This window comes from Tinamus guttatus, unplaced genomic scaffold (assembly GCF_059628265.1).
Source record: "Tinamus guttatus ecotype Peru unplaced genomic scaffold, ASM5962826v1 Tinamus_guttatus_pri_ptg000416l, whole genome shotgun sequence".
Lineage (NCBI taxonomy): Eukaryota > Metazoa > Chordata > Aves > Tinamiformes > Tinamidae > Tinamus > Tinamus guttatus.
In genome coordinates, this window is record NW_028288950.1 from 414,469 (window position 1) to 659,635 (window position 245,167).

Genomic DNA, 245,167 nt, shown 5'->3' on the forward strand with positions numbered 1-245,167 from the left:
CATGAACTTAAGGAAAAATTTTTTAACAGTGGGGGTGACAGAGCACTGGAACAGGCTGCCCAAAGAGGTTGTGGAATCTCCTTCTCTGCAGGTCTTCAAAAACCACTTGGATGCAGTCCTGTGCCATGTGCTCTGGGTGACCCTGCGTGTGCAGGGGGGTTGGACTAGATGACCTCTAGAGGGTCTGTTCCAACCTTAAGCATTCTATGATTCTATGACTCATTTCTTCCAGTCCCCAGGCACCTCACCTGATCTCCATCACCTTTCCAAGATGATGAAGAGTGGGCTGACAAAGATATCTTCCACCTCCCTCAACACTCACAGATAGATCCATTCAAGGGCCCATGGTCCTGTCTATGTCCAGATTGCTTAAGTGATCCCTAACCCAGTCCTCCAACACTAGGGGCAAGAATGCCTTACTCAAAAATTTATCACTGGTACTTACCTATTATAAGGGAGGTTGACACACCTGGAGACCTTTCTCCACCTCACCAGGTGGAGATTTGGTACTTTTGTCTCTTGTGAGGCCGCATATAGCTAGGTAGCGTTGCACCGAGCAATCGCTGTGCATACAAAACAACATGTCAATATATTCAGCCCATCGTGAATGCTGTGAACATCAGTAACAGTGTCAGAAGGTCTTCCAGAAAATCAAGGATGGCTCACTCCACAGAGAATATAATGCAGTATTGATCATATCAGTGCTCAGTGCTCCCACTGTGGTCTTTGATTGCTCATGAAGTCCTTCTGGACAATCAGGGATGGCTCACCCCCTCTGACACTGAGAGATCAACACCAATGAACAGAACATACAAATGGCACCAAAGTATGTGTAAGATATTTCAACATCACTGATTTTTCTGAGAGCCCTTGCTAAGTGGAATGCTGATCTCAAACTGCAAACGTTTACCTATGTCTTTTTCATGAAGTGTACTTTACTTTTTATACCTTACGAAATCAGCATGAAGTTCTCCACCTCAATTGACACATGCAATTGCGTGACAGCAGGCACAGCTTTGATGACTAATAAACACTGATATAAGTTCAAAATTCTTTCTACAACACACGGCAAGCTAGCAAATGATTGACCCATAATATTGACTAATTCAGCCATAGAGGTTTTTGGTACAGAATTCTTCAGTATATAAGCTCTACAGTTTGACAGACTCATTCCAGAGTGCCTCTCCACCTGGAAAATGGAGCTCCTGGGAGCAACAGGTGCTGTCCTACTGGTTTGCATTATTTGCCTGCTCTCCTTCACAGCATGGAGAAGCAGCTTTGGAAAGAGGAAGATGCCTCCTGGACCAGCTCCCCTTCCCATTCTAGGCAATATGCTGCAGGTGAAACCAAAGGACTTGTCCAAAACCCTTGAGCAGGTAAGGTCACTTGCTTTGGCTCATTCACTTTCTTCTGCACATTCTGGGAAACATGAGCCAAGTGCACTGGGAGAACCTGTGGCCAGAGCGTGAAGAAGGCGAACCCCAGAGGGGGAGAAAATCTTTGAGTATATCAGCTGCTGCTCTATACTGCTGTGATCCTTGGTTTTGAGTGCCTGATGGCTGCAAGGCCTTTACATATCCATATTTGTTGTGGGAAGGCCAGATCTTGATATTCCTGATCTCTGAGAACACATTACCCACAGAATAATACAACAACAAGGCCACTTTCTGACTTCTTCTGCCCACCTGCTCCCTGGCCATGTTTTCTTTTGTCTTTTGGCAGCTCAGCAAAAAGTACGGGTCAGTGTTCACAGTGCACCTGGGCTCCGACCCCGTGGTGGTGCTGCATGGATATGATGTGGTGAAAGAAGCCTTGATAGACCGCGCAGACGAGTTTGCTCCCAGAGGACACTGGCCGATCGGGGACAGAGCTAACAACGGACTAGGTATATTTACTGGCTGAGCTGCTTTTGAGAAGAGAAGGGTTGAGGACCAGACAGGCAGGGACAGGGGCTGGAGTGAGGTGTGCACAGGGGCAGGCTGAGGGAAGTGGCTGGGTCTAGCCTGGAGAAGGGAAGGCAGAGCAAGGGGTTGGTGGTGGTTTTCCCTGCTTAGGGAGGGCAACAGAGAAATGGAGCCAGGCTCCTTTTAGAGGCGGACAGGGAAAGGGCAAGGCAACAGGCACAGGTGCAGCAAGGGAAGACATTCATGCTTACAGAGAATGGTGCGTTCACAGTGAGGGTGGCTACGTGAGGGAAAGGGTCAAAACGAGGATGTTGAACTACACGACCTCCAAAGGTCTCCTCCGCACTGAAGGACTCTACGATGCTACTCTGCAGGCGTTCTCCTGAAGACGAGATTCACTGTCACTGTGAGCTTCAGTTCATCTCATGCCCATGTCATTCAGCCAGGCCTTCCCTTTTCCTTCCTCTTCTGCAGGCATCATTTTCAGCAACAATGAGGAATGGCTACAAGTTCGCCGATTTGCTCTCACCACACTGCGCAACTTTGGGATGGGAAAGAGGAGCATCGAGGAGAGGATCCAAGAGGAAGCTGGGCACCTGCTGGAAGAGATCACCAAAACAAACAGTACAGTCTATTCTTAACACACCTTATGTTTGCTAAGAAAGCCTGTAGGAAGTAAGCAGTGTTGGTGCTGGTCCAATGCAGGAATTAAGGTGACACATGTTCTTAGCTTTTAATTCAGGTTCCCATGCATGAACGCTGCCTCATTATAAAGCAACAAATAATTCCATGATTGCTTACTACTACCATTGGAGGAGCATTCTGTGTCATTCAGACTGTTATGTGGTATTTCTGTTAACCCTCCTCAGGGCTCAAGTAGCTATAGAGCTAGCATTTTACAACAGAAGCCAAAAATGTTGCTTCTTTCCTTTTTCGTTTTGTGACCTTGCAGGAATGCCTTTTGACCCAACCTACATAGTGAGCTGTGCTGTCTCCAACATCATATGCTCCATCGTCTTTGGGAACCGATATGACTATAGAGACAAGAAGTTTCTGGCCCTGATGGAAAACATAAACAACATCTTTGAGATGATCAGCTGCCCCTGGGGACAGGTATATTCAGCAACCATTTCGCAGAGGGGATATAGTTCCAAGGTAGTAGGAGGCTCATTTCCTAATGAAGTCCCATTTCAGTCTTCACACTAGGACACAACAGTACATACAGCTTCTTCATCCCACTGCGCAGGAGGGAATTCACTCTAGAGCAAGAGGAGCCCTCACAAACCAAGCTGGCTTTACCGGCTAGGTGCAGCCTACCCCTAGTCCTGACCAGCCTTCTCCTCTGCTTCTGAGTTTCCTACTACTACTACTAAGCAAACCCTCATCTCTCTGTCAGACTGTCCAGGCCTCACTACCCCTCTGACTGGTTCTGTTGAGAGGTTGTGGCCTTTTGCTAATTCCTAATGATGGGGAAATGATCACACTAAGGACCTTCCTGGTCTTTTCAGCTCTATCAGATGTTCCCAAAGATCTTGGATTACATGCCCGGACCTCACAACAGAATATTCGCAGAATTTGATACTCTAAAAGCTTTTGTGGCGGAGGAGGTGAAGGCGCACCAAGCTTCCATAGACCCCAGCTCCCCTTGGGATTTCATTGACTGCTTCCTCAACAAAATGCAGGAGGTAAGGAGACAGCATGTAGCCCCATCTCCTCCCCAAGCACACCTACACGGAGCCCCTTTCCTTCGCCAAGTCACACACACATTGGACTCACCCCTTCCCTGTACTTTGCCCTGAAAGCTCATCTGTGCACCGGGAAAACACCCCAAACAGGTGTCACGTCTGTCAGAGCACAAAATTCTGGGTCTACTCCCTCACTGGCTACTACCTGCAGCTCCTTGGACATCAAGCCCCACATCTGCTTTCCGCAAAGCCCAGAGACATTTGCAGTCTGATGTTGCAGTTCCTTGGCTGGAAAGCAGTGGGCACAGGAAGGGCAAGTGGGCAGCTAGCTGCCATGCCATGCACAGCTTGAAAGAAAGCTGCCCTGGGGGTCTAGCTTACTGCATAGACATTGAATTGTATTGTTGCAGCTAACTGCTGCACCTCAACAGGGGAACATAAAAGCTCAGGATGGAGAAGGAGGCCTGGACTGATACAAGAAAGAGGAAACAGACTGTTTTGACATGTGTTTTGTTGTTGTTGTTTGTTTGTTTTCCTAGGAGAAGCACAATTCCAACTCCCATTTCCACTTGAAGAACTTGATAACCAGTGCCTTTGACTTGTTCACTGCTGGATCTGAGACAACTAGCACCACCATAAGATATGGACTTCTGCTGCTTCTCAAACACCCCAAAATACAAGGTATCAGTCTGTGACCTGCTCCCCTCCAGCCATTCCTCTGTGCTGGTCTCAGGTGTAACACCACTTTCTGCTATGCACTTTCTGCCCTTCCAACTCTCTCTCACTCAATTCTCCACCCGAGCAGGAAAAGTCGTCGCAATCTCATTTCCCAGAGTGGGCCTTAGTGGACCTTGCAGCCCTCCTAGGCATATACAACTGGCCCCTGGAGAGTCTGAGACTTGGCCCATGCACATCTCTATCTTCCAGTACTCCTATTTAGTTGGAGGGCACTCTTTGCAATAGGTTGCAGTGGAGCTGCAAAATCAGCACCAGTCTTCCTAGGGGCTTTGTTGTCTTGGTAAAGTGGTAGGAATCTGGACAACTTGGAACGATCTTGCTGAGTAGGCTTGGTTTTATTCACCCTCTTATTTATAGTCTGTTCCTTTCACGACAGAGAAAGTTCAGGAAGAGATCGACCAGGTGGTGGGACGATCACGAAGACTCTGTGTGGCTGACCGGACCCAGCTGCCCTACACAGATGCTGTGGTCCATGAAATCCAGCGCTTCATCAGTCTCATCCCCATGAGTCTTCCTCATTCTGTGAACAAAGACACTCACCTCAGAGGCTATGTCATTCCCAAGGTTAGTTGATATTCTCCCTTTGGTACCAACAGCAACATGCAGGAAATTTCATACTTAACTCGGCAGGCAATCAGGTTACAAGACGTAACTCACCTCCACGTTATGTTCTGTTCTTCTTATATTACCACAGGGGACAACAATCTACCCCCTTCTCAGCTCTGTCCTCCATGACAGTAAAGAGTTTGCAAACCCAGAAGAATTCAACCCCGGGCATTTCTTGAACGCAAACGGCACCTTTAAGAAGAGCGACTTCTTCATGCCCTTCTCCGCAGGTAAGGCACGTGCTTCTTCTTCTCATTCCTCTCTCAGGAACTGCCGACCTCCTCCTCTGGGAACCAGCCCACCTTTTCCTTCACACACACACACACACACACACACACACACACACTTTCCTTGCCCTCTCTCAGCTTGGCCCCTCCATGGCTTCCTCACAACTCAACACTCTTTGGATAACTGCCAAGTGCTCCTTTCTCCAAGCACACCTCCCATCTTGCAGAGGGCTCAGGGGCTTCTCAAACCTCACCCTGGGAGCTCCTGATGGAAGGACATGAATCATACCCATTCTCTCGCTAGAAATCCGTGTGCTTTGTACAGTAACTCCACTTTTCCCAAATTCATCTTAAATACCTCTCACACTATGTGCCACCACTCACTCAGCAATATCCCCAACCTGCTGCTTTTGCACCTGCTCTTTATGCCACCTTGCTCCCTCTCATCCTGCCTCCTAATGTGCCTCCTTGGTGCTCAAGGCTTCTCCTGCTCACGTTCTTCTTTCACATACCCTAGCAAACTACCAGAGCGTGTCTAGTTTTTCCCCAGCAAACTGTTCCCTTGCAAAAATGCTCCACAATCCTCACAGTCACCTCACTGCCATGGCTGTATCTGATAAACAATGCTGTGTAACACAGTTGCATAGCACAAATCCCAGTCCACTCTGCAACATCTGCTCAGCAATATTTGTTGTTTTAATTTCAGGCAAGCGAATATGCCCTGGAGAGGGCCTGGCACGCATGGAGATATTCTTACTCGTAGCCACCATCTTGCAGAACTTTACCTTGAAGCCTGTTGTCGATCCCAAGGAACTCAGCATAACTCCAACATTGAGTGGAGCAGGAAACATACCTCCCGTTTACCAGCTCTGTGCTGTCCCTCGCTGAAGGACTCAGAACTTCTCTCCACTGTGTCCTGAGCTTGGCTTTTCCGTTACACCTTCCTTACTAACTCATTGCTCAGTGACCACATCTATTGCATGATTTCTTCAATAGTACAATAGCCAGGGCTTCTCCTGCTTCTCCTGCTATATGCATCCACTGAAGATCAATATTCAGGTGTGTGTATTCTCAAAAGTAAAAATAAAATAAAATAAGACAAAATAAAATAAAATAAACTCTGGTCAGGATTTAAGCAGCATAACCAATAGGGCCTCTTAAATTTAAGATTTGGCAACTCTTTCTCTGCCCTGGATTAGGAACTGAACAACCTGAACTAACAAAGCTTTTAAGTTAGCCATTTTTGGAGATCTTAAGTCTTCTCCAGCTGAAGTAAGTTTACAGAAGACAACAGTACCTGGAGAAGTGCTAGAGAAGGGCAGTAATAGTTGATGGGACAAACTGCTTCCTCCCTTAGGAGGTTTGAGGTGCAGTCTCTGCTCACACCTACAGCAGCTCTGCTTAACCTAGCCCTTTTAAATTGTGTGGCCTCCTGTCATCAGAAAGAAGCCAGGTAGAAACTCCTGGATGGCCAGGTGGTTCCAGCCAACCATTTTAACACCTTCATTGCTTTCACATGGATCTGAACCCATCACAGCCCTCTTGTGTCCTTTAGCAAAAAACACAGATAGGAGGCGAGCTTATGCCAGGAGATGGATTCATATGCATAGCACTGAGATGAGAGGAGCTTCTTTGTGCAATTTATGTTGGTTCTGTAGTAGTGACTTCAAGCCTCCTTTTTTTCTAGAGTTCTTCCAACTATGGCGCATTGAGGAGATCTACCTGCTTTTTCCCCATGCACCCTCCTGGCTACTCTCACCACTCATGAAGCTGCATGAGTAGAAAAAGCTGTGTGTCATTGTAAGATATGGTGAGAGGAGAAGAATAAAAGTACAAAAGGGAATGTGCTCCCCTGGGAAGATCCATTACGTGTTCTTTCTGCCTTTGTAGAGGTGCTGCTGCTTCCAAAGCTGAGCAGATTTACCACAGCAATACCTGTTTTGACAGGTGTTTCACGTAAGACTCCTCTACGCCTGGCTTGTACCATACATGGAATGTGGCAACGCGATGTAAAGTGCCAGCATACAGATGTGTGCTTCAGTCAACACACTGAGCCCAGAAGCGCAGCAGGATTGGTGAACTGGAGACATACCCACACCAACTGTCTCTCAGAAGAAGGGGGCTGGCTGCACAGAGGGGTAGGAGCAGCATTTGGCGCAGTCACCTACTGAGACAAAATCCCCAAAGAAAATAAGAAAACAGCAAACCAGCAGGAAATTCTACAGGATGATGATGAGGCACTTTCTGAAGCTTGGCATTTGTTTGGAAAAAGAACAGAGTGAAGCAGATGCTATAACACTTTTCTCAGGCTAAGCACTGTTAGTCTTTTCTCCGAATACCGATAATACCTGCCTCTGTTGAACTTAAAATGAAAGTTCCCAAGGAAGATGGATAGAGGGACTTTGAGTTCAGCTTTCCTGGGCCTTCACATAGCTACATAGGACAAAGCCGTCCTTCCTACTCTGGGCTTCTGCAGACAGAATTGAGTATGCAGAAAATCATTGGACACTACTGTGATGTGAAAAGAGCCCCACATTCCCACAGATAGAGGTCTGACTGACTTAGTCACCTGATGTTTCCTTTTTATCCTTTTAAATCCACTGTGCATCTGCCAGCGTGGTGCAAATTCTCATGAACTCGGCTTTCCGTGTCCAGAGATCCCTAATATCACATATCTCCCATAAAATGCCCTGGCAAGATCAAGGAGTCCGCAGAGGGGAAGGACCATCTCCCTCAACGTACTGTCAATGCTCTGCCTAACACAGCCCAGGCTTTCTTTGTCAATAGGGTATGTTGTTGCATCGCAATCAACTTGATGTCCACCAGGATTCTCAGGTCCTTCTCATCAGAGCAGCTCTCCAATAGGTCCTTCCCCAGCCTGAAATGGTGCATGGGGACTCCCTAGGACTCTACCTCTGCATTTCCCCTTGTGGAACTTCATGAAGTTCCTCCCTGCCTCTCTCTCCAGCCTGCCAAAGTCCCTGTCAGTGGCAGCACAGCCTTCTGGTGCATCAACTACTCCATTCACTTTTGTGTCATCAGCAAGTTTTCTGAGGGTGAACTCTGTCCCTTCATCAAGGTAACTGATGAATAGATTGAACAAGATTGGGCTGACTGGTGAGTTACACTGCTAGCTTGTGGCCTCTTACCAGATTTGGTGCCACTGCTCACAACCTTCTGAGCTCTGCCCTTCAGCCTGTTTTCAGTCCACTTCACTGGCTGCTCATCTAGCCTGTACTTCCTCAGAGTGACTGCAAGGATGGTATGGAAGACCACGTTGAAAGTCTTACTGAAGTCAAGGTAGAAAACATGCACTGCTTTCCCCTTATTTACGCAGATGGACATTGAAATATAGAAGGCTATTGGGTTGCAGAAATGTGATTTTCTGTTTGGGAATGCATGCTGACTACTTTTGATCATCTTTGAATCCTTCATGTGCTTGGAAATGGCATCCAAGTTTATCTGCTGCATCATGCTTGCATGGAAGTAGGTGAGACTGACTGGCCTGGCGTCTCTTTCTTAAATTCCTTGAGGACTGGAGTGACATTTCGTTTCTTGTAGTCTTCAGAAATCTCATCTGATCTCCATAACCTTTCCAAGATGATGAAGAGTGGGCTGGCAATGATGTCTTCCAGCTCTCTCAACACTCATGGAGAGATCCAAACAGGGCCCATGAACCTGTTTGCTTAAGGGATCCCTAAACCAATCCTCCAATACTAAGTGCAAGAATGCCTTACTCAAAAATTTATCACTGGTACTTATCTATTATAAGTGAGGTTGACATATCTGGAGACCTTTCTCCACCTCACCAGGTGGAGATTTGGTACTTTTGTCTCTTGTGAGGCCGCATATAGCTAGGTAGCGTTGCACCGAGCAATCACTGTGCATACAAAACAACATACCAATATATTCAGCCCATCGTGAATGCTGTGAACATCAGTAACAGTGTCAGAAGGTCTTCCAGAAAATCAAGGATGGCTCACTCCACAGAGAATATAATGCAGTATTGATCATATCAGTGCTCCCACTGTGGCCTTTGATTGCTCCTGAAGTCCTTCTGGACAATCAGGGATGGCTCACCCCCTCTGACACTGATGGATCAACACCAATGAACAGAACATACAAATGGCCCGAAGTATGTGTAAGATATTTCAACATCACTGATTTTTTCAGAGTCCTTGCTAAGTGGAATGCTGATCTCAAACTGCAAACATTTACCTATGTCTTTTTCATGAAGTGTACTTTACTTTTTATACCTTATGAAATCAGCTTGAAGTTCTCCACCTCAATTGACACATGCAATTGCTTGATACCAGAGATAGCTTTGATGACTAATAAACACTGATCTAAGTTAAAACTTTTTTCTACAACACAGGGCAAGCTAGCAAATGATTGACCTATAATACTGACTAAGTCAGCCATAGGGTGTTTTATTACACAATTCTGGAGTATATAAGCTCTACAGCTGGACAGACTCATTCCAGAGTGCCTCTCCACCTGGAAAATGGAGATCCTGGGAGCAACAGGTGCTGTCCTACTGGTTTGCATTATTTGCCTGCTCTCCTTCACAGCATGGAGAAGCAGCTTTGGAAAGAGGAAGATGCCTCCTGGACCAGCTCCCCTTCCCATTCTAGGCAATATGCTGCAGGTGAAACCAAAGGACTTGTCCAAAACCCTTGAGCAGGTAAGGTCACTTGCTTTGGCTCATTCACTTTCTTCTGCACATTCTGGGAAATATGAGCCAAGTGCACTGGGAGAACCTGTGGCTGTAGCCTGAGGAAGGTCAATCCTAGAGGGAGAGAAAAGCTTTGAGTATCTCAGCTGCTGCTCTATAATGCTGTGATCCTTGGGTTTTGAGTGCCTGATGGCTGCAAGGCCTTTACGTATCCATATTTGTTGTGGGAACGCCAGATCTTGATATTCCTGATCTCTGAGAACACATTACCCACAGAGTAATACAACAAGGCCACTTTCTGACTTCTTCTGCCCACCTGCTCCCTGGCCATGTTTTCTTTTGTCTTTTGGCAGCTCAGCAAAAAGTACGGGTCAGTGTTCACAGTGCACCTGGGCTCTGAGCCCGTGGTGGTGCTGCATGGATATGATGTGGTGAAAGAGGCCTTGATAGACCGCGCAGACGAGTTTGCTACCAGAGGACACTGGCCGATTGCGGACAGAGCTAACAACGGACTAGGTATATTTACTGGCTGAGCTGCTTTTGAGAAGAGAAGGGTTGAGGACCAGACAGGCAGGGACAGGGGCTGGAGTGAGGTGTGCACAGGGGCAGGCTGAGGGAAGTGGCTGGGTCTAGCCTGGAGAAGGGAAGGCAGAGCGAGGGGTTGGTGGTGGTTTTTCCTGCTTAGGGAGGGCAACAGAGAAATGGAGCCAGGCTCCTTTTAGAGACGGACAGGGAAAGGGCAAGGTAACAGGCGCAGGCTGCAGCAAGGGAAGACCTTCATGCTTACAGAGAATGGTACGTTCACAGTGAGGGTGGCTAGATGAGGGAAAGGGTAAAAACGAGGATGTTGAACTGCACGACCTCCAGAGGTCTCCTCCACACTGAGGGACTCTACGATGCTACTCTGCAGGCGTTCTCCTGACGACGAGATTCACTGTCACTGTGAGCTTCAGTTCATCTCATGCCCATGTCATTCAGCCAGGCCTTCCCTTTTCCTTCCTCTTCTGCAGGCATCATTTTCAGCAACAATGAGGAATGGCTACAAGTTCGCCGATTTGCTCTCACCACACTGCGCAACTTTGGGATGGGAAAGAGGAGCATTGAGGAGAGGATCCAAGAGGAAGCTGGGCACCTGCTGGAAGAAATCACCAAAACGAACAGTACGGTCTATTCTTAACACACCTTATGTTTGCTAAGAACGCCTCAATGACTTTAATCACATTACCTAATGAGGTAATGGTACCTCATTATAAAGCAACAAATAACTCCATGATTGCTTACTACTACCATTGGAGGAGCATTCCGTGTCATTCAGACTGTGATGTTGTATTTCTGTTAACCCTCCTCAGGGCTCAAGTAGCTATAGAGCTAGCATTTTACAACAGAAGCTAAAAATGTTGCTTCTTTCCTTTTTTTTTTTTTCCCTCTTTTTTGTACATTTTTTGACCTTGCAGGAATGCCTTTTGACCCAACCTACGTACTGAGCTGTGCTGTCTCCAACATCATATGCTCCATCGTCTTTGGGAACCGATATGACTATAGAGACAAGAAGTTTCTGGCCCTGATGAAAAACATAAACAACATCTTTGAGATGATCAGCTGCCCCTGGGGACAGGTATATTCAGCAGCCATTTCATAGAAGGGATATAGTTCCAAGGTAGTAGGAGGCTCATTTCCTAATGAAGTCCCATTTCAGTCTTCACACTAGGACACAACAGTACATACAGCTTCTTCATCCCACTGCGCAGGAGGGAATTCACTCTAGAGCAAGAGGAGCCCTCACAAACCAAGCTGGCTTGGCCGGCTAGGTGCAGCCTACCCCTAGTCCTGACCAGCCTTCTCCTCTGCTTCTGAGTTTCCTACTGCTACTACTAAGCAAACCCTCATCTCTCTGTCAGACTGTCCAGGCCTCACTACCCCTCTGACTGGCTCTGTTGAGAGGTTGTGGACTTTTGCTAATTCCAAATGATGGGGAAATGATCACACTAAGGACCTTCCTGGTCTTTTCAGCTCTATCAGATGTTCCCAAAGATCTTGGAGTACATGCCCGGTCCTCACAACAGAATATTCACAGAAATTGATATTCTAAAAGCCTTTGTGGCAGAGGAGGTGAAGGCGCACCAAGCTTCCATAGACCCCAGCTCCCCTCGGGATTTCATTGACTGCTTCCTCAACAAAATGCAGGAGGTAAGGAGAAAGCATGTAGCCCCATCTCCTCCCCAAGCACACCTACACGGAGCCCCTTTCCTTTGCCAAGTCACACACACATTGGACTCACCCCTTCCCTGTACTTTACACTGAAAGCTCGTCTGTGCACTGGGAAAACACCCAAAACGGGTGTCACGTCTGTCAGAGCACAGAATTCTGGGTCTGCCCACTCACTGGCCACTAACTGCAGCTCCTTGGACATCAAGCCCTACGTCTGCTTTCCGCAAAGCGCAGAGATATTTGCACTCTGGTGTCACAGTTCCTTGGCTAGAAAGCAGTGGGCGCAGGAAGGGGAAGTGGGCAGCTAGCTGCCATGCCGTGCACAGCTTGAAAGAAAGCTGCCCTGGAGGTCTAGCTTACTGCATAGACATTGAATTGTATTGTTGCAGCTAACTGCTGCACCTCAACAGGGGAACATAACAGCTCGGGATGGAGAAGGACACCTGGACTGATACAAGAAAGAGGAAACAGACTTGTTTTGACATGTGCTTTGTTGTTGCTGTCTGTTTGTTTTTTTTCTCCTAGGAGAAGCACAATGCCAACTCCCATTTCCACTTGAAGAACTTGATAACCAGTGCCTTTGACTTGTTCACTGCTGGAACTGAGACAACTAGCACCACCATAAGATATGGACTTCTGCTGCTTCTCAAACACCCCAAAATACAAGGTACCAGTCTGTGACCTGCTCCCCTCCAGCCATTCCTCTGTGCTGGTCTCAGGTGTAACACCACTTTCTGCTATGCACTTTCTGCCCTTCCAACTCTCTCTCACTCAATTCTCCACCCGAGCAGGAAAAGTCGTCGCAATCTCATTTCCCAGAGTGGGGCCTTAGTGGACCTTGCAGCCCTCCTAGGCATATACAACTGGCCCCTGGAGAGTCTGAGACTTGGCGCATGCACATCTCTATCTTCCAGTACTCCTATTTAGTTGGAGGGCACTCTTTGCAATAGGTTGCAGTGGAGCTGCAAAATCAGCACCAGTTTTCTTAGGGCCTCTGGTGTCTTGGTAAAACAGTAGGAAAACTTGGAACGATCTTGCTGAGTAGGCTTGGTTTTATTCACCCCTCTTAGTAATAGTCTGTGCCTTTCACGACAGAGAAAGTTCAAGAAGAGATTGACCAGGTGGTGGGACGATCACGAAGACCCTGTGTGGCTGACCGGACCCAGCTGCCCTACACAGATGCTGTGGTCCATGAAATCCAGCGCTTCATCAATCTCACCCCCTTGAGTCTTCCTCATTCTGTGAACAAAGACACTCACCTCAGAGGCTATGTCATTCCCAAGGTTAGTTGATATTCTCCCTTTGGTACCAACAGCAACGTGCAGGAAATTTCATCCTTAACTCAGCAGGCAATCAGATTACAAGACGTAACTCACCTCCACGTTATATTCTGTTCTTCTTATGTTACCGCAGGGGACAACAATCTACCCCCTTCTCAGCTCTGTCCTCCATGACAGTAAAGAGTTTGCAAACCCAGAAGAGTTCAACCCCGCACATTTCTTGAATGCAAACGGCACCTTTAAGAAGAGCGACTTCTTCATGCCCTTCTCCGCAGGTAAGGCACGTGCTTCCTCTTCTCATTCCTCTCTCAGGAGCTGCTGACCTCCTCCTCTGGGAACCAGCCCAACTTTTCCTTTACACACACACACACACACACACACACTTGCCTTGCCCTCTCTCAGCTTGGTACCTCCATGGCGTTCTCACAACTCAATACTCTTTGGATAACTCCCAAGCGCTCCTTTTTCCAAGCACACCTCCCATCTTGCAGAGGGCTCAGGGGCTTCTCAAACCTTACTCTGGGAGCTCCTGATGGAAGGACATGAATCATACCCATTCTCACGTTAGAAATCTGTGTGCTTTGTACAGTAACTCCACTTTTCCCAAGTTCATCTTAAATACCTCTCACGCTATGTGCCACCACTCACTCAGCAATATCCCCAACCTGCTGCTTTTGCACCTGCTCTTTATGCCACCCTGCTCCCTCTCATCCTGCCTCCTAATGTGCCTCCTTGGTGCTCAAGGCTTCTCCTGCTCACGTTCTTCTTTCACATACCCTAGCAAACTACCAGAGCGTGTCTAGTTTTTCCCCAGCAAACTGTTCCCTTGCAAAAATGCTCCACAATCCTCACAGTCACCTCACTGCCATGGCTTTATCTCATAAACAATGCTGTGTAACACAGTTGCATAGCACAAATCCCAGTCCACTCTGCAACATCTGCTCAGCAATATTTGTTGTTTTAATTTCAGGCAAGCGAATATGCCCTGGAGAGGGCCTGGCACGCATGGAGATATTCTTAGTTGTAGCCACCATCTTGCAGAACTTTACCTTGAAGCCTGTTGTCGACCCCAAGGAACTCAGCATAACTCCAACATTGAGTGGAGCAGGAAACGTACCTCCCGTTTACCAGCTCTGTGCTGTCCCTCGCTGAAGGACTCAAAACTTCTCTCCACTGTGTCCTGAGCTTGGCTTTTCCCTTACACCTTCCTTGCTAACTCATTGCTCAGTGACCACATCTATTACCTGATTTCTTCAATAATACAATAGCCAGGGCTGGTGAAGACCTGCTTCTCCTGCTATATGCATCCACTGAAGATCAATATTCAGGTGTGTGTATATATACTCAAAAGTAAAAATAAAATAAGATAAAATAAAGTAAATTAAAATAAACTCTGGTCAGGATTTAAGCAGCATAACCAATAGTGCCTCTTAAATAAGATTTGGCAACTCTTTCTCTGCCCCGGATTAGGAACTGTACAACCTGAACTAATGAAGCTTTTAAGTTAGTGATTTTTTGAGATCTTAAGTCTTCTCCAGCTGAACTAAGTTTACAGAAGACAACAGTACCTGGAGAAATGCTAGAGAAGGGCAGTAATAGTTGATGGGAGAAACTCCTCCCCCCTTTAGGAGGTTTGAGGTACAGTCTCTGCTCACACTTACAGCAGCTGCTGTCCTGGGGGGCATCCAACAGGGGACCAAGCTTGAATTCCCCCTTTTAAGTTAGAGGTTAAGGAGCCCTGGGAGGCTGCTGTGGCCACAGGATGGTGCATTCTTGACCTGGGGGCCACATGTCATGCCAGACAGGGGCTCTTTGTGTGGGACAGCTCTGTCCCTGGACTTTACTGCAAAGCAAGCAGACACTAAGGGGCTACAGTGAACACTTGGAAAGGGTGAAGGGTGCCCACACATGCAGATTTAAAAGGAATTCCATAGAGTCAGGATTCACTGCAGTACTGCACAACAGCCCTTTCTACAAGAGGCTAAGGCAGAGACCCAACATTTGGGTGACTGATTTGGCAGCTGCTCACAGAGCAGGATGCCTACTGCCTATTGCCGTGGGAAAATCATGTTTGACGAACCTGACAGCCTTCTACAATGAGGTGACCGGCTGGATGGACCATGGGAGAGCCATGTTGTCTACCTTGACTTCAGCAAAGCTTTCAACACAACTCTCCCATAATCCTCATAGGGAAGTTTGGCCTGGATGAGTGGACAGCAAAGTGGATTGAGGACTGGCTGGATGGCAGAGCCCAGAGGGTGGTGATAAGTGGGGCCGAGTCTGGCTGGAGGCCTGTGGCCAGTGGTGTCCCACAGAGGTAAGTACTGGGCCTAGTGCTCTTTAACTTGTTCATCAATGACTTGGACGAGGGCACAGAGTGCACCCTCGACAAGTCTGCAGATGACCCCAAACTGGGAGGAGTGGCCAACACTCCTGAGGGCTGTGCTGCCATTCAGAGGGACCTAGACAGGTTGGAGAGTTGGGCAAGAGGAACCTCATGAGGTTCAACAATGACAAGTGCCAGGTCCTGCACCTGGGGAAGGAATAACCCAGTACAGACTAGGGGTTGACCTGCTGGAAAGCAGAGCTGCAGAGAGCAATGTGGGAGTCCTGGTTGACAACAAGTCAACCACGGGTCAGCAATACACCCTTGTGGCCAAGAAGGCCAATGGGATCCTGGCCTGCATCAAGAGGAGCTTTGGCAGCAGGTCGAGGGAGGCGATCCTCCCCCTCCACTCAGTTCTGGTGAGGCCACATCTGGAGCACCGTGTGCAGTTCTGGGATCCCCAGTACAAGAAGGACATTGAGCTTCTAGAGAGGGTCCAGTGGAGAGCCATGGAGATGATTAAAAAAATTGGAGCAGTTGTCATATGAGGAAAGACTAAGTGAGCTGGGCCTGGTTAGCCTGGAGAAATAAAGGCTGAGAGGAGAGTTGATTAACATGTTCAAGTATCTGAGGGGTGATTGTAGGGAGGATGGTGCCAGGCTCTTCTCCATGGTGGCAGGTGACAGAATGAGGGGTAATAAGTTTAAGTTGAAACACAGGAAGTTCCACCTACACATGAGGAAGAACTTCTTTGCTGTGAGGGTGACAGAGCACTAGAACAGGCTGCCCAGAGAGGTTGTGGAGTCTCCTTCTCTGGAGGTCTTCAAAACTCACCTGGATGCCACCCTGCACTACATGCTCTAGGGGTCCCTGCTGGAGCAGGGGGGTTGGACTAGATGATCTCTAGAGGTCCCTGCTAACCTCAACCATTCTGTGAATGAGTCACTATCTCACTCCTAGAGAGAGGCTGAGAGAGAGTATCCTTGAGGCCAAGCCAGTATGACAGGTCATCCCATTAAAAGGGAGCTAGGGGAACAGACACAGGGGAACACCCCACTCAGAACTACAAGTACAACAAAGTCAGCAAGACCCATGCAAGTGGAGAAGAGGCCCAGGAAGAAGGGCCAGGAGACTGCCTGGAAACAGAGCAGGGGGAAAATCGTGTTTTGCAGGAGGGAGGACCACAGTGCAAAGAGGCAGTCAAAGGCACTAGCACACCCTGATGGAGGTGGAGGCTGTGGGATCAGCCAAGGAGAAACCTCAGGGTTACTGACTTTTGCCTGAGATAGTGCTTCACAGGGGCACCTCAGCCCCACTGCTTTTCCTGCCCTTCCCCTCCTGCTAGGTACCAAGTAGCTGTCCCTTAAATATAGCAGTCTTCCCAGACAAGGGAAAAGAGAATTCACTTTGCCTCCTTGCTTCCCCCTTATCACCACATGCACCTAATGTCCATCAGGAAGATCTAGCTCAGCACAGGGAATAACATTCCCTGCAAGGATCTAGTGGAACCCCGATGGAATGGGCCAGGGCTCCTCACAGCTCAGGCTATTGCACAGCCTTGTTACAAGCACAGTCTTGCCTACTTCTCCACACACACAAGAAGCACAATTTTGTAGGTAAGTATCTGTCCGCTTTAAAACCATGCAAGGCTACAGCAACCATTCCTGACATTTATGGGAAAAAAAAAAGGTAAAGGCACAGTTTCCACCAATCTCAACTAAATATTTGCTATGCTAAACAAGCTTGTTTGATTTTGTTCCTCCCTTTTGGCTTTGGAGAGCATAGTAGTTGTTCTTGAAAAGGGAGATAAGCAGTATATTTAAAGGAATTCCCCCACCATTTTGCAGAAAGAGTTTCTAATCGGCCTTGCCAAAAAAGTACAAGTTTTTCTATTTTTTTTTCTTTTCCACTCGGATGCCCTTACTTAATTACTATATCAATTAATAAAAGGAAAATCCTGAAGCACAAGTACCACAGCTCCTCAAACCTGGAAAGAAGGGGAAAACAGTAGCAACTAGCTTCCCTTCTAGGACTGAGGTTTTTTTTTTTTTCTCCATAGTAAATCAGGAATAATCTGGACATGAAATTATTATCCATCTTTTCAGCTACTGTAACTGAGCACACTAGACAGAGATGCCCCCATCAGCACTCAGAGTTATTTCTCATCTCAAAAGCACCTCCATGAACTGTTATGGCTATAGTGGTATCAAATAAGCACCCATTTGAAAGCTCTGAGAACTACACATAACCCCCCCGCTCATTAACTCATGTTTTGCCAAATACAATGCTTCAGAGTTGATCCTTAAGCTCAGTTTGTTTCTGAAGTTCGGATCACCTAAGCCCTTTTATTCTCTGACTCTTTGCCAGACAGGTTTGTTACCCTGTACACTAGAGCACACTAGGTAGCCCCAGCAGGAGAATGCTTTACTATGCCTGCATTCACATCCTGCCACAAGAGCACAGCTCCAGCTGATCAGGGAAATCCAGGGGCATGTGTAACTCCCATCAGCAGCTTCTCAGGGCAGCCCCCACAGCAGCACTGCATCTCCCAGATACAACAGATCAGACAGTCAGCTTTAGCTAGTTTTGAATGTGATGTAAAGTGCAGTGTAAGGAATAGAGGAATGCTTCTGCAGGCAGCTTAGCCGGGGCACCACACAGCAGCTCTCATGTTTCCCACTGCAGCTTCCCAGCAGAGCAGGCAACAGCAAGGGCTCCCAATAGAGAGCAGCAGATACTCACTAACCTCAGAACAGGCAATGTAAGACCACAAGTCAGTATTGGCCAAGCTGTCTCAGCTGTCAGGGTTGTTTTTTGCCTGGCTACCCCAGACAAGGGCCTACAGGCAGAGACATGGAACACACTCCTGTTGCACTCAGGTGCTCCAGGCCAAGTAGAAAGAGCCCCCAGGGACAAGGTAGGTTTAAGAGACACTTTATTGCAGTACATGGATTTCATGCATTACAGGGGTCTTCCTTCGCCACAGCACAGCAGCCACAAGCAGCGCACACAGGACAGCCCAGCAGCCACCACAGCAACACCCAGAGCCCAGGGGGCTGCTGCGAGCACGGCCGCTCCTGCGGGAGGGAGACACCCATGAGGGCCCCTGGCCCTGAGGGGCAGGAACACCCCAGACTCCCTTTCCATGAGAAAGGCTTACACAAGCCTCTGTCCCCAGACAGGGAGGGCAGCAGGCCCACACACTTACCAAGGCCATCCATGGCAGGCCCCCCTCTTAGCTGATCCTGCAGGAGAATCACGGGGCCTTCGCTGGTGACATGGGAGGCGCCCTGCTGAAGGCCATGTTCAGCACTCCTTTTGCTCCCTATATAACAACAGGGATTTTAGGGGATGGGACTTGTGGCCTCAAACACTGTGTTAGGCAGACACACCCTTGCCAACACTCACTCTGGCACAGACAGCAGATGTTGTGTGTTCCCATTGCACTGCATGGGCTGCCACATTTTGTCCAAATCAGCTGCTCAACAGATACCAGAAGTGAGCAAGGAACAGGATTAAGAGCCTATGAAGGCCTCCACTTTCTTGGCCTGAGGGCAAGAGCCCTTCCTCAGCAAGATGGAAGGAAACAAGCCCCCATAGAGCACTACCAACAGAACTAGTCAGTACTATCTGTATCCCTTATGCCCTTCCCCCTCAGCTGGGGACTACGTGGTCCCTGTTGTCCCTTTGCACAAGGGGACAGCAAGGATAGAGCACATACTGGCTCCAGCCGGACAGGCTGCGATGCTGCAGGATTCCTGTTCCGACCGGTGGCACACCGAGGCAGTGCAGTGCAGGTACACCTAGAAAGAAGGGGCAAGGGCCTTGGGTCAGGCATCTGGACAGGTGATGTGCGGGTCTCAAAAATGAGAAGGCAAGAAATTTGCTCTGGGTTGCTTCACCTCCAGCTTTAGCCTGGCACAAAGAGCAGAGGGGTCTCAGGCAGCTTTTATATCTACCACACAGACTTCAAACTAGGGTCCCCTCTGGAGTTACACTTCTCCCAATACCTGGGAATAGCACAGCTGTCCCAACACCACTGCTGTGACCACTGCCTAGGCAGTGCTGGAACGAGTTTTGAGGACTGATCCCAGCTCTACTGAACAAAAAAGGCAGGCATGGTGAACTTCACATGACTCCCGCTCAGAAATTTGAGCTTCAGCCCAGATGCTCCTTAATTTACAAGGGCTACTTAAGACCTTGGGCCAAGAAGGCCTAGAAAATACTTATCAGTGTGGCTAGACCACATTCCCTAAGCCAGCTCAACACAGCAGCTCACAGTGGCTGCAGACTGGCACTTACTACTGCCCCCACTTGTTATTTGATCTCAAGAACATCCTAGGCTGCCAGGACAGGATCTTACCAGCCCAGAAAGCATCTCTTGGGAAGCAGAGTCCACAAATGTGAAGGTGTAGAGGGTGAAACGCTGGTAATGAGAGGGGAACTGTAGTCCTGAGGCACCAGTGAGAGGCACCAGCTGTGTCTGGTAGTTGTCCCCTTTATGGGGACACCTGGGAGGAAAAGACCAGCAGTCAGGAGGTGTCAGGCCCTCCTCTAGCCACAAATCTATCTCCAAAGTACTCACCCATCCACCAAGAGAGGCCACTGTAGCTGTTGGTGAGGGTGACTACTGGGAGTGGCCCAGCAGTGGTGCAGGACAAGGACCAGGTCTGGGTCCCTCCTCTGGAGGATCTGCACTTCCACATAGAGGGGGTCTCTCAGAGCCTTCACCACAGGATAGTCACTGCCTGCATAGCAGGATCTATACCTTGCATCTGGACCACAAGAAACACACAAGAGTCACTTTAGACCCAGAAGAGCGGTTAAGGACAGCCATGCCAGCAAGTTCTCTATGGGGCAGAGAAGCAGTGCCAGGATTTGCTCATCACAGCCCCATTATCACCAGATTGTTGTTAGAGCTCTGCTGCTAGACATTTGAGTGAGTCCTGGGGCCCTCCTACCTGCAGCAATGCGCATCTCCAAGGACAGAGGACCAGGTTGGGACACGGCAGGAAGAGGTGGCACTGTGAACACCTGAACACTCAAGGGGATGAAGTTCCCAGTGATGGAGTAACTACAGCGTACATGTAACCTCGTGAGACAAGAGAGAGTCAGGCAGATGAGCCGAGATCAGACAGACCTTTTTCTCCCCCAGCACCACAACTCACAACCTCATTTGATTAATCATATTGCCACAGCATCTCCCACACATGCTTTTAACTACTTCAGCTTCTCTCCAGAGTGGGGACTGGAGTCTGCAAAGTATACCTGAGCAGCATCAGTTTATTCCCACTAAAGGGGGAACATACCACTCCCTAGCCTCTTCCAGCACCTGTGCTGTGAGTTCAGAACTTGCAACAAGCAGGAGCTTCTCTAGAGACCCTGGGCAGGACTCCATCTGGTCAGACCAGCCCCAGACATTACCTGAAAATGCTGTCCCTAGTGACGGAGCCAAGGTTCCCAGTCTCCACATCTGTAGATGCCACCAACTCGTTCTCATATATGGCATGATCCCCAGCTACCTGCAACAACAGTCATTGTTACAACATTCCCCGGCACCGAAGGTCCAGAAAAGTCATGCTAGAGAAGAGCATGGGGCCTCTGGAAGTCTCCAAGTTGCAACACTAAAACAACTGCAAGGTTGCTCCAGGTCTGCAAGCTCCTGCTATTGCAGACCACTGCAGCTCTTACCTGAAAAGTAGTGCCACAGGTAGAGAGAGGGAATGTGTACACAACAAATGCATTGTTCCTCACTACAGGAATGCAGCCAGTACTGGGCCCACTGGCCAGATGAACGGACTCCAGAATAAGGGGTGGCAGAGTCACCTCCCGAGAGACCGCAATGGAGAACTGGCCATCCAGTGTTCAGTGAGCTGTGACTGCAGGAAAACAGAGATTTCAGTCTCAAGCTTAGGGAAAAGGAGCAGTAAGGAGGTTAAGATTCAGGCATTACAGAAAAGACCAAGGCAACAAGTTCCACCAGCTCTCCTGCCTCTAAGCCCTAGAACGCAAGTTGTGCCGTGATCAGACATGGGTGCCGCCAGCTCTGACCAGCGTTCAGCACTAGCACTGTTGATTCCGGTCATAAATACAGATTGCAACTGCAATAGAGATTACAAAGCTAGACGCTTCAGTTGGGCAGAAGATTTTCCATAGTGAGAAGTGCAGCTCTAAACCACTTGCATTACTGGTACACACCAACCCTGCTTCCCTGGTGGAGCAGGGCACCCCAGTCACCAGCTTCTACTGCAGCTATGAGGGTAGTCAGTCACACCCACTCACCTGTGTTACCATAGTAACAAGGCTTCACCCTGTCCCCAGGATTGTAACAACAGCCTCACTCTTCACACTCTGCCCAGCTTATAGGCATAGGGGCACAGGGCAGCCGGTCTTGGCTCTCAACAGCAGAGCAGACACTACCGCTTGGAGCATCCAGAGCTGGAAGAGACAGCAGGAGCTGGCAGGAAGAGCTCAGGAGTAGGGGGAAGGAACGCACAGAGGCCACCCAGTGGGAAAGCACCCCGCTATCTACATGTCAAGAGAAGGTTCATACACACAGGTGAGTGGTCAAACACACAGCAGGGAGACAGCCTGGAAGCCAGACTGGAGGATCTTTTGCATCTATAGTGACCTGACAGGAGGGTGCACTTGGTAATTCTGCAGGTATCTTGAGCCTCCGTGCAATAAATAAGTGACCTTGCCATAGAATCTCATAAAAACATTGTCATTATCAATTACTCCTGTGTAAGAAATAGTAATAGGTTTTAAGTGCATTGTGTCACTCGTGCCCACCACCACTCATTCCATGACAGGAACCCTCCGTGCAGTACTAAGCCCAGTTTCCTTCCAGCCTTGCCACTCTCTGTCTAGGAGTAACTACCCAAAGGGAAGGGCATTCAGACACAGGCAGGTGTCTAAAGGGATATCAGAGCCTTACCAGGGAGGTCCACAGGGCACCTGAGCAGCTTCTCTTCAAGCAGAGTCTCTTGCCCAGCAGCATCTGTCCCTTCAATCCCCACCAGCATGTAGCAGTTGCCTTCCTGGGGAAGGACCACCCAGGTCAGGGCAGTCACAGCAGCTGTACTCACAGCCCCAGCTGGACCCCTAAGGTCACTCACCCATTCAAAGACATAGCAGCCTGCATAGGAGAGGGACACTTTCCTGGAGCCATCTGGACTCTCAGACACCCAGAGACCACAGCTGGAGTCATTCTGCACAGCATGTGCCTTCCCCTCTGTATCTAGGGGTAGATGAGACAGCAGGAAGAGCCTAAACATCCCACAGAGAGGGCAGGGAGCACCACCCCTGACCCTTCTGTAGGGGGCAGGGTCCCAGCCAGCACTCAGGTCTGGGCCAGAATGAGGCTTCCAAGACCATCCAGACACAGGTGCAGCACTCAAGCCAAATGCTTGGCCATACAGTCAGCCCCCCAGTTACAAAGGCACAGGAGTGGTTAGACAACAAGCACTTCCCTGCTAAAGCAGACCCTTCCGCCTCATTTCAGTTACAGCTGGCACTCTGCAAAGATACAGCAGTGAGGAAAACTCTGGACATCACCCTCACTTACCCCAAGCAGTCACTACCAGGGAAGCATTTTCCTCCCAGCCTGGGGGCAGGGTGAGCTGCATGCCTCCTTGACCACAAGCCAGCATGGAGGGATCAGCAAAAAAGCCACCCTGGACCTCCAGGACCAAAGCAAGGGGGCCAAGAAACCCCCACAGGAATACAGCACCAAGCAAAGTCCCAGCCTGCCCTACTGCACCCATCCTCTTCTCCTGCCAAGGACCATACAGCAGCTCTGCTTAACCTAGCCCTTTTAAATTGCGTGGCCTCCTGTCATCAGAAAGAAGCCAGGTAGAAACTCCTGAATGGCCAGGTGGTCTCAGCCCACCATTTTAACACCTTCATTGCCTTCACCTGGATCTGAACCCATCACAGCCCTCTTGTGTCCTTTAGCAAAAAACACAGACACGAGGCGAGCTTATGTCAGGAGATGGGCTCATATGCATATCACTGAGATGAGAGGAGCTTATTTGTGCAATTTATGTTGGATCTGTAGAAGTGACTTCAAGGCTCATTTTTTTCTAGAGTTCTCCCTACCTATGGCGCATTGAGGAGATCTACCTGCTTTTTCCCCATGCACCCTCCTGGCTACTCTCACCACTCATGAAGCAGCATGAGTAGAAAAAGCTGTGTGTCCATGTAAGATATGGTGAGAGGAGAAGAATAAAAGCACAAAAGGGAACGTGCTTCCCTTGGGAAGATCCATTACGTGTTCTTTCTGCCTTTGTGGAGGTGCTGCTGCTTCCAAAGCTGAGCAGCATGCTGTCACATAGCCACAATTACCCCTCCACATGCACAAGTGAACAAGGTGGCCCAGGGGACTTTGCACATATAAAAGGAGGTGATTCCCCTCTACCATTTCAGGTTGTGAACTACAAGTCTATTTGCATTCAAGGCTGTTTGGACATAATCACAGGAGCCCTGTTGCTCAACTTTTGCCATCCCGGCTGCTAGGAATGTGATCATATGCTCAGTGGGACTCCATCCGCCCCAGAGCCCCCAGGCTGCCTGCATGGAGGGGTGGGAGCAGCATTTGGCACAGTCACCTACTGAGACAAAATCCCCAAAGAAAATAAGGATACAGCAAACCGGCAGGAAATTCTACAGGATGATGATGCACTTTCTGAAGCTTGGCATTTGTTTGGAAAAAGAAAAGAGGTGAAGCAGATGCTATAATACTTTTCTCAGGCTAAGCACTGTTAGCCTTTTCTCTGAATACCGATAATACCTGCCTCTGTTGAACTTCAAATGAAAGTTCCCGGGGAAGATGGATAGAGGGACTTTGAGTTCAGTTTTCCTGGGTCTTCACATGGCTACATAGGACAAAGCAGTCCTTCCTACTCTGGGCTTCTGCAGACAGAAATGAGTATGCAGAAAATCATTGGACACTACTGTGATGTGAAAAGAGCCACAGATTCCCACAGCTAATGGTCTGACTGACTAGTCACCTGATGTTTCCTTTTTATCCTTTTAAATCCCCTGTGAATCTGCTAGCGTGATGCAAACTCTCATGAACTCGGCTTTCTGTGTCCAGAGATTTCCTAATATCACATATCTCCTTACGGAATCAGCATGAAGTTCTCCACCTCAATTGACACATGCAATTGCTTGATAGCAGGGACAGTTTGGAACACTAATAAACACTGATATAAGTTCAAAATTCTTTCTACAACACACGGCAAGCTAGCAAATGATTGACCCATAATACTAAGTCAGCCATAGGGTGTTTTATTACACAATTCTGGAGTATATAAGCTCTACAGCTGGACAGACTCATTCCAGAGTGCCTCTCCACCTGGAAAATGGAGCTCCTGGGAGCAACAGGTGCTGTCCTACTGGTTTGCATTATTTGCCTGCTCTCCTTCACAGCATGGAGAAGCAGCTTTGGAAAGGGGAAGATGCCTCCTGGACCTGCTCCCCTTCCCATTCTAGGCAATATGATGCAGGTGAAACCAAAGGACTTGTCCAAAACCCTTGAGCAGGTAAGGTCACTTGCTTTGGCTCATTCACTTTCTTCTGCACATTCTGGGAAACATGAGCCAAGTGCACTGGGAGAACCTGTGGCTGTAGCCTGAGGAAGGTCAATCCTAGAGGGAGAGAAAAGTTAAGAGTATCATCTCAGCTGCTGCTCTGTACTGCTGTGATCCTTGGTTAGAGTGCCTGATGGCTGCAAGGCCTTTATATATCCATATTTGTTGTGGGAAGGCCAGATCTTGATATTCCTGATCTCTGAGAACACATTCCCACAGAGTAATACAACAACAAGGCCACTTTCTGACTTCTTCTGCCCACCTGCTCCACGGCCGTGTTTTCTTTTGTCTTTTGGCAGCTCAGCAAAAAGTACGGGTCAGTGTTCACAGTGCACCTGGGCTCTGACCCCGTGGTGGTGCTCCATGGACATGATGTGGTGAAAGAAGCCTTGATAGACCGCGCAGATGAGTTTGCTCCCAGAGGACACTGGCCGATCGGGGACAGAGCTAACAACGGACGAGGTATATTTACTGGCTGAGCTGCTTTTGAGAAGAGAAGGGTTGAGGACCAGACAGGCAGGGACAGGGGCTGGAGTGAGGTGTGCACAGGGGCAGGCTGAGGGAAGTGGCTGGGTCTAAACTGGAGAAGGGAAGGCAGAGCGAGGGGTTGGTGGTGGTTTTTCCTGCTTAGGGAGTACAGCACAGAAATGGAGCCAGGCTCCTTTTAGAGATGGACAGGGAAAGGGCAAGGCAACAGGCGCAGGCTGCAGCAAGGGAAGACCTTCATGCTTACAGAGAATGGTGCGTTCACAGTGAGGGTTGCTACGTGAGGGAAAGGGTCAAAACGAGGATGTTGAACTACACGACCTCCAAAGGTCTCCTCCACACTGAGGGATTCTACGTTGCTACTCTGCAGGCGTTCTCCTGAAGATGAAATTCACTGTCACTGTGAGCTTCAGTACAGCTCATGGCCAGCTCACCCAGGCAGGCCTTCCCTTTTCCTTCCTCTTCTGCAGGCATCATTTTCAGCAACAACGAGGAATGGCTACAAGTTCGCCGATTTGCTCTCACCACACTGCGCAACTTTGGGATGGGAAAGAGGAGCATCGAGGAGAGGATCCAAGAGGAAGCTGAGCACCTGCTGGAAGAAATCACCAAAACAAACAGTACAGTTTATTCTTAACGCACCTTATGTTTGCTAAGAAAGCCTGTAGGAAGTAAGCAGTGTTGGTGCTGGTCCAATGCAGGAATTAAGGTGACACATGTTCTTAGCTTGTAATTCAGGTTCCCATGCATGAATGCTGCCTCATTATAAAGCAACAAATAATTCCATGATTGCTTACTACTACCATTGGAGGAGCATTCTGTGTCATTCAGACTGTGATGTGGTATTTCTGTTAACCCTCCTCAAGGCTCAAGTAGCTGTAGAGCTAGCATTTTACAGCAGAAGCCAAAAATGTTGCTTCTTTCCTTTTTCGTTTTGTGACCTTGCAGGAATGCCTTTTGACCCAACCTACATAGTGAGCTGTGCTGTCTCCAACATCATATGCTCCATCGTCTTTGGGAACCGATATGACTATAGAGACAAGAAGTTTCTGGCCCTGATGAAAAACATTAACAACTTGTTTGAGATGATGAATTCCCCCTGGGGACAGGTATATTCAACAGCCATTTCATAGAAGGGATATAGTTCCAAGGTAGTAGGAGGCTCATTTCCTAATGAAGTCCCATTTCAGTCTTCACACTAGGACACAACAGTACATACAGCTTCTTCATCCCACTGCGCAGGAGGGAATTCACTCTAGAGCAAGAGGAGCCCTCACAAACCAAGCTGGCTTGGCCGGCTAGGTGCAGCCTACCCCTAGTCCTGACCACCCTTCTCCTCTGCTTCTGAGTTTCCTACTACTACTACTCAGCAAACCCTCATCTCTCTGTCAGACTGTCCAGGCCTCACCACCCCTCTGACTGGCTCTGTTGAGAGGTTGTGGACTTTTGCTAATTCCTAATGATGGGGAAATGTTCACACTAAGGAACTTCCTGGTCTTTTCAGCTCTATCAGATGTTCCCAAAGATCTTGGATTACATGCCCGGTCCTCACAACAGAATATTCACAGAAATTGATACTCTAAAAGCCTTCGTGGCAGAGGAGGTGAAGGCGCACCAAGCTTCCATAGACCCTAGGTCCCCTCGGGATTTCATTGACTGCTTCCTCAACAAAATGCAGGAGGTAAGGAGATAGCATGTAGCCCCATCTCCTCCCCAAGCACACCTACCCGGAGCCCCTTTCCTTTGCCAAGTCACACACACATTGGACTCACCCCTTCCCTGTACTTTGCCCTGAAAGCTCGTCTGTGCACTGAGAAAACACCCAAAACGGGTGTCACGTCTGTTACAGCACAGAATTCTGGGTCTGCCCACTCACTGGCCACTAACTGCAGCTCCTTGGACATCATCCCTACGTCTGCTTTCCGCAAAGCCCAGAGACATTTGCAGTCTGGTGTCACAGTTCCTTGGCTGGAAAGCAGTGGGCACAGGAAGGGCAAGCGGGCAGCTAGCTGCCATGCCGTGCACAGCTTGAAAGAAAGCTGCCCTGGGGGTCTATCTTACTGCACAGTCATTGAATTGTAATGTTGCAGCTAACTGCTGCACCTCAACAGGGGAACATAACAGCTCGGGCTGGAGAAGGACGCCTGGACTGATACAAGAAAGAGGCATGTTTCTCAGGAAACAGACCTGTTTTGACCTGCGTTTTTTGTTTTGTTTTTTTGTTTGTTTGTTTGCTTTCCTAGGAGAAGCACAATGCCAACTCCCATTTCCACTTGAAGAACTTGATAACCAGCACCTATGACTTGTTCGTTGGTGGAACTGAGACAACTAGCACCACCATAAGATATGGACTTCTGCTGCTTCTCAAACACCCCAAAATACAAGGTACCAGTCTGTGACCTGCTCCCCTCCAGCCATTCCTCTGCACTGGGCTCAGTTGTGACAGCACAGTGGGCAATGCAATCCCACCCCCCCACCTCTCTCTCTCTCTTATTCTCCACCCGAGCAGGAAAAGTTCTTGCAATCTCATTTCCTAGAGTGGGCCTTAGTGGACCTTGCAGCCCTCCTAGGCATATACAGCTGGCCCCTGGAGAGTCTGAGACTTAGCCCAGGCACATCTCTATCTTCCAGTACTCCTATTTAGCTGGAGGGCACTCTTTGCAATAGGTTGCAGTGGAGCTGCAAAATCAGCACCAGTTTTCCTAGGGACTTTGGTGTCTTGGTAAAACAGTAGGAAAACTTGGAACGATCTTGCTGAGTAGGCTTGGTTTTATTCACCCCTCTTAGTAATAGTCTGTGCCTTTCATGACAGAGAAAGTTCAGGAAGAGATCGACCAGGTGGTGGGACGATCACGAAGACCCTGTGTGGCTGACCGGACCCAGCTGCCCTACACAGATGCTGTGGTCCATGAAATCCAGCGCTTCATCAGTCTCTCTCCCTTGAGTCTTCCTCATTCTGTGAACAAAGACACTCACCTCAGAGGCTACGTCATTCCCAAGGTTAGTTCATATTCTCCCTTTGGTACCAACAACAATGTGCAGGAAATTTCATCCTTAACTCGGCAGGCAATCGGCTTACAAGACGTAACTCACCTCCACGTTATGCTCTGTTCTTCTTATGTTACCGCAGGGGACAACAATCTACCCCCATCTCAGTTCTGTCCTCCATGACAGTAAAGAGTTTGCAAACCCAGAAGAGTTCAACCCCGCACATTTCTTGAACGCAAACGGCACCTTTAAGAAGAGCGACTTCTTCATGCCCTTCTCCGCAGGTAAGGCACATGCTTCCTCTTCTCATTCCTCTCTCAGGAACTGCCGACCTCCTCCTCTGGGAACCAGCCCACCTTTGCCTTCACAGACACACAGACTTTCCTTGCCCTCTCTCCACTTGGTCCCTCCATGGCTTCCTCACAATTCAAGATAACTCCCAACTGCTCCTTTCTCCAAGCGCACCTCCCATCTTGCAGAGGGCTCAGGGGCTTCTCAAACCTCACCCTGGGAGCTCCTGATGGAAGGACATGAATCATACCCATTCTCACATTAGAAATCCGTGTGCTTTGTACAGTAACTCCACTTTTCCCAAGTTCATCTTAAATACCTCTCACGCTATATGCCACCACTCACTCAGCAATATCCCCAACCTGCTGCTTTTGCACCTGCTCTTTATGCCACCTTGCTCCCTCTCATCCTGCCTCCTAATGTGCCTCCTTGGTGCTCAAGGCTTCTCCTGCTCACGTTCTTCTTTCACATACCCTAGCAAACTACCAGAGCGTGTCTAGTTTTTTCCCATCAAACTGTTCCCTTGCAAAAATGCTCCACAATCCTCACAGTCACCTCACTGCCATGGCTGTATCTCATAAACAATGCTGTGTAACACAGTTGCATAGCACAAATTCCAGTCCACTCTGCAACACCTGCTCAGCAATATTTGTTGTTTTAATTTCAGGCAAGCGAATATGCCCTGGAGAGGGCCTGGCACGCATGGAGATATTCTTAGTTGTAACCACCATCTTGCAGAACTTTACCTTGAAGCCTGTTGTCGACCCCAAGGAACTCAGCCTAACTCCAACATTGAGTGGAACCGTCAGCCTACCTCCCGTTTACCAGCTCTGTGCTGTCCCTCGCTGAAGGACTCAAAACTTCTCTCCACTGTGTCCTGAGCTTGGCTTTTCCCTTACACCTTCCTTACTAACTCATTGCTCAGTGACCACATCTATTACCTGATTTCTTCAATAGTGCAATGTCCAGGGCTCGTCAAGACCTGCTTCTCCTGCTATATGCATCCAATGAAGATCAATATTCAGGTGTATGTATATATGCTCAAAAGTAAAAATAAGATAAAATAAAGTAAAATAAAATAAACTCTGGTCAGGATTTAAGCAGCATAACCAATAGGGCCTCTTAAATTTAAGATTTGGCAACACCTTCTCTGCCCTGGATTAGGAACTGTACAACCTGAACTAACGAAGCTTTTAAGCTAGTGATTTTTGGAGATCTTAAGTCTTCTCCAGCTGAAGTAAGTTTACAGAAGACAACAGTACCTGGAGAAGTGCTAGAGAAGGGCAGCAATAGTTGATGGGACAGACTGCTTCCTCCATTAGGAGGTTTGAGGTGCAGTCTCTGCTCACACCTACAGCAGCTGCTGTCCTGGGGGGCATCCAACAGAAGAAATAAGGCTGTGAAGCAAAGATCTCCTAAGAGGCCATTCCCACTTCCACCTCTTGCTTCTCATTCTGCAGCAGTGCTTCTCCTGTGGAGGTCCCTCAACTTCAGCACTGCCCTGTGCAAAACCAGGCTGCAGGACAGACTCACAGCAGCAAGCAGAGCACAGGCAGTGTGAGTCTTTTGAGACACCTGAAGGTTCATCAGAGACAGTCTCAGGCTCTGGCAGGCTGCTCCTTTAATCCTTCAGGGGACCAAGGTTGGATTCCCCCTTTCAAGTTAGAGGTTGGGCCCTGGGAGGCTGCCATGGCCATGGGATGGTGCCTGCTGGAGCTGCACTCCCTCTGCTGGGGAGGGCATGGGAGAGAGCAGGGCTCCAAGACTCAAGCAAACCAGGGTTATAACACTCAGGCTGTGTTTGGTGACCACCTTCTGCAAAGAAATAGATCTGTTCTTGTGAGACTGCTGCTGTGCTCACAGAAACCCAGAGGAAGAGGAGAGCCTTTGGAGAGGTCACATGTCATGCCAGACAGGGGCTGTTTGTATGGCACAGCTCTGTCCCTGGACTTTACTGCAAAGCAAGCAGACACTAAGGGCCAACAAACAACACTTGGAAAGGCTGAAAGGTGCCCACACACACAGAATTAAAAAGAATTCCTTAGAGTCAGGATTCACTGCAGTACTGCACAACAGCCCTTTCTACAAGAGGCTAAGGCAGAGACCCAACATTTGGGTGACTGATTTGGCAGCTGCTCCCAGAGCGGGGCGCCTACTGCCATCACCTCACTCCTAGTGAGAGGCTGAGCATCCCTGAGGCAAGCCAGTGTTGGGTCTGTCAACTGAATTGACAGGGAGAGAGGCAACCACCATAGATATATATTGTCTTTTATTAATAGAAGAAAGATAATAAGCATTACCTCCTAGCTGGGGTCCGGGCTTTCCCACACAAGGGTCACCCCAGACTCCCTTTCCATGAGAAAGGCTTACACAAGCCTCTGTCCCCAGACAGGGAGGGCAGCAGGCCCACACACTTACCAAGGCCATCCATGGCAGGCCCCCGTCTTAGCTGATCCTGCAGGAGAATCACGGGGCCTTCGCTGGTGACATGGGAGGCGCCCTGCTGAAGGCCATGTTCAGCACTCCTTTTGCTCCCTACATAACAGCAGGGATTTTAGGGGATGGGACTTGTGGCCTCAAATATTGTGTTTAGCAGACACACCCTTGCCAACACTCACTCTGGCACAGACAGCACATGTTTTGTGTTCGCATTGCACTGCATGGGCTGCCACATTTTGTCCAAATCAGCTGCTCAACAGATACCAGAAGTGAGCAAGGAACAGGATTAAGAGCCTATGAAGGTCTCCACTTCCTTGGCATGAGGGCAAGAGCCCTTCCTCAGCAAGAAGGAAGGAAACAAGCCCCCATAGAGCACTACCAACAGAACTAGTCAGTACTCTCTGTATCCCTTATGCCCTTCCCCCTCAGCTGGGGACTACGTGGTCGCTGTTGTCCCTTTGCACAAGGGGACAGCAAGGATAGAGCACATACTGGCTCCAGCCAGACAGGCTGCGATGCTGCAGGATTCCTGTTCCGACCGGTGGCACACTGAGGCAGTGCAGTGCAGGTACACCTAGAAAGAAGGGGCAAGGGCCTTGGGTCAGGCATCTGGACAGGTGATGTGCGGGTCTCAAAAGATGAGAATGCAAAAAAGTTGCTCTGGGTTGCTTCACCTACAGCTTTAGCCTGGCACAAAGAGCAGAGGGGTCTCAGGCAGCTTTTATATCTACCACACAGACTTCAAACTAGGGTCCCCTCTGGAGTTACACTTCTCCCAATACCTGGGAATAGCACAGCTGTCCCAACATCCCTGCTGTGACCACTGCCTAGGCAGCGCTGGAACGAGCTTTGAGGACTGATCCCAGCACTACTGAGCAAGCAAGGAGGCATGGTGAACTTCACATGACTCCCGCTCAGAAATTTGAGCTTCAGCCCAGATGCTCCCTAATTTACAAGGGCTACTAAGGACCTTGGGCCAAGAAGGCCTAGAAAATACTTATCAGTGTGGCTAGACCACATTCCCTAAGCCAGCTCAACACAGCAGCTCACAGTGGCTGCAGACTGGCACTTACTACTGCCCCCACTGGTTGTTTGATCTCAAGAACATCCTAGGCTGGGGGCATCCTAGGCCATCCATCCCATCCACCAAGACAGGCCACTGTAGCTGTTGGTGAGGGTGACTACTGGGAGTGGCCCAGCAGTGGTGCAGGACAAGGACCAGGTCTGGGTCCCTCCTCTGGAAGATCTGCACTTCCACATAGAGGGGGTCTCTCAGAGCCTTCACCACAGGATAGTCACTGCCTGCATAGTAGGATCTATACCTTGCATCTGGACCACAAGAAACACACAAAAGTCACTTTAGACCCAGAAGAGCAGTTAAGGACAGCCATGCCAGGAAGTCCTCTAAGGAGCAGAGAAGCAGTGCCAGGATTTGCCCATCAGAGCCCCATTATCACCAGATTGTTGTTAGAGCTCTGCCGCTAGACATTTTAGCAAGTCCTGTGGCCCTCCTACCTGCAGGAATGCACATCTCCAAGGACAGAGGACCAGGTTGGGACACGGCAGAAAGAGGCGGCACTGTGAACACCTGAACACTCAAGGGGATGAAGTTCCCAGTGATGGAGTAACTACTGCGTACGTGTAACCTCGTGAGACAAGAGAGAGTCAGGCAGATGAGCCGAGATCAGACATGCCTTTTCCTCCCCCTGCACCACAACTCACAACCTCATTTGATTAATCATATTGCCACAGCATCTCCCACACATGCTTTTAACTACTTCAGCTTCTCTCCAGAGTGGGTACTGGAGTCTGCAAAGTATACCTGAGCAGCATCAGTTTATTCTGGCTAAAGGGGGAACATACCACTCCCTAGCCTCTTCCAGTACCCGTGCTGTGAGTTCAGAACTTGCAACAAGCAGGAGCTTCTCTAGAGACCCTGGGCAGGACTCCATCTGGCCAGACCAGCCCCAGACATTACCTGAACATGCTGTCCCTAGTGATGGAGCCAAGGTTCCCAGTCTCCACATCTCTAGATGCCACCAACTCGTTCTCATATATGGCATGATCCCCAGCTACCTGCAACAACAGTAGTTGTTACGACATTCCCCGGCACAGACGGTCCAGACTGGCCATCCAGTGTGCACTCAGCTGTGACTGCAGGAAAACAGAGATTTCAGTCTCAAGCTTAGGGAAAAGGAGCAGTAAGGAGGTTAAGATTCAGGCATTACAGAAAACACCAAGGCAACAAGTTCCACCAGTTCCCCTGCCTCTAAGCTCTAGAACCCCAAGTTATGCACAGCTCGACATGGGTGCAGCCAGCTCTGACCTGCATTCAGCACTAGCACTGTTGATTCCAGTCATAAGTACAGATTGCAACTGCAATAGAGATTACAAAGCTAGACGCTCCAGTTGGGCAGAAGACTTTCCATAGTGAGAAGTGCAGCTCTAAACCACTTGCATTACTGGTACACACCAACCCTGCTTCCCTGGTGGAGCAGGGCACCCCAGTCACCAGCTTCTCCTGCAGCTATGAGGGTAGTCAGTCACACCCACTCACCTGTGTTACCATAGTAACAAGGCTTCACCCTGTCCCCAGGATTGTAACAACAGCCTCGCTCTTCACACTCCGCCCAGCTTATAGGCATAGGGTCACAGGGCAACCGGTCTTGGTTGTCAACAGCAGAACAGACACTATGGCATGATCCCCAGCTACCTGCAACAACAGTCGTTGTTACGACATTTCCTGGCACTGAAGGTCCAGAAAAGTCATACTAGAGAAGAGCATGGGGCCTCTGGAAGTATCCAAGTTGCAACAGGTTGCTCCAGGTCTGCAGGCTGCTACTATTGCAGACCACTGGAGCTCTTACCTGAAAAGTAGTGCCACAGGCAGAGAGTGGGAATCTGTACACAACAAATGCATTGTTCCTCACTACAGGAATGCAGCCAGTACTGGGCCCACTGGCCAGATGAACAGACTCCAGAATAAGGGGTGGCAGAGTCACATCCCGAGACCCCGCAACGGAGAACTGGCCATCCAGTGTGCAGTGAGCGGTGACTGCAGGAAAACAGAGATTTCAGTCTCGACCTTAGGGAAAAGGAGCAGTAAGGAGGTTAAGATTCAGGCATTACAGAAAACACTAAGGCAACAAGTTCCACCTGTACTCCTGCCTCTAAAGCCCTAGAACATAAGTTGTGCGTAACTGCACAGGGCAGCCGTTCTTGACTCTCAACAGCAGAACAGACACTACCGCTTGGAGCATCCAGAGCTGGAAGAGACAGCAGGAGCTGGCAGGAAGAGCACAGGAGTAGGGGGAAGGAACGCACAGAGGCCACCCAGTGGGAAAGCACCCCGCTATCTACATGTCAAGAGAAGGTTCATACACACAGGTGAGTGGTCAAACACACAGCATGGAGCCAGGCTAGAAGCCAGACTGGAGCATCTTTTACATCTATAGCAACCTGACGGGAGGGTGCACTTGGTAATTCTGCAGGTATCTTGAGCCTCCGTGCAGGAAATAAGTGACCTTGCCATAGAATCTCATAAAACCATTGTCATTATCAATAAAACCTATTACTATTTCTTTCACAGGAGTAAAGTGCATTGTGTCACTCATGCCCACCACCACTCGTTCCATGACAGGAACCCTCCATGCAGTACCAAGCCAGGTTTCCTTCCAACCTTGCCACTCTCTGTCTAGGAGTAACTACCCAAAGGGAAGGGCATTCAGACACAGGCAGGTGTCTAAAGGGATATCAGAGCCTTACCAGGGAGGTCCACAGGGCACCTGAGCAGCTTCTCTTCAAGGAGAGTCTCTTGCCCAGCAGCATCTGTCCCTTCAAGCCCCACCAGCATGTAGTAGTTGCCTTCCTGGGGAAGGACCACCCAGGTCAGGGCGGTCACAGCAGCTGTACTCACAGCCCCAGCTGGACCCCTAAGGTCACTCACCCATTCAAAGACATAGCAGCCTGCATAGGAGAGGGACACTTTCCTGGAGCCATCTGGACTCTCAGAGACCACAGCTGGAGTCATTCTGCACAGCATGTGCCTTCCCCTCTGTATCTAGGGGTAGCTGAGACAGCAGGAAGAGCCTAAACATCCCACAGAGAGGGCAGGGAGCACCACCCCTGACCCTTCTGTAGGGGGCAGGGTCCCAGCCAGCACTCAGGTCTGGGCCAGAATGAGGCTTCCAAGACCATCCGGACAGAGGTGTAGCACTCAAGCCAAATGCTTGGCCATACAGTCAGCCCCCAGTTACACAGGCACAGGAGTGGTTAGACAACAAGCACTTCCCTGCTAAAGCAGACCCTTCCGCCTCATTTCAGTTACAGCTGGCACTCTGCAAAGATACAGCAGTGAGGAAAACTCTGGACATCACCCTCACTTACCCCAAGCAGTCACTACCAGGGAAGCATTTTCCTCCCAGCCTGGGGGCAGGGTGAGCTGCTAGCCGCCTTGACCACAAGCCAGCATGGAGGGATCAGCAAAAAAGCCACCCTGGACCTCCAGGACCAAAGCAAGGGGGCCAAGAAACCCCCACAGGAATACAGCACCAAGCAAAGTCCCAGCCTGCCCTACTGCACCCATCCTCTTCTCCTGCCAAGGACCATACAGCAGCTCTGCTTAACCTAGCCCTTTTAAATTGTGTGGCCTCCTGTCATCAGAAAGAAGCCAGGTAGAAACTCCTGAATGGCCAGGTGGTCCCAGCCGACCATTTTAACACCTTCATTTCCTTCACCTGGATCTGAACCCATCACAGCCCTCTTGTGTCCTTCAGCAAAAAAGACAGGAGGCAAGCTTATGTCAGGAGATGGGCTCATATTCATATCACTGAGATGAGAGAAGCTTATTTCTGCAATTTATGTTGGATCTGTAGAAGTGACTTCAAGGCTCATTTTTTTCTAGAGTTCTCCCTATCTATGGTGCATTGAGGAGATCTACCTGCTTTTTCCCCATGCACCCTCCTGGCTACTCTCACCACTCATGAAGCAGCATGAGTAGAAAAAGCTGTGTGTCCATGTAAGATATGGTGAGAGGAGAAGAATAAAAGCACAAAAGGGAACGTGCTTCCCCTGGGAAGATCCATTACGTGTTCTTTCTGCCTTTGTGGAGGTGCTGCTCCTTCCAAAGCTGAGCAGCATGCTGTCACATAGCCACAGCTACCCCTCCACATGCACAAGTGAACAAGGGGGCCCAGGGGACTTTTCACATGTAAAAGGAGGTGATTCCCCTCTACCATTTCAAGTTGTGAACTACAAGTCTATTTGCATTCAAGGCTGTTTGGACATGACCACAGGAGCCCTGTTGCTCAACTTTTGCCATCCCAGCTGCTAGGAATGTGATCATTTGCTCAGCAGGACTCCATCCCCCCAGAGCCTATTGTGGCTGATGTTTGAGTAGAGCTTGTGAAGCAAATATGCTTTTCCTACACCCTGCCTGGCACCAGGCAGCAGCTTTGAGGAGAGGCACTGGGGAAAACGTTTGGACTTTGGCGGGGAGGCTCTATGACAGTAGAAAGAGAGAACTGTGTCAAGGGAGTTTATTCAAATCTCACAGGCATGGTGGGACACTGAATGTTACTTTTGACTCACTTATATCTGTTGTCTACCGAGTAATTAAAAACAAATAAAATACTCTGGAATGTTTTTAGGGAGAGAGGGTTCATTAGACTTTAATGTGGTGGTACAGTGCATATGCTGATAGTAAAAATATCTACAGGTACCAGAAGAATAACTCTATTTCAAACAACACCGAGAGCAGTGTAGATTCACTACAGCAATACCTGTTTTGACAGGTGTTTCACGTAAGACTCCTGTACGCCTGGCTTGTACCATACATGGTATGTGGCAACGGGATGCAAAGTGCCAGCACACAGATGTGTGCTTCAGTCAACACACTGAGCCCAGAAGCGCAGCAGGATTGGTGGACCTGAGACATACCCACACCAACTGTCTCTCAGAAGAATGGGGCTGGCTGCACAAGGGGGTAGGGGCAGCATTTGGCACAGTCCCCTACTGAGACAAAATCCCCAAAGAAAATAAGGAAACAGCAAACCGGCAGGAAATTCTACAGGATGATGATGAGGCACTTTCTGAAGCTTGGCATTTGTTTGGAAAAAGAAAAGAGGTGAAGCAGATGCTCTAATACTTTTCTCAGGCTAAGCACTGTTAGTCTTTTCTCTGAATACCCATAATACCTGCCTCTGTTGAACTTCAAATGAAAGTTCCTGGGGAAGATGGATAGAGGGACTTTGAGTTCAGCTTTCCTGGGTCTTCACATGGCTACATAGGACAAAGCAGTCCTTCCTACTCTGGGCTTCTGCAGACAGAAATGAGGATGCAGAAAATCATTGGACACTACTGGGATGTGAAAAGAGCCACAGATTCCCACAGGTAGAGGTCTGACTGACTAGTCATCTGAGGTTTCCTTTTTATCCTTTTAAATCCCCTGTGCATCTGCTAGTGTGGTGCAAGCTCTCATGAACTCGGCTTTCCGTGTCCAGAGATTTCCTAATATCACATATCTCCCATAAAATGCCCTGGCAAGATCAAGGGGTCCGAATGGATCCAGGTTCAGAGCAGCAAGTCAGCAACTGGGATGAACTTGCTGACTCACTCAAAAATACCAGCTTAGAGGCCTTAAGGAATGAAATGAGATTAAATAACGATAACAAGCAGATAATGAACTACTTTAGTTACTGCAACTATAAGGACCACCTCGCTTCCTCAGTGTGACTGCAAGGATGTTATGGGAGACCATGCTAAAAGTCTTACTGAAGTCAAGGTGGACAACGTGCACTGCTCCCCCCTCATCTACCCAGATGGACATTTAAATATAGAAGGTTGCAGAAATGTGATTTCCTATTTGGGAATCCATGCTGACTATTCTTGATGATTTGCGTATCCTCAATATGCTTGGAAACAGCATCCCAGGTTATCTGCTACATCACATTTGCGTCTGGACTGGAGTGACATTTCATTTCTTGCAGTCCTCAGACACCTCACCTGATCTCCATAACCTTTCCAAGATGATGAAGAGTGGACTTGCAATGATATCTTCCAGCTCCCTCAACACTCACGGATAGATCCACTGGTCCTCTCCATGTCCAGATTACTTAAGTGATTCCCTAACCCAATCCTCCACCACTAAGGGCAAGAATTCCTTACTCCAAAATTTATCACTATTACTTATCTATTATAAGTGAGGAATGACATACCTGGAGACCTTTCTCCACCTCACCAGGTGGACATTTGGTGCTTTCGTCTCTTGTGAGGCCGCATATAGCTAGGTAGCGTTGCACCAAGCAATCGCTGTGCATACAAAACAACATGCCAATATATTCAGCCCATCGTGAATGCTGTGAACATCAGTAACAGTGTCAGAAAGTCTTCCAGAAAATCAAGGATGGCTCACTCCACAGAGAATATAATGCAGTATTGATCATATCAGTGCTCAGTGCTCCCACTGTGGTCTTTGATTGCTCCTGAAGTCCTTCTGGGCAATCAGGGATGGCTCACCCCCTCTGACACTGATAGATCAACACCAATGAACAGAAACTCCAGATGGCACCAAACTATGTGTAGGATATTTCAACATCGCTGATTTTAATGAGAGCCCTTGTTAAGTGGAATGCTGATCTCTAAATAAAAGCTTGTTACCTATGGACTTTTCATGAAGTGTACTTTACTTTTTATACCTTACGAAATCAGCATGAAGTTGTCCACCTCAATTGACACATGCAATTGCTTGATAGCAGGGACAGCTTTGATCACTAATAAACACTGATATAAGTTCAAAATTCTTTCTACAACACACGGCAAGCTAGCAAATGATTGACCCATAATACTAAGTCAGCCATAGGGTGTTTTATTACACAATTCTGGAGTATATAAGCTCTACAGCTGGACAGACTCATTCCAGAGTCTCTCTCCACCAGGAAAATGGAGCTCCTGGGAGCAACAGGTGCTGTCCTACTAGTTTGCATTATTTGCCTGCTCTCCTTCACAGCATGGAGAAGCAGCTTTGGAAAAAGGAAGATGCCTCCTGGACCTGCTCCCCTTCCCATTCTAGGCAATTTGCTGCAGGTGAAACCAAAGGACTTGGCCAAAACCCTTGAGCAGGTAAGGTCACTTGCTTTGGCTCATTCACTTTCTTCTGCACATTCTGGGAAATATGAGCTGTAGCCTGAGGAAGGTCAATCCTAGAGGGAGAGAAAAGTTTGAGTATCATCTCAGCTGCTGCTCTGTACTGCTGTGATCCTTGGTTTTGAGCGCCTGATGGCTGCAAGGCCTTTACATATCCATATTTGTTGTGGGAAGGCCAGATCTTGATATTCCTTATGTCTGAGAACACATTACCCACAGGGTAATACAACAACAAGGCCACTTTCTGACTTCTTCTGCCCACCTGCTCCACGGCCACGTTTTCTTTTGTCTTCTGGCAGCTCAGCAAAAAGTACGGGTCAGTGTTCACAGTGCACCTGGGCTCCGACCCCGTGGTGGTGCTCCATGGACATGATGTGGTGAAAGAAGCCTTGATAGACCGCGCAGACGAGTTTGCTCCCAGAGGACACTGGCCGATCGGCGACAGAGCTAACAACGGACTAGGTATATTTACTGGCTGAGCTGCTTTTGAGAAGAGAAGGGTTGAGGACCAGACAGGCAGGGACAGGGGCTGGAGTGAGGTGTGCACAGGGGCAGGCTGAGGGAAGTGGCTGGATCTAGCCTGGAGAAGGGAAGGCAGAGCAAAGGGTTGGTGGTTGTTTTCCCTGCTTAGGGAGGGCAACAGAGAAATGGAGCCAGGCTCCTTTTAGAGACGGACAGGGAAAGGGCAAGGTAACAGGCGCAGGCTGCAGCAAGGGAAGACCTTCATGCTTACAGAGAATGGTGCGTTCACAGTGAGGGTGGCTACGTGAGGGAAAGAGTCAAAACGAGGATGTTGAACTACACGACCTCCAAAGGTCTCCTCCGCACTGAAGGACTCTATGATGCTACCCTGCAGGCATTCTCCTGAAGACGAAATTCACTGTCACTGTGAGCTTCAGTTCATCTCATGCCCATGTCATTCAGCCAGGCCTTCCCTTTTCCTTCCTCTTCTGCAGGCATCATTTTCAGCAACAACGAGGAATGGCTACAAGTTCGCCGATTTGCTCTCACCACACTGCGCAACTTTGGGATGGGAAAGAGGAGCATCGAGGAGAGGATCCAAGAGGAAGCTGGGCACCTGCTGGAAGAGATCAGCAAAACAAACAGTACGGTCTATTCTTAACACACCTTATGTTTGCTAAGAAAGCCTGTAGGAAGTAAGCAGTGTTGGTGCTGGTCCAATGCAGGAATTAAGGTGACACATGTTCTTAGCTTTTAATTCAGGTTCCCATGCATGAATGCTGCCTCATTATAAAGCAACAAATAATTCCATGATTGCTTACTATGACCGTTGGAGGAGCATTCTGTGTCATTCAGACTGTGATGTGGTATTTCTGTTAACCCTCCTCAGGGCTCAAGTAGCTATAGAGCTAGCATTTTACAGCAGAAGCCAAAAATGTTGCTTCTTTCCTTTTTTGTTTTGTGACCTTGCAGGAATGCCTTTTGACCCAACCTACATAGTGAGCTGTGCTGTCTCCAACATCATATGCTCCATCGTCTTTGGGAACCGATATGACTATAGAGACAAGAAGTTTCTGGCCTTGATGAAAAACATTAACAACTTGTTTAAGGTGTCCAACTCCCACTGGGGACAGGTATATTAGCAGCCATTTCACAGGGGGTATATAGTTCCAGGGTTGCAGGAGGCTACTTTCCTAGTGAAATCCCATTTCACTAGTTCTTCACACTAGGACACAACAGTACATACAGCTTCTTAACCCCGCACTGCACAGGAGGGAATTCACTCTAGAGCAAGAGGAGCCCTCACAAACCAAGCTGGCTTTACCGGCTAGGTGCAGCCTACACCTAGTCCTGACCACCCTTCTCCTTTGCTTCTGAGTTTCCTACTACTACTACTAAGCAAACCCTCATCTCTCTGTCAGACTGTCCAGGCCTCACTACCCCTCTGACTGGCTCTGTTGAGAGGTTGTGGACTTTTGCTAATTCCTAATGATGGGGAAATGATCACACTAAGGACCTTCCTGGTCTTTTCAGCTCTATCAGATGTTCCCAAAGATCTTGGATTACATGCCCGGTCCTCACAACAAAATATTCGCAGAATTTGAGACTCTAAAAGCCTTTGTGGCAGAGGAGGTGAAGGCGCACCAAGCTTCCATAGACCCCAGCTCCCCTCGGGATTTCATTGACTGCTTCCTCAACAAAATGCAGGAGGTAAGGAGACAGCATGTAGCCCCATCTCCTCCCCAAGCACACCTACCCGGAGCCCCTTTCCTTTGCCAAGTCACACACACATTGGACTCACCCCTTCCCTGTACTTTGCCCTGAAAGCTCGTCTGTGCACTGGGAAAACACCCAAAACGGATGTCACGTCTGTTAGAGCACAGAATTCTGGATCTGCCCGCTCACTGGCCACTACCTGCAGCTCCTTGGACATCAAACCCTACATTTGCTTTCCACAAAGCCCAGAGACATTTGCAGGCTGATGTCGCAGTTCCTTGGCTGGAAAGCAGTGCGCGCAGGAAGGGCAAGTGGGCAGCTAGCTGCCATGCCATGCACAGCTTGAAAGAAAGCTGCCCTGGGGGTCTATCTTACTGCACAGTCATTGAATTGTAATGTTGCAGCTAACTGCTGCTCCTCAACAGGGGAACATAACAGCTCGGGATGGAGAAGGAGGCCTGGACTGATACAAGAAGGAGGCATGTTTCTCAGGAAACAGACCTGTTTTGACCTGTGTTTTTGTTTTGTTGTTTGTTTGCTTCTTGTTTTCTTAGGAGAAGCACAATGCCAACTCCCATTTCCACTTGAACAACTTGATAACCAGCACCCTTGACTTGTTCACTGCTGGAACTGAGACAACTAGCAGCACCATAAGATATGGACTTCTGCTGCTTCTCAAACACCCCAAAATACAAGGTACCAGTCTGTGACCTGCTCCCCTCCAGCCATTCCTCTGCGCTGGACTCAGGTGTAACACCACTTTCTGCTATGCACAACACTGTGGGCAATGCAATCCCCCCACCGCACCTCTCTCTCTCTCTCTTATTCTCCCCCAAAACAGGAAAAGTTCTTGCAATCTCATTTCCCAGAGTGGGCCTTAGTGGACCTTGCAGCCCTCCTAGGCATATACAGCTGGCCCCTGGAGAGTCTGAGACTTGGCCCATGCACATCTTTATCTTCCAGTACTCCTATTTAGCTGGAGGGCACTCTTTGCAAAAGGGTGCAGTGGAGCTGCAAAATCAGCACCAGTCTTCCTAGGGGCTCTGGTGCCCTAGTAAAACAGTAGGACAATTTGGAACGATCTTGCTGAGTAGGCTTGGTTTTATTCACCCTCTTATTAATAGTCTGTGCCTTTCATGACAGAGAAAGTTCAGGAAGAGATCGACCAGGTGGTGGGACGATCACGAAGACCCTGTGTGGCTGACCGGACCCAGCTGCCCTACACAGATGCTGTGGTCCATGAAATCCAGCGCTTCATCAGTCTCGTCCCCTTGAGTCTTCCTCATTCTGTGAACAAAGACACTCACCTCAGAGGCTACGTCATTCCCAAGGTTAGTTCATATTCTCCCTTTGGTACCAACAAGAATGTGCAGGAAATTTCATCCTTAACTCGGCAGGCAATCGGCTTACAAGACGTAACTCACCTCCACGTTATGCTCTGTTCTTCTTATGTTACCGCAGGGGACAACAATCTACCCCCATCTCAGTTCTGTCCTCCATGACAGTAAAGAGTTTGCAAACCCACAAGAGTTCAACCCCGCACATTTCTTGAACGCAAACGGCACCTTTAAGAAGAGCGACTTCTTCATGCCCTTCTCCGCAGGTAAGGCACGTGCTTCCTCTTCTCATTCCTCTCTCAGGAGCTGCCAACCTCCTCCTCTGGGAACCAGCCCACCTTTGCCTTCACACACACACAGACACACACACACAGACTTTCCTTGCCCTCTCTCCACTTGGTCCCTCCATGGCTTCCTCACAACTCAATACTCTTTGGATAACTCCCAAGTGCTCCTTTCTCCAAGCGCACCTCCCATCTTGCAGAGGGCTCAGGGGCTTCTCAAACCTCACCCTGGGAGCTCCTGATGGAAGGACATGAATCATACCCATTTTCTCGCTAGAAATCCGTGTGCTTTGCACAGTAACTCCACTTTTCCAAAGTTCATCTTAAATACCTCTCACGCTATATGCCACCACTCACTCAGCAATATCCCCAACCTGCTGCTTTTGCACCTGCTCTTTATGCCACCTTGCTCCCTCTCATCCTGCCTCCTAATGTGCCTCCTTGGTGCTCAAGGCTTCTCCTGCTCACGTTCTTCTTTCGCATACCCTAGCAAACTACCAGAGCGTGTCCAGTTTTTCCCCAGCAAACTGTTCCCTTGCAAAAATGTTCCACAATCCTCACAGTCACCTCACTGCCATGGCTGTATCTGATAAACAATGCTGTGTAACACAGTTGCATAGCACAAATCCCAGTCCACTCTGCAACACCTGCTCAGCAATATTTGTTGTTTTAATTTCAGGCAAGCGAATATGCCTTGGAGAAGGCCTGGCACGCATGGAGATATTCTTATTTGTAACCACCATCTTGCAGAATTTTACCTTGAAGCCTGTTGTCGATCCCAAGGAACTCAGCCTAACTCCAATAGTGAGTGGAACAGTCAGCCTACCTCCCGTTTACCAGCTCTGTGCTGTCCCTCGCTGAAGGACTCAAAACTTCTCTCCACTGTGTCCTGAGCTTGGCTTTTCCCTTACACCTTCCTTACTAACTCATTGCTCAGTGACCACATCTATTACCTGATTTCTTCAATAGTGCAATGTCCAGGGCTCGTCAAGACCTGCTTCTCCTGCTATATGCATCCATTGAAGATCGATATTCAGGTGTGTGTATATATACTCAAAAGTAAAAGTAAAATAAGATTAAATAAAGTAAAATAAAATAAACTCTGGTCAGGATTTAAGCAGCATAACCAATAGGGCCTCTTAAATTTAAGATTTGGCAACACCTTCTCTGCCCTGGATTAGGAACTGAACAACCTGAACTAACGAAGCTTTTAAGCTAGTGATTTTTGGTGATCTTAAGTCTTCTCCAGCTGAAGAAAGTTTACAGAAGACAACAGTACCTGGAGAAGTGCCAGAGAAGGGCAGCAATAGTTGATGGGACAAACTGCTTCCTCCATTAGGAGGTTTGAGGTGCAGTCTCTGCTCACACCTACAGCAGCTGCTGTCCTGGGGTAGATCCAACAGAAGAAATAAGGCTGTGAAGCAAAGATCTCCTAAGAGGCCATTCCCACTTCCATCTCCTGCTTCTGCAGCGGTGCTTCTTCTGTGAAGGTCCCTCAACTTCAGCACTGCCCTGTGCAAAACCAGGCTGCAGGACAGACTCACAGCAGCAAGCAGAGCACAGGCAGTGTGAGTCTTTTGAGACACCTGAAGGTTCATCAGAGACAGTCTCAGGCTCTGGCAGGCTGCTCCTTTAATCCTTCAGGGGACCAAGGTTGGATTCCCCCTTTCAAGTTAGAGGTTGAGCTCTGGGAGGCTGCCATGGCCATGGGATGGTGCCTGCTAGAGCTGCACTCCCTCTGCTAGGGAGGGCATGGGAGAGAGCAGGGCTCCAAGACTCAAGCAAACCAGGGTTATAACACTCAGGCTGTGTTTGGTGACCACCTTCTGCAAAGAAATAGATCTGTTCTTGTGAGACTGCTGCTGTGCTCACAGAAACCCAGAGGAAGAGGAGAGCCTTTGGAGAGGTCACAGGTCATGCCAGACAGGGGCTGTTTGTATGGCACAGCTCTGTCCCTGAACTTTACTGCAAAGCAAGCAGACACTAAGGGCCAACAGACAACACTTGGAAAGGGTGAAAGGTGCCCACACACACAGAATTAAAAGGAATTCCATAGAGTTGGGATTCACTGCAGTACTGCACAACAGCCCTTTCTACAAGAGGCTAAGGCAGAGACCCAACATTTGGGTGACTGATTTGGCAGCTGCTCCCAGAGCAGCACGCCTACTGCCATCACCTCACTCCTAGTGAGAAGCTGAGCATCCCTGATGCCAAGCCAGTGTTGGGTCCGTCAACTGAATTGACAGGGAGAGAGGCAACCACCATAGATATATATTGTCTTTTATTAATAGAAGAAAGATAATAAGTATTACCAGCTAGCTGGGGTCCGGGCTTTCCCACGCAAGGGTCACACCACGGACCCCGACCACTTCGGGCGTCCCTCTTTTATACCGTTCTTACCCAACAGTGTTTCCCCCTCCCATTTTCCTGTTTTGCATTCTTGCTAATGTTATCTATTTTGCTGAATTAAAACATCTGGATAAGCAGCCCTTCTATCATCCTGATTGAGGGCAGGGCACCCTAACCCCGCCACCTATCAAGGGTCCAGACCTTGCCATGAGCAGGGCATCCTGACCCTGCCATCTATCAAGGGTTCTGCCCCTGCCATGAGCAGGACATCCGGACTCCGCCAGTTATCATAGGTCCTTGTGCTCTAAGACTCAGCTTATTCTACATTAGCTATTTAACCCCTACACCAGTACGACAGGTCATCCCATTAAAAGGGAGCTAAGGGAACACCCCACTCAGAACTACAAGTAGAACAGGAAGTCAGTAAGACCCTTGCAAGTGGAGAAGAGGCCCAGGAAGAAGGGACAGGAGACTGCCTGGAAACAGAGCAGGGGGAAAACCGTGTTTTGCAGGAGGGAGGACCACAGTGCAAGGAGGCAGTCAAAGGCACTAGCGCACCCTGATTGGAGGTGGAGGTTGTGGGAACAGGGGATGATCAGCCAAGGAGGAAACCTCAGGGTTACTGACTTTTGCCTGAGATAGTGCCTCACAGGAGCACCTCAGCCCCACTCCTTTTCCTGCCCTTCCCCTCCTGCTAGGTACCAAGTAGCTGTCCCTTAAATATAGCAGTCTTCCCAGACAAGGGAAAAGAGAATTCACTTTGCCTCCTTGCATCCCCCTTATCACCACATGCACCTAATGTCTATCAGGAGGATCCAGCTCAGCACAGGGAATAACATTCCCTGCAAGGATCTAGTGGAACCCCAATGGAATGGGCCAGGGCTCCTCACAGCTCAGGCTATTGCATAGCCTTGTCACAAGCACGGTCTTGCCTGCTTCTCCACGCACACAAGAAGCACCATTTTGTAGGTAAGTATCGGTCCGCTTGAAAACCATGCAAGGCTACAGCAACCATTCCTGACATATGTGGGAAAAAGAAGTTAACGCACGGTTTCCACCAATCTCAATTAAATATTTGCTATGCTAAAGAAGCTGGTTAGATTTTGTTCCTCCCTTCGGCTTTGGAGAGCCTAGTAGCTGTTCTTGAAAAGGGAGATAAGCAGTATATTTAAAGGGATTCCCCCACCTTTTTGCAGAGAGAGTTTCTAATTGGCCTTGCCAAAAAGTGTTTTTTTTTTCTCCCCACTCAGATGTCCTTACTTAATTACTATATCAATTAATAAAAGGAAAATCCTGAAGCACAAGTACCACAGCTCCTCAAACCTGGAAAGAAGGGGAAAACAGTAGCATCTAGCTTCCCTTCTAGGACTGAAGTTTGTTAGCAGTTTTCCCCATAGGATATCAGGCATTTTGGAATAATCCGGACATAAAATGACGCTCCATCTGCTCAGCTACTGTAACTGAGCACACTAGACAGAGATGCCCCCATCAGCACTCAGAGTTATTTCTCATCTCAAAAGCACCTCCATGAACTGTTATGGCTATAGTGGTATCAAATAAGCACCCATTTGAAAGCTCTGAGAACTACATATAACTCTCTGCTCATGAACTCATGTTTTGCCAAATACAACGCTTCAGAGTCGATCCTTAAGCTCAGTTTGTTTCTGAAGTTCGGATCACCTAAGCCCTTTTATTCTCCGACTCTTTGCCAGACAGGTTTGTTACCCTGTACACTAGAGCACACTAGGTAGCCCCAGCAGGAGAATGCTTTACTATGCCTGCATTCACATCCTGCCACAAGAGCACAGCTCCAGCTGATCAGGGAAATCCAGGGACATGTGTAACTCCCATCAGCAGTTTCTCAGGGCAGCCCCCACAGCAGCACTGCATCTCCCAGATACAACAGATCAGACAGTCAGCTTTAGCTAGTTTTGAATGTGATGTAAAGTGCAGTGTAAGGAATAGAGGAATGCTTCTGCAGGCAGCTTAGCCAGGGGCACCACACAGCAGCTCTCATGTTTCCCACTGCAGCTTCCCAGCAGAGCAGGCAACAGCAAGGGCTCCCAATAGAGAGCAGCAGATACTCACTAACCTCAGAACAGGCAATGTAAGACCACAAGTCAGTATTGGCCAAGCTGTCTCAGCTGTCAGGGTTGTTTTTTGCCTGGCTACCCCAGACAAGGGCCTACAGGCAGAGACATGGAACACACTCCTGTTGCACTCAGGTGCTCCAGGCCAAGTAGAAAGAGCCCCCAGGGACAAGGTAGGTTTAAGAGACACTTTATTGCAGTACATGGATTTCATGCATTACAGGGGTCTTCCTTCGCCACAGCACAGCAGCCACAAGCAGCGCACACAGGACAGCCCAGCAGCCACCACAGCAACACCCAGAGCCCAGGGGGCTGCTGCGAGCACGGCCGCTCCTGCGGGAGGGAGACACCCATGAGGGCCCCTGGCCCTGAGGGGCAGGAACACCCCAGACTCCCTTTTCATGAGAAAGGCTTACACAAGCCTCTGTCCCCAGACAGGGAGGGCAGCAGGCCCACACACTTACCAAGGCCATCCATGGCAGGCCCCCCTCTTAGCTGATCCTGCAGGAGAATCACGGGGCCTTCGCTGGTGACATGGGAGGCGCCCTGCTGAAGGCCATGTTCAGCACTCCTTTTGCTCCCTATATAACAACAGGGATTTTAGGGGATGGGACTTGTGGCCTCAAACACTGTGTTAGGCAGACACACCCTTGCCAACACTCACTCTGGCACAGACAGCAGATGTTGTGTGTTCCCATTGCACTGCATGGGCTGCCACATTTTGTCCAAATCAGCTGCTCAACAGATACCAGAAGTGAGCAAGGAACAGGATTAAGAGCCTATGAAGGCCTCCACTTTCTTGGCCTGAGGGCAAGAGCCCTTCCTCAGCAAGATGGAAGGAAACAAGCCCCCATAGAGCACTACCAACAGAACTAGTCAGTACTATCTGTATCCCTTATGCCCTTCCCCCTCAGCTGGGGACTACGTGGTCCCTGTTGTCCCTTTGCACAAGGGGACAGCAAGGATAGAGCACATACTGGCTCCAGCCGGACAGGCTGCGATGCTGCAGGATTCCTGTTCCGACCGGTGGCACACCGAGGCAGTGCAGTGCAGGTACACCTAGAAAGAAGGGGCAAGGGCCTTGGGTCAGGCATCTGGACAGGTGATGTGCGGGTCTCAAAAATGAGAAGGCAAGAAATTTGCTCTGGGTTGCTTCACCTACAGCTTTAGCCTGGCACAAAGAGCAGAGGGGTCTCAGGCAGCTTTTATATCTACCACACAGACTTCAAACTAGGGTCCCCTCTGGAGTTACACTTCTCCCAATACCTGGGAATAGCACAGCTGTCCCAACACCACTGCTGTGACCACTGCCTAGGCAGTGCTGGAACGAGTTTTGAGGACTGATCCCAGCACTACTGAGCAGGAAAGGCAGGCATGGTGAACTTCACATGACTCCCGCTCAGAAATTTGAGCTTCAGCCCAGATGCTCCTTAATTTACAAGGGCTACTAAGGACCTTGGGCCAAGAAGGCCTAGAAAATACTTATCAGTGTGGCTAGACCACATTCCCTAAGCCAGCTCAACACAGCAGCTCACAGTGGCTGCAGACTGGCACTTACTACTGCCCCCACTGGTTGTTCGATCTCAAGAACATCCTAGGCTGCCAGGACAGGATCTTACCAGCCCAGAAAGCATCTCTTGGGAAGTAGAGTCCACAAATGTGAAGGTGTAGAGGGTGAAACGCTGGTAATGAGAGGGGAACTGTAGTCCTGAGGCACCAGTGAGAGGCACCAGCTGTGTCTGGTAGTTGTCCCCTTTATGGGGACACCTGGGAGGAAAAGACCAGCAGTCAGGAGGTGTCAGGCCCTCCTCTAGCCACAAATCTACCTCCAAAGTACTCACCCATCCACCAAGAGAGGCCACTGTAGCTGTTGGTGAGGGTGACTACTGAGAGTGGCCCAGCAGTGGTGCAGGGCAAGGACCAGGTCTGGGTCCCTCCTCTGGAGGATCTGCACTTCCACATAGAGGGGGTCTCTCAGAGCCTTCACCACAGGATAGTCACTGCCTGCATAGCAGGATCTATATCTTGCATCTGGACCACAAGAAACACACAAGAGTCACTTTAGACCCAGAAGAGCAGTTAAGGACAGCCATGCCAGCAAGTTCTCTATGGGGCAGAGAAGCAGTGCCAGGATTTGCTCATCACAGCCCCATTATCACCAGATTGTTGTTAGAGCTCTGCTGCTAGACATTTGAGTGAGTCCTGGGGCCCTCCTACCTGCAGCAATGCGCATCTCCAAGGACAGAGGACCAGGTTGGGACACAGCAGGAAGAGGTGGCACTGTGAACACCTGAACACTCAAGGGGATGAAGTTCCCAGTGATGGAGTAACTACAGCGTACATGTAACCTCGTGAGACAAGAGAGAGTCAGGCAGATGAGCCGAGATCAGACAGACCTTTTTCTCCCCCAGCACCACAACTCACAACCTCATTTGATTAATCATATTGCCACAGCATCTCCCACACATGCTTTTAACTACTTCAGCTTCTCTCCAGAGTGGGGACTGGAGTCTGCAAAGTATACCTGAGCAGCATCAGTTTATTCCCACTAAAGGGGGAACATACCACTCCCTAGCCTCTTCCAGCACCTGTGCTGTGAGTTCAGAACTTGCAACAAGCAGGAGCTTCTCTAGAGACCCTGGGCAGGACTCCATCTGGTCAGACCAGCCCCAGACATTACCTGAAAATGCTGTCCCTAGTGACGGAGCCAAGGTTCCCAGTCTCCACATCTGTAGATGCCACCAACTCGTTCTCATATATGGCATGATCCCCAGCTACCTGCAACAACAGTCATTGTTACAACATTCCCCGGCACCGAAGGTCCAGAAAAGTCATGCTAGAGAAGAGCATGGGGCCTCTGGAAGTCTCCAAGTTGCAACACTAAAACAACTGCAAGGTTGCTCCAGGTCTGCAAGCTCCTGCTATTGCAGACCACTGCAGCTCTTACCTGAAAAGTAGTGCCACAGGTAGAGAGAGGGAATGTGTACACAACAAATGCATTGTTCCTCACTACAGGAATGCAGCCAGTACTGGGCCCACTGGCCAGATGAACGGACTCCAGAATAAGGGGTGGCAGAGTCACCTCCCGAGAGACCGCAATGGAGAACTGGCCATCCAGTGTTCAGTGAGCTGTGACTGCAGGAAAACAGAGATTTCAGTCTCAAGCTTAGGGAAAAGGAGCAGTAAGGAGGTTAAGATTCAGGCATTACAGAAAAGACCAAGGCAACAAGTTCCACCAGCTCTCCTGCCTCTAAGCCCTAGAACGCAAGTTGTGCCGTGATCAGACATGGGTGCCGCCAGCTCTGACCAGCGTTCAGCACTAGCACTGTTGATTCCGGTCATAAATACAGATTGCAACTGCAATAGAGATTACAAAGCTAGACGCTTCAGTTGGGCAGAAGATTTTCCATAGTGAGAAGTGCAGCTCTAAACCACTTGCATTACTGGTACACACCAACCCTGCTTCCCTGGTGGAGCAGGGCACCCCAGTCACCAGCTTCTACTGCAGCTATGAGGGTAGTCAGTCACACCCACTCACCTGTGTTACCATAGTAACAAGGCTTCACCCTGTCCCCAGGATTGTAACAACAGCCTCGCTCTTCACACTCTGCCCAGCTTATAGGCATAGGGGCACAGGGCAGCCGGTCTTGGCTCTCAACAGCAGAGCAGACACTACCGCTTGGAGCATCCAGAGCTGGAAGAGACAGCAGGAGCTGGCAGGAAGAGCTCAGGAGTAGGGGGAAGGAACGCACAGAGGCCACCCAGTGGGAAAGCACCCCGCTATCTACATGTCAAGAGAAGGTTCATACACACAGGTGAGTGGTCAAACACACAGCAGGGAGACAGCCTGGAAGCCAGACTGGAGGATCTTTTGCATCTATAGTGACCTGACAGGAGGGTGCACTTGGTAATTCTGCAGGTATCTTGAGCCTCCGTGCAATAAATAAGTGACCTTGCCATAGAATCTCATAAAAACATTGTCATTATCAATTACTCCTGTGTAAGAAATAGTAATAGGTTTTAAGTGCATTGTGTCACTCGTGCCCACCACCACTCATTCCATGACAGGAACCCTCCGTGCAGTACCAAGCCCAGTTTCCTTCCAGCCTTGCCACTCTCTGTCTAGGAGTAACTACCCAAAGGGAAGGGCATTCAGACACAGGCAGGTGTCTAAAGGGATATCAGAGCCTTACCAGGGAGGTCCACAGGGCACCTGAGCAGCTTCTCTTCAAGCAGAGTCTCTTGCCCAGCAGCATCTGTCCCTTCAATCCCCACCAGCATGTAGCAGTTGCCTTCCTGGGGAAGGACCACCCAGGTCAGGGCAGTCACAGCAGCTGTACTCACAGCCCCAGCTGGACCCCTAAGGTCACTCACCCATTCAAAGACATAGCAGCCTGCATAGGAGAGGGACACTTTCCTGGAGCCATCTGGACTCTCAGACACCCAGAGACCACAGCTGGAGTCATTCTGCACAGCATGTGCCTTCCCCTCTGTATCTAGGGGTAGATGAGACAGCAGGAAGAGCCTAAACATCCCACAGAGAGGGCAGGGAGCACCACCCCTGACCCTTCTGTAGGGGGCAGGGTCCCAGCCAGCACTCAGGTCTGGGCCAGAATGAGGCTTCCAAGACCATCCAGACACAGGTGCAGCACTCAAGCCAAATGCTTGGCCATACAGTCAGCCCCCCAGTTACAAAGGCACAGGAGTGGTTAGACAACAAGCACTTCCCTGCTAAAGCAGACCCTTCCGCCTCATTTCAGTTACAGCTGGCACTCTGGAAAGATACAGCAGTGAGGAAAACTCTGGACATCACCCTCACTTACCGCAAGCAGTCACTACCAGGGAAGCATTTTCCTCCCAGCCTGGGGGCAGGGTGAGCTGCATGCCTCCTTGACCACAAGCCAGCATGGAGGGATCAGCAAAAAAGCCACCCTGGACCTCCAGGACCAAAGCAAGGGGGCCAAGAAACCCCCACAGGAATACAGCACCAAGCAAAGTCCCAGCCTGCCCTACTGCACCCATCCTCTTCTCCTGCCAAGGACCATACAGCAGCTCTGCTTAACCTAGCCCTTTTAAATTGCGTGGCCTCCTGTCATCAGAAAGAAGCCAGGTAGAAACTCCTGAATGGCCAGGTGGTCTCAGCCCACCATTTTAACACCTTCATTGCCTTCACCTGGATCTGAACCCATCACAGCCCTCTTGTGTCCTTTAGCAAAAAACACAGACACGAGGCGAGCTTATGTCAGGAGATGGGCTCATATGCATATCACTGAGATGAGAGGAGCTTATTTGTGCAATTTATGTTGGATCTGTAGAAGTGACTTCAAGGCTCATTTTTTTCTAGAGTTCTCCCTACCTATGGCGCATTGAGGAGATCTACCTGCTTTTTCCCCATGCACCCTCCTGGCTACTCTCACCACTCATGAAGCAGCATGAGTAGAAAAAGCTGTGTGTCCATGTAAGATATGGTGAGAGGAGAAGAATAAAAGCACAAAAGGGAACGTGCTTCCCTTGGGAAGATCCATTACGTGTTCTTTCTGCCTTTGTGGAGGTGCTGCTGCTTCCAAAGCTGAGCAGCATGCTGTCACATAGCCACAATTACCCCTCCACATGCACAAGTGAACAAGGTGGCCCAGGGGACTTTGCACATATAAAAGGAGGTGATTCCCCTCTACCATTTCAGGTTGTGAACTACAAGTCTATTTGCATTCAAGGCTGTTTGGACATAATCACAGGAGCCCTGTTGCTCAACTTTTGCCATCCCGGCTGCTAGGAATGTGATCATATGCTCAGTGGGACTCCATCCGCCCCAGAGCCCCCAGGCTGCCTGCATGGAGGGGTGGGAGCAGCATTTGGCACAGTCACCTACTGAGACAAAATCCCCAAAGAAAATAAGGATACAGCAAACCGGCAGGAAATTCTACAGGATGATGATGCACTTTCTGAAGCTTGGCATTTGTTTGGAAAAAGAAAAGAGGTGAAGCAGATGCTATAATACTTTTCTCAGGCTAAGCACTGTTAGCCTTTTCTCTGAATACCGATAATACCTGCCTCTGTTGAACTTCAAATGAAAGTTCCCGGGGAAGATGGATAGAGGGACTTTGAGTTCAGTTTTCCTGGGTCTTCACATGGCTACATAGGACAAAGCAGTCCTTCCTACTCTGGGCTTCTGCAGACAGAAATGAGTATGCAGAAAATCATTGGACACTACTGTGATGTGAAAAGAGCCACAGATTCCCACAGCTAATGGTCTGACTGACTAGTCACCTGATGTTTCCTTTTTATCCTTTTAAATCCCCTGTGAATCTGCTAGCGTGATGCAAACTCTCATGAACTCGGCTTTCTGTGTCCAGAGATTTCCTAATATCACATATCTCCTTACGGAATCAGCATGAAGTTCTCCACCTCAATTGACACATGCAATTGCTTGATAGCAGGGACAGCTTTGAACACTAATAAACACTGATATAAGTTCAAAATTCTTTCTACAACACACGGCAAGCTAGCAAATGATTGACCCATAATACTAAGTCAGCCATAGGGTGTTTTATTACACAATTCTGGAGTATATAAGCTCTACAGCTGGACAGACTCATTCCAGAGTGCCTCTCCACCTGGAAAATGGAGCTCCTGGGAGCAACAGGTGCTGTCCTACTGGTTTGCATTATTTGCCTGCTCTCCTTCACAGCATGGAGAAGCAGCTTTGGAAAGGGGAAGATGCCTCCTGGACCTGCTCCCCTTCCCATTCTAGGCAATATGATGCAGGTGAAACCAAAGGACTTGTCCAAAACCCTTGAGCAGGTAAGGTCACTTGCTTTGGCTCATTCACTTTCTTCTGCACATTCTGGGAAACATGAGCCAAGTGCACTGGGAGAACCTGTGGCTGTAGCCTGAGGAAGGTCAATCCTAGAGGGAGAGAAAAGTTAAGAGTATCATCTCAGCTGCTGCTCTGTACTGCTGTGATCCTTGGTTAGAGTGCCTGATGGCTGCAAGGCCTTTATATATCCATATTTGTTGTGGGAAGGCCAGATCTTGATATTCCTGATCTCTGAGAACACATTCCCACAGAGTAATACAACAACAAGGCCACTTTCTGACTTCTTCTGCCCACCTGCTCCACGGCCGTGTTTTCTTTTGTCTTTTGGCAGCTCAGCAAAAAGTACGGGTCAGTGTTCACAGTGCACCTGGGCTCTGACCCCGTGGTGGTGCTCCATGGACATGATGTGGTGAAAGAAGCCTTGATAGACCGCGCAGATGAGTTTGCTCCCAGAGGACACTGGCCGATCGGGGACAGAGCTAACAACGGACGAGGTATATTTACTGGCTGAGCTGCTTTTGAGAAGAGAAGGGTTGAGGACCAGACAGGCAGGGACAGGGGCTGGAGTGAGGTGTGCACAGGGGCAGGCTGAGGGAAGTGGCTGGGTCTAAACTGGAGAAGGGAAGGCAGAGCGAGGGGTTGGTGGTGGTTTTTCCTGCTTAGGGAGTACAGCACAGAAATGGAGCCAGGCTCCTTTTAGAGATGGACAGGGAAAGGGCAAGGCAACAGGCGCAGGCTGCAGCAAGGGAAGACCTTCATGCTTACAGAGAATGGTGCGTTCACAGTGAGGGTGGCTACGTGAGGGAAAGGGTCAAAACGAGGATGTTGAACTACACGACCTCCAAAGGTCTCCTCCACACTGAGGGATTCTACGTTGCTACTCTGCAGGCGTTCTCCTGAAGATGAAATTCACTGTCACTGTGAGCTTCAGTACAGCTCATGGCCAGCTCACCCAGGCAGGCCTTCCCTTTTCCTTCCTCTTCTGCAGGCATCATTTTCAGCAACAACGAGGAATGGCTACAAGTTCGCCGATTTGCTCTCACCACACTGCGCAACTTTGGGATGGGAAAGAGGAGCATCGAGGAGAGGATCCAAGAGGAAGCTGAGCACCTGCTGGAAGAAATCACCAAAACAAACAGTACAGTTTATTCTTAACGCACCTTATGTTTGCTAAGAAAGCCTGTAGGAAGTAAGCAGTGTTGGTGCTGGTCCAATGCAGGAATTAAGGTGACACATGTTCTTAGCTTGTAATTCAGGTTCCCATGCATGAATGCTGCCTCATTATAAAGCAACAAATAATTCCATGATTGCTTACTACTACCATTGGAGGAGCATTCTGTGTCATTCAGACTGTGATGTGGTATTTCTGTTAACCCTCCTCAAGGCTCAAGTAGCTGTAGAGCTAGCATTTTACAGCAGAAGCCAAAAATGTTGCTTCTTTCCTTTTTCGTTTTGTGACCTTGCAGGAATGCCTTTTGACCCAACCTACATAGTGAGCTGTGCTGTCTCCAACATCATATGCTCCATCGTCTTTGGGAACCGATATGACTATAGAGACAAGAAGTTTCTGGCCCTGATGAAAAACATTAACAACTTGTTTGAGATGATGAATTCCCCCTGGGGACAGGTATATTCAACAGCCATTTCATAGAGGGGATATAGTTCCAAGGTAGTAGGAGGCTCATTTCCTAATGAAGTCCCATTTCAGTCTTCACACTAGGACACAACAGTACATACAGCTTCTTCATCCCACTGCGCAGGAGGGAATTCACTCTAGAGCAAGAGGAGCCCTCACAAACCAAGCTGGCTTGGCCGGCTAGGTGCAGCCTACCCCTAGTCCTGACCACCCTTCTCCTCTGCTTCTGAGTTTCCTACTACTACTACTCAGCAAACCCTCATCTCTCTGTCAGACTGTCCAGGCCTCACCACCCCTCTGACTGGCTCTGTTGAGAGGTTGTGGACTTTTGCTAATTCCTAATGATGGGGAAATGTTCACACTAAGGAACTTCCTGGTCTTTTCAGCTCTATCAGATGTTCCCAAAGATCTTGGATTACATGCCCGGTCCTCACAACAGAATATTCACAGAAATTGATACTCTAAAAGCCTTCGTGGCAGAGGAGGTGAAGGCGCACCAAGCTTCCATAGACCCTAGGTCCCCTCGGGATTTCATTGACTGCTTCCTCAACAAAATGCAGGAGGTAAGGAGATAGCATGTAGCCCCATCTCCTCCCCAAGCACACCTACACGGAGCCCCTTTCCTTCGCCAAGTCACACACACATTGGACTCACCCCTTCCCTGTACTTTGCCCTGAAAGCTCGTCTGTGCACTGAGAAAACACCCAAAACGGGTGTCACGTCTGTCAGAGCACAGAATTCTGGGTCTGCCCACTCACTGGCCACTAACTGCAGCTCCTTGGACATCATCCCTACGTCTGCTTTCCGCAAAGCCCAGAGACATTTGCAGTCTGGTGTCACAGTTCCTTGGCTGGAAAGCAGTGGGCACAGGAAGGGCAAGCGGGCAGCTAGCTGCCATGCCGTGCACAGCTTGAAAGAAAGCTGCCCTGGGGGTCTATCTTACTGCACAGTCATTGAATTGTAATGTTGCAGCTAACTGCTGCACCTCAACAGGGGAACATAACAGCTCGGGCTGGAGAAGGACGCCTGGACTGATACAAGAAAGAGGCATGTTTCTCAGGAAACAGACCTGTTTTGACCTGCGTTTTTTGTTTTGTTTTTTGTTTGTTTGTTTGCTTTCCTAGGAGAAGCACAATGCCAACTCCCATTTCCACTTGAAGAACTTGATAACCAGCACCTTTGACTTGTTCGTTGGTGGAACTGAGACAACTAGCACCACCATAAGATATGGACTTCTGCTGCTTCTCAAACACCCCAAAATACAAGGTACCAGTCTGTGACCTCCTCCCCTCCAGCCATTCCTCTGCACTGGGCTCAGTTGTGACAGCACAGTGGGCAATGCAATCCCACCCCCCCACCTCTCTCTCTCTCTTATTCTCCACCCGAGCAGGAAAAGTTCTTGCAATCTCATTTCCTAGAGTGGGCCTTAGTGGACCTTGCAGCCCTCCTAGGCATATACAGCTGGCCCCTGGAGAGTCTGAGACTTAGCCCAGGCACATCTCTATCTTCCAGTACTCCTATTTAGCTGGAGGGCACTCTTTGCAATAGGTTGCAGTGGAGCTGCAAAATCAGCACCAGTTTTCCTAGGGACTTTGGTGTCTTGGTAAAACAGTAGGAAAACTTGGAACGATCTTGCTGAGTAGGCTTGGTTTTATTCACCCCTCTTAGTAATAGTCTGTGCCTTTCATGACAGAGAAAGTTCAGGAAGAGATCGACCAGGTGGTGGGACGATCACGAAGACCCTGTGTGGCTGACCGGACCCAGCTGCCCTACACAGATGCTGTGGTCCATGAAATCCAGCGCTTCATCAGTCTCTCTCCCTTGAGTCTTCCTCATTCTGTGAACAAAGACACTCACCTCAGAGGCTACGTCATTCCCAAGGTTAGTTCATATTCTCCCTTTGGTACCAACAACAATGTGCAGGAAATTTCATCCTTAACTCGGCAGGCAATCGGCTTACAAGACGTAACTCACCTCCACGTTATGCTCTGTTCTTCTTATGTTACCGCAGGGGACAACAATCTACCCCCATCTCAGTTCTGTCCTCCATGACAGTAAAGAGTTTGCAAACCCAGAAGAGTTCAACCCCGCACATTTCTTGAACGCAAACGGCACCTTTAAGAAGAGCGACTTCTTCATGCCCTTCTCCGCAGGTAAGGCACATGCTTCCTCTTCTCATTCCTCTCTCAGGAACTGCCGACCTCCTCCTCTGGGAACCAGCCCACCTTTGCCTTCACAGACACACAGACTTTCCTTGCCCTCTCTCCACTTGGTCCCTCCATGGCTTCCTCACAATTCAAGATAACTCCCAAGTGCTCCTTTCTCCAAGCGCACCTCCCATCTTGCAGAGGGCTCAGGGGCTTCTCAAACCTCACCCTGGGAGCTCCTGATGGAAGGACATGAATCATACCCATTCTCACATTAGAAATCCGTGTGCTTTGTACAGTAACTCCACTTTTCCCAAGTTCATCTTAAATACCTCTCACGCTATATGCCACCACTCACTCAGCAATATCCCCAACCTGCTGCTTTTGCACCTGCTCTTTATGCCACCTTGCTCCCTCTCATCCTGCCTCCTAATGTGCCTCCTTGGTGCTCAAGGCTTCTCCTGCTCACGTTCTTCTTTCACATACCCTAGCAAACTACCAGAGCGTGTCTAGTTTTTTCCCATCAAACTGTTCCCTTGCAAAAATGCTCCACAATCCTCACAGTCACCTCACTGCCATGGCTGTATCTCATAAACAATGCTGTGTAACACAGTTGCATAGCACAAATTCCAGTCCACTCTGCAACACCTGCTCAGCAATATTTGTTGTTTTAATTTCAGGCAAGCGAATATGCCCTGGAGAGGGCCTGGCACGCATGGAGATATTCTTAGTTGTAACCACCATCTTGCAGAACTTTACCTTGAAGCCTGTTGTCGATCCCAAGGAACTCAGCTCAGCTCCAACATTGAGTGGAACCGTCAGCCTACCTCCCGTTTACCAGCTCTGTGCTGTCCCTCGCTGAAGGACTCAAAACTTCTCTCCACTGTGTCCTGAGCTTGGCTTTTCCCTTACACCTTCCTTACTAACTCATTGCTCAGTGACCACATCTATTACCTGATTTCTTCAATAGTGCAATGTCCAGGGCTCGTCAAGACCTGCTTCTCCTGCTATATGCATCCAATGAAGATCAATATTCAGGTGTATGTATATATGCTCAAAAGTAAAAATAAGATAAAATAAAGTAAAATAAAATAAACTCTGGTCAGGATTTAAGCAGCATAACCAATAGGGCCTCTTAAATTTAAGATTTGGCAACACCTTCTCTGCCCTGGATTAGGAACTGTACAACCTGAACTAACGAAGCTTTTAAGCTAGTGATTTTTGGTGATCTTAAGTCTTCTCCAGCTGAAGTAAGTTTACAGAAGACAACAGTACCTGCAGAAGTGCTAGAGAAGGGCAGCAATAGTTGATGGGACAGTGCTTCCTCCATTAGGAGGTTTGAGGTGCAGTCTCTGCTCACACCTACAGCAGCTGCTGTCCTGGGGGGCATCCAACAGAAGAAATAAGGCTGTGAAGCAAAGATCTCCTAAGAGGCCATTCCCACTTCCACCTCTTGCTTCTCATTCTGCAGCAGTGCTTCTCCTGTGGAGGTCCCTCAACTTCAGCACTGCCCTGTGCAAAACCAGGCTGCAGGACAGACTCACAGCAGCAAGCAGAGCACAGGCAGTGTGAGTCTTTTGAGACACCTGAAGGTTCATCAGAGACAGTCTCAGGCTCTGGCAGGCTGCTCCTTTAATCCTTCAGGGGACCAAGGTTGGATTCCCCCTTTCAAGTTAGAGGTTGGGCCCTGGGAGGCTGCCATGGCCATGGGATGGTGCCTGCTGGAGCTGCACTCCCTCTGCTGGGGAGGGCATGGGAGAGAGCAGGGCTCCAAGACTCAAGCAAACCAGGGTTATAACACTCAGGCTGTGTTTGGTGACCACCTTCTGCAAAGAAATAGATCTGTTCTTGTGAGACTGCTGCTGTGCTCACAGAAACCCAGAGGAAGAGGAGAGCCTTTGGAGAGGTCACATGTCATGCCAGACAGGGGCTGTTTGTATGGCACAGCTCTGTCCCTGGACTTTACTGCAAAGCAAGCAGACACTAAGGGCCAACAAACAACACTTGGAAAGGCTGAAAGGTGCCCACACACACAGAATTAAAAAGAATTCCTTAGAGTCAGGATTCACTGCAGTACTGCACAACAGCCCTTTCTACAAGAGGCTAAGGCAGAGACCCAACATTTGGGTGACTGATTTGGCAGCTGCTCCCAGAGCGGGGCGCCTACTGCCATCACCTCACTCCTAGTGAGAGGCTGAGCATCCCTGAGGCAAGCCAGTGTTGGGTCTGTCAACTGAATTGACAGGGAGAGAGGCAACCACCATAGATATATATTGTCTTTTATTAATAGAAGAAAGATAATAAGCATTACCTCCTAGCTGGGGTCCGGGCTTTCCCACACAAGGGTCACCCCAGACTCCCTTTCCATGAGAAAGGCTTACACAAGCCTCTGTCCCCAGACAGGGAGGGCAGCAGGCCCACACACTTACCAAGGCCATCCATGGCAGGCCCCCGTCTTAGCTGATCCTGCAGGAGAATCACGGGGCCTTCGCTGGTGACATGGGAGGCGCCCTGCTGAAGGCCATGTTCAGCACTCCTTTTGCTCCCTACATAACAGCAGGGATTTTAGGGGATGGGACTTGTGGCCTCAAATATTGTGTTTAGCAGACACACCCTTGCCAACACTCACTCTGGCACAGACAGCACATGTTTTGTGTTCGCATTGCACTGCATGGGCTGCCACATTTTGTCCAAATCAGCTGCTCAACAGATACCAGAAGTGAGCAAGGAACAGGATTAAGAGCCTATGAAGGTCTCCACTTCCTTGGCATGAGGGCAAGAGCCCTTCCTCAGCAAGAAGGAAGGAAACAAGCCCCCATAGAGCACTACCAACAGAACTAGTCAGTACTCTCTGTATCCCTTATGCCCTTCCCCCTCAGCTGGGGACTACGTGGTCGCTGTTGTCCCTTTGCACAAGGGGACAGCAAGGATAGAGCACATACTGGCTCCAGCCAGACAGGCTGCGATGCTGCAGGATTCCTGTTCCGACCGGTGGCACACCGAGGCAGTGCAGTGCAGGTACACCTAGAAAGAAGGGGCAAGGGCCTTGGGTCAGGCATCTGGACAGGTGATGTGCGGGTCTCAAAAGATGAGAATGCAAAAAAGTTGCTCTGGGTTGCTTCACCTACAGCTTTAGCCTGGCACAAAGAGCAGAGGGGTCTCAGGCAGCTTTTATATCTACCACACAGACTTCAAACTAGGGTCCCCTCTGGAGTTACACTTCTCCCAATACCTGGGAATAGCACAGCTGTCCCAACATCCCTGCTGTGACCACTGCCTAGGCAGCGCTGGAACGAGCTTTGAGGACTGATCCCAGCACTACTGAGCAAGCAAGGAGGCATGGTGAACTTCACATGACTCCCGCTCAGAAATTTGAGCTTCAGCCCAGATGCTCCCTAATTTACAAGGGCTACTAAGGACCTTGGGCCAAGAAGGCCTAGAAAATACTTATCAGTGTGGCTAGACCACATTCCCTAAGCCAGCTCAACACAGCAGCTCACAGTGGCTGCAGACTGGCACTTACTACTGCCCCCACTGGTTGTTTGATCTCAAGAACATCCTAGGCTGGGGGCATCCTAGGCCATCCATCCCATCCACCAAGACAGGCCACTGTAGCTGTTGGTGAGGGTGACTACTGGGAGTGGCCCAGCAGTGGTGCAGGACAAGGACCAGGTCTGGGTCCCTCCTCTGGAAGATCTGCACTTCCACATAGAGGGGGTCTCTCAGAGCCTTCACCACAGGATAGTCACTGCCTGCATAGTAGGATCTATACCTTGCATCTGGACCACAAGAAACACACAAAAGTCACTTTAGACCCAGAAGAGCAGTTAAGGACAGCCATGCCAGGAAGTCCTCTAAGGAGCAGAGAAGCAGTGCCAGGATTTGCCCATCAGAGCCCCATTATCACCAGATTGTTGTTAGAGCTCTGCCGCTAGACATTTTAGCAAGTCCTGTGGCCCTCCTACCTGCAGGAATGCACATCTCCAAGGACAGAGGACCAGGTTGGGACACGGCAGAAAGAGGCGGCACTGTGAACACCTGAACACTCAAGGGGATGAAGTTCCCAGTGATGGAGTAACTACTGCGTACGTGTAACCTCGTGAGACAAGAGAGAGTCAGGCAGATGAGCCGAGATCAGACATGCCTTTTCCTCCCCCTGCACCACAACTCACAACCTCATTTGATTAATCATATTGCCACAGCATCTCCCACACATGCTTTTAACTACTTCAGCTTCTCTCCAGAGTGGGTACTGGAGTCTGCAAAGTATACCTGAGCAGCATCAGTTTATTCTGGCTAAAGGGGGAACATACCACTCCCTAGCCTCTTCCAGTACCCGTGCTGTGAGTTCAGAACTTGCAACAAGCAGGAGCTTCTCTAGAGACCCTGGGCAGGACTCCATCTGGCCAGACCAGCCCCAGACATTACCTGAACATGCTGTCCCTAGTGATGGAGCCAAGGTTCCCAGTCTCCACATCTCTAGATGCCACCAACTCGTTCTCATATATGGCATGATCCCCAGCTACCTGCAACAACAGTAGTTGTTACGACATTCCCCGGCACAGACGGTCCAGACTGGCCATCCAGTGTGCACTCAGCTGTGACTGCAGGAAAACAGAGATTTCAGTCTCAAGCTTAGGGAAAAGGAGCAGTAAGGAGGTTAAGATTCAGGCATTACAGAAAACACCAAGGCAACAAGTTCCACCAGTTCCCCTGCCTCTAAGCTCTAGAACCCCAAGTTATGCACAGCTCGACATGGGTGCAGCCAGCTCTGACCTGCATTCAGCACTAGCACTGTTGATTCCAGTCATAAGTACAGATTGCAACTGCAATAGAGATTACAAAGCTAGACGCTCCAGTTGGGCAGAAGACTTTCCATAGTGAGAAGTGCAGCTCTAAACCACTTGCATTACTGGTACACACCAACCCTGCTTCCCTGGTGGAGCAGGGCACCCCAGTCACCAGCTTCTCCTGCAGCTATGAGGGTAGTCAGTCACACCCACTCACCTGTGTTACCATAGTAACAAGGCTTCACCCTGTCCCCAGGATTGTAACAACAGCCTCGCTCTTCACACTCCGCCCAGCTTATAGGCATAGGGGCACAGGGCAACCGGTCTTGGTTGTCAACAGCAGAACAGACACTATGGCATGATCCCCAGCTACCTGCAACAACAGTCGTTGTTACGACATTTCCTGGCACTGAAGGTCCAGAAAAGTCATACTAGAGAAGAGCATGGGGCCTCTGGAAGTATCCAAGTTGCAACAGGTTGCTCCAGGTCTGCAGGCTGCTACTATTGCAGACCACTGGAGCTCTTACCTGAAAAGCAGTGCCACAGGCAGAGAGTGGGAATCTGTACACAACAAATGCATTGTTCCTCACTACAGGAATGCAGCCAGTACTGGGCCCACTGGCCAGATGAACAGACTCCAGAATAAGGGGTGGCAGAGTCACATCCCGAGACCCCGCAACGGAGAACTGGCCATCCAGTGTGCAGTGAGCAGTGACTGCAGGAAAACAGAGATTTCAGTCTCGACCTTAGGGAAAAGGAGCAGTAAGGAGGTTAAGATTCAGGCATTACAGAAAACACTAAGGCAACAAGTTCCACCTGTACTCCTGCCTCTAAAGCCCTAGAACACAAGTTGTGCGTAACTGCACAGGGCAGCCGTTCTTGACTCTCAACAGCAGAACAGACACTACCGCTTGGAGCATCCAGAGCTGGAAGAGACAGCAGGAGCTGGCAGGAAGAGCACAGGAGTAGGGGGAAGGAACGCACAGAGGCCACCCAGTGGGAAAGCACCCCGCTATCTACATGTCAAGAGAAGGTTCATACACACAGGTGAGTGGTCAAACACACAGCATGGAGCCAGGCTAGAAGCCAGACTGGAGCATCTTTTACATCTATAGCAACCTGACGGGAGGGTGCACTTGGTAATTCTGCAGGTATCTTGAGCCTCCGTGCAGGAAATAAGTGACCTTGCCATAGAATCTCATAAAACCATTGTCATTATCAATAAAACCTATTACTATTTCTTTCACAGGAGTAAAGTGCATTGTGTCACTCATGCCCACCACCACTCGTTCCATGACAGGAACCCTCCATGCAGTACCAAGCCCGGTTTCCTTCCAACCTTGCCACTCTCTGTCTAGGAGTAACTACCCAAAGGGAAGGGCATTCAGACACAGGCAGGTGTCTAAAGGGATATCAGAGCCTTACCAGGGAGGTCCACAGGGCACCTGAGCAGCTTCTCTTCAAGGAGAGTCTCTTGCCCAGCAGCATCTGTCCCTTCAAGCCCCACCAGCATGTAGTAGTTGCCTTCCTGGGGAAGGACCACCCAGGTCAGGGCGGTCACAGCAGCTGTACTCACAGCCCCAGCTGGACCCCTAAGGTCACTCACCCATTCAAAGACATAGCAGCCTGCATAGGAGAGGGACACTTTCCTGGAGCCATCTGGACTCTCAGAGACCACAGCTGGAGTCATTCTGCACAGCATGTGCCTTCCCCTCTGTATCTAGGGGTAGCTGAGACAGCAGGAAGAGCCTAAACATCCCACAGAGAGGGCAGGGAGCACCACCCCTGACCCTTCTGTAGGGGGCAGGGTCCCAGCCAGCACTCAGGTCTGGGCCAGAATGAGGCTTCCAAGACCATCCGGACAGAGGTGTAGCACTCAAGCCAAATGCTTGGCCATACAGTCAGCCCCCAGTTACACAGGCACAGGAGTGGTTAGACAACAAGCACTTCCCTGCTAAAGCAGACCCTTCCGCCTCATTTCAGTTACAGCTGGCACTCTGCAAAGATACAGCAGTGAGGAAAACTCTGGACATCACCCTCACTTACCCCAAGCAGTCACTACCAGGGAAGCATTTTCCTCCCAGTCTGGGGGCAGGGTGAGCTGCTAGCCGCCTTGACCACAAGCCAGCATGGAGGGATCAGCAAAAAAGCCACCCTGGACCTCCAGGACCAAAGCAAGGGGGCCAAGAAACCCCCACAGGAATACAGCACCAAGCAAAGTCCCAGCCTGCCCTACTGCACCCATCCTCTTCTCCTGCCAAGGACCATACAGCAGCTCTGCTTAACCTAGCCCTTTTAAATTGTGTGGCCTCCTGTCATCAGAAAGAAGCCAGGTAGAAACTCCTGAATGGCCAGGTGGCCCCAGCCCACCATTTTCACACCTTCATTGCCTTCACCTGGATCTGAACCCATCACAGCCCTCTTGTGTCTTTTAGCAAAAAACACAGATAGGAGGCAAGCTTATGTCAGGAGATGGGCTCATATTCATATCACTGAGATGAGAGGAGCTTATTTGTGCAATTTATGTTGGATCTGTAGAAGTGACTTCAAGGCTCATTTTTTTCTAGAGTTCTCCCTATCTATGGCACACTGAGGAGATCTACCTGCTTTTTCCCCATGCACCCTCCTGGCTACTCTCACCACTCATGAAGCAACATGAGTAGAAAAAGCTGTGTGTCCATGTAAGATATGGTGAGAGGAGAAGAATAAAAGCACAAAAGGGAATGTGCTTCCCCTGGGAAGATCCATTACGTGTTCTTTCTGCCTTTGTAGAGGTGCTGCTGCTTCTCAAAGCTGAGCAGCGTGCTGTCACATTGCCACAGCTACCCCTCCACACGCACAAGTGAACAAGGGGGCCCAGGGGACTTTGCACATGTAAAAGGAGGTGATTCCCCTCTACCATTTCAGGTTGTGAACTACAAGTCTATTTGCATTCAAGGCTGTTTGGACATGACCATAGGGGCCCTGTTGCTCCACTTTTGCCATCCCGGCTGCTAGGAACGTGATCATTTGCTCAGCAGGACTCCATCCCCCCCAGAGCCTATTGTGGCTGATGTTTGAGTAGAGCTTGTGAAGCAAATATGCTTTTCCTACACCCCGCCTGGCACCAGGCAGCAGCTTTGAGGAGAGGCACTGGGGAAAACGTTTGGACTTTGGCGGGGAGGCTCTATGACAGTAGAAAGAGAGATCTGTGTCAAGGGAGTTTATTCAAATCTCACAGGCATGGTGGAACACTGAATCTTGCTTTTGACTCACTGATATCTGTTGTCTACTGAGTAATTAAAAACAAATAAAATACTCTGGAATGTTTTTAGGGAGAGAGGATTCATTACACTTTAATGTAGTGGTACAGTGCATATGCTGATAGTAAAAATATCTACAGGTACCAGAAGAATAACTCTATTTCAAACAACACTGGGAGCGGTGTAGATTCACTACAGCAATACCTGTTTTGACAGGTGTTTCACGTAAGACTCCTGTACGCCTGGCTTGTACCATACATGGAATGTGGCAACGGGATGCAAAGTGCCAGCACACAGATGTGTGCTTCAGTCAACACACTGAGCCCAGAAGCGCAGCAGGATTGGTGGCCTGGAGACATACCCACACCAACTGTCTCTCAGAAGAAGGGGGCTGGCTGCACAAAGGGGTAGGGGCAGCATTTGGCACAGTCACCTACTGAGACAAAATCCCCAAAGAAAATGAGGAAACAGCAAATCGGCAGGAAATTCTACAGGATGATGATGAGGCACTTTCTGAAGCTTGCTATTTGTTTGGAAAAAGAAAAGAGGTGAAGCAGATGCTCTAATACTTTTCTCAGGCTAAGCACTGTCAGTCTTTCCTCTGAATACCCATAATACCTGCCTCTGTTGAACTTCAAATGAAAGTTCCCGGGGAAGATGGATAGAGGGACTTTGAGTTCAGCTTTCCTGGGTCTTCACATGGCTACATAGGACAAAGCAGTCCTTCCTACTCTGGGCTTCTGCAGACAGAAATGAGTATGCAGAAAATCATTGGACACTACTGTGATGTGAAAAGAGCCACAGATTCCCACAGGTAGAGGTCTGACTGACTAGTCATCTGAGGTTTCCTTTTTATCCTTTTAAATCCCCTGTGAATCTGCTAGCGTGATGCAAACTCTCATGAACTCGGCTTTCCGTGTCCAGAGATTTCCTAATATCACATATCTCCCATAAAATGCCCTGGCAAGATCAAGGGGTCCGAATTGATCCAGGTTCAGAGCAGCAGGTCAGCAACTGGGATGAACTTGCTGACACACTCAAAAATACCAGCTTAGAGGCCTTAAGGAATGAAATGAGGATTAAATAACGATAACAAGCAGATAATGAACTACTTTAGTTACTGCAACTACAAGGACCACCTCGCTTCCTCAGCGTGACTGCAAGGATGTTATGGGAGACCATGCTGAAAGTCTTACTGAAGTCAAGGTGGACAACATGCACTGCTCCCCCCTCATCTACCCAGGTGGACATTTAAATATAGAAGGTTGCAGAAATGTGATTTCCTATTTGGGAATCCATGCTGACTATTCTTGATGATTTGCGTATCCTTCATATGCTTGCAAACAGCATCACAGGTTATCTGCTACATCACATTTGCAGGGTAGGTGGAGGTGACTGGCCTGGACTGGAGTGACATTTCATTTCTTGCAGTCCTCAGACACCTCACCTGATCTCCATAATCTTTCCAAGATGATGAAGAGTGGACTTGCAATGATATCTTCCAGCTCCCTCAACACTCACGGATAGATCCACTGGTCCTCTCTGTGTCCAGATTACTTAAGTGATTCCCTAACCCAATCCTCCACCACTAAGGGCAAGAATTCTTTACTCCAAAATTTATCACTGGTACTTATCTATTATAAGTGAGGAATGACATACCTGGAGACCTTTCTCCAGCTCACCAGGTGGAGATTTGGTACTTTTGTCTCTTGTGAGGCCGCATATAGCTAGGTAGCGTTGCACCGAGCAATCGCTGTGCATACAAAACAACATGCCAATATATTCAGCCCATCGTGAATGCTGTGAACATCAGTAACAGTGTCAGAAAGTCTTCCAGAAAATCAAGGATGGCTCACTCCACAGAGAATATAATGCAGTATTGATCATATCAGTGCTCAGTGCTACCACTGTGGTCTTTGATTGCTCCTGAAGTCCTTCTGGGCAATCAGGGATGGCTCACCCCCTCTGACACTGATGGATCAACACCAATGAACAGAACCTCCAAATGGCATCAAAGTACGTGTAAGATATTTCAACATCACTAATTTTAATGAGAGCCCTTGTTAAGTGGAATGCTGATCTCCAACTAAAAGCTTGTTACCTATGGACTTTTCATGAAGTGTACTTCACTTTTTATACCTTACGAAATCAGCATGAAGTTCTCCACCTCAATTGACACATGCAATTGCTTGATAGCAGGGACAGCTTTGATCACTAATAAACACTGATATAAGTTCAAAATTCTTTCTACAACACACGGCAAGCTAGCAAATGATTGACCCATAATATTGACCAAGTCAGCCATAGGGTGTTTTATTACACAATTCTGGAGTATATAAGCTCTACAGCTGGACAGACTCATTCCAGAGTCTCTCTCCACCAGGAAAATGGAGCTCCTGGGAGCAACAGGTGCTGTCCTACTGGTTTGCATTATTTGCCTGCTCTCCTTCACAGCATGGAGAAGCAGCTTTGGAAAGAGGAAGATGCCTCCTGGACCAGCTCCCCTTCCCATTCTAGGCAATTTGCTGCAGGTGAAACCAAAGGACTTGGCCAAAACCCTTGAGCAGGTAAGGTCACTTGCTTTGGCTCATTCACTTTCTTCTGCACATTCTCGGAAATATGAGCTGTAGCCTGAGAAAGGTCAATCCTAGAGGGAGAGAAAAGTTTGAGTATCATCTCAGCTGCTGCTCTGTACTGCTGTGATCCTTGGTTTCGAGTGCCTGATGGCTGCAAGGCCTTTACATATCCATATTTGTTGTGGGAAGGCCAGATCTTGATATTCCTGATCTCTGAGAACACATTACCCACAGAGTAATAACAACAACAAGGCCACTTTCTGACTTCTTCTGCCCACCTGTTCCATGGCTGTGTTTTCTTTTGTCTTTTGGCAGCTCAGCAAAAAGTACGGGTCAGTGTTCACAGTGCACCTGGGCTCCGACCCCGTGGTGGTGCTCCATGGGCATGATGTGGTGAAAGAAGCCTTGATAGACCGCGCAGATGAGTTTGCTCCCAGAGGACACTGGCCGATCGGGGACAGAGCTAACAACGGACTAGGTATATTTACTGGCTGAGCTGCTTTTGAGAAGAGAAGGGTTGAGGACCAGACAGGCAGGGACAGGGGCTGGAGTGAGGTGTGCACAGGGGCAGGCTGAGGGAAGTGGCTGGGTCTAGCCTGGAGAAGGGAAGGCAGAGCAAGGGGTTGGTGGTAGTTTTCCCTGCTTAGGGAGGGCAACAGAGAAATGGAGCCAGGCTCCTTTTAGATACGGACAGGGAAAGGGCAAGGCAACAGGCACAGGCTGCAGCAAGGGAAGACATTCATGCTTACAGAGAATGGTGCGTTCACAGTGAGGGTGGCTACGTGAGGGAAAGGGTCAAAACGAGGATGTTGAACTACACGACCTCCAAAGGTCTCCTCCGCACTGAGGGACTCTACGATGCTACTCTGCAGGCGTTCTCCTGAAGACGAAATTCACTGTCACTGTGAGCTTCAGTTCATCTCATGCCCATGTCATTCAGCCAGGCCTTCCCTTTTCCTTCCTTTTCTGCAGGCATCATTTTCAGCAACAACGAGGAATGGCTACAAGTTCGCCGATTTGCTCTCACCACACTGCGCAACTTTGGGATGGGAAAGAGGAGCATCGAGGAGAGGATCCAAGAGGAAGCTGGGCACCTGCTGGAAGAGATCACCAAAACAAACAGTACAGTCTATTCTTAACACACCTTATGTTTGCTAAGAAAGCCTGTAGGAAGTAAGCAGTGTTGGTGCTGGTCCAATGCAGGAATTAAGGTGACACATGTTCTTAGCTTGTAATTCAGGTCCCCATGCATGAATGCTGCCTCATTATAAAGCAACAAATAATTCCATGATTGCTTACTATGACCGTTGGAGGAGCATTCTGTGTCATTCAGACTGTGATGTGGTATTTCTGTTAACCCTCCTCAGGGCTCAAGTAGCTATAGAGCTAGCATTTTACAGCAGAAGCCAAAAATGTTGCTTCTTTCCTTTTTCGTTTTGTGACCTTGCAGGAATGCCTTTTGACCCAACCTACACAGTGAGCTGTGCTGTCTCCAACATCATATGCTCCATCGTCTTTGGGAACCGATATGACTATAGAGACAAGAAGTTTCTGGCCCTGATGAAAAACATTAACAACTTGTTTAAGGTGTCCAACTCCCACTGGGGACAGGTATATTAGCAGCCATTTCACAGAGGGGATATAGTTCCAAGCTAGCAGGAGGCTTCTTTCCTAGTGAAGTCCCATTTCACTAGTTCACACTAGGACACAACAGTACATAACGGCTTCTTCACCCCACACTGCACAGGAGGGAATTCCCTCTAGAGCAAGAGGAGCCCTCACAAACCAAGCTGGCTTTACCGGCTAGGTGCAGCCTACCCCTAGTCCTGACCACCCTTCTCCTTTGCTTCTGAGTTTCCTACTACTACTACTAAGCAAACCCTCATCTCTCTGTCAGACTGTCCAGGCCTCACTACCCCTCTGACTGGCTCTGTCGAGAGGTTGTGGCCTTTTGCTAATTCCTAATGATGGGGAAATGATCACACTAAGGAACTTCCTGGTCTTTTCAGCTCTATCAGATGTTCCCAAAGATCTTGGATTACATGCCCGGACCTCACAACAGAGTATTCACAGAATTTGATACTCTAAAAGACTTTGTGGCAGAGCAGGTGAAGACGCACCAAGCTTCCATAGACCCCAGCTCCCCTCGGGATTTCATTGACTGCTTCCTCAACAAAATGCAGGAGGTAAGGAGACAGCATGTAGCCCCATCTCCTCCCCAAGCACACCTACCCTGAGCCCCTTTCCTTTGCCAAGTCACACACACATTGGACTCACCCCTTCCCTGTACTTTGCCCTGAAAGCTCATCTGCGCACTGGGAAAACACCCAAAATGGATGTCACGTCTGTTAGAGCACAGAATTCTGGGTGTGCCCACTCACTGACCACTACCTGCAGCTCCTTGGACATCAAGCCCTACATCTGCTTTCCGCAAAGCCCAGAGATATTTGCAATCTGATGTTGAAGTTCCTTGGCTGGAAAGTAGTGCACACAGGAAATTAAAGTGGGCAGCTATCTGCCATAGAGTACACAGCTTGAAAGAAAGCTGCCCTGGGGGTCTATCTTACTGCACAGTCATTGAATTGTAATGTTGCAGCTAACTGCTGCACCTCAACAGGGGAACATAACAGCTCGGGATGGAGAAGGACGCCTGGACTGATACAAGAAAGAGGCATTTTTCTCAGGAAACAGACCTGTTTTGACCTGTGTTTTTTGTTTTGTTGTTTGTTTGCTTCTTGTTTTCCTAGGAGAAGCACAATGCCAACTCCCATTTCCACTTGAAGAACTTGATAACCACCGCCTTTGACTTGTTCCTTGCTGGAACTGAGACAACTAGCACCACCATAAGATATGGACTTCTGCTGCTTCTCAAACACCCCAAAATACAAGGTACCAGTCTGTGACCTCCTCCCCTCCAGCCATTCCTCTGCACTGGACTCAGGTGTAACAACACTGTGGGCAATGCAATCCTCCACCACACCTCTCTTTCTCTCTCTCTTATTCTCCACCAAAACAGGAAAAGCCCTTGCAATCTCATTTCCCAGAGTGGGCCTTAGTGGACCTTGCAGCCCTCCTAGGCATATACAGCTGGCCCCTGGAGAGTCTGAGACTTGGCCCATGCACATCTTTATCTTCCAGTACTCCTATTTACCTGGAGGGCACTCTTTGCAATAGGTTGCAGTGGAGCTGCAAAATTAGCACCAGTTTTCCTAGGGGCTCTGGTGCCCTAGTAAAACAGTAGGACAATTTGGAACGATCTTGCTGAGTAGGCTTGGTTTTATTCACCCTCTTATTAATAGTCTGTGCCTTTCATGACAGAGAAAGTTCAGGAAGAGATCGACCAGGTGGTGGGACGATCACGAAGACCCTGTGTGGCTGACCGGACCCAGCTGCCCTACACAGATGCTGTGGTCCATGAAATCCAGCGCTTCATCAGTCTCGTCCCCTTGAGTCTTCCTCATTCTGTGAACAAAGACACTCACCTCAGAGGCTATGTCATTCCCAAGGTTAGTTCATATTCTCCCTTTGGTACCAACAACAATATGCAGGAAATTTCATCCTTAACTCGGCAGGCAATCGGGTTACAAGACATAACTCACCTCCATGTTATGCTCTGTTCTTCTTTGTTACCGCAGGGGACAACAATCTACCCCCTTCTCAGTTCTGTCCTCCATGACAGTAAAGAGTTTGCAAACCCAGAAGAGTTCAACCCCGCACATTTCTTGCATGCAAACGGCACCTTTAAGAAGAGCGACTTCTTCATGCCCTTCTCCGCAGGTAAGGCACGTTCTTCCTCTTCTCATTCCTCTCTCAGGAACTGCCGACCTCCTCCTCTGGGAACCAGCCCACCTTTTCCTTCACACACACACAGACACACACACACATAGACTTTCCTTGCCCTCTCTCCACTTGGTCCCTCCATGGCTTCCTCACAACTCAATACTCTTTGGATAACTCCCAAGTGCTCCTTTCTCCAAGCACACCTCCCATCTTGCAGAGGGCTCAGGGGCTTCTCAAACCTCACCCTGGGAGCTCCTGATGGAAGGACATGAATCATACCCATTCTCACATTAGAAATCTGTGTGCTTTGCACAGTAACTCCACTTTTCCCAAGTCCATCTTAAATACCTCTCACGCTATGTGCCACCACTCACTCAGCAATATCCCCAACCTGCTGCTTTTGCACCTGCTCTTTATGCCACCTTGCTCCCTCTCATCCTGCCTCCTAATGTGCCTCCCTGGTGCTCAAGGCTTCTCCTGCTCACGTTCTGCTTTCACATACCCTAGCAAACTACCAGAGCATGTCTAGTTTTTCCCCATCAAACTGTTCCCTTGCAAAAATGCTCCACAATCCTCACAGTCACCTCACTGCCATGGCTGTAGCTCATAAACAATGCTGTGTAACACAGTTGCATAGCACAAATCCCAGTCCACTCTGCAACATCTGTTCTGCAATATTTGTTGTTTTAATTTCAGGCAAGCGAATATGCCTTGGAGAAGGCCTGGCACGCATGGAGATATTCTTATTTGTAACCACCATCCTGCAGAACTTTACCTTGAAGCCTGTTGTGGACCCCAAGGAACTCAGCCTAACTCCAACATTGAGTGGAACAGTCAGCCTACCTCCCGTTTACCAGCTCTACGCTGTCCCTCGCTGAAGGACTCAAAACTTCTCTCCACTGTGTCCTGAGCTTGGCTTTTCCCTTACACCTTCCTTACTAACTCATTGCTCAGTGACCACATCAATTACCTGATTTCTTCAAGAACACAATGTCCAGGGCTCGGCAAGACCTGATTCTGCTGCTATGTGCATCCATTGAAGATTGATATTCAGGTGTGTGTATATATACTCAAAACTAAAAGTAAAATAAGATAAAGTAAAATAAACTCTGGTCAGGATTTAAGCAGCATAACCACTAGGGCCTCTTAAATCTAAGATTTGGCAACACCTTCTCTGCCCTGGATTAGGAACTGAACAACCTGAACTAACGAAGCTTTTAAACTAGTGATATTTGGAGATCTTAAGTCTTCTCCAGCTAAAGTAAGTTTACAGAAGACAACAGTACCTGGAGAAGTGCCAGAGAAGGGCAGCAATAGTTGATGGGACAAACTGCTTCCTCCATTAGGAGGTTTGAGGTGCAGTCTCTGCTCACACCTACAGCAGCTGCTGTCCTGGGGGGCATCCAACAGAAGAAATAAGGCTGTGAAGCAAAGATCTCCTAAGAGGCCATTCCCACTTCCACCTCCTGCTTCTGATTCTGCAGCGGTGCTTCTTCTGTGAAGGTCCCTTGACTTCAGCACTACCCTGTGCAAAACCAGGCTGCAGGACAGACTCACAGCAGCAAGCAGAGCACGGGCAGTGTGAGTCTTTTGAGACACCTGACGGTTCATCAGAGACGGTCTCCAGGTCTGGCAGGCTGCTCCTTTAATCCTTCAGGGGACCAAGGTTGAATTCCCCCTTTCAAGTTAGAGGTTGAGCCCTGGGAGGCTGCCATGGCCATGGGATGGTGCCTGCTGGAGCTGCACTCCCTCTGCTGGGGGAGGGCATGGGAGAGAGCAGGGCTCCAAGACTCAGGCAAACCAGGGTTATAACACTCAGGCTGTGTTTGGTGACAGCAGCAGACATAATTCACAGTTGTTCTGCATCTTTGGTTGTTATCTGGAGTATTTTTTTGCTTCTCTGTTTTCCTGTGTGTCATTTGTATGACAGTGCTACAGGGTTATGTCTTGCTTTGCAGAATTAAAAGGAATTCCATAGAGTCAGGATTCACTGCAGTACTGCACAACAGCCCTTTCTACAAGAGGCTAAGGCAGACACCCAACATTTGGGTGACTGATTTGGCAGCTGCTCCCAGAGCGGGACCCCTACTGCCATCACCTCACTCCTAGTGACAGGCTGAGCATCCCTGATGCCAAACCAGTACGACAGGTCATCCCATTAAAAGGGAGCTAGGGGAACAGACACAGGGGAACACCCCACTCAGAACTACAAGTAAAACAGGAAGTCAGTAAGACCCATGCAAGTGGAAAAGAGGCCTAGGAGGAAGGGACAGGAGACTGCCTGGAAACAGAGCAGGGGGAAAACCGTGTTCTGCAGGAGGGAGGACCACAGTGCAAAGAGGCAGTCAAAGGCACTAGCACACCCTGATGGAGGTGGAGGCTGTGGGAACAGGGGATGATCAGCCAAGGAGGAAACCTCAGGGTTACTGACTTTTGCCTGAGATAGTGCTTCACAGGGGCACCTCAGCCCCACTGCTTTTCCTGCCTTTCCCCTCCTGCTAGGTACCAAGTAGCTGTCCCTTAAATATAGCAGTCTTCCCAGACAAGGGAAAAGAGAATTCACTTTGCCTCCTTGCTTCCCCCTTATCACCACATGCACCTAATGTCCATCAGGAGGATCCAGCTCAGCACTGGGAATAACATTCCCTGCAAGGATCTAGTGGGACCCCAATGGAATGGGCCAGGGCTCCTCACAGCTCAGGCTATTGCACAGCCTTGTCACAAGCACGGTCTTGCCTGCTTCTCCACACAGACAAGAAGCACAATTTTGTAGGTAAGTATCTGTCCGCTTTAAAACCGTGCAAGACTACAGCAACCATTCCTGACGTGTGTGGGGAAAGAGAAGTTGACAGCACAGTTTCCACCAACCTCAACTAAAGATTTGCTATGCTAAACAAGCTGGCTTGATTTTGTTCCTCCCTTTTGGCTTTAGAGAGCATAGTAGTTGTTCTTTAAAAGGGAGATAAGCAGTATATTTAAAGGGATTCCCCCACCTTTTGGCAGAGAGACTTTCTAATCAGCCTTCTCAAAAAAAGGACAAGTTTTTTTTTTTTTTCCCCACTCAGATGTGCTTCAGGATTTTCCTTTTATTAATTGATATAGTAATTAAGTAAGGACAAGTATCAGAGCTCATCAAACCTGGAAAGAAGGGGAAAGCAGTAGCATCTATCTTCCCTTCTAGGACTGAGGCTTGTTAGCAGTTTTTCCCATAGGACATCAAGAAGTTTGGAATAATCCAGACATTAAATTACTCTCCATCTGCTCAGCTGCTGTAACTGAGCACACTAGACAGAGATGCCCCCATCAGCACTCAGTTATTTCTCACCTCAAAAGCACCTCCATGAACTGTTAGGGCTATAGTGGTATCAAATAAGCACCCATTTGAAAGCTCTGAGAACTACACATAACTCCCTGCTCATGAACTCATGTTTTGCCAAATACAATGCTTCAGAGTTGATCCTTAGGTAGAAAGATCCCCCAGGGACAAGGCAGGTTTAAGAGCCACTTTATTGCAGTACATGGATTTCATGCATTACAGGGGTCTTCCTTCACCACAGCACAGCAGCCACAAGCAGCGCACACAGGACAGCCCCAGCAGCCACCGCAGCAACACCTGGGAGGAAAAGACCAGCAGCCAGGAGGTGTCCGGCCCTCCTCTAGCCACAAATCTATCTCCAAATTACTCACCCATCCACCAAGACAGGCCACTGTAGCTGTTGGTGAGGGTGACTACTGGGAGTGGCCCAGCAGTGGTGCAGGACAAGGACCAGGTGTGGGTCCCTCCTCTGGAGGATCTGCACTTCCACATAGAGGGGGTCTCTCAGAGCCTTCACCACAGGATAGTCACTGCCTGCATAGCAGGATCTATACCTTGCATCTGGACCACAAGAAACACACAAGAGTCACTTGAGACCCAGAAGAGCAGTTAAGGACAGCCATGCCAGCAAGTCCTCTAAGGAGCAGAGAAGCAGTGCCAGGATTCACCCAGCAGAGCCCCATTATCACCAGATTGTTGTTAGAGCTCTGCCGCTAGACATTTTAGTGAGTCCTGTGGCCCTCCTACCTGCAGGAACGCGCATTTCCAAGGACAGAGGACCAGGTTGGGACACGGCAGGAAGAGGCGGCACTGTGAACACCTGAACACTCAAGGGGATGAAGTTCCCAGTGATGGAGTAACTACAGCGTACGTGTAACCTCATGAGACAAGAGAGAGTCAGGCAGATGAGCCGAGATCAGACATGCCTTTTCCTCCCCCTAGCACCACAACTCACAGCCTCATTTGATTAATCATATTGCCACAGCATCTCCCACACATGCTTTTAACCACTTCAGCTTCTCTCCAGAGTGGGGACTGGAGTCTGCAAAGTATACCTGAGCAGCATCAGTTTATTCCCACTAAAGGGGGAACATACCACTCTCTAGCCTTTTCCAGTACCCGTGCTGTGAGTTCAGAAATTGCAACAAGTAGGAGCTTCTCTAGAGACCCTGGGCAGGGCACCATCTGGCCAGACCAGCCCCAGACATTACCTGAAAATGCTGTCCCTCGTGATGGAGCCAAGGTTCCCAGTCTCCACACCTCTAGATGCCACCAACTCATTCTCATATATGGCATGATCCCCAGCTACCTGCAACAACAGTCATTGCTACGACATTCCCTGGCACCAAAGGTCCAGAAAAGTCATACTAGAGAAGAGCATGGGGCCTCTGAAAGTCTCCGAGTTGCAACACCAAAACAACTGCAGGTTGCTCCAGGTCTGCAAGCTCCTGCTATTGCAGACCACGGCAGCTCTTACCTGAAAAGGAGTGCCACAGGCAGAGAGAGGGAATGTGTACACAACAAATGCATTGTTCCTCACTACAGGAATGCAGCCAGTACTGGGCCTACTGGCCAGATGAACGGACTCCAGAATAAGGGGTGGCAGAGTCACCTCCCGAGAGACCACAATGGAGAACCGGCCATCCAGTGTGCAGTGAGCTGGGACTGCAGGAAAACAGGGATTTCAGTCTCAAGCTTAGGGAAAAGGAGCAGTAAGGAGGTTAAGATTCAGGCATTACAGAAAACACCAAGGCAACAAGTTCCACCAGCTCTCCTGCCTATAAGCCCTAGAACCACAAGTTGTGCACAGCTCAACATGGGTGCAGCCGCCTCTGACCTGCATTCAGCACTAGCACTGTTGATTCTGGTCATAAATACAGATTGCAATTGCAATAGAGATTACAAAGCTAGACGCTTCAGTTGGGCAGAAGATTTTCCATAGTGAGAAGTGCAGCTCTAAACCACTTGCATTACTGGTACACACCAACCCTGCTTCCCTGGTGGAGCAGGGCACCCCAGTCACCAGCTTCTCCTGCAGCTATGAGGGTAGTCAGTCACACCCACCCACCTGTGTCACCATAGTAACAAGGCTTCACCCTGTCCCCAGGATTGAAACAACAGCCTCGCTCTTCACACTCTGCCCAGCTTATAGGCATAGGGGCACAGGGCAGCTGGTCTGGGCTGTCAACAGCAGAACAGACACTACTGCTTGGAGCATCCAGAGCTGGAAGAGACAGCAGGAGCTGGCAGGAAGAGCTCAGGAGTAGGGGGAAGGAACGCACAGAGGCCACCCAGTGGGAAAGCACCCCACTATCTACATCTCAAGAGAAGGTTCATACACACAGGTGAGTGGTCAAACACACAGCATGGAGACAGCCTGGAAGCCAGACTGGAGCATCTTTTGCATCTATAGTGACCTGACAGGAGGCTGTACTTGATAATTCTGCAGATATCTTGTGCCTCCGGGCAGTAAATAAGTGACCTTGCCATAGAATCTCATAAAACCATTGTCATTATCAATAAAGCCTATTACTATTTCTTTCACAGGAGTAAAGTGCATTGTGTTGCTCGTGCCCACCACCACTCATTCCATGACAGGAACCCTCCGTGCAGTACCAAGCCCGGTTTCCTTCCAACCTTGCCACTCTCTGTCGAGGAGTAACTACCCAAAGGGAAGGGCATTCAGACACAGGCAGGTGTCTAAAGGGATATCAGAGCCTTACCAGGGAGGTCCACAGGGCACCTGAGCAGCTTCTCTTCAAGCAGAGTCTCTTGCCCAGCAGCATCTGTCCCTTCAAGCCCCACCAGCATGTAGTAGTGGCCTTCCTGGGGAAGGACCACCCAGGTCAGGGCAGTCACAGCAGCTGTACTCACAGCCCCAGCTGGACCCCTAAGGTCACTCACCCATTCAAAGACATAGCAGCCTGCATAGGAGAGGGACACTTTCCTGGAGCCATCTGGACTCTCAGACACCCAGAGACCACAGCTGGAGTCATTCTGCACAGCATGTGCCTTCCCCTCTGTATCTAGGGGTAGATGAGACAGCAGGAAGAGCCTAAACATCCCACAGAGAGGGCAGGGAGCACCACCCCTGACCCTTCTGTACAGGGCAGGGTCCCAGCCAGCACTCAGGTCTGGGCCAGAATGAGGCTTCCAAGACCATCCAGACACAGGTGCAGCACTCAAGCCAAATGCTTGGCCATACAGTCAGCCCCCAGTTACACAGGCACAGGAGTGTGTAGACAACAAGCACTTCCCTGCTAAAGCAGACCCTTCCTCCTCATTTCAGTTACAGCTGGCACTCTGCAAAGACACAGCAGTGAGGAAAACTCTGGACATCACCCTCACTTACCCCAAGCAGTCAGTACCAGGGAAGCATTTTCCTCCCAGCCTGGGGGCAGGGTGAGCTGCAAGCCTCCTTGACCACAAGCCAGCATGGAGGGATCAGCAAAAAAGCCACCCTGGACCTCCAGGACCAAAGCAAGGGGGCCAAGAAACCCCCACAGGAATACAGCACCAAGCAAAGTCCCAGCCTGCCCTACTGCACCCATCCTCTTCTCCTGCCAAGGACCATACAGCAGCTCTGCTTAACCTAGCCCTTTTAAATTGTGTGGCCTCCTGTCATCAGAAAGAAGCCAGGTAGAAACTCCTGGATGGCCAGGTGGTCCCAGCCAACCATTTTAACACCTTCATTGCCTTCACCTGGATCTGAACCCATCACAGCCCTCTTGTGTCCTTTAGCAAAAAACACAGACAGGAGGCGAGCTTATGTCAGGAGATGGGCTCATATTCATATCACTGAGATGAGAGGAGCTTATTTGTGCAATTTATGTTGGATCTGTAGAAGTGACTTCAAGGCTCGTTTTTTTCTAGAGTTCTCCCCATCTATGGCGCATTGAGGAGATCTGCCTCCTTTTCCCCCATGCACCCTCCTGGCTATTCTCACCACTCATGAAGCAGCATGTGTAGAAAAAGCTGTGTGTCCATGTAAGATACGGTGAGAGGAGAAGAAGAAGCCACAGCTACCCCTCCACACGCACAAGTGAACAAGGGGGCCCAGGGGACTTTGCACATGTAAAAGGAGGTGATTCCCCTCTACCATTTCAGGTTGTGAACTACAAGTCCATTTGCATTCAAGGCTGTTTAGACATAACCACAGGAGCCCTGTTGCTCAACTTTTGCCATCCCGGCTGCTAGGAACGTGATCATTTGCTCAGCAGGACTCCATCCCTCCCAGAGCCTATTGTGGCTGATGTTTGAGTAGAGCTTGTGAAGCAAATATGCTTTTTCTACACCCTGCCTGGCACCAGGCAGCAGCTTTGAGGAGAGACGCTGGGGAAAACGTTTGGACTTTGGCGGGGAGGCTGTATGACCGTAGAAAGAGAGAACTGTGTCAAGGGAGTTTATTCAAATCTCACAGCCATTGTGGGACACTGAAAGTTACTTTTGACTCACTGATATCTGTTGTCTACTGAGTAATTAAAAACAGAAAAAAATACTCTGGAATGTTTTTAGGGAGAGAGGTTTCATTACACTTTAATGTAGTGGTACAGTGCATATGCTGATAGTAAAAATATCTACAAGTACCAGAAGAATAACTCTATTTCAAACAACACTGGGAGTGGTGTAGATTCACTACAGCAATACCTGTTTTGACAGGTGTTTCACATAAGACTCCTGTACGCCTGGCTTGTACCATACATGGTATGTGGCAACGGGATGCAAAGTGCCAGCACACAGATGTGTGCTTCAGTCAACACACTGAGCCCAGAAGCGCAGCAGGATTGGTGGCCTGGAGACATACCCACACCAACTGTCTCTCAGAAGAAGGGGGCTGGCTGCACAGAGGGGTAGGAGCAGCATTTGGCACAGTCACCTACTGAGACAAAATCCCCAAAGAAAATGAGGAAACAGCAAATTGGCAGGAAATTCTGCAGGATGATGATGAGGCACTTTCTGAAGCTTGGCATTTGTTTGGAAAAAGAAAGAGGTGAAGTAGATGCTATAATACTTTTCTCAGGCTAAGCACTGTTAGTCTTTTCTCTGAATACCCATAATACCTGCCTCTGTTGAACTTCAAATGAAAGTTCCCGGGGAAGATGGATAGAGGGACTTTGAGTTCAGCTTTCCTGGGTCTTCACATGGCTACACAGGAAAAAGCAGTCCTTCCTACTCTGGGCTTCTGCAGACAGAAATGAGTATGCAGAAAATCATTGGACACTACTGTGATGTGAAAAGAGCCACAGATTCCCACAGGTAGAGGTCTGACTGACTAGTCACCTTATTTTTTTTTTTTAATCCTTTTAAATCCCCATCTGCCAGCGTGGTGCAAACTCTCATGAACTCGGCTTTCCATGTCCAGAGATTTCCTAATATCACATATCTCCCATAAAATGCCCTGGCAAGATAAAGGGGTCCGAATTGATCCAGGTTCAGAGCAGCAAGTCAGCAACTGGGATGAAGTTGCTGACACACTCAAAAATACCAGCTTAGAGGCCTTAAGGAATGAAATGAGACTAAATAATGATAACAAGCAGATAATGAACTACTTTAGTTACTGCAACTACAAGGACCACCTCGCTTCCTCAGCGTGACTGCAAGGATGTTATGGGAGACCATGCTGAAAGTCTTACTGAAGTCAAGGTGGACAACGTGCACTGCTCCCCCCTCATCTACCCAGATGGACATTTAAATATAGAAGGTTGCAGAAATGTGATTTCCTATTTGGGAATCCATGCTGACTATTCTTGATGATTTGCGTATCCTTCATATGCTTGCAAACAGCATCCCAGGTTATCTGCTACATCACATTTGCAGGGTAGGTGGAGGTGACTGGCCTGGACTGGAGTGACATTTCATTTCTTGCATTCCTCAGACACCTCACCTGATCTCCATAACCTTTCCAAGATGATGAAGAGTGGACTTGCAATGATATCTTCTAACTCCCTCAACACTCACGGATAGATCCACTTAGGGCCCATGGTCCTCTCTATGTCCAGATTACTTAAGTGATTCCCTAACCCAATCCTCCACCACTAAGGGCAAGAATTCCTTACTCCAAAATTTATCACCGGTACTTATCTATTATAAGTGAGGAATGACATACCTGGAGACCTTTCTCCACCTCACCAGGTGGAGATTTGGTACTTATGTCTCTTGTGAGGCCGCATACAGCTAGGTATCGTTGCACCGAGCAATCGCTGTGCATACAAAACAACATGCCAATATATTCAGCCCATCGTGAATGCTGTGAACATCAGTAACAGTGTCAGAAGGTCTTCCAGAAAATCAGGGATGGCTCACTCCACAGAGAATATAATGCAGTATTGATCATATCACTGCTCAGTGCTCCCACTGTGGTCTTTGATTGCTCCTGAAGTCCTTCTGGGCAATCAGGGATGGCTCACCCCCTCTGACACTGATGGATCAACACCAATGAACAGAACCTCCACATGGCACCAAAGTATGTGTAAGATATTTCAACATCACTGATTTTTCTGAGAGCCCTTGCCAAGTGACATGCTGATCTCAAACTAAAAGCTTGTTACCTATGGAGTTTTCATGAAGTGTACTTCACTTTTTATACCTTATGAAACCAGCATGCAGTTCTTCACCTCATTTGACACATGAAATTGCTTGATAGCAGGGACAGCTTTGATGACTAATAAACACCGATATAAGTCCAAAATTCTTTCTACAACACACGGCAAGCTAGCAAATGATTGACCCATAATATTGACCAAGTCAGCCATAGGGTGTTTTATTACACAATTCTGGAGTATATAAGCTCTACAGCTGGACAGACTCATTCCAGAGTCCCTCTCCACCTGGAAAATGGAGCTCCTGGGAGCAACAGGTGCTGTCCTACTGGTTTGCATTATTTGCCTGCTCTCCTTCACAGCATGGAGAAGCAGCTTTGGAAAGAGGAAGATGCCTCCTGGACCTGCTCCCCTTCCCATTCTAGGCAATTTGCTGCAGGTGAAACCAAAGGACTTGGCCAAAACCCTTGAGCAGGTAAGGTCACTTGCTTTGGCTCATTCGCTTTCTTCTGCACATTCTGGGAAACATGAGCCAAGTGCACTGGGAGAACCTGTGGCTGTAGCCTGAGGAAGGCCAATCCTAGAGGGAGAGAAAAGTTAGAGTATCATCTCAGCTGCTGCTCTGTACTGCTGTGATCCTTGGTTTTGAGCACCTGATGGCTGCAAGGCCTTTACATATCCATATTTGTTATGGGAAGGCCAGATCTTGATATTCCTGATCTCTGAGATTAATAAGTAATAAAACAAAAAGGCCACTTTCTGACTTGTTCTGTCCACCTGTTCCATGGCCATGTTTTCTTTTGTCTTTTGGCAGCTCAGCAAAAAGTACGGGTCAGTGTTCACAGTGCACCTGGGCTCTGAGCCCGTGGTGGTGCTGCATGGATATGATGTGGTGAAAGAAGCCTTGATAGACCGCGCAGACGAGTTTGCTACCAGAGGACACTGGCCGATCGGGGACAGGGGTAACAACGGACTAGGTATATTTACTGGCTGAGCAGCTTTTGAGAAGAGAAGGGTTGAGGACCAGACAGGCAGGGACAGGGGCTGGAGTGAGGTGTGCACAGGGGCAGGCTGAGGGAAGTGGCTGGATCTAACCTGGAGAAGGGAAGGCAGAGCGAGGGGTTGGTGGTGGTTTTCCCTGCATAGGGAGGGCAACAGAGAAATGGAGCCAGGCTCCTTTTAGAGATGGACAGGGAAAGGGCAAGGCAACAGGCACAGGCTGCAGCAAGGGAAGACCTGCACGCTTAGAGAGAATGGTGCGTTCACAGTGAGGGTGGCTACGTGAGGGAAAGGGTCAAAACGAGGATGTTGAACTACACGACCTCCAAAGGTCTCCTCCACACTGAGGGACTCTACGATGCTACTCTGCAGGCATTCTCCTGACGACGGGATTCACTGTCACTGTGAGCTTCAGTACAGCTCATGCCCATGTCATTCAGCCAGGCCTTCCCTTTTCCTTCCTCTTCTGCAGGCATCATTTTCAGCAACAACGAGGAATGGCTACAAGTTCGCCGATTTGCTCTCACCACACTGCGCAACTTTGGGATGGGAAAGAGGAGCATCGAGGAGAGGATCCAAGAGGAAGCTGGGCACCTGCTGGAAGAGATCACCAAAACAAACAGTACAGTCTATTCTTAACACACCTTATGTTTGCTAAGAAAGCCTGTATGAAGTAAGCAGTGTTGGTGCTGGTCCAATGCAGGAATTAAGGTGACACATGTTCTTAGCTTGTAATTCAGGTCCCCATGCATGAATGCTGCCTCATTATAAAGCAACAAATAATTCCATGATTGCTTACTATGACCGTTGGAGGAGCATTCCGTGTCATTCAGAGTGTGATGTGGTATTTCTGTTAACCCTCCTCAGGGCTCAAGTAGCTATAGAGCTAGCATTTTACAGCAGAAGCCAAAAATGTTGCTTCTTTCCTTTTTCGTTTTGTGACCTTGCAGGAATGCCTTTTGATCCAACCTACATACTGAGCTGTGCTGTGTCCAACATCATATGCTCCATCGTCTTTGGGAACCGATATGACTATAGAGACAAGAAGTTTCTGGCCCTCATGAAAAACATAAACAACATCTTTGAGATGATCAACTCCCACTGGGGACAGGTATATTAGCAGCCATTTCACAGAGGGGATATAGTTCCAAGCTAGCAGGAGGCTTCTTTCCTAGTGAAGTCCCATTTCACTAGTTCTTCACACTAGGACACAACAGTACATAACGGCTTCTTCACCCTGCACTGCACAGGAGGGAATTCACTCTAGAGCAAGAGGAGCCCTCACAAACCAAGCTGGCTTGGCCGGCTAGGTGCAGCCTACCCCTAGTCCTGACCACCCTTCTCCTCTGCTTCTGAGTTTCCTACTACTGCTACTCAGCAAACCCTCATCTCTCTGTCAGACTGTCCAGGCCTCACTACCCCTCTGACTGGCTCTGTTGAGAGGTTGTGGACTTTTGCTAATTCCAAATGATGGGGAAATGATCACACTAAGAAACTTCCTGGTCTTTTCAGCTCTATCAGATGTTCCCAAAGATCTTGGAGTACATGCCCGGACCTCACAACAGAATATTTGCAGAATTTGAGACTCTAAAAGCCTTTGTGGCAGAGGAGGTGAAGGCGCACCAAGCTTCCATAGACCCCAGCTCCCCTCGGGATTTCATTGACTGCTTCCTCAACAAAATGCAGGAGGTAAAGAGACAGCATGTAGCCCCATCTGCTCCCCAAGCACACCTACACAGAGCCCCTTTCCTTTGCCAAGTCACACACACATTGGACTCACCCCTTCCCTGTGCTTTGCCCTGAAAGCTGGTCTGTGCACTGAGAAAACACCCAAAACGGGTGCCACGTCTGTTAGAGCACAGCATTCTGTGTCTGCCCACTCACTGGCCAATACCTGCAGCTCCTTGGACATCAAGCCCCAAATCTGCTTTCTGCAAAACCCAGAGACATTTGCAGTCTGATGTTGCAGTTCCTTGGCTGGCAAGTAGTGCACACAGGAAATTAAAGTGGGCAGCTAGCTGCCATGCCGTGCACAGCTTGAAAGAAAGCTGCCCTGGGGGTCTATCTTACTGCACAGTCATTGAATTGTAATGTTGCAGCTAACTGCTGCACCTCAACAGGGGAACATAACACCTGGGATGGAGAAGGAGGCCTGGACTGATACAAGAGAGAGGCATGTTTCTCAGGAAACAGACCTGTTTTGACCTGTGTATTTTGTTTTGTGTTTTGTTTTGTTTGTTTGCTTTCCTAGGAGAAGCACAATGCCAACACCCATTTCTACTTGAAAAACTTGATAGCCAGTGCCTATGACTTGTTCACTGCTGGAACTGAGACAACTAGCACCACCATAAGATATGGACTTCTGCTGCTTCTCAAACACCCCAAAATACAAGGTACCAGTCTGCGACCTCCTCCCCTCCAGCCATTCCTCTCAGGTGTAACACCACTTACTGCTATGCACTTCCCACCCTCCCAACCCTCCCTCTCTCTCTTATTTTCCACCAAACAGAAAAACCTCTTGCAATCTCATTTCCCAGAGTGGGCCTTAGTGGGTCTTGCAGCCCTCCTAGGCATATACAGCTGGCCCCTGGAGAGTCTGAGACTTGGCCCATGCACACCTCTCTCTTCCAGTACTCCTATTTAGCTGGAGGGCACTCTTTGCAATAGGTTGCAGTGGAGATGCAAAATCAGCACCAGTCTTCCTAGGGGCTCTGGTGTCCTACTAATGCAGTAGGAATCTGGACAACCTGGAACGATCTTGCTGAGTAGGCTTGGTTTTATTCACCCCTCTTATTAATACTCTGTGCCTTTCATGACAGAGAAAGTTCAGGAAGAGATCGACCAGGTGGTGGGACGATCACGAAGACCCTGTGTGGCTGACCGGACCCAGCTGCCCTACACAGATGCTGTGGTCCATGAAATCCAGCGCTTCATCAGTCTCATCCCCTTGAGTCTTCCTCATTCTGTGAACAAAGACACTCACCTCAGAGGCTATGTCATTCCCAAGGTTAGTTCATATTCTCCCTTTGGTACCAACAACAACGTGCAGGAAATTTCATCCTTAACTCAGCAGGCAATCGGGTTACAAGACATAACTCACCTCCACGTTATGTTCTGCTCTTCTTATGTTACCGCAGGGGACAACAATCTACCCCCTTCTCAGTTCTGTCCTCCATGACAGTAAAGAGTTTGCAAACCCAGAAGAGTTCAACCCCGCACATTTCTTGAACGCAAACGGCACCTTTAAGAAGAGCGACTTCTTCATGCCCTTCTCCGCAGGTAAAGCACGTACTTCCTCTTCTCATTCCTCTCTCAGGAACTGCCGACCTCCTCCTCTGGGAACCAGCCCATCTTTTCCTTCACACACACACCGACACACCGACACACCGACACACACACACACACACACACACACACACACTCCTTGCCCTCTCTCCCCTTGGTCCCCCCAAGGCTTCCTCACAACTCAATACTCTTTGGATAACTCCCAAGTGCTCCTTTCTCCAAGCACACCTCCCATCTTGCAGAGGGCTCAGGGGCTTCTCAAACCTCACCCTGGGAGCTCCTGATGGAAGGATATGAATCATACCCATTCTCACGTTAGAAATCTGTGTGCTTTGCACAGTAACTCCACTTTTCCCAAGTCCATCTTAAATACCTCTCACGCTATGTGCCACCACTCACTCAGCAATATCCCCAACCTGCTGCTTTTGCACCTGCTCTTTATGTCACCTTGCTCCCTCTCATCCTGCCTCCTAATGTGCCTCCTTGGTGCTCAAGGCTTCTCCTGCTCACGTTCTTCTTTCACATACCCTAGCAAACTACCAGAGCGTGTCTAGTTTTTCCCCATCAAACTGTTCCCTTGCAAAAATGCTCCACAATCCTCACAGTCACCTCACTGCCATGGCTGTAGCTCATAAACAATGCTGTGTAACACAGTTGCATAGCACAAATTCCAGTCTACCCTGCAACATTTGTTCTGCAATATTTGTTGTTTTAATTTCAGGCAAGCGAATATGCCTTGGAGAGGGCCTGGCACGCATGGAGATATTCTTAGTCATAGCCACCATCTTGCAGAACTTTACCTTGAAGCCCGTTGTCGATCCCAAGGAACTCAGCATAACTCCTACATTGAGTGGATTAGGAAACATACCTCCTGTTTACCAGCTCTGTGCTGTCCCTCGCTGAAGGACTCAAAACTTCTCTCCACTGTGTCCTTCTGGCTTTGGAGAGCATAGTAGCTGTTCTTTAAAAGGGATATAAGCAGTATATTTAAAGGAATTCCCCCACCTTTTTGCAGAGAGTTTCTAATCAGCCTTCTCAAAAAAAGCACAAGTTATTTTGTTTGTTTGTTTTTTCCACTCAGATGTCCTTAATTACTATATGAATTAATAAAAGGGAAATCCTGAAGCACAAGTACCACAGCTCCTCAAAACTGGAATGAAGGGGAAAACAGTAGCAACTAGCTTCCCTTCTAGGACTGAAGTTTGTTAGCAGTTTTTCCCACAGGACATGAAGAATTTTGGAATAATCCAGACATTAAATTACTCTCCATCTGCTCAGCTACTGTAACCAAGCACACTAGACAGAGATGCCCCCATCAGCACTCAGAGTTATTTCTCATCTCAAAAGCACCTCCATGAACTGTTAGGGCTATAGTGGTATCAAATAAGCACACATTTGAAAGCTCTGAGAACCCACATAACTCTCTGCTCATGAACTCATGTTTTGCCAAATACAATGCTTCAGAGTTGATCCTTAGGTAGAAAGACCCCCCAGGGACAAGGCAGGTTTAAGAGCCACTTTATTGCAGTACATGGATTTCATGCATTACAGGGGTCTTCCTTCGCCACAGCACAGCAGCCACAAGCAGCGCACACAGGACAGCCCCAGCAGCCACCGCAGCAACACCCAGAGCCCAGGGGGCTGCTGCGAGCACGGCCGCTCCTGCGGGAGGGAGACACCCATGAGGGCCCCTGGCCCTGAGGGGCAGGAACACCCCAGACTCCCTTTCCATGAGAAAGGCTTACACAACCCTCTGTCCCCAGACAGGGAGGGTAGCAGGCCCTCACACTTACCAAGGCCATCCATGGCAGGCCCCCGTCTTAGCTGATCCTGCAGGAGAATCACGGGGCCTTCGCTGGTGACATGGGAGGCGCCCTGCTGAAGGCCATGTTCAGCACTCCTTTTGCTCCCTACATAACAGCAGGGATTTTAGGGAATGGGACTTGTGGCCTCAAATACTGTGTTAGGCAGAGACAGCCTTGCCAACACTCACTCTGGCACAGACAGCACATGTTTTGTGTTCCCATTGCACTGCATGGGCTGCCACATTTTGTCCAAATCAGCTGCTCAACAGATACCAGAAGTGAGCAAGGAACAGGATTAAGAGCCTATGAAGGCCTCCACTTCCTTGGCATGAGGGCAAGAGGCCTTCCTCAGCAAGAAGGAAGGAAACAAGGCCCCATAGAGCACTACCAACAGAACTAGTCAGTACTATCTGTATCCCTTACACCCTTCCCCCTCAGCTGGGGACTACGTGGTCCCTGTTGTCCCTTTGCACAAGGGGACAGCAAGGATAGAGCACATACTGGCTCCAGCCAGACAGGCTGCGATGCTGCAGGATTCCTGTTCCGACCGGTGGCACACCGAGGCAGTGCAGTGCAGGTACACCTAGAAAGAAGGGGCAAGGGCCTTGGGTCAGGCATCTGGACAGGTGATGTGCGGGTCTTAAAAATGAGAAGGCAAAAAAGTTGCTCTGGGTTGATTCACCTACAGCTTTAGCCTAGAACAAAGAGCAGAGGGGTCTCAGGCAGCTTTTATATCTACCACACAGACTTCAAACTAGCGTCTCCTCTGGAGTTACACTTCTCCCAATACCTGGGAATAGCACAGCTGTCCCAACACCACTGCTGTGACCACTGCCTAGGCAGTGCTGGAACGAGCTTTGAGGACTGATCCCAGCACTACTGAGCAAGCAAGGCAGGCATGGTGAACTTCACATGACTCCCGCTCAAAAATTTGAGCTTGAGCCCAGATGCTCCCTAATTTACAAGGGCTACTTAAGACCTTGGGCCAAGAAGGCCTAGAAAATACTTAGCAGTGTGGCTAGACCACATTCCCTAAGCCAGCTCAACACAGCAGCTCACAGTGGCTGCAGACTGGCACTTACTACTGCCCCCACTGGTTGTTTGATCTCAAGAACATCCTAGGCTGCCAGGACAGGATCTTACCAGCCCAGAAAGCATCTCTTGGGAAGTAGAGTCCACAAATGTGAAGGTGTAGAGGGTGAAACGCTGGTAATGAGAGGGGAACTGTAGTCCTGAGGCACCAGTGAGAGGCACCAGCTGTGTCTGGTAGTTGTCCCCTTTATGGGGACACCTGGGAGGAAAAGACCAGCAGCCAGGAGGTGTCAGGCCCTCCTCTAGCCACAAATCTATCTCCAAAGTACTCACCCATCCACCAAGACAGGCCACTGTAGCTGTTGGTGAGGGTGACTACTGGGAGTGGCCCAGCAGTGGTGCAGGACAAGGACCAGGTCTGGGTCCCTCCTCTGGAGGATCTGCACTTCCACATAGAGGGGGTCTCTCAGAGCCTTCACCACAGGATAGTCACTGCCTGCATAGTAGGATCTATACCTTGCATCTGGACCACAAGAAACACACAAGAGTCACTATAGACCCAGAAGAGCAGTTAAGGACAGCCATGCCAGCAAGTCCTCTAAGGGGCAGAGAAGCAGTGCCAGGATTTGCCCAGCAGAGCCCCATTATCACCAGATTGTTGTTAGAGCTCTGCTGCTAGACATTTGAGCAAGTCCTGTGGCCCTCCTACCTGCAGCAATGCGCATTTCCAAGGACAGGGACACGGCAGGAAGAGGCGGCACTGTGAACACCTGAACGCTCAAGTGGATGAAGTTCCCAGTGATGGAGTAACTACAGCGTACGTGTAACCTCTTGAGACAAGAGAGAGTCAGGCAGATGAGCCGAGATCAGACATGCCTTTTCCTCCCCCTAGCACCACAACTCACAACCTCATTTGATTAATCATTTTGCCACAGCATCTCCCACACATGCTTTTAACTACTTCAGCTTCTCTCCAGAGTGGGGACTGGAGTCTGCAAAGTGTACCTGAGCAGCATCAGTTTATTCCGGCTAAAGGGGGAACATACCACTCTCTAGCCTCTTCCAGCACCTGTGCTGTGAGTTCAGAATTTGCAACAAGCAGGAGCTTCTCTAGAGACCCTGGGCAGGGCACCATCTGGCCAGACCAGCCCCAGACATGACCTGAAAATGCTGTCCCTCGTGATGGAGCCAAGGTTCCCAGTCTCCACATCTCTAGATGCCACCAACTCGTTCTCATATATGGCATGATCCCCAGCTACCTGCAACAACAGTCGTTGTTACAACATTCCCCGGCACTGAAGGTCCAGAAAAGTCATACTAGAGAAGAGCATGGGGCCTCTGGAAGTCTCCAAGTTGCAACACCAAAACAACTGCAGGTTGCTCCAGGTCTGCAAGCTCCTGCTATTGCAGACCACTGCAGCTCTTACCTGAAAAGTAGTGCCACAGGTAGAGAGAGGGAATCTGTACACAACAAATGCATTGTTCCTCACTACAGGAATGCAGCCAGTACTGGGCCTACTGGCCAGATGAACGGACTCCAGAATAAGGGGTGGCAGAGTCACATCCCAAGAGACCACAATGGAGAACCGGCCATCCAGTGTGCAGTGAGCTGGGACTGCAGGAAAACAGGGATTTCAGTCTCAAGCTTAGGGAAAAGGAGCAGTAAGGAGGTTAAGATTCAGGCATTACAGAAAACACCAAGGCAACAAGTTCCACCAGCTCTCCTGCCTATAAGCCCTAGAACCACAAGTTGTGCACAGCTCAACATGGGTGCAGCCGCCTCTGACCTGCATTCAGCACTAGCACTGTTGATTCTGGTCATAAATACAGATTGCAATTGCAATAGAGATTACAAAGCTAGACTCTTCAGTTGGCCAGAAGATTTTCCATAGTGAGAAGTGCAGCTCTAAACCACTTGCATTACTGGTACACACCAACCCTGCTTCCCTGGTGGAGCAGGGCACCCCAGTCACCAGCTTCTCCTGCAGCTATGAGGGTAGTCAGTCACACCCACCCACCTGTGTCACCATAGTAACAAGGCTTCACCCTGTCCCAAGGATTGAAACAACAGCCTCGCTCTTCACACTCTGCCCAGCTTATAGGCATAGGGGCACAGGGCAGCTGGTCTGGGCTGTCAACAGCAGAACAGACACTACTGCTTGGAGCATCCAGAGCTGGAAGAGACAGCAGGAGCTGGCAGGAAGAGCACAGGAGTAGGGGGAAGGAACACAGAGAGGCCACCCAGTGGGAAAGCACCCCACTATCTACATCTCAAGAGAAGGTTCATACACACAGGTGAGTGGTCAAACACACAGCATGGAGACAGCCTGGAAGCATCTTTTGCATCTATAGTGACCTGACAGGTGGGTGTACATGGTAATTCTGCAGGTATCTTGAGCCTCTGTGCAGGAAATAAGTGACCTTGGCATAGAATCTCATAAAACCATTGTCATTATCAATAAAGCCTATTACTATTTCTTTCACAGGAGTAAAGTGCATTGTGTAGCTTGTGCCCACCACCACTCATTCCATGACAGGAACCCTCTGTGCAGTACCAAGCCCGGGTTCCATCCAACCTTGCCACTCTCTGTCTAGGAGTAGCTACCCAAAGGGAAGGGCATTCAGACACAGGCAGGTGTCTAAAGGGATATCAGAGCCTTACCAGGGAGGTCCACAGGGCACCTGAGCAGCTTCTCTTCAAGCAGAGTCTCTTGCTCAGCAGCATCTGTCCCTTCAATCCCCACCAGCATGTAGTAGTTGCCTTCCTGGGGAAGGACCACCCAGGTCAGGGCAGTCACAGCAGCTGTACTCACAGCCCCAGCTGGACCCCTAAGGTCACTCACCCATTCAAAGACATAGCAGCCTGCATAGGAGAGGGACACTTTCCTGGAGCCATCTGGACTCTCAGAGACCACAGCTGGAGTCATTCTGCACAGCATGTGCCTTCCCCTCTGTATCTAGGGGTAGATGAGACAGCAGGAAGAGCCTAAACATCCCACAGAGAGGGCAGGGAGCACCACCCCTGACCCTTCTGTAGGGGGCAGGGTCCCAGCTAGCACTCAGGTCTGGGCCAGAATGAGGCTTCCAAGACCATCCAGACACAGGTGCAGCACTCAAGCTAAATGCTTGGCCATACAGTCAGCCCCCAGTTACACAGGCACAGGAGTGGTTAGACAACAAGCACTTCCCTGCTAAAACAGACCCTTTCTCCTCATTTCAGTTACAGCTGGCACTCTGCAAAGACACAGCAGTGAGGAAAACTCTGGACATCACCCTCACTTACCCCAAGCAGTCAGTACCAGGGAAGCATTTTCCTCCCAGCCTGGGGGCAGGGTGAGCTGCAAGCCTCCTTGACCACAAGCCAGCATGGAGGGATCAGCAAAAAAGCCACCCTGGACCTCCAGGACCAAAGCAAGGGGGCCAAGAAACCCCCACAGGAATACAGCACCAAGCAAAGTCCCAGCCTGCCCTACTGCACCCATCCTCTTCTCCTGCCAAGGACCATACAGCAGCTCTGCTTAACCTAGCCCTTTTAAATTGTGTGGCCTCCTGTCATCAGAAAGAAGCCAGGTAGAAACTCCTGAATGGCCAGGTGGTCCCAGCTGACCATTTTAACACCTTCATTGCCTTCACCTGGATCTGAACCCATCACAGCCCTCTTGTGTCCTTTAGCAAAAAACACAGATAGGAGGCAAGGTTATGTCAGGAGATGGGCTCATATTCATATCACTGAGATGAGAGGAGCTTATTTGTGCAATTTATGTTGGATCTGTAGAAGTGACTTCAAGTTCTCCCCATCTATGGTGCATTGAGATCTACCTGCTTTTTCCCCATGCACCCTCCTGGCTACTCTCAGCACTCGTGAAGCAGCATGAGTAGAAAAAGCTGCGTGTCCATGTGAGATATGGTGAGAGGAGAAGAATAAAAGCACAAAAGGGAACGTGCTTCCCTTGGGAAGATCCATTATGTGTTCTTTCTGCCTTTGTAGAGGTGCTGCTGCTTCCAGAGCTGAGCAGATTTACCACAGCAATACCTGTTTTGACAGGTGTTTCACGTAAGACTCCTGTATGCCTGGCTTGCATCGCGATCAACTTGATGTCCACCAGGATTCCCAGGTCCTTCTCATCAAACAGCTCTCCAGGAGGTCATGCCCCATTCTATACTGGTGCATGGGGACTCCCTAGGACTTTACCTCTGCATTTCCCCTTGTTGAACTTCATGAAGTTCCTCCCTGCCTCTCTCTCCAGCCTGCCAAGGTCCCTGTCAGTGGCAGCACAGCCTTCTGGTGCATCAGCTACTCCTTTCACTTTTGTGTCATCAGCAAGTTTGCCGAGGGTGTACTCTGTCCCTTCATCTAGGCAACCAATGAATAGATTGAACAAGATTGGACTGACTGGTGAGTTACACTGCTAGCTTGTGGCCTCTTACCAGACTTGGTGCCACTGCTCACAACCTTCTGAGCTCTGCCCTTCAGCCAGTTTTCAGTCCACTTCGCTGCCTGCTCATCTAGCCTGTACCTCCTCAGCGTGACTGCAAGGATGTTATGGGAGACCACGTTGAAAGTCGTACTGAAGTCAAGGTAGACACCGTGCACTGCTCTCCCCTCATCTACCCAGACGGACATTGAAATATAGAAGGCTATTGGGTTGCAAAAATGTGAATTTCTGTTTGGAAATGCATGCTGACTACTATTGATCATCTTTGTATCCTTCATATGCTTGGAAATGGCATCCAAGGTTATCTGCTGCATCATGCTTGCATGGAAGTAGGTGAGACTGGCCTGGGGTCTCTTTCTTACCTTGAGGACTGAAGTGACATTTTGTTTCTTGCAGTCCTCAGACACCTCATCTCATCTCCATAACCTTTCCAAGATGATGAAGAGTGGACTTGCAATGATGTCTTCCAGCTCCCTCAACACTCACGGATAGATCCATTCAGGGCCCATGGACCTGTTTGCTTAAGTGATTCCTAACCCAATCCTCCACCACTAAAGGCAGGAATGCCTTGCTCCAAAATTTATCACTGGTACTTATCTATTTTAAGTGAGGAATGACATGCCTGGAGACCTTTCTCCACCTCACCAGGTGGAGATTTGGTACTTTTGTCTCTTGTGAGGCCGCATATAGCTAGGTAGCGTTGCACCAAGCAATCGCTGTGCATACAAAACAACATGCCAATATATTCAGCCCTTTGGGAATGCGGTAAACATCAGTAACAGTGTCAGAAGGTCTTCCAGAAAATCAAGGATGGCTCACTCCACAGAGAATATAATGCAGTATTGATCATATCAGTGCTCAGTGCTCCCACTGTGGTCTTTGATTGCTCCTGAAGTCCTTCTGGGCAATCAGGGATGGCTCACCCCTCTGACACTGATGGATCAACACCAATGAACAGAACCTCCAAATGGCACCAAAGTATGTGTAAGATATTTCAACATTACTGATTTTTCTGAGAGCCCTTGCCAAGTGACATGCTGATCTCAAACTGCAAACATTTACCTATGGAGCTTTCATGAAGTGTACTTTACTTTTTATACTTCATGAAATCAGCATGAAGTTCTCCACCTCGAGTAACCCATGCAATTGCTTGATACTAATAAACACTGATATAAGTTCACAATTTTTTCTACAACACAGGGCAAGCTAGCAAATGATTGACCCATAATACTAAGTCAGCCATAAGGTGTTTTATTACACAATTCTGGAGTATATAAGCTCTACAGCTGGACAGACTCATTCCAGAGTCTCTCTCCACCTGGAAAATGGAGCTCCTGGGAGCAACAGGTGCTGTCCTACTGGTTTGCATTATTTGCCTGCTCTCCTTCACAGCATGGAGAAGCAGCTTTGGAAAGAGGAAGATGCCTCCTGGACCTGCTCCCCTTCCCATTCTAGGCAATATGCTGCAGGTGAACCCAAAGGATTTGTCCAAAACCCTTGAGCAGGTAAGGTCACTTGCTTTGGCTCATTCACATTCTTCTGCACATTCTGGGAAACATGAGCCAAGTGCACTGGGAGGACCTGTGGCTGTAGCCTGAGGAAGGTCAATCCTAGAGGGAGAGAAAAGTTTGAGTATCATCTCAGCTGCTGCTCTGTACTGCTGTGATCCTTGGTTTTGAGCACCTGATGGCTGCAAGGCCTTTACATATCCATATTTGTTGTGGGAAGGCCAGATCTTGATATTCCTGATCTCTGAGAACACATTACCCACAGAGTAATAACAACAACAAGGCCACTTTCTGACTTGTTCTGTCCACCTGTTCCATGGCTGTGTTTTCTTTTGTCTTTTGGCAGCTCAGCAAGAAGTATGGGCCAGTGTTCACAGTGCACCTGGGCTCCGAGCCCGTGGTGGTGCTCCATGGATATGATGTGGTGAAAGAAGCCTTGATAGACCGCGCAGACGAGTTTGCTCCCAGAGGACACTGGCCGATCGGGGACAGAGCTAACAACGGACTAGGTATATTTACTGGCTGAGCTGCTTTTGAGAAGAGAAGGGTTGAGGACCAGACAGGCAGGGACAGGGGCTGGAGTGAGGTGTGCACAGGGGCAGGCTGAGGGAAGTGGCTGGATCTAACCTGGAGAAGGGAAGGCAGAGCGAGGGGTTGGTGGTGGTTTTCCCTGCATAGGGAGGACAACAGAGAAATGGAGCCAGGCTCCTTTTAGAGACGGACAGGGAAAGGGCAAGGCAACAGGCGCAGGCTGCAGCAAGGGAAGACCTGCACGCTTACAGAGAATGGTGCGTTCACAGTGAGGGTGGCTACGTGAGGGAAAGGGTCAAAACGAGGATGTTGAACTACACGACCTCCAAAGGTCTCCTCCGCGCTGAAGGTCTCTACGATGCTACTCTGCAGGCGCTCTCCTGACTACGGGATTCACTGTCACTGTTAGCTTCAGTACAGCTCATGCCCATGTCATTCAGCCAGGCCTTCCCTTTTCCTTCCTCTTCTGCAGGCATCGTTTTCAGCAACAACGAGGAATGGCTACAAGTTCGCCGATTTGCTCTCACCACACTGCGCAACTTTGGGATGGGAAAGAGGAGCATCGAGGAGAGGATCCAAGAGGAAGCTGGGCACCTGTTGGAAGAGATCACCAAAACAAACAGTACGGTCTATTCTTAACACACCTTATGTTTGCTAAGAAGGCCTGTATGAAGTAAGCAGTGTTGGTGCTGGTCCAATGCAGGAATTAAGGTGACACATGTTCTTAGCTAATTCAGGTTCCCATGCATGAATCCTGCCTCATTATAAAAAAACAAATAATTCCATGATTGCTTACTACTACCGTTGGAGAAGCATTCTGTGTCATTCAGACTGTGATGTTGTATTTCTGTTAACCCTTCCCAGAGCCAAGTAGCTATAGATTTAGCATTTTACAGAAAAAGCCATACCTTTTTTTTTTTTGTGTGTGTGTGTGTACCTTTTGTGACCTTGCAGGAATGCCTTTTGATCCAACCTACATACTGAGCTGTGCTGTCTCCAACATCATATGCTCCATTATCTTTGGGAACCGATATGAATATAGAGACAATGAATTTCTGGCCCTGATCAAAACCATGAACAACATCTTGGGGATGATGAACTCCCACTGGGGACAGGTATATTCAGCAGCCATTTCACAGAGGGGATATAGTTCCAGGGTAGCAGGAGGCTACTTTCCTAGGGAAATCCCATTTCAGTCTTCACACTAGGACACAACAGTACATACAGCTTCTTCACCCCCCAGTGCACAGGAGGGAATTCACTCTAGAGCAAGAGGAGCCCTCACAAACCAAGCTGGCTTGGCCGGCTAGGTGCAGCCTACCCCTAGTCCTGACCAGCCTTCTCCTCTGCTTCTGAGTTTCCTACTACTACTACTCAGCAAACCCTCATCTCTCTGTCAGACTGTCCAGGCCTCACTACCCCTCTGACTGGCTCTGTTGAGAGGTTGTGGACTTTTGCTAATTCCTAATGATGGGGAAATGATCACACTAAGAAACTTCCTGGTCTTTTCAGCTCTATCACATGTTCCCAAAGATCTTGGATTATATGCCTGGACCTCACAACAGAATATTCGCAGAATTTGATACTCTAAAAGCCTTTGTGGCAGAGGAGGTGAAGGTGCATCAAGTTTCCATAGACCCCAGCTCCCCTCGGGATTTCATTGACTGCTTCCTCAACAAAATGCAGGAGGTAAGGAGACAGCATGTAGCCCCATCTCCTCCCCAAGCACACCTACACGGAGCCCCTTTCCTTTGCCAAGTCACACACACATTGGACTCACCCCTTCCCTGTACTTTGCCCTGAAAGCTCAGCTGTGCACTGAGAAAACACCCAAAACGGGTGCCACGTCTGTTAGAGCACAGCATTCTGGGTCTGCCCACTCACTGGCCACTACCTGCAGCTCCTTGGACATCAAGCCCCACATCTGCTTTCTGCAAAGCCCAGAGATATTTGCAGTCTGGTGTCGCAGTTCCTTGGCTGGAAAGTAGTGCACACAGGAAATTAAAGTGGGCAGCTAGCTGCCATGCCGTGCACAGCTTGAAAGAAAGCTGCCCTGGGGGTCTAACTTACTGCACACACATGGAATTGTAATGTTGCAGCTAACTGCTGCACCTCAACAGGGGAACATAACAGCTCGGGATGGAGAAGGACGCCTGGACTGATACAAGAGAGAGGCATGTTTCTCAGGAAACAGACCTGTTTTGACCTGTGTTTTTTGTTTTGTTTTTTGTTTGTTTGTTTGTTTGTTTTCCTAGGAGAAGCACAATGCCAACTCCCATTTCCACTTGAAGAACTTGATAACCAGTGCCTTTGACTTGTTCCTTGCTGGAACTGAGACAACTAGCACCACCATAAGATATGGACTTCTGCTGCTTCTCAAACACCCCAAAATACAAGGTACCAGTCTGCGACCTCCTCCCCTCCAGCCATTCCTCTGCGCTGGACTCAGGTGTAACACCACTTTCTGCTACGCACTTTCTGCCCTCCCAACCCTCTCTCTCTCTCTCATTCTCCACCAAAACAGGACAAGTCCTTGCAATCTCATTTCCCAGAGTGGGCCTTAGTGGGCCTTGCAGCCCTCCTAGGCATATACAGCTGGCCCCTGGAGAGTCTGAGACTTGGCCCATGCACATCTCTATCTTCCAGTACTCCTATTTAGCTGGAGGGCACTCTTTGCAATAGGTTGCAGTGGAGCTGCAAAATCAGCACGAGTCTTCCTAGGGACTCTGGTGTCCTACTAATGCAGTAGGAATCTGGACAACTTGGAATGATCTTGCTGAGTAGGCTTGGTTTTATTCACTCCTCTTATTAAACATCTGTGCCTTTCATGACAGAGAAAGTTCAGGAAGAGATCGACCAGGTGGTGGGACGATCACGAAGACCCTGTGTGGCTGACCGGACCCAGCTGCCCTACACAGATGCTGTGGTCCATGAAATACAGCGCTTCATCAGTCTCCTCCCAGTGAGTCTTCCTCATTCTGTGAACAAAGACACTCACCTCAGAGGCTATGTCATTCCCAAGGTTAGTTCATATTCTCCCTTTGGTACCAACAGCAACGTGCAGGAAATTTCATCCTTAACTCAGCAGGCAATCAGATTACAAGACGTTAACTCACCTCCACGTTATGCTCCGTTCTTCTTATGTTACCGCAGGGGACAACAATCTACCCCCTTCTCAGCTCTGTCCTCCATGACAGTAAAGAGTTTGCAAACCCAGAAGAGTTCAACCCCGCACATTTCTTGAACGCAAACGGCACCTTTAAGAAGAGCGAATTCTTCATGCCCTTCTCCGCAGGTAAAGCACGTGCTTCCTCTTCTCATTCCTCTCTCAGGAACTGCCGACCTCCTCCTCTGGGAACCAGCCCACCTTTTCCTTCACACACACACAGACACACACACACACACGGACTTTCCTTGCCCTCTCTCAGCTTGGTCCCTCCATGGCTTCCTCACAACTCAATACTCTTTGGATAACTCCCAAGTGCTCCTTTCTCCAAGTGCACCTCCCATCTTGCAGAGGACCCAGGGGCTTCTCAAACCTCACCCTGGGAGCTCCTGATGGAAGGACATGAATCATACCCATTCTCACATTAGAAATCTGTGTGCTTTGTACAGTAACTCCACTTTTCCAAAGTTCATCTTAAATACCTCTCACGCTATGTGCCACCACTCACTCAGCAATATCCCCAACCTGCTGCTTTTGCACCTGCTCTTTATGCCACCTTGCTCCCTCTCATCCTGCCTCCTAATGTGCCTCCTTGGTGCTCAAGGCTTCTCCTGCTCACATTCTTCTTTCACATACCCTAGCAAACTTCCAGACCGTGTCTAGTTTTTACCCATCAAACTGTTCCCTTGTAAAAATGCTCCACAATCCTCACAGCCACCTCACTGCCATGGCTGTATCTCATAAACAATGCTGTGTAACACAGTTGCACAGCACAAATCTCAGTCCACTCTGCAACATCTGTTCTGCAATATTTGTTGTTTTAATTTCAGGCAAGCGAATATGCCCTGGAGAGGGCCTGGCACGCATGGAGATATTCTTAGTCATAGCCACCATCTTGCAGAACTTTACCTTGAAGCCCGTTGTCGATCCCAAGGAACTCAGCATAACTCCAACATTGAGTGGAACAGGAAACGTACCTCCCGTTTACCAGCTCTGTGCTGTCCCTCGCTGAAGGACTCAAAACTTCTCTCCACTGTGTCCTGAGCTTTGTTTTACCTTACACCTTCCTTGCTAACTCATTGCTCAGTGACCACATCTATTACCTGATTTTGCAATGTCCATGGCTGGCCCTGAGCTGCTTCTCCTGCTGCATGTATTTAATGAAGAGCAGTGTTCTGTGAACATACAGTTCCATGTGTGCTGTGTATATTAATGACCAGGTTAAAAAAAAAAAAAAAAAAAAGGTCTCATTGAAAGGATTCAAGCTAGTACTTTCTTTGGGCTGCAGTGGCATGTAGAATGGAGCCATAGCTCCTGTGGCCAGGGTTATCCCCCAGTTTGCTGCAGGAAGTGTTGTCAGTGCCTGGTTCTACCACTGTCTACTGCTGTTTCCAGCAACCAGCCCCCGGGCTGGTGCAGGGCACTACAATTCAGGTAGGCTCATAGTGTTCAGGGGGATGCCTTTCCTGAGGCAAACTGCTCTGGGTTCTTCTGGCACCCTTGGCTGCCCTTGCTGCACCCCAATATTTTGGTGTTGTGGCGGCTGTTCCTGCTCCCCTTGCCCAGGTGGAGGATGGCTGCAGCCGCCTATCCTGGAGGACAGCACTGCTTCCCAGTTCGGTGGCTAGAGCTGCCTGCCTTAGCAGGACCTCAGGCTGCTCTTGGAGGTTGCCCTCGTTTCTTGGTTGCTTTGCACCCACAGAACCTGCACACATCCCCTATCGTTTTTTTTTGGTCCTCCTTCCGCCATCTCCTCTGTGCCTTCTACTCTTTCTGAAGCGTTTGTCAAAACAGTCCTGCCTGTCACAGTGGCCACTCAGCACCTTCTTATGAACCAACATGGCTGCTAGACACAAGACCCTCAGCAAGCAGTCTGTCACTGCAGTGACTCAGGGTGGCCTCCTCAGAACAAGCCAACATTAATAATCTCCTGGAGAGCAGTGCACTCCCTCCCACATTGGTACTGGCTTCCTTCTTGTTTTATCGAGCCATCTTCCCTGACTCACACCCGGTGTCTCAAAGGAATCCTTCTTGAGGCTACAGAGGTAATTTCTCTGGATAGTGTCTCTGCCAAATGAAAATAGGGTACTCCTACCTCACCTCACAGCTGAGATAGATAGCTTTTACAGGGCACTGGGGAAAGACTCAGAACTAGCTAGCTGCTGGCAAAGAAGGAATTTTCACTCCTCTCCACTCTGACCCATACATTTCAACAGATCCAACCTCACAGGACAGGAAATTTCCATGAGATCTATTATAAAGATCTAGTGCATTTTTTTCCTCTTTGCTGCAACCCCTATAAGACCAGGTGGTACCTCCAGGATAGAAAAGGTGGGATATGCACTAAAATCAAAGTAGAAGTGTGAGGTCATTGGTTGCATTGCAGAGAAATGCAGAACTAACAGAAGGCCAGTCTGATTGATTTCATAAGGGCAGAGAACAGGAGGGTTGAACTTTCACAAGGCGCATTTAATGTAACAGCTAAGTGCTCCCATGGCCTCCCCTCTGTTGCACTCCCCTCCTCCCCTCTGCTCCCAAACAAGACTCAATGTACACACAACTCCCGCTCACAAACCCTTTTGCTCTGCTTCCCAAGAAATCCTTGCACAAATCAATAGCTGACCAGCTGACTCCAGAATTAGCGCATCTCTTGGAATGAGCTTTTCTTTCTGTTAAACCACAAATTGCAGACCCACAAGGGGAAAAGATGATTACATTTCTCTCAGGGTGACTCAGACAACCTGGCTGGGTTGAGCACATCTAATGGAGCGGTTTCTCAGAGGGTCCTGCTGGGAGCTGGACCTCAAGGCACAAAGGACTGCCTCTTTCATATTTGCTTCATATCAAACTGCTTCTGGCTCTATGTGTTTAATATCTGCCACAGCCCAACATTGCTGTTGAGCTTCTCTCCCTGCTGCGGGGAAAGGGCACAGATGTGATCCTTAATAAGCGGGGAAGGCACCAAGCAGAAGACAAAGAGGTAAAAAAGCATTTTAGGTGCTGCCTGGCTACTAAACTTCTTACTGCTGCAGTGACAGAGCACAGCACCAGATTGCTGTAACAGCTCTCGCTTTTAAGGCTAAAATATTAGTTTCACAGAGCTTTGTGTGAGACTGTCACAGATGCTTTGGGTGTGCGTTGCTACCTTTGGAGAAAAGTCCCACCTCACGTTCATACTGCTGTACATATTGCTTTACATATGCTGTACATATTGCATTGCATGGGAGTTTCATGTTCTGAAGTCTTTGCAACCCACCATCAAGCACCATATGCTCTAGTGCAGTAAATGGCTCCTCCTCTTCTGAAGTCCACTTACAGACTAGTTCCCAGGTCTATGACATTCACTGCTGTAGATCTGCATCTCAGCTGACTAATGGGTCAGTGCAGAACATGAGGCACAAAGGTGTAGATCCTGACGACTGAGCATGCCATTGCTCTACCCCATTTCCTAAACATACTCTGGATTTCAAAAATCAAAGACAAAGATAAAAGCATACGTGAAAGTCATTTTCTTCAGAGTAAATCCCAACTGCCATTAGTAGCACACACAAACAATGGATGGCAGAACAAGGAATGTATTAACAAGCTTCCTTCCGTAGAAGAGACAGCAAAAGCATGCATATAACAGCATGTGCAACTGAATCCACAGTCTTTAATGAATGCAGAGAGTTGTTCTGGCATAGACAAGTTTGGTATTACCCCCACATCCTTGTCTCTTCCTCCTCTTAAAAATGACTTTAGTCAGTGAAAGGTAAAATCACAGAAAGAATGGAATATGTATGCACACCTTGGAGTCTGACTTCTCCCCCCCCCCCTTTTTTTTTTTAAAGAAACTTCCACTCATTTGAATTATTGACTGTTAGGCCTAGTTGGTACTGCAGAAATGTTCCACATAGATCATTTGGTTGAAATGTAGAGCACAATAGTTGTGCACACACTGTCATAGAATCATAGAATCATAGAATCATAGAATGCTTAAGGTTGGAAGGGACCTTTAGAGATCATCTAGTCCAACCCCCCTGCATACGCAGGGACACCTAGAGCACGTGGCACAGGACTGCATCCAAGCGGGTTTTGAAGATCTCCAGAGAAGGAGACTCCAAACCTCTCTGGGCAGCCTGTTCCAGTGCTCTGGCACCCTCACTGTTAAGAAATTTTTCCTTAAGTTCCTATGGAATTTTTGGTGTTTCAGTTTCCGGCCATTTCCTCTAGTCCTATCAGTGGCCACCACTGAAAAGAGACCATCACCGTCCTCTGCACTCCCTCCCTTGAGGTATTTATATACACTGATTAGATCCCCTCTCAGCCTTCTCTTCTCCAGGCTGAACAGGCCCAGCTCCCTCAGCCTCTCCTCATAGGGCAGATGTTCCAGGCCCCTGATCATCCTTGTGGCCCTGCGCTGGACTCTCTCCAGCAGCTCCACATCCCTCTTGTACTGTGGAGCCCAGAACTGGACACAATACTCCAGATGTGGCCTCACCAGGGCTGAGTAGAGGGGCAGGATCACCTCCCTCGACCTGCTGGAGACGCTCTTCTTAATGCACCCCAGGATCCCATTGGCCTTCTTGGCCACGAGGGCACACTGCTGCCTCATGGTCAACTTATCATCCACCATGACACCCAGGTCCCTCTCTGCAGAGCTGCTCTCCAGAAGGTCAGTCCCCAGCCTGTACTGGTGTCTGGGGTTATTCCTCCCCAGGTGCGGAACCTTGCACTTGGCCTTGTTGAATTGCATGAGGTTTTTCACCGCCCAGTTGTCCAGTCTGTCCAGGTCCCTCTGGATGGCAGCGCAGCCCTCTGGGGTATCAGCTCCTCCTCCCAGTTTGGTATCATCAGCAAACTTGCTGAGGGAGCACTCCATGCCTTCATCCAGGTCATTGATGAATAAATTGAACAGGACTGGACCAAGGACTGACCCCTGGGGGACCTCGCAAGCTACAGGCCTCCAACTAGACTCTGCACCACTGATCACCACTCTCTGGGCCCTGCCATCCAGCCAGTTCCTAATCCATCTCACTGTGCACTCATCTATCCCACACTTCCGGAGCTTGCCCAGGAGGATGTTGTGAGGGACGGTGTCACTGTCACAAGACATCTGTTTGAATGCTAACAAATGTAGCAGATCTGTCAAACCACATTGTGAGCAACTGCAACGAACAAGAGTAGAAAATCCAAAGACCAAGCAAGATAAGAAATTATCAGAACATGAAACAAAGATGTTGAAGCTTCTAAAGTAACTTTGCCCCAGAATAATTACTCCCATTAGAGAGCCAGGAAGTCTGAACACTTCTTGCCAGTAAAGCTCTCCTTCTGTTTCACTGAGAACATGAATGTCGTAATTTTATTTATTTCCATCAATTACTCAGATTTTGCTTGAATGAGGGCCAAGTAAGAGAAGGACAAAAGCAGGCTCCATCTAGCAGAGCTCACTTCCTCAGACCTGTGTTGTCAAACAGCAGAATATGGTTTTGTACAGCCTGCAATAAAGCTATGGTCGATGATACAGTATTGTTTGCATGACACTTATTAAGGCGTTGACAACTGATCTTCTACATGCAGATTTTATATACATATCATTGTGTTTGTGTGTGTATGTGTATGTATAAATTACTTTCTTTTCCTTGTCCTAAGCAAGAAAATATTTTCATGCATTTGCTTCCCTTAGTGTTAACAATTGGATCATATTCTGTTAAAAGACTTGTGGAAAGGGCTGGGGTCTATTTATTAACCATCCAGAAATGCCCTCAACTCTAAGCATGTCATTTGTGCCTGACACTGGTGCTGCCCCACATTTTCCCACAGTCATACACCAGAGGAGGTGTCACCCTGGACCCTCACAGTACATTGCTTATGTAAACATAGTAATCCTTGGGTTATAAATACTTTATTAAAGCTAACATATCTCAGCTTTTAGCTTGTAATTGCCCATGAATGCCTTAATGAAATGCCATTCAGAATAAAGCATTTTTTCTTTTTTTCTTCTTCTTCCGATAACACCACCACAATCACAGCAGTTCCCCAAAAGGTGCAGTTTCCCCTACTTTTTCCAAAGGAGTGCCAAGGCAGCTGTTAATTTTGCAAGCCCATGGCTCAGTAGCTTATAGATACATACTACATGCCTCAGCCTTACAGTTCAAAGTGCTTAAGTCACCATCCTGCTTGCATATCTGGGTTACAGACTTGCAGTGATGTCAAAAGATTGGGCCTTGGTTTAATCAAAGACTGGGCAGAAAGCAGAATGCAGTGGAGTGCTCCTGTTCCTACTTCTATGCCTTGGGCATGCACGTGCTCAACAGTTTCTCAGAGCTCACCAGGACTGACCTCTAACATGGCCTGTGTCCCTCTGCCTGAGGAGCAGCCAGAGAACACAGTGCTCAGCTACTCTGGTAACTCTGATCTGGCATTTCCTTCTGCAAGATGCTCTGCTAGCTAGCTGATGTGGCAGAGCTCTAAGGTTGCTGACGGGAACTGTGGGAAGAACAGCTCAGCCAAGAGAAGTGAGGACATATCAGGAAGTACCACTAGGGAATAAGAGAAGGGTGGGAAGGAAGGTGTAAAGAAAGCAAAACAGGGTGGAACACTGAGGAAAGATTTTTTGTTTAAGATAAGGCCTGTACTGTTGCCACAGTCATTTGAGCTGCCTTGTTGTGGCACAGTAATGGGACCAGACTGAGTACACCAGTGGCTATATATGCCCTGGCTGCCACCACAGCACTTCCCCATCAGCCACAGCCTTTCCTTTGGCCACTACATTGAAATGCTTCTATTCAACATACCAGGACAAATACTGTAAATCAGGTGCTGGGCATTTCTCATTGATCACGGTCCAAAGTGGACAGCAGTTCTAAAGATACCCTCCTCAAATCCCTGCCTACCTGTCTACATGCACAATAACTAAGACAATAAATAGATGGGACTGAAGAAATCATGGAATCTGGAGTCACAGCCATCTTGTTGCTGACTTATTGCACAGACTATTCTGGGCTAGTAGGGGACAGTGGATGGCCCCAAAGGTCCACTGAGATAAATCCTATTGGATGGCTGCCAACATCATCTGCACCAAAAGATGCATTCAGGCAGGTCATGCGTATAGCGTATGCAAGAGACTAAGGCTTTTTTTTCAATCCAAAGCCGGTCTTTACTCAGCCCATGGCAAGCTGTGCAAAATACAAGATTTATGCCCTGGCAGGTGTCATTAGATGACATTTTTGGTCCTGGGTATGTTAGCAACAGAAAGGTCATGCTATTTTTTTCAGAAGCAAACCTTTGAACTGGATTTAGTTTTAGTTACAGAAAATACTGTACACTGCTTTTGGCCAGGTGTACAGGAGCTTAAAAACGAACAAACAAAAACAAAACCCAAAAAATCAACAATCACAGTTTTAAATGTCTCAGTCTTCAGATGGGGAATGTCTGTGAGGAGCAGTCAAACTACTTTCTCATGTGCAGTGCATCCTGAAATTTGGTACTTATGTATCGGGCGTGAAAACCTTTCTTGTTGATGGTGTCATCTGTGTGGAATCGAATCATGATGGAATCCCCTGCAGAGTAAATTTCTTCCAAAGGCTGCAGGAAAGAAAATAAGGCAGTTCAAAGTGGTGAAGTCTGAATGCTAAATAATTGTTTTCACAATGATGGCAAGATTTGAGCTCAAAGTATAGATGGGCTGGCCAGGAAACATGAATACTGAGCATTCAGTATGTCCTGCCCTGCTCTGACTCCTTGAGCACATCGTAAAGCAGAATACCTCTTGCTTATCAGCAAATCGTGTACTAGGCACCAGATTTCTGTCAGCTGTGGTGAGGGCCTGAGACAGAGATCTCGCACATTGCCCCCCAGTCCTACTGCTTTCAGTGATTGCTTAAGAGGTGGCAGAGAGAAGCGGGGAAGCTTATGCAACCCATGTCTTCATGCAGGGATTCTTTTGCTCTCTCAGAGCTCAGCAGTTGATAATATTTTTACTCTATATGAGTACCTTGGGTAGATACAAGCAGAAAGAAAAACACTACTTTCAGACAAATTCAGTCCTACCATTCAGAGCAGGTTGCGTGCAGCAGAGTTCTTAAAAAACAGGGTCAGAAGGCTCCCCCAGAAATTTTTCTCCTGCCCCGAAACAGGATCAGACTCACTAAAAACACTCCTGTCAGATGACTGTCCACCATGCTTTAAAGGTCACTTGTGATGGAGATCGTCCCTCTCTCACATATCCATTCCAATGCTCTCCCATCTCCACCATCAGGAAATTCTTCCTCTTATATAGCCTGGACCTCTCTTGCTGAAAATTAAAACCCATTGCTTCTTTGAACAATTCTGTCCCAACTCAGTGGACCTGGAGAACAGCTTGTTCCCTTACTCTTTATATGCTTGCCTCTTGTGTTTGAAGATTGATACCAGTTCACTTATAATCCCAGTTCTACAGATTGTTCTTTGAGCTTGCTCTAAATGATTCTACTGCTTTCAGGAAATGACAGAATCCTAAGTGGACCCTGTTTTGCAGGTGAGGCCATCCCAGGGTGAAATAGTGACAGAATAATTTACTGTATCTTACAGGAAAGACTCCTGTACTCTTCCTCACTGCTGAGCTGTGACCTGCTACAGCCTGCCTGTGCTTCTCTGCAGAAATGATGCTTCCCCAAATGATCTCCTTTTCATCCATGTGCTGGGTGGGTGATTTCTATTCTCTACCCTGAACTTCTTCACATTGAGCTGCTCTGCTTCTGCTTATTTTCCAGACTGTTTCCCCAGTTTGCCAGGACTGCTTCAACATACTTTCTATCTGGTTGTGTCTTACTGAATTCAGTAAGCACCTTCTCCACTTCAGAGCTAAAGTCTTAAATAAATTAAACACAGAACCTCTAGTTTTAAATACCACCCATTATTGCTTGCATTAACAGAGTCAATCAGTACATAAATAATGGTTCAGGAGACAACATAACATCCTGAAGTCAAAGTATCTCCACAGCATGGTTGCAGCGTCTCCTTGCTTCAAAAAGCAAGCAACTAAGGATTAAATTGGCCTTTGGAAGCTGAGTTTCCCTACAGTTGCACAATGTTCTAACTGCAATGCTGGGGCACGGCAGCAGGGCAGTGCCACACTGCTTCTCATAGTTCTGGACTAACAAGGAAAGTCAACTGGCAAGGTTTCCAAACCAGCTCTGCATATCAAGTAAAGTAGCTGTGATATTTGGCCACAGGAAAGTAGGCAAAAAACAGACAGAAAAAGCATTCTCATCACCAGTTTGTGTCAGCTGCCCTCTCCAAAATGAATATAAGAATACTTTTCTTTGTCACTTCCAGTTAACCCTAAGAAATCATCATCACCATGACTTACCCCTGAGCCACAGAAGCGTCCCAGGCGGGGTGCGGTGCTGTCATAACCATCATAGATCTCCATGTAGTCATATCCACAGTCAGCCTCCTCCTCAATTTCAAATGTCTGGAATACCAGCTCCACCCCATACCCATCTTCAGCTACAATCACCCAGTCACAGTTGGACTGTCCTGGGTAGTTGTTGTCCCCAAATTGGGCATGGGAATACATTTCCTTAGTTTGTACTTCAGCCTTTAAGAGGCCACCACACTCTGGAGAAAAAAAGAGGGTAGGTAATACAGGCTCCCCCAAGTTCCATCTCACAGCCTCACAAAGTGCAAAACACATGCACCTTGGTGCAGCTGACTTGCAGCCAACCAGGAAGATGCTTCCTCTACTCACACATACACTACCACTCTAAGAATTTGTTTTATTTGTTTGCCGTTCCAGAGATTGAAAAAAAAAAAAAAAAAAAAAGAACCTTCTGTAAAACCAGTTTCCAAACCAGTCTGGGCTGCCAAAAATAAAGGATTAAGCTTGTGTCAGCCCACAGCATACTTCTGCTTCCACCATAAGTCATTTAGCATGGGCCTGTTATGTGTGTGGGCCTACACGCCTGAGAATCAATCCCTCATTGGGCTATGTGATGTCACTTCATATTTTGATAACTGCTGAGAAACAGAAGGGAGTTGGCCCTCAAGCAATCATCTCCAGTTTAAACATGAGAAGATGAGTGTCCAATGTGAAAAGACCTCTCAGCTGACAAGGAAACAGGCATGTACAGTATGGCGCAAATACTATTCGGGAAGCTGGTTAGCACTATTTACAACCAGAGGAAACTCAGACTACAGACATTTTGGAGAAAAATGTGTCTGGTTTTGCCTGGCAAACACTACAGTGAGAAACTCGATGGCACCTCATCACACTGGGATATTAGCAGAAAACAGCTTACCTGTACTGTGCTTTGCCTGGAAGCCTTTTCTTTGTACAGAAGCATCAGAGTAAAACCTGAGGAACATCTTGTTAGTAGAAGCTACCACAGGGTCTGGTTTCTTGCTGCCACAGAAACGGCCAAGGATAGGTGACTTGCTGTTGGGCCCATCATACATTTCTAAGTGGTCATAGGCACATTCCTGGTGCTGTTCAATCTCAAACTCATTGAAGGTCTACAGCAAAAACAGAATGAGGAGAATAATGAAAGACATTTGTAAATTTGAGAGATGTTTAGCAGAGGATAAAATACTCAGGAAGGAAAAGATCAAATAACACATCTCCCAACTTCTCAGACACAGAATGATGTGCTTTCAGAGGACAGTGGTCTCAGGATGCTCAGTTCATAAGCATGTCCTATGTAACTGTAGTTCTGCTGTCTTGCACACACACATGACAATGGTCTTCAATCACAAGCCTTACACACTCTTCATTTTCCCTGCAGGGAATCCTGCCTAATGCTCTGAATAGGTAGTTGTTCAATATTACTTCCTCCAAGCACCCCTTTGGATCCAGGCACTATTTGCCCAAAGGGCATGGGCTAGCCACATAGCTTTGGGCATGTCCTTCCATATACATCAGTCTGTACCAGAAAATAGGGCTAATGCATCCTCCTCAGAAGGGCTGAGGACTGGCACTGCCCTCACCTTATGTGAAGATGGTCCCAACAGAGTGGCTTGGAGGCAAGGATAGGGATGACAGGGCATGAACCCAAGTGTCTTTTATAAATTTTGTTAACAGAGTGGGCAGTGCTCGAGAGGCTCCACCTCCTGCAGTCTCCTCTAGGCTGCCTCATCCACTCATGTTCTTCTGAGACCTTCTCCCCATGCCTAGACCACAGGCAGCCTCCTGGGACCCCCTTCACCTAGCAGTTTAAACAGGGCCTGTAGGGATAAATCTTTCTTCTCACACAACAGCAGGGAGATACCACTTAAGTACTGCGTTTTTCAGCCTGCTTGCTCACTGTTACTCACTACTTTCACTCTGTGGCCAGGGGTTGCAGAGATATTCCAGGTGCACTCTTTCCGGCTAGGGTACTTGTCAGGCCAGTTCGGACTGCTCATCACTCCCTCTGCGCTGCTCAGCTTGTGTTCGCAACCAGCTTGAGAGAGAGAGATCACAAGATGTGCATCAAGGCAGGTCTCACAAGGGAGCTGTGTTACTGCATTGTCCTACATGTTTCTCCCTGCCCACTGAAACCCTCAACAGGACACAAACAAGAAAGGTTTTAATCACTGAATACAGTTTTTTAGGGTTACTGTATAGTTTTGGGCGGGTTTGTCCCTAACAAGACCTATACTTCTGGTACCCCAGCAAGAAGCCAGATTAGGTGTCTGAGCTAATCAAACAGCTGGTGAAATAGATCATCTTAGTCCTGTCTCCCTCCTCTCCTGTTTCCCCATCTCTTCTCCCCTGCTCCCAGTGACATGATCTCCACTGTGTTAACTGATGTTGAGTTCTGCCCAAGCCGTTTGTTTTGCTGGCTCAATAAGGTGAATCAGCTCACAGGGAAATCAGGCAAGCATGGACTATACAAAGGAAGTCCAGGGGAGCATATAGGCAGGGGCAGGGAGTAAGATGAAAAGAATTTTTGCAAGCAGTGAACTGTGTGATCAGCTCAGTCTCTCCCTTCTGACTGAACCTAAGGCTTAAATGAGAGCAGGAGCAACAACTCAACAACAAGGTGGTATTTCACAACTGTTTACTGGCTTCTTTTGCTAGCCCAGCTCCTTACTCCCACAATGTCTATCCCCATGGTCACCTAGAAGGTGAGACTATGGAATAGATCCAGCTTAAAACAAAAAAAAACCCACAAAAATAAAGACCGACAACTCTTTTTGTTTTTTTCTGGAGATTTTTTCAGATAGATCAGTGCTATAGCAAGCAATACAAATCTGCTGTCTGGCTCAAGTAGTGTTCAACAATAAGCGTTTGATAATGCTTAATTTGCCTGGATATAAGGAGTGGGGCCCTCACCTTCTTTGCAATCATGGCCGTTTTCATGTAGCATGAACCCATTTCTGCAATGGCAAACATAGCTTCCAAAGGTGTTGGTGCATTCGTGCTGACAGCCACCGTTATCTTTGGAGCACTCATCCTTGTCTGTGCAGGATCAAACCAACAAATACTGAGTTGCCAGTAAGGAACAGGGTATTGCAGTTGCCAGCTGTGTGTGAGTCCCATATCCAAACTGGCAGATACCAATGCAAAACTTAAATGGCTGCTGCTGTCATATTTTTAACCTCAAACATGATTCTTTTCAATCATCTTCCATTCCATAAATGCACTTTTTAATCACATAATGTTTAATCATTTAAATGATTGAATAGTCCTATCATTAACAGAAACCAAAGAGCAATGCCTCATTGTTTTAGAATAGGGTTTGGGAAAAAATATCACACAAATTTACTGCCTAGGCAAAAAATCCACTGGCCCATCTTTATATTTTCAAGTTTCTGCATACTTCGATGATCCTTCTTTTTAAAGAGCTTTGACTGAAGGCACAAGGAACCATGTGGAAAAAAGGTTCCAAGGTATGAGCTTCCAGCTGAAGCTGCGGTATGTCCCACAGATTTTCACTCCTGTGTGTTCAGCTGTTTGCAGAAGCTACAGAGCCAAAGGGCCTGTCTTTTTCACCCTTATGGGACAATGGCATATTTAGATAGCGGAGAACAGTGAACTTCTATTCCACCTTTTCCATAAGCAAATAAAAGCAGTTTGGCTCAGAAAAATTCAGGTATCCTAAAGGGAAAGGACACAAAGTGAAAGCCACTTACTGTGGTTAGTGCCCCCCGCAACATTACATGCAGTTCCCTCACAACGTTATCCACTTAAAAAAAAAAAAAAAAAAAAAAAAAAAAAGTGGGATGTTGTCCTTATTGCTCTTCATTTGTTTCTGAATTTCACTGCTCTGAGCATAGGACCTGTTCTTAGTTTCCAGTTCAGCTTCATTTATGACCACCTTACCTCCATTTTTTCTTGTGTCAAATGGACTTTTTTTTCTTGTGCTATGGACTACATTACCTTCCTCTGTCTCTTCATCTCCAAACATATTCCTAAATAAAACATACTCTACCTCACCTTTCCCCTTTTTAATAAGACAGTCCTCTTGCCCTTTATTCTCCTCTGCATCTGTCTTAATTTGAGGTCATTTTACATGATTAGCTGTAGATTGCCCTACTCAAAAATATTAATATTGGTCTACTTCTGCTGAAAAAACATCATGAAACTAAAGTTCCACTTTCACTAATCTCTGTAAATGCCTGCCAAAGATTTATCACTGAAGCAAAGAACAATGAATAGTTCAGATAAAGGGGATTAGAAACCTCCAATAGGCACGCAAAAATTAGATAGGAAGGACCTCAGTACAGAAGACTTCTGGAAATTTTCTAGCTCTTCTGGTTTCAAAGAGAAAGCTAGTGGCTGATGACTCCTTTAGCAGAAAGAACTTCTGAGATCAGGTTTCCCACAGTTTCCTATGGCAGGGGACTGGGAATAGTGATGAAATTCATACATCTTGCTGACACCACATGATGAAATTTGACCATACAGTGTGCTGAGAAACCAAGATGAAAAAAGAAAACATAGCACAGAGTAACCGTACTTTTTAGGTGTGAATAACCACGTATTTTCCTGCCTAATTTAACAGGAGCTTAAAGAAAATTCACCAAAAACAAGAGTTTCATCAGAGAAGACAGCCAAACAACAGAGAGAAAACAGCCACGTACCAGAGAAAAAGTGAACTTTGAATCCTTTCTTGGAGACTGTGTTGTCTGATTTGAACTCCAGTCTCACGTTGTTGCCATATGATGTGATCACTTCAGGTTTCTCTGACCCACAGAATTTGCCGTGCAATTTGGAGTCAGAAGCCAACCCACTGCGAACCTCTACATAGTCATATTTACAGACCTGTCAATAAAGGAGGAGGTTTCTTAGCTCAGTGGAGTCAAAATAGAGCATTTCAGAGGAAGAGGACAGAGGCTTGACTGATAGGGAAAGGAAACACACTTATACTTAAGTACACTCCTAATTTCCCCAAATTCTCCTCTTCCAGTATCCTCTCTCCCTTCCCTTGCTGCCCAAGTCTTACAGCATGGGTGTAAGATTACCTGTCAGATTAGCAAGGGCTCCAATTAATTTAGCTAAAATATTTAGCTAAAATAGCTACTCCCTCTTTATCTGAAAGCTTTATAGCCTTGACTGAACTTAAGTAGCCTGTTGAATTAGGGAAGAGCCACTGCTTCCAACTACAGAAGGGAAAGAAAGGTCTGAATGCTTTGCTCAGAATCCATCCTTGGCAGGGCAGAAAACTCTTGATTTTATTTTGTTTACCCTCACCTAGGGCACTACCTCATAGTTCATTTCCAATGACCTACCTACAAAAGCAACCCAGGGCAAAACACCAAATAGGGATAGAAAACATCCACAACCATTCAAAGCCATAGAAAAGATGTCCATTTAAAACAAAAAGGTTCAAATCCTTCCATTCCCTAGGGATAACAGATCCAGACTCCAAGGAGAACAATTATTGCTAATGGCTCTCAAGGGCTGGGAAACAACTAGAAGCTCAGTGGGACACACAGTCTCTACTTCCTTGTACCCAAAGACTTATTCAGTTCTGGGTTATCCAATAATTACACCTCCGAGATACAGGGACCGGTTACGTACATCATTGCCTTCCAGTTCAAACACTTCGAACTGCAGAGAGATCCGGTACTGGGCTGGAGCTACCACCTGCCAGACGCAGTTTTTGTTAGTAGGATATTCCTTGGGCCATCCAGGGCTAGTGATGGTCCCATTGAGCTTGGTGATGAAGCCCCCACAGGCAGCTGGAGAGGCAATAAATGAACACAAGGTTTACTTGGTTCTGTTCAGACACAGAGTTTGGGCCACATTATTAGCTACGAAATGAATCAGACCCTGATTGGTGGCACATTTCAAATCTCAGCCTCCAGAGCAAGCGTTAAAATGGGCAGAGCTATGGAGAAGTCAAAAACTTTGCTTCTATAAATCACAAGTGCAGCACATACAGCCAGTCGGTGGCCCCAAGATTCACTTTCACTGTGTAAGATTGGTCTCCCTTAAACTCTATGGTCTTGTGTTTACTGTGTATCAGTGGACTTGACATACACAACACAGCTGGTAAGGTCAGTTTAGTAACTGTACCCGCATCTCGGATAGAATACAAATGCCTGACCTTTGCGCACTCGAGCAACGCTTGTAGCCCCAGTCAAAAGCATGGAAAATGCTAACAGTCTGTCCTACCAACCTTTGAAGTTCACAAGCAATTGATTAACTAGAAGATAATAAAGCCCTGGGGAAAAAAACCTTTGTCTGCTCTTCCAAGGCTTGTTACATAAGGTAGCATTTCCTCTAGGGAAAACTGCTCTAAAAAGCTCTATGCTCCCATTTTCTTTAAGAAAGCAGGACATTTTAGTTTCATCCTCCTGAAGGAGGACATGGCTTTTACATCAAAGGAATCAGCCTCGATTTGTTCCTTTGATGCAAAAATCTACCTGCAACGAAGCCACTTTTTACTTGCTGTTTCCTGATGGCAATAAGGCCAGAGCCTCACAATTCACAGTGATAACAGCTTCCTTGTCTTGGTCCCAGTATCACTTTGTATTACAGTAACTAACACAAAGAGGTGGTTTCAATGCAAAAAGTGCTGTGAAGCTGCTTATTAACCACAGGTGTTTTTAGAGACTTGTTAAAGCACAAAGGGAAACAGGACACTAAGGGTCTTGATGATAGAGCCAAACAAAACAGACAAAAACTGCACAAAGCGTTTTGATTTTCACCCAAACTTCCCAACCCATTTGTTTATTACCTTTAGTATTTCACTAGTTTTAGCGGAGCAATAACTATTTCCTTCAGTAGGACCATGCTTTTATCTGAGAGATTGGGTGATTAAACCTGACATCCCCCACCACTGCTCACCCTGAGTAATGTCCTTGAGTTGAGAGATTATTCAACTATATGGACCACCCCCGCTCCCTGCCATGTCACATGAGCAAGGGGATCATAGTTGCACAGTCCTTACCACAGATTTACGCTTGCAACTATCTGCTCAGAAGCACAGACCAGCTCTGTGGAGATCTAGACCAGAATCAAACCAGGAGCTGTAGCTCCTTTATTTATAATCTGTGTCTCAAAGGATTAAATTTTCCTGCAGTTTCCAGATTAGACCTCAAAACTAAAATCTGTCACTGTGGTACAGTCTCTATGCAAATGTAGTGTATTTTATCTTCACTATGTTGTTGCCTGTTGCATTACTTTTTGTATAGTAACACCTGACAGAGCAAAAGCAATCAACTTTGACACGCATCACTCTAACTGCAAAGACTACTCTCTGTGCTGCCTACAAATGGAGTATGAAACAGGAAGCTAAGACTGAAAGCTGGAAAATGCCTGCCAAGTTATACGAACTGACTTGCTCAGAACTGCCAGAAAATATTTATAAAATAAGGCACGATTTCCAAAATTCTTTTGCATGCACCTAACTGCCCCCACAAAAATCAATGACAGCCTTGCTCAAAAGATGGGCAAAAGCAGAAGCTGATGTGAACCAGGTCACTTTGAGAATCCCATTCGCAGTGTTTGGAATTCCTGAAACAAATCTCAGCTAATTAAGAAAACCTGAGATAAGGCCAATATGTGTATTTCACAACACTGGTAGTTGTACTGTTTGCAGAAGTAAACACTTGTTGCAAGAGACAGGTTATGTAACTACAGTGCTGACAGAAACATTTTCTATGAAACAAGAAGCCTTTTTTCTTATCCAGAAAAACTGGAATTGACTCGTTACCCGTTTTGCATGGGTAAACATTGATATTTTAGTTTATAATAAAAAGTTTTTTAAAGTTTTTCAGGCTTGGATTGAAATACTTTGATTCTGTAGTGCTGCTATCATGCCATCTGGTAGTCAGAGTCACTGTCTTCACCTCCCAGGACAGAGCTGGGCCACTCAACTTTCACAAGGTTAATGGCTCCTCTCTGTGGTGTATTGTGGGAGCTCTGATCTCACCACAGAGCCCGGGCCATAAAAGACAACCAGTTTGGGAGTTATTTAAGCAGCAGAGAATCAGAGTATTTTCAGCTCTCCACTCTAAACCTGATTTAAATGGGAAATGTTGAAACGAGAAAATACGTAGCGGTGCAGGTACACAGAAACAAAGATGAAAAAGGGGAAAGGAGAATCATCACCAAGCTAACTTAATTTCATTATTAGCTGTAGAGATGCCTCAGTGCATAGGCTACTCACCTTCACAGCTCCTCTTATCAGCAGTCAGCTCATAGCCAGGCTCACAGGTACACTTGTAGCTGCCCAGTGTGTTCTCACAGAGCTGCTCACACCCACCGTTGTCTGGCAGAGAACATTCATCCATTTCTGTCAGGAGAAAACCACAACGAGTCACAGTTTCCAAGCACTCAAATCTCACATTTTCTTAGGCAACACTTCTAGGCAGAAGGACTATAGCTCCAACTGACAAGCAGAGCCCATGGACCAGGCACTACAGCAAGTCTGATGAGTGCTGAAGCATTCCTACCACCAAAAACTCAAAAGGCAAAAAATTACTATCACCAGGTACAGGGCATAACTTTTTTTTCCCCCCTCCCTGAGTCAGAAGCGGGAAAACACACATTTGGTTCACATTTGCTTTGTTTTTTGTTTGTTTTGTTTTTTATTCCTCATGCTCCTAAGGGACTTGAGATATCAAAATCCAGTTCATTATAGCAACCATGACAAAGCAGCTATGGATGGCAAGACATATCCCACTGTAGAAATACAGCAAAAGAGCTGGAAGGACAAGGAAATTTTATTCCTGATTATAGATACATTAGTTGCTACCATTAACATTGAAGTCAGGTTCTCCCAATCAAATCTCAACAATGTGAGCTGACTTTTCAATATACAGACAGCCAGATTTACCAGCTTCTCATCCTGGCTCCTGATTCCATGTGCATTCCTTAATAGATGGTTTTATGAAAATGCTCCAGTAAAAGTTACTACTATGCACGCCAAACAGGAACAGTTCCGATAACACTGTCTTCCTCAAAGTCTTCCTACAGTCAGGAACTCTCTGCTGTAACAGTTCCAATTCAAACAGATTTCATTCTCCTCTTTCTCTTTATGGACCTACTATTGAGAGAGTATTGCTTTCCAGTTCAAGGTCTTAGACCTGACGAAAGACCTGCTCTCTGTGATCTGACCGTTTGCAGGTTTATTTTCACTGAACAGCTAGAAGTTAGCACTGCATGTTCTCACAGGGGCATTAATTTCAGTTTGATTCTTAGCTCTGTTTTCTTTAAGCTATTTTCTTTCCCACCATTGTAGGACATGTAATTGTAGCTCTGCACAAAATTAATGAAGGCAAAGCTGACCCAATGCTCAATCAGCTGAAGATAGAAGCTTGCAGGCTGCCTGCAGTGCTATCTAATTTGTTCATTTACTTAATTTAGGGAGTGGCTGCCAGTCACAATCTCTAGATACAGCAGACTTCAGGTCCCAGCTTGAAACTCCACATGGAGCTTGCAGGTGTATGTATAGAGATTTCGCAACCTGACATCAACAAGCTCTGTGTCTGACCAGATGTTGCATGATCTAGTCCATCAACAAAAACTGCACAGACAATACTTGTGCCTATAATTGCACTAGCAGCACATGTTTATGCATTTTTTTAAATGTATTTCTGAGCATCTTATCTCCAGCAAACATACCAAAGTAGATAGGTAGGTATTCTACATATTTGCAGGAAAGCATCATATTATACAAACTAACTTGCTACAGGCCAAGAAGTCTCTGGCTAGTGCTAATTCTCAGAAGACATCAGCACCACACAGTCTGCAATATCAGCTCCTGAAAGAGGCCGGCACATCTTTGGGAAGAAGTACTAACTGTGCCTTTATGTAATCTGAGAAATTTAGAGAGAGGAATCCAAGCACTGTGAGAGTTGCCCAGCATCTAGACTGAAACACCACAGTATTTGCCAGTGATCTTTCAATCACCCTAAATGGAAGACAAAAGTTAAAAAAAGAAGTAAAGAAAAGACTTACACAATCCAAATATTGGTATTGCAGCTATTATGTTCAGAGAGGTGTACAGAAATAAGAGAAACATGATTCTATCCACCTCACAGCAGCTCCAGCAGGTATTTTCTCAAGCAGTTATATTTTTGCTTCTTGTCTCTATTAAGCCACCAGAATGCTTGCAAAGGTCCATCTCTTAAGCAAAAGCTTTGTCTTGCTCACATCTTCCTGAGGAGAATCTCTGTTTAGGAACACATTTGTTTCCCAAAGCACTCAAATCTTCCCTGGGATTCTACTTACATTCAGATTTTCCCTCTCAAAAATTTTCCTTTAGTATATAACTCTAGATAGTTGTTTTCAACACTTCTTGTAATGTTAGCATCCCTTGGCATGGATAAATGGGGATCACATGCTATCTAGCTGTGAAACACAAAGTGTTAGTGCCTGTGCTGCTAATTACCTATGTAAGAATTGCTAGCATTTTTTGAGGTAGGCACTCTGTCTTGTTAGGAAGGCAGTGTTCATGCCTCAGCATCAAGCCAGCCTACATTCTCAAAGCAATTTGCGTATAAATTTGGCATTGGCAGTTGTACAAACAAGATTAGTAACTTTCAACTAAAAACAGATGTAGTGGTAACCAATCACATTGGTATGACAGTAGGTTAAGCAATGAGTGGTCCCTAACTTTGAGATTGAGAGGTACCAGATTACATACCTTTAAAGAAATTTGCTGCAAAGCCTGCCTTATTTATGGTTGCATCTGATGCAAACTTCATCCAGACTTTATTTGAACTGGATTTGACATCTTCTGGTTTTTCATAGCCACAGAAGTGACCAATCAATGGGCTGTATTCAGTGAGGCCATCTCGGATCTCCAGGTAGTCATAAGAACACGTGTCATGCCATTCAATCTGCAAAAGGAAAGAGCTTTCCCTGTATCTTACTAATACGAGCACTCCAAATCACTACTCAGACTTCGACCACCAGTCAGCTTCCAGAGAAACATCCCAAACAACTGATCTCAACAAGGCCCTTACATTGTGGCTGCTGTGGAAAATTCTTGCAGCTGCAACCACTTTTAAGTACAAGCATGTGTCAGTTCTACTGCCATTTCATGGCATTGATCCCAGACTACCTACAGGCTGCTTTGCCAAGAGAAGCTGCAAGGGACAAAGAAGAACAACTACAAATAAAAAAAGCTCAAGGACTAGCCCTGGTGTCACAGCTTGCAGGTAGTGGTTGTCAGGCCTTTCCCAGGCTGTATACAAGCCATAACGTCCGGTGGGCTAGAGGCCTGTGGGCTAAGCCTGGGTGGCTTACATACCAACCCAGGGCCTGTCCACTCCTGTCTGTGACTTGGACATTACTAGTCAGCAGAAAGATCATAGGATTCCTGACTAAAGGTCTAACACATCCTATAAACTGCTATCCTGAACCACAATGTTTCTCTGGAGACTGACAAATATGCTAAAATACGCCAAGCCCCAGGGAGAAAAACAGGATTTTTTTCCCTGTATTACCCTCATCCAATTTCATTTGACCTGAGTGAAAAGACAGGGCCGCATGCTTCCCTGCTTAACAAGATCGACTATTTTGTGACCCTCTAATTCCTCCTGTCTAGAGTAAAAGTTTTTTAAAAACTTGCTTGAAAATCTCTGGGCAATCTTCTGATGAGAAGAAATAGTATTCTGAACTATTCAAAAGATTTCTTTAAGCAAAACATGCTACTATTTAAATCATTTTCTTTTTAATTTTAAAGAACCTATAGAACTGTAATAATCATTTAAGAGCATACAATAACCATTCTCACCTCAAATGCTTGGAATGTGATGCCTATGTGAAAGCCCTCAGAAACTGTAATCTTCCAGATGCACTCTTTGGATGGTCTGTAGTCATCTGGGTAATTGGGAGATTGGATTTGGCCAGCATCTTTGTGAATTTCTCCACCACAAATAGCTTCATAAAAACAAACAAACAAACAAACAAACAGCAAAAACACATGATTACAAGCCTTTCCTTAGCTAAAGCCTGCTCCAAACATGGCCTTCTTCTTCATTCAAATTTATATGAATACCACTTATCAATAAAGGGAATCACAAGTATGGAAGTTTTTACAAATTTAACATTTCATCTCAGTGACCATGTCTTCTTTTTTGCTGTATCAGCCTCCTTAGAAGGTGAACAAATGGGGACAGAGAAGATTTATGGATTCGTGTGTTTCCCACTATCTTCACAACTGGTCACCTTCATAACTACTTAACACCTGGTATCAAAACCAAGAACCAAGAAAAGATGTTAAATAACATATCAAAATAAAGTTGTAAACCTAATCCAGCCACACGATGGCAATATTAACAAGTGTAAGGACAGCAGTTCACTAGGGGACAGACCATCACACTGACTGCTGAGTATGAAAACTTGAGCTTTGTGGCAAATGCAGATATTAATAAGTTTAAAGGTCAAGAATAGGTACCAAGTATAAAATCCAGTTATGCACAAGAGTAGCAGAGACCACAAGGACAACACTAGTTCAGCACAACTTTCTGCAGAACTGTATAACAGGTTAATACCTGTGTTGTTTCATGGTTAAAAACAGACAGACACGCAAAGCTACAGGTGGCAAATGGATGTTTTGGCTGTGCTTAAAATCAAGCAAGTGCAAAGCACCGTGAGTTGACCTTGCAATGGCACCTGTTGGACACGAGTCTCCACCACACTCTCAGGATCTCCCCATCATGTGTTACAATAACAGGTCGCATGAGGGTCTCCCTGTAATGTCCCAAAGAGTGCTTGTGTGAGGTTGTGTTGTCTTGGTTTTGCCTGGCGAATTACTAACACTTAACAATTACCTATTTAAAAGCATTCCTTTGTGAGGCAGTGCTATTTCTTTTTCTTGTAAAATTTAGCTGCAGAACACAATTTAGATTCTTCAAGTTTATACACTGAGAGCTAGAAATGGTGCCAAAAAGAGCCACTGGACGATTCTGCAAGGAATCGTCACCCCCACCTAAAAGGAAAAGGACTACAAGAGCAAAGTGGAAGATTGACAATTGCTGAACAATCACAAACCTGTCAGCCAGCACACAGTATTTTCTCTATTCATTGCAGTAGTTCACACTGAAATTCAGCTGACTGGCTAATATATCAGAAGAGTTTTACTGTAAAATGGAAATAACATCTGCTGATAGAGCCCGAGAAGCCAAAAACTATAACAAATTCAGGATGTCTTGGCTTGTTGGTGGACCCCACTTCTGGGTTTCAGAACAGCTTCAGGGGACAGGTAACACTGGCCCAAATCAGAGCTATTCTTACCAGCAGTGGTGGTAGATAGTGCTGCAGCAGTTCTGCAAAGAAGTACCATGAGCAATTTCTCTATCAAGTCATGAAATCCAGAGGAAAAGATTTTCTTGAATCTCATGCAAGAAAAGTAACAAAACAACTGAACAGTGAGGACGCTTTTAGTACATTAATTTCCTGTCATTTAGTATCAAATATTCCTTCTATGATGGGGCTACTTGCTTCCACCTCTTTTCTCCCACCTATTTAAAACTTTAGGGTCAAGAATCAGAGGAAGTCAAACCCAAAGATCAGTCCACACCCCAGAAGTTCCAGGGAAGTTCAAACGTACAGGAGTTTACACACGCTCTCGGTTAAAAAAAAAAAAAAAAAAAAAGAGAGAGAGAGAAGCAGTGGTAAAAATGGTAAAAACCACTTTGGCTTTTTAATATGTGAGGCAAAAGGGTTCTAAATAAAAAGAGGAACTAATAGGAACACAGAGAGCTTTTGAACAAATGTGAATAACTAGTTAAAGATTTGAGCATAGTTCCTCTTGGAAACAAAAGTTACTCTTGCTGCTTGAACACAGAAGTCATTCAGCAGCCATTAACAGAGCTTGAATCAGAGGGAAATAGAGATTAAGAGAGATTTTTGGAAACACTCCCTCTTAAGCAAATAAAATATGTAGAGAAATACAGATAATGTTAATATCTGCCACTCCAAAAAGAGGAAGCAGAGTTATGAAAAAATTATGAAATGTGACATAAGCTGGCTTCCATCAGTAACTCTCTGTGCTTGCTGTTAGACTTTGTAATATATTTTATACCTTCCCAAAGAGAAGCTTTTTAAGGAAAAGGCTTGCATAAAAAAGCAAAAGCCTTGAAGAAGCAGGAAAATATGAACCATCAGAGGGATACAGAGTTCAACTGCTATATGCACAGTCTACTTCCATTTGCTCTCCTCGACAGTCAAGAGAAGCAAGTATTGCTCATTTTTACTGAACATTTAAGGATCATCTATTAATCAACAGGAATTGTGGAAAGTTATCCATAATAAAAAGCCATTTTGCAAACTGACCTTGACACATAGCTAATGTCAAATAAATTTCTTTCAGTATTATTTATCAATATGAAGAAAGATGCCATATTAGCACACATGATGAAGAACAGAGAACTTGCTTCTCTCAAATGGTCCTCACCTTGTTTGGGTTTTTGTTTGTTTTGTTTTTTTAAGTTAGCTAGATATCATTGTGGGGTAACCTGCTGTAAAAATTAATAAGAGTAGCCCATAGAAACAACAAGACAAAACAGTGCAGACTATTGTGGACACATGCGTTTGAACACTTCTAATTCCAGCAAACTACCGTAAAAGGGGCATTAGAAACAATATGATCCAGGCAGCAGCTCCTTCTCTGGATAGACATAGGAAAAAAGGCAAACTACCTCTGTCTCTGGGATAATAATTCCTTTTGAAATCATTTTTCAAATCATGAAATCATTTTTTCTTGTGAAAAGGATTTGCTAGTCCCATACTGTCATAAAATCCTTGTATGCTTTATTTGCACTCCCCGACAGCATTGTGTTTTCTTCTCTCTTAGTTTCATTATTCATGAGTATATTGGACATTCAGTATTGGGCTTCCAATGTCATGCTTGTCTGTGTGGCTGCTGAAAGAGGATGCATCATTGGAAGTAATAAAATCAGTCTCAATACTGTCGACAACACTGGTACTTATAAGAAAATAACAAGGCTTTTAATACATTTTAGAGTCATTATTGTCAAAATTAGGTGCATCTGGAAAGGGGGCATTACTGATTCATTAGTCACTTGGGCAGCACTGCTCCTGTCTGAAGCAGTGCCATGTAAGCTTATGAAGCATCTAAGCAGCAGAAGTGACATGATAATTTCCAAACTTCTGTAAGTAAAACATACAAGAGAGAAACCAAAGAAAAATCCTCCGCATTTCATTTAAACAAACAACCCAAAATAAGCTGCATTAAGTGACAGAAAATTTATGATCCCAAATAGAACCTTGCCTGTTATGTTACTAAAAGTACCCCAGCTAGACACAGCACTGCTGCTTGTATGGACCAGCTAGGGCAAACAACAGAACCATGGCCTACAAACAGAAGCCATTGCCATTGTCCTGTACTGTCAACCTATTCCTGAAAGTAAATGTGATGATCTAAGCTTGCAGATTCAGGTCTGGGCTCTTAAACAGCCTGCAAATTCTGCTAGTTCCCTTAAAAACAAGAGTGCGGGCCATGCGTAACAACACTGTGAAGCAGAACTACTGACCCATGAATCCCCACATCGAGTTTGGAATGCTCCATGCAATGTGACATAGTTGGGCTTGCTAAGGGCCATACCTTCATAGACCGCAAAGAAGCCTTTGCCTAGGATGTTACTGCTGCTCCGGAACTCGACCCACAGCCTGCTGTCTGTGGAAATTACTGGTTCAGGGACCTTGTCACCACAAAATCTACCTAGAAGGCAGAAAAAAGACAATCAAGATTTCCCAGCTGACTGGCAGCACCGTGTAGCAGGCCCTGTGGTTTCTAAGAAGTGAAGAAAATATGCAGTTAAAGGAATGTTTGTGTAGAACACGCTTTCACTCTCACCATTCCCACTTTTCAATCATTTTCTCTCTTTTTTTTTTTTTTTTTTTATTTTTACCCTTAATTCATATTCCCCTATATTAATGAAGATTTTGTTGTTGTTGTTTTTCTCCCCTTTCCATTTGGGACCAGAATCCAGCAGAGAGCTCTCTGGTATGTATCTGTACTGTTAAATACATGAATCCTGCTAGCAAGGGAGAATCATGAAACAGTCTAGCAGCAGCAGCAGCATCATATCCAAAGGGGATGCTCACAAATCGCAACACAGTGCAAAGCTCCTTCCTTTAGGTTCATTGAGCAACTGCCTCCTGGATTTAGACTTGGAGTTTAACAAGGACATCAGGGAGAGGAAATGCAGATGAGGAACTAGAATGAGCAAAATCCTCAGAGTATGATAAAGGGCCCATTCATAAAAAGTTATACACCATTTAAAGACTGGGTTTTCACACACTTCCCTGGGAAAATATGCAGTGCACATGTATTTTTTTTTCCACAAGTCCATGCTTTCACAATTCACACTAATCCCTCTCCCCGCCCTCTGCTGAATTACCTCCTGTCTGCCTCTTCCAGGCTAATTTCATGGGTTCAACCCCTTGTGGGAGCTGTGGCCCCTCATGCAGCCTCTCATTCCAGATGGAAACACTCACAAGTCCACCTGCATCGGGGGACAGGGAGATGCTTTCTTTTTGAAATACCTTCTAATTACTTGGCAGAGAAAATAAATAATGAGGATGTAAGTCACAGCCGCTGGAGCAATGTTACCTGCTGTATGTGCTGTGGAAACCAGCAACAACTGCTGCCAACCCCAAAGCAGGCAGGAAGCACTAAAAACTGTTGCCAACTCTGTATGGAAACACAGGCACAAGGAAGCCTCTAGAGAGCAGCACAGCTCCAACCCAAGAACTTCAGCCAGCATTAAGGACGGGATTTCCAAAGGGGCCAAGGTGAGCTGTGCACCTCTGTAGTCCCACTGACTCTGCTGTCTGATGGCAGCATCAGCACAGCATCCCTAACACAGTACCTCCGGCAGTGCAGGGCAGGGAAAGACTTGCAGTCTTCTGATAGCAGGAGGTGGAGGAAGAGAGGGGATATCAAGGAAGGGCTGCATTTTCCTGAGACCTTTGGAAGCAGTGGAATGGTAGAGCCCTCAGACAGCTGAACATCCTTAACATGATCAATAATCTTCATCCCAGAGGCAAATCCCCAGATGGGAAGTACAGAGACCCAAAGTACAAACTACTCTCTATTCTCAAGGAGAAATAAAGCCAGGACTTTGGGCCAGAAGTTGTATGTCTGCTTCTTCCTGACTGCTTGGCAATTCCATTTGGGCCTAATGGAAAAATGGTTAAAATTTTTAAAACTGCACAGACCACCTTTTTAATCCCAGGTATGCCCTGACTCACTTTCCTCTGTGCCTCAGTTCTCAAGCTGGAAAAGGAAGGAATAAAACTTTTGCTACTAAAGGACTTGGAGCTTGAATTATCTGGTAGGAATACAATACTCTGACACCTCTGCCTGGAGACATTAATGGACACCAGCACTTTGGCTGGACATAGGAACCTTAAAGGCAACAGGGCTCAAGAATACACAAAGTGCAGGCAAAAGAAAATAGTCACCCACCCAACAGCGGAGCCCTCCTCCAGTAGCCATCGCGCACCTCAACATAATCATACCAACAGAGGCGACTTTTAAACAGGTCCATTGATGTGAAGTTTAACATAATCTGTAAAGAGAAAGGACACACTTCGCAAATGTAGCTACTCAACAGAGTAAATTCTACAGATTATGTACTTTATTTCTCCTATTACGCTACATAAGGGAGTGTGCAGTAGAAGATAGTTGGACAGCTGGTTGGATTTTTTTTTAATCACCTTTCACTAAAAATAAAGGTTCTCAGGGTGTTTTAACAAAGAAAAAGCGTTGATGACATCAGACAGCACAAGTAACTGCCTTGTCCATTCTGTAATTCACACAGTCACTGCATCTCAGTAAGAGGCTACTAAAAACGCCCAATTTTGTTTCTTCAATTAAAAAAACAGAAGCCTTGGTTTTGACTCATGTCAATAATAGAGAACTGTTACAGAACACACTGCCCAAAAACATAGGTATTTGAGGGTTATTTCTTACATTAATAACACTTCTTGTAAGAAATAAATGATTTTGCTGACACACTTCCACATTTCCACATATGCCCTTTCTGACAATGGTGCTCATGTGGCTACTGTGATTCAACAGTGTTCATTAGCTTTACAGAGCAATTATTTCAGTTATTTAGCTTGAAAATTTTACCCCTTTAGTCTCCTCCTTCCATAACAAGGATTATAGGCCTTGCTCTGGGCCTACTGAGGTCACTGCATGGGATACACTTGTGGTATTATGTGCTTGCAAGCTTTGACCCATATGTTACCTCTACTTCTTGCCAAAAAATTGTTATTAGGTTGAAATAGACACTCTCCTCTCAAAGTAAAGTACTGGACATGGCAGGATGTACTGAATGCTGGTAATGATGTTACTTACTTTGTTCAGATTTGTGCAATTCTCTGACTTTGGAAAACAAAAGGAAATTTGTTTCTATACATACATACTCATTTCTATACTACAACGAATATCTGTTCCAGCTAGTGCCTTTGCTGTGATACAACACTGTACAAATCATAACAATTAGTGTACCAATTATTGTGCACCAATTATTACGTTTGTTCAAACGTAACAAAACAGGTCTTCTGAACTTCTTGAACTGAACTTCCAAAATTGAACTGCCTTTTTTTTTTTTTGATACCAGTATTACACCATTTAGATGCTTGGCCATACCTGATGTAACTCTTCTAAAGAGGCTGAGAAAATACATCAGGTAACATTTACACCCTAAGCCACACGAAAAACATTTACACTGTAAAAGCCATAAAAGCAAATTATTTCAGAGCTTGGACTAGGCATGATATCTCTTCCCCTTGCAAAACTCTCCCTGAACTTAATGGTGAGGGTCAGCACTGCGTAGGACTGGGCCTGCAGGCAACAGAACAGAGTCCAAGAGTAAGATGACTTCTGAAAAACAAGTGAACTCTGCCTTTCCTTGTCAGTCTTGAACAATTTTCAAGTATGGTCCTCAATGAAGTGCCTTTGCCGAGGAGCTCCAAAGCCAGGATTCACTATAAACGGTCCAAAGGGCTGGTATTAATGAATTAAGGAAAGACTTAATTTCTACAGGAGGATCAATAAAGCAAAAGGAGATAGAAAACAAGGAAAGGCTGATTGATCTGCACTGCTCAGCGTGAATCCCCCGACACAGACATTCTGCTTGTGTGATGGTGGCAAGTCAGCAATGTCACTTCTGACTCCTCCCATTCCTTCCAGGAACCACCTCGTTGGCACATTTTATGCAGTTCATTTGACTGCCTGCTGGTTTTGAAAGGTGACTCCTTAGCTCTAAACTCAGTCAGATAGCCAGGTGGCAAGCTGAGTACATGAGGAAACTATCCAGGAAGGATTTTGTCTTCAACTGAGAGGAGCGGGTTCACAGATCAACACACTGCCATTGTAAGTGCGTTAGCTCTCCCCAGGACCATGTATACCTGACCCCTGGGACTTCCTCCCTGAAGACAGGTGAGTCTCTGGGACGACAAAAATTTGAAGTCTTTTCATGTTCCAGCTCTGCACTTCAGACATGCAGAAATCTAGAGCATGCTGTCAGTTGCTAACATTATTGTCATAGGCAAAGTCATTTGTCATGGAAGTGCAGAGCACACCGTGAGCTACTGCCACACCTACCTTTTCCCCTGGGGTTACTGAGATTCTCCAGACACAATGGGAATAGGAGGGGTAACCATTTGGAAAGCCAGGGGCTGAGAAATTTCCTGTTATGTCCTGCAAGGTCTCTCCACAAGCTGCAAAAGAAATAAAGAAGACAGCAGCAAGGAGTTACCCTTTGAAGGACACTGGGGTCTGTTAAACTCTGAGGATGCTCATTCAGTCCTGCCTGGCTGTGGCCAAAGGTGCCATTTACCACCTGAGACCTCACCAAAGGGGATGATGTGGTATTTGCCAGGGTTATCAGGTAGGAGTTTATCAGCACAAGGACAGAGAAACAGGCTCTAAAAAAGGCACACTTCTTTCCCCTCCTTTCACATGCCAGCACATTTAGGTTTTAACCCTGTTTTGGAATACCTTATAATCAATCAAACATAAAATATTAACCCCTCCACAACCCCAAGATCGATGCCAGTGAAACTGTTTAACCTTTATTATAAGCTGCTCAAGAAAGTAAAGCTCTCCTTAGTTAACATGGTTAACTGCTTTTTATTGTTGTTGTTGTTAAAACACTGTAACCAAAGGAAGGGAAGCTCTCCTGTGCCTAGGCTCTGGCTATCCTGCATTCACCCTGCCGTCCCACTGCACAGAGTAAAATGTGAACACTACAGCCCCTTCTCTCTACCTTGCCTTTTCCTGTGGGCAGCTGAAGTCGATGAAAGGTAAAGCCCAGAATGACTTTTGGGAAGCAAATAATATGTACAAGCACATGTTTCTTTAGGGAATGGCATCTTCCAACATCTGGGAAAGCAGTGACTACTGCAGTTCCTGTTCCCTGAGCCAGGAGGACTGAGCTGGAAAAGGAAAGTGTACACGTGCAGAGCAGCTGACTGACTAGATCAGGGGATCACACATATCAAAGCTCCCGTCTCCTTGAGATCACTCAGCAGACACATGCAAATACCCATTCCATGGAGCAGGGACTTTGGCTCTATTGCTTTTCAGTTGATTTTTTAATTTCATAAACCACTGATTCTACAAAGCTGTTCATGACCTGCAACTTGGTTTCCTCAGTGACAGCAAGGAAGTCCCTAAAATTCCCTCATTAAGCAACAGTGCTTTGAAAGATCTGACAAGACTGAACATCTGGCTCCCTTTCTCATGGAAATGCCAGTAGCTGCTCCTCTGCCTGATGCTATCACACACTCATTAATTTTTCAGCCATGGTCAGATTTAGATGAGCAGGTCGGAAGCTGGAGGTGAAAAGAGATCAGTCCCATTCAAGAAGTTTAATATCCTCCAAAATGGAAGAGGGAGTCATCTAGGCCAGAAATTCTTAATTTCCCTGAAGTACTTTGACCCACAGCTTGACAGGTCAGACAAGATGAACAATAGGCAGAGACACAAAAAGGGGTTTTGCTCAACCAAATGGCTCCTAGGGGTGTTCTGGAAGGTTGAGTCACTGCTAGAAAAGAGTTGCACATATTTCAAGGCACAGATCAGCACAGACTCTGTAACGTGATTCCTAAGAAAGGCAAGGGTATTTAAAAACTGTTAGAAAGAAGCAACACTGAACAAAACAGGTAGGAAAATGCATGTACCTGATGTAGAGGTGTAAAGTAAAAAAGGAGAGTTGAACACCTGCATGCTGCTCCTTTCTTCTCAAAGGAAGTTTTGAGCCCTGAGTACCCGCCCCTTATCATTATGCAACTATAAAGAAGCACTGCACGGGAAGCTGTAGTATCTGCAGAAACAGTCCAGCTCCAGCCTCGCCCAACATGTTCATCAGGTTAAGATTTCTGTTTTCTTCACATTGGCAGAGATAGGTGCTAGTAATGGCAGAGAGGGGTTTTAGAGACTGTAACCATCAAATCATCAATCAGGTAGCCACATGAAATCTAGCATTTACCACTATGCAGCAGAAGGCATCTCATCTTCCAAAGAGTCCTTCAGCAAATTTCTTCTGGCTTCACCTGGCTTGGCACTAGCTTTTACCCAGCAGGTGTAAGCTTTGGGAATTAAGAGCAATTTAAAACAGCAGGATTTTAGAATGCAAAAGCTAAGTCAGCTCTAACTATTGCAACCACAAAAGCTCCAGTCTAATGACTTGGAGAGTCCTGTCTTCTACAGCAAATACAGCAGTCATTCTGGTAAGTCCCAATGCACTCTGCAACTCATCTTCCATCACACTAGCTGTCCTGCAAGGTGATTCCCAGGTGAGGACTCTCTTTCATAAAAAGGAAGCCATCTGCCATTCAACTTCTGGAATATGTTGCTGTGCTTTATCTAAAAGTTCAAGCTTGACTACTGAACAAAGTTGTCCTCAACCAAAGGTTTCATTCAAACATTGCTTTGAACTAACTAATTCTGAAATTCGAAATAACTAATGTTCCTTGGTCTTGAACTCTTTAAGTTTTACATTTGAAAAAGTTCTATAATTACTTCTTCAAAAACTACAGATTCAAACAACAGCTGCAAATACCCCAGTCATTAAATATATTGCACTCTCCTCAAATGCAATCTGTACATAAATGCTCAAGGAAACCAAAATGCCAAAAATGAATAATAGATACTGAAAAAAATGGTTTACGAGGCTTAGAGTCTCATCATTCTGCTCTCAAGGGTTCTGAACTGGAATAATCTCTGCTAAAGCTTTGTGGCATAAACAAGGAGTAAAAAAATTCTACTGTGCAAGTAGAAAACTTTCAAGATGCAGAAGAGTCCTCGTTTTAAAGAAAATTGCTTTTGTAGTTCAAATCAGAATTGACTTTCAAGCTCACCTTGAGAAATCTGAAGCTTTAGTGGAATGTTTCCAGGTAAGTGAATGGAAAATCTGATTGGATTAACTCTGACTCAAATAAAAATCTGGTACAAGACATTCTTTTTTTCCTCTTGTGAATGATTCAAAGACCAGTGTACGCCAACTACTGAGTTAAATTTTGACTCTTTATACTATTAAAACCTACCTTTCCTTCCTATTTTCTCCCTGTGCTTATTCCAAGTGGATTGGACCTTTGTCCTGCTTAGAAAATGATGATGCAGGAAAGGTTTAAGATCAATTAAAGCCACACTCAATTTGATCAATATGCTGGCCAGACCAGCTGGATTTAGATAAACAATTGGGCCATGACTGAACAAATCTCTCTCTTCCTTTTCTAAATAATTATTCTCTGCTCTATTACTAATGTTTTACAAAGTCATTCTGCAAAATCAGGACAACTTTCTCATTCTCCAGTATTTTCCCATGGATGTTTTACCACCAGCCAAAACACAGCAAAGCCTGTTAAACTTTCTCCCTCTCAGCATCACATCTTCCCCGCTTTCTCCCTTCTTGATTGCTGCAGTCCATGCCACAGTTCCCAGACTGGGTGCCATCTTCGTTTGAGCTTTTTCATTACAACCTCACGGTCAAACTGTTCTTAAGCCTGGTGGATTCCTTATGTGAAATCTGTTTTTTAACAAAAATCTAAGCCAGCTAAAGCTATTGCACAAACTTTTCCCAGCACCTCCATTTTAATGGGATCTTTTCGTTTTGACGGGTAAATTTAGTCTTTTCCCAACCATATATGTGACCCCAAAACTTTCTGTAAACCTTTGCAAACTCTGAATAGGGCAGGAATTATATTAACAGTCTTTACTAAGTCACGTTCTCTCTTTTAAAGCTCTTCCCAATCTATCTCTCCTTTAGCAGTAAAGAGGGGGATGCAATCCTTCTCTGAACACACCAGCTTCCAGCTCTTAGTTGTCTAACAAATCGGCATCTTCGAGCTTTCTTCGATGTTACCCTCTCAAGCCTCAACAAAGCACATAATAACCATTCCCAGAGACACCTCATAGGTCTCCCTAAGGCTCTCCCTTGGGAAAATGCCTATAGAAATAACTCAACAGAAATGTGATGGCTGGTGTGCAAGGACTCCCTCACGACCATCATCCTTCTGCCACTTTTCTAATTCCTCATCGCCACCCTATCCATGGTCTCATGTGTCATTTCCATGCCCTGTAAACAGAGCTTACACCCCTATTTATCTTTTGGACAGTTTACTCATACAAAAACAACATCAAAATATAAGTCTTGTCCTACCACTCTCCTCATCCTATTCTTCAGTTGCTCTTACTAGGTTTCACTAGAAACTTAAGACAACTTAAGCCCAAAATAAACAGGAATACAGGCCAAGTACTACTGGGAGACACGTTAGGCAAATTCATTTCTTTCTTCACCTTGAAGCACTTAATTGTCTATATTTCTTGAGTTATTTCATCAAAGGGATCATTAAGGTGCTCCAGAACTTCAGTGCCTAGAATAAAACTGGAGCCATCTCCACAAGACATATTTACCTGGACATTTGTACAACTTCCTCGCCTGAGCGATGTCTCCCTGACTCAGGCGAATACGCTGACCAATAGTTGGCCGGACCCCACTATCATCACGACGGGGTAGGATGGTGTCGAGGAAAACCCCTCTAAAGGGAAGAACAGAGACAAAGAGCAGAGAAGTGAAGCATGATGCACAGAGAGTCATCCGGGTAAAAGATGGGCCTCCCACACCATCCCCCTGACCATGTATCCCATGATGACACGCAGTCTGTGGCAACCATATGTCTTGAGGAATCCATGTCCTTACAGCAGATAGCTTCCAAATACATAGGCAAATCTATCAAGCCAGTAAGTTTTGCTTTAGTTCTATGAGGACTGATGTCTCTTTTTCAGCATAGACACATTCCTTTCCATAAATCAGAAAAAGCAAAAATATATCCTTGCAGGAGGTCCATGGCATATCTGGTTCAGCAGGATAGCAGACTGTACACTTAGGCCAAATACCCACAGGTAAAGGGGAGTTTGTTCATTAATTGATGAGGCTGCGCTGGCTGTTTTCACAGACAAGAGAAAAAGAGCCAGCCCTCTGCCTTTGTTCTGCATGAGTTTCCAGCCTGTCTCTACCTTTCTTGTGCTACTTTTTCTTCCTACTACTCAGGAGTTCTCTGCTGCACTTCTGATCTCACTCCAGCAAAGGATTTAAACTCAGGTCTCACTTCCAGCAAAATGCAAAGTCAGTGCATCCAAGTGCAAGAGTTTGCATGTAAAAGAGACCCAAAGGCAGCATTAAGACCAGAGAGCTAAAGTAAGAGGAAGGAATCAGAAAACAGAACTCCAGGTTGTCAAAAAACTGTTCTTTTGCAGCCAGGCTGTCAAGTCCACAGGAATCATTTCACTCTACCCACACACCACAGAATTATCTTGTGTTTCCTTGTTACCTGCCAAGTATATCTTCTTCTGCAAGGATGTGGCCAAGATTGGGGCAGTGAGATTTCTGGTCTCACTTTTTCCACTAACTAAATTATGTACTCCCTTCACAAGCTTTGCTAAACAAGGCTCCTATTATGCCAAATATAGTTTCTCTCATTTTATTAATAAAGGAACTGAGAAGGAAGGACAGTCTTTCTGGCTGAAATTACAGGTCTAACAAGAACTGTGCTGCCCACCCAATCACCATTCTCTAAGCAACACTGATGATGATGATGTGTTATGCTTTTTTATTATGCCAGACCTGTTTTTGAATAAGAGACTTAGCCTCTCCTCTCAGAGGTAGGAATCCTGGATGCTCCAATTTCCTGCTGTCCAGGGCCAGGCAGAGCACGTATTACCTGCCTAATACAGTGGTAAGTTAAGCACAACAACCCACTGCTGGCACCAGGTAATAACAACCAAATTTGAGCAGAGATGCTCTCAGAAGTCATTTGTACTTTAACTATGAATGCATGAAGTGTTGTACAAACATTACAAAATTAGCAACTGATCTTGGGCTGATCATTCACAGTCTCATCTGAGGGTGACGGAGGCATGTGCTCTAAACATTACTCAGGGAAGCAGATATTCAAGGCAGGCTGAGCACTTAACTTCAGGGAGCTGCCTTTTGTCCCAGCTCTGCATTTGGATCCCCACCTGTAGAAGAGGAGGATGTAAGTGGAGGATGTAAGTGTATGTGTATGCAACCTTGCGCAGGATTAGGTACCGTGTTTTGAACACAGCAAGAAGATGCCCCTTGTCCTGCAGGCAGTGCTTTCTACATCCTCAAACAGGAGTCTTGTGGAAATACAGAGTAATTTGTTGCAACTCCAGGGTGTGCTGCCATGGTTAATAACAAGGGAGTTACTGCATTAAGGTCACTCACTATTTACTTAGCGCTCCTCATTTGTTTAAGCTTTCTTTTTGTCAAACTTCCATCTGCGGTTCTTGACAAAGCTTAAAGGATTTGTTTTACGAGACGACAACATTCAGCTTAATTTGTTGCTGTGTGTGTTATGCAATGCACTACAAAATATAAGCCTTTAGCCACACTATGAACAAAGGCAATGTTCTGGTACAAGTAAGAACAGAAGTTCTCATGGTGAGAGTTCCTTACTACCACCACCATTGCAGCCCTCTATACCATACTCTTCCTCCCATTGGCTGTAGATGCTAAGGAGAAATATGTTTTTCTCCGAGTGGAAAACTAGAGCAATTCCAATACAACTTTCAAAAGAACTACTGGAAGCAACTTTCATTGCCAGGACACAATGTGTCTCAGAAAAACCTTCCGCTTCTGTCCTGCGCAAAAAGCTTAAAATAAAAATGGCGTCGGGTATACACCAGTATTTGTCCATGGCAAATACCATATGATTTGCCATCAATGATATACAGCGGAAATAACAAGGAACAAGGTTGTGCTGAGGGATACATTGGAGCTGCTTGAAGACAATGACTCACAAACATAGCTCTGGAGCCTCTCGTGCCAGATGATTCATAATTCCTCCATCTCCTCCTCACTCACAACCTGGCAGCCAGAGGGCAAGGAAGCAAAGTTAATAGCATGAACAAGGCATGTAGTAAACAAGGCTATACACTGTATACACTCTGCTGTTTTTTGTGTAACAGTGTCTAGTTTACAGGGGGTTAGTGTGCCACCAACCCAAAGTTTAAACCTTTCACTCATCTAGCAGATACAGAGGAGCACAGATCAAGGGTGAGATATCCACTGACAACATCCTCCCAACAGCTGGATCCATCTGCACAGTGGTCAGCCAAGGCTGGGACACAGATCGCTGGAGCTGAGTTCACCCTGATCTCAGAGGAACACAATCATATGGATACAAAGAAGAAACAATAAATAATCTCTTTTAAAACTACACCTGCGCACCAATTTGGAAGGGAATAAACGAAATGCCAGACAAGTGGAACAGACACAGAGACTCTGTGTATATTTCCTATATACCGACAGAAATGATGCGGCTGCATGCAAACCTACTAGCTAGAACAACGCCAATATTGCAGGAAGGTATCTGAAATGCATAGATGAAAAATAGCATAGAATCCACAAAAGGAATCACTCTGGCCACAACTAAAACAAAGACACATCTAGTGAAAAGTGGAACAGTCCTCTTGCCATTCAGAACAGCACCAAATGACACTCTTGGGGTGGATGAGATCAGGGAATCCAAATCAGAATGGAGGGGAGACACAGAGGCACAGGAGGCACTTACTTATCCTAGAAGGGTTTTGGTGCACCAGCACATATTCTTGAAAACAGTGCCAGTCCTTGCAGCTCCACTGGGTCTAGTCCAACACTACAGCATAAGCAAGGGCCAGATAATCCACTGAAATAGGCCATGGTCTCCAGACACGGATGATGCTTTAGCACTCCATGTCTGCGGTACCAGCCTGCTGGGAAGAGGTGACATCCACTTTGCCATCACTGTCCCATCAATACCAGCCTTGGCAGAGAATCAGCTGGTCAGACTTGGTGCTGAATAGAAAGCAGTTCCCAAAACCAAGTTACCTGAGGAATCTCATTTCATGGCTGAATTCTCTGATGTTACCCAAGCTACAAACCATACTGGTGGGGTGTTCATACCCCATCCTTTTGCTATGTGGATTTTCTGGTGTCTGTCAATGCATTAACTCACTCGCTGCAGCCCTTCTGTTAGCGGGGTTACTCAGAAACTGTCTCCCATACCCAACCACTAATTATCATGAAACTCACAGGAACTTATTGTCTTCAAGAGTTCTATGTCTCTGCGAGTTTGGGTTGCAATTAGTCAGCAGGTAGAGGTGGGAAAGATCTGCGCACACATTTGCAAATTCACATTCATGCAGACCAGTCACCTTCACCTCCTTCCCTTAGGAAAACAGACCAAGACACATCTCGATAAATAAGTCTGTTCCCAGTGCTGTTTATTTACAGTGAAAGCGCAGTCAGCCCACAGAGGCACTTAGTGCTCTGTTCATTTACTGCACAAAGACTGCTGCTAGGGTGGAGGTGGGTCACAGATACAAAAGGCTCAAAGAAAACAGATTTTAAAATCCTATTAAACATCAATTTAAATGTAGAAAATCTCTTGCCATTTTTATCCCTTTTTGGCCTAGCAGCACTCTGAAGAACCGTGTTTTTCAAGAGAGACAGACTCAGAGACATTTGCAATATAAATGGAGATAATAACTTAATCCTGCTTTTGTGCACAGCAATTCCAACCATTAGAGTCCAGCAAATGCTGGAAGGACTCAACAGATGCCCCAAGGGAAGAAGAATTGTCTGTTTTGGGTATCCAATCCAAACATATCTCTGAAGGCTGGAAAGAAACCTTGCCTATACAGCACCATCTCTTTCTGTCAGGACAACCAGAACTCCAATAAGCCTACTAATTTTTCCCTAGTTCATGTGAACAGAAACAAAAACCAACAGGCTTTGCACCACCATACAACTGCATGCAGGGGGGAGGAAAGAAGGAGGGGAGAGGGGGAAAATGAAAGTAACCCAAACCCATATTTAATTTTAGCAGCAAAAAAGTTCCCCAAAATGTGCATACCTATAGTATGTAGTGATGAAAGCTCTTAGGAGGGAGCAGCACTGGGATTTATAGGAGAGCTTTCAGAAAATGCAGCACGACAGAGCTGGTCATCCAGTAAATCTCATCCCTGATCTGGGACATAGATATGTCCATTCAACCTCTCTAAAGGTGCCTGTTACAGTGCATCTCTCTGCTCAGAAAATGGCTGCAGCTGGAGGGCTAAGATGGGAGTCAAGGGCATATGACCCACACAAAGATCAGCAAGTTAACTAGTACTGAAAACTTCAAGAAGAATCCAATCACAGAGGATCATACGGCTCAGAGACTGTGATTTAGAGCTCATACACAGACGGTTAAAAACAAACAAACAAAACTACACAAGCAACACACAAGAATCCTGAAGATCATGATCTAGAGGTTAAATTCTCACTGGCAGAGTTGCTGGGCACTCTGAAGGCAATATTTGAAGCCTGAGCCTGAATATTTGAAGAATGAGCATGACAACCAAGATACTCAAAGCTTATTTTAATATGACTCCCTTTTGCAAGTAGGTAGATACACACACATACATGCTGTCTGGGAAGGAGTAGAGCATACTAACATGGCTTTGGAAGGCACCTAATGTATATTCCACTCAGTGCTCAGTGGAGGGAAAATAGGAGTCCACCACACTTATTTTCACCTACCTTGCCTCTGCAAATATATTCAAGGTTCTGCAGTGCATTAGAACTCAATGCAACCACCACATGCCTCTGCAATAGTCCACAGGTCTCCTTTTAGGTTTCACATACCATACGGAGCCAACCGCAACTGCTGAAAGTAGCTCTAAGGAGATGTGACCTGGGATTCTCACCTTGAGAACGTGTTCCTAGCATAGTGCATGATGCTGTCAAAGTCATAGGTCTCTCCCAGAGAGTTCACTTCTCCAGCTTCCATCTTTAAAAAGTTGTATTCCTGACCTGTGATGCAAGACACAATTAAAGGAGAAAAAAGAAAAATCTCTCTGTCTCAAAAGAAGAAAACATGGTAGGAAAGGAGTAGAACCTTCTTACACTTCCAGCTGCACATCCAAATCTCTGCTCACCCAACTTTGGCCCTAGCAATATTTTTTGTTTTTCATATTAGATCACAGACCACAAGGAAGATTTCCACCCACCCAAAAGCAGGTGGAGTAAGCTCAGGGGTTATTTTACCTTGCTGTATGTTCTCTCTGATGATTGTGACATGTTGGTCCCTGTCAGGCCTTGTGTGCTCATGCCAGAAACCAACCACATGACCCAGCTCATGAGCAACAATACCAAACTTGTCACAGTTCTTTCCAATGGATATGGCCTGAGGGCCCCCTCCTCGGCGACCCACGTATGAACAGCATCTGAAAAATCAAAAATAAAAAATGCAGCACATCAGAAAATTATTAAGTCTGAGGCATAAGAACTGAGGACTGTAAATGCAAGGGTCTGGAACAGGTCAGAAAACGCATACCTTATATCCTTTCAAAAATATCTATGGATATATACACACACACACAAGTGTGCAGATATGTATGTGTGCAAGCGTGTATAAGTTTGTGTATATAAAAAGTGCATATATACACTTAAGTGTTATCCCCACAAAAGAATGTAGAAAGGCTTGGCATCCTCTTTGGAGCTCAGGCTGAATTGTCTTGGCAATCCTTATGGATATGACCAGAGGTGTCTCAGTGTCAGATCCTCCATATGACTATTAGCTTATTCTGACCAGAGATGGATCTATAATGCCATTTATCGATGACAGGAATATTTGCAACACAGCTAACTGCAGGGGGTGTGTGTATCACTTACCCACATGTTCTGTATGTGAATACAATGAAACTCTCCTCATCAGTTCTCTCCACAAACGTCACACAGGTGTGCTTCTCCCAGTGCCTCATAGCTTGCTTAAAGATAGCTCTTTGGGTTCCTGAAAAACAAACCCAGGGAGAGCAAACAGGGAAGGCCTGGCTTTCAGGAAGATCTCTATTGGTCTATATCTGGAGAGGGGAACAGTCAAAACCTCCAACAATTGATTCTGTGTCTGAAAACAGTCTGGAGCCTACTTCTTACTACAGAGTTCATTCTGGTGGAGTTGCTGGATGTCCTGATTTGTGCTCCAGTTACTCAATGTTGTTGTCACATTTGCTCTCATACTACAGCTTAACATGTTCGCACAGTTTTCAAGGAGCAGGAGTCTCATGTCAGTGAGATTACACATGTACTTCTCCAAGCTAAGGATAAACTATTGCCAGATAGTTTATCTTTGGTATTAGAAGCAAAAACTACACAGCAGATGGAGAGAGTGGTCTCAGGGTCATGTTAGAAAGTGCAGAGATTCATTGCTGCTCTGTGCTTGACCCAAGGGACAGCTTGGGACTTGAACAGAGAGACACTTGAAAAGTAGGGGATTATGCCTGGCTCAGACCAGCGAGAAGACTTTGGGACTTTGCCTGCTCAGGGAGTAGGCTATCTGCAGTGCTCACTCAGCAGGAAGAATAGCCCTAAAGGCAGCTGGAAAGTAATGTCCTGGTACGGTACATGGCTCTAGGAAGCCACTCTCTGTCCACCTTTCCAGCACACCCTGGGCAGAAGAGGTGTAACAGAGGGCAGCAGAGCAAGCTGCCACACAGAAGAGGGACTACACAGAAGAGGGACTAGAGAGGGAGAAAAGGTCAGAACAAGACCCAGGAAATACAGAAAGGAGCTCCAGGGAGTAGGCAGGGGTAAAACACCAAGGTGAATGCAAGAGAAAAACTGCACTATAACAAGAACTGTCTCACATGGTCGCCCCAAACGGAGGGATGATGTTATGCAGTCTGGACCAGGCAGGGCTGTGGAGCACACATAATACAGAGGACACTCTCTCATCAGACCCTGAAGAATAGGGCTGTTCTGTGACAAATGCCCAGGAGAGCTGTGGCTGGCCGACTGCTCACTATGCTGTGAGGTTGCATGAACCTCTCTGTCCATAGAATGGACCCTTCAACTGGGGCTTCACAGACTCCTGGCAGCGCTGCAGGTCACAGAATGAGACACGTCACAGTGAACATGCTAAAGAGATCTTAAGGATCACTGCCATGAGAAGCAAGAGCAGGGAAGAAAACCCACTCTAGAGGAATGGTTCCCAAACTACCTCTTGTTGCTGGGACAAAGCACATCACAGTCTAACATACACCTCAGGGAATAAGGTTTGCTGGATCTACATGACAGATTGTGGCTATCTGAGGAAGATAGGGAAAAGGAAGGAACTAGCTCCAGCAAGCACAGGAGATTTCTCATTCATAACTCACCCATGACTCAACTGCATGGGGAATCACTGAGCTAGAGAAAGGTGGCCTCAGAGCAAGTTGGCTGTCTGATCTGCAAGAAAAACTTGCAAGAGATACAGTCCGCCCAAAGCTGTTTTAGCTTGGGTAATGTCCAGGAGATGTGCTAAAGAATGTTTTGAAGAACTCTTCACCCACCAAGGGATCCAGCTCCCTATTCATCCCCTTCACACACCAAGAGGAGACTGAAGTTTGATGTCCAGAAAACAGCACGCCAGGAAGTAGAGTGCACAGGGAAAGATCCCTGAATGATAATTCAGAAAGCAACCCATAACATTTCTGCTCCTACCCTTCTAGCAGCAGAGAGGATCCCTTTCTGTAAACACAAGGTATGAGTACAGTTTGCTGATCCATGAAGCAGCCAATATTGCTTGAACTCCACAAGAAACACCATCTCTCCTTACACTTCAGGCTTGGGCTTCCAGAGTGCACAGTTCCTCATGCAACCATCCTACCTCAGGAGAGAAGCTCCCAAAGATCTGAGCCACATGTGGGAAAACTCTGTTCCTGAGATCTCCCACACATTCTGAGACACTCCCCCGAGCAACAAACAGGGAGAAATGTCTTCACTACTGACCAGTGAAATTTCCTCCGATCACATAGGGGATGACCCCCCCTGGCCAGATCCTCTCAGCCCTGGATGTGGTTGCCCTGCGTGCTCTGGGAGAGGAGTGTGTATCCATCCTAGACTCATCATTATACTCCTTCTTCTTTGGTCTCCTCACAAGCGTTGCATTCTGCCTGCCGTCTGCAAGACAGAGTGGCAAGACTGTTTAAATCCTCTTTGGCTCCACGTGCAGCCCTTGGGTAATAACCTGGAGCCTCGGAGAAAGCAAAACAGAACAAGGAAAGATGTTAATCTGAACCAGAAAACACAGCCAGATCTATGAGGGAGTTGTTCAGGACTTGGAGACAGTTAATCTGTCCCAGGGCAGACTGGCCCTTCTTGTCTTTAAATCTCCCTTTGCCCTGCATCAAACCTTCTCTGCCAGCAAGGTGAAGAGGGACAGCCTCTCTGTCTCCATTCACTTACTGTCTCAAACAGCAGTCAGGAATACAGTATTTAAAAAGGGGAATGGGAGATGGGAGGTTGAACAAGCCCAGACTTCACTGTGTTGTGTATTTTCAACCCACCCAGCTCATTTAGACTTGGAGAATTTTATCCTGCCAGGGCTAGCTACACAAGGGGAAGAATAACTCATCTGAGCCAGCCCTGGAAGCAGAGGACAAGCCCCTGAGACTGAAAACTACACTGAAGGCTGAGAAGCATTATGTGTAAGCACTTGTTTTCACATATCAGGTCTCAGGCAGCTTGGAATCATCTGCATATCAGACAACTTCTGCTGGAGAAGGGAGTTTTAGGGTGGAAAATTGAGATATTCCATACCTGCACAAATCTCCTTGCTGAATCTCTTCATTTTAATGAAAAGAAGCAAAAAATGTAAAAGAGAAAACACAACAAGTACAACCTTGCTTGCTGAAAAGACTGTTGCATTTATATAGAGGCTGTCAGCTCTGACTCAGGCCACTCCTGCCAGGGAGCAGGGCAGTCTCGCAGCGCCTCCTGCAGCCCACACAGACCCAGCTCTCTGGTCCACAGGCTACGTGTCTATCAGCAGAGGACCCATAACTGTGTGGTACTCCATTCTGGACATGAAACTTGCTTGGGGATTCATTCCAGCTCCCAGGCAGGCCCTGCACCTGGTGGCCCCAATCTTCAAGGTGGTCTTATTCCAGCTAGGTTTTTTTCCCATTACTATGTGTAAGGGCTGTGTGGACTTATGTTCTTGCATAAACTGCCTGTAGTGCAGAGCCAAGCCATTAGCTAAACTTGGGCAAAGCAGCAATAGAGCACAGGACTCATTACACTGGTAGAGAGCAGAGGCTGAAGGGGCATGCATAAGGGAACGCCCTTCTCACATCAAGAGGTAGGACCGCTGGCAGCAGCCTGTCAGCGCTGGCAGGCCTCTCAAATCCCAAGATGAGGGGTCTAAGTTCTATTTGCAGGGCGGGGATTCACATGAAAACCAGAGTAAGGCTGACTACAGCTTTGCTTTCTCAGCTGGGGACATGGACTGGACCTTTAAAGTTCAGTTATGAAAAAAGTCCCAATGAGTCCTTCCTCCTAAGATCAGGGATGGTGCTGAGAGTCTCCTCTGCCATTCATCCCTCCCACAGAAGCACAGGCAAGCAAATTACTAGGGGCAAGGCCGAGAGGACCAAAACAATGGAAAGGAAATTAGGGCAGCCTATAGAGGAATCAAAGGAATGAACTCTAAAACCTTCCCTCCTGCTTCATCAGATCCAGCCCTTTCAGCTGCAGGCCTTACTCTAAGCTGCAAGGCCAGCTGTAGGACAAAGCCTGGAATTTGCCTTTTGTTCCATTTTGTCCTGAGGAGCTCCTCACCAAAGCCAGGTGTGCTCGGCATTTCAGAAGCTCCCTCATCCCCACAGCAACTGCCAGATCTTGCAGTCAAATGCCCTGATGTTGAGGAGGCTCCACAAGGAAATATGAACTACCCTCACACCCTCTTTGTGCACTGCCATCCCACAGAGGTACTACTGCAGCATCAGAATGGCCACAGCTGGAAGGAGGAGGAGGCTTCTGAGAGACAAGTGGCCTTGTGGATATCTGCCTCTACATTCTACTCCTGCAGCTGCTAAAAAGCTCTGTGAATTTATGGAGAGACAACAACTGCCAGCAAAGCCGAATGAGGAATCCGCTGACCCACGCTATTCTGCTCCAGCACCTGGTGAAGTCGGAGTTCTGCACAGGAGACCCAAGACCCACACTGGTGCACCATGAACACTTGCATACCTCACTGCAACACACCTTCTTGGGCAAGTTCTCAGCAATAATCCCAGAACATCTCATAGCTCCTTCATGCTAAGGTTTTCTGCCTTGGCAATTTATATTTGCAGCACGCCCTCAGAGAGGCCTGACGCCTCCTTCCAGCCAGCAGCAGAACTAAGGGTAAGTAGGTAGCAGAAGCAACATTGCCAGGGGACACAAAAATCTGGGTGGAATGTTCTAAAAAAGACTTCACCTAACCTCCCTCATAAACTGACTGATACTAGTGCTGAGTCTGGAACAACTGTGATCCTTCCTAGAACCTTTCTTCTGTGCTGAGGAGCACCAACCACGGAGGTTTCCACACACCAGCTGTGAGTGGGACACTCCTTACAGCACCCACAGCCCAGGCAGCACTCTGGACATGCTGTATAACAGTCCTTGCTGCCATTTGAAATTCAGTCAAGGGTCTCCCAGGCTCATCTGGCCAGCAGATATAGCCCAGCTTTACCCCAGACAGCAGTTCCATCTCTAAGGAGAAGCAAGCAGAGAGAAGCACTAACAGTTTTGCAAACAGAAGCATCCTCCTCAACCGCTCCTGCGCACTGCTAGCAGGGCTGAGGCAGTGGGGCAGGTCAGAAGATATGAGCAGCTGTGAACCAGGCAGTCACATGCACAAATGTCCCGCACCATGTGCTGATGTGCTGTGTGGTCTCTCTGCCTGAGTACCAATAAAGGGGAAAGAAACAGTCTCTTCTGTACACAGGGGCTGTAAATGCCTTGCACAGAGCAGAGAGACCAGGTTAAAATACCCACACGATTGTAGGTCTGGGTGGATCCTATAAGCAATACCTCACCTACATGGGTAGGAGGAAGCAACTGCTGAATTCAGCACAGGTGCTAGCCCTCCTAGAGGGGAACAGGACCTTAAATTGACTCATCTGAAACATCTTCAGACAGAAGGGGCCACACGGCATTATAGTCTCTGCTTTAGGACAAAATGCTATTGCTGTCCCTGTGACACCCACAGGTAAACTATATAAGGCAAACAAACCCTTGCAGGGAGTCTGCCCAGAGCAGGGCTAGTCTCCAGGGCTTGGAGACACATGGGGGTACACAGGACAAAACATTCTTTTACAACGGATAAAAGAGTAAATAAAAGATACCCAAAGGTCTGGGTGGGGTACCACATTACCCTTTTTAACTGCTTTGCTGCTAGGATCCATGGAAGTAGTGTTCTCACTTGGCAGAAAAGACTGCTCTCCCAGACCTCCTGCAAAGGAAGAAGAGCAGAAACTCAGAGTGAGAAGGCTGGCAGAACTCTGTTACTGGCTTTCAGTGATGCTGCTGGTGGGGCTGCTGCCCACAGAAACTGCCTGCTCCCTTTGCACAGAGAGCAGGAAGTGAATCCGATAAAACTGGGCTCTTCCTGGATCTGTTCCTTGCCTATGGTGGTACCTCACAACTTGCATTATTTTCCAAGGCTTTCATTTCCCCACACACTCAATAAACAGAAAGTCTCTTCTAAGGAAGGCTACTTCCACTGATATTGAAGTTAGGAGCTTAAGGGTGGCAGCATTTATAAGTAATTTATAAGCATTCATAATACCACCATTAAATCTCAAGTTAAAAAGGCACTGTCAAGACAAAGAATCATGTACATTCAGAACAAGATACTCTATCAAGTAGAGTATCTTGATCAAGACTTGGTACTCTATCAAGTAATATGCATCTGGCCTGAATTCAGCTTCATCAGAAAATAAAGTCCTTCTCTGTGCTGAACACCCACTGGCTATCAGAGCAGGAAGAACTGTACAGTGTTAGATCCTGGGCAGCTCTTGTGCTTCACCCAGTGCCAGGTGCCCAGCACAGAGAGGTCCCAGCCTTGCCCAGGGAAGTGGCTCCCTCTAGCTCAGGTACCAAAACAAAATTGATTGATCCCACTCAGGACTTCTCCCTGCCTGACTATCCTATTTCCACCAGGGAAACGTGACTCATGATGTTCCAGTGATGGTCAAGACACCAACCCAAGCAGGGGAGAATGATTTGACTGCTTGATATCATAGTTATTTAGCACTGAAACAATAGCAGTACCATGGTATCTTGGTACAAGTCCAGTGCCTAATGCTTCACTTTCCTTCTGACATCGTGGCACAACAGAGCTTTCTTGTGTTTGTACAAATGCTCTGTGGCTTCTGTGCAGAATGCAACTGCATCAGGTTAAGTCTGTTACATGAAAAGGGCTGAGAAGGCCCCGTACACCCAACATCCTCTACTGCAAGATCAAGGATCACAGGGAGAGACACTAGCTCCCCAGAAAGGTCACATCATGGGGGAACGGAGAGATTCCTGTTAGCAGCCCATCAAGTGTGTTTAGCAGGAAAGGGAATCTCCAGTGTAAGAAGCTCCAAGCTGTGTGCTCCAAAGGCATTCAGACATCTTTGGATGCCTTCAGCCTGTGTGCAAAAGAATAGATTTGAATTTCCAAAATCAGCATGTGGATATTCTGGTAGGTACAAATCTTGATAGCTTAAACAAGGAAGCTGCAAAGGAGGAGTTTGGCATGGTGCGCACTGACTCAGTGTACGTGCATCAGCTTCCTCTTACACTAGTTATCTGACATAAGCCAAATCCAATCTTTCAGGATGCATTTAAAGTTCCTGGGATAGCTTTCAGGTTCTGGTTGTCTATCAAGCAGGCTGGCAAACTATCATAAAGTCTCCTGATGTGAATACTAGATAGTACCAGCAGCTGCTAAATGCTAGGAAAGAGGGAGCAGTAAGAGATCACCTAGCAGCAAGAAAACCTTCCAGAGAGACAAGAGAAGAAAAATGCAGCAAAAGGGACAGAAAAATGAGAATGGGGGAGAGGGAAGAACAAAGGTCCTCTATAGCTGTCTGTATTCCACATTTCCCAGCCTTTCTATTCAGCTTGGGAACATCCCAGAACACAAAATATGAACACAAAAAAGTACTGCGCACTGAACCACTGAACAGTCAACAATCTCAGTATTGAAAACCAACCTAGCACCTCGTTGGTAGAAAAGCCCTCCATGGTGACTGTAATAGGAGACAGAACTCAACAACAGTGTGTGGGACAAGAGATCAAGACACACAAGACAGTAAGATGTATAACATAAACAAAACATGCTTTGGGACTAATCCACAGCCTTAAGAAGGCAGTTGTGATACCGCAAGGGGAGCAAACTCTCAGCAAGGGGGAAGAGTTAGGAGAAAAGGTACATTCCTGACATAGTGGAGGGCAGAGAGGATGGTGTCAAATTTTCCCCCTCTATTGTTATAATACAAAAACTAAATAGAATACCAGTAAGAAGGTGATGAAAAACAACAATAAAATGAACCAGAAGAGAATTAAATACCCAAACCCTCAGATAACTATAGGTTAAAGCTTCCTGGTCCAAGAGACGCATTAAATCAAGGAATTGTCTCCCAAAGGAAGTGCCATAATTTAACAGAGCTTGACTGGACAAAAGCCACTAGATGTGTGAACAACCCTGATTCAGCAAGATGGATTGCTCTGAACTCCATCACTCTTTTCCAGCCCCAGTGTCCCATCCTAAAATTTCCCTTTGTTTTCTTTCATTCTCAGCCCTCGTCACTTCCTTAAGATCAAGCACAACAAAAGTTCCTGCTCTTAGTCAAATATTACAGTCCCAGGACTTTTGATCCTCCTAAAGTCTGCTATTCTTCACAGATCATCCCATTCCATTTAAAGGAAATCACCATCAGCCATTCACTAGCACCGTTATTAAAGTACGTGGTCCTCGCTGCAGCAAAGAATAATTTTGTTTTTCTAAATAAATACAGCTTGCTTCCAGTCACAAACAGATTGCTTCTTAATTGAACTTGGGAGGTGAATTATACGGTGAATTAAGAAAAAAAGAACAACTCTGCATTTAGTGAAATGTTCCACCAAAATGGGACTGTATGGGATTGAATTGCAAATGACGGCAGTAATGCTACAGTCGGCCCCCTCTCCCGCACCCCAACTGGTGACCCCGGCCATGCTGCCATGTCATTTGCACAGGCTGCTTTTCCACCCTGCGAGCACATTCTTTCCCAGAGATCAGTGCAAGGCTGGGTTTCTTATGCAAAGGAGATGTTTGAATAAAGCAGTGTGACTAATGAAATCTACAACATCTTTGCATATTTTGTCTCTTTGTAGCCCAGGAAAAGGGGGAGCTTTATACAAACGCCAGATAGAGGTATGCAGAAATACCGGATATTTTCAAACTTTACTAATCCTGCTAGTACACACAGGGAACACCCACCCCCTTCTCTCCCACAACTCACAGGGGTTTTTTTGTTTGTTTTTTTTTGTTTTTTGGGGTTTTTTTTTTTGATTCATACATGAGGATTTTGGAAGATCCTGTTCTGACACACTTGAGCTTTTAGACTTTGCTCATGCTTTGGGCCTAGACATTCCAAAGGTTAAAGCAACCTGACAGACATCCATTTTTCCTGAAAGAAGGATAATGCATGATTCTAGAACAACAGAGAGAGGCAAGTTAAGTGCTTTTCTGAATAAATAAGGCGGCCAAGAAAGGCACCTTGCATTTGGAACAAGTTGCACATAGATTGTAACAATATTCATGTCCTCTGGTCTCTTCAAAAAGAGCCCTGAGTTGCACCTTTCTGTTGGGCTATCCTGTTACATTAGAGAACAGGGTGAATTACAGCTGTTAATTCTCCAAGGCGTGGCATGCTCACTTAGGCGTTTAGGCCTATAATCAATAAAAACACTCAGCAGGAGAGTGAAGGTTTTCAGTTTGACACAACAAATTGGGAAGCCAATGTAGCAATAAGAAGGCAGCTTGGATGTACAGATGTTATCTGTAATGAAAAGAGTGAAATAGGACTGACTTTTCTATTGTTAATGTATATCCAACAATCAACAAACCTTTGAAATTACTTTGACCTCTAGCATTTCCCACCTGTTGCTGTTCCAGACCAGCCATCACCTTTTCCAGCCTAATTTTTTATTAAGATTTGTCTGCTCTCCCACAGCCAGGAATTATGTAGGAAGCACTGTGCAGGGAGCTCCACTAGATCTCCTAAGATCCTCTCCTACATTTTTATGATACTGTCCTGTTTAGGAATTTATAGTGTTTAACCGCTACAACAACAGCAGGGCATTACTCGAAAACTTAAATCTGTGTTCAGCCTGACAGGGAAGACACGAAAGATTCCTCAGCAAGTTGGGGTTTGTGTAATGTCCTCACGAGAGCACGCTCACACAACTCATTTTGCTGTTCCCCACAGGCCAGCACTGCCAAGGGAGTTTGGCTAACCAAAAGTGACTTTCAGTAGCTTAAGTGCACCATAAATCTGAGTTATATCCACCATGCTTTCAGCCTTTCCCGAAGAACAGATGTCTAAATTATCTGCAGAAACTACAGAGGGAGCCTGGGGTGATATGTAAGGGCTCAGTGAAGCAGAAAGCTCTGTCACTGGTGGAAAGCAAGCAGAGGAAAATCAAAACCCAATTTCGTTAATTGAATGTCCAAGTGTCTCAGCTCGAACCAAAAGGTAGCAGAGAGAGAGAAAATGCATGAAGGATACCAAGAGCCAGAACAAAATTGTACTGTTTGCAGTTCCCTTATGCCAAAGATGGGAGGCAAAACAAGGAAAAATGGTAAGCAGAATCCTTGTATTATCCATAATGTTTGCAAGACAGGGTGGAACAAGGAGAGGATGTTACTCTGACGCTGAGTAACATACAGTAAAACGGCAGAACTGTTTGAGAGGCAGATGTCTTCTAAAACACTATAAAAGCACTTTTCTAGTTTGTACTTGAAGCCATTTATCTGAAGCCAAATGAGTTACCACTTGCAAAGGAGAGGCATCAGTCTATCCTGAGATCCTTCGAGCTTAATTTGCAGACTATGCTTATATGAAAGATAAGTCTAAATTCAACTATTGCTGCCTTGCAGGTGTTTGAAAAAATGACCTGACAAGGCTACAAAATCTGAGGAAAAAAATGAGAACACAAAGTATTCCTGCATGGGAAGTTGGCTGGGATGAAGTTTGCAACATCTCATTCTCCTGGAAGAGAATCTGGAAGAACAGATGTCATGAAAACAAAAACCCTCCATCTTCAGTTTGATTCTAGGCCAGGATAATTTTCCCTCTCCGGGCCAATTAATGTCCTTTCCACATTTGCTGGACCTCCTGCTCCTGGTTGCTGCTTTCCACAGCTGAACTTGGAAGGTGGTCCAACCACTGCACTTGTCATCTTCCTTGAAGACCAAGGGGTCCCCAGTGAGCCCTGGAGAATTTCCTAGATTCTACTATTTGTAACTCAGGGGGGAACAGCTTGACTACATAGCTGGTGTCAAAGGGATTAAACTTCATCAAGACCTTTTCTAATATGTTTTATAGCGTACGGAAGTGGATCTTAGAGATAGGATGAGGTCAGGAAAAAAAATCTGAAAAAATTGCAAAAATGATTGACCATTCCATTTTCCCTGCCCATGCTTTAAAATACCTCATTGAATACTTTCACTCTGTATGGAATGATAGTCACATGCCACAGTTCAGAGATCTGATTTCAAATAGAGGCTATAAAGAAGGATCAATCACCCACCACTGTTCAATACATCACTTCAAGTGAACTCTCATATTATATCCATCAAAGAAGCTTCTGGGAGGACAGGATAAGTCAAACTTGATGTTACACACTGCTTTTAATTTCCTTATTAAACAGTGATTAACAATTTTGAGAGTAGAAAAAAGACTTTCTCGCACCAGATTTTTCCAACAGGGAAAGTGATGATTTTATTAAAACAAGATCTACTGGGAAAATGCAGTCAGAAAGTGGAACAGATGTTTCCCAGAGCTAGTTGAGATCTGACCAAATGATCTGAGATAGATCCTCTAGCATTTCCTGTCAGTGGAATAGCTGAAGTCCCCTCAAATTACTTGAAGAAAAAAATACATTAAAAAGGAGGCAAATTCTGAACTCCACGTTCTTTCCCAGAATCTGTTTCTTATATTCAGATAAACTGGATAGCTGCAGTAACTCAGAAGAGTCCTAGGGTCTAGATTAGTCAAAAGCAAAGAATAGGCTGTTTGGTGAGCTGAAGGGTCATCTCTGCATCAGCTCTGTATCTGTATCTGTTCAGTCCCTTGTGCAGGGACTGAACATTGGCAGCCCAGGAAAGTTCGTAAGGGGAAGAACAGGAACTCAGCTAAGCAAATACAGACCTGTCACAGACTGGAGCTGCGAAGCACTTAATATACCTTCTGCTGGCTACCCTCTGTGCACGTGTGTGGCAGCAGAACTGCAGGCAACGCTATTCCCAACACTGCATTTTCTCTGGGCACTTCCCAGTTTTCTGGAAGTGGCTGTGTCAGTTCTATGCTTCAAAGCTTCTTTTTAAGGAAACGAGGCGGGGGGGGGGGGGGGGGGAGTGGGTAAAGGAGAACCTGACCTAGCTTCTCTATTAATCTTTCTATAGGAAGTCAATGCTTAAGAGAGCAATGCTCTCTGAAGACAGGGAAAGACTGAGAAGACTGGAAGAGGGTTTTGCCCTGCAGGCTATTTACAACCACCTCTGTCCAGGGAGAGAAAGAGGGAGGGAAGAAGAGAGGAGAGGAGGAAAAGAAGTTACTGACAACTTGTGTCATGTCACTGATTCCTTCTGGTGAGAAAGAGACCCTGGCTTTTACTCAGGCAAATGCCAGCTAAAAGTAAAATGAGTCCAAGACTTTGGCTATGTGCATATGCTGTATGGCCAGGTTTCCATACACAGTGTGAGAGATCTCTTCCAGTACATGAACGTAATAACATGTTACACCAACACCAACTACCCCTGTTTTGCACTAGATTCTCTGGAAAACCAACAAGTCAAAATAATTCTGAAGGCTGCCTGTCCCTCTCTCTCAATTCACAACCACCCTCCTCCTTCCCAGCTCTCATTTGAAAGGAAGAAAAGACAGAAAATAAATTAATTTTCAGCTAGTAATGAAACTGTAAGAGTGCCTTGGGCTCATCCACTGCAGTCCAGGCAGGCAGTACAAACCCTCCTGCCCCTCCTCTGCTACTACCCCCTGTTCTGACCTGTAAAGCCTAATTACTCCAGGCTCAGTGTACAGTGGGGCCCCTCCACACACAGCTCTGCCCACCTTGCTGTGCTCCCTGCCAGCACGGGGCTCCCAGGCCTGGCTGGCCAGCTCTGCATCCGGGCCAGGCCACTTCTCCCACTGAGCCTCCATAATCCCTTTGTTTTCTCCTTCCCTCATTTACAGTGGATAAAAATTAATGAAAACATTTCACTGGAAGCTAAATTATGTTTGGATGCAATTAAACTCCTTCTGTGGGCAGCGCAAGGTGCCAGCAGAGAGACCTTTCTGACTGGATTTTCAGACACTCCATCCTTTCAAAGGGACAACCTGGAGCCTCTCAAGGATTTTGATGCCTTCTCGCTCCTTAGGAGCCTGCACTGTGTTTGACAGCCAGGTGAACATCCAAGTAGATAAAGCAGAGACCCACTGTCTGCCCTGTTAACTGCCAGCTCTACCTTCAGTTGCACAGTGTATGGACGTTCCAATATGATGCCACCCCGCTCTATCTTTCAGCTCCTTAGCAAAGCAGATGCCCGAATCATTTGCAATCATTAAAGAAACAGCAGGGGAGTTGGGGCATGAGTGGCAGAGTGAGCTTTCCTCACTACAGTTAAATGCTGTGCAGAAAAGCTACCTGATCCAACTCAGGCACAGCTGCAATTCAGGGGGGAGTTAAATCAGTGGAAAAGGAATTCTCAAATCTTATCTCTGTCACAAACTTACTCTAGGATTCAGCAACATGGCCAATTTCAAGAAGAATAGTGCAGCTAATTACCCCATAGACGCAGCTTTATAAATCTCACACGTTCTTATCTGTAGGACAGCTCTAGGAAGTGAAATAGCAAAATAATTTGAATATTTCCTTTTGCTCCTGATCTTTGCCCCAGAGAAACTTCCCCAGGGCTATCCAAGCCAGCATCTGGCCCCAGCACTACAGCAGCAAACACAGTATGCCATTTCAGCCTAAAACTAATTTGCTTTCTTTCTCCACTTGACAGCTGAATAAATACTTTGTCCTTGCCATTTTGAAAGGGGGAGAAGCAGTGAATGCTTTTTTTTTTTTTTGTCCACTGTAGCTACAAATGTCATCCCTCTTTCCAAACTGGGCTTGAACGAGCAACTCAAAGTGAACATATCTATTCCACATATGCAGCCCCTTTCTGTTCAAAATTGACCACCAGCGGTTTACAACTTTAACTTATTTGTTGTTTGCCATTATCCACCAAATCATTTTGGCCACCAATTTTTTTTAGTCCCACAAGCACTTTACTGCCAGGCATCAGCTACATGAGGTTAGGAGCTTCTATTTTGTGGGCACAGTAACACCCCTACTTGAAAGGAGATCCAGAGGATGAGGGCCTCAAAGGTGAGCCTCCCAGAATTACCGTCCCGCACCGACGGCTCTCCTAGCTTATTAGGTCTTGCTCTTTCAGGGACCATTTCTGTCTCCAAATTCATTTGCTAAAACACTCTTGGAGATGAAAAGGCAGCCTACACAGATGAGCCACATTCAATTTTTCATTTAAGCAAGTATACAAGGAAACTAGGCATTTGCCCAGCTCTGAAACAAATGCACGATTTAGGCAATTCCACAGTTATCGGCTGAGCACTGTCAAATTTTACAATTAGGGTAATGGATTTAACTTCCAATGTAATTTCCATATGGATAAACTGATCTCCTGAAATACGTTTGCCCATGCGCTCCCTCCATCACAGTTAATTAATATAAAGCTATTTAATAACCTTCACTTAAACACAAAAGACTATTCAGACACTTCTGGCATCAGTAAAAGGAACAGCCTCCCAGCGTGTCACACCAGCTGTAGACAAGAGCTAAAAAAAATTTAATTAAGAGCAATCAAGAGCAGGGCAGTTGCAAACAGGAATCAGATGCTCTAAGTGCTCTACATAGCAACTGCCTTAGCTCCTTGAAGGGTTAATAATGTAATTTTGCACCAACTTCTAGATGACTGAGATCTTTCAAAAGAATAATTTAGGGGTGGGGGAAAGCAGCAGGGCTGGGAGCCAGAGGCAGGCGCAGCCAAGCAGGGAGCAAGGGGGGTTGAGCCTGCGTTGCCTGTACAGTGACACTGCTGCAGCCACTGCTATAACCTGCAGCTGTGCCCATGTCTGCTGATGGCACCGTGTTGAACAAGCAGCAGCTACAGAAAGCAGCTGTCTGTAAGCAGCTTGGACTGTGGTATGTACATATACAAGTTTTTGCAGTTGTCATCAGGTACCTAAAGAAAGTTATTGCTCATTACTAAAATCCAAAGATTAATCTCTAATGTGCACCATTTGACAAAAGTCACATAGAGTTACTTTCTTCCCATCATATTTCCGAAAGAGCATTTGAATTGGACTCACAGGATAAGCACCAGTAAGTTTCCACTACAAATGGATAGATGGCAGGGTTTGAAATAGCTGGGGATTTTTGTTACAGTGGAGAAAGCTTTATTGCTTGTGTGGATTAACTTGAGCAATATTGCAGAGCTCATAAAATCACTAAAGGAAAAACTATGTAATGCTGAATATTGGCTGTAAATGAGAAATAAACCCACTTACTTGACAAGCAGAAGGCCACCACCTAGAAAACTTGATTTCAGAGAAAGTGCATTTCCAAAACAAACTTTGCAGTGCACATGACCAGCTGCCATTGGAAACCCGGGCAAAAGGAAAAAATGCATCTTATTCCAGGGGGAACACAGAAGTAGCAGGGCTGAGTCATTCACTCGGTGCTCTGGCAAGGGCCAAACACTGTGTTCACCTATTGCTTGGAGCTTTCTTTCATTTGTGCTGAAAGAACATTTATCATGAGCAAAGGTGAGAGAGGAAATGGTCTTTATTTCTGCTATGGTAAGCGAAGTATTTCTTTGCTGATCACAGGTTAAACTGGGGACACCACATCCTGCTGCATGAGGGAAAACCGCAAGCTCCACTGGTCCCAGCAGGCTCTGGAGCAATGTACCAAACTGGAAGTGCCTAGTCAAAGGAAAACCAGTGCCTGCGCACCCTTCGGAGAAAAGACAGCACCTCCTGTTACTGCTTATACACACTGAAAGTGGCAACTCATTGCCTGGAGAGGCAGTGGACAGTCTTCCAGTAACATCTGGTTCAATGTTTTTCTATCACTCAAGGACCTCTCTCTCTCTCTCTCTCTCATCATACTTCAAGGTCACATGTGGTAGGGGCTGTACAAAATGGTCTAAAAGCAGTGCAAAGATACCAACAAAGACCCACTGGGTGTAGATGCAAGAAAAGAGCAAGACTCTATTCATCAGCATGTGAGACATCTCTCCATAGCTATCACACAAGGGAGAGTTTGGAGCAGGCGGCTAGAGAGCAGAATGACTTATCTTAGGTGAATACGGAGAGCAGACACGCAGAATCCTCACTGGGAAGAGAGGAAGGTGAAACTTCTTCCTAGGGCAGGGTAATACAGCACTCAGGGCAAGGGGGTTGGGCTATGGGGCACCCAGGGAAAACAGGGAGATTCTAAAGCAGGAGAAATGAGTGTGCAGCACACAGGAGGTGGTGCAGTGAGGATCCTCAGCACACAGCAGACTGTTCCTGGGCATGGCAAAAGGGCATCCCTAAGAGTAGCAATCACAGACAAAAATCCCTCTCAATGTGTCCCTGAAGGGCCTTAAAGCTGGCATTCAGGAATCAAAAAGGAAAAGCATTTGGAGTAAACATAGCAGCCTTAAAGATCAGCATTTGCTGACAGGACAACCTTAACTGCAGGACAAATTAAAAGATTCAGCATGCAGGGGTCATGGGCTTTTGGGCAATTATCTTTGCATTGGAAAAAAAAAAGGCAGGTCTGATAAAAAATGCAAGAGGAAGACTGCAAGACTGAGCAAGACTGAGCTGGAAGAAAAAAAGTACAAAGTTTGCCTTTCTGCAAAGAGAGCAGCACTGGCTTATTGCGCAGAAATGGGAAAGTAGGAAAGGGGGTAATTTTAAAAAAAAAAGCCTAAAGAGTGCTCGGAGCCCTAGAGCACTTACCCAGTACTTCCAAAAGGGAGCACTTGCCTGGCCATGGTAAACTACAGGACTATGGGAAATTCATTTCATGGTTGTCTGCTTTGGTAAAACCCCTGACTGAATGGACACAAAAAGGTAAACACTGGAGCTGGTCATGGGAAAATCATTTGATGCAGCTAAACAAACTTCACTACCAGACCAGGTGCCCGAGCATTTGGCACTTGCTTCCCTGCAGAATGGGCTGGGGCTGCTCTTCCTGCAAAGCGTCTACAAGAATTGCAAAGAGGAAACCCTAGAGCACTCATCAGGAGTTATGACAACCTGACAAGAGTTATGCAAACAGACATTTAGTGGCTTCCAACAAATCGCTTGAAACAATGATTTTCTTCCGCCCACACTGGAGAAAGCAACATTTACTGAAGATTTCCCAGTGGAAGTACAGACATAGAGCTCACAAATGCAGGTCATGTTACAACAGCTTTGTAGTGATTTGCACTGCCAGTCATGGTCAGCGCAGCTAGGATTAAGTTAGCAAAACCCCTAGGAGCTTCAGTGAAGCACAGTTTGTGCCCAGGACAGCTCTGAACGCAGGTGGATAATGCTGAGGTCCACCCAGGTCTACCCTGAATCAAGCACCACTACAGCTGAGCACCAAACATGAGCCACATGAGAAAAATAGGTCTGAGCTTGGACTACAGATGTCAAATCAGCTGACTTTATCCACATCTCTGTCAAATCCATAAATCAGATTTTCCTTGGAATCCTAAACACCAATGTCCTAAAATGGACAATTTGGATAATTTTTTGGAAGGAAATTTTGCACTACTTCTAAATTTCACTAGAAATTCACTAGTAGCATTATAGAGGACTTGAAAGTACTGTGAAGCTTTATGACTGGCCACAGCTCCTGCACTGTGAAATCTCCCCCAGAGTAAAGCACCAGAAGCTCTGCTTGTGACTGCTTCAAGCAACTTAAGCAGTCAAAAGGTTTTACTCTCCAGCCTGAGACTGGACAACAGAGCTTAGCAAGAGAGCTCCAGCTCAACAATCTGTCCTGCGAGCATGTGGAAGATGTTCCCAGCTCATGTGGAGGTTAATGTCTTACCTCAGTAGTAAGTAGTGAGTTCCACTGCTCAGAGAGAAGTGGACCATAATTTAGGGACTAAGAAACCAGCAGAGCTGCCATGCAACTCAAAAAGCGCTGTGGTCATTGCCTCTGCTCCAGACAGACTTGTCAGACATGCACTCACACAGCAGGGCACATTCTTCTGCTCCTTTCCAGATCTCTTCAAGATCTGCCTGCATACCCCAAAGCACAGTGCATCTAAATTAAGTGATTCTGGCCTGTCATGTTGGAAAAAAAAAAAAAAAAAAAAAGCTGTAAGGAAGCTCTGAAACAGGAAGAGACGGTGACCAACGGCATCACAAAACAAGAAAAAAAGAGTTGCTGCAATCATGGGCCTTGTGCAGTCCTGCTGAACCACGGGAATAGCTGCCTGCATTATCCCAGCATGTTTGACAACAGTGGAGCTGGGCAACAAGACTCCCGTGTGCCAACCAACCAACTCCCTGCTCTTGCTGAGGGCAGGTTTAAAGCAGAACGCCTCTCTGCTTTATTTGCTAGAGAATGACTGGCTTGCATTACACTAATTAATCTGATGCCATGCATGGCAGCCTCTATGCCCACATCAGCTGTTAAATGCCTTCTTTCACAGCCATTTCTCATTCCCATTTCAGTAGAAACCATGATATCAAACATAACCCTGTTCCAGCTACACTGATATTAGTAGAATTACTTCCCATGCTAGCCAGGATACTCTGTAAACTTCTCCTGACATTGATCTTTTCAAGTGTGCAAACCTTGTCAAGGTCTTCAGGCTATGAGCCTAAAACCTGTCAGTATCAGAGGAAAATAAAACCCATTCTGATGTTCTTGAAAAGCATTCTTGGCTGCAGCAGGACACAGAGTCACTACTTCAGCAGCAAGTCCAACACAGCACGGTTTCAGTAAGGCCAGCCAGACTTCTGATCTACTGAAGGCAAAGCCAGAACACAAGAGACAAACTTGTTTTTCTTACTTGCAGAGTCCTTTCAGGACTGGAAACTGTCTCAACTCCAAAAAAAAAAATCATGAAAAAGTAGTAATATTTCAGAAAATTCCTCCTAATCCCCAAGCTGTCTGACAAAACCTAAGTGAAGCCCTTTAGGATTAAATATGCATATTCTTCACAGAGGCATAGTAAGAAACGAAAAGGCCTTCTTTCTTTCTTTCTTCCTCTGTGGCTTATGCTTCAGCAAATGAAGCAATAAAGCAAAAGACCTCACACCACAGGACCCAGAGGGTGGTCCTCACTTAGGTCCAACAGAAGAGTGACACTAGACAGTTTCACGGTCTCCTGGTGAATCTTCTTGTTTCCCTTCATTACAAAGTTGTCAGGGAGTACTCAGCAACACAGGAGTTTACAGAGTTTTATCTCAATTTTCTTCCAAAAATGAGTTTTTTTTTAAAGTAAATATTTTCAATTAATTAAAAAATCTATGAGAAACCTTCCATTGTTTTTTCCAAAAAACTTTTATCAAAGTAACTAGGAGTTGACTAAGAGTTTCCTTACTGAGAATTAGCACTCACTGGCAGATCTCTGAGTATCTGATTGGTTTCATCATGTTTCGAAACACTACTGCACTTATACTGGGCCAGATCCTAAGGATATTTACTTCAACACTGCTACATGAGTGTTTCACATCAAAACCTCATCTCACAAAAATGAATCGAGAGAGAGATGAAGCTAAGTCAAACAATTCAAACATTTTAAATGCAAAGCACTTTCATTTTAATAACATGCCTTATTTGTTTTTTCCCCAATAGCTGTACAATATGAGGGTAGAAATTTCCTCTTTTGCAAATTTTTAGATAACATTGCAGATGGTAATAATAGAATGAGAGGATGAGACAGAGGGTATAATTTGGCCTGCAGAATCTTTACTCATATTAAAACCAGGAGAGCAACTAATTAGTAAAAAAAGCAAGCATTTTTTTTCTGATTTGGAAAATTAGCAAATTTTATTGATTCAAGGAAAGGTAAAATATGCAACTTTAAATAGGTGTTTTACCAGATCACCAATGAGAGTAAAACCAAGCAGAGCTGCGGATGCATGAAATGAGCACAGAAGTCCTATTACTGGATCAATTTAAAATCGGGTTGGAGGAAAGCACTTTGGAATAAATCTTCAGGGAAATTCTGAAAGTGTCCGGATGAGAAATGAACTAGTTGGTAATTAGGAGTCCTGTTATAAGCGCACATCTGGCATTCTCTCCTCTATACTGTTTGCAAATACTCTCTACTAACTCGGAGCTCTGAGAGTTCTAACTCGGTTGGCAGAGATGAACATGCAAATACCTAAAAATTACTTGTATTAAATAGACTATGCTTAACTGCAGATTGCTGTCACACCTGCCTTTCCCTCAGCAGAGTATGAAAAAAACCCATGCCTACAAGTATTTCAGAATGATGTTTTTGCATGGAAGTTGTTATTGAAAAACCTTCTGCAGTTTCTAGCTGCTCAACCTGTGCCCTGCCTGACAAACCCTTGGAAAGGACGTTCGTTTGAAGCCAAGCAGATTGCTCACATAAACAACAATTACCAGATCATGTCTGGCACTCCAAAAGAATTTAAGTATGTAAAACAAGTGACACAGTTTCCTGTGTAATGCCAATTCCTGGTGTGATCAAGTCCACAAGGGGATCCAGGCACATTGGATGGAGACATCCAGAAAAGGCAGGAGAGTCATAATTGCAGAAATTCTGAATCAGAGTACCAAGCTGGGGAGACACAAGCCTGGACCATTCCAAAGGGCAGGACCTGTAGAGAGCACAAGTCTGACTCTTTAGTCAGAACCCACCCGAACATGTGAGGTGAGAAGAGGCAGAGCTATGCAAACAGAGAATTGAAAAGGTTAAAGAACACCTGAGAAAGACAACAAAGTCTTCCAAAGTAAGCATGGAGATTGCTAAATCAAACTCTAAATCACATATGAGCCTCCTTCAAAGGGATATCCAAGGGGCTCAGGGTCAATGTGTTACCAAGGAAAGGGATTGGCAGGTTCCCAGCTCTGTGACTTCACCAGGAGGATGATGTTATTTGATCCACTTCTTGAAGTCCCAGATAGTAGGAATGAAACTTCAGCTCTCATCCTTGTCAAGAACTTGGAAGCATCGAGCTTCAAGGAACTCTTTCTCCCATAAGCCAAACCAAGGGCATAGTTGCTTTAGCAAAGTAAAAGGCATCACCCTACTTCAGGGTAATAACTCACAAATGCTGAGGGCCTGAGTACTGATTTTGACATTTCCTCCAACAGAAAATTTAGGCAGCAACCACCAAGCTCTGACCACATCCATACTGTGAAATTGAACTCAGCCCAGAATTGCAGAATCCAGGCTGTTCTGAGATCAGATTCCCTGCTTACCTCAGGGATCTAGAAAGGGCATAGCTGTCTTTCTAGGCAGAGGATTGGAAGAATCTGGGAAAATGGCATTTCGAATGGGAAAATTTTAAGTTTCTGACAGAGCCTCAGCCCTCATCAGCCAAGCCCCAACTTTTACTAGAACAGTTATCTCCAGGTGTACCCAATTTCACTGAAGAACCATGTCCCCATCAGTCCCAGGAATGTGGAAACTGCATTTTTCCTCCAGAGCCTGACAGCTAACTAGAGATACTCCACACAAGCTAAAGGAATATACACCTAAAAACAGCCCAAGAGTGCCAATTTTAACCTCTTCCCCCATTCCTCCCAGCCATAGAGCATTTTCTGTTCACAAGGAAACAACACAGGGAAAGAAGAATGCCTGACCTGATAGCTTGTTCAGAACTGCACCTCCCAGATAAGAAGAGCCTGTGCGTCTGTATATACATACTAAGTACTTCCTCCACTATACAACTAATCCGATTAACAGCTTTAGGAAATTCTGAAATGTTATAATTCAAGGGGTCCCATTCATAAAAGGTCTTGGGCTGTTTCTGTACAGAGGTTGCATTCTTCCCACTGCAAATGAAAAAAGAAGAGAACAGGACTTTCTACTAGGGAAGAATGGGTCCCAGTCCCCATCATGCTGAAGTGGACCACCCTCTTAAAATTCACACGACTGTTATGCAAACCCCATAGGAGAAGAATCAACGCTTGCCATGCCTGTAGAAGCCCCTTGCCAAGCAGGTGAGTACAGAAAACCCTCTACACATGCTCCACAGAAAGCTAAGCCCATGATGATCGTCAAAGGGCTGGCCATTTATCAGCTTGTATAAACAGGAGGGGTGAAGAAAGTTTGAGAGAGATGCAGACATGGCCATCACCATGTGCCTAATGCAGAGTACTGACTGGCATACCAGCCTCACCTCAATCCATAAAAGGCACCAGGAAGAGTCTGACTGGGGGTCACGGTTGGAAGAGACCTGAATTATGCGATATCAACAGAGGTTGCAAAACTCCATTTATTTAACAAATGATATGGGTTTGAAAACTGACTGCAAAAAATGTGCGGGATTTGACAACTAAAAAAGCTGCCACTGAAAACTGACAGAGTCAAATACTGTTTGGCTTTGCTTCCCCAGCAACCTCCTCATCTAATTTCAGGCTCAGGTAAAGGGATATGGAGGAGACGATGCCTGGCCCACCTACTCGGGCCCTATTTTCTGACTCACCTTCTACCCTGAAGTAAACATACTCCAAATCACCTATCACTTGAGAGTGACAGCAACCCAAAACACAGGCTGCAACATGAACTGAATAAGCTAAGGATGACAGCCCAGGATAATGGCTTTTCTGGGGAGCAATCAGTAAACTGAGTAACAGGACAGCCCGTATCAGCCCAGAAGTTCAGCATCAACATGAATTTATTAAATATATCAACATCAAAAGCACGCATCTATGTTACAAGATAGATGTGTCACACTTCACACTTGTCCCAACAGAAAGCTAGAGCAGTGATACCAGCGCAGGACCTGCATTGGGCTCAGATAATGAAACCAAGGCCAATGCATACAGAAGTGGCCATCCATCCTTTCACATGATTCAAAATGAGCCGAGAGGCACAGTGGGTCAGGGTGTCCCAGTGATTTCACTCTCCACTTAACTTTTTACTCCACTTAAGAGCACAACATGAAACACCCTGACCTGCTCTGTCTCCGGTTTTTCCCAGGACTCGGATTTTTAATAATTTCCCTTTTTTTTGGCCAGCATAAAAGTGGAATAGAGACAATGATACTACACAGAGCCTTTCAAGCCCTCCTGGCCACTCACGCTGTTTGAGACATTGTTAGAGCTACAGTCAAATCAGAGCTACCAACTCACAAAACACCTCTGGTCTGGCACAGGACTGGGCATTTGTGATAGCCATGCAGGGGGGAACGATTGGTCAAGTTACCTTGTTCAGAATGGCCTGCTTAATTTTTCGTAGCAAATGTGATCCCATCTATTGCCTTTATAAAAATCACAATGATTGGTAACTTATTTTTACTACAACATGACTTAATGTAGCCTGTACTCAAGATTTCAGTAGGTACTACCTAGGTGAACAGCTGAAAAAGTGCATTATTCCATGCATGGCATTTATTGTCGATCCCATTTTCCAGTGCAAGTCAAAACTACAGCCATCAGAGTGTCCCTATTTCAAATACATTTCCTTTTAGATTTGCAGAAACACGGTTCCTTATAGGAAGAAACCAGTGGTGTAAATTTGGAACTGTTCTCTCTCAGACCAAATGAGAGGCTGCATTGCTGCTGTCTATGCAAATTGCATCTCCATTTTTAATGAACAAAGTTCTGAGTTGGATCCCGACCCCCAGGCACATATCCAGATTTCCATGCCCTTTCCAGCAGTGGGACCAGGCAACAGGAGTAACAGGGAACTCCTTCCTCCATAGCAGTAAAACCAGAGGAAAGAAGGCATTGCCATCTCCAGGCTACCCTTACCTGATGTGTGTCTTGCGTTGCCATCTGAGTGCTTTGTTAAGTCAACAGTTCTGTCTATTTGAAACAGCTTCAAATCATCTTCATCTAAAGCGATATCTCCCCAAAAGGCAGCTGGAGAGAAACAAACTACAATTAGTTTAGCTCTGTTTTGGAAGGAAAGTACAATGCCTATGTGGCCTGTATCACACCTGAAAGGCAGTTACTCAGTGGACCAGACAAAGGTCATACGCAATAGCAGTTTTTAAAATACACACAGAGCAGACAATGATGAACAAGAGGTGACAGCATTTAAATTGAGCCACTGGGCAATCTCTTTGTGAAGATACCTCATGTTACTCTTTGGTTTAAGTTTGGCTCCCAACCAGGGCCTAAGGTGGTAATATTTACTCTTCACCAATGCCTGAAAGGGTGATAATTTACTGGTTAGTGTGAAGGAGTTAGTTAGGTTGCATCTCTGACTGAGATGTTGCATCTGCACCATCCCCAGGCTACCAATTTGCAAAAGCAATGAGGACAACAGTAAAGCATCCAAGCACATCAGTGTATGTCTAAAGGCTACAGTGTCAGCCTGCAGGATCTAATACACATGGTTAGCTCTCGCGCACACACTGTGTTGGTCTAAATCCAATCTGTGAGCCAGTGGACCGTTTCTACTTCGCTGCAGAAATGAAACCACAAAAGGTTATTTGCCCCCTTCTGGTTTAGTTCTCCTGATTTAAGTTTGCAGAGCTTTTAATTTTGGAAAAATCCTCCAGCTTCAGCCAGAAGTCATGAAAATAAACAAACCAATACCTAAATATTCACAACTCAGAGAAACAGACTGGAAATCCCTCGAGTAGAAAATAATATATCCCTGGAGTATCCTGTAGAGCCCTGGAGTATCCTGACTGAGTTGGCCCTGCACAGTGTATAGTTAACGAATTTGGAATTTGACCAAAATAAACACAGATGATGAAGCAGTTGACCAAACACAACACTTTTCAGAGATAACAAACAGGTTATGAACTGAGCTGTTAAAACCCATATGTGAAGCCTGTGTAAGCTGATACAAACAAAAGAGAGGAAATGATCTCTGCCACAGTCCAAGAGAACTCAGCAAACACCAAAGGAGCATCACTGAGTTGCTGCCTGCAACAGTGACCAGGCACGATGGATTTTTTTTTTTTCTTATTGAATCAAGAGCATTTACATTCTGGAGGGGATGTCTCATTGCCACACGAGCAGCATCACTGACCAAATATGTTTGGCTTGAACAGACAATGGATTTTACTCAGTGCTTCAGTGCTTCATTTCTGCTGCCAAAACCAGACAAAGTAGTAAGCTTTGCCTAAATATCATAAACCAGCAACTGGGTCTATGGCAATTTAATAACGAAAGTCAACTCAAAGAGGGGAGTTTGTTCTGGTATATCATGACACTGGGAGACTGAGCTCTGATGCAGTGCTTATGCCTCCTCTCTTCTGCATCCCAGCAGTTCAGTCTGTTCAATAGCATGGATCAGCGTCACCATTCTGGGACACAGCAGCTGAAGCCTTTGCACACTTCTGGGCACACCCCAGGTAGCATACTTTGTCCCAGCCAAAAACTGGCATGAGCAGAGGAGCCCTGGGCTGAACCAAAAGGAGCTCAGCTGCTTCCTCCTCTTCCTGGAACCCATCTCTGTCCTCCTATGCTTACCTGGCCACAGTAGAAAATTGGGAGTTGGTGCTACAGGTTTTCTGGTGCTGCTTGTGACTTGCTGCCATTGCTCTCACTGTACACCAGCTCAGCAAGATGCTTGCTTCACTGGGGCCTTCTTAGACAAACACAGATTTTAAAGATGCAGCCTGTCAGTACCTCACCCTTGTCAAGTCTAGCCTATTTCCTCATTGAAATTTGATTTCCAGGAGCAGCTGGGTATTTTTACCTAATGTCTGTGGCCTCAACGCTCAACTCGGAGAGGATCTGCCCAACTTCTTGGCAACCCAAGCCCTCAAAGAGGAGAGCCACAGAGAAGAAATTGTCAACAAAACAGTAGATAGCAATTCTATTAGCATAGCCAAGAGGCAAGCTGGTTGAGAAAGGCCTGTGGAAGAAGGTAGGGATGTATGTGCCTGTAGCTGAAGTTCAAAGAAAAGTCATTCTCTTTTTTTCAGACAGAGAAATGACTTGCTCAGGGCAATGCAGCATTCAAGAGGCGCACATGACAACAGTACCCCATGCCCTCTGACATCTTCCCCAGCTACATCTAGTAATCAACCCTTACACCAGCCACACAGATACCCCTTTCCTACTGTCCCTTACAACCAAACCAATAGCCCCCTTTCAACCCCAAATTAATTTTCAACACCCTGGTCCCTCAGAGGCTCTTCTCCATAAATATCATGTGGCTTATTTTTTCAGGATGAGGTAGCCCATGCCAAAGCACAGCTTTCAAGGCAAGGCTGCACTGTGGATTTACACAAGCGGTATTGTTACATTTTCGTTCCCAGTGGAAGGCAACGGTTTTCCCCAGCCATGGCAAAGGAATCTGTTTCTGCTACAAGCCATCTATCATCCTGAAAGATAGCCCACAACAAAAGCTGAAGTTTTCTAGCAGTTATTTCCAGCTCTCTGCAGGCCTAGCATGTTTCAGGGGAGCCATGATTTATCACAGCCCTGAACCAGCTGAACAACCTTCCTCACTGGAAGTCCCAACTGAAAACACAGCACTGCAACTTCTCCCGTGCTGTCAAAGTCTCTCTCCTAAGGACAGACAAGGCTGCAAGAGGCTTGTGTCCACTCCAAGGAAACTGTCCCACCGGAAGCCCAAGTACTTTATTATAGAGGTCATAAGTTCAGAGACTGCTGGAAAAGAAGCATCTCAAAGCATCTCTTCTGACTTCTTTACTCAAAGTCGCCTTTTTAATTTAATGTGGGAAGATTTCCAAAGACGAAACAAAAACAAACAAAGAAAAATTAAAAACTCCAAACAGCAGGCTAACAAACTCGGAAGCCAGTACTTTTCTTGGCAGAACTCTGCAGTTTACAGCCAGGTGCAAAAGCTCTAATGCTCAGCAGAACAGCACACCATCTTCTGTTTAAGATTTATTAATTGCTTTGGATATTCAGAACAGAGCAGCACTCACTGTGATTCCCACAGCCAGTACGAGTTTGCCTGCATGCTGGACTAGCAATCTGCACCACTCTGCACCTCACCACCTGCCAACATCTACTCAAGTGGGCAGCACTGGGCTGCTAGGGCAGGGGGAAGGACAATTGGATGCTGGGTTTGTTAAATGCAAGTCAGTATAATTTGCCCTCAAGAAAACAGTCCCCACACTGGTGTTTGCAATGCCTCCTAAGCACAGAGGTACCACAGCACTGGAGAGTACAGCAGACTGCCCCAGGAAGTAAAATACCTCCCCTTAGTTTGAAGAAAGGCTGAACAGTCTGAGTTTCACTTACAGACACAAAGTCCAAACCCACCAGTGCCTTCCCAGTCCTTCTTTTTACACAGTAACTTGTTTGGTGGGTTCTGGCATATTCCCACTCCAAGGCAACATGATGATCCAAGGTAGCTTCTTTCTTTCACTCCTGTCTGCATTTTCTCTGTTCCCTAGTTTTGAGTTGCACAATCTGATTTCAAGAGGGAACCATGATTTTAATGTTTCTAGGAAGAATTAATACCAAAAAAAAAAAAAAACAGTGTTTCATATAGGCCTTTTTAAGCAAATTATTTTCCTCTTGATTTATTTATTTTCAAATAAAAGAAGCAAATATCACCAGAAAAGCTTTTAGTATTCATCACAGGAAATGGGATTCATTAAAAGCAGGCTGATCTCAGCACTTCAAAACAAATACCTGGAGAGCGCTCCAGGTTTAAAGAAGTATTTGAAAGCCACCTGAGGTGGCAGATCTATACACACATATATGTGTATATATAAGGGGGATATATACACACACATGCTTAAAAAATATATACATCCCATGCTTAAAAAAAAAATTGTCTGTATTTGAACTGATCTCCAATAATTAAGCACAACTGGGAGCAAATCTGTCACCCATTTGGTTACCATGGCCCCTTACCAGGAAGCCCCCACTCACCTCAGGCCATAGATACACCTGGTATAAGGACACACGCCACCTACACAGCAGGCAGTCGCTGGATACTGCAGGAGACCACAGCAATTTTCATTGTAGCAACCATCAGCAACAGCTGAGAGAGATGCCCAGCAAAAGAGGCCTAAGGTACAAAGAAATATGCTCTGAACACACCTAAAGTTATGGGATCTATCACATGTTTATTTGCAATGGGAAAAATCTATCTCCACTCTGTTCTCCATCGTTTTTGTTACTGAAATACCCAGTACTGGTTCCTATTGTCCCAAACATGCCTGCACCGTAGCAGAATAGTAGAAGGGAAAGGCAGTGTCCTCCTCTGGCCCGTGTTTCGAGGAGCACTGGACATGCATGCACAGGTATGCAATAATGACTGCCACCTCCTGGCACACAGCAACATGACTGATGCTGCGCTGGCCAAGACCTTTATTTTTGAGTATTTACCGATGCTTCCCAACCTGCCAGCTCTGAGCTTTTGGAAATTTAATTTTCAGGGCTGGCCACACTTTCATTAGCACTTTTGAGTCTAGCAATTAATAAATAAACCAACAGATCAGAGAGAGTTCCCAGTGTCTCCATTCTTTTCTTCTTGCGCACAGGCCTCATGCAGAAAAACAAATCTGCTGCTGCTGAGCTGCCTGCTTACAGAACAGGTAGAAAAATATTCTGAAGTATGCTGAAAAAGAACCATATCTTGAGAAAGAGAAAACCCAACACATTTTTTTTTTAGGCCATAAATCCCAAATATATGCTGTAGAAATAGGGCCATATCCTAAGCTGAATGCTGTCTGAATCAAAGGAGGCTGCTGCTGGAAGCAGCAGCATCGACCAAGAGAAAAGCATCAAGACTGCCTCATTCAGCCTTTCTGTTTTAATCTGTATCAATTTATTTCTCCTCAGTAAGGATGACCAGAAATTTCCCAGCTTTGGGAATAAGCTGAAGACTCTGGCAATATACCAGTCTACACAGCAAGGGTGCCTAGAGGCAGAGCTGCTGTTTGGCTCGAGTGTGGTTTCCTGGCAATAGAGGCTCAACAATTAACTTTTCAGCCAGCAGGAGTTTCCCTGCCCAGGGACCATATTTCATTTCAGAAACAAGTCTCATTTGTGGACAAATGTCTAACAACAAGGTCCAGTTTTAAATTGCAGCAGATATTTCAAGAACATCAAAACATCCTGAGAACCAGAGTCTGAATAGCTGTTCAAGTTTCTTCAAAAGCCCGAGTAGACAAAATTCCTATATGTAGCCCTCCTGCAGTACAGTCTCTTGGAAAGTTATTTGCAGGAGACAGAATGAGGCCATGAACTCATATTCACTCCAGTTCCTGTTCATTAAATGCCTTCCCTGGAAGGTGGTGATATATTAATGAACAAACATCTTTAGCTTGGGTTTGTCAAAAGCAGTGAACGTTCACGTAAGCCTCTGCAATGACCAGCTTAAAGAAACAAAACACATATTCTCTTTGTTGAATGCAATGTTACTTTAATAGAGAACTAAATCACTCTATGGCAGGAATTATAATAGCTGCCATAATTAGGTTAAAAGAAAGATTTTATTTTAATATTCACAACTCTCCTGTTGCTGGTTGCTTCCTCTCACAAGGCTTTCATCTTTTCCCATCTGTATGGCAAAGAACCCAGTCCAGCGACTGAATCCATTCCCAGGACCATGAGCAATGTATATGGTCATATGTGAGCAAAGAGCCAAGTCCATGCCACAGGCAGCAAAGCAGCTCCCTCTGTGGGCTCTGAAATGGTTAAACACCTGCCCTCTCATCTCTCCGTAAGAAACCATTGCAAGGGGGTGTCCACTGCCTATCATTTCAGAGGGCCTTCCAGGGTTAAAGAGGCTTTCTCTGTAACTGGGTGTGCAAAACCTAAGGGACTGGCTTAATCTTTCATGGAAGGTAAATTGAGCTATATTACCTTAATAAAATGCACATCTTTTCTGCTGTAGGTGACTATGCATGTCCCATGGCAATATTGGCTGTCTCTTGCAAGCTGTACACAGCGTGATGTGTGCCTCTTGGCCACATTGCATACAAGCAATCAACTGACTTTTTTTTTTTTTTTTTTTTTTTTTTTTTTTTAAAGCCATCCTGGGTACACAGATTGTGTATTCATACATTCACAAAGCCACCTCGTAGGCAGTTACACTCCCTTAGCCACCTCACTCATGTACAAGGGATACCAAGTCCTGCAGTGCTTGCTGGGCCTGCGGACTCCCCAGCACCAAGGGCTGTCCTTCCGCCCACATAACTCTGATTCTCCTCAAAATTAGGTTGTTCTTTTGCCTCTTGAGCCAGCTCAGTATCTCTCCCCTCCACACTAGTGATGACTGTCTATCCCTAAGCTGAATAACCCCCTCCTCTATACCTGGACCTCTCTCCATTTGTTATTATTCATTGTTTGAGAACACAACCTGCAAATATATTTTATTGCACTGAGCTAATGAAATGTGTAACAATAATCTCTTTTTAGAGCATCCAGGGCTGATCAGAAACTACACTTTCTTTATGTCTGCAGCTACCATGAACTGAGCCACTGACACCTTCCCAGCCTGTAAGAAAGACTGCAGGCTAATTGCTTTTAAACAGGGCTAGTGTTCAGGAATTTGTTTGTTTTCCAAGAAACACAAAGTTCAGGGCCAAATAGGAGAAAAGTCAATGGTGATTCAAAAAAGACCTGATATCTTCTTTTTAAGCCAACAGCCTGGCAAGTTGTCCTTGCCATAAACAAAACAAACTCTTGATTTGCCAGCTTAGTGTAATTCAACCAGGCAAGCCATTGTTCCTATCATCCTAGCTGCTATAAGAAGTGCCAAAGCCTCAATTTCCATTAAGATGTGATTACTTTTTCTCTTCCTGGTCCGGTCAATTATGTTTGATCTTAGGAACATGCAGTGCTGGCCTTCCATCAAGAGCCTATTAAAAATTATATATATATAAAGTTCTTTTCTGCAATATCCCACAGTCACACACTATCACCCATCATTGCAATAATGCACAACAAACAGAACTTGGCTATGGCCACAATGCCAGTATTGTCAATGTAGACTGGAGCTGATGCATCCAGTTAATCTAAATCCTGAAGCCTGTTCTACTTCCCCCAGCCCTGCACTAACAGGGATATTTAGAATTTATTACAGAAATCAGCAAAGGAAACAAACCTTCAGGATTTCCAGCCTTGGACTGCTGGGCAGGCACCAGGGCCTTCCCATTTTAAGGGGATGGCACACAGATACTCTCTCTTGCATTGTGAGGTATTTTAATACCCTCAGAGTGGAGCAGCACAGCTCCCTCAGAAAGACAAGGGCAGGAAGCTTCACATCCTGCCAGAATCAAAAGAAGCTTTGGCAACAAGCCAAGCAAAGATCCAGAAGGCACAATTTGAGAGGTAATATTATAATCACAGATAGATAAAACCTAGCACTCCAGTTGCATTTCATTTTACAAGTGATGGTTTCTTCCAAAACTACAACACAGAGGCAAAGCCCTGATGTGTCCAAATCCTACTGCAGACATACAGAGTAACAGACAACAGCTCCAAAAAACCTACCAGTGCAAGCAGGAAAAGCCTGTCACAAAGAGAGCAGTGATCAGGTGCAACTTTTCAATGAAAAGAAAGAAGGCACATACATGGCAGCTTCATCATGCCAATAGAGCAAAGGAAGCCATATCCACTACTCTGACCATCAGCAAGTGGCCCAGACAGCCATGGACTCTTGCAACTTACCAAGTCACCTAAAAAGCGAGAGGCAGCTTTGTCACAGCCTGCTGAGAAGCTACTCCAGCCAAATAAGTATGGAAAAGGCCAGAGACAAGTGATGCCCCCTATTCGCATTCCCCACCAACACTCACACTTCACAGGGCACGCAGCTCTTAGCCACAAGGACAGTGGGAATCACAAAGGCAGGGGGACAAAGATAATTCTGTGATCTGATTGCATATGATAAGGTTCATAATAGATGCAGAGCCCACCTGACAGAGACAGCACCCTTCCCAAGCTGTAAGCTTGCCCCAAATGCATATGAGATGTTCTTCTTCAGCTCTCCCTGCAAGGCAGCAGCACTGGCTTGGAAAATTGGCCTTGCTTCACCTGCCCTTTAAGAGCAGGAGATGGCAAAGTTCTGGGTAATGAAATCCACGGATTTGTTTGTCAATTAATTATGGAAAAAGCTGTACCACACAAGTCTCGTCTCACTCCATCATTTTTGCAGCTCAATATAACTTTAATTAATCTTTCCTTCGGCAATTTGAAGGAAGGGTGAGCACGCTGCAAACACCCACTGAGTATTAAATTGATTTTCTCTTTTATAGTTCTCTTTCCCTCCCTATTGGCCCTGTGATGATTTGTGGCCCTTCACTTGAAGGCACTTTTTTCCATGCTAATATAATCCAAAGCCCCAAGCAACAATCACATCCAGAAGAGTAACACTGTGCACGGCCATTTGCTTCAGCCCAGTCTCTGCAAACACCAAACAGATCCTCTATCTCCTTTCTCTCCCTCCACCTTAGAAATTCAAATTAATCACTTTACCTCTAGATATTCAGCATTTTCACCCAAAGAAGTGGCAACACTTTCATTCTAAGTAATTAAACAATTCAGTTCTCATAGTTTCCTGCCTCTCACTTGCAGCACAACTTAATTAACAAGGCAATAGAGCTAAGCATATTCCTCTTGCAAATGTGACCAACCCCCTGAGACACCAGGCCAGTCTTATGCTCTAGGTATTTGCACTTAACCCAGAAGGAAGGAACACCATGCTCCACTGGGCTTCCCAATAGTTCCAGCTACCCTTAGGGTAAGACATTATCCAATCTTGGGCTGATGGCCTGAAAAAAAGAGGCTTTAGAAGCAAGTCTGTGTTAGACAGGAAAAATAAGACAGCAAGCACAGTCCAGCTATGCAGCGCTTTCAGAGCAACCTTCCCCTCCGCCTTGGAGAGGATAGGGACCCTGACTTTCAAAAGCATTTCAGCTGTTGAACATTTAAGAGCTTCCCATATTTGTCAAGCATCATTCATGAGATTTATGAATCTTCTTCAGTCAGCATGGGCCCCACGTGCCAGGCACACGTCCCTCCCTCTCTAAGACCCACACACCAGGAGCTGTAAGTCGCCTGCTGGGTACGTTTGTCACAGGGCAAAAGGAAGTCCCCAGCACACACAGGTCCAGGTGCTCAGAGCCGTCCCACTCAGAAGGCATCCTTGCCTCACTTTGCAGTCTCTTGACCCTGGCCTAGCATATGTCATCTTGCCAGTGGAGGTTGTGTCCAAAGATGCCCTTGAGCTTCCTGAAGACATGACCAGAGTGGAGATTTAGGTGCAATGTACTTGCTATCACAGTCAAGAATGCTTGGCCTTTCCTTACATCTGAAGATGAGCTCAGAAACAGCCTGGGCCTGGGATGAGGGGAGTCAGGGGTCATCCTCTCATTCCAGAGTCGCCTCAAACATAGGACTGGTCCTGGGTGGTTACTTTCTCAAACACTCAGTTATGACAGTGACAGCGACAGGAAACAGCGGCCAGAATCCCAGTCCCCATTTGAAAGAAGATTTCCTGTCTCAAGGTTAGGTCAACAAGGTTGCTCAACAATCCTTTCTCAGCATCACAGTTATTATCAAGCATTAGGACACCTTGACCCAAAATGATGCATCCCACTTGCTGGAAGGCCCATGAGAGAGACTTTCTCTGAGCCTTCCGGTCATCGCCTCATCCTGTGGGAGCAGACAATCCAGGTCAGCCTTTCTCCTCAGGTAACTGCCACACCATGGGACCTGACCTGGATTTATTTCTCAAAAATAAGTTGAGATGGCAGAAGAAAAATTTAAAATTTAAACTGCTGCAACCTTATACTTCATTTGTGGCAATAAAGAGCTTGAGCACATTCCCCCTATTAAGGGCATTTCACTAGTCATGCCCATAATGCAGAATGAACAATTATAGCTTATTTAACTGCATCATTCAGGGAAGGATGTTTCTCCTTCAAGTGGCCCCATTCTTTCGAAAAAAACAACTGACCTTTTTCCCTGACACTGTAGTGTCAAAAAACAGTGTTTTCACTCACTTGTAGCCCCCAGTAATGCAGAAGAGGTGCTCCCAGTCCGACCGGCAAAAAAACTCACTGGAAACTGTCCAGCCAAAGAAAAAGTTGTCTCAGTGCAGACGAACAGTTGCTGAGCCATTAGCTAAGCTACATCCTCAGGAAAGGACAGTGACAACCCAGGCAAGCTTGGAGCAAACTTAAGGCCTGTCAACAATTTATAATCACATAGTCCTGCATGAAAGAGGGCAGTTTGTGATAAATCACAGCCATTCAAGGGCCAGACATGGAAAGCAAACATAGGTTCATTTGACTCATTGTTTCTTATCCACCCACACCAGGAGAGGACTGTTGCAGCATTGATGGAAGATTGAAAAGAAATGGACAGTGGCAGGAAAGAAACAGGAGCTATTTACAGCTGATAGCTAATTTGAGCTGTTTACCAACTTCCCCTCTGCACGCTGGGGATGGGAGGGTGGCAGGGGGGTGGTTTCAGCCATTAAAAATACAACATGAGAATCCATTAATTTTCCATAGAAACAATGTCGTCACAGAAGCGAGACAAATCTGATCAGTCATGCAAATGTGCTGATGTTAAATTCTCAGGCCCTGGGTAGAGAATTTTGGTTGCCAAAAATGGAACAATGGAGAGATCAGGAGATTAGCAGCCAGAATGGTAGCAGCAGTGGATGGCATGGTGGGGGCATGGGATGTAACTGAAGCCCCCTACACATCATAGTGGGGTTCAGGCCCTAAGCTGGGCATAGGTGTGCCAGCAAAACAGACAAAATTAAAACAAAATGTTCTCCTTATGAGATCTTGGGAACTGTGCAAATACCACGTTCATGCTCCACAAACCAGCAAGACTGCTGAGCACACTGTGGGGAAAAAAAATCTCAGCACCCCGTGAGAGTGGGGTTCTGTCGAGCTGCAAAATCCTGATGTCAAGAAAAATCCAGAGGTGACAGCACAGGCAACAGGTCTCAGCACAACACAGCACTGCATTAAGCAGCACAGGGTTAGGTGAGAAACCCAAAAAGCAGGTTGTCCACTCAAGACACAAGCACTGCCCCTGGGCACAGGCTGAGGTGTGATGCCAAGTGAAACACAGCAGTAACGTTGCATTAAGGGACAAAATGCAGAACAGCACTTTCCCCCTCCCCACCTAAAAAATCCCCACAAGAAACAGCAGGTTTTAGCCCCTTTCCTTCTTCTCCTGCTAAAATCAAACTTTTCAAACATTCCTCAGAAGGATATAATATCGATGGAAAATTTTAGTAGCACCCTGAGCAGGAAGACTGGGATGCTCATCCTGGCAGCAGAGCATAGCCCTTCATGAAGAATCACACCACCATCCTGGACTAGCCTCGCCACAAGTATTTAGGAGTTAAAATAACCTTGTGAAATGAAGCACTTCACCCCTGCAGTATGCAAAGCATTACTAGAGTAATGCCTGTGACAAAGATGCTTCCGAGTAAGCCTCATCAATGGCAAAAACAGTTCAAAGAAACATACCAAAACAAAAAAGTCAAAACACAGCCAATTTTTCATCTAAGTTTGTTCATAAACCAAAATATCAAAATTTGTCCCAAAGAAGATGTCACAAAGGCTGTTTTTTTCACCTCTTAAGTTTAAAAATCACTTCAGTTTTACATTTGACCACATTTGCCATTTATACCGCAGCGAAGTCAAGGCATCTGCTTACAGATCCTCTACCCAGCTGAACTCAAGGGGAATGACTGAGCACACAAAAGCTTCTTCATGCAGCGAACGACTTCATTGGAAAGGTGCAAGAGCTGCCCTCGCTTCGGTGGCCCACAGCCCATCCCCAGCACACACCTTGGTCACACTCCAGAGCACACAGCACAGCAGTGACAACAACTGAGTAACATCTACACTGTCACATGCCACTGTGGTCCACAGAGCTCAGCACAGGAACGGCTGTAACTCACCTTGATCACAGACTGACTTCTGGTGCCATGTAATCCAAAGAGGTCAATCCCACAGGATACAGAAGTGCCCCAGATAGAAGCTGTGTTGCTAGCTCAGTGTGGCATGGGCCCCAGAGCACACACTGCTACAGGGGATATGGAGATAAAGCACACAACTACAGCTCTTTAAAATGCCCCATATAGCCATATCCTCTCAGGTAGTTTCCTGCCTGTTTTAAACTCCCACAAAAAAAAAAAAAAAAAAAAAAAAAAAGTTTAAAAGACCAGTGACCATTTTCTCTCACCATGTGTATAGAGTAAACGGGATCTCCTGCTTCCCCTCCGCAGCTCTTAGGTCTTGCCAGATTTGCACCTCTAGATGCCCAAGGGGCAACGGCTGCAGCCAGCCCAAACAGACACCCTTTAAGTGTGTCTTTTGAATGGCCAGCCTTACAAGGCTGTCATCCACACACATTCATATGAAAGCTTCACTGTACAGACCTCCCTGCGTGGCACACAAAAAGCACAGGGTTGCCCTTGTAGGGGCAATTCATATCCTGCCAGAACCATCCTTGGAATGGTTCTCCTGAGCCCCCAAACCTACTTCCTTTTCACTCACCCCCATCAGCACTGCATGCAGAGCTCTTCTCTCGCTGCTGCCTCACCTTTCTCGAGTCCTATGCCATAAGCTCTCCAGACTTGTCTTTCAGTGTTACTGCCCTACATCACTTCAGACTAAGCACTTCAACCAAGCATCCACAATACCCAACAATGTGAACTCAGCAATTCCCGCCTAGTCTATTCCCACAGTTTGCACTTACAGAGTCAATCGTTTTAATGTTCCAGGTCACTCTGTGTTATCCCAGCCATACACACCACTGTGAGCATCTAGGACCCTGCAGCGACACAATCCCTGCAATGTGGAGCTCCAGAAGAATTTAATGTTCAGAGAGAGCCAAAGCTCCAGTTACACAGGCACAGTTCTGGGTGCAATCTGCCCCCATACAAAATTCCCCTCAAGATTCACACCCAAGTGCCACAGCAGGCACAATGTTCTGCTTCCTTTAACAAGGTTTTATGTCCCTCTAATTACTAATATTGCTCAAACCACATGCAATTGTGTCCTGACCAATCCTCTGAGCTTAAAACTAGGGCATGATGTTATACTAGTGTACAAGTGGAGGACATGGGTAAGAGAGGCATGGACCATGCTGTGTTATATTCACACAACTGATCCTGACAGCCGTGAGCAACCAGGAGAGCATTCAAGGGTTAAGCATCATTACATACATCCATGTTTTTTGTAGTAGGCACCCATGAGAAGTTGGGCTTTATTAACGGACCTCCTGAAATGTTCAGGTTCTGTTTCACTCCAAGCACTTAACTACATCTGGGTGAGGACATGCTCCCCAGTTCCCAAGCCAGCTGCACCCTTCACTTGCTCGAGCATAAATGACAAAAGCCTGCTCAAGAATATGCATCTGTTTCACGTATGGCTCATATGGCTAATCTAAACAGCTTCCATATGTTGCCAAAAAACTGTGACTGAATGCCACTTACATATAAATGGGGAGATTGTCTGGCTTCTACCAAGAAAGGTCTGAGCTTGGAGCAATGGCTTCTTCATTTCCAGGTCTGTGTGAGCTTTGCTTTCCCAATGCCTTCTGCTGTCAGGTTGTGCTGACTGGTTTAAATGCTGCCTCCTGCCGGGATCACACTACTATCACATGCTTTGGAAACTGCAGCAAAAAGATATCTGAAAACACCAAGGATGAACGCTGATGGTTGTACAGGTAAAAGATTTATCAGGTCACACAGTGCATCCATCCCTTGCTCCTAGTTCCTGAAAAGTTATTTACTCACAAGAGAGGCAAGCTTTTGGCCCCCGGCTTCACCCAGACATCCCTATCAGATACTAAGCTGTAGTTCTTAGGACTCCCCAATGTGCTTCCCTAAGAGGTACAGTTCTCCACAAGGTATATCTAGTTAGTAAAGCAGACAATAAAGCTATTTGGAAATGCATCGGAAGCCATTAGAAGGATTTAAAAATTCAAGGGGGGAAAAACAGAGGTGCCACTACTTGCTTGTCAATAATAGCAAGTTACCCTTGCAAATCCAGAAAGAGTGTACACTGCAGAATCTGTGTTCCCCAGAACAGGTCCTGTACAGTAAATTCTGCCTTATCTCTTTATCTAAAGTTTGCAGGAAGAGGAACTAAAGAGATGTCCCGAAGAGGCATCCGAAGAACATGTGTTCCTCAGGAAATCCTGAAGAAGCAAATCAGTTTTTCAGTTACAAAATCAGAGGTAGAGGCAGATGTCCCAACTCCCCATCTCAGTGCTCCATCCATCAGATGGAACTTCTGCTGTTGTCCAACACCAAGGTGTTAAGGTTACCCTCCCTTTCTGGAGGCTGGAGGATTTCCAATACTTGTCATTTCACAAGAGATCTGCACAACAGAAAGTGTATTAAGATCAAGAAAAAGATGAGGGCATTCATCTCCATATATCACTTGTGCACCGAGCCCTTCTCCATTGCCCAGGCAGAAGGATTTGCATTCGAGAGAGCTACACTACTCCTACACCTAATGGCCAGCCTGGAGTATCTCCCCACTCTTTGAGGAAGCTGCTGGGGACTGTCAGGCACAGCTAACTAGAAGTCCTCCATGAATTTGCTGCAGGATGAAGGGCCTGAAAAATTACTCACGCAATTGCTTCATATAGTTTCTATAATTCCAAAATTCTTATACGTAAAGATTTACACATGATGGATCTAGACAGCTGCCAATTGCCACAGGAACTAACTGCCAGGAGGTAGAAGCCACTCCTCACATAATCCTGTTAAACAGCTGGAATGAATGAAAACGCTGTGTGATTTAGCATGCTAATGGTAGCCCACCTCTGCTTCCTCCCTTGGTACTGCAGAATCCTCTTCAGTTCAGCATTTTTCCTTCGGTCCAAATTACGGGAGCAATCTGAAACTGATCCCTACAGCAAGCCTGGAGTTTATGCAAGGAATGAGGCTACAATAACGGCAAGCAGCCCTCAGACAGCGCTAGGATCACAGCCGGGCTCTTCATTGCAGTCCGTCCCACAACGGTAAAACATAGCTTTGAAGCAACTACTGCAGAACACACAAGTCTTCTCATTAGTGGTAATCAGCATACTGCAAATCTTATATTAAAGGGAAAATCACAGATGGTCATCTCCAGAGGCAATGTGGAATTTAGGAGGTAAATTAAGGTTATCAGATCCAGCTCCACACTGAAATCCAAAGTTCTGAAATCAGAGGGATCTCAGGTGGAAGCTGTTTACAGACCCTCCACAGCAAAGAACACTGTATCACACCACGGCAAAGTGAATGATCAACATAAAACCAAAGTTAAGTAATTTGAAAGAGGCACTGATAATCCTTCACCTCCTAGGGAACACCAGAAAAAAAGGCAGCAGAACTTAGCTCTGATCCCTCAGGCAGCAGGAGCGTCTTAAAACTATTTAGCAGAAGCCGACATTCATAAGTAGCCTTAGGCAAACATGGCCTGCCCTCCACACCACCACAAACTGCTAACTCATGCTTAGGACTTTTCAGTCACATTTGGCTGAAGGGCGGAAATTAGAGGGTGCCTCAGTGAAGATCAGCTTCTATAGCTGTGACTGTCCAGACATGTGAGCACAAGACAAACACGTACCCAAGAAAAATACCATTTTGCTGTACATGCAGCTTGCAGAACTACTGCTTTGCACTCCCCGAGGCAGTAGTTTTTAATCACACTGATTACACTCTTTTCTCCCCTTCCTCCTTTCCAGCAACCTGTTCCTACAGCCGCTCATGTGTTCCCACAAGCGCCATAAGCACTCCCATGGCTGGGCAGTCAATAGATTAAAAAAAAAATGATATGGGTGAAAAACAATTCAGTAAAAAACTTTTTTTTTTTTTTTCTCCCCTCAGACAGACTGGTCCTTGGTTGCGATCCCACCACACACCTCACTGATACTAGCACTAGGATGCCAGATGACAGAAGATTGCCCTTCCCAACACAGGCCAGACTTAAGCAAGAATAAGGTAGTCATGACTGCAGCCTCCAGGCTGGCTTACAGAGCAGCTGCTTGGCCCTCCTTGGCCATTGACAACATATATAGATCACTTGTAAAAGTGCCAAGCACTTGTTGCTGCAAGGGAAGAAACTGAGCTCTGGCACAAAAAAAGTTGCAAAAAATTGTGAAAGGTTAAAAGATCAAAACATCTATACGTGGCAAAATGGGGCAGAAGTAAAGCAAAGGCGAAGACAGCCCTAAGAATTTCAAAGATCTAGAAGTAGTAAAACCCAAGTCACTCCTAGCTCCCAAGCAGATTCACAGACAAGCCAAAGCTCCCCAAGTCTCATGCCAGGCTTTGAGTTCAGGACAAGCCATCATGAAAAAGAACAAGCCCTGACAAGGAAAAGAGTCTAGGGATGCTACAGTTAAGCTGTGGCACTCCTCAGGCCCGGAAGTTATGAATGCTAAACATTTATGTGGGTTCAAAAAGCCAACTCTATGGAAGAATCCGTGCAAGACAAATCCATTTAAGACCATTAAAGACAAGGTGTCATCGTTTCCCTAGGATGCTCCCAGAGAGAAAAGTCACAATAAAATAGGTATTACACTGGCCACTGAAGAACAGGGCAAAGTATATAAGCATAGTGAAGAAGAAACAACGTGGCAGCTCCAATTTGGGAAAGCAGTGAACGTGCAGATGTACAGAGTAGTATTCCTGACTGGAAATCTTCCTTATTTCCTTCCATGAGTAATAACAAACTGGCTTTACTCTTGCTTGACAGTGAGAGATTGGATCATTCCTGTCAAACTTCAAAGCAGCACAAATGATTTCAGAAATGAGGGGAGTGTTCAGAAAGGTTTGCTTTACAAGCCCAAATTTCCAGGCGGTGACAGAGCAAGGGAGAAAATGCAACACTGGAATCACCTCCAGACAAATTTAACTCCTTCAAAGTTTCCAGCAGGAGGATTTAGCCAAAGCTTAAAGCAGTTCCCTGTGACTCTTTGTCACAGGAATGTAGGTACAAACAAACAGGAGCTTGGAAAAAGGGAGTCAACACACACTTTATTAGTAAAAAGTTAATCAGCTTAAAGTGTGCAACTAAATAAGCAAAGCTTACATTAAAATGACCTGCAAAGAAAAGATGCCATGGAAATAAAGTTATAGTAAATACAATATAGCCTCTATGTTCCTTTGTAATCCAACATGATAAATATTCATGATTCTGGGTTAATGGGGTACCCAGCTCTCAGCCACCACAATAGTTTTTTGTTTATTCTCAAGAACATGAACTTTGGTAGCATGAACCTAAATTTCAGGACTTTGCATTCACGCATGTTAGCAAAACTCAGGGTAAGGCAGGGGGAGGGAGACAGACAGGAGCCAGCGTGGGACAATGTAACGGAGGTTGCTGGCAGGTTTTTGATAGTGATCAACAAGAGTCCCAGGACACACGGGACTTTCTGCATGTGTCTCCTCCTCTGCCTCATCATGAGCAAAAGAAAGGGAGAAGAGGTACCATCAGCAGCACAGGTCCAACCCCATTAGCCAGCTCAGATCCCTCACTAACCCTTGGGTTCCCTACAACAGTATTTTCCTGCAGCTGGTGGCAACTGGCTCTCACTTATGCAGAAGTTGTTTCCACACAGATGAGCACTGAAGTCAGGTAATGCCATCGAGATGCTTTGAAGAGATTCATTTGGCAGAGCCTGGGCACACACAAATTTCCTGGGTCAAATATCCATGTTCTCTCACTATGTACAGCCCACAGAGCGCTGTGAAAGAAGACTGGGTTCTTCGCTCTGAGGTAACTCAGAAAATACCATGAAATGTGTCCCTGGAGTGGCAGAGACGTCACTTCATACTGGATTATTTTAAACTTTGCATGAGGCTTTTATGACTAACTTCAGGGGTCACACACACACACACACACATAAGACAGATGAACAGATCACCATAAACAGAATACCACGGAGGAGCAGTGCTACATGGCATTAACTGCGCTCACCGCTCCTTCAAACACTCTAACAGCACATGCTACAACTGCCAGCAAGGCACCTATATGATGTACTTTACATACCCATACCTGTTCCTTAACTCCAAATTCATCCTCCCTGCTCAACAGCAACCTTCATGTATCACTTCCTTCCCTGAAGACAGCCTATGCGCATGCAACACACATGCTGTCTCACTGAACTCATCTGCCGTCTTATTACACCACATAGAATCACAGAATGCTTAAGGTTGGAAGGGACCTCTAGAGGTCATCTAGTCCAACCCTCCTGCACACGCAGGGTCACCTAGAGCACGTGGCACAGGACTGCGTCCAAGCGGGTTTTGAAGATCTCCAGAGAAGGAGACTCCACAACCTCTCTGGGCAGCCTGTTCCAGTGCTCTGGCACCCTCACTGTTAAGAAATGTTTCCTTAAGTCCCTGTGGAACTTTTGGAGCTTCAGTTTCCGGCCATTTCCTCTAGTTCTGTCGGTGGCCACCAGTGAAAAGAGGCCAGCACCATCCTCCTCACTCCCAACCTTGAGGTACTTATAGACACTGATTAGATCCCCTCTCAGCCTTCTCTTGTCCAGGCTGAACAGGCCCAGCTCCCTCAGCCTCTCCTCATAGGGCAGATGTTCCAGGCCCCTGATCATCCTTGTGGCCCTGTGCTGGACTCTCTCCAGCAGCTCCACATCCCTCTTGTACTGTGGAGCCCAGAACTGGACACAATACTCCAGATGTGGCCTCACTGGGGCTGAGTAGAGGGGAAGGATCACCTCACTCGACCTGCTGGAGACACTCTTCTTACATACATGGACAAAGATAATATCCAAAGGACTGGGAATTATTCTGGGCCTAGTATGAAGTTTGTGACTCCTTGGAGCACTCTGGACAAGTTCCAGTTGCAGCTTGGGCTCAGAGGCAACATCAGATATTTCAGAGTGCGTGGAAGAAAACACAACAGATAGAAGCCTTTCTTCCAAAGGCAACTTGCTTTTTGTTGGTCTCTCATGCACAGTTCAAAAATACCAATCACACAGCAGGTTGGGGACATTTGGTCACAAGCACTTCCATGAATCAAATCCTATACCACATTGTTTCTCTCCAATCAAACATTCTCCTTCGCTGACAGATGTCTTCAGCTATACTGCATGCCAGACTGGTCATTAATAAAATGCTTTCTTGTACTAGAGAGAAACCACCTTCAAACTAGCTAGTACTAACATATTTTTAATTGGCTATTTTAGGGAAAGTGCAGGCTAAGATTTTTAAATTAAGAGAAATCGTTCGTTGCTTATCTTCCTTTAGGACAAGCTGTGTGACAAACCTGGCCATAGCTAGCTTTAATTCTGCCTCTGGACAGAACCTCTCACTCTGATATGGTGAACTTGAGCAGCAGCAGGATATGCCACATAAAGGCTTTCTTATAAAAGTCTTTCTTCAGAATAAAGCTTTTTGTAGCATAAAAGTTTAAAGGAACAGTAGCACTCCCTTACATTTTAAGCCTTTGCCACTTTGGCTGCAATGCTTCTATACAAGACTACTTCAAAATATTCATACATAAAGAAGATAAGTTTAGCAAGAACCATGAATGCTAAGGAATTAATATGACAGGTGAAAGTATGCATATGGAGGGAAAAATATTTCTCTAGATAGTTACTTCTTTGCAAAATATAATCTATTAGTGTGCCTTTTATCACACAGACTTTGTCTAAAATAAAATATCTTAGTAAATAACAACAACCCTCTCAGAACACATGCAACCTGCCCAGGGGTATATTGTTAGGATTTACCTTTGTAATGCTTTATATCTGCACTATATAAAGATGACTTTCCAGCGGGAGGAATATAGAGATGTGCATAATAAGGGCGGGGGGATGGGGAGGGCGGGACTTTTGAGGAAGAAAACGTTTTCCACATTCCTGCATGCTCAGTGTCATGATCACTGGATGAAAAGACCAGGTCCTGCTGCGGCAGCCTGCAGTTGGGTAGAAGAGGTACAAGCGTAGCTCTGGTGCCCCCTATACCACACATGCTTCAGGCGCCACAAATGTATCAGCAACCAACGGTCGGCAGGGCCCATGAAGACAGAAAGAACAGCAGAAGTTGACTGTATTAAAGTCTGTGCTTTACACATGCTTACAAAACCCATGGCAAGCAAGTTATAGCTCTGCCAGGAAATGAATGATTGTACAACAGGCAAAGAGGACAAAAGGACAGAAAATGCTCATTGATGTCAAGGGAAAGGAGGGCAGCCAGTAGGCTGTACTCCTAATGTCAACACCCAATTACCTAACACGGTTGACCTTAATAACAAAACTTTCCAAGAAAATACAGACTTGGGCATTTCAATAATGGCTTTAGGAAATCCTAGCTCTCTGCACAGGAAACAGAAAAAAAAAACAAACAACAACAACAAAAAAAAACAGTATATTGCATATCACATTCTTACTGAAGCATAGCAAAAAAAAAGAGACTATATGGTATAAGAGGCCAAAGAGAGGAAAACCAAAAATCAATAGGATCTAACAGAGCATGACAGAAAATCACTACCCCCATAAAAAGAGGTTATTTACCAGGTTAATTAATCTTTTCTGTATTATACATAGACACCCAGGAAATGGACAGGGTCATAGGAGCAACGTGGGTGGGAATGCAACCCTCAGAACGTGCTTTCAAAGGCTGGAGATTAAATCCAGGCAGTGTTCAACTGTACAACACATCAGCAAGTTGACATAGGGGCCAGCTACAGCTCAAAGTGTCGCAGAACAAAATACATTTCCAACATCAGCAATACAGCAGTAACGGGCTTCTCTGACACTGCAAGCCAATCCAACAGCCCTCTCCAGCCCCCTCAGAGGCTGACCCCGAGAACTGGAGAACCTCTGTCGGCAGGGCCAACAGAAACAGAACTGGGCTACCAGCCTCTAAACTGCATAACTACAAGAATTACAGACCTGGCAGCAGGTCACCGAAGCAATAGCCCTACTTAGGCCCAGGATACTTGGTAAGGGATGTGCAGGCATATAATTTGTATCCATTGAAGATCACCTCTCCAACTCTCCAGTCAATAGTTCCCGCACTGGTTGTCTTGGTCTGGCAGGTCTCAGATTGGAAATTTCTGACCCCAGTACAGCTCTCAGGTGACTTTGTCATGCAGCTATCCAAGCTCTTCCTGCAATTATTGCCATAGTTGCTATCCACTCAATGTCTGCTCTCTTCAGTTCCCAACACACCCTCAGAGCAGACACATCGCACAGGGCTGCTTTGAAAGAGAAGCTAAGTTCCTGATCACATCATTCAAGATTACTGTAATGCCCAAGGAGCAAGTTCCAAGCTGAACCTAACTATGAACTTTGAGCAAGGAAGAGATTTGACTCTGCAGCATTACTGAGAAATATTTTTTATTTCTCAAATATTTTTAATATGGTGATTTTTTTTAATCGAAAACTGATGCCTTACTGAACAAATAGCTTAATCACAAAGCATCCTGCCAAAACACACATCAATGCAGACGGTCCTCTACTCCTACAACACAGATATCTGCCACTAGCGCAGCATAGCATGGATAGGTCCTTCTCTTACATACAGCTAGTGTTAGTGAGAGACAGGACACAGTTTGTAAATAAATCTTTTTCCACCAAACTCTGTCCTCTGAAATGACTCCACATCCCCCAGAAGGCTTGACCTGAAATTCAGCACACAAAATACCAGCGAAAACAGCTAATGAAAACATTGTCAATTAGGCAACATTAACTGCAGGCAATTCTGAGTTCAAAATTGTGCTGACAAAGCACAGGAGACTGGCAACACCTGTAGCTATGTCATGAGAACTAGAAAAAAAAGTAATTCTCAATTACATCCAGGATCTACCAATCAACTCCTAGCAAGTAGGAGGGATTTACTTGTACTTTGACATTAATTCTGAACAGGAGGAAATAAAATACACATTGGTCTTGAACTTCTGCGTTAAAACACTGTGGTATAGCTTGTTCTGCAAATAGCTTTTGGGCTGGTGGAGGGGAAGGTTGAACAGATGCTTTTTACTTGGGTGCTGACATTTGCATGAATACAAAATGACTTGAGAGGATGTGAATTTCTGCTTGGGACTAAAACTGAACTGATTCATGGACTGGCAGCTGCTGCAGATCTCCGACAATTTATATCAGTCGAACCAGAGGGTGATTTACCAGTGGCTGGGGATTTGTGGGGGCTTTCTTCTCAACATGCAATTAAACATTTCTCTGCATTCCAAGCTGGGCTGACACAAACTGGCCAAGAAAGAGCAATCAATCATTGAGAGTTCTTTAATCAAGAGCTTCCTTGCACATTTAAGTGGCTTCTATTGACAGGGAACCTTCCTGTTCAGGAAGTGCTAGAGTGGATCTGAACACGACAGTACGTGTGCCCTTGGAGATCAGTGGTTTTCTGGGAGCTCAGCTCTAATGGGAGGAAAAAAAAAGTAGAAGACTTAACTAGTTAAATCAAAACAGGCAGTTCTTAATCATTCATCCTTTCTGAAAAGTGAAAGCATATTTCAGCACTGGCTGAAAGCAGCTTTATAGCGTGTTAGTACATGTAATGCTCCTGATCAAGGATGACAAGACGGTTTGATATCAAAGATGTTTCCTTCCTTCCACTATCACCTATCTCCATAAAGTGCATTTGGACCTCCTCATCAGGTCAGGATGCTCTCCAATCCAGCACCATCTCCTGATACAGGCAGACTTGAACTCTGATTTACAGAAGCAGGCCCATTATTTCCCTCATGGATTCCTGAGGGAAAGGGTAGGTTGCAACACAACAGGCAAATGTATGTGACAATGCTGCTGTTCAGGTGATAAAGGACAGACTAACCTAATGAAGCATGAAAATGGCACTCGTGGAAAAGGAGAGAGTGGACCACAGGCATAAACTGAATCAGAAAAAAATCTTGGAGTACCTGAGACACAAAAGAGATGGATTTGTACAGCTGCTCCAAGCAGGAAATAAAAGAAGCTTCAGGAATAGAAAAATGGGGACATCAGAAACAAATATGCAGGGAACACAGAGGGCAGCAGGCAGAGACAACAGTGGGGTCTGCAGTGCAGCCAACATCAAAAGAGGCAAGTGGCCACATTGAAGAAAGGAGGCTGCGAAAGACAGCACATCAGCTCCCTATTCAAACTGGGGCAGCAGCTGCCCACCTGGGAAACACCCATGGACACATGTTTAGCAAGGAGGAAGAGGTGGCTTACTAGCAAAACACAGCCAGTTTTAGCAAGAACAGAATTGCCAAGCAAAACTGCAAAGACAGAATATAACTATACAAATGCAAAGTGCCTTGAACCAAGACCCTTTGTTCTATGGACTTTTGAAGCCTGGAGAACACATGACACAGTTTCTAAATTCCTTTGTTTGGGGATCTGTGGTTTACAGATCTTATACTTTATAATAATCAGGGAATAAACAATCTTCATTGATAAAAGCTGCCCAGGTTACTGTCAAGGATATATACCTGTGAACTGTGTTGAGGCCACACACAGAAGCTCTACAAGGTCTTTGCAAAGAAGCATCTATGACAACTCTAGCCAGTCTTCTTTAGGAAGTAAAAGCTCCACATACGAAGTTTGCCCATCTTTATCCTGTCCATTGGTAAATCCCAAATTCTAGGTATATCACTACTGTAAAATTTCATTCAGGGCAAACTAGTCCTACAAATCCTAAGAGGGCTTGAAGACCAAGCATATCTTTGTCACATCCCAAGCAGACAGCTTAATACTAGAAGGACTTCAAACACAAATCTTAAAAGGATCATTTTCAGTGATCATAAGGTTTTGCTCTCAAATTCTCCAGGATGAGGGATTCTGCACGTGGAAATTTCAAGCTGCAAGAAAATGCTTGGTGGTTATTTTTTCTTTAAACCATAGCCATTAGTTTGTGCCTGTCTAGGATTATAATAAAAGACACCTTAAATCTTCACTTTAAGGAGGGAGTTTTTGCGAAAGCTCTATCCCACTGCAAAATACAGGCTCTCCAGCAGCAAACAGGCCACAAGGTTGCTGCATGCACATAAAGACAGAGTGTCTGCAGTAGTCTTCACCCACCTGTTTTCCTTTCTTTAACTGCTGTCACCTCCTCAAAGCAGGTAAATTAAAGACTGAATAGTCTGTTCTCTTATTCTTTCCCAGACCACCCAAAGAGACTCAGTCAACTCCCTCCATGAGCATTTAACCCTTCCTGTAACCTAGGGGGGGAAAAAAACGTGAGGGGAAGGGCTGGTTGCAAGGACTTTCTTCTTCCTCTGTAAATGCCTACACTGGCATTAACGAATTCATGTTACAGACTTCCCTCAAAGCACATGTGCAAGCACTGGTGTCAGAGGAAGGTAGAAGGAAGTTTTCTTTTCTGCAAGTCCATGAGACTTCTAATGCAAGGTGCCCTGGTTCAGCGCCCAGCACTGCCCCCACAATACTGACTGCCTTTGGGTAACCTGCTGGCTCCCACTATCTTCTACACTCTAGACACCCACACCAGAAAGTCAAGGACCTCCACTACAGCTGCACAGCAGCTTGCCTGGTTTCCCACACCAGCTCAGAGACTCCGCAGAGGGAAAACCAGGAGGAGCGGAATGAAAGTGAAGCACCAATTACGTCTCCCTCTGAGAACTTCACATAGCAAAATCACTGTGGCCAGAGCAGGGCTTCGTCAGGACTTAAGGTCTCTGGTGTGAGACATTTGAACCAGGCAGACCAAATCAGCCAGTGGAACAGGGACAGGCATAGTGGCATCCCACCACAGGGCAAAGAGCATCTATGTTTGGAGGGGCAGTACCAAGGAATCCAGACGCTAGGACCAAAGTGCAGCTTTTTTTCCCCCACCTGCTAATTCACCAAATTGAAAAAGAGCCTCACAAGCTCCTTCTGGAGGGAAGCGGTTACTGAGTCAGCAAATGCTCAGGGTAAAAATTATTCAAGACCCAGCTCTGCCTTCTACCTATGTCTCCTGCCTCCCCTTGCTGACTACATCTCCAAAGGTCACCTCCAACTTCAACAATTTTGTTTTAGCTACAAATTAAGGTTCCTATAAGCTCACAGGAAAATAATTACCACAATTAATTACAGCCTATTTAATATCTTTGGGTCCAGTACGCCTGAGGCCCTCCAGAAGGATGCACATGTCTTCACTACTAGACATCCATAGTATCCCCATGTTACCTCTCAATCAGATGGACTCACTCAGGTCTGCACTGCTTTCTGGATATTTTCATTTGGGTCCTCTGAATGGCAGGTCTCTCCCAAGCACGTCAGGTTTATGACATTTCCCATCTACAACAGAGCAGAGCCACGCAGGAAGCTTTGCACCATTCCCTTTGGAAAGCACTAGTGACCTAACACAGCACTCAACAAAACCACTAGGCAGAGTCAGCACCACGGCCTCCTCCAGCGCCTTAAATCAAGCAACTGCTTGGTCCTATCTCACCTCCCCCTTTACGATTCAGCTATTTTATCCTCTTTGACAAACCCCTCCCCAAAAATAAAGGAAAGCAGCACAGACCAAGAAACGGAAATCAGGGACTGTGCAGCAGTAGAGTTATGGCACATCCGCTAAACCCTAGTAACCGGACACACGTTTTTACTAGCAGCTGAGTAGTTACAATGATTTAAGAGGTTATTCCACTGTGCTGCTTGTCCTGCCTTGCTCTTGGAAACTATTATGTCCTTAGCTAACGCAACAGAGAGGAACACATGCCAAGTATTTTGCTCCCAGTCTGGTGTATCAGCAGTCAGCAGCCTGTACTCAAACTCAGGGCACGAAGTGCAAAGCTGAGGAATCGGCTGGTTCCACTTCTCAACCTGCCCAATCTAAGCTCATCATGGCCTTGCAGGTCACAGCCACTAGCCTGCAGCCAGAGTAGTAACACATTGTAGTTTTCACAGCTTGGGAAAACATTTTAGCAGAGTAGCACCTTGTCTTCGCGGTGGGCTAAGAGTCTGCATACAACCTCTAGCCACAAGGCTCTATCCCTGGTATCTGTGACTATGGCAAAAACGGGACCACCACAATTCCCATGCCAGCTCCATTCCCACAGATCAACAAACACTGGCCCTGAAAAAATGCACAAGGTGTCTGAGCTCTTCCCAGTAGGGTCTCCAATTACTGACCACTCATCAGGCAGACTTCTAGACAAATATTGACACTATGTCACCAGGAAGTTTAGCAGATTTGTCACTGCAATAGCAAAGCAGGAACAGAGCTTGAGAGACTTCCTATATAATCATGAGACAACAGCCCCTACATAGTCCATCTTAGAGAGCCAATTTCTTTAAAGGCGTCTTCACCTTGTCTCATTAGCAGAAAGCAAGCTATTTGCTCATAAAACTTAGCTGAATGTAGCCTTTGGGATAATATCTTCATTACTGAATACCTGCTTAGCTCTCTTAATGGCCTGATATTGGAAGAAGGATGTGAATTGCAAGAGTCTTTCCTTGGCTTTGAGCTGACTTTAAAAACTGAAGCCATTCTGAGATGAACAGAGGTACACAGGCTGCAAGACACTCCTTCCGTGCCAAGTGCTCTGCACTTCATTTTTGATTGATGCAGCACACCTGGAGAGACACTATAAGGAAGTAGAACACACAGTCAGGCAGGGCAGGCTGAAAGACCTGGAGCTACATGGTCCACAGAAAAGAAAGGCAAAACATGTGAAAAATGGTAACAGTGCTCAGCAGTGAAGAACACTGCAGGAAAGGGAAAGGCACTGTATGCCCTCCATGTCCATGCAGACTGAGTGACAAGAAACAGATCTAAAGTGAGAAAAGCCAGCAGAAGTGCAGTATTGAAACCTCAGACTAGACAACAGGAAAGCCAGAATAGCACTAGGCTAGGCTATGTGGGAGCTTCCACCAGAAACAGGTTATTTGCTAGCACTGTCACAGACACTACCCTGCGCTTGGGCTCTAGAAAAGGACTTGGATTCCCACAGGTCTTGTGTGCTCTTTCCTTTCTACTTGAAAGATGATACTGGAAACATATTACAGACATCACTGAGAATTCAGGATATAAAAATCACTTTTGCAAGTAATCCTTGTTGAAGTGAATTGACAGGAGTAATGCACCATGCACATAAAGTGCCAGGAGAGGAAGGATGTGCAACGAAGAGGAGCTGTTTGCAGTCCAGACTCTTCACTGCATATGTGAAGAGCAAGAGGTGGACAGCCTAGAAGATAGGTGGGCTGCAAGAGAAAGGAAGGGTCTCACAACACAAATAGGCAGATGGCAAGTTGGGAAATATTTCTTTCTATGGATAGACTCTGCTAGATGTTGTCTGAATGGAGTTCTGTGTATGTAAGCAGAGATGGCTGCTAATACCCCAAAAGTAATCAGGAGAGGTGATAACACAGGAAGCGACTGTCAAGAAACAGTAAGGAACAACTAAGATACCATTTCTTGGACAAAGTCGCAACGGAGGAGAAAAAAAAAAAAAAAGAGAGAGAGACCAAGAGTATCACACACACAGAGAGAATTTTCTTCCTTTTTCAATTCTTTACATTTTTTAGGACTTTGTTTGCACAGTTATTTGTAAATAAATCTAGGCTCACAAGAGATATTGACTGCTATTTTCTTAGAGGATAAACAATTCATAAGTCCAAAACATAATCTGATATGTGATATGTAGAAACAAAAAGGAATAAGATTTACAACAAAAGTATCCCCAGCTTCCAAAGAGAAAACATCAGTTCACATTCATATCAAATTGAGATAGAATGATAGAAGCTCTTGGAGAAATATAAATGCCTAAGAGCTGGCACAAGCTCAGAAACAATTTAGCATAACCTAACACAGGAATGGTAAACTTTGAAAAAGAAATGAAAACTACACATGGAGCCTTCCCAAAGAGAGGATGCAGTATCTTCCACAGAAGCAGTAACTGCAAAGTATCTGGATAGGGAAGGAGACTTAGCTAAAGCCCCTGGAGCTGTGCTGGAGCCGGAGCTGTTTATTCATCTCTCTCACCCGGTGCCCCCTGCCTTGCTGGGAGCCCCAGGACGACCTGCGTGCCGGCAGCCACAACCGCTGTGAGAAAGGCAGCCTGGAAAGCGCCGAGTTCTGCCTCTTCAGGGCGCACACCAGAGCTTTGGGCAAGACAGAGACAGAGAGTGAGACAAGTTCAAACAGCTGCCAAAACGCTGCAAAAAAATGCACAGAAGAAGCAAACATGAGAAGGTAAATGCAAACTAGTGCCGTGCATTTCTGTAGCTTTGTAGAGAAGATGTGACTTGGGAGGGGTCGGTGACAGGTGACTAAGGAACGAGACTGGGGGAAAATGCCTTGACTTCTTCAAAAACATACACGTATCCTCGTAGTCTGGGCCGTGGGGCTGCCCCCCGCGGGGCAGCCGAGGGACTCGCCAGGGTGACGGCTCTGCGAGCGGCGCCGAGCGACGGCGGGACGCCGGCTGCGGCACCGCACGCGCCGCTTCTCCCCGGCCCTCCGCCCACCTCCCAAGAGCACTGGGGAACCTAGGGGGTCCGGGCCGGCGACCCCGCCGTGGCACCTGCCAGTGCCCGCGAGCGGCGGAAGCCGGAGGGCGCTTTGCCCGCCGTTAGCAGCGCACCGCAAACTTCTTCGGGAGTTAGAGCCCGCCCGCCCGCACGCCTACCGGCTTTGCAGGGGTCGCGGTACTCCATCTGCTCCTCCGCCATCTCCGGCTCGTGGCCCGCTACCGCGCGACCGCCCGGCCCCGCGGCAGGCAGAAGCAGGAGCGCGAGCAGCAGGCGGCGGAGCGGGGCAGCCCCGCGGCCCATGGCGGCGGCGGCGGAGCGGGGCGGCGCGGCTCGGCTGCCCGCGCTGCGGGCACTGCACGACGCCGAGCCCCGCGCGCCGCCGCCGCCGCCGCGGGGCCGCTCTTGCCGTGGGGCGGGGGGGGAGGGCGCCCCCGTCACTCAGCGCGCCGGGAGCCAATGGCGCCCGCGCCGCCCTCGTGCAGGGGGCGCCCCGGCCCCCGCCTCCCCGCCCCTCGCCCGGGGCCGGCACCGCGGCGGGCAGGGGGCGGAGGAGCCCGGCAGGGGCGGGCCTGGGGCAGCGGCCGCCGCCGCGGCGGGACACGCGCTGCAACTTCCACCCCGCCGCTCCGCGCGCCGCCGCTGCGCCCCTGCCGCCAACGGCCGCGCCAACGGCCGCCCCGCGCGCCCAACGGCCGCGCCAACGGCCGCCCCGCGCGCCCAACGGCCGCGCCAACGGCCGCCCCGCGCGCCCAACGGCCGCGCCAACGGCCGCCCCGCGCGCCCAACGGCCGCGCCAACGGCCGCCCCGCGCGCCCTTTGAAGAGACACCGTCCTTCCTTCCCTTGGAGCAGTTCACACTCCTCCAGGAGAAGCAAAAGTTTATGTGCGTTTGTGAGGGGAAAAAAAAAGTTAGGGGAGTGTTGACATTACCATGTTAAAATCTGTGCATTTCCTCTTATGAATAAGTAATTTGATTTATAATTTATAAGTATAAAGAAAGATAAAGCAGCAGCTGTATCTATCCACCTCATTCTCTTTTCTTAGTTTTATTTTTTGATTTTCATGGTGTCTATACCAAAATTTGTCACGTTACTCTAGCTCTCACCCTATTCTCTTGTCATTCATGAGCACGCAGCATTAGCCAAAGACAACACAGATGCTGTACTGCTGAACTGAGAAAAGCTGAGAAGTTTCAAGCTCAGTGCAGGCTCCTTGGATTGAAACACCTACTAGAGTCTCCCTATGACACAACTTCCAAACTCCCACAGTGGTATCTGCAAACAGTTTCCCACTATGGCATAACCTCCAAACCTTTCCTTGCACTCAGGCAGATAACAGCTTGGCATCAGCAGGATTGTCTACAGCAGTGAGAACCACCTGAGTATGAAAAGGCACAACATGATTCAGATATCTCCTGAGCAGCAACACAGGTTACTGTGAACCATGCTACTCCCCCTGCACCCCTCCTTTATTTTATATTAGCTTCCCAGAAAACATCCATATCCTATTCAAAGCTTCAGACAGGCCAAAGAGATTACATCCAAACTTCGCATGAAGACCATGGTCAACAGGATCTGCTGATCAAGCACGCTAGAATTTTCTACAACTGGTGAAAAGCCCATCAGCATAGAAGCTGTCTGAAGACCCCAGAAAACACTCCCAAAGGAAGGTGATGCCATTGCAACTCCCCCAGCTTCTACTCCAAGCTTCGGATTCTCTGACTATCTTCTGTAACACACAGTGCTAAGAGACATAGTCCACTGCCAAAATAACACACCGCTACATGTACAATCTCCCCAGGAGGAGAGGTCAAGAAAAAAATAAAATAAAACCCACCAGAGGTCACGTACACAACTACCAGGAAGAGTTCAGACATTTCAATGATGAAAACACCTTCCAGTCTTTTGCTTTATCAAACTGGACAAGACAGGAGGTGAAAACAAGTGTAACAGGAAGATATTTCAGGTTATGACTAGGACTTGTTGCTAATTCAGGATAATGAAACAGCTGCTTGTCCATTTGGTTTTCCTTAGGATGCTCATTACGAAGTCCCTTTGTAATGAGCACCCTAAGCAAAAATCCACCTGCTGAGATCCAGCATGGAGAATAATGCCTCTCTGCACAGGAGGCCTACATGAGTACATGACATTGGCTCATGAGGATTTTAAATGCCTTGACCCTTTCAGCAATAAAACATCCAGAACAGAATCGATGAAGAAAAATGGTAATGTTGGAAACTAACCCAGCGCTGGAGATTATATATCGACAGAAGGATTTTGCTCCTGCCCTTAGCCATCTCAACAGAAGATTACTGAGGGATTTAGGTACAATTCTGGAAGACCTGAGGCTGAGAGCTTAAGGGAGAGAAGAAAGGACACCAAATAACCACCTTAAAATATGCAATGGAAGAATAAACAGTGACTGTTCCAAGAGGATTTTGGTATCTATCACGCTTTCTAACAACAGGAACAGAGAAAACTTGAAGCAGATTGTTATGGGGAAGGGACAGAGTTTTCTTCATTGTGGGTTCTTAAGAGAGGAATGTAGACAAATATCCAACAGAATAACTTAGTAAAATACATAGACCCACCCCCACTTCCTGAGTTTTATACTGCCCATATACCTGTTAACAACCTTTACTCTTTCCATATTAGCCTGTTACTTCCTGACTTTGTCAAAGAACAGAGCCTAAAAGACAGTTACTTCAAAAGGAAAAGCTGCTTCTCCTCTGAACTCCTGGTTCCTAGGAGATGAAAGCACTACCTGCTCCTTTCCCTCCCCAATAGAGGAGGTCTTGGCAACATTATTCTTTCACTGACCATGTGGGAAATAGGAAAAGAGAGTCTTGGACACTTCAAAGGGAGAATAGACAGCTTCTATGATTAACACCATGGATCAGCAGAGCGAGCCAGGCACTTTTCATCAGTGTGGAGATTTGGGCTGTTACCCACTAAGAAAAAAGTCTTTTGACCACATGGAAATTGCTTGATAATCTCTTGAGGATGACAGCCTGTGCTGGGGAGCAGGAGTTCTGCAGTAGACGGTGCCTTGTAGATGCCATTCAGGAGAACATCCTGCAGTTTGGAAAGAGGAGGAAGGGAGCAAAACGTAGTTGTGCAATTAGAACGAGCCCATGTGGGAGCTCACAGCAGTACATTACTGCTATCCGCACACAAATGAAAAAGCTCCCCCAATACAGCAAACTCTCCTCCTAGGAGTCCATTCCCAAGCAAGAGAACAACTCAACCTTTCTAGAAGTGGTGAGCAGTCCCAGGTCACGTCATTCTGCAAGCAGCATCCAAAGCAGCATGTGCAGAGTAATGGCTGCTGCTTCTCAGTGTTGAGAAAAAGATCAGTTCACATCATCTTCATAGACTGGTGCCCTATCAGTGCAAATAAGGAACATTAAAAACAAACAAAAATGATACTTTCATAAGAGATTTTAAATATGAGCTGCTAAAATAGTCAGTGAAATTTCACACAGGCAGTGCAACTCCTGACAGCAACAGTTAAACAACTGGAAAGAGCAATCTATATCCTGTGCTGGCAGAGAAGTTTTTCTTTTCCAGGCAGAATCTCCCTATCCCTCCCCCTCCCTGCCCAAACACACACAAACAAAATCTGCTCTTTTCAAGCCTCACTGAGCAAGTATGCATGTAGCGCTTCCGAACAGCATCCGTGAGCAAAGCTATGTGAAAACTACTTATCACTGATGGAATTACCCTGCACAAATGTCTTGAGGCTAAAATATGCACACGAGTGTGCTGCTCTTCCGTAAGACCTGCTTCTCACTGCCTGCCAGCTCCCAGGACCATCAAATCTTATAACAAAGTAACTGAAGCACCTCTCTTTGGAGCCTGCCCCGCTGCTGACTCCTCAGTTTCCTCCAGGTTAACCTGAGGCTTCTTTTTCTGGTCTCTGTTTCCCAAACAGGCAAAAATTTTTCTTCCTTTGTTTCACCACCTCACAAGGGCAGATAGAGCACATCTCCGAACCCACAGCATCTTCTCTTCCCTCTGCCTTTCCAGTACCTCTCGCTTCTGCTTAGACTTACTCCATTGCCTCCCATTTCATTGCCCCCTTTTTGGCAGGGAACCACCCTGCCGTAGGTGGAACCCCACGTGCTCTGCAGCGCTTCCCACGGGGACAGCTCCGCCACTGCACAGGTACCGTTTTTCTCTCTGCTTCTCAACGCTGTCTCAAATGCTCTAACAATTTTATGGGTTTCCCTGTCCTGACAAGCTCCCTTACTTTTACCTTATTTCATTTTGCTCTTTTCTCCCATGGTAGTTTACCCAGCCATCGATAGTCCTGGACTCCGCTTTCCACTTCGAGTTTGCCCCTCCTAGGGCATTTTTTTCAACCAAATTTGACCAGTGTCATTGACAAATCCAGGTGACAAATGAAATCAGTGTGAAGGAATCAATACTGATCCCTCCTGTTTCTTCTCCCTTCATTCTATAACCTATTTCTTCCCCCTGCTGCAAAAGCTTAGTGGAGTTTGGATGTGTTTTTGTCGTCGTCGTTGTCTGTCTTGGGATTACCACTTACGTTAAAATCATTCACTACCCAAAATCATTCAAGGTGCTGACACACATGTGCTTAAACTTGCTCTTGGGGATTCTTAAATCTGCTGCAAAGATAGCTCACTAATCGGAGGCAAATTCATATGTGCATTAACAAATCAACAACGTAGTCCTGGAATATGTAAGTAGAAACATTTCTTCAGCAACCTAGCAATCTGTAGCTGATGCTTGGAAAATTCCTTCTTGTTCACCAAAGGAATAATAGACAGGATTTTAAGTTATTCCATCTTAAAAAAAAAAAAAAAAAAAAAAAAAAAAAAACAAGCACTCTCCAAACAACATTGCTTTTTGATTACTGCAAACTTTAAATTATATGAGGAAAAGCAAAGTACCTTCTGTGGTATTTTTGAACCGTACTCAAAAACAAGCTGTGAGGTGGGGAAAAGACCTCTCGCATTTGACCATATGAATTTTGACTTTAGTCACAAGTTCCCATCCTGGAGGCATGCAAAGCTGATATTTCGGTAATTCACTTAAAACCCATTCTCAGAGCTCATACAGGAATCCTGTGTGTTTGAAAATTTTTTAGCAAAGCAAGCATTTTTGCCTAAAGCCTAAACAGGGGGGAACAAAACACCTTTGGAAACACAGCTGCTGGGTTCAGAACACTGAAAGGTGAAAAACTTCTCTGTCAAGAAACCTTTCCCCCCTGCCCCTTTCTCCTTCCCCAGAGGGGTGGATCTGTGAAAGTAACAGCATTTCCTATCACCCCTGCTATCATAGACAGGATAATTACAACAAATTAATGTATGTGTGTGTGCGTGTGTGTAAGCACCTAGATATTAGTACTGCTTCAAGGCAAACTGCCCTACAGAAGTTTCCCGATTCTTCCACGCTGCACACCTGGCTATGGTGCAGAACAGAGAGATATGGGGCAAGCAGTATTTTAAATCTGTTTTATCTTGCATGCAACACTTCAGATCACTAAACAAAGAAGTATCCACTTCCTTTTCCACCATTTAGCTATACATATCACATATAAAAAATGCAGTCCATGTCAGGTTCAGACAGTGCAGTAGTAGCCAACATAGTAACAGAAAACAATAAAATCAGCCTCAACAAATCTAAAGGATTCAAATTACTACTAAAAACAACTTTCCTGAGTCCCAGTACAAACCTTGGGTCACAAAACTGCATCTCTCCAAGACTGCACTAGAAGACAGCCACTAGACAGAGTGGCTCTCTTGGCTCTTGCAGGTGACTGACAGCGCTCAGTCTCTGTAAGGCTGTCAGATACTAACGTGAACAGGCAACACTCACTAGTTCACCTGCCAACTGCTGGTCAGTGGGAAACAAGAGGAGAAAAGATTCCCTCCCATTCTCACAGGGCAACTTTCTATCCATTTCCCAGTTGAGTTTCTGCTCTGTAAAGTGATTCTAAGAATTACTTTAATTCATGGCAACTACAAGTAGGCTTCCTAGACTGAGGAGTTACTTTTTTTTTTTTTTTTTCCCCTCCACATGCCACAACCCAAAAAATGAAAAAATTCAGAATCTCTTAACTAGTCATAAGAGTAATTACTTTAACACCTGTTCCCCCAGACTGAAACCACCTCCTGGATAAAACTGCCAGATGCACGAGTGCTACTTGTGGAATTTGCATGCAGATGTCTCCTCTCAGAATATTGGGAGAATTTTCTCACCGATTTTATCGGAAAGAAAATGTTCTTTTGCAACACGCTTCTTCTGCATTTGGAAAAGGAATGGAACCAAAACTTTGTTTTTAAAGATGCTCCTTAGAAGTAGCATTATTTATGGCTTGCATTCTTAAGTTGTCAAGTGTAGGTTTAGTCCAGAGCTCTACCAGTAGCAGTGCCTTTTAGGACTTAAACCTTAATGTTCCTGAGAGAGAGTTGTTCCAGACTGCTACCTCTGCTTCTTCAGGGGCTGCAGCAACACCCATGGCAAGACTGCTGCTATATCAGTGCGTGTAGCTGGAATGTGACCAGAGTGGCTCTGGGAGATGGATCCTTGTCCAACTTGTGGCTTCCACTGATGCCTACCCTGAGCCACGAGCTGCACGGAGGAGAATTCACGACAGACAGACCCTTCCACGCACTCTAGATCCATCTACTCTAGATCCAAACATTCATTTTACTTGCACATTCCTTCAAGCAGCCGCCCACAGGCTGGGGAGGAAGCTTGTTTTGTTTCTGTGCTTATGCTTTTCTGACACATTCCAGTGGACTAATTGCTAACTCTGTTGTGCAATTTTTCCATCTTTGGTCAAGCTGCCTACATCTACTTGCCTGGGAAAATAAATTTGACTAGATATATTCATGCTAAAGCTAGGGCAAAATTCAGCTTTATAATTTCTCTGTTACTTCTGTGAGTATTAATCAAAATGAAAATCTTCAGAGAAGCTAGTGGATGCCACCACACAGAGGTTTTATAAACACACTATCATTTTTAACCAGGTTGAGCACCAGAAATGTAATTCAGCAGTATGTGCAAGTTTCAGGTAAAAAGCCATCTAAAAAAGTTTACACCAATATTATGGCATAGAAAATAGTTTGTCTTGTGTACACCCCCTAACACAACCTGGAATGTAAATCGGGTGAGGAATTGATAGCTACTGCCGCTTCAAAGCATTTGGACATCAAAAACAGGAGCATAATGTAATGTTTATTTGCAGCCCTCATTATCTACAATCCAGCATTCATCACTTCTCATACAAAATGTACCACAGCTGCTTTCTATATGAACCCTGCCTCAATTTAATAGATTCACAATTGCATTCAACTAAGGCATTTGCTAAAGACTGGCTACTGCTGCAGAAGTATTCCTTGAATTCTGTGGCCTCTGTATCAGAAATAGGAAAAGAATCGCCGATGGCCAACTGAAAAATTACCAAAAAGCTTTAATTCAATAACCGTAAACTCCTAAGAAACAATCATGGAAGGAGCAGTGTTGGCTGCAAGATCTTTATTTCTTCCATAAAAGAGGAAGGACTACATTATCTTAGCAGAGAGCTTCCAAATTCTTTTATGCAAGATGGTTCAAAATACATCCACAGCTTTTGGGGAGCAAATAAATAGCCTTGCTTCAAACAGCAACCATAAGGAAAAAGCTGTTCAAAACTGGTCACACTTTGCACTCCTTAAGAAGCTGAAAAGAAAGGGAAAAACAAAGCAAAACCACAGCTTGCTCATGTGGTAAGGTAGAAGTATAAAAATGTCAATTATTTAAACACTCAGTACTTCTCCAGAGGAACGTCCTTGCAGAAACAAAAGCCATCGCTGTGATGTAAGTATCTTTTCAGTGTCACTTTAAAAGCTACACAATCTTATCTGTATATGCAAAAACTAATAATGCCAGAGGATAGAGAAAGCAAGTAGGCAGTCCACCATTCCGTGGCATTAAAAAGTGATTAAATGAAATTCACAAACGGCTTAGTGACATTTCTGATACACTAATCATATAGCAGTGCTTTAAATACAGAAACAGACCCATTATCAAAATATTCCCTTTAAAAAACTTGTATCTCAGAGGAGTACTTAATGTATTTATTGTGTGGAGATAATGGCTTTTCACTTCAAATTTAGAAGAACATGGATGAAAAGAGAAGCTGTATGCCCTAGCAAGAACAAGTACAAAACTCATTCTCCAAGTCTCCATACTTGGAAATAGTTGACCCAATTTATGAGCCCATCTTAAAATCAGTCTGTAATGTTAGAGTCATCTCCTCTTAAATGGCAGAGCATTCAGCAATAGGCATCAACCACTCTCTTGAAGCAAAACTTAATTCTTTTAACCAATAGATTGGTTGAAATTTGCCACGAGAATCACAGCTGAAAGCTCAAATATTTTGTACAAAAAGTCACATACAGACGCACTGTTTCCCAGTATTACCTATAACCATAGTTCTCCCCTCCCACAGTCCCCAAAAGCAGAATTGTTTCACACCTTTGCCACTGCATTATCAGTAGTTTTTATACAGAGGCTGTACAGTTCTAACAAGTACAAACACTTTGCTCATTTCTTAAATTCAGCAAGTTGCATTTTCTGAGACAGGGCTTCATTTCAAACAGCCACACCAACGAAAGCCTCACTGTATGGCAGATGCCAGAAAAGTCTCAAGCTGACAGACTGGATTTTAAATCTGTCACAGAAACACATTTAGAATCCTTCCAGCTAAGCACAGTGCACAATTAACACTCATCTGCCTAGACAAACTTAACTTTTATTTGTCCATTTATTTTAATCTGTGCTTACCTCCATTTTTGATCAGCACACTAGATTTCTCCAACAATGTTCATCCAGAAGCAAGCATTTTTGGGCTAGTCATCCACTTTGGAGTCGTACTGCTCAATACAGTTGTAAGCAAACTGATTTGTGCAGGATTTTCATATTTGAAAGCATATTAATAACTGTATACAGAAATTGGCATTCAGTAGTATTGCCTTTTTAAGTAGACATTTTCAATTGCAAACTCATCTATTTTCACAATCAGAACATTTTTGTCCGAAAAGTTTATTTTAGATTTCTGAACACTCGGAAGCAACTGCTTTTGATGTTATACAAGTGTCCAGATGAGATTAACAAAATTAAAATGTTCTAAATTACAAATTTAATTCCTGTAAGAGCTTCAGAAAAGAAATAGAACAGAAGAGCATGACATACACACATTGTGAAGAAACCCCAACTTTTCATGCAATGGCAGGCAAGATGTAAAAAGCCACCCAATTCACACATTTGTACACCGAATCATCAGAAAAGTACTCTGTAGTAAATCTGTACATCCAAATACATTTGGGATCTACACCTAAGTTACATTATTTAATGTTATATACATTTATTACCCCTGTATAATGTCTAAAGCAAAATATTCAAACCCAAACCAAAAAAAAAAAAAAAAAAAAGACTAACTTGGAAAAAAGGAGAATCACTTTAGACATTCAGTTAAAATGTTGGTTTTGTTTTAATCTAGTCCTCAATGTTTATTAAAAACAAAATCCTCTTCATTTAATATTTGCTTTCTAACTGTACAGTAAATTGCATTGCAGAGAACACATCCCATTTTTAGACTGTATTTTCTTTGGATGGATTTAAGATGTAACTGGATTATTTTAAAGATAAATAAAGGGAAGTTGGTCCAACTAGAATGATAGCTGATATATTACATGCATATGGGTTTTTTATATATTTTAAGTTACTTTTTTAAACAAATGAGTGTAGGGTATAGTTGATATTGCAAATAAACCAAAAAGCACCTGGTTTCAAAATATAAAACATACCTCCTTATCCTGACGATGGCAGTAAAAATCAGAAAAGTAATCTTTCTGGAACAGCATTTTTACATAATTTAGAAATGTTAAGTACCAGGAAGACTACTAATCAAGTAGTTTTAGCAGCCACGTTTCCCTCTTTTTATTGAATGGAACAAATGCTTTAAATAAACCGTTTGTCCTCTTCACTGAAGAGAGCTAGTCTATTCATCTTTAATGAGCTAGTTTTTTTTTTTTCTTTTTTCTTTTTTTTTGGGAAGAAGATTAGCCACGTACTGTAGTAATGCCTACTGCATATAATCCAAGCATTTGCTGTGAACAGTTGGAGAAAGCAGTCAGTAAGAACCTAGGATCAATGAAATAGATGTTACTTTAAGCCATCCACAAAACGGAGACCCATAGAGTGCCCAGTGTTAAAACCCAAATCTCTTCTCGCGCTTTTTGCTGTGCAAGTTCATCCCCATGAAAACACAAACTGATCCATAGTTCAATTTTCGTATTTCCTTAGTCAATTTTCACATTAGTGTAGATTTTACGAACAAAGGCACTTGTTCCCATGTAACCAATAGCTCCTGCAAAATAAACACAAAACGTTTAATGTTAGAGCTGATCATCAAAACAAAACACAAACCCAACACACTTTAACCAGAGAAAGTCACATAAATCATGTACTGTGCAAAGGAAATAATTTACCAGGGGCGCTTATTCTCAAATTCTAATTATCCCGGCTCCCAGTGAATGTCTGCCACGAACTGCCCCAGTCTAGTGATCTAAATCTATTAAGCCACCTTACCAAGAGGCCATGCTCACTTGGCCTCGATAAATGGAGCAGCCCCCCTACGGCTGCCAATAACCAGGTCCTTCTTTCTGAACAGAGGGTAGAAAACATACAATCCCAAGCTCTGCAGGGAAGGGAGATGGGAGGGGCGGGTTTTTATTATAAGTTACATGCCTTCTGGATGAGTGTTTTATTGGCAGATGGCTTTTTTCTTACCATGAGGCACAAATAATAACAGAGCCCCATCCCAGGAGTTTAAAACCACAAGGAGGTCTGTACAAAAAGATTAAATTAGTAGCAGTTAGCAGTTAAAGGAAATTGCAACCTGTGGTTTTCACATCAGTAAGAGTCATGAGTAGAGTACGTACTGTCACAGCAGTAATAAAAGAATGGGTCACTGGGTTTTTGATCGGGGCAACAGTTTAGCATAAAAATCTAAAATACTGAAGGCCTAAGGTCACCTGGAAAGATGAAAGAAACGCGCAGGACCAAGAAAGATCAAGAACTCCTCTCAGACAGGGATTCAGATGGTCAAATCCAGCAACGCAGGTTTGCCAGGCTGAGCAGACAGTGTCAATTCTCACAGCAAATACCCTACTGGGGGTTCCTCATTGCTTGCAAGCAGAATAAGACTAAACTAGCCTTCTGAAAGTCCGTTTGGCTAATTCTCAGATTAGAAGTGGGATTGAAAACCAAGCAAGAAGTAGACAGAACTGCTCTCAGACAGCTACAAAAAGCATATCATTAAATATCAAAAAAAGAAGATAGAGAAGTCAGGGCCTGTCACTTCCTACAGATAAAGAGAACCCTTAACACCAAACATTTGGATGTTCAGTAAAGAATAGACTCTAAACAGAAGAGAGACTCTTGTTTCTTTGGAACAATGCAAAAAATGCCAGGATGAAGCATGAAGCAGCATTCTCGGTGATCTAGGATGCATGAGACTTGCACAAGATGAGCTAAATACAAAACCCTAACCGTTATTAAGAAAAATTGACAACAGCTTTCCTTTTCACTAAAAGTAGAAAGTTTTTTCTTCTGTTTAGAAATCTTTATTTCTAAATAACTCTTCAAAATTATAAATATCACTGCATATTTTCTGGCCTGTACTAGTTTAGCTTAAAAGGCCATAACCGTATCTCAGCAGAACAAGCCTTTAAATAAACTAAACTCCAAAGAAACCAAGTAGTCAGACAAAGCATCCACGGAACACTAAAATACTGACTCTCTTCTCTTCATTCAAAACAATTAACACTCATTACAGAAGTGATTTTGTAAAAACAAAAAACAAATTACCTTCAATCATCCAGTGTTTATCTGGATGTGGAAGTATGGCACTACCAAAGGGCACAATTCACCTAGCTCTAATGCCATCTACTGAGCTAGGGAACAAGTTTTGTCCTTATCTGTCACTGGGGGAGAAAAGTGAGGAGCTCAGAAGATTTACAAGTTCCCATGGACTCCCTACTGTCCAGCCCCTGAATACTCTGCAGAGGGCAACAGACTTTGCGAAATCAAAGCATCCCACCACAGGTGGGATTTGAGTTCATTAAGTCTGATCAGGAGCATTAAAACAGGGCAAGATGATACCAGTCTGCAGAGATTCTCCTTGGGGCTGCTTTGGATCCTAATTAGTTCATCTGATAGCCACCTGTATGTTACTGAACACACCCATTTGCATGCGCATGGAAAGCAGAGCTCTACACGCTTTCCACAGGGGACATACAGTCAGTAACATGCACAAGGCACAAGTCTCAAACACAAATGTCTTTGTTAGTCTTCAGTGGCAGCCAGCTCCTTGCACAAATACTTTTTGACAGGGGATTTCCACATCCCCCCTCTCAACATGTTAAAAATAGAAGCCCTCAGTAAAAAGGAATCTCACAGCTTCTCTTCCAATATACAGTTAAAAAGACACAAAAAAGTCTCAACAGGGCTGTGGGAATACAATTCAACACCTAAGACAAGTGTTTTCTGATTCTGAAGAAATGCAGACTTTGCTCTAACATTCCATCAAGTAATGTCGTCCCATCATGAAAGGAAGGTATTTGACAATCTGCCTGTTCAATGTTTTAAAAAATATTTTAATTACAGAATCTTGTGTGCAAGCTCAGCTTCTGCATTACAGACATTTTAATCAATACCAGACTGAACACTTTAAAAAGAAGAGATTAGAGCTGAAAGCTATAAGCCTATTAAAGAAAGAAATGGCTGCAAGACTACCAGAACAGCAGGGAAGTCTTGTAATGTGCCAAGAACTTGATGAGGCAAGATTAGATTTCATGAGGGAGAAAGGAAACAGGTCCTCGACAGTTAGAAATGATTTTCTCCCCTTCTGATGAAACATTTTGAAACCAGCTTCTTGGGATATCAAGATATCTGCACTTTACAGAAAGATCAGTCCTGTAAGATATCATGGGTTTCAAACCTCTAATTCACAGAAGGTCTTTCATTATAGTCTATAGGACTATTCATTTACCAACAGGAAAAAGGTGTTAAGTAAGGATAATGCATAAAAAAGCAAAATGCATCACACAAGTGCAGAAGAACTATACAGCACTTTCTGGAAGTCAGAGTGAGTGATGAAAATAAAGCCAACAGGTAAACAAGTACACTTGACTTCATCAGATGGCCTTCGTTACAGAGCATTTTCCTCTAAAGATTCTCAAAAAACGACCTCTTAACAAGCAATGCAACTCAGCTGACACAAAACAGCACCTGTTCTCTCCATATCTGTGAATATTTCGATGCTTATTTCCCAAACACTATCCCGAGGCTTCAGTTCATTCTGTATCGTATCATTCACACACACATGCTACAAGATACAGATGGTAGCACCACCAAAATAAGGTATCACTGACACTTCAGCAAGTATCTAGCTCTTTGTAATGAGACAATAGCAAAAACTCCAAACAAAAACATTAACATGCATTCAGCTTAACCTGAAAATTATTTTGCAGAATTCATGCATTGAAAAAGTTTCTATTACTGTATTCTGATCGAATACCCAGTCTTTTAACCTTTCACTGAGGCTGAAATTCTTGGCACAGTACATAAAAATTATTTCCTATCTGAAGAAATAAACCACAGAAGCCTCCTAAGCTAGTAATAGCAGGTGTGTATAACCAGAGAACTAGGGTGTCTTTCAAAAGACCGTAAGGTTTGTTTAGCAGATCTGACACACACACATATTCTCGATCACAGAACCAAAATCAGAAACATGACCATGTGATAAATTTGGACAGTTTATTTTCAATGTATTTGAAACTTACCACACATAATCCCCAAAGCTGTGCTAAATACTGCCATATAACCAAAGTAAAATGATGTTTGAAACAAGCCATACATCCTGAAAAAAAAATTAAAAAAATTGCCAGGTTACTTGCCCATTCTTCCACAATATGAATTATTCTACAACCTAAAGCATGCTTAAAAAAAACTTCCTTGGCTTAACAATAATCATACCATCAAGTAAGAAAATTACCACTTACTTTGTCTTGAAAAAGTAGTAGTAAAAGGAGTACATGTAAACATATATCGCAGTTGACGCAGCAGACAGAAAGCTTGTCCATTGCCTGAAAATAAACACACATCTAACTGAAATAGACACACAACAGGCTAAAACAACTTGTTCTGAGAAGTGTATTGATTATCTATAGACTTATTTAACAAAATCTACATGTACTCTGCTTCAATGGTGGCAACCATTGCTGATATCAAAAGATGAAATTTTTGATATTGAGCATAGAGTTTTTTTTTTTTTTAATGCATCTACACACATGCACAGCTCCTGTACGGGAAGACTTCAAGAACCAGGCATACATAAGCAAGTTCTCCCTTCTACAACGCTGAGAGCTAAATCTGGACATGAGACACTTTGAAAAGATCTGTTCAGACTGAAGAACAAGTACTTTCACAGAAAACAGTCTTGATCTGGTTATTTATGCAAAGAAATACAATACTTACCACCTGTAATCCTCTGCATTTAGCAGGAAATATGTACAAACGATAGTCACACAAACTGTCACGATGCAGAGGATAACTAGAACCAACATCATAAAGCCATAAACATAGTAGATCTTGTAAGCCCAGAAGGAAGTAAAAATGAAATACCTGAAGAGAAGAAATCAAATATGCAATGACATTGTAATGAGACAAATTATTAGGAGCTTGAATCACCTGCATAAATAGCTGACAAACTTACATTTCAATAAAAATTGACCCAAAAGGGAGGATTCCACCTAGGCAAACAATAACAGCTGGTTCCATGAACCTGAAAGATATTAAGATTTGTTTAGGGACAGTTTTAATCTTTCATTTATAAACATATATTAAGATAAAAGACCCAATAATTAACATAGCAAGAATATATGTAAGCAGCATGCTAACAAGTACTTTTCTGTTTTACACCAGTATGTTGGAAAGGCAATTTTCCCAAAGATGTCATATGTATGGAGAAGAAAAATTTTTTGTGAGGAATCCTAAGCAAAGCTTATCAACCTTAAAGGTTACAGAAACAACGCCTCTTTTCCAAAAAGGGCCTAACAATAAAGTCCCTTAACATCCACCAGCCTTGAATAAAGTCAGTGAAAACTCAGTGCTGTTGATCACCATACATCTAATACTGAAAAAAAAAAAAAAAAAAAAAAAGTTTTATGGTCATTTAAATAAGGATCACTGTACCTTTTTAGTGCTATACTCAGAGTGTCATGAGCATATAGCCAAAAATTAATGCTCAGCTACCTGTAGATGATACTGTTACTTACTAAAGGTGACCTCTTTGTAGTACTCACAATGACACCGAATCTAGCTAGCAGTGATTTAATTTACAGCTTCTTTAATTATTTAGAAGGATACTTGCCTAATTTGAGGTGTGCAATTTCATCTTCATGAAGACTATCTTATTTCTTTTTATCTGTCATCCTGATCCAGCAAAAAGCATCAGTTTCCCATGATACAGACCACGCTATAAATCAAATCCTAGCTTCTCAGCTGTGCAACCCGCCACTGACAAGAGACTAAGTGTGCTGTATTTCCTGGATATTGCAAGTGTACACGTTTCAGTGCCCCCTTTACCCCGTTGGTTCCATTCCTCTGAACAGGAAAGGCAAGAAAAATCTATTTTACAAATCCTCTGAGGATATTATTTCCATAGCTTGCTGCTTCCATCTCAGAATGAAATTAATAAGAAAAAGCAACTGCATTTGTGATACACCAAAAAGCTAAGCCTACTTAGACTAGGCATCCATAGACATTCACTTCAAAAATAATTAAAGCTTATGCATGATGTGAACTATGTACTTGGCTCTATGCCACCCAAAAAGGCGCAGAAGAGGGAGCAGTATTGCAAACTTCTCCCCACCAACACCTTGCAAATGTGTGTCAGCCTGAACAGGGAGACCATTAAGCAGAACAGTTCTGCCTCCAAGGCACATTCAATCCTAAATCTGTCAGAGGCATTAAGTAAAGAAGAGAAATTTTGTTTCAAGACAGCCATATAGGAACTGTGTTGGGACCATCCCTATTATATAAGAGGCTGAACAGCAATTCAGGCCAAACATAAATCAGTGATTCAAGACTATAACTACTGCTACAATTATTAACCATTAATTGCAGTTGGAATTTCTGTTCAAGAGAAAAATTCTGCTACAGAAACATCAGTAGAGGTGTTTTTAGACAAAACTCTAAACCTAAAAAGTTATTAAAAACCAAACAAACCAAGCCACGTCCTGGAGTGAATAATTCTAGTTTACATGCACATGTCCTTACCACTTTTTCTCTGGTATGGGACGAGGAACTGCATTAACACGACAGGGAAAATTAGGCTGTCCCGACAGATTCCGGCCAAGAATTGTGCCAACCAGGTTCAATGGAAGAATAACAAAGAAGCAAATACAACACACTGCCACCTGTAAATTAAAAACAGGGATGAGAAGACAGAAGGGAATATGAACAACCCACCCTGTATATATTGGTGCTTTTTAGTTATCACTGTTAGAACAACACTTATTGAAGCAGTATACAGTATGCACCCTCCAGAAAACTTTACCATGAATTATCTTTTATGCAATACACGCATGCACCTCTACTTTTGCTGTTCATGGAAGGCAATACACTCTATCTTGCAAAATAAATAATTTTAAGTGTTTAGCAAGGTGTTTTCTACTACTGAATCTTTCACAGAAATGAACAAGCATTACATAGCTTGGTACGTTTTTTGATATTGATAATTAAATACAGAGCAGTTTCCTGCAATGCAGTAACTATAGTTCTTCTGAATGGCCCATGCCTTGTCCCTGCACCTCCAGAGTCAAAGCTGCTCTACTTCTCTTTCATTCCATCCTAACAAGGCCCATGGCAGCAAATTAATCCAAAACAGGGGAGAGGATCGTGGACTGACTTGTCCAGTGTTACTCCACAGTAAGTGAAGGCTCCTCACATACATTATATCTATAGAAACCTACTGCAGGCAACTGACAAGTAATAACTCCTAGGCCTCATGGGAAAAGAAGTTGCATCACATCAACTATTACACAAGTTTAAGGCAACATCTGCCTAAAGTGAGGCTACTGCTGCCTTGCATACCATTACCAGCTTGGGCCAAATGCAGATTAAAAATGTTGCCTGGGGTTGGATGGAGCAACTGTTGATACTTCTTCACAGAAGAGATATACGGTGCAAATAGGCAATAAGCAGAAGCACTGTCCAAAATGCTTTATAGTTAAGAGGTTAATTAAACATTAATATCATACACCACTAAAACTTGGAAGCTTTAGTTGTAAATAAGAAGACACTAAGTAGTTTTTACATCTGACAACACTAATAAAGCAGAGCTCACTACACATTTAATATCTCCCATCTATCTTCTTCCTATACAGGAAAAAGACCGGCAAGCAAGCAGAGTGATTTAGGTAGGACTCTGAGGTCACCTAAGAATGATTTGCAGAGGAAGTGTGAAACTACTTAGCCCTCACTTAATGGATGGAACTCTGCTACTTTGCTCTTGAAAGCAGCTCCACTAGGACAAAAAAAAAAAAAAAAAAAAAAAGGCAGATAACAATTTCAGCATAAAATGCCCCCAAATATCTGAAACATCAAAGAGCAGCATCTTAAGTCCCACATTTAACGAAATCCTTTTAAAAGCCTTCAGCATCACAGGACAAGATAAGAAGCACTACTACTAAGGCAAATAACAAACTGAAATCCTCCTAAATAAGCCTGTGCAACTCCTGATTGGGAAGTCTCAGCTTGTTCAAGGTGCACTCGTTAGAAAAGATGTTCAAGAAACAAGGCCTGGGCAAAATCAAAAAAAGAGCGCCTCTACGGAGAGCAATGTCTATTTGAAAGAACAGCTTGCTTTGTTGGAGCTGCTTCCTAACTGCACAAGAATGTCTCAGTGTCACGAGCCATCTCTGTCCACGGTCTCAGGGCTTCACAGGCAGGCTGCAAAGCTGGCTGAAGCTGGGATCAAATACAGTTAGCATGAAAGGGCATCCCTGTTACTCATCCGCACAGACAGTTAATAATTCAGAGTCATCACAATGTTTGTGGCTTCCTTTCTTGATCTCAAAATTACCTCAGATTAGGCAGAGTGACAGTTAATCCACTTCTCTACTGCAGAAATGAAGTGTCTAGCAATAGCCTAACAGTCTATCTTGCAAAACAAGCCCATCATGGAAAATCCTCATGGAGGGGGTATAGCCTCAGATAAGGAGCCACACTAGGACCACGCAGTGCTACTTTCTGATTAGAGAGCAAACTCCTAGATGAGAAAAGGTGAGCAAAGGCAGTCTTGAATAACGGCCTCAGTGAGTACTGCCAACCTTTCCCCAGCACATCCATCACTAGTGTCACCAGAAAGCTTGTACACTTGTGGGTGCATTATCAGCTCAGCCAAGCCAAGCCTGATGGTGGGGTAAGATCTTCCATTCTTTTAACCATCTGGCTAAAAAAATAAACTGGTCTCAGCCAGAACCACTAGAGTCTTAGGTGAAATCTAATAAGCAATATTAGGCAAAAGCAACACATGGTTAAACAATGTGCCACCTGTCTCAATGCTGTGCTGTGTTCCAAGGGCAGCTGGAAAAGGAATGCATTTTTCTCTCTTCCCCCCCGCCCCCATCCCTTTTCTTCCTGGAGCCATTCAAGAGTTTACAAGTTATTTGTTTGGCAAAAATAGCCAACTAAATAGGCAAGGAGAGATCATACTGCCAGCTCAGGAAGACCTCCCCTTCCACCTGCCTGTGATACTCTGCTCGAGCAGAGCGTCATGAATGTTCTGTCCTCTAGGACAGCTGCTGCTCTGCGCCGGCCGGCCGACATGCCTGGTGCTGACTCCAACCAGCATGTCCGGTGCTGACATCAACAGTGTTTTCTCCTCTGCTCTGAACTTACTGTCCGACCCAAAGTAAGACTGCTTGTTCAGACTGATGCATGATGAAAATTAAGTTTTTCCCCATTCTTGGCATCTCTGCATGCAAGGTGGAGGTGACTGGCCATTCTAGCTTGGGCCATTTCAGCCATGACCCTCCTATCTTGAGAGTCCTTAAAGCAAAGGACCCTAGAGGACGACACTACTTCCTTCCAGACTGAGCAGGTATCACCTCTTGTCACAGATCACAGGCAATCACAACTACAATATAGCTGCGTAATGTTTAAACCTAGAGTTTAAACTGATTATCTCTCCCACCAAGCCTGCATTCTTTCCATTTTTTTTTCTTTTTTTTTTTTTTGAGGAGGAAAGAATATCCTATTGTCCTTGACTGAACATGTAGAATGCAGTTCTCTATTTGAAAGGAAACACTGTTGAGAGGGATATAATTTATGTTCTACCACCATGTGTTTCACATTTTCTGACAACTGTAGATTAAACTTCATTCAAAGGGGATAATTAAAATTTTTATGAGCATATCTAATATTAAACAGATACTGGCAGGCTGCAGTGCCTTGACTGCTTAATGCACAAGCGAGAAATGCAATAAAAATTAACTGTCAAAGCAGCAGCAGAAGCTTGATCTTCCCTGTCAGCTACCAAAACTGCACCCTCAGACAGCACAAGGCTCTCCAATATAGAGGTTATTGAATATCTGCAGTGAAACACCTTCATACATTTAATCTGTTCAGTCATCACACAGAGCAAGAAAAGAATACAAGACTTTATTTTAAAGTTATATGTTATCAAAATTAAATAGCTAACCTATGGTGCTGCTTTGAGAAATAAACTGAACTGCTGAAAATGTAGCCAGAAGTGTAAACTGTCTACTTCTGGATAAGCGAGGTTTCTGACCAAGGTCTCAAACCGCCTTCAGGCAACCCAAGGAAGCACTCTGCTGAAAGCATACTCATTTTTTTTTTTTTTCACTTTTTGGCCATCTGTATTTCAACCCAATTTCCTCATCCAGCTCACTACATGACAACCCATACTGCTATCTTTTCCAGTCACGACAGTCCATACTCCTGTCAACTTACAGCCATTGGGGAAGGCCGCAGCAGTCTGGATTAAACAATCTGTTGGAGTGAACAACACTTTGTGTAAAAAGAATGCAAACACTAGGTCTTGATCCCAAGAAATATTAGATGTGCATAACCTTATATAATGACACGATTAAAAATGCATACAGGAAATCTTAGCCACACAAGAACGCACTGTTCAAACAGAACAGAAATGTTATGTTTAAGTAGTTTAATACAAGCTGCTTAAATTCTGCAGTTAGAATATAACAGTAGTTACACTAAGTCTTTATGGAAATCCTTAAGATATGTTATGCACAGAACAATATCAGCCGTCATAAATTGAGAAATACCAGAACTAAGACGGTCTCTCTAAATTTAATTGTTCTCTACTCCGCAGAAATACTGCATTACTTGATAGGCATTTTTTTTTTTTTTTAATAATCACTACAGCAATCCTTTGGAAGATGTGCAGCCAACTCACTTTACTTGCCCTCATTTGAAATCTTTTTAATGATAGCTGTTCCATGCTGCATTTGCTGCTTTTAATACAAACAACAAAATAGAAGCATGATAGATCAAGTATACTGAAAGGTAAGCCAATGTGTACTATACCTTCAGAAGAACTCTACTTTCACCAGTACGACAGAATGAGTAAGAAACCCAAACTAAAAGGGGGGTTCCAAAAGTACAAAAAAATCAAACAGGACCCACTGCATTTCTATGAAGATGAAAATGATGGGGAAACCAGAGTTTTATAGCTCCTTCATATGCTTAGGGGAAATTAAGCACTCTAGCTGAAAGTTTAAACCATTAAGTTTTAAAAAGCTTTCATCTTTGAGTAAAATCTGTCTTTTTTTAATTACATTTTGAAAGGAAGGGCAGCTGAAAGATATCCCAGGGAAGATATTAAGCCTTTGTTCAGGCGTACGCTGTATTTCACTACATCAGATTTGTCACATTGTAGGCAGAGGGCTTGCATTTAAATCCGGAAGGGCTAAAGACAGAGCCTCAAGGCTAAATAATGACTTCTGACACAAACTAAACTATCTTCCCTGTCCCTGCTGACACATCTCCAGCGAGATCCCAGACATCAGGAATCGGATGGAAAAGGTAAAAGCAGCTTTGAAACACAGACAGACTGAGGTGACAGCAAGGCATATGACGGTCCTGAACGGCCCAATCAGTTTGAGCATTTAAGCACCCAACACTGAAGAACAGTCAAACCAATGGCAGGTAGATCAGAGGCGCACCAGCTGCGCGTTAGTTTGGATGTCTTCGCTATGATGGGGCTCTTCTCAAATTCAACAGAAAAGCTCTGGGGGGGGAAAAATGAAGACACAGAAGGGAACTGCTCCTGGTGGTTCACTGGGCAGTGGGTATGTGAACTGGGCAGAGCCTGGATGCCACATTTAGCCATGGCCTCCTGGCAACTTTATCGTGCAGCAACACTTTCCGGAAACCTGGTTTCTGCTTTTTCCAGATCTACACAACTCAAGAGGTGATAATTCTTGCTAGCAATTTAAATCAGAGAGAGTCTTTCCAAACATCCCAGGGTAAAGGAGATAACCTCTAGTGTACCTGAACGACAGATAATTCATTTCCCAAAGAAAGCAGCAAGTTTTTTGCACTAGAGAATTTTGGAGGATTCTGGAGGCCTTAGAAACAACACAGACACATTCTTCTGTATAAAGACAGAGGCTTTCCCAGGTTAAGTTTCACAACATGGTTAAGTTTCAAACAACTTTCATTTTCTTCTACAAACCAGCTTCATTAGCCGATTAGAATTCATTAAAGTGTTGATTATTCCAATGAAGTTTCCTACCCATAACCTGCTCCTACTACAACCCTGGTAACTCCACGGAAGGTTTATTACCACAGTCATAATGATTCGCACACATTCATAAAACATTGAGATCATTAAAATAACTGTGAATAGAGAGTCCTAACATCCAGATTAAGTGACCCCTGAAGATTTATGTGCTCATTTGCTTTTGTACGTACATATTTTCATGAGCTTAAAGTACAAATTAGTTGAACAGAATTACAAGACAAGTTCCAATACAGGTGAAATTCCCTTCCGTCAGCATTCCTGAATTCCACATGGGAATACAAGAAAGAAATGTGATATCATAAATGCTTGCTCGGCAGTAAAACAGAGTCTCTTCACACATGTCAGAGATTAATGCTGTAAACATTTCTGACAGTATTGTGTATGGTCACTAGCTTAGAAAAGAAAATCCAATACAATATTCCTAACAGACAAAGACTGATTAGTACAGACATAGTCAAAGTTTGAGTTTTGGTCTAGCTTCTTGAAGAGAATCTGAAAAAATAAGTGAACATGTTACAAATGTGTTCAAATTGATACTGTATATTTAGTCGTCATATAATTAATGTCTAATTCAGTGTAAAAAGTGGCACCTTGGTGAGCACCAAAAATATTAATGAGGTGACTATAATCACAAATGTGTATATCAAGTGATTTCTACCACTTTCACTCATTAACAATGTGTTTTAAAGTATTTTCAGTCACATACCGATTTTTATTATGAATTTTAGTATTAGGGATATAAGATAGACATTGCAATACCAAGCTTCATTTTCTGGTAGATTTAAACTAAGCAGAAATACAAGACTTCTCAAGTATCTCTTCAGAGACTGGATGATTTAACATGTCATAAAAAAAGGCATGCAAAGCAGGAGGGGGCTACAAAAAAAAAACCCTCAAGATTTACTACAGGCATTGCAGAGAAAACAAGCCTTCCTTTATTATGAAACCTCTCTCTACCTAATTTATTGAAGTTAGCAGCGCTACTGAATAAAGTCGCAAAAAAGGTCAGTTCTGTTGTATAGTTTTCAAAAAGCTTCTGCACTCACAAATATCATATCCTGTAAGGTCAAACAGAAACTTTATCAAATGGCCAAGGAATTATTTCCTAAATTATATTAACAGCGTTATTTGAGCTTACTTGCAAGGGTTAGGACATCAAATAAAATTTTAACAAAAGCCATGAGATACAGGAAGTTAGCTTAATTAAATAAGGAAGTCATCCAAACGGTAATTTTTAAGCAGCATGGTTATATAGAGACAGTAGAAACTAAGCAGCACTTCAGGATGTAAAGAGCGAGATTCTCTTCCTATGGCTGGAACTGCTCAAGATTTCTAATCTCACACCATTACCTGATTCTGTTAATTTTTACTACTTAACTGCAATGATGTGGAAGGGGCTTTTGATTGCATTGCTTCTCCAGCGCATTTTAGCTTATAAACTGTTTGCATTGGCCATTCAGAAGAAAACTAAAGTTGCTCATTTCCCATTTTATTCTTAAGGTTATTATAATATAAGGCTTGAATACAGAGCAGAAGTGCCATTTTAAGAAGAGAGAAGACTGCTGTCAGCATCCAGCAGCTGTTGCTACTGCGAGTAAAACAAACCTTGCTTAAAGCACCCAAGAATCTCACCAGAATAATTTTCTAACCAGGAAGCTGAAGCTACGACTCACAACTGTACTTAGATTAAAAGATAGTTTTTCTGTGCCTGCAACGCTGTTTAAATTCTCCTCTGAAATGACTCACCATTGTTCCAAAGGGTATAGCTCTTGAGGCATGATAATAGATGGCAATGAAGTTAATGAAGAAGGCAGTGCCACACACCATTGCGGGGATAAGGAAAGCCCCAATGAACATCTGCTTTATCCACCGCCTCCCTGTAAAGAAAGGGCAACTGATAAGATGAGCATTATTTTGTTCAAAAATTACCAGCAACACCTCCAGAATTCGAGTTTCATTTACTTCCCCCTCCCAAAGGGAAAAAATGAGTAAGAACGTACTCCAGGCATACAAGAGTCACTTAAGTTTTATCTGGCTCCTGCAAAGTCACAGGATGCAGGACACTAAGCAATTTATTCTGCCAGAGAAGATGGAAAGGGGATATAGCGTGAACAGGTTCTGGTCCAAGCCACACTATATGCTGTGTAGCTGGTGAGAGAAACACAGTACAAAACACAAGCAGGTATCGGGCTGTGTGTTCGCACAGACGGAGCTCAGCTCGAGTGAGCTCAGCACAGAGCCCCCTCACAGCGCACGGCAGCTCCGTGCTGCCCCTGGGCCAGCTCTGCGCTCCGGCTGCCTTCAAGCAGCGCCGGCTCCCGCTTACCACGGCCAAAAACTGAGCTCCGTGCTGTCTGCAAGCTTTAAGAAAATGCCTACGTGCGGTATAAAGCACATTCTCACAGAACACAACAAAAAGGAAGAAGGAAAAAGATGTCTAAACCCAGGCTGTAAGGGGAACAGCAACACTTGTTAGCAGTTACTATTACATCTAGTGTTCCCTAAGGAGCTCCAAAAACCCCAAATCAAAACAAGCAAAACCAAACCAAAACCTCTTAGGCAATATTTTAAGTACTGCACTATCTGCATTGTCCTGGCTTTCTAAGCTCTTAAATACTCTATTTATATAAATATAATGTAGATATAACTATAGTTTGACCTAACTAGAAAACAACCAGGAAATGTAGCATGTTTTCCCAAAACTATCATACATGTATTTTCCATCATGAGCCACCTAAGCAGCAATTCATGGCTTACTGAATATTTGATATGGAGATGAATTGCAAAATTGGTTTAACTATTTAGCAAAGGGCAATGAAGCAGTACAACAGTTTTAGATCAGTAACTCCAAATTACCTGTATCTGTATTTCTACATATCACTTCAAATGGTTGATATGCAAGCCACAAAAAGAGGCTCTGCCAAACTCTGCCAAGGCAACTGAATACCAATCAATGTTCATTGCTAAAAAGATATAAATTTTCTTTTGCAAGCTCACCCAAACTAGCTTTCTTAAAGCACTCTGAAGATGACAGATATCAATTACTCCCATATTGTAGCACAGGGGATGGGTGAAGCTTGTGGCGCGGCAAGGATGTAACTGCTAGTGACTCAAGATGCTGCAGTGAGCACTTGCAGACAGCCTGTCCAAATACATCATGCCCCATTTACCAGGGCTATCTACTGATGCTCATTTTTAATTTTAAGTACAAAGCAGAGTGCACAATGAACAGGAGAATAAACTTCTTTGAAAAAGATTGTATGACCAGTTTTCTTCATCTACGATTAGTGGCCTAAGAGGTACTGCAGACCCTTTCTTTTAGTGTTGGTAGATATAATCCCCACAACCCCTATGGAGGAAGACTATTTGGGAATCATGTGTCATGAACAGTTTACACAGCCTGAACAGTTCAACAGCATATTCTGCAAAACAGAGAGAGTCTGTTAGACCCTCTGGATGTCATCAGATACACATAGCTACATGCAGGAGTATAACATGCAATCCCTAAAGGATACAACTGTTAATAGCTGTTTAGGTCTTACTGTTTTTAAACTAACCAAACACTTCAGCTATTTTCAGTAGAAAAATGTAGACGATATTGAAAAGGAAATAACATGACAGTTAAATATACTCAAAATATTATATGTTCATTAAGAATTTAATGGATTCCATCTGGATACCCTATCTCCACAAGGACACTTCTACAGTACTGCAGATGAGAAAACAGTAACTTTTCCCCTTAACAATATAATTAAAACGCTGAAACATGAAAACAATTTACCTCCTTGTCTAGCGTAAAGGCTTCCTCCAAAATATCCATTCACTGGGGATGTTGCAGCATAAACAAATATAGCTGTACTAAGCATTGATCCTCTCCTACAAAAAGCAATTTTTTGTAAATGAAACAGTAAAGAAAATAGAATAAAAACAAAAGATTACAATAAAATGAGCAAAGTTACCAATAGTTATTAAATAACTCTAACCATGTAAATATTAAAGAGAAACTGCTCCTTTAAATTTTAAAGTTGGAATAGAAACAGTGCTCATTCTTATGCACAGTCTAATTCAAACTGGAGGAAAAAAAACAGAGCTCTGAGGTACCACATTCTTTCCTAATGTGCATTCAGCAGAGTCAAGTACGAGATATCACCTTTGACCAAAACATTCTGCCATTTGCACATGTATACCTTGTGCGAGAACTGAACTATTGAACAGACACTGTTTAGCATAAGACTCAACTACTGCCGATAAAAGGTACTCTTAGTTAAACACAGAGGGACAATATTAACCAAAATACACTAAGATTGTGAGTGATATTTCTGCCCTCTCTTAGAGATTAAATTTAAAGATGAAAGTGTTCCTTAGAGAATCTGATTTAAATACTGTAATTGCTATAATGAAGATAATAATGAAGATAAAAATCAGGGTGGAAGAGTCAAATTACACGAGTTTGTTCATTTTAAAATTATCATCTCATTTAATGAGGAAGTACTTATCTTGAAGTATTTTCTTAAAATTTGTAGGCAAAGCTAAAAACTTTAAATCATAAAAGCCACCTTGAAATACATTTTTAAACCATCTTTTAAAATAGCAAGATATAGATGCTTGCCCTTCAATACAATTGAGTCTTCTGTAGCTCTAAGCAGTATAAGGATTTCTGGCAGTTTGCTGAACTCTCTCAGCAAATCATTTGCTCTGAATTATTCTGGACTGCTGGTATTTTGGCTTTTGATGGACAAACACTGAATGCCTTTGGAACAACTGGCTTCCACTACCGAAAGGCCTGAATTAAGCAAAAATGCCTGCTTGTCACGCACACTAACGTATCAGGATGCTAACGTTTTATTCAAAATAAGCAATGTTTCAATTTTAGAAAGTCACTTAGAAACCAAACTTATAGCTCTCCATTTGAGCCAATTTATAAAAGCAAGCACATATGAAATAAAATCTACAAGACTACCTGGAGTCTGAAGTGATACCAGTTATTTGCATCACAACCAACAGATGCTAATTTGAGATGATCTTAAGATGTCTTATTCTCAAGCTTGCTCATTTATGTTTCAAATGTTCTAATGGAAAGTGTTTTCAAGACATAGCCCCACATGAATAAATTAACAGCTGCCATGATCAGATGTCACTGGGAGAGTTTTACTTGTTGTAGGCTCTGTGGTCATTCCGAGTTTTACAGGACTGAACAACACTGAGAGCTAATGACTGACAATTCTGCCGTACGACCCTCTTCACTCATCTGCATTCCTCAACATAAGAATTTTATGTATTGGGTTTGGTCAGCTGTTCAGTCACGTATCCAGAATTAAACTCATTTTGAGGGGAATATAAAGTCCAGTTGCAATAAAGGCCATAGGACACATTTTAAAAGCCCTGTTGTGACAGCATTTACAACTGCTGCTGTTAACCAACAGCTGAAATAGTTTCAGGCCGTACCTTAAAGACCTGACATGCCGTCCACTTAAAAAAATGCCTGTAACTCTCCCCAGAAACGCAAACACTGGAGGGAGGGAGGAGGGAAACAACACTGTATGACAAGGGAAAATATACCACGATACAGGTACTGCTGAGAGGATTTTTAGAAGCCACTGCATTACAAGGCTTAAATTCAAAAGCAAGAGTTCTCTCTAGTGGCATGCCACGAGTATTGCAACCTGCTAAAACCACAGAATTGGGGGATATACACAGGGAAGTGACAACAGACACAGATGGGGTATTTTAGTCAGTGCTTAGAACTAAGCACCTGTGAAATTGTCACGGTCTCCAAAACATGAAGTTCATCACTCCTCCGTAACACCAAAGTCCCAAAAGCAAACAGGTAAAAGGTAAGAAATAGAGCGGGCTGAGCCAAGAGCGGTGGGTGCATTTAAACTAGAACACCATTTCATTTAAATTCATTCTCTCCAGACAGGGCTACAGCTCAGCTACTGCTGTAGGTTTGCCCCTGCTTGGGAGTGTTTATTCCTAAAGTCCCCAATCCTGAGAAGACGTGTAGATAAACTTAAATCACTGCAAGCAGTAAATATGACTATCCATAGCACACTAAACTTGCACTGCGGTCTTTACAGGATGGGGCGGGGGGCAGGGAAAAGGCCAGAAACAGTAAAATCTTGACACTCCATATGAAATCAGGAGTGAAATTCATGCTTTTTGATGCTTAATCCACCAGCAATACTGCACCTAAAAAGCACAATTTCTTAATACATCATGTAAAAATGAAAGAATAAAAAAAAATGCAAGTTACATAGTAATAGTAGGACAAAAATTCAATACAATTTAGAAAAAAAGAAAACTTTTGAATACTGCTTGTGATTATAGACTCTGGAACGCAACTTTTCAGACCACAGTTAGAACATTCAGTTTTGTAATGATTTAGTTCATTTAATATTCGTACGTGGAAGACATGACACACTTACTCTGTGTATAAATCCTCTATCATCGCAACAACAATGACTATGAGAGACACAGCAAAAATTTGACAACCAGAACCAATAAGCGATGAAAATATTAAAGGATGACTGGATGGTCTAAAAACATCTCCATGGACCTGCTTCCACCCGTACTCATCACCTAGATCTCTGTCCTAGGAACAACAACAAAAAAAACTGTTTTAGGTCTAGTTACAACAATTCATGACAAATATACACACTAGGTATAAATTAAAGATTTGATTTAGTAAAGTAACTTCAAGGGTAAGCATGTCTTCAAATGGAGCCATCTAGGAGAAAAATATGCTTTCCAGATGCTTCTAAGAGTAAAAAATGCTACTTGAATGCATGATAGCACAATCTAGCAGAATCTCTTCCTATCCCTAAGGTCCTCTGAAGCATTTTAGGAAATTGTGCTTGCAAAGACTTCTGCTGCACACTGAGCAGAAGGGATTTCATTTAACTGAAGTGCATCAACCATCAGTGCAGCCACCACAGACAGTTCCTGGTTGCTACGTAGGAGCAAGAGACTCCTAAAAGACAACAGGCGACACAGATTTTATGTACCAGTTCAGCCCATAGTAGTCAGCTGTTCAACACCAGCAGGAAGTTATACTTTTGGATTCTCATATGTGAAAAAAATCCAGTACCATTTTCAATGCAAACATACGGCAGTTTTCTGTCCAAATGAAGAATGCAATTTGGAGATACTAACGTTACAAACATACAAAAACAAGACTTATATAAATCAACACATGAATAGAAAACTTACCATATCATCCATTTCTTCCTCTTTACTGTATCTTGCATAATCTTTTCGCAAAGTTCTCATTAATATCATAGACACTAGGCCAACCAGAAAGATCACCATCATGAAAGAATTGAAAATTGAAAACCAGTGAATCTACAAAGAGAAAATACTCAAGTTTCAGAACTGTAACTATTTCCAATGAGCTTCAGCATGGATATATTATTACTCAGCACAAGCTATTTCACTAAATAACAACAATTTTATTTTGTAAATAATAGTACATTTATAGAAAATCCCACTAAAAAAGGCCATATGTATGCTGTCAATAGTCAGATTTGCTCAAGACTAAGTTAGTCAAGCACGAGCAGAATTCAAACAACACGTTCCCTTAACCAAGGGCAAAGGAAAAGCAACAAGATGAAGGGCTGCCTTCCTAAAGAGAGTTTCAGCTAGCAAGATATGCTCACAGTCAAAAACCAAAGGAGTTTTTGGGAGCCATTGCTTTGTATAAGATCAAAACGTTTGCTCTGATAAGCACATCCTCTGGTTTTCACTGAATTTCAAACAGCATTCCTTAGCCCTAATTTGAGAAAGAAATACAGCCCAGTATACCATCCTTAGGGAGATTATAACTGCAGGTATAAACCATGACAAGTGTTATCACAAACCAGCTTAGGCTTTTTGCTTTGCAGTTACTTAGGGGAAAAGTACACATATTGCCAGTTACAGTTCACTAATAAGCAATTGTGCTCCTGAAACTCCATTGCTTCTGAGCATATAAATGTATCTACTTGAATTACCTTGCATTTGCTGCGGGCTTGAGGCATGCACACAGACATTTACTGAAGTACACTAAAAAAGAAGAGAGTCATCCTATTTGAGCAACAGAAGTGTTGCTTAAACCTAGAGTGCTGCAGCTGTCTGCCTCATTGCTCCAGAACCGCCCGCTGCTAGGAGAGCAATAGCAGTGGGCTGCATGTTGCACCAGGCTAACTAGAGCCACATTTCAAAAACTGAGTGGAGAGGAACTTTTCTTTACTACTTGCTTGAATGAGATGAAAACCTCACTGATTTCCAGACCAGACCAAAAATGTAAGGTATAATAAACAAGAGATGATTAACCAGAAGAATCACTACTTTTCCAATGTCCCTTCACTGTCTTCATCCCATCTCAACCGCGATGCAGACCACGCACATTAACTCCTGCTGCAGGCCTCAATTCTGAGCAGAAATTCTCCACACTGTTCACTGGACTGCAACTGATGTACTGCAGAGCTACTTCAATTAAGTTAATTTTTAATTCTCAAGGGGTTTACAATCCAACAGTTTTGAGCTGCAGGAGTCCAGCGTGCTTTAGCTTTTTGCGGCTTCACTTTACATTTATTTGGGTGCAATTGGTCAAGCTTATACTTCAAAGAAAGGAGGAAAAAAAAAAAAAAAAAAAAAAAACACCACACACACCAAAAACCCCTATGGTTTTTCAATCCTGACCATGCCAGGTGAACATCATTTCAGAAGTTCATATAAAAGGGAAAAGGGGCAGAAGACTGCTGACCAGAGCAGTTAACAGATCAGATTCAAAGACCTCCCCACTTAAATACCCCTACCTGATACCGCATGCCACCTTTTGGCCTGATAGTCAAAACAGCAGAGTGATGGGGGACTTCAGTAATTCTAACAACGCAGCAAAAGATATTACCTTTTACAATAAAAAAGGTTTACAACATTTTAAAATCCATATAAAAAAAATACCACCAAGGAATTGAAGAGACAAGTGAAAAGCCCAGAGATAAATGAGGCGTCAATTATATTCAAATACCCCTACCCCTTTCTTTTCAGAAGAAAATTAACAGAAACAGGCTAAAGAAAAAGCTGAACTAAAACACCCATTTCAATGAGACATTTTGTAAAGTTGTCTTAGAACATTACATACTCTATGTTGAAAGAATGATGGGTCAAGGTACTTGTCAAATCGGTCTTCAAACTTCACATCTGACTTTTTCCATTTCACCTGAAGAGAAGAAGGTTTACACTTGAAATTCGGTCATTACACATACTGAGCTATACTCCCACATGGACGCACAAAACACTTTTCCTATCATCCACTTCAGATTTCTTTTCAAATGTAACACAGAGCCTATCAAAATTAAGAGACTGATTCTCTTAAAACCTGCATCTATAGATGTGACAGAATGAACATCGGCCACTTTGCCTCATAGGTCCAATATTCTTTTTAAGTGTTCAGGAATAAGGAGGGGAGTCTTACACTCCTCTCTTGTCAATGTCTCTACTAGATTAAACAAAGATGCAGATGTCCAGTGTCAAATAGAACACACTCATTTCACGATTACTGAAGGGGCCGACACTCTTACTGAAGGGGTGAAATAATATCTCCTGCAAATAACCTGTTTTCATTTCTTTCAACCTAAATGTTCATGCAGGATGCTTTTCACATCAGATGCTTACGCAGTGATGACTTTCCTTGAATCACCATTTCTAAGAATGTATTTGGAAAACAAACGGGTTCCCATCAAAAAAAAAACTAAAAGCACAAGCATATAAAACTTCTAATGACATAGACAACTTAATGTATATAGTGCAGTTTTGCAGAAGCCCTTTGGCAAATCCAAGCTAATTTGTCCAAGATTTCATAATATGTGATAGGGAAATAAATTTCTAGATATGTTTAAGAAAGATGTGCTAGACAGCAGTGGAATTTTTCCAAGCATTTTGTTGGCAGTAAGTACCCTTCTTTTCTCACCATTTCCACCTGCTAACATATTATCAGTGTTTCTCAGACTAAGTATAACTACTTCTACTGCTGCAGCTGAGGTCTAGTTTGCTGCCATGCAGTAACACCTGTACTCACGTTATCTGAGTACGGTGCTCAAGAAAAAGAAAAGGAAGCAGCCCAGCAGAAGTGAAGGAAATGGAAGAAAATGGGCAGATTTAAAATAAACACTACAGGAAAGAGAAGAGCATAAACTCAGTTGGCTGGAGGGGAACTGCATAAAAAGGGACAGCCTGAACCCTAAAAGACAGATATTAAAAATTTAAAAGCTACAAACTAGAAGCTGTAACCTGAAAACTGTGAGACCTTGATATTTTTCAATCTGTACACTTTCACTGCCAATAAGTTTGCCGGAAAAGTTTGTTTCCATGTAATCAGCTTATTACTGCTCTTGGTTACTCCACTAGCTCCACACAGAACAGCTTTGGACTTGAAAGTCGTAACAGCATGGACGAATGCGATGATGCAAATGTTGTAGCACAAACTTCAGAACTTTTGCAAGTTATTTTACTTGAATTTTTAAATGAAAGAGATACATTTCTAATGTATTTTAGAGCATATGTCACTAAGCAGCACTGCTTAGAACAAATTCATCGGAGACAATCTGAATTAAACACCTCATGCCTGCAGCCAGCCCAGTGGTGCCAACAGAGATAGAAAGTAAAATCTTGAGCACCATATGTCAAAGACACTTAACTTCTTACAGATACTCAGTGCTGTCCACCTCAAAATACACAGAGCAAATGGACTCCACAATACTAGCTGAATTCGAAACAGAAAACCAAGTATCACTATCATTTTTGCAGTAGAAATAGAGAGCATGGCATAAACATAGAAAGCACAAATGAAAACATTACCCACACTTGGAACCTTATGACTTACTCAGCATAAGGCAGACAACACTGACAAGAAAATGAGATCTTAGGCTGATGCCTACTCCTAACTGACTGTAGAAAAATCAATGGTTTAAGAACCAGGGTGAGAATACAAGTCCTGTAAACATACGAGAGGTGATCTTATACAAAAGACGGTAACAGAAAAAAAAGGCAAATTAATAATAGTAATCCAACATCCCATATTAACAAATACAATTAATCATTACATTTTAACATAGCAATTCAACACAAAAGCAGAAGACTTCAGAGAAAATCTTGCAAGTAAAGCTATATAAATAAGACAAATTTCTACTGGAATTGCAAAACCAAAACAAATAATAAAAGTAATAGATTGTAAATTACAAAGGCTTAAAGTGGATTTTACTCCTTATTCTAGTTTAATTCAAGAAGGGAGTGGGACAAGTCCTATGTTATCTACGACATAAACATCACTGCTCCAAAGACTGAGAAAACATCTAGTTACTGAGGAGGCCTCGACACTTCTGGCCTCCATACTTTTTCATGGATCTTCCCTTCCTAACTATACCCTTTCCTGCAGATTGTAGAAGCTTGATTTTTTTTTAAAAAACAAACAAACAAAAAAACCCCCCACCCTCTATCACTTTATGTTTACCCCTAACAAACCTAACAACCCAGCAACAAAAAATATTTGATGGAGCAAGGAGGCATCTTCCCCTAATACACTCTGACACAGTAACACATAGATGATATGTGTAACTTCAGCTATCTAGCTAAAGTTTAGCAACGTGGAGCTGCTTATTACACCACATACATCACCAAATTACTTACCGAATATGACATCTGGATTTTTGTATTTGGTACCAATTTCACCTTTCCTTCACTGGTCAGATTCACATCCACGATTCTGTTTCCATTGTAACCAATTTCAAGTTTTTTGTAAGTCCAAAGATAATAATCTTCCCCATTTTCATCTGCTTCTCCAACAATACCTGTATTGGAATTAAATTAAAATATAAACCTGAGCTGCAGGCATTTTTTTCCAAATATTCTGTGATTATTTTTTTAAAATATGTTTATTTACAACCTCTTTAGCAGCTAAAAAAGCAGCATAACTATAGTAAGAGAAATCATTTTTACTATAGTAAAATCGAGTAAAAGAGGTTTCTAAAAGAAACTTTGTTTCTTAAAAAAATTAAAAAGGATGTAGCCACTAATGCTTTAAAAGAAGTAGAAGTAATCACATTTTGTCTAATCTTATATAAGTTTCATATATGACAACCAACTATACAAATACACACTTAAATTCTAGGAACGCTTTGCCCTGACCTCCATATTTTTCCATATCCTTGTTCCAGCTATTATCCCTTCACTCATCTTTCTTCCTCTTCAAACCTCTTTACTTTCTTCCTGTATTCCACAGAAGTGGATTCCTCAAGGCCACACTTTTTGCTCTTACTTGCTCATGTGTTTATGAAGCTTGACAAGAATCATAGTTCAAGTACTCTCTGAATTTCTTTTACTAAAAAAATTCAGAAAAATATTATGTACACAGAAATGCTGGCTACATCCATGATGCTCCTGGAGCATCAGAGTTCGGTTAACTGAACTCAGAATTAGCTCACGATCAAGTTCTTACCTTTTAATAATTTACTGCAAAACATTTAAGCTACAGAAAAAATCCAGATATCATACTATGGTGGGGGCCAGGGAAGAAAGCCAAGGGTAGCAAACGGTTCACAGGCCAAAACCAGTAACTTTTGTTGTACTAAGACCACACAGAGATGGACAAGAGCATGCAAAGATCAAGGATCCAGAAAAAGTTACCACAAAGGAATAGATATGGGAAGGAATGACACTTGAGCATTATCTGGGCTTTTTACTTTTCAAGGAGGTAGTTTCCGTGATGTTTTTTACTCATCAGAATTGCCTTATGCACTTCTCCATGCAGGAGAGGAACTTGCCAGTTCGTGGCTCTGCCGTGCGGCCTAGCACCTGCTCTACCATCTGCTCCCACCGCGCTACCCAAACCACAGCTGCCTAAAGGGCATCTGATCAATGACTACCAGAAAGACTGAATTAAAGCCATGTTCCATGTACCTAAGGAGACGTGCTAAATTCAAGGACAGTTAAGCCTAGACACTTCACCGTTAACTAGAAATTCTGGAGAGAGGAAAAAAAAAAAAAAAAAAAAGGGAGAAAAGAAAATGGAATCATTTTACATGAATGCACCTAAACAGATTTGCAGATTTGCTGACCACCTTGAGCTCAGATAATAAAGCAGCCCTTCCAACACCAGTTTGAAGTCACTACCTTTACTTACTAACAGTCAAGAAAAGGTATCCTGTCTGGACATTACTAAAAGTCGAGCACTCATTTCTGGATACTTTGAGGAATTCCTGAGGAAAGTTTCAAATATTAATTGTCGCAAAGTGCAATCCATTATAGATACGGATTACAGAAGGCCAGTAAAATGGAGTGACAAAAGCCACAGAAAGGTACTGTAATAAGAACATTTTTGATTCAAAATACAAACATTTCTTTGACCAGATTAATAATATGCAGCAAGAGCATATTTCTAAAGTAATTTTAAAAATTGTATAGGAATAAGTAAAATAAAGCTACTGGATAAAATGACAGACTATATTCGAAGGCAAAAATGTTAAAAGTCATCGAGTTACCATAAAAGTAAACCAGAAGCCTTTGTGGTATTAATAAACCCAAAAACTAGCATTATGAAGCTCGAACAGTTAAAGAGGCTTACTAAGATTTTAGTCCTGAATATTTCAACAGACCCTGTATCTGACCTCCTGTACCTAATTATCACTTACTTGAACATTCAGGAGAATAATTTAACCCTAAGAACTTGGTATTATTAAAATAAATGCTTGAGAAACAAAAAAAAGGTTTTCTCTGTTTTTACAATTCAGTAATACAAGTCACACGGCTGTTCCTTCAACTCAGTAACCCTTACATTATTTCTATTATTTGCTTACAGAAGTTCCACACACACACTTGTAAGATTCTTCTAAGGAAGTGGAGTCATTAGATGAAGTGAATCTAGGAAATGACAAGCTCAGACACTCCTGTGATCTGTGATCAGTCGAGCTGCTAACGCGCAGCACCACTCACCCCATATCGGCAAGTCATCAATGTACATCTGGTACCAGTAGTGATTTTTGATAGCGTACACGAACGCGTCCCTTCTTCCTTTGTCCAAGTCTATTTCACAGTAGGTTGTCTGCATCACGTCCTCTGCAAGAAATTAAAGCACTGTTAATGATTTATTAATGAGCTGCCTCTAAATGAAAACAAACTAAGAGGGAGCACACATTTCTGGAATCTTTAACCCCTCCTGGATCTGTATGTGAGAGTAGGTAAAGAAAAAGACACTTTAAAAAGGAACCACTCCAGCAACTTCTTGTTCCTGCAGTTCTGCCCTCTAGCATGCAGAATGTAGAAAGGCCATTTATTACAGGGACTTGAGAAGCAGGGCTGCAAAGGATCCTTTCATAGCTTCCCATGGACAGGAACCGAAGATCCATTTGCCGTTCCTGGACAGCCTAGGTGAGAACCCATTTGAAGTCTGTGACAAGTTAATACTAGCAGGTGTTTGTGAAGCCCCCCCAGTCTTGGAAGCATTTACAGCCTATGAGAATTCTTACACTGAAGCAAGGTATGAAATTACTAGGAAAATATATAAACTCCCAGGTTCATTTGCTGTCCCTGTTGTTACCAGGATACTAGTCTCCATTAAAAACAAAACCAACCAAAAACAAAACAAAACAAAACAAAACAAAACCACAACAACAAACCACCAATCCCCTTCACTTTAAGTTCCACACAGTGTTCCAGAAACAAGCATAAAGGTGGAAATAAAGCATACAGAACCAAGACAACAAAAGCAGGAACAATGCAAAGGCAGCATCTGAAAACGAAATAAATCCATCTCTTCAAGTCAGATGGATATTTTTCCCCCATTAAGTAACGTAGTTAACAGACATGTACTCCAACTTTATTTCTTTCTGTTTCCTCTTCAAGTGAAACAAAAGGATGCATATTTTTAAAAAAAATATAAAGAGCACCAATAGCTTTAAATTTTTTTTAAAAAATCCACTTATTGAGTGAATGTTTTCAGTCTGCAAATAAAGCAAACAAAAAAACCCACCTTCTCCTTCCCTACTCCTATTCGCCATCACTGAGACCTGTAACTCGTTTCTAGTAGACGGCATTAATTTGCACTCCACAGACAGCTCCAGTTTGTGTCCAAACTTAGCTTACTTGAACTCTTCTACACATTACTACAATTCTACATCTTGAAAAAGAAAATGAAATTGCTCACACATAAAAAGCACAAATAAGTAGAATACTTCCAACACAAACATTCTTTCTGATAGCATCTATTTCTCAACATGAAAAAATGGCCATGATTACTGGGTACGCAAAACTAAAATAGGGCCCAATGAAGCAAGACAGTAGGAAACCCACTGAAAGGAGCCCAGCATAGCTGAGCCGACCTCCTCCAGCCCTCAAATGGGAGCATTGCTCATGTGCTACAAAAAGCTTCAATTTATTCTCTTGTCTCTCTCTCTCTCTTTTTTTTTTCCTCCTTCTCTCTCTCTCTCAGCACCACAAACTGCATTTACAAGATCCATACTGGCCCAACAAAAAGGTGAAAGGCAACAAAGTTGGCACCACCATTGAAACCCAGGCCCCAGAGCTACACCCATTCACGCCTGCGCTGATCTGCATCCGATGTGTTTTGGGGTACGCTCACAAAAAATGTCTCTTCTTTCTCACCTTAACAGACTTGAATTTTCTCGGCATTAATTAAAAATAAATAGGAAAAAAGAAAAAGGAGAGTGGAAACCAAATGAAGCCTCTGCCTTCTGGTGTTGTCACTAAGTAGGGAATTAACTCTTTCCCAAATACTTGGGACCCAATGCTTGGGTCCCAAATACTTGGTACTCCATTACTAGTCTTTCCCAGTTCACGCCAGACTCCAATAACAAGCACTGCCTTTGGAGCATTAAGATGTTTACTCACAAAGGATGCTTCAACAGAGAGGTCAAACTAAATACATGTATCACAAACTAAACAGTAATAAAAGTACTTGAGAACCCCGTAGAAACTGTTAAATGAAGCATTACATTCTGGCCCAGCAGACAAGTCTGGTCTGGAGGCAACGATAGGGGCGGCCTGGCTATTTTTAACTGGATCCTTCCCCTGACTTATCCATCCCACAGGTACACAAAGCAGTACAAGTACAAGTGAGGGACAACACAGGAATAGCAGCAAGTGCCACTACCAAAAGAAAAAAAAAAAATCACACAAAGGGTCTATTTAGAGACCCTTTTACTCAGAGTACAGCAGTGTTTGTATTTACTATCTAAAATAAATTTGGCATTAGATTACAACTGTATTTCAAGTACCTCCATGGGTTTCAAGCCACTTGGAATCTTTTTGCTAACTGAAACGAGTCAATCTGCATCTAACACTGCAGATGTGAGCACTGGCTCTTGCTGCTGTGCAGAAGAGATTCAGAAAAACTATTTGAAGGGGAAGGGCTGTCATCACATCTGACTCAGGCTGCAGATTGCTGCAGGCCACCACAAGCTGTCTTTGCCCATTTGTATGGATTTTACTTTTGATATTCAGAACATCACAAGATCTCACAGCAGTACCATAATCAGCTGAGCATAAGTTACTCAAGTGCATACACCCAAAAAGTCAGTAAACTCATACAAATCTTGCAAACCAACAGCAAGATTTCTCTTAATTTACAAGACTTCACCCTCAGCCATTCTACACCATGAACAGCTCAGTCAGGAGCCCAGGCAAGGGGAACAGAAAGAAGTTCTCCTTCCTTCCTTCAGTCACCAACAGCAAAGCCATGGGTTAGCTACAGGGCAGAAATTCTCATTAGCTGGTTACACTCATGTCCATTGCGTTAAACGATTAAGGGGAAGTAGTTTAGAACAGCAGTCAGTGGCTGGGGAAGCCTAAGGCTGTACTTTGGTTACTGTGGTATTGCTACATCTAAGGTTTTGCATGTTTTAGCTATGACCGTAACCTGGATGAACTGGCAGCGTCTGCTAACGCAGCCTTGGGAACACCAGTAGCACATTCAGAAAGTTTTAAAATAGCACAAACATGAGACTCATTACAAAAGGGGGCACAATTATGCCAGATTTCAAGCTTCCTTGAAATGGTTAGATTACCTTGATTTTTCTTAGATATACAAACCACATCCTTCATTATGGTATCTGCCCATCTCTTAGTACGACATGTAGCATCAATCTAAACAGCTGTCTTATTTTCTAGAAACACTGCAGAAAAGTCCTAAGCAAGGAGTTTCCTTTTCAAACTCAAATTTCCTCTAATTGGTATTGTACTAAGGGTAATGCCAAAAATTCATTCTCTCAGTGAAGATAACAATGTTCAATGTATTTAATATTCCCCTGGGACTTAGGTGTAACGCTTACCTAAGATGTCAATGCAAATGTTTCAATAAAGAATGTGACGTATTACATGAAAAGCATCATTATTCTAGATTTAGACTGTCAAGAGAATTAAACTAAATGAAGACCTAAAGTTATCAAGAGTATAGTAGTAATTCCCTACTTTCTTTTAAAGATTTTTTCAGGTTTGAGACCTGTGACAATAGCACCGTCCATACTCACAACAAATAGGAAATGCAGCTATCCTACATGGTCACAGATATCCTTTCATGAAACATGCTTTTAAACCTCAGCCAGAAACACTACTTCATGGGTTCATTAATATACTGTAGATGTGTCCCAGCAGTCGCCACAGCAAGCATCAAGCACAGGCCTCCATTATTGGCAATATGAATTTCCACAAAGCCCTAATTTTGTAGGTTATGACTATTTCACGACCTACAGGCACACAGGCAAGCTCCACTGATTAAACTCCCAGAAGATATATATTTTTATAATTGCAGAAGCTATAAATGTATATATTTACAAATTTATATAAAATTCCTGAACTAAATCTCTGTTTGTCCATGACTACAGTATTTTTGGAAGGATAAATAGAGTCAGGCTAACAATTTCTATGAACTTCTGTAAGCTGCATCTACTTCCCCTATCCTTACTACAAAGGATAAAACACAGACACAAACTCAGTTTGACAAAATCTTAACACACCAATTTTTAAGAAAAATATCTAATGCCACTGGAAACCAGCTAACAACAATGAAATTATCATCTCCATCTTTTACCATCAGGACACAGATTGGAAGGGATAAATTAGGAGTGCACATAGACAGCTTCCCAGTTCAGGAGCACATATTTAGTCATCAACCAGATACTATGCACCATCTTTCTAGAAGGTATCAGACCTGCATCGGCTTCCATTAAAAATTAAATTAACTGATGGTCCAGTACAACAGTCTATATCAAGAAGTCCCAATATCTTAATTAAAAAAAAAAGAACAAATGAATATTATAAGATGTATGTGCTTGGTTCACAAACCTATCGGTTTCACTATCCCTACCCATATGAAAGCCAAAACTACTAAACATGGGTTATTTATTTTAGTTGGGATCTCAAACATCTCCTCTAGGTGATGTGCTCTAGTCCTTCTAGATCTCTCACCAAAAACTGATTATAGATATGCCATCCTGTAATTAGTCCTCATGTAAATTCAAGAATATTACTTAAATCTGACCCAGCACAGACTAAGATAGATGTGGCTTCACCTCCAGAAATACACAGGAAAAAAATACAGCTAATGCTCCTCTAGGAAGCAACAGCAATAAGTAATTCTTTAAAGTCTATTATTCTCTTTTCTGGTACGGCAAAAGAAGTCAAATGCCTTCCTGGTGCTCACAGGACAGCACATTCCCTTTGCGTGGAGCCACAGGTTTCCTATGCAGAAACATGGCAATTAAATCTAAACTAAAAGACATCTATAGGAGGCTGCATATGTTCTTTTGCAGTCACATATAATTGGCTGTACATGGAATAAGATATTTATCCTAGTCTGATAATAGAAGTTTTGCTTAGTCTTTACAGTTACAATGAACTTCTGCTACTTGACTTCTCCTTTCTCTCCACTTTGTTTCTAAGCATATTCTATGAGGCTGGCTGGAAATTATTTCCCTCAAGGTCAACGATATTTTCAAGACAATACAAGTCTGGCAAATTGGCGATAGGATTGTTTCCCAGTTTTAGTGCCAATATAGTTTGCTTCTTAAAGGAAAGAGATGTCTCCAAATTTGTTTTAAAACAAACATGCTAGCATTGATGCAGCTTCAAGATTATGAAGAATTTATGGTTTTAAACACATATTTCTGCTTATAACAAAAGCATAACCAAGTCTCTTATTTCAGAGATCCAATTTTGGATAGATTTTTATAACTTACAGAAACTAAGTCCCATCTGAAAGCAAATGCTTGAAAAAGTGATATTATTTTTAAACACATAAGTAATGGTGATGTAATAAAGCATGTCCTTCAAACAGGAAAAAAATACTTACTATATAGACACTAAATTGGGTAAGTAAATGAACAAATACTAAATTCAATATAGACAAAAAGTTCTGTTTTTTGAAGGCCTGTAACTACCAGTTACAGACAGCTAGACTCTGGGTATTGATGAATAAACTCCAGATAAATTCTGCAGTAGTCTCGTCCTCTTACACCAAGGAATGTATTTACAAAAGCAGTTAAACATCATCTCTGAAACAATGTAGAGATACAGAAGTGGTAGAGAGCAAGAGTACAAACAGACCAGGCCCTTCCTGAGTGGCACAGGATGAGCAAGAAGCACTTTTTAGACCAGAGTGAGAAACAATAGTAGTACTCAATACCCTTCACATGCATTGATATCCTCCTCTAAGATATGCAAGACAAGAGAGTTTTCCAGTAACAAACACCGTCTCAAGGCACTGCTTTGAGATGTTGAGCACTTGCTACACGGGATCTGCAAATATTCAACATGACAGAAAAAAAATGACATCTTCCTAACTGATTATTACAGAGTGCAAATTCTATGTTTTTTGCCTGCAAGGGATATGAAAAAGGGTCAAATGCTTTTATCACCTTCAACTGCATCTCATTTTTCACAAATATAACAGATTCACATAAAAATAGATTTACCCTACTGAAACTGACTTAGGTTTTTGAAAATACCTAAACAATCATGTAATATACTATATGAAACAAGTTTTCATATTAATATCATCTCATCATTTTATGGTAAGACTTTCTGAGAAAAGATGTGGACAGAGTTAAACATCTTAGTGCAACATCATTTACAGATCTGAGCAATCATTTAGCACATACTACAAATATAATGTGTTTTGAGTCAAAGATTTCAGCTTGCAAATATGCTTTAATCATGCAGTACTCTGAAAGGTCAGTTTTACTTTACAAAAAGTGATGATAATCAGTTTTCAGAAGTATTTATCAACTGCAAACACCTTCCTTAAGGGATATACATGAAAACTTAGCATATTTCACAGCCATCTGTATTAGATAACTGTATAGAGAGTTTCAAGCAAGAAAAAACACTCAGTAGCTGGCAGTAGTAACTTGCTGTTCTTTTAATTAAGTGACCAAATGCACTTTCAATTGCTTACCTTTAAATTTAATGTCAAGACCACTAAATTCCAATTCAACTCCTTGAAGCGCTTCTCCTAGGGTTTCATGGTAATGGCTGATACTCTTTTTTGATCCCACACAAAAAGGAAGAGAGAAGTATTTGTATGTCTCTTGGCGATTGTGGTAAGGTCCTACTGTATTCATCCATAAAACAACTTCTTCTTTATCTTGGTACTGAAAGATAAAGTTACTGAGTTAGATGAGAAACCCAGGCAAATGAAATGAAAAGTATCTCTTATTTATACTAACTAGAGAGGCAGAAACATTCAATCATAAGCAACATATATTTAAAAGCAGTCTGATATTTCTTCTTTTCAGGTGGCAAGGTGACAAGACTTTCAGCCTGTCTTCCTACGAAAAATATTTTAGTTGATCATACAGCTTTTTAGGAGCCTGTCACAGAAGTACCACAAGAGGAGGAATGGTCACACAAAATAGATTTAAAAAAGTGGGAAAAAGGAGCAATATAATTGGGGGAAAAAGGCAGAAATCTCAACAATTTTTGTTGGTTTTTTTTTGTAAATTTTGTGAAAGCATGCCCAGTTATGCAAGTGCCTCCTGAGGTACCGAGGGGAAGTAAATAACCTGAGGATCTTGTTAGACAAGATCTTATCAAACAAAGCAAGACATTTGCCCATGAGAGAGATGTTACAGATGGGGCAACCATTGAGAGCCATGAGTTTGTTTTAGACAGCATTATAAATCAACCAAACAGGATTCAAAGTCTGTAGGAAGCCAGACTTCCTTCATTCCAGTAATCATAGCTATACTGCATTCTAAATTGGAACTCCTTCTTAATGGTCCAAAGCAGTAGTAACTTCTTACGGTCAAAATTTCCAGGGAACTATGCCCTATAGTGAGAACTAAAATTCAATTGTAGTATACTTAACAGCAGCCAAGACATAAGATGTCAGATAGGAGGTCTGTATCTTGACATATTTCCAACATTACCACAACGGAGAGGAAAAAAAAAAAAAAAAAAACCTACAGAAGAGCAAGAAGTCTGGCGATTGCCATCAAATTCTTCGGAGGAACATTCACCCTTGACTTTCCACAGCTGCCATCAACAAACAAAACTTAAGTCCCTGACTAGGGGACAAAACCTTTTTGTCAAGTCTGTTTAATTTTTAACAAACATAATCCTTAGACCTGTTTGTCCATCAGTACACGGGTACTGTTTGAATAGAGAAGAATTAACTAACCCAAAATCATTATTTGCAGTACATCTGAAAGCATCTGGATGACATAAAAGGTTTGCTGGTTTGCAGCTTTACAAGTAAGCTGCATTACTCACTCAAGATAACCCCTTCATCTGTGTTAATTTCAGCAGATCAGCAGGCATATTGGTCTAAGTCTTGGGGCAGAAAACACTGCCTCAAAGCCACCAGCATACAGACAGATCACCATATAAACAGAGGACTTTTTTTTAGAGCGCACAGGAATGAAGTACTGTTAAGACTGATATACAAACACAGAAGAAAAGTCAGTTGTTAGTTAGTTATCACTATTCCAGAAAATAGTTAAAATACGGTACTTAGTTGTGCATCTCTATTTTAACAAAGGGAGAGAGGTCCTTCAACTTCATTTACTCTGAATAATCACTGTCATACTGACAATTTAACAAGTTAAGAAATTATTAGCTACATGCAAAATGCATAAAACTCTTGAAGTGTTCAAAAGTTAATTTCATGGATTTAAATAAGTGTGTTTTAGAAGGTAATTTAACCCCTTTATCTCAACATGTCACTTCAGCTAGGAGGCCCTCTCTTTTGCTTACGATGTGGCACAAGAGTCTGTCTTGCATCTTTTCCTTGAGCTATCTCCAACAGGAAAATTTCATTCCAAGCAGCAGTAGCAGAGATCAAACACTTTGCAGCTTCACAAACCTGCCTGAGAAAGGAGCCCACACCCTGGAATGGCTCCAAAGGGTAAAAACCGTCCAGGAGGAAGCAAAGGAAACAACACAACTAGATAAAGGAGACACTCCCCCTCTACACCCATGGCCAGGAAGGTTATACCCGTACCACACAGCTGTCTGACTTCCAAAGAAAGTTGAGAAAGAAAAAAATACAGTTCCAGTCACTCAGCAGAGGAAGTAGATAGCACAATCCTCACTACGGCTCTCACCAAGGCAGCAAGGGACAAACTGGTCCTCACTTCCTCCTATCCTGCCACACCTCTGTTTTTCGTTCCGTCCGCTAATAGCTACAGGATATTTTATGCCCTTTCTCAAAATGATGTTAACCTGCTGATACCATAGTTTAGCATTATTTCCTCTAATACAACAACTTTGATACAAACCAACAACTTAGACACAAACCAGAATCACAGAACGGTTGAGGTTGGAAGGGACCTCTAGAGATCATCTAGTCCAACCTCGCTGCTCAAGCAGGGACACCTACAGCATGTGGCACAGGGTGGTGTCCAGGCGGATTTTGAAAATCTCCAGAGAAGGAGACTCCACGACCTCTTTGGGCAGCCTGTTCCAGCACTCTGTCACCCTCTTCCTCATACAGAGATGAAGCTTCCTATGTTTCAGTTTGCACCACCCATAATCTGTTGCTCTGTCGCTGGCCACCACCAAGAAGAGTTTGCCCCATTCTCTTTACATTGTCCGTTCAGGTATTTGTCGATAACATCCCCTCCGTCTTCTCTTCTCCAGGCTAAACAGGCCCAGCTTGCTTAGTCTTTCCTTGTAAGGACAGATGTTTGAGTCCCTTAATCCTCTTTGTCACTCTACACTGGACCCTCTCTAGAAGTTCCACACCCAAATCGAACATAACCAAAGAAGTCACTCCATTTTTGTCACTTTCTCATTTTTCACAACCATCACAGCAAAATAGCTAAAGGGAAAACCGGTCAGGACTCCCATATAAAATAACAGGGTTCCCTGGCACTCCCAGGCTATGCCTCATTCACAACCATTAGGTCTCTAAGTTATAGCAATTTGCAATCCATTAAGTGCACACTTGTCAGATTTTGCTCAATTCGGTGGATGGATTTTCAAGTTTAAAAGTGCTTCTGTGTTAGTTACCTATAATCTCATTTAAACAAAGAGTACGAGGACAGGTATAACACAGCACGTCTTCAAACCTAGAAGCCGAAGGGTCTAGTTGTAGCCAATACTTTCCTTTGAAGTGGAAGAAAGACGCAGAAGTAATTACTAGATACAACCATTTCAGTAAGAAATAATTTCTTGACTGCTATCACATTCCCATACAGTGAAGAAACTAACACAAGACCACCAGCACCTCACCCACTTGTAACACTTTTGGAAAGAAAACTCCCTATTTTCAAAACCAGTATCTGAAATGGCACTTTTCAGACCAACTCCCAGTGGGGAGATACTCTTATCTGTGCACTGTCATACATCCAGACAGTATGACAAATTCACGTGCAAAGTGTTACAACCTTGCAATGGAGATGTCTGTCACTATCCTGCTTCACACCATTACAAAGCATCAGGAAAATTTATTTACAGAAAGCTTAAGAAACTGCTTTCTTTTCTGCCAACCCTCCTCATTCAATTTCTTAAAACTTTCTTCTTCATAGCTTCCTTCACACAAAACTCACCTTTGCCTTGACTGCTCAGTCCCACTCAGCCAAGAGGCATGGCAGCCAAAGCCCTTTCGTGCACCCCACTGAATCCCAGTATCACTTTTTCACTTTTTAAAACACCCAGAGATGGAAGAGAAAATAGACCAATGGCTGGTACTACTTTTTTTTTTTTTTTTTTGTATTTTTAGGGCAATTTGTTAGCAAGGAGCTCAGTGCTGTCAAAGAATTCAAGTGCTTTCTTGCATTACTGCTTTCTCAATATCAAAGTATTTACAACAGTCAATGCTAATGCGAAAGAATTATAGGAAAAAAAAATTGTTGAGGCAAGATAGCTACAGTATCTTCTGGGCCTGTTCTGTCACTTCACTAAGAGGTTTTTCAGATTTGGAGAATGCTTATGTAAGGGAATCTTACAGCTAGCACTTCCACACTGGGACAGGAAGACCTCACAAGACAATTTGCTAAAGAGCCCTGGGGTTCCAAGTGGGCCGTGGCTGTCAGGCACTCTAGTAGCACCAACGAGATTATGGTCAGCCCTCTCACCAACTGTATTGCAATGGTTTCAACTACTGCATGTTCCTGCATAGATTGTTTGGGGGCATTTGGAGCCTTGTACAGACTGCGAAATATAGGGGCCACAGAATATAGAAAGAAAGCTTCAGCTCAGTAGCACCATGCCTACTAGAAGAGTGGAAGGAATATGCTGAAAAACTGTTTCCCTTTCATCACAAAGCTATCACCTTTAATCATACTCGACAAAGTGACAAAAAAGAACCCTGCACTTCTACCTTCTCCTACTGTAATACTGGCTGATAAGCTGCTGCTTGGTTTTATCTTGTGAGCTTTGAATGCAATAGAGCAAATCAAAATTCTACTGACTTCTGTTAGCAGGACATCATAGTCAAAACTAGCCCAGAATAAGATACGCCATGAAGTTTGATGATCTCCTTTAGAGACTGCTCTAGAGTAATATAAAGCTTCCTTGTGCTATCACAACTGTAAGAGTATTTTTTTTCCTTCTCTTCCTCTACATAACCAGCAAACAAAATACTTGGATTCAACAACAGATCCCTCCAAATCCCAGGAAAGGAAAGAAGGAAAAAAAAAAAAGTTTCAAGAACTCCCCTCAAGGTGGGCAGCAAAACTCAGCTACAATGTCCAATTTTCAAAATACACGTCAAATGTCTACAGAGTTAAAAACCTACAGCTGCTTCATCCAGAGCATTTGGCTTCTTACCAACCTAAATAGAAATTTCCTGTTCTCATTACACATACAGTGATAAAGGCTTTGAGTCACTATTTGACCCATTATTGCTATAGGACTTTTAGAAAGAAACAAGTACATTCCTATTTCAGCAGCACCAAAACTACCGAAGGCTGCAACAGGGGCTTCATTAATATATGTTCCTATGAAATACCATGTCAAATGATAACAGTAACAGTTTGCAGAGTAAACTCCAAATTATTTGAATTACTTAAATACAGTATCTAGAGTTACACTTACGCATCAAAGTAATTTAAGCTTATACATTGTGAACACCAACACCACAAATCTTTCTAGTATGAAGGATGGTTACTTCACTGTAGTGGGGTAAAGCCATTTCAGAAACAATGTTGTCATTCTCTTTTGAGCCTACTTCGCACAGAATCAGATGTGCAAAGACAGCATTTCACATGCCAGGTGACCACCAGAGTTCTCTTAAATGTATAGTTATCGACAGGACAGCTAAGCAGGTGCCACTGAGGCAAAACATGTGAAATACTAAGATGCTGCTACCTCCACATTGCTAATTTCTTCTGGTTTTGCTTCACATAAAGAGACAATATCCTACATATAGTTCAGATAGCCTAATAAAATGAACAACAAATGATATGAGAAGACTATACAATGATATAGGCCCAAGGGTGGACTTCCATCAGCTGGCAATAAGGACAGCTCCCAAACGCTGGTCTGTGCGCCACGCTGAAGCTCAGTCCAAAGACCATCTCCACGGCCCAGAAATAATTCAAGTACAGAAATACTGGGACTACCTTGATCACAGGATATGCATTCCTTTCCTTCCTGTTGCTCCACAGTACACTCATGTGAAAGGGAACACAATTTAATGTTCTCTTGATAATAACTGTAGAAATTAACATGGCAGCTATGGAAATAAGCTATTTATCCTACAAGACTATTAAGGCTAGATTCAGCCATTAAATGGAAGGCTGCAAAAAAGGATGCGAAACCGGTAGCAGAGGGTTTTTTGGTATTCTTTTTCAACTATGAAAAAGACTTTGCAAAAGGGACCACACCCTAAATATTAAATCAGCAAAATCTTTTCAGATACTTTGCAATTCCACTCCTTTATTCAAACCTAAGTTTGGAGTGAAGCTTTCCAGAATATACTCCCTTAAACTCCAACATGTATCTCATGGAGAAAAAGGTCTAACATCTTTAAATGGCAGAGCAAAATTACAGGTGCAGGACAGGAAATAGAAAAGGAACAGCAGGAGCAGGAAGTACCTGCTCCCCAGTATCTTATGGGTATTCTGTCTCTTGAGCATTGTGATAACGCTCAGTTACCGCAGCTCATATCCACAGTCTATTTAACTGTTATTTTCAGCCTCATGTTCTCATTTGGGTAGAGCAGGTTATTTCTAGCAACCTATGTTTCTTGCCGAGTTTTAGGCCTGGTCGTAACACAGTTACAGCAGCAGCACTGTTGACAAAAACGAGCCTTTTTACTTCCACATTTCCCATGCGCAAGGTTGCTCAGCCATGTCCAGCTTTCATGACATTTATTTCGCCTCTTCAAAATGTAACTGCAAGAACTCCAAGAAGAATTAAGTTACCTCTCTGCACAAAATTTTCATGGGAAGACGTATTTTATCTGTACTGAAAAGTTTCTTAATAGTTTTCCTCTGACATTTTACAGATACGACACAGACTTCATGGTATTGTTATATACTATTTTTAAAAAAGTTTCATATTTTAGTGCACTACATCAGTACTTGCCCATTAAAAGCATCCCATTAATGTCCATTAAAAGCACTTAATCATATTACAAACTAGGAATTCTGAGGCCCAGGGCATGAGGCTTTCACTTTTTAATACTCAGCAAGTATTTCCACACTTACTCAGCGCTGATAACTAAAAGTAGCATTAGAATTAATATGTTACCCACTCCCTGCAACAGAAATATCACACTATTTCAAAGGGTTTTTTTCCATTTGTCTATTTTATTTTCAAACCCACCAAGTTTACCAACAGAAAACAAGTGAGCAAAGACCTGACACAGCTGCACCAACCCTAAACCTCCACCTTGCTACTGCAAAATCAGATTAAATTGTGATCAGGCAACTCGTAACACATCTCTACTAGGACTTCTGAAAGTCCAAAGTTAATGGTACAGTTACAAGAACAGGCAAAGAGGTCATAATGCTATTTGAAGACCTAAAATAATTTAAAGAATAGGCTGAAATATTTTCAATTTATTTTCAATAAATTATTTTGTCCCTGCCTGAAATTACGTTGCTGCTTTGTTTCTTAATAAAGACGACTTTAAATGTCATATCCCAATTTCTTTTCATTTACTGTTGATTTTAAAATATCTACATCCTCATCTCATGATCTCACTGATTCCCTAAGGACTGAAGATACCTCAAATTTAGGATAACACATTCATATTCTGAAAAGATTAGCTATTAACCTGATAAGCGTATCCACGCCTAATACCGCAAGATACACTAATGTTTGTAATTTCAGAATTTGATTTTCAGTCTTTTCTCTGCACAATTATCTTTTTATAATATTTGTCTATGCAGTCCTACAGTTATAAAACAAAGGATATGGATGAAACATTAACAGTCGATTTACATGACTTATTATAATTGCAGGAAGCAAATTAAAAATTAACCTGCTGCCACTGAGCACCATACAGTATTTCAAGTGCCTCCACGCAGCTTGCATAGTAAGATACTGCACACGTGCAGCTGAAAAGCTCTGGCAGGATACAACGATCTCCTTTATCTCCTCACAACTAGGTACACATCTGAATACAAAGTTGCATAGTGCAGGAATTAATAAGAGAATAGCAGTGCATGCTACTGCATCTTCCTATGAAGAGGACTCAGTCTTAAAGCCAGGGAAATTTAGGGTCTAAAGTTTTTAAAAGCAAATATTCCCAGATCAGTTTTTTCTCTTTGCCTTCCCGAAAGGTGAGCAGAGCTTTCAAAACATAATAAAACATCTAGAGTGCAGAAAGATTCAGTTTTCCAACATAATCAGTTTCAAAAATGAAAGTTTACTGAAGGAGCATTTCCCCAAGAGTCTTAATCACAGACTCAGGGTACTACTAAATAAAATATGAACTTTTTTTTTCTTAATGCATTTACTCCTAACCTCCTATATAATATCACAGTATCCAATTATCTAAATAAGGAGACTGGATTTCAAATCAACCATTTGACGTAGTCATATGACAACTATTTCTAGCCTATCACTAAATCACTAAAGCAATTATCGTATGTATTGGAATAGTAACATTAAAGATAGAGCTATGATTTTGAAAGTTTGACTAATTGATATGAAATATATATATATACACACACACACACTTTAACAAGAAAACCATTTTTCCCCATGGGTAATTGTTTAGGTAATTAAAAAAGACATTTAAAAATGTCTTTTCTCTAACTTAAAAAAAGTTAGAGAAATCACTTTTGAAGAGAAACAAAGCTCCACAAATTTGCAAAACATTTTTCTACCCAGAGAACTACTGATATTAAATGAATGACTGGAACTCCCACAATTCAAACAGCCTTAAAGGAAATATTGGATATTCTGCAAAACACCCCATCTCGGCAAAGGCTGGATTCTCCAAGTAGATTCTGTTACCCAAGCACGACAGATAAGGCAATGGAGAGAACAACCGTCCCTTGCTCTGTATCACCCCAATGTTTCTGACCTTAACTGCAAGAATAGTGAATCCATCAGCTGCCAACAAAAGCAATCCTAGACAGTTTTCAAAAGGCTAGAAAATGCACCGAATCATGAAGCTTCCTAACGAAGCACTGCTTAGGATAAAATATCTGATCACAAGTTTCATCAAAAACTCTTCTCAGGCTCGTCTGACCCTACACAAGCTACAGCAAGGCACAGCGCAAGCCTTCGCCACCTGCGCTGCCCAAGAACATAAAGAAGCTCCCCGGAGCCGGCCACGCACACGGCGACCCCGGCGAGGACACGCGGGTGCCTTTCAAGCCGGACCCCCTGCAGCCGCCCATGAGGGCCCGTGAGAGCCAGTCCGGCGCCACGGGAAAGGGCCCGGGAGCAGCGCCCGCCTCGGCGCGGCGGCAGCGGTGCCGGCAGTGCCCGCCGCGCAGGGCAGGGCCAGGCCCGCAGCGGCCCCGCTCCGCACCCTGCGCACAAAGGCGGCGCCGTCCCGGGCGCCCCGGGAGGCCGCGCAGCACCGGGAGGCCGCGCTCCCGCAGGCCGCGCCGCCACCCACCGTGTGCTCGTGCTCGTCGGCGCGGGCGCGCAGCGGCAGGCGGAGCAGGAGCAGCGCGGCGCTCAGCAGCAGCCCCCGCGCCGCCATGTCGGGTCCCCGCGCGCGCTGCAGGCCCCGCCGCCGCCGAGCCGGCCCGCGCCCGCCGCCAACGCCGACGGACGACGCCACTTCCGCCCCGCCGCCACGTCATCCGCCGCACAGCGGAAGCGCTGCGCCTACGGCGGCCCCGAGGAGACAAGAGCTGCGGGGCGGCGCCGCGAGTGCTCCGCCCCGCTGGGGCCGGGGGTGGCTCTGCCTTTATGCAGGAGTAGCCTAAGTTAAAGGACCGGGGGTAGAGAAAGAAAAAAGGCAACAAACAAACCCACCAACCCCACAGGAATCGCACCATATTACCTATCCATTGACCAGACATCGTTCATACAGAATGAACACAAAAGCAATCCTTAGAAGGTATCAGATGTGGTAGTTTCCCCGAAAACACGAGCTACATCATCTTCTCAAATATTACACAAGCCAACAAATAAATACAGATGTTAAAAGGATTCCTCCATGCTGTGCATTATAAGGTATTTTTGCTTTGTGCAAAAGACATTAAAACAAACTTCTCTGATTACCAATGCCCATCTCCTGTAAGAGCTTTTTCCCTTTGTGGTCACGTGCATTCCATTTTTCTTCTCCTAAAATAATTTAGGGGGTTAAGCTTATAGGAAACCTTTTCCAGATAAGACATTCGCAAGCTCCTGCTGATTTCAGGAGAAAAAATGTCCCTTTGGAGAGAAATGCTTGTCATAAACCATTCAAAAACCTTTTTTATATTATAAAAACTGACAGCTTTAATAACAACATGCGTTTGTTTCTCATCATTGCACCTCAGCTCAAAGCCGAGGAGTTATCCTTGGGGACTAGGAGAGGCGGCTGCAGCTTCTGTGGTTTATTTGGTACTTAAGTCCCCCAGTTAACACTGGGGCCAGCCCCAGCCATCTGCCGTGGAGGAAGGTGCGACCTCCGTCACGCAGGAGCAAATGCGCCTGCGCTCGCCAGCTGCCGCCGCGCATTTGCTCTCTCGGTCACTGTCCCTACACCTGTAAAGGCCTTTTACTTTTTACCAGCAATTTCATTAACCATCTTGTCCTGGACTCTAGTCTTGGGTGGAAATGTTATATCCCCAGGCCCTGCACATTCTGGAGAAACCAAGGATTTGGTGCATGCAGTTTTCTTCTTCTCTTCTGAGCTGAGGCACCACATGCTCTGCGCTCATCCAGCACAGCAGGACTCCAGCCACTGAGTCATAAGAGGCCAACAGGAACTTGATGAAATCACAGCAGTTTGGAACACTGGAAGGATCTGGCAGCTAAGGAGATGTAAGCAGCTCAAGAGCTGTGCCTGCATCTCAGTTAACTGTCTGCATTTAATAGGGAAACCATTTTAGTGTTTTTCCTTTTCTCCTGGCTAGAGGGATAGTTTTGCTGTGATTGATAGTCAGGGAGATCCCTAACTAATCCAGCTGAATTTACAAACAGGTAGGGAATGGCCTGAGGCTCCCTGTGTACCTTGGGTAGAGGTGGAAGCAGATAAATTCTTATCACATCACAGCTCCACACTCTGTAGCGGAGCTGCAGCCAGGACTAAGAAGAGATAGGGAACCTTTGAGCCAAGCCCAGGGGCTGTGTACAAAACAAAGCACATGTGACAGCTAAAGACAAGCGAACCCTCGAATTGCAGCTTTTAGTTTATTTCTTTTTTCCTTTGCTAACCTTCCCCCGAGAGCAGCAGGGGCTCCTCTGCCTTTCTTCAGAGATGGCCAAGTCACAGCTGCGCCTCTGTCACTCCTGTAACTCCTTGCATTAGCTTTGCTGCACTGCAGGAGAGGGGCTACCACTTCACCTCCTGCTCAGGTGCAGAGCAGGGGGAGCTTACATTATGCTTTATATGCTCTCTCTGAACATGAGGGATCCTGTAACACTGATGTCTCTCATGGGGATGGAAGAGGGAGAATGGCTTGGAAACCAAGTAGGTAATGCTGCTTAATCCTCTGTCCCAAATGCTCTTAAACTCCCACCTCTATCACTCATGGACAAATACATACACAGACACACACGCCACTTCAACCATTCCAGTCCCTTGAAATGAAGGATCAGAATGAAGTTCTGCTTTACATGCTCTCTAGACCCAGTTATCCAGTTATAAAAGCTCTTCTTCAGCTTGCAAGCTTCAGACAGAGACAGGCTGGAGATGCTGCTTGGGCCCCATGCAGGATGCTATGCTATCCCAAAGAATGAAGTGAAAAACCTTCACATCACTGCTACAGTCACCACACATGAGCGAGACAGAAGGTCAAAGCCTTGCTGCTCATTCCTTCTCCTAATTCAACAGGTCAGTCAGGGGATTTCAACCCTGTACAGCTCTTTTGTGACAAAACAAGTCCTTTTCCAGTTGTTAGAGGAATTTCCATGGCAAATACAGCACAAACAGCACCTTGTTAATGTCTGTTCGCTTCAGAGGGAAGGGGAAGAGGAAAGAAACTTTCAAGGCTGCATATAAAACATTCCAGAACATCTTCTTCCTCCAATGGTTTAATGATTGTTTGAGGGAGACTGTACACCATCTCAAAGTTCAATGTGGCCAGACCCTGAATGTTATTTCAAACAGCAGTACATTCACCTAATCCTGCTGTAATAAATGTTCTTTATATTAAGTCTTTTGAAGGATTTTCTTTTCTTTCTAAAGAATGCCCTTGTAAGTTGTACTGAGATTTTTGGCAACAACAATTATCGAGATTTGATTTCTAAAAAGATGCGAGTTCTTGGTCAAAGGGAAA

At 45.1% G+C, this 245,167-nt stretch overlaps 12 protein-coding genes, 1 long non-coding RNA gene and 4 pseudogenes across 17 annotated transcripts; 8 read left to right on the forward strand and 9 right to left on the reverse strand.

Moving 5' to 3' along the window:
• The first annotated feature begins 1,187 nt into the window (after positions 1-1,187).
• On the forward strand, positions 1,188-6,069 carry LOC148593327 (cytochrome P450 2C19-like). The gene is made up of 9 exons (XM_088531415.1): positions 1,188-1,376; positions 1,723-1,885; positions 2,379-2,528; positions 2,857-3,017; positions 3,413-3,589; positions 4,129-4,270; positions 4,704-4,891; positions 5,022-5,163; positions 5,867-6,069. The coding sequence occupies exons 1-9, from the start codon at positions 1,197-1,199 to the stop codon at positions 6,046-6,048; spliced, it is 1,485 nt and encodes a 494-aa protein (XP_088387541.1). The 5' UTR covers positions 1,188-1,196; the 3' UTR covers positions 6,049-6,069.
• Positions 6,070-9,661: 3,592 nt separating this feature from the next.
• On the forward strand, positions 9,662-14,520 carry LOC148593328 (cytochrome P450 2C19-like). The gene is made up of 9 exons (XM_088531414.1): positions 9,662-9,844; positions 10,189-10,351; positions 10,846-10,995; positions 11,290-11,450; positions 11,846-12,022; positions 12,569-12,710; positions 13,139-13,326; positions 13,457-13,598; positions 14,294-14,520. The coding sequence occupies exons 1-9, from the start codon at positions 9,665-9,667 to the stop codon at positions 14,473-14,475; spliced, it is 1,485 nt and encodes a 494-aa protein (XP_088387540.1). The 5' UTR covers positions 9,662-9,664; the 3' UTR covers positions 14,476-14,520.
• A 4,064-nt stretch (positions 14,521-18,584) lies between these two features.
• Positions 18,585-23,421, reverse strand: LOC148593329 (zona pellucida sperm-binding protein 4-like; annotated as a pseudogene). The gene is made up of 12 exons (XR_015913747.1): positions 23,217-23,421; positions 22,768-22,889; positions 22,587-22,689; positions 21,932-22,087; positions 21,341-21,528; positions 21,074-21,171; positions 20,611-20,741; positions 20,235-20,424; positions 20,013-20,160; positions 19,371-19,452; positions 18,858-18,974; positions 18,585-18,726 (listed from the first exon to the last, which is right to left on the reverse strand). The product of XR_015913747.1 is annotated as a zona pellucida sperm-binding protein 4-like (transcript).
• Positions 23,422-25,004: 1,583 nt separating this feature from the next.
• On the forward strand, positions 25,005-29,905 carry LOC148593330 (cytochrome P450 2C19-like). Its single transcript, XM_088531416.1, has 9 exons — positions 25,005-25,194; positions 25,542-25,704; positions 26,199-26,348; positions 26,677-26,837; positions 27,233-27,409; positions 27,972-28,113; positions 28,541-28,728; positions 28,859-29,000; positions 29,675-29,905. The coding sequence occupies exons 1-9, from the start codon at positions 25,015-25,017 to the stop codon at positions 29,854-29,856; spliced, it is 1,485 nt and encodes a 494-aa protein (XP_088387542.1). The 5' UTR covers positions 25,005-25,014; the 3' UTR covers positions 29,857-29,905.
• Positions 27,341-44,297, forward strand: LOC148593331 (cytochrome P450 2C19-like). Its single transcript, XM_088531417.1, has 10 exons — positions 27,341-27,363; positions 39,381-39,564; positions 39,888-40,050; positions 40,545-40,694; positions 41,023-41,183; positions 41,584-41,760; positions 42,321-42,462; positions 42,910-43,097; positions 43,228-43,369; positions 44,067-44,297. The coding sequence occupies exons 2-10, from the start codon at positions 39,385-39,387 to the stop codon at positions 44,246-44,248; spliced, it is 1,485 nt and encodes a 494-aa protein (XP_088387543.1). The 5' UTR covers positions 27,341-27,363; positions 39,381-39,384; the 3' UTR covers positions 44,249-44,297.
• On the reverse strand, positions 32,519-37,004 carry LOC148593332 (zona pellucida sperm-binding protein 4-like; annotated as a pseudogene).
• A 3,720-nt stretch (positions 44,298-48,017) lies between the features above and the next one.
• Positions 48,018-52,710, reverse strand: LOC148593333 (zona pellucida sperm-binding protein 4-like). Its single transcript, XM_088531429.1, is given in 13 exon segments — positions 48,018-48,092; positions 48,095-48,159; positions 48,291-48,407; positions 48,804-48,885; positions 49,446-49,593; positions 49,668-49,857; positions 50,044-50,174; positions 50,507-50,604; positions 50,774-50,961; positions 51,365-51,520; positions 52,020-52,122; positions 52,201-52,322; positions 52,650-52,710. Coding segments are annotated over 13 exon segments (1,536 nt in total).
• Positions 52,711-54,437: 1,727 nt separating this feature from the next.
• LOC148593334 (cytochrome P450 2C19-like) lies at positions 54,438-59,337 on the forward strand. Its single transcript, XM_088531418.1, has 9 exons — positions 54,438-54,627; positions 54,975-55,137; positions 55,632-55,781; positions 56,110-56,270; positions 56,666-56,842; positions 57,404-57,545; positions 57,973-58,160; positions 58,291-58,432; positions 59,107-59,337. Exons 1-9 carry the CDS (start codon positions 54,448-54,450, stop codon positions 59,286-59,288), a joined length of 1,485 nt encoding a protein of 494 aa, XP_088387544.1. The 5' UTR covers positions 54,438-54,447; the 3' UTR covers positions 59,289-59,337.
• Positions 59,338-61,948: 2,611 nt separating this feature from the next.
• On the reverse strand, positions 61,949-65,628 carry LOC148593335 (zona pellucida sperm-binding protein 4-like; annotated as a pseudogene).
• A 3,203-nt stretch (positions 65,629-68,831) lies between these two features.
• Positions 68,832-73,737, forward strand: LOC148593336 (cytochrome P450 2C19-like). The gene is made up of 9 exons (XM_088531419.1): positions 68,832-69,025; positions 69,350-69,512; positions 70,007-70,156; positions 70,485-70,645; positions 71,044-71,220; positions 71,782-71,923; positions 72,353-72,540; positions 72,670-72,811; positions 73,511-73,737. Exons 1-9 carry the CDS (start codon positions 68,846-68,848, stop codon positions 73,690-73,692), a joined length of 1,485 nt encoding a protein of 494 aa, XP_088387545.1. The 5' UTR covers positions 68,832-68,845; the 3' UTR covers positions 73,693-73,737.
• A 1,333-nt stretch (positions 73,738-75,070) lies between these two features.
• Positions 75,071-79,692, reverse strand: LOC148593337 (zona pellucida sperm-binding protein 4-like). Its single transcript, XM_088531430.1, has 9 exons — positions 79,483-79,692; positions 79,035-79,156; positions 78,854-78,956; positions 78,199-78,354; positions 77,608-77,795; positions 77,342-77,439; positions 76,878-77,008; positions 76,502-76,691; positions 75,071-75,095 (listed from the first exon to the last, which is right to left on the reverse strand). The coding sequence occupies exons 1-9, from the start codon at positions 79,679-79,681 to the stop codon at positions 75,071-75,073; spliced, it is 1,212 nt and encodes a 403-aa protein (XP_088387556.1). The 5' UTR covers positions 79,682-79,692.
• Positions 79,693-82,955: 3,263 nt separating this feature from the next.
• On the forward strand, positions 82,956-87,885 carry LOC148593338 (cytochrome P450 2C19-like). Its single transcript, XM_088531426.1, has 9 exons — positions 82,956-83,144; positions 83,484-83,646; positions 84,141-84,290; positions 84,619-84,779; positions 85,181-85,357; positions 85,920-86,061; positions 86,488-86,675; positions 86,806-86,947; positions 87,675-87,885. The coding sequence occupies exons 1-9, from the start codon at positions 82,965-82,967 to the stop codon at positions 87,854-87,856; spliced, it is 1,485 nt and encodes a 494-aa protein (XP_088387552.1). The 5' UTR covers positions 82,956-82,964; the 3' UTR covers positions 87,857-87,885.
• Positions 87,886-88,457: 572 nt separating this feature from the next.
• Positions 88,458-88,828, reverse strand: LOC148593339 (uncharacterized). Its single transcript, XR_015913748.1, has 2 exons — positions 88,747-88,828; positions 88,458-88,615 (listed from the first exon to the last, which is right to left on the reverse strand). It is a non-coding gene; the product is annotated as an uncharacterized LOC148593339 (long non-coding RNA).
• A 114-nt stretch (positions 88,829-88,942) lies between these two features.
• On the reverse strand, positions 88,943-93,283 carry LOC148593340 (zona pellucida sperm-binding protein 4-like; annotated as a pseudogene). Its single transcript, XR_015913750.1, has 11 exons — positions 93,074-93,283; positions 92,634-92,747; positions 92,453-92,555; positions 91,809-91,964; positions 91,218-91,405; positions 90,952-91,049; positions 90,500-90,618; positions 90,124-90,319; positions 89,902-90,049; positions 89,260-89,341; positions 88,943-89,016 (listed from the first exon to the last, which is right to left on the reverse strand). The product of XR_015913750.1 is annotated as a zona pellucida sperm-binding protein 4-like (transcript).
• A 2,254-nt stretch (positions 93,284-95,537) lies between these two features.
• LOC148593341 (cytochrome P450 2C19-like) lies at positions 95,538-100,461 on the forward strand. The gene is made up of 9 exons (XM_088531425.1): positions 95,538-95,731; positions 96,081-96,243; positions 96,738-96,887; positions 97,220-97,380; positions 97,778-97,954; positions 98,521-98,662; positions 99,100-99,287; positions 99,419-99,560; positions 100,262-100,461. Exons 1-9 carry the CDS (start codon positions 95,552-95,554, stop codon positions 100,441-100,443), a joined length of 1,485 nt encoding a protein of 494 aa, XP_088387551.1. The 5' UTR covers positions 95,538-95,551; the 3' UTR covers positions 100,444-100,461.
• Positions 100,462-106,486: 6,025 nt separating this feature from the next.
• TLL2 (tolloid like 2) lies at positions 106,487-191,261 on the reverse strand. 2 transcript variants are annotated; one of them, XM_088531421.1, is made up of 21 exons: positions 191,117-191,261; positions 162,390-162,500; positions 144,547-144,624; positions 141,138-141,308; positions 139,044-139,161; positions 138,417-138,595; positions 138,077-138,182; positions 132,737-132,861; positions 128,423-128,538; positions 126,275-126,377; positions 124,406-124,522; positions 120,572-120,717; positions 119,477-119,672; positions 116,996-117,121; positions 114,400-114,560; positions 113,460-113,640; positions 111,709-111,834; positions 110,706-110,833; positions 109,694-109,907; positions 108,763-109,013; positions 106,487-106,997 (listed from the first exon to the last, which is right to left on the reverse strand). In XM_088531421.1, the coding sequence occupies exons 1-21, from the start codon at positions 191,259-191,261 to the stop codon at positions 106,863-106,865; spliced, it is 3,033 nt and encodes a 1,010-aa protein (XP_088387547.1). In that variant the 3' UTR covers positions 106,487-106,862. The 2 variants fall into 2 exon arrangements, with proteins under 2 accessions (XP_088387547.1, XP_088387548.1); XM_088531422.1 differs by lacking the exons at positions 138,417-138,595; positions 139,044-139,161; positions 141,138-141,308; ... (1 more) ...; positions 162,390-162,500; positions 191,117-191,261 and having other exon boundaries at positions 138,064-138,239.
• An 8,743-nt stretch (positions 191,262-200,004) lies between these two features.
• TM9SF3 (transmembrane 9 superfamily member 3) lies at positions 200,005-242,538 on the reverse strand. 2 transcript variants are annotated; one of them, XM_088531423.1, is made up of 15 exons: positions 242,350-242,510; positions 233,278-233,473; positions 226,803-226,925; positions 224,502-224,662; positions 221,959-222,036; positions 220,047-220,178; positions 219,263-219,429; positions 216,619-216,713; positions 214,584-214,714; positions 207,323-207,462; positions 205,758-205,826; positions 205,520-205,666; positions 205,045-205,128; positions 204,826-204,902; positions 200,005-201,347 (listed from the first exon to the last, which is right to left on the reverse strand). In XM_088531423.1, exons 1-15 carry the CDS (start codon positions 242,434-242,436, stop codon positions 201,280-201,282), a joined length of 1,755 nt encoding a protein of 584 aa, XP_088387549.1. In that variant the 5' UTR covers positions 242,437-242,510; the 3' UTR covers positions 200,005-201,279. The 2 variants fall into 2 exon arrangements, with proteins under 2 accessions (XP_088387549.1, XP_088387550.1); XM_088531424.1 differs by lacking the exon at positions 205,520-205,666 and having other exon boundaries at positions 242,350-242,538.
• Between the last annotated feature and the right edge of the window lie 2,629 nt (positions 242,539-245,167).

What these genes read in the sequence shown, in the direction of transcription:
- TM9SF3 (XM_088531423.1), bottom strand. Translation starts at nt 242,436, where the DNA reads ATGGCGGCGCGGGGGCTGCTGCTGAGCGCCGCGCTGCTCCTGCTCCGC. An exon ending in CCGACGAGCACGAGCACACG is followed by an intron (nt 233,474 to 242,349) that starts GTGGGTGGCGGC and finishes TTTATCTTTCAG; the next exon opens with TACCAAGATAAAGAAGAAGT. An exon ending in ATAGAGGATTTATACACAGA is followed by an intron (nt 216,714 to 219,262) that starts GTAAGTGTGTCA and finishes TGCTTTTTGTAG; the next exon opens with GAGAGGATCAATGCTTAGTA.
- LOC148593338 (XM_088531426.1), top strand. Translation starts at nt 82,965, where the DNA reads ATGGAGCTCCTGGGAGCAACAGGTGCTGTCCTACTGGTTTGCATTATT. An exon ending in GAGGCTATGTCATTCCCAAG is followed by an intron (nt 86,676 to 86,805) that starts GTTAGTTCATAT and finishes ATGTTACCGCAG; the next exon opens with GGGACAACAATCTACCCCCT. An exon ending in CTTCATGCCCTTCTCCGCAG is followed by an intron (nt 86,948 to 87,674) that starts GTAAAGCACGTA and finishes TTTTAATTTCAG; the next exon opens with GCAAGCGAATATGCCTTGGA.
- LOC148593327 (XM_088531415.1), top strand. Translation starts at nt 1,197, where the DNA reads ATGGAGCTCCTGGGAGCAACAGGTGCTGTCCTACTGGTTTGCATTATT. An exon ending in TCCTCAACAAAATGCAGGAG is followed by an intron (nt 3,590 to 4,128) that starts GTAAGGAGACAG and finishes TTGTTTTCCTAG; the next exon opens with GAGAAGCACAATTCCAACTC. An exon ending in GAGGCTATGTCATTCCCAAG is followed by an intron (nt 4,892 to 5,021) that starts GTTAGTTGATAT and finishes ATATTACCACAG; the next exon opens with GGGACAACAATCTACCCCCT.
- LOC148593337 (XM_088531430.1), bottom strand. Translation starts at nt 79,681, where the DNA reads ATGGGTGCAGTAGGGCAGGCTGGGACTTTGCTTGGTGCTGTATTCCTG. An exon ending in TTGTTACTATGGTGACACAG is followed by an intron (nt 77,796 to 78,198) that starts GTGGGTGGGTGT and finishes GTTTTCCTGCAG; the next exon opens with TCCCAGCTCACTGCACACTG. An exon ending in TGGCCTGTCTTGGTGGATGG is followed by an intron (nt 75,096 to 76,501) that starts GTGAGTAATTTG and finishes CTCTGTTTCCAG; the next exon opens with GCAGTCTCCTGTCCCTTCCT.
- LOC148593330 (XM_088531416.1), top strand. Translation starts at nt 25,015, where the DNA reads ATGGAGCTCCTGGGAGCAACAGGTGCTGTCCTACTGGTTTGCATTATT. An exon ending in CAGAGCTAACAACGGACGAG is followed by an intron (nt 25,705 to 26,198) that starts GTATATTTACTG and finishes CCTCTTCTGCAG; the next exon opens with GCATCATTTTCAGCAACAAC. An exon ending in CTTCATGCCCTTCTCCGCAG is followed by an intron (nt 29,001 to 29,674) that starts GTAAGGCACATG and finishes TTTTAATTTCAG; the next exon opens with GCAAGCGAATATGCCCTGGA.
- LOC148593334 (XM_088531418.1), top strand. Translation starts at nt 54,448, where the DNA reads ATGGAGCTCCTGGGAGCAACAGGTGCTGTCCTACTGGTTTGCATTATT. An exon ending in TGAATTCCCCCTGGGGACAG is followed by an intron (nt 56,271 to 56,665) that starts GTATATTCAACA and finishes TGGTCTTTTCAG; the next exon opens with CTCTATCAGATGTTCCCAAA. An exon ending in TCCTCAACAAAATGCAGGAG is followed by an intron (nt 56,843 to 57,403) that starts GTAAGGAGATAG and finishes TTGCTTTCCTAG; the next exon opens with GAGAAGCACAATGCCAACTC.
- LOC148593336 (XM_088531419.1), top strand. Translation starts at nt 68,846, where the DNA reads ATGGAGCTCCTGGGAGCAACAGGTGCTGTCCTACTGGTTTGCATTATT. An exon ending in GAGGCTATGTCATTCCCAAG is followed by an intron (nt 72,541 to 72,669) that starts GTTAGTTCATAT and finishes TTGTTACCGCAG; the next exon opens with GGGACAACAATCTACCCCCT. An exon ending in CTTCATGCCCTTCTCCGCAG is followed by an intron (nt 72,812 to 73,510) that starts GTAAGGCACGTT and finishes TTTTAATTTCAG; the next exon opens with GCAAGCGAATATGCCTTGGA.
- LOC148593331 (XM_088531417.1), top strand. Translation starts at nt 39,385, where the DNA reads ATGGAGCTCCTGGGAGCAACAGGTGCTGTCCTACTAGTTTGCATTATT. An exon ending in CCAACTCCCACTGGGGACAG is followed by an intron (nt 41,184 to 41,583) that starts GTATATTAGCAG and finishes TGGTCTTTTCAG; the next exon opens with CTCTATCAGATGTTCCCAAA. An exon ending in TCCTCAACAAAATGCAGGAG is followed by an intron (nt 41,761 to 42,320) that starts GTAAGGAGACAG and finishes TTGTTTTCTTAG; the next exon opens with GAGAAGCACAATGCCAACTC.
- LOC148593328 (XM_088531414.1), top strand. Translation starts at nt 9,665, where the DNA reads ATGGAGATCCTGGGAGCAACAGGTGCTGTCCTACTGGTTTGCATTATT. An exon ending in AGAAATCACCAAAACGAACA is followed by an intron (nt 10,996 to 11,289) that starts GTACGGTCTATT and finishes TTGACCTTGCAG; the next exon opens with GAATGCCTTTTGACCCAACC. An exon ending in GAGGCTATGTCATTCCCAAG is followed by an intron (nt 13,327 to 13,456) that starts GTTAGTTGATAT and finishes ATGTTACCGCAG; the next exon opens with GGGACAACAATCTACCCCCT.
- LOC148593341 (XM_088531425.1), top strand. Translation starts at nt 95,552, where the DNA reads ATGGAGCTCCTGGGAGCAACAGGTGCTGTCCTACTGGTTTGCATTATT. An exon ending in TGTCCAAAACCCTTGAGCAG is followed by an intron (nt 95,732 to 96,080) that starts GTAAGGTCACTT and finishes GTCTTTTGGCAG; the next exon opens with CTCAGCAAGAAGTATGGGCC. An exon ending in CAAACACCCCAAAATACAAG is followed by an intron (nt 98,663 to 99,099) that starts GTACCAGTCTGC and finishes CTTTCATGACAG; the next exon opens with AGAAAGTTCAGGAAGAGATC.
- TLL2 (XM_088531421.1), bottom strand. Translation starts at nt 191,261, where the DNA reads ATGGGCCGCGGGGCTGCCCCGCTCCGCCGCCTGCTGCTCGCGCTCCTG. An exon ending in GATCGGAGGAAATTTCACTG is followed by an intron (nt 139,162 to 141,137) that starts GTCAGTAGTGAA and finishes TTTGTTTTTCAG; the next exon opens with GAACCCAAAGAGCTATCTTT. An exon ending in CAGTAACCCCAGGGGAAAAG is followed by an intron (nt 126,378 to 128,422) that starts GTAGGTGTGGCA and finishes TTCTCTTTACAG; the next exon opens with ATTATGTTAAACTTCACATC.